Here is a 281,437-nt window from a genome sequence, read left to right as displayed (position 1 = left end):
GGCCCCCCTGAGATTGGCCCCCAAAAGTGCTAGGGGGCCTGCTTTGCTGAGGAGGCTGGCAGCATGTTGTGGGGGGCACTAAGCCACAGCATGTGGGGCTGGGCCCCTCTGGCCCCCAAGAGAGCTTTTGGCCCACCCCCGGGCCTGCCTACAAATTGTGCCCCTCCAGACTCAGGAGGCACCAGTCACCCATGCTTGCCACAAAGGAGTGTGACGGCAAACCCACTAAAGACTGCACACACTTAAGGTGTACGAGGATTGCAGGGCTACAGCCATATAATTATATGACTATGGCTGTACCAGGATAACAATATAATTATGCTGCTTTGGTTCTGCCTGTAAATTACCTGGTGTACGCATGTCCCCGGGCACTACAGTGACAGGACTACAGAAGTACAATAGAGGCGTTTGGTTGTTGCCTTGTTTTACACGCAGGCCTAGAACAGGTATCTGCTCCCTGCAGGCACAGATTGTACGGTTTTTTCATATGAGGAAGCTTTGCTGTTCAGGACCTTGTGTGGGCCTGCCCTACCCACACATTGTCACCAGTGTCTGAAATCCTAATGCATCTCACTGGTATCATTCTGACCCTTTGCAATTCATTAATTATAACCTCTCTGCCCTATTTTTGAAGTGGGTGGGTCATACACTGTTAAGACTAGATGGGACTGTTCTGATCTTTTCATCTGAGAGCCTGTGTTAAACAGGCCCCAGAACTTTAGGGCAGTGGTTTTCAACCTGGGGTCTGCAGACTGGCTTAGGGGTCCATGACTGTAGTCAATCAAAAGTATGCAAATACCCACACTTACAATTCAAAGGGGTCCACACCTTCACTCAAAATTTCCAAAGGGGTCTGCACCTCCGTTTAAAAATTTTGTAGGGGTCCACACATGAAAAAAGGTGAAAACCACTGAACTAGGGTATTACACCCTAGTTCAGACTTAAGTCTCTCCCACTGCAACCAACTTCATTGTGTGTAGAGGCATCATCTGGTAATTTACAGCAAAATGTGGGCTTCAGACTGAGTAGTATTAATGGAAAAATTAGAGCAAAAAGGTATCAGCCACTGCCCTGCAGTGTTTGCAGCCAAGCGCTGCAGCAAAGCACTAACATATGAGAACCAGAAAGTTGAAGCGACTTGGTTTCACTGTCCAGGCTGCATAAGTGCAGTTTGGCCATGCAGATTTCTTCTGGGTCGGGGGTTGGTAATAACAAAATTAGGTTTTAATACAGATCATGGCTGTGCGAGCAATCAAAATGCTTTACAGACACGTTGGAGAATGAAGCTGTCATTTTGGGGCAGCAGGACCAGAGGTAACCATCGCTTTGGTGGTTACAGACCAGCTTGTTTCTTGGGGGTCCCTATGATGGAGGAGTTTACCCAAAGGCAGTCAGGGAAGTTAGCAAAAAAATATGGTGGGACAAATGCTGAGACCTCCTTTCACAGTTAGGGCAGCAGTTAGCTGCCAGGACCCCAGGGCTTCTCCAGCATCTGATTATGGGGTAGCTCTTACTGCTGGCAGGGTGGGATCTTGGCAGGAGAGGAGGGACACGGTCAGGATAACCTCCCCCCAGCAACTAATGTTTTGAAGGATACCATGATTTTTAAGCCTCATGATTTGCAAGGGTGGGGGGATCTAGTTCAGTGGTTCTCAACCTTTTTTGTACCAGGACCTATTTGTGAATCTCAATGGCCAGTCCCGACCCAGTGTCCCTCACTCCTGACCCGCTGTCCCCAATCACCTCAGTATGAGGGGCAAGGGGTGGGTGTGTGGGGCGTGGGCAGCCCCAAGCAGACCTTGCAGGCTGGAGCTCTGCCAGCCTACAAGGGAAAAGCCAGATTCACACATTTTTCTCCTTTAAAGGAGAATCCATTTTTGAAGTTTGTTGATCCCTTTTTAAAGTTTGTTTGTGACCCTTTCATATGCTCTTGAGACCCACTTTTGGGTCCCAACTCACTGGCTGAGAAATGCTGCTCTAAAAGGCCTCTACTACACATTACCTATATTGCTCACTTCCCTGGTGAACAGCACAATACACTGAGAGTAGTCATATGTGCAAACTAAGATGAGCCACAGAAGCATTAACTGGTTAATCACCCAATACATTTAAACCATGCAAAGGAGTGATCACCTGATAAACCTGACTATCCAGCTACCAGAGCCAACCTGCTATGAAGTTAGTGTTTGACTCTAAACTAAAATACAAAGTAACAACTCTACCCCTGGTTTGTATCCAGCTGGGAGGCTATCAGGCTCCAGCCATACCTTACATACATGGTAAAATTCACTGCTGAATCCCACTATTTTAGGCCAGCCACACATGCCAAGAAAGATGGGCCACAAATGCAAAGCAGCGATCACAGGATGAACTGGTTCATCGTGCATTACATTTAGCCGGGCCACGCATGCAAAGGAAAGGTGCCCCGCTAGAAGCGACTCTCCAGCTACCAGAGCCAGCCTGCTATAAAGTTAGTGTTTGAAGACACTAAGTAACATCTCTGCCGCTGGTTTTACCAGCTGGAATCCGACCCGGAGCTGGGCCCTGGCAGGCCGCTGCACGGGGCACGACTCATGTCGGCAGCCGCGTGTGCTAGGAGACGACACCCAGCAAGAGCCGCGGGCTGCAAAGTTGGACAGCAGCAGCAGCAGCTCCGGGGCTGGCGTGTGCGCCTCCCGCCCGGCCGCGCAAGGCGGGCTACGGCTACCCGTGGGGCGGGCGGTGTCGCGCGGACCTGGGGAGCCACGTTGCTGAGGTAGAAGGTGTCCTCCATGGCAGCCTGGCTGCGGCGGTGGTTGGCGGCGGCGGCCAGGTGCCCGCGCTGGAAGCCGCTGCCGCGGTAGTCGGCGTTGGTGGCGCGGTGGTACTCGTGCACCGCCTCGTCCTCGCGGAAGGCGCAGGCGGCGCGGGCGGCCGGGCCCCGCAGCTCCTCGGAGTCCAGGCGCTCCAGCACCCAGAGCGCGCCGCGCCCGCGCGGGTCGTAGGCCAGCGCGTAGGACTCGCGGCTGCGCAGCTGCGCCAGCCCCGGCAGCCCGTACTTGGCCAGCTCGGCGCGGCCCGGGGCCGGCAGCGACGCCGCCTCCACCGCCGGCACCACCAACACCCCCGCCCGCGGCTCCACGCCCCGGCGCCGCGCGCCCAGCCACAGCCCCAGCCCCAATCCCAGCCCCAGCCCGGCGGCGGGCAGCGCCAGGAGGCGGCGGGCCATGGCGGCCCCGGCTCTGCTCACGCCGCGGCTCCGCCCTGCCCCACGGCCGGCGGGGCGGGGCGGGGCGGGACAGGACAGCCCGGCCCCTCTCCGCCCGCCCGCCGGCCAGCCGGCAGGCTCCTGTCCTCCTTCGCAACATCCTTCATCGCAAGAAGGGGGTTGTGCCCGGAAGTTTGCAATAGTTATTATTATTACTACTTCTTGCAAAAATCCAAATGATTTAATTACAAGCTTCCGGGCACAAACGCCCTTCTTGTAATTTTTGCAACAAAAAAAAAAAAAAAGTGTCTACAGTGGGTCTAATAAAAGATATCATCTCTACCAGGAGCTGATTCCTTTGCCTCTAAATCAGGGACAGGCAGTTATTTTGGGTGGAGGGCCACTGACTGAGTCTTGGCAAGCCATGCAGGGCTGCATGACAGGCAGCCCAGGGCAGATTAATAATTTTTTTTTTTTTTTTTATTTTAATAGGAAGCCCACGGCCTGAAGAGATGGGCTTGGCAGGCCCCGTCCGACCCACAGCCCACATTTTGCCCACCCCTGCTCTAAACTAATAACCTGGATGCCCCATCATTTTGGAGGCACCGAATAGGCCCAGCACACACACAAAACCCAAGTTGGTTTTTTGGGAGTTTTAAAATTTTTTTTCCCCTGTTCCAAGCCAAATCAATTCCAAATCCGTGAGTCAGTCCAGAACCAGATGTGGCCCAACAACTGGCAAATGTCTACCCCACCTGGGGCTTCAGTTGTTTCCAACATCTTTTAGCAGGCATCCTTATACCAGCCCACGCCTGGAGACTTGAGGTTTAGATACCCCCTGCATTTCACCTGCCCAGCTGTAAGGCCACAGGAGCAAGCAAGCTGTTTCTATAAAATGGGCTTGAAGCCTCAACACCTCACTGGGTACTAAATCATGCCAAAAGAACAGTTATCCCCTGGCCACTAAAGGAAAACTGCCTTCACGGACCCCGATACGTGGTGCTTCCCCTACATGTAAAACCCAAGTCATTCAGGGAGTCTTACCTTATGACTGCTCACCTCAAAAAAGAACTGCTTCAACACTCATTCTCGGAGGTTTACAGTGAAGAATACAAAGTAAATAAGGCTTATTTGCATACTTATTCACATATTTTTCAGTGTACAGTAGTTTTTCAGCAAATATGATCATTTTTGAGCTTTCAATACTATAATTTTGAGCTTCCAACACTGTAGTTCTGTATTTAAGACCTGGCAACACTGGCCAGGACAGTCCCATCTGCTCCCTCTGCAAGGGGCAGCACCAGGCCCTGGCAGGATTCAGCTCCTATTGCAGTCATCCCTCCCCCTGGGAAATGGTGCCAGTGCCTGCAGGCACAGCCAGGGGCCTAGACAGAGGGCTGTGTTATCCATGGGAGAAAAATCAAGGCTTTAAAAAGGCTGCAGACCCACATACGATCAAGGCCACGGCTAAACGGGAGCCATTCAGCTCCACGGCTTCATATATGTGCTTCCCTCTGCAGCCAGGAGGCAGAGGCAGCTTGCTCCTGAAACTAGAAAAGGGGCTAGAAGTTCAGGCTTTGGGGCTGCTCTTCCTCAGCAGCAGAAGCAGCACTGAACAAAGGTTGGAAATTTTCTTTACATGACAGTCTGGGTCAGGGCAAAGGACACCTGCAAGCCAGTTACCCCTTCCTGCAAGGGGAGGAGAAAATTCAAGTCAGCTTTGCAAAGAGAAAATGTTTATTAAGACAAATCAAAAAGAACAGCAGTCATGGAAACAAGAACTCCCCACAGCTCATGTGAGATGTACAGGAATAAAACAACATTATAAATCAGCACAGGCAGGAGGAGCAGCTTGGTCATGGAGGATTCTTCCGTTCCCACCTTTGGCCTGCCTTTGCACAGCCACGTGCTTTTGTTCCCTGCGCTTAGAGCCAGCGAGCATCTTCCATGGATCTGACAATCATTCATTTCTAGCAACGCAGCCCTTGCTGCTACCAGTCCAGTGATCCTTACCACCCTCAGGGGGTAACACAGTCCCAGTACACCTTGGCTCCTGGTGCATTTGCACAGCTCCAGCAATAGCTCATGCAACAGCCTACTCAACTGTACATGTAAAAATTTAACTTGATAGCGTGACCTAGCGAGAATATCTGTACTTGAAGGATATACCTAGATGTTGTTAGTTAAAGTTTAGAGCAACACAGCCCTGTAAGTGAGGGCTACACCATACAACCCCCATTCCCTAGCCCAGTAGGACCATGATTTTATGGAACTAGGTAGTAAAAAAGTTTAGTTTAGGAGTGACACAAACAGGAGGGGAGCCTAGGGTATGGTGGCAATGGGAATAACTTACACATGCAGAACAACTCTGCTATAACACAGACTCTTGAAATACAGAAGACCAGAGGTTAATGCTACTGACAACCAACTAACACACACTCACTTGGTTTTTCACAGTCCAAAGGAAAGAGGGCATTTAAAAAAAAAATACTGTAGTTTATCACATATAGCAGCTTAGGATCCTAGCACAACCTGTGGCAAGGGTGAATTGCATTGTATAGAGAACAGATCATTTTTGTACAAAGCCCTTAATTTAATGGAAAGGAGCTGCATGAAGAGGGAAAAAAAAATAGTGTTTAAACCTGAGAAAGAGGGCTGGGGGGGGAAAGCTTTGCACATAGATGACATGATCTCAATCTCACGTCTTGATTTCTTTTCCAGTCAAAAAGGAGAAAAGTATGATTTACTTCCCTTGAAAACTTGTAGAGGTTACTAGTGTGTGGTCCCTCCCCGCAATCTTCTGTGAAAGGGCATTTTAGAAAAAAGTTTTAAAGGTAGCTAAAACATACAAAAACGTCATTTAAAGTAGAAAGAGCCCTTGCATGCCAAAATACCCCTGTATTTCTTACAGCAGCTCCTGACCTTCACACTCTCCACTGCGGAGCTAAAAAATAAATTCCAGTTTAGACCACAAAAACAAAACAACTCAGCAACACATTGACCCATGTATGACACTCATTCCAAAAAAAAAGAAAATTCTTTATAAAAAACCATGGCCAGTCCCAGGTTTGTTCTCATCCCTAGATTTCTCCACTTCCTTTTCCTGACCATTGCCAAGGCTACAAGATTCCACAGCACAAAATTGTGGGAAGGGGAAGGGAAGGGAAGGGAAGGGCAGGGGTCCTGGCCTTCTTCCTTATGACCAGTGCACTGCATCTCCATTCATCCCCCCCCCCCAACTCCCAGTGGAGGACAGATGCCTCCACAGTGGCAGTGGTCCTGCTCTTGGGAAGAGCTCTAGGTGTGCTGCATGAAGCTAAGCAAGTATCCTCGCTAACAAGGTATTTGGATTCCACAATGTTGTGTCACCATATACAAGCAACTATGGGCTGCTACTGGCCTCAGCCAAGACAGCTGCTCCTGTAACGGAGCAGGCTCTGGAGAGAGAAGTCTGCTTCTAAGCTGGGGGCAGTTACTTCGTGATCATGTGAGAGGACTCAACTACAAGCTAGTTACTGTCCAGCTGCAAAAATTCAAGGAAAGTCAAGGTAACTAATTCAAAGAGCTTACAAGAGACATAGTGTTTGTGCGTCTCCTCCCCACTACTGAAACAAGCCACAGTACCAATAAGTGCTGGCAGTGTTAAACTTCAAAATATCATTAAAGAAAGGGAAGAATTCCTTGTTGACAGCCTCCCTATTCCTTCAGGATCCAAACAGCAGCCCTTGCTATCTCAAGAGGAGGGGAAAAAAGACAGACACCAGAACAAAGAGGATCTTGGACAACTAAAGTGGCCCTTGCAATGTGCAAAGAAGAACAATAGTCTCACTAACTGCATTGGAATGGAGAGATTCTCTGCTTTTAAACTGGGGGGGGGAGGGAGAACAGAAACACACACCAGCAACATCCCTCAGCATAGGTGCTCATTCTTCTCCCACCTTGTTTCACACTTGAGAAACTCAACCTTAATGTACACTTTTTCATCTCCCAGATGACTAAAGGCATAATAAAGTCTTTCAAGTTCTGCAGTGGAACCTGTAGATGGTGCTTAACATCAAATGAATCAGCTATAACCAGCATGCCCGGGCTAATAGCCAAGCCCTCCCCCTAGCTGGAAAAAGCTCTAAAGGAGCCTTTCTAGCATTGTTTCTTTCCTGGAGTGTCATCTGTGACCTGTCCTAAGAGGCAAGGGTCAATCCTTTCATTCTTACTTACTGTCACCAACTAACGTGCAAGAGGTCTTTGCTTAAAACCTTTATATCACGTAGGCTGACTAGGCAGGATTGGGGTGGAGGTTTTGTACCACCTAAACTGAACATACTAGCCAGGGAGAAAACCGCCAAAACATGCCCCCAGCACTGGAATGTAGGCCCAAGTATCCCAAGACTACAGAGGATTATACCACTGGTCAATCTCTTCCCTCATTAGAAAAGCTACACTCCCATGCAAACACCTGACCAAACTCAGCATTAAGAATCAGTTGAAGGACTCCCATTGACTTCAAATCAAAATTAAGTTTAGAGTCCGAGCAGGTTACTCCACATAGCATAAGCAACCCCAGATTACTTGGTTTCTGTTGTCAAACCATATGCCTACTTTCTGCATGTCTCCCAGAAAGTAGGAATGGAGAGGCAAACGCTGTTCTTTTTCAGGCCTTTATGCATCAGCAAGCAACCTTATCTGCCTGACAGCATCCCAGATGAACATAATGTTCATGAAGTCAAGTAATCTAGAGTGGTTCATGAGAGATTTTGGCCTCGCAGCCTGATAGTTATTTGTAAGTTATTAAAAGAAATACAGCTGATGCGCCAGAACTGTAGCGCTGCTTATGGAGTTGTGCAAGAGGACAGGCCACACGGCTCAGGTGCCTTGGAAGCATTTTGGAGTCCATGTATAAGCTTTAGGTTAAGCAAAGGTTACAAAAAAAAAAAAACAAAAACAAAACAAAAACAAAACAAAAAACCAAAAAAAAACACAAAGTGAACAAAACCAAACCCAACCCCCACCACACACACTATAGGCGTCCAGAGCAACTCTGAAGCCCTGCCATTGTGTAACGAGCTTTCAACTTTAAGCAACACACCTCGGGAAGTTTGATGGGAGTTTTGCCAGACAGCCCAATCCTCAAGTTCTATGCCTGCATGTAGCAGCCGGCTTTATGATTATAAAAGACTACTCACTCAGCACTGGTCTCCCTAACACAAAAGCAGTGTAGCAGAAGAATCTAATTCCTGGAATAACTGGTACAGGTATGTCTGCTTCTCATACTTCTTATGACTAAGTGGCTGAAAGTTGTAGTCCTCTCAGCCTTAAGAAAGAAGCTGCCTGATAAGTAGCATTCACACACACACACACACACACACACACACTTAAAAACTGCTATCCTCCCTCCAGTTCACACTCATTTAAAACGTCACCACTGCATCCTCTGTACTGTTCCAGTCAACAGAAGCTGAAGCAGCACAAAAGCTGAGCATCACGCTAAGGGAGTTGTTAACAACCCCAATGCCAAGGCAAAGGAAAGACATTCCCTCCTCATGTCCCCCCCCTTACATTCACTAGTTTACACAGGACCTGGATCATTCCTTAGTGCCGTTTTAAGTCCTCGCCCAACGTTCAGCAGGCTGACCACATCTCAGGGCACTGTGGTTCATCTGCTAGTGGGACTCAGCAGGGTAAGTGAGCTCTGAGAAAGCACAAAGTTGGCTTTTAATAAGAGCAATGCACACACACAAAAATCCATACACAGATTTTAAATACGAGACAGCTGCAGTGTTGGACAACTGGAATTCTGTACTGTCCTGACAGTGGGAAGCACAGCATCCTGGATTAGTGTTTGTTCACAGCATCTGGAGTACTCAGCTACTCCAGTTTCTCCCACCGCTATAAAAAAAGAAAATCACCTGACGCTCACTCTGGGTCCCCATTCTGATCACCAGGACACTGCTTGTAGGCTGCAAGTCCCTCCCGCCCCAATCCCAATCACTAATCTTGGATGATGCAGATATACTGTGATCCACTGTATTTGCCTGGAATATAGTGGTTTCCCGCTCTGGTGGGGCTGTACCAGCATGTGGCACTCTCTCCTTCAGGAGATGTTCTGAGAAAAAGGGTATCCCAAAGCATCAGCTATTACCAGCTTACTGCTTCCGTCTCCAAAAGGATCACATCCCAAGACAGCACGTGTGCACATGCACACAAAATCTAATTTATAATCTCAAATCACTTACCAGCAAGGATTATCACAGACTGAAAAAGTTACGCTGACCAGAGGTTACTGAAGTTGGTTTGAAAGGCTTGGAGTAGTCTAGGTAACATTACAAACATTCAAAGGCAAAAAGCCAATTTCATAGCAAAACCCACATTATGCCTTTTGAAGTCCCGACTGAAGACTCCAGTCTGGGCAGCACAGGACTGGAGACCTGCCCCTTCGTGCTTTAGAATCCTGCTTGCAATTAGAGACCCTGTCTTTAATTTGGAATAAATGTAGAATCCACACAAGTGGCATGGAAGACAGCTCAAGACCTGAAGCCTCTCTGCAGTAGCAAGGCCCCTACTCTAAGGCTGTGTAAAATAAGGCTTGTTTGACTTGGTTAAATTGTTTCACTCACCAATTAAAACCACACCCCTACTTTATGCTTCCAAGTAAGGTCATCATCAAGGAGAGCTCCTTGATAAGGCAGTTTTAGACCAGGCTCTACTAGAGAGCAGATAATCTCACTGCACAAAGCAGCCAGCTATAATAGCATTCTCCCACCCCAGCTTCTTAAAGCCTCCTTCCCATGGAAAGAGGTCAGAACTGCAGAGCTCCATCTAACACTCACCAGAAGGACAGTGAACTTGATCTTTTTCTTGTTGCATGCCCAAGAGAGGACAAGGTGCAGACACAGGCACAGAATCCTGCTGATTGAGTGAGACACATTCTATTTACAAGGGAGACTCTCTACTTACCCACCAAACTCCACTGGATCCATCCCATTCTTTCCCCTATCACAGAAATCCCCATGTGTGAGCACACGCTTTCATAATGCTATAGGACACAAAAGTGTTTTGTAAGACTTTGAGGAATACTCAGCTAAACAGTTTCTATCTCCCCAAACTTAAAGTCATTTAAAAAAAAAAGATACAAAGAGCTGCTTAGGCAGCATGGAGTTGTTAGAGATTCAGAAAACCTGGAGTGCAGGACCTGTCTAGCTGGGAATAGTCAGTCCATGACCTAATAAATAGTGGAAGGAAGTCTTCAACGAGGCCAATAGGCAGAACACAAAACCCAACGCCCTGCAGAGGTTTGCAGGAGCTCTGATAACGCACCAAACTGTAAGAGGGCGTCTCCTAGCATATGCTACTGCACAGTTCCTCGGACACCACCAGGCTCATGGACTATTTGGAATCCTGAAGCTCCTTTGCTTTCTTCAAAATCAGATGGACATCGGAGATGGGATAGTCCTGCATTAAGAGAATCAATTCAAGTGGTTTATTGCAAAAGGCATGAAGGTGCCACAAATGAGATAGACACTGGCCTGGCCAAGGCCACTAGTCTGCGAATTACTGTTTTAGGGACAGAAGTTGCCTTCAGAGTTACAATCCCCTGAAGCAAGTCAGTTCCATTCCATTTTGTAAGGATGAGGCTTGTACATCCTATTGCACATTAGATTTGTTAGTCCTGAGAGTGAGTTGACTTTATGCAATGACCGAGTCCCCAGGAATAAACTTGAACCAAGGCTACTGCCTTGTTGAGACCAAGCTGGTTGCTTGGATCGAAGGCATTTCACTCTGCATAAAACAGAAGAATTCCCTCAGTCGCTTGCCAGTACTTGGCTGCTCCTGCCGATTAAGAGATCTCATTAATGGTCATGCTTCTCTCTGGCAAGCTGGTCATCCCATCAGGATAATAGACTGATTTAGAAATTAGGACTGCTCTGCTCTGGAATGGGAACTGATTTTACTACTGTTTCAAGAGGCATGGCATTTATAGGTTTCTCTTAACACTAGCTACACAGCCTGAAATAAGCAATACTAAGGCCATGCCATTGTCAGCACACAAGGCATGGAAGAGGAAAGGCTGCTGTCAGAGAAACAAAGAGCCCCCATCAGACAGCAGGATCCAGGAGACCCATCATGTGAAGGCTCAGCCAGTAAGCAGAAATATCATTTTGTCATGAGTGGATTCCCCAATTAAGAAGTTTATAGCCAAAATCAATATTTCATTAGCTTAATGGGACTGACATGAAGCCAAAAGACCAAGGGCTTTCCAGGCCTGTCCCATTATCATGAGTAGGAGCCCATAACTGTTCTGGCTCAGATAAGAAGTCTGCCTGTATGCAAACATTGCACCCAAAGCAAGTCTCTCATTGAGAGTTTTTTCAGATTTCTCCTCATTCCTGCTGTATTTAATCTTTACCTGTAGCAGCCTCATGTTTAAAGTGAAGTCCCCTTCCAGCAGTTGATCCCGGATTAGTCTGAAAGAGAGGGCACATTAATCCAAATGCTTCTGACTCCTTAGAATTATGTCCAGTGTTATCCCTGAAGTTACCTATATAAGGTGCTGACAGTCCACCACACCACCACCCGAAGTCCATGTTGATGAGAAATACTGTGTTAAAAAATTATTACAATCCTTCTCAGCACCCTGCTCATACATCCATGCAAGCGAGACCCCTAGATCTTTGGATTCAGGCAGGGAGATGGGAAATCAAGGAGCACAAGCCATGTCAACATTGCCCAACATAGGAAAGAACGCGTTTCAGGGGAGAGGGCGTGAATTGTTGGGCACTAAAACCAGCCCCCCAGGGTTTTACAGCACTCACGTCAACATGGCGCAACAAACGAGCAGAAGAAAGTCAAAGCGGTTGTCATCAGCAAAGAGAGAGTCCCATATACGGATGACATCAGGCAACAGGAACTCCTGGGACAGCAGCAGTGTCAGCCAGCGGAAGGCAAAGAACTGAGGCTTGATGTTCTGTTCTTGCTGTTGGACAGACATGAGGCGGAATCAACATTTCTCATCCAGTTTACTACAAGCAAGGGGCACACTTGTTTCCTGCCTCCCTGGCCTCCACTTCATAGAACTAACTTTCTGCTGGAGTGATATGGACCAAAAAAAAAAAAAAAAAAAAAAAAGTAGCCTGTACTTCATAGTTACTCATCTCCGGTTCAAAGGCTCTTAGCCTTGTCCTGTGATATCATTCATGTGTTCTTTCAAAAGGCTTCTCAGCCCCACCACTCAAGTTCTTGGAGCACAATGACAAGTCCCCCGGCATGCCTCTATCCTCGGTGTCTATGGCCAAAGCAGAAGAATTACCTCCAGCTTTCCACACATGATATGAAGGAAATTTTATTTTCCTGAAATGCAATCCAAACACTTAAGTACATTCAGCTTTATTTCCCCTTTGAAAGGGGCTGTTCACAGGAAGTCATGGGTTTCCCTGTCAGTTGAATCAACAGTATTTCTTCTCCTTTCCACAAGTTCAAGAATCCCCTAGTCATCAGGATCTACTAAGGAAATAAAACAGGGCAGAGTTCCACGTTGATTAGTGCCAAGCAATAGCACCACCCAAAGCTCATGCCTGCAGCTGTGACACTTCCTACTGTGGTGCAGATTTCACAAGTTAAAAGGAGAATCAGGACACTTCCTTGGAAGGCTTATCTGAATGCTGAACAGCTGCTGACTGACCACATCACTTTCTAGGTAGGTCACCTTCCCACCAAGTCAGAATTCAATGTCTCTGGCTATGTCACTGGTCTGACAGATGCCATCTTTTAAAGAGTTATACAAGATAGATCCTGACCACTTGGAAGCCACATTAAGGTCACTCTTGGTTTAAGAGTTACAGAAAGACACACAAGACAGACCTTGTATTCTAGTCAAGTTTGCACTAGAAGCTGCAGGGATAATTTCAGAGGGAAGTTCTTCCTGCAGAATAATTCGCAAGTAATATTCTTCATTTTGCAACCTAAGTCTAATGTTACACAGCAGTATGAGGCAGATCCTGCATTCTAGAGGATCTGCAACCTTTTATCACCTCACAGAATATTGCAAAATGTTCATCAGGCACCGAGATCCTCAAAGGTTGTCTTCCTGTGGCACCATTATTACATGCTCAGGCTGGCACTATTTCCAAATCACCACGGCCAATGTATTGTATAAAAAGCCAGTGCTATTAGGACACCAGACAACAAAAACCAACACCCAGGGGATGTTTTTGATTCAATGAAGCAAGACCACATCATCATCTGTAGGTCTCCATATTGGACTCAAGGCAGGCTATCCCTGGGGACAGAAGCCCTTGGCTTTACATTTTATTGAAGATTTTTATTAAGCTTTTCTTTATTTAAAACAGTTACAATTTCAAAATCAGCCAGCAAGCTCTGTCTGGAAGCAGCCTGAAGACCCACCACCTCACTCCACATTCCAAGCAAAAGAGAGACAAATGTCCAAGTCCTCACCAGTTTAAGGTACAGTTCTACATCCTTCTCCTTCAGCGTGGAGTAGACCTTCTCCATTTTGTAGGTAATGCCACACTGAGAATCATCCAGGCTCTTAATGAAGTTGTCCCGGATCTCAGCCATCAGATTGGTGAAGCAGAAAAACGTGTCTGCTTCAGCATGCTCTGGAAAAAGGAAAAAGAAGAGAGAAACCTAAGAATGGAGGAAGGAGCAAAGGCATGCAAGGAAGTTAGTGCAACCCTGATGATCTCTCCTTCCTCTGTACTAGATACAAATAGTAGGTGGGTCCCACAGGCTCTCGGCTTATGAAGTTAGGCTGAATTTATACAGTTGCTCTGGCCCTCGGCTTTTAGACATACAGTAAACTGATCCTCACCTGGAAGGCAAGACATGAAGCACTGGCACAACTATTCTACTGTTGTACAGGAGCAGACAACTTGAAACGAGCACCATTCAGATTTTAAAAAAAAGTCATGGTGGCTTAGCTCCACTTTACACCAGGCCAGGGGCAGACAGAACAACTACAACAGGTTCAGTTGCTGACATTTGCTCCTGAGCAGTAAGTTTCCCCATGACCCTTAAGTCACATTTATTCACAGCTGCAGCATTCTTATAACAACTCGAGACAGGCTGCAGAATGTGAAATCATCAGCAAATTGGCCGTTTGCACTACTTTGAGGCATGATGGTACAGACTTCATGGAAGTCAAAACTTTTAAAGACTGATTTCCAAAACCAACACAGAACCATACTGAAGAGTGCCTATATCCTGAAGGATCCTTCCAAGTACTTCAAGCCATCCCCCCTTTTGAAAGAGGCCATTTGCTAGGAAAAAGCTGGGAGCCATTGGAGTCTACATCAGCTTCTTCTTAACCATTCCTTAATAAAGTGGCACAGGTCACTCAAGTACAGTCTTACCTTTCCACTCACAGTTAGGATCTGTAGCAAAGGTGTAGTAAAGAGGCCCCACTATTTCATTCATCCCCTGGACATATGCTATCCCTGGATTCAGCTTTGCATAGATGAATAGGATCCGTTCTACCACCTCCCAGTGAGCTTCACAACCATTAGGCAGAACTTCATACTCACTCAATGAATGAGGAGCAGATGGTTTGAGAGGGGAACTCACCTGAAGGGCAAGAAAAAAAAAAAAAAGACATTCTGGACGCTCAGTTTGAATGGACAAAATGCTTTATGTGGAGCCAGCATTGACTTCAGGTGCTCAGCTCCCAGATGCTCCTTAGCCAATTAAACAATGTGATCAGGAGGCAGCCATTAACGCTTAAATCCAGCCCACTTGCACGATGCACTGAAGATTTGTCCACAGAACAAAGGAAACCAGGCCAGAAAGCTATCACTAGGACTGATGCACTGGCTCATAAGACAGACAGCTATCCTGATTCAAATTGCAGACCACACCCCAGGTAGGAGGAAGGCACCAACCTGCTACCTTGAATCACTGAGGAAGCAGAATGAAGTGATCAAATCACATATGCTTTGAGCCTGACATCTGCCACTGGTTACAGAGGATCATCAATTGTTTGCTACTCTGCCCACAACATATGATGATCCTAACTTTTTATGCAGCTGGAGATTCAAGCCTGTTAGATTACATCCAAACTGCCCTTCAGAAAAGCCTGTCCCCCTGGAGAAAGGAAGAAAGCACCACACACCAAGTTCACAGGAGCCCCCACCACAGGTGGAAGTGAAGAAAGGAAAAAAAAACAAACAAACAAAAAAAAACTCAGTCTCTTAAATAAGCCAGCCTGGCAGGCAGCTTGGCAAGGGCACCTTGGAAGTGGTACTTCCCTAACCTGCCTGGTCCCCATCCTAGGGAGTGTAGGAGAAGCTCAGTGCCAAGTCATACATTTGTAACGCCACTCCGGTTTCGTGCTACTGTCTGCGACTTGAGCGTTGTCTGTTCCACCCGCTTGCGTAGCGTCTCAAAGTCATTCTGGGGGTCCAGGATTAGCAGGCAAGGATACTCAGTTGGGCGCTGGAAGAATGCCATATCTGGGTATAGCCTCCTACAGTGGGAATAAGTGAAAGCCATATTTCAAAGAGGGGCTTTAGGAGAGGAGTGTGTACATGATGTGAAACAGAAGGGCTCTGGTAACATGAAATACTGGTTACTCCGGAAGTGGCAGGCACTGGGTGTGGGGAAGAGGGAGAGCAATAATGCAACTGAATTGGGCATTTTACTAGAGACCCCATCTACATACCTGACATCCTTGTCTATCTGCAGCAGGACTTCATTGTCCTTGAAGTAAGTATTCCATCGGCTGTCTGGGTTTGGATTGAGTGGCTGAAGAAGGACAAAAGTACTGTAAATTCAAAGGTTCACTTACAAGCAGCCTTACACAGCCTGACAAGCTGAGTGGAGGCCTTTTGGCTGTGCCTACACTATTCAAAAGAACTGTGCTATCCATCACCTTTCTAGCCACAGTGTGTTTAAACCCAATTTGCTAGACAAACGCCAGCTCTGTTTCTCTGGTCAGCTTATGCAGGGTCTTTGTGGACACTGGTCTACCTCGGATCATAAACAACTTTTGGTCAGTCCCGAGCAGTACAAGCAGATATTGTCCAATTCATTCTCACTGGTCTCTCTGAATTTGCCTATGAATTCAGGCTTCACTAATCTACAGCAAATTGGCATCCAGGGTAAGCCTCCCACAATGCATGGAAAGTATTTTCTGTACTAACTACCATAAAATTTTGTCACTATTTGCCAATTGTTCCGTTAGCGCAGAGCTGATACACTTGCATAAGAGTGAGAGAAGCATTGCCAAATTATAAAGATCACTGCACACAAAAAAACCCAAACAAACCCAAACACAAACTCTGTGGTTTGCCCAAGGCTAGGGAAGTGTAGGAAAATTTCCCATGTATAGTTAGTCTCCTAACAGACATTTAAGGCAAGATAACATGCAGACTTTCCAAACGGTGCCCAAAAAAGACTAACAAAATCATGTGAAAATCATTAGAGTGCAGTAAAAGAACATTTCAAGAACCCCAAAAGGTCAAGGTAACAAATGACAGAGTAAAAGCATGGAGTGCATCACACCCCAGCCTGCTGCTGTCTGATCTTTTAGGAGACTTCAACCTGAGGTAGATGGACTGTGAAAGATCAGAGACAGGCCGTCAGGACACGTGAGCAAAGTGATCAGTCACAGCAAATCAGTGGCAGAGCTGGGACCAAGAATGAAGCTTCCTGCTTTTAAAACCCATGGAAGCAGCATAGTCTGGTGGCTAGAACAATATCCTAGTTTCAGGTGGATCTACAGAACTGCAATCCAGGATAGAAGCACAAAAAGGCTAACTGGAAAGTTTCACTGTGCTAGAAGATTTCCTTGTCCCCTTCCTCTGACTCTTTACTCCTATTTGAAGGACGCTGCATTGAGAAGCAGGCAAAACAGAGTAAGGGAGAAAGTAAAGGAGACTTGGGACAGTGGCTTTACAATTTTGAATCTGCAGCCTATGGAGTCACAGCTGCATCCAGACAAGCACAGCTGTACAGTATGTGACACCGCAGACATGTCTGTAGTACCACATTCAGCTGTTCTCTATACTGCAAGGTAGCAGCACAGGGGGGTGGTGGTGGTATTATTATTATTATGATGATGATGATGCAGCGCATGCCACCTAAAAACCAGAACCTGGCCAGCTGCAGCCATACTTCAGCTGCCAGCCAGGTTCTGCTGCATCCCCAGGAGGCCTCTAGAACCCAACGAAGGCTGCCGAGGCCAGCCTAGTGCTGGCCTCAGCCTCCCCTACCCCACCCATTGTAACCGGCCATGCACCAGACGGTGCATGACATAGGCTTTCCCTGGGGACAAGCACCAGCAGCACAAGGTGTGCCACTACTTCTTGTCTCTGGGGAAACAAAAATTTATACTCATGTGGACATGGCCATAGGTGACAGATACCTCCTTTGGGACATCACATCCTATGATATGGGGCTGAAACTATTGTTCTGTAAGCCAGCAGCAGTAACCCTATAGATCACGCTAGGATCACAGTACAAAACCTGCAAGAAGAATTTTTAAGACATGAACTTACATGGTCCTCTAAGGTTACATCCTCCCTGGAGACACCAAGGTTGGCTTTGGCTATCCCAGGCTGGATAATCATTTCCTTTAGGAACTGGGAATACAGTTCCCTTAACAAGAGAGAGGAGGAATGTATATTAGGAAGGACGAGACAATGAAAAAAACATCCAACTAAACTCGGACAGAGGTCTCAGAGCCATCCTGCTCGGCCAGGGAACAGCTGACCTTCTGCTTCCAGGAGGCATTCAGCCAGCTTCTCTCTCTCCAAAACACGGGCAAGAAAACACATTCTTCCAGGCAAAGGCATGCAAGTTTACACCACTATTTAGAAAAGTACTGTATACCTGCTCCCCCTTCCACCCCCAGGCATTAGGAACTCTTGTAACATAAGGACAAAAAGTACAGATGCCCTCACCTCTGCTTCTTTAGCAAAGAACTCCATACTTCTTTGTCCACTGGGAGGTAGTTCAAAAGGATCTGAATAGAAAAACCAAGCACACATTACTCCTTGGATCAGACACCGTTAACAAACCACCAAGACTGCTAACCTAATGGGGAAGATTGTTGGAATCTGAACTGGCTCCTTGAGGAAGACTGGAGTTTCTTGAACACCCACTGGTTATTTGCAGAGTTGGGGGAGTGGGGAGGAGCAAGGGTCATGTTTTACCATCACTCTGTGCAAAGGTGTGCAGAATTCCTTCCACACAAGAAATAAAACTCTAGTTGGGCTGAGCTCCTGGCTTAATACCAGGCTTGCACCAGACAGATATGTTTGTGTGGGGAGAAGTGTTATTGCTATTTCCAGTCCCTTTTTCTGACTACTCCGAAAATCAGAAAGGGCTGTAGATTCACAGCAACTCCCGAGGTGGTGATAAGCCAGTCAGAGCCATCAAAAGGTTCTGGTTTCCAGTGCACAATACATTGCCAGACTAAAACAATCCAGAGGGTTACTCACAGAAGAGAAAAGCCCCAAGCAAAAACCCACCTTCCAGCAGAGGCAGCGCAGCCCACCGTCAAAAGGAATCCCTGTGAAACATCGGGCAAAGAGTCACTTCAGTAAGCCCCAGCCCTTCCACTGCATTATGCTGATGCAACCAAGTGAACAGCAGAGCAGCGTGTTTCTAGCAGGCAAGAAGCTTTAGAGACATTCAGAAGCTCCAGGTTCCCCAAAAGAGTTAATCTAGGAAAGCAAGAGTCATCGGCACACTCCACTCCCGCAGGAACAGGAGCCTGAACGAAGCACAAGGAAAATGACAAGCTCTCCCGGAGGATGGAAGACTCCTCCAGGCGAGACACAAACGGGTGTCTCGCAAGCGAAGACATTAGTAGCCATTTTGTGGCAAACGGGAGAGAAAGATCTCGTCAGCACACGAAAGCTTCAGACAGCACCGAGAGATAATAAGTCTCCAAAGCCTCCAAAACAGCAAACGTCTCTTTCAACTACATCCATTAATAATCGCTCTGCTTCGTTAAACATCCACAGAGCTGGCAAGGGAGAGACCACCGTTAACTGTTGAACATTAGCGAGGCCTCTAGAGCGGAGCGCGACACCTCGAGCCGAACGCTTCAAATTCCTTTTGCCCCCTGGAAAGAGCACGGTCGCTCTGCAAGGAAAGCAAGCACCAAAGGGCAAGAACCGCCACCCAGGACCGCTCGCCACACGGCGACACCCCGGTTTCCACCGTGGAGGGGCCCGAAGCACAGGCCTTCATGCTCACCGCAGCTGCCAGGCTTGGGGGCTACTCTAGGCCCCGGCACTCAGCGACGCCCGGTCTCTTTTGGCAAGGGCGCCGCACCCCCGGGGTCCCCCCGAGTGGCAAGTCCCTTACCGCTGAAGCAGAGCGCGCGGAGCTTCGGCAGAGCCACCTCGGCCTCGCCCAGCACGTCCCGGAACTCCGCGATCCTGCAAGACACGAGCGCGCTCAAGCCCGGCCCGGCCCGGCCCGGCCCGCGGCGGGAAGGGACAGGACGGGGGCTTGGCCGGCACCGGGGGCAGCAGAGGCCGGGAGGACCTGCCCCCACCCTCCGCCCCGGGACCCCGCAGCCTCAGCCCGGGCGGCGGCGGCCCGAGCCGGCCCCACCTGCTCTTGTGCAGACTCGACATGGTGACTTCCTGCTGCCCCGCGCCGGCGCCCGAGATAAGCACTCCGGCGGGAAACCCGACCCCGCGCCGGCGCCCTCAGATAAAGGCTCCGGCGGGAAACTCGGCCCCGCCCCCGGGTTCCTTCTGCACTCCTTTCTACTGGCTGGGGACTCCTAGGCACGGGCTGCTGGCAGGGGCGCAGGGCAAGGTGGGGAGGGCAGGACTTGGCTATTTTTTAGGGCCTTGGGAGCAGGTTGATGCCCACTGCTCCTTGTTCCTGGCCTGTCCTGAGGAGACAGATTGGGATTGAGGCGGGGGGAGAGGGTCCCAGCGGCGCTCCCTTGGCTCGCTGGAAGAGGCACTAGAAAAGTTTTTCAGGTCTTTGGTGATGTCGGTTAGACCAGGGGTGGGCAAAATGCAGCCCGCGGGCCAGATGTGGCCCACCAGGCTTTTCTATCCGCCCCGCGGAGCCCCTAAAAAAGTTAGAAAATTAATATTTATCTGCCCCTCACTGCCTGTCATGCGGCCCTCGATGGCTTGCCAAAACTCAGTAAGCGGCCCTCCGCCCGCCTCTGGCTTAGACAGGATGAATCCTCCAACCCAAATGGCTCAAATCCCGGTTCTTTGGCCAGCTCCTACCAGCCCAGAGCACGCCACAGAGAAACACAGGTTTCCTACTTGATAGTGATAAGGAACTGGGGGATCCTAAGGAGGACACGACTCAGCTGATAGTCTTAAATAAGGTTGGTGGATGGAAAGGCTTAGCTGGAAATAGATATATTTTCATTTAAAAAAAAAAAAAAGCTGGAAATGACCCAGCCCTCCTTCACATTTTTCATCGGGATCCATTTGGTTAAGTAGGTTTTAGGACACAACATGGAGGTCTGCTGTTTCCTGGAGATAGTCATTCTTCAAATGACACCCACAGAGAGCAGTTGAAGGACATCTAATGGAGGCTACTGGGATTTGCACTATGGAGAAGGCAGTTTTTACACTGGAACGATTCAGTTCAGATGGGACCGTGTGGAACTGCACCCTCTGGGTCATAGTTTCACTGTGTTGCCCCCAGTTTTTCCTCCATTAATAGCACTAGGGAAGGCTTTGGTTCCTTTCTGAAATTCAGTTGCCATCCCCGGTGCCAGAACACACAGGAATCAGGGCTTGTAGCAGAGGTGATTTTTTTTTTTTATTAGACCAACAGGATTTTTGCAAAAAAAAAATTCTTTAATTGCAAGCTTTCAGGCACAAACTCCCTTCATCAAGGCATTGGAGATAACAGGATTCACTCGCTTTTTGGTTCAAAGAATCTTCCGCTGCTGGTTTTGGTGTATATGCAATTATCATGCATTATTTTCCCAGAACAGAGGAATAGTCTCTCTCACCTCCTATATACTCAGCAAGGATCAGATTGTACTTTGTTCTCAAGCCTGAGCAGGGTCTGGGGCAGGATCAGTTCAAGCGCTCAGTCACTGAGAAAACACAGTGCAGACAGCACAGGCAGTCCTTAAGATGTTTTGAGTTGCAACAAATGGCACTTATGACATGTATAAATCAGCACCGTAATGACTTTCTGACGTCAGTTTTGTCTACGACGCTTGATCTGACGCCACGCCACACCAGCGAACAAGTTTGCTGCATCACCCATCTTCCTGGAGAACATCTGTCCAAACTTCCTCGGATGCTTTCTTTAAGAAAGCAGACAAGAGCCCAGGAAAACCTGCAGCCAGGGCTCCTGAGAAGACTTCAGCCAAGAACCCTTCAACAAGTCCAGCAAAGTCACCTCAAAGCAGTCCTTCCAAATCAATATGATTGCTATTTACAATATAAATACATGAATGCAGCTATATTACTCATCTATAATTGATAGATGGTCTTAAGTGCCTGCACTGAACCAGGCAGACACGGTTCTTTGGGTGAATCTGAAATCTTTTATTAGACCAACTCCAATAGTTAGGAAAACATTATTTAGCAAGCTTTCGGGTTTAAAACCCTTTCTTACGTGAGGGCAAAGCCTGCCCCCCCCCCCACCCCCGACACAATAACAACATAAAGCGAGTTCTCCTGAAAGGGTGATGCCACCACGCGCTACTGCAATGACATCATGCCTTCACTTTGCCCTCACACGTTTGGGTACCAGGCTTGTGCTGTGTTAGGGTGATGTAATATGGCAAAACGTGACATCATAAGGCCACCACATGACGTGATTGCCGGTTGGGACCCCGCAGGCTCCCTAAGGGCCGGGGTGCAGTGGCATGGGCCGGGCCGGGGAGGAGCCGAGGCCTCGGGCCGAGCAGCGTTCTGTCCGGGACAATGCTTCCGGCGGAAGACACGGTAGCTTCCGGTCCCGGACTGTCCAGCTGCCGGAAGTGACGGCTGGATTTGTTGACAGCGGGGTCGGCGGCGGGGGGGGGGAGCGGCCCCAGGAGCGCGCGGGCCCCCCCGGGCACCGGAAGCGGAACGAACCTGCGTCCCCCCGACCCCGGCAGCCGGGCGGGGCCGCGGGCAGGTGAGTGTGGGCGCGGGGCTCGGGCCGGGGGCTCCCCGCGGGGGCCTTCCCTTCCCCGCCCCCCGGGATCGGGGCCGGGGGCGCGGGCCCGGGGCGGGAAGGGCAGAGGCGCCGCCTCCCGGAGCTGCCCCGGCCTGTCCCGGGCGGTGGGGCCCGCGGGAGCCGGCTGTCGGTTTCAGGAGGAGCATCTCGGGCAGCCGGGTGCAGCGTCCGCTGTCGCACTGAGGCCGGGGGGCGGCCTGGGCAGCGCCGAGGTGCGAGGGAAGGTCTCGCTTTGAATCTGAGCCCCAGTGCCCTGAGCGCTTCTGTCCGCACTGCCTCCGTTTCCCTCCCTGTGAAATAAGGGGGATCCTGTTTCCCAGATTGGCCACCAGGATCATCCCCTAGTATTCATGGGGTGCTTTACAGCCCTGATGTGCTGTGTAAATAAAGTAACAAGGCTTTTTCCGTTCAGCGTCCACCCCTGGCAGAGCTTGTGAAACGTGTGGACTCAGATCCTCCCCAGTGATCTGCTCACCGGCAGATGCACGGTGCTGAAGGGATCGGCCTTGCTGGTCCTCCTGGCAGCAGTCACTGTGAAGGACCTGCTGCTTGGCACTGAGTGGCAGTGAATCTGGCCTGTCCTCAAGCACTAGACTGGAGCGAGAGCTTGTGGGAGCGGGTCTTAGTCTGAAGTCCATGGTTCCCAGCTCTGGCACTGGACACCACGTCCCTCTGAGTGACAGCAGCTGAGCAGGTCCCTGGGGCTGCGCATGGCTCAGAAATACCCATAACCTGCCCCCATCCAGGAGGCTGTTTGGGCCTGGAAGGCTGGCAGGGGAGAGAAAGGCTGCGTCTCCTAGTCCTGCAGTTTTGGCCTTGCCTATGAATACCAGAATGGTGATCTTACACCTCTCTTCCATGTCAGGCAGGGCTGGTGGCTACCTCGTGAGATGCTGAGGTTTACAGGTTTGTTCGCTCCCTCTAGATGAGCAGTTCCCAAATTCTGACAGATTGCGCGCCCCCAGTTCAAAACGATACAACCTGAAGTACCACCAGCAAACTTTTCAGTTCAACCTGAAGTACCACCAGCAAACTTTTGTCATATAAAGTAATTATAATAAATCTGTTAACGCGTACCATTGGTGGCACCCTTATCACAGATGAGGAACAACTGCTCTAGATCATCCTTTGTTCCTCGGGGCACTAAGCTGGATGGGGATCTGCCAGGGTGGGCAGTCACGATGCAGCTCTGCTCAAAATAATTGCTGGATTCCTTTGTGCCTTGTTGCTTGGATTCCCCCATCTTCCACACGTCTCAACACCCCTTCCCCCCACGCATGCACATAGACTTGCCCACATCAGGCAGATCCCTTGCTTGTTATTGAAAAGCTGCTTTATGATACTGATTAGACAAATGGCCTTCTAATGATTCATCCGTAGCTCTGCTTCGCTTATTCTAATAACAAAAAGTAATGTGTCTGCCTATAGTGAGTGTAGGCAATGCTGTGGCAATCCTATTAATTACCTACTTTGCTTCCTTCTCTCCCTGCCTGTCTGTTGCCTCTTGTTCCTGTATTGGACCTCCAGGGTTGAAACAGTCTTTTCTTGGTTTTTGTGCAGGGTCCAGCACAACGCAGCTACAATCACAGCTGTGGCTTCTGGGCACTGTGTAATACACATCGTTAATGGTCATGAGGGGTGTTCTGCCCTGGTGATGTTTTACTGCAGCAGTTTAAGCCCATCACCCCGTACTAGACGGGTGCCTTTTGTATACTGTATTGTTGGTAGTTCTTAGAGATGAAGAGTCAAAGCACAGTCACTTTCTTGCATGCCAGAAGTATCTGATCACATTGTGGAAGCTCCTTACAAGCTCTAATCAACATTGGGACTTCATGCACTAGGCAATACACAGACACAAAGGAGGAACCAGCCTCTACCCTCTGGCATATGTTGAAGCTGACTGAAAATTCTCAGCACGTGTTAGATTTCCAGGTGCGTGTAGCAACAGGTAGTGCAAAAGCCCTAGCTCCAGGGGCTGTGCCCTGAGGGCTCAGATGAACCAGTGGGAATTATAGACACCTCTCCCCAGGGAGTCATGATCTTGCTTTTGAGGTTGCCTCTCTAGAAGGATTCCTAAATCAGTAGTTCTCCTGGTTCACTCAGCAAAAAGCGCTGGCTCTCGCGGTGAAGTCATCCCATCCCTAGAATAAGTGGTTTGGTTCCAGCTTCTCCCACCCTCCCACTTCAGTCCTAACCTGAAGAGATCTCTCCAGAGAGAGGCTTTTTCAATCTCAACAGCTCCTTTATTTCTTGGCTTCTCTCCTGAGCTCACTAAATTAAATGGCAGCCTGTTCATTTCAGTGATGTGGCTGACCTCTCCCCCAGTTTCGTTTACGTACTTCTAATTCCCTCTACAGTGCATCTTACTAGCGTATGCCACACATTGTGGGGTTGCCCTTGCTATTAACTTACCCTGAAATACACGTGATGACCAGGTAGTGGGAGGTTCTGGCCTCTTGTCTAGCTGATTTGCGTGAGTTCTTTTCTTGTGCTGGTTTCTATTTTATTTCTGTAAAGCCTGTTCACAGTCACTGTCATCTGAGACCTTTCTGTATCTTGGACCTCCAGTAGCAGAGGCCCTGCTCTGCTTCCCTGCTGGACAGGGGTTTAAAGCATTCTTTAGCACAGTACAGTAGGTGAAGTGAGGAGTTTGCATTTGAAGGATGGGCAGAGGATTCTGTCTTTCCCTGGAGGGTTATTCCCAAGGATGCTTGTGAAAAGGAGAAACCTGCAACTCAGTCCAAGTGGTTTCAAAATGTAGGAGCTGAAACCAGCCCCGCTGACTGCTCCTGTTGATGTTAGTGAAGTGGCACCCACTTACTCCAGGGTTGGATTCTGTCCAAGAAGCCTCCAGGGGTTGGACTAGGTGGATCTTAGGTCTGATTCAACCTGGCGGTTCCTGTGTTGCTGAATAAAGAGCATAGGTCTGCAGATCTCCTTCCTGCTTTCCGTGCCGGGCTGGTTCCTTGGCTGTCTCTTGTTCCTGGCACTGAGGAATGTTCTCAAAAGGAGAATTAATGAGACATGGGAGGAAGAAAAGGGCTTTGATTTGCAACTTGTGCTGCCTTCTTGTTTGCACAGAAATCCATTCCAAAGCAAAGGGAGGGAGCAGAAGGCTGGGAGGCTGCGCTGCCAGGCAGACTCAGCCACAGCTGTGCTCCTATCTCCTACTGAGACCATTTGATGCCTGGATTTGAAAGGTTACCTCATCCCTGGCTTAAACTGATCATGCCTAATGAAGTCGTGGCCAAGGCAGCAGCATAACTAAGCAGCACTGTCAAGTGGAGGGTGTTTGTCTGATGTGATGGACTTGCCTAATATGTCTGCCTGGTGCTTTCTTTCTCTGGGGCCAGTGGCTAAAGTGGAGAGTGTTGGGTTAAATGCTTAACCAGCTTGGCTTGTCATGATGTGGTGATGGAGAGGAAAGAGCCTATGATCTCTTCAAGAAGTCCTGCCCAGAAGAGGATAGGGGAGAGCAAATCAGGCAGTAGTCTCATTCCCTTGTCCCCAGGCACTGAGCACAGTGGAACCACAGGTCAAAGAGCATAGACTGGGGCATAGCTGAAGACTTCTGCAGACATGGGAATAGAGTGACATGGTTCTCAGACCTCTCAGCTCCTCACAACAGTTACTGGGTGGGTGGAATCAGCTGATCTTCCATCTTCTTCATCAGTAATTATTTTGGGGAATGTCGGTGGTAGGTGGAGAGGGGCAGAGGGGAAACTTGAGAATCAAGAGCAGTGGTTCTCTCTGCCATTGGTCAGCTGTGTCCCTTGGGGGAAGTTACCTTATTTCTCAGGGAAACTGAGTCACCTTCTGCCACCTGGGGAGCACAGCCCCCATTTCTCCAGAGGATGGTGACATTGCAGCTTAATGCATTAACTAGTAGTTCAGCAGGACCTGGACTCGCATCCAAACTGGCCTTCTCTCAAGTCCGAGGGGCTGCCCCATGCATGCCAACCTCTTCTTGGGGGAAGGAGGGCCCCAGGTGCCTACAAAGGATGGCTCTGCTTGCCAGGACCTGGCTGACCGCCCAGCAACCTAGGACCTGTTCCTTTGCAGGAGGAAGCACTCTTACTCACCACAGTAGCTGGCTGGTGCTGGGCTGATTTCCTTCAGGTCCTGTGACTCTTCCCCGGCTATTGGGCAGCCACTCTTGGAGCCATCCTGGAGCCCCAGTGATCCATGGGAGCCCAGCTCTGTAGAACAGTGGGACAGTACAGGCTACGCAGTAACACTAGGGCAGTGTGCTGGTTATTATTTCTGTGCTCGCTGGAGAGTTCATTTGAACCCAGCCTGGCAGACAGGCTGTAGGACTGGGACTGGAAACCAAGGACAGCTCCTTTAGAAGCAAGGGCTATTCCACCTGAGCTACAGCTACCCTCGGGTGCCTCTCTCCTCCTGGCCCCATCAGCCTGAGGCTGCCTTGCTGGGCTGGAAGGCCTCTCCTCAGTACATTAACGGTCTCTGTCAGCACGTTAGTTATTTCAGTTCTTTCAGTTATTAACGTAGCTCTTTTTGTTGCCATGCTGTGTCTAGTGCCACGTCTGTATTTGGCTAACTGAGCATTTCAGACAAATGATTTCAGATACCGGACTCTGTGCTGGAAACAGAATAATGGACCTCAGCAAGAGAGGGAAGGCGCTCAGCTCCGCCAGTCTGCATGGGGCAATTGTCTTTACAGTTTAGTTTCTCTGGATTTGTGAAGTGTAGTTTTAAGTGACCCAGGGAAGGTGGTATCCCCCATTCCCTTTCAGAGATGCCGTTCCCCAGCTAGATACATCTTATGGTGAGGAAAGTTTGTGGGGGGGAGGTTTCCTGCTACTTACCTAATTGGTGAACATAGTTATATTCACTAACTAACCCCTTGCAGCAAACTGGAAGCTTGAGAGGCATTCTCACCAGTTTGCTAGTGCAGAAACGGGCACGGAGATGTTGAGGGGCATTACTTCCAGGGCAGGCCAAGCAGCTGCAGATTCTTTGGACATGAATAGGCCCATGAACCTAGCCATATTTCCCCAGCACCAGCAGTTTGCATCATGTTCTTCAATCCATCATCCCTTTGTTTATTTGTTTATCTGTCTTTTGCCTGCAGCTTTCCTGATGTCCCTGTAAATCCAGCCTGGAATCTCCTTAGTCAGGGGGGAGGGAACCTCTTGAATTGAAAAGCTTCCTTCTGCCTCAGTTCCCTGCTCCCTTCCTCTGCCACAACAAGCACCATCCCCTGAAGATGGCATCTGACAGCCCAGAGTCCCTGATGACGTTATGCACAGATTACTGCCTGCGCAATCTGGAGGGAACCCTCTGCTATCTACTAGATAATGAGACCCTACGGCTTCACCCAGACATCTTCCTGCCAAGCGAGATTTGTGACAAGCTTGTCAATGAGTACGTGACCAGCTTGTGTGGTTGTTGGTTGGGGACAGTGGGTGGGGAAAACATTAGGACTTGAGAGGAAGGATATATATATTTTCTTGACAGAGTCACAGGGATGGTCTGACAAAAATGTATTGGGAAGAGCTTCAGGGGTAAGGTGTTTGGGGTTTTTTGCTTTTCTTCTTGATTCTTATATTAAAAAGTAACTGGCACCTGGTTTTTCCTGAGGACCTTGTGATTGACCACTATCGGGGGCCACATGCCAGCATATATGGCCTTCAAGCCAGGAGATTCCCCCTACTTAGGGAATGCTGCTGTGTAGAGGGGTTCCTCAGCTGACAGAATAGCTCCCTGGTGGCCCCCATCCTATGCGCTCTACGTAAAGAGGGTCCAGGGTTGGCCAGGACATGGTGCTACAAGGGAGAATTGACCACCAGTACTTTGCTTTGTTCAAAAGTGGACCAGGTAAATAAGACTGAGATCACTCCTACTCCAGGATAGAGTATCCCTCTGGAGAGGTAAATCAGCCTAGAAGTATAATTATTCTGGGATAGTTCTGCTGATTGATTTCTTCATATAGCTGAAACCTGAGTGAAACAAGAGCTGCTCTCACTTAGAGCACCTGGGAGCTTTAAAGGAACCAACCGTTTCTCTTAGCTGAGGCATCTCAACACTTCCCACAAGCCAGGAAAATTTGAGAGTGCAAAATGATAGCAGATGTTGCATTTCAAAGCTGCTACTCCTGTTTTTTTATGAGACAACCTACTTCTGGGGATTCTTGGCTGTCACAGCTCTCTCCTGGCTAAGTGGCTGCCTGTGAGGTCTCAGTCCAGCACAGAAACTTTGCCAAGTTATTTCCTTAAAATGAAAAAAAAAAAATCTCTCTAATTTTAGATGGGGAAATTTCCTGATCCAACTGTTGCTTTGCTCTTGGTTGAGTCCATATTGGTTTAATTAGCAAAATCTCCCTTAAAAGAAGATCAACGGAACTCTCAATCAGTAATATGCTTGGAATCCCCCTATAATGGCTGAAAGCCAGAAGCGAGGGGTGTAGATTTCAAAGGGATTCTTTTATGTTCTGTCAAGGGCTGGTAACAGCCAAGCTTCAAGGAGCCTGTGGGCTATTCTGAATGATTGGAAGAGGACCCGTCTTTCTCTGGAAGCATGTGCACGTGCAGTCATTTGTGTTTTCTCCTAGCAAATGAAACCACAAGAACTGTAATCAAAATCCTACAAGTTGTGGCCATCTAAACCCTTCTGACTTACTAACCTTATAACCTCTCCCATAGGTATGTGGAGCTGGTGAAGACGGACAGTGTCTTTGAACCCCACGAAAGCTTCTTCAGCCTGTTTTCAGATCCACGGAGCACGAGGCTAGCCCGGATCCATTTGCGGGAGCAGATAGTGCAGGACCAGGACCTGGAGGCCATCAGAAAGCAGGTGGCATTGCATTTATGTCCTGGCAGCAGCAGCCTCTGAGCTGTCAGGGAGATCCATAGATTACACATACTCATTACCAGCTTCATCAAGGTTCTGGCTTCAAGAGCCACTCTGGGGAATGGCATGGGAAATCTGACTGTGTGAGAGCCCAGGGTATTGCCTTCACCCTACCACAGAGAGGGGTACTGCAGGGACTGGTGGGGACAGTGGCTGTGTTTGATAGGAGCAGTCTAGTCCTAGCCTCTCCTATTGTGTGCAGGTGTGGTCCCCATATATCAGAAAGGATGTAGTAGAATTAGAAAAGGTACAGAGAAGGGCAACCAGAATCATTAGGTACATGGAGCAGTCTCCATACCAGGAGAGACTAAAAGGGCTAGGATTCTACAGTTGGGAAATAACAAAGCTGAGGGTAGGGGTATGATAGAGGTCCATAAAATCATGAATAGCATGGACCAAGTGAACAGGGAACTGTTGTTCACCAAGATCCAGAATACTAGAACTAAGGGGCACCCACCAAAATTAGTAGATGACAGATTTAAAAAAAACTCTCGTTATTTTTACATGGTGTGTGTTAAGCTTGTGGGATTCATTGCTACAGGAGGTGGTGGAGGTAGAGAGCACAGCCAGGTTCAAAAAGGGACCGGATCCTTTCATGGATAATAGATCTGTTAATGCCTGTTGAACAGAATGGTTGGAGATGTGTCCTCTGGCATCTATCTCTAAACCTATAACGGTGGATGCCAGGAGGGTACTGAATAGGGGATAGATCACTTTAGAGATATATGGTTTAGTGCTCTCCCTCTATAGCATCCATTTCTGCCACTGCCGGAAACAGTAGCTGGACCATTAGTCTGACCCTGTATGATCTGTTTTGTGTAAGTTCTTAGTTCAGGACTGCTGTGGGAGCATGACTGCAAAGCATTTCTAACCATCGGCTTCCCTTCTTCCAGGACCTGGTAGAGCTCTCGCTGACTAACTGTGAGAAGCTGACAGCCAAGAGCCTGCAGACCCTGTTGAGTTTCAGCCACACACTTGTCTCCCTGAGCCTCTTTGGCTGCTGTAATATCTTTTATGAGGAAGAGAACCCAGGTGGCTGCGAGGATGACTGCCTGGTGAACCCCACTCGCCAGGTCTTGGTCAAGGACTTTACCTTTGAGGGCTTCAGCCGCCTGCGCTTTCTGAACCTGGGCCGCCTGACCGAGGGGGTGAATGTGGAAACATTGCTTCGTCCCTTGGCTTCCCTCACAGCCCTAGATCTCTCGGGGATCCAGCTGCAAGATGTGGTGTTTCTGACCCAGTGGAAGGACAGTCTGGTTTCCTTAGTGCTTTACAACATGGACCTTTCAGAGGAGCACATCCAAGTGATTGCACAGCTCCGCAAGCTCAGGTCAGCAGCCACCTCCCTTCTTGCCTGCTCTCTCCTAGCTGGGTGTTCAGAACCTCTCAAGACTCCTAGAATCATGAGGCTGGAAGGAATCTCAAGGGACCTCTAGTCCAAAGCCCTGCGCAAAGTCAGAATGAGCTATTCCAAAACCATCCCAGGCAGATCCCCACCCAGCCTCTTGAAAACCTCCAGTGAAGGAGGTTCCACAGCTTCCTCGGGCAGCTTGTTCCCTTGTCCTACTTTTCTTACAGCTAGGAATTTTTCCCTTGGTTTTAATCTAAATCGGCTTTGCTGCAGTTTAAACCCACTGCCTTGTGCCCTGCTGTCTGTAGCTAGGGAGACCCATTGTTCTACTTCTTTTTTATGGCAGCCATTCAGATATCTGAAAACCTGTATCATATCTTCCCTTAAGCTCTTACTCTTCAGACTGACATGACCTAATTCTCCCAACCTGCCCTCCCACAGCAGCCTTCTAGTTCCCGGAAATGGTTCCTATAGCTGTTTACTAAGTGTCTTCCCTGCCCCGCCACTGATGGTTGATTTTCCTTCTCCCCACCACCATAAGTTTGTGAACTTTCCTGCAAAGAGGCTGGATCATTCACTAGCTTTGCAGCCAAATCCTCTGCTGAAGCCAGAAAGAGTTTTACCCGCAATAAGGAAAGCCAGATCCGGTACTTTGTGTGAACTCCCCTAATTTTGTACCCTGGCCTAAGTGAAAATGACTGTTGATCTGTGGGCATACACAGCTGTCAGGGTCCTAGCAATAATCACATTGTGAAATCAAAAACAGCTCCTTTGAGCCACTTAGCAAATCAAAAAGTCCAAAGTTTGAGCCTGGGTCACAGATAAGAGAAAAATGTAGCATTCAGCAGCAGGCGCACAGTCTGATTACTGAGCTCCACATAAGCTCATCACATGTAAAATAAGCAACCGATCTCAGTGCTCTGTGTGGAGGGGGGAGCAGCATAGTCCAAAGTCAGTAGGTACCAGTGACCTAACAGGAATGCTGTTGCTGCCACATGGCAGTGTGCTGACTCCATGACCACAGATGGAAGGTGGCACAGTTGCTATGTGGCTTCCACATTTGGATTAGGAATAATACTCAGAACATTCTGGTCCAAACAAAGACACCTTTACCACTCAAAGGATCCTGTCTACCGGTTATACTTTATAGCAGGGGTGGGCAAAGTACAGCCCGTAGGCTGGATCCCCCCTGCCAACTGATTGTATCTGGTCCATGCCTGCCCCTGTAGCACTCTGCACAGGGCCAAGCCCCACCCAGGGCAGCCTGCATGGCACTTGCCAGCACCTGCTCCAGCTTCCCCGCTTTACCCACAATAAGCAACCACCTGCAGGCAGCTGAGTGGGTGGAAGCTGGAGCCTCATGTGCTGGGGCAGGAGCCACCTGGCTGGGCATGTGATGCCAGGCACATGTCTCCATGGCTGCCACAGCTTCCCTACACTGCCTGCTGCCCAGAGTGGCAAAGCAGAAAGAAGAGGAGGAGCTGCTGGAGGCCAGGGGAGCTAAGCAGTACCCAGGTGGTCACTGGACCAGCCCTGTCGGGAAGCTGTGCATGCTGGCTGGGGCCGCAGTGGTGCTGTCAGTGGGTGTAGTTTGCCCGAGTTGGGGGTGGTCAGGACTCAACCCTATGTGGAGCACCACAGGGACAGCTGTGGGCTAGAGGGGGCAGGGACTTTTTCACATGAACGTCAAGCATTTAAAGCTAAGTAACTTGATATGACTGAAGTAACAGAGACCATTAAGATCCTGACACAGTATCATGGATATAACAAGGGAAGAGACCAGAGGAAAAATAAGAAAACTCTTTAATTTTGGGGCTCATAGGATCACAGGAAAGCAGGGCTGGAAGGGACCTCACAAGGTCATCTAGTCCAGCCCCCTGCTCAAGGCAGGATCATTCCTCAATAAACCATCCCAGCCAAGTGTCTGTCCAGCCTGCTGTTGAAAACTTGGAGATTCCACAACTCTGGGTAGCATCACAGACGGAAGTTCCTCCTAATCTCCAACCTAAATTTCCCCTGCTACAGCTTGAGGGCATTTCTGTCCCCTACAATCACAGAGAAAAGTCCATCTCCATCCTCTCTATAATCTCCCTTCAAGTCTTTGAAGACAGTTATCAAATCTCTCTTCAGTTTTCTCCAGACTAAACAACCCTAGCACACTTCCTGTAGGCAAGAAGATCCCTTAATGCAATGGTTCTGAACTGGTGGTACATGTACCCCCAGCGGGTACGTGAAGCCTCATCAGGGGGTACATGAGACATATTTCAGACATTGTCTAACGCAGGTCGAAGGGCCTAAAAAAAGTCTTGTCAATTTGAAAAGTGTTTGTATGAGTATCTTACCATTTTTATAACACACAATTACACGTAGTTTGACATAAAAATGAATTTCCCATTGAAAGGGGGTACATGAAGTCTCACTCTGAGACCAAGGGGTACATCGACTGAAAAAGGTTCAGAACTGCTGCCTTAATGTATCTTGACCCCCAGGTGAAAGATATGTAGCCAGTTCCATGATTAGAGAAATAAGGTGTGTGATAATGATGGAGCCTGGGAAAGGGAGGTTATGGAGGAGAAAGTATTGCTATTGCAGTCCTATAATGACTCACTTACTCCCTAACTTCCATTCAGGACAGATCCATGCCAGGGTTCCCAAAGGAGGTCATGTGCTGCATGCACCTGGCTTGATCTTACTGCCCATTCCATAGTGCCACATCCCTGTTGCTTCAGAAATCAGCACTTGTGCCTCTGACCTGTGCCCTGGAGGAGGGAGGGAAGCCCTGTGTGATGCTCTTCAGACTCTGAGATGCTTGCTGTTGTTTATAGGCACTTGGATATTTCCCGAGACCATCTGTCCAGCTATTACAAATTCAAGCTGACCCGGCGAGTGCTGAACCTATTTGTGGAAAACCTGGTAAACCTCACCTCGCTGGATATCTCAGGGCACACCATGTTGGAGAACTGCACTATCTCAAGCATGGAGGAGAAAATGGGCCAGACAAGGTAAGGCTAAAAAGCTGAGCAGGCACAGAGGTCACAGCAGCCTCACTGCATGGGAGATTTCATTTAGAGCCAAAGGAAGGGTGGAGCTCTTTGTTAGGACTTTGACATTCTTTGGAACAGTTATTACTGAAAAAGACATTTGTCCCCAGTCTCTAGTGATGCTAAAGCTTCCATCCCCTTGGGAATGATCCCCCTGTGTGACACTAATTTTGGCTTTACAGATAGTGAATGGTTCAGCTTTTGGACCTATCAGTGTGGATTTTGCAGCTGTCCTTTTCCTTATGCATTCATCATCTAGAGGCGGCCACACTTGATTCATCAGCTTTCCTCCCAAAGGACCACAAAGCCCTCTCCAAACTGCATCTCCACAGCACACAGGAGCTCAGCTACCTTTGGGATGGGACACAACAACATTTCCACTTTGCTTCACGGGGGTTAGCAAAGAAATGAACAGGGGTGTTTTAGAGGTTTGGAATGAAGACATGAATGTTAGGATTTCACCAGGACCACAAAGAACAGTGCCACTCATTTGAACATCCCCACCAGCTTCTGTAGGGGGTGCTTCTGGAGGTCTGTCATTCCAGGTCAACCAGAAATTCCCCCTCCCCATACTCTGAGCCAGTACAGCACAAAGCAAAAGGGCTGTTTAGCAGCCTTGGCTCCTTTACATAACTGGTGGGAAACAGTGGCTGCAGATCTCTGAGGCACACAGCGGAGATGTTGGGTGACTCAGCAGTGGTGTATGTCAGTACTGCTCTGGTGTGGTAGTGGAAGGAGGTCTTTCAGATGAGGCCTGAAGCTGTCTGCTCATTAATAATCCACAGCTGTTCATATAAAAATTGGTGTTAGCTCTTGTATTGGAGCCAGGATGTGTAACTTGGACAACTGCATTCTGCCCACCTGAATTCCCACTGCTGATGAACATACGCATTTCTTGTCCTAAACCGATGAGTTGGTCTAGGATGAAAGCTCCTGACTAAACATAAGATGTGAGCGTCTCTAAGAAGCATGAGTGGGATATGACTAAATTTAGCCTCAGCTCCTCTGGCCTTGTGGACAGTGCAGTCAGATCAGGGGTGGAGAGTTTTCAAGCATCCCTTTGGTGCAGGGAGCTCAAGCAGCAGAACTGAGACAAATGATCTCTTCTTTTCCCAGCACTGAGCCAGCAAAGAGCAGTATTGCCCCTTTCAGGGGGCTGAAACGACCACTCCAGTTCCTGGGCCTCTTTGAGACTTCTCTTTGTCGTCTGACACATATTCCAGCCTACAAGGTAAAGGGCGAGTGGGGAGCTGCCAGTAGGGGTCAGAGGCAAGTTAAAGGGACGGATGCTTCCGGATAGCAAGAATGCTGCCTGCTTGCTTGCCTGCCTGCCTGCATATTGGAGCACCCAGGCTCTGGGATTGGGAATGTTGTGCCTCTTGAACTTGGCATAGCTCTTCTTGCTGCAGGACTGTTGCAATGAGCCAGGTCTGTGCTCTGGGTGACATTTGTGAGGAGGGAAGTGTGCAGCCTTTTGAAAGATGTCTATGAAAGGCTCATGGCCTGTCCGTACCTCACTGTCCTTGTAGCGCTAGGGGCTTGCAGCAACCTAGGGGAGGGTTAGGGGAGAAGTAGCCATATATAACCCTGCTTGATGACCCTGCAAAATACTTTGCAGCCCTGGGAGCTTGCTTCCTAGAGCTTGGCTGAGAGGTGGCTCAGCCTTTGTCCTGCTGTCTTGGGCTTGATCGTGCTCACAGCTTAGAAACAGGTGGAGAAGTTTGAAGCCTTCTTCGGATTCCTGTTCCTCCAGATCTCCCCTGGCAATTCTGTCCTTGAACAACTTTGTGCTCTTTCTTTCTGACCATACCAGGTGAGTGGAGACAAGAACGAGGAGCAGGTGCTAAATGCCATCGAGGCATACACAGAGCACAGGCCTGAAATCACGTCCCGGGCCATCAACCTTCTTTTCGACATCGCCCGTATTGAGCACTGCCACCAGCTGCTGAGAGCCCTGCAGGTGAGCACCTAGGAACACTTACGTCTGACAGTCAGTCAGTTTGGTTCCTCTCCTGCTCCATCTCATCTTAGGGAAAGGGGAATCCTACAGCATAAAATTCAGTCCTTTTTCCCTTCGCCACCACTAGCCTGACTCCCATTCTCATTGACTTCATGGACTTTGGATGATACTTGAAAAGAGAGAGGTTCAGTGGTTTAATGGAAGTGAGGACCTATATTTTAGAAGGTGTCTTCAACGAGCAGCATGTTCTGAACGCTCTTCTTGATTTTTGCCTGTGTGGCAGTGGTGGTCATTGAGGTGCCACAATCCCTGCATGGCTTTAAAGCCTTGTGTTGTTTCTCTGCAGCTGGTGATCACAGCCCTCAAGTGCCATAAAGATGATAAGAACATCCAGGTGACAGGCAGTGCAGCCCTCTTCTACCTTACAAACTCAGAGTACCGGCCTGAGCAGAGTGTGAAGCTACGGCGGCAGGTGATCCAAGTGGTGCTGAATGGCATGGAGTCTTACCAGGAAGTTACAGTAAGAACAAAGCCAGCCCCCACCCCTTGCTTTCACTGTCCCCTTCTCCCCAATATCAGGCTTGTTTCCAGTACTTTGTGCATTTTCAAACATGCACTAAAGCATCACAAGACAACTTGATGACTAGGGCTGGCTTTCCATTCACTTTGTGGGAAAGGGGTGAGATGGTGTGTGGGACCCACCTTCTGCATGTGACAGAGATGTAACTCTATAGTTACAGTGGAAAGAAAGAGGTGATAGGGGTGTTGTGTTGGGAGGATGCCATCAGGTTGCCAAGTTGGAGGCTGGTGATGCTGTGTGTTTGGAAGGCGATGACATTGTTGGGGATAGAGCGAACCTGTGGGGATGATGTGGCAGTGAAGGGTGGTAACTTTGGTGTGGTGATACTGTCAAAGACTCTGTATGCAGCATTGGCTTGGGGCTGGGCAGTGAGCAGTATATAGGTAGTGACAGTGATGGGGTGGAAGATGGTGACTGTATTGCATGGCAAGTGCATGCACAGTGCGGTTGGGAGAGTGTTGTGTAGAGACTTGTCTGCCCATCCTCAGCTTGCCCTGCCTTCCCTCCTCAGGTGCAGCGGAACTGCTGCCTGACACTGTGTAACTTCAGCATCCCAGAGGAACTGGAATTTCAGTACCGCCGCGTCAACGAGCTGCTGCTGAACATCCTCAACCAGAGTCGGCAGGATGAGTCCATCCAGCGCATCGCTGTGCACCTCTGCAATGCCTTGGTCTGCCAGGTGGACAACGACCATAAGGAGGCTGTGGGCAAGATGGGGTTTGTCATGGTTGGTATGGTACCAGGGTGTCTGCTTATTGCTCACCCAGCCAGGGTGTGATTCCCATCTGAAAGAACTTACCATCATTTCCATTGCAGGTGTCCATTAAGTAGATCATACAGTGCCAGTCAAAATGCTTCTATCAGGGACAGCTGGTGTCCCAGCAGTGCTGTCCTGTCATGGAATCCCCCACCCTCAACTGCGCCCCTTGCAGACATACTAGTAGGGAACCTCACTATCCTTCATGCTTTTGAGGAAGTACTTTTCTGAGGGCAGGGAAGACAGCAGGATTTGACCCTAACACCCAGGAGTCAGAGGTCCTGAATGCTGATCTTGGCTCTGTTAGAGGCTTTGCTGTTTTTCCTCAAGCAGGTCACACACCCTCTCTCTGTCTCAGTTGCTCCACTAACTGGGAAAACTTGTTACCCAGCTTGCTGCCTCTTACCTACACCCCAGGGTCCTCCCCATGTTTCCTCTCCCTCCTTTACCCAGTCCTGTCTTTGTGGCTTCTTCCAGGCTCCACCTCAAGCTTGCAATAGCCTTCCAGCCAGTGTCCCCCAAGTACCCACTTCTCCATCAGACAGGCTCTGAGGACACCCCTTTGCCATGATGCTGTTTGACCACTCCCCTGGCTTTCAACTTGTGCTGTACTAAACTGAACTCTGCTTTCTTCTGAGCTGTGCAGGCCAGGGACATACTGCCTAGTTATCTGCTGTACAGTAGTGCATTATCAGCCGCACTCCCTCTGAACCAGAGAAAGCAGCCCCAATCTCAGGGGCAGAGGGTTTGCTCACTCTCTCAGCCAGGTTTTCTGCCTAGGACCCCATCCAGCCTGCCAGCTGGAGTCTGCGTAACTTCATTGACTTCACTTATGGGCTATTCGCAAGCCTGCTCTTACTCTCCTCCTTCCTTCTTGTCTCTGCCTGCAGACCATGCTGAAACTAATTCAGAAGAAGCTGACAGACAAAACTGTAAGTGTTTCCTTTTATGCAACATGGTCTTGTTATAACAAACCCACAGGGGACTGGGAGAAAAGTTCCTTAAAAGCAGTGTTGATAAGAATAGGGTTAGTCAATTTGCTGTATCATCCTGATGAAAAGATCAATTCCTGCTGTTGACATTGTTAGTAGCAGGGGTTGTTATAAAGAGGGCTGGTTTTAGTGAGGGTGTGTTATTGCAGCCTTCTGTAATACTCCGCTTAGCCTGGAGAGGGGAAGCTCAGCCCTGAGGTGCTACAGAGCCAGGTTTTTGAGCTGAGCAGCTACATGCAACTGCACGTTCCATGTGTCCCCACTTGGATTGTGAGGACTCAGCTCCTCTGGATAAAGAGATATAATGGTCATGCTTTCCATGCGTGAGTCTCAACTCAGTAAAAAGCTTCTTGGTGCTGTCTAGGTGACAACACTTCCCCTTCTTTGTGACTGGTTTACATTGGGCTTCTGTATTACCAGAGCTCCATATGCAGATGCCTGGCCCCCATAATCTAGCCCGGTGTGTTACTGTCTTCTTCACTTCATCTTGGCAGTGCGATCAGGTGATGGAGTTCTCCTGGAGCGCCTTGTGGAATATCACAGATGAAACTCCTGATAACTGTGAGATGTTCCTCAACTACAGTGGCATGAAGCTGTTCCTGGAATGTCTGAAAGTAAGTGCTGACTAGCTACCTCTATGTGACCAAGAAAGCCAGTGATCAGGACTGAATCTCAGATCCTCAAAGGTATGTAGGTGCCTAATTCCCATTGACTTCAGGAGAAGTTGGGCACCTAAATAGGTGTTGAGGACCTAACTATCTTTGGGGATCTGGGCCTGATCTGATCTCTGATCATAGCTTCACATCAAGAGACTTGCACATGCTTTGTCTGACGCCATGCACCCCAAGGGCATAAGACCCCTTGCACACTGACACTCTGATGTCTACTCTTTGTTTCCTTATTCTGCACCTGGAGACAGTTCCTCTTTCATTGAGCAGCTGTGTAGAGCAGTGGAGAACTGGCCCTGGCTTTACAATGGCTTGATTTTTCCCACTTTGTCATGTGGGTCTCTGGTATGTCACACACTGTACCAGGGGAGAGCCCCATCACTGACTGCTGGGAAGTGCTCAGCCTTCCTGGACTTGCTGCATCCTCAGTCATACCAGAGGGTTATTCTCAGTTATTCTCAGTGCCCTGGGATTCTACTTCAGTTTAATTAATATTCCTGGTTTTCACAGGAGTTCCCAGAGAAGCAGGAGCTACATCGCAACATGCTGGGTCTGTTGGGGAATGTGGCAGAGGTGAAGGAGCTCCGCCCCCAGCTTATGACCTCTCAGTTCATCAGTGTGTTCAGGTTTGTACATCACCATGCAGGAAGCAGCATGGTCTAATGGTTAGTTGGGGGAGGAGGAGCAGTGAGCCAGAACACCTGGGTATTCTCCCTGATTCCAGTGATGAGTTACAAGATGGCCCTTGACAAACCCAGCTACCCTTGATGGTTGGAGGGTCCCCCCCAGTTGAGAACAAACAATGAAGCCAGAGCAAAACTCACCTGTGTGGTAAAGGGCTTTGGAACTCACAGATGCTGGGTGGGATGTCAGTACACAGTGTAATAAAGTCTGGTGACTGTAACTATTTTGGGAAGCTGGGATGGGTCAGATACCTGGTACAGACACTTTGGTTAGAAGGTGTTTTCTGTGATTTCTGGTTAAAGTGGATGCTGCAGTGTTTACACAATGAGGTGCCTAGCCCTGAAGTGCTGGGCAAGGGTGTGCTGGCATCTTTAAAATCTTACCTTCTGTTTTGGCAGCAACCTGTTGGAGAGCAAAGCGGATGGGATTGAGGTATCATACAATGCATGCGGGGTCCTTTCCCATATCATGTTTGATGGCCCAGAGGCTTGGTGTATCTGTGAGCCACGCCGGGAGGAAGTGGTAGACAGGATGTGGGCAGCCATCCAGAGCTGGGACATTAACTCCAGGAGAAATATCAATTACAGGTGAGGGATGCTGGAGCTCAGCCCATGTAGTCCATCAGCTGGAGCTGTCCCAAGAAATATTCTCCAGCATTGCAGAAAAGGTGGAGATGTAACCAGGTGTGGAACTTCACCTTGCGGGAGGAAGAAGTTTCTCTTGGGCATCATCTTTCACTTGTGGTTTGCAGCTTCCTTTGAAATGTGGTACTAACAGAATTCCCTTTGGGTGATACTGTGCACTGTGGAATAGCCATAATACCTTGGTGGCAAGAGCGGTCAAACATTGGGGTCCCACAGTGGATTGATACAACAGCAGATGGAATGGGTTGTGAGATCTGCAATACCCAATTTGCAATGTAAACACATTTAATGGTTGCAAGAACAAATGGTGCAGCCACTGTCCATGTCAGCATCTCCTCAGCTGTGCCTTGGCTTACAGTAGATAGGATCCTTCTAGCTGTGAGCCTCTACAGAATGGTCAGCATTGCTGTATTTCAGCTGTTACAAAGAAGTTTGGCTGGAATGGCCCTGAAATTAGTTTGGGTGCTCAGTTTAATCCTTCTGAGTCAATTCTCAGAGCAGCAGACTCATGTTAAACAGTAGAGACTTACTTTAGTTTGTCAGCACTACACAGTTGTGACCGACTGATGCCAGGAGTTGCGATACCGTACTGAGGTTTATCGTTGCAGAATTCACAAGCCTATAGCACAAAGGGTTTGTTGCTTCCAGCACTGAAGCAAGAAATGGTGCTAGCAGCAGCAGCTTTTGGGTTTCCCACTTCTTTATTGTTTTGCACAGGTCATTTGAGCCAATCCTTCGACTCCTTCCACAAGGCATCTCCCCTGTCAGCCAGCACTGGGCTACCTGGGCACTGTATAACCTCGTCTCTGTCTACTGTAAGTCCCTCCTCGGAGAACATTTCCCTTGCTGTGAAAAGACCAGAGTTGGGAGTCTCCATGTGCTGTGTTTGTTAATAGGGATGGCAAGAAGTCTTGAGAAACCATTTTCCAAGGCTTGTAGGTCAGTGTGTCTGTGCAGAGTGGGTGGCTGACTCCCAAGGCAGCTCCTTGAAGTTACTCAGGGTGTTCAGGTGATGCTACCAAAATTAAATGCTGACAGGAGCTTAGTGCATGGGAGCAACCATCTGGAGCTTCCAGCAAGGATTTTGAATTCCCAACTGTTTTCTGTCTCTGATGCTTCTGCAAACAGCACATCCCTAAGAGTCTGCCTCAGTAGAAAGAGGAGCATTAACTATGCCTTATGACTTACCAGTCTCCTTGTTTCTGGCTGCCACGTAATCTCCCTCTTTCTTGATCTGAGCTTAGTGGTCTGGGAGGCAGGTCAGGCTCCATCCAGCATGTAGAAATTTCACACAGTAGGGATGAAAATTCACAGTCCTGTTTTTCCTCTTTTTTCCAGCTGACAAGTATTGCCCCCTGCTGATCAAAGAAGGAGGGATCCCTCTTCTGAAGGACATGATTAAAATGGCTTCAGCACGGCAGGAGACAAAGGAAATGGCCCGGTAAGAAACAATACAATTATTAAACATATAGCCTTAGCCTAGGCTTATTTTGTATTCATGCATGACAGTAAAGCTATTAAAGGCTGGACCAGTATGTACTGGGGTTAATGAAAACACAGTGCTGCGTGCCCAGGGCAAATAGACAAATGAGTGAATTACAGGTGAACAGAGAAGCATTTGTCAGTGAGCAAGACAAAAGGATGAAGGGGAGGAGGGCTCTGTGGATAACAGATACCAAGGTGCTGATGCAGTTGAGTTAGAGGAAGATAGACAGATGGACAGAAGAGCTGTACCTCTCAGCTGGATCTGATTATGAGGGCAGCCTTACTCTATCTCCACCCCTAAACTTGGTGTTAGCTTGCTGCCTGTATGTGTCCAGCACTGACACTCCAAGAGAGCTACATTGCACACTGCTGTTTATAAAGACCTACTTGCACTGTTTAAAAAAATCCCTGCCCCAAGCTACTGCTTCTGATTTGGTTTTAGGTCGCTCCTTGTGGGTCATTCAGCTTTAAAAATCAGTTGCACATGGTTCACCCCTGGCAAGTTGAAAGCTATGACTTGATAGATACTGGAGGAATGTAGCAGGTAGACTGATCTGAGCTAAGAAAACAGCTCATATGGGTGACTGACAGTTTCAGTAGCTAAAGGGATGATAAATGGTGGAGAAGCTACATGATTCATACAAAAGATGTAGTAGGAGACTGAATGACAGAATAACCTGTGTATGAGTCAGGAGATGGATGAGTGACAGTAACAATGAAAGAATGGTGAAAGGAAGTTATATGAGTAAGTAAATGGCAATAATTAGATGTCAAGAAGGAACTAAATTGTTGGCCAACAGGCACGATAGATGAAAGGAAAGTAAGTGAATGCGTGGACAGGAATGTGCTGGATGTGACAGAATGACAGTTGGATGGAAGATGAGTGTGATGAATAAATGGTCATGTATGGATCTGGATGCATATCAGTGATGGTTTGCAAGGTGGAAGGAGTGAGTTGTGAAACCTCTGTTGAGGTAGACTGGTTCTGACACAGGTCCTGGGCTGATTTATGTCTCAGGGAAAGGAATGGACAGCTTGATGTAGACATTACATATGTTAGTATAAAGATGCATTGGAACAGTTCCTTATACTTGTGGCCCACTTCAGTGTTTGCTGAGACTTTGGACTAAATCCTTTCTCCTTGTCCTTGTTTTCTCCCTAGGAAAGTTATAGAGCACTGCAGTAACTTTAAGGAGGAGAACATGGACACTTCCAGATAGAGGCAGTGCCTCTTGCCAGCACTGTATCCAGCTTCTCTCTAATTCACTGTATATAGGGAGGACTCTTTCTCACCAGCTTGGCTGTTGGAAGGAACCTTTATGTGTGTGCGTGTGTGCGCATGTGTGTATGTACGTGTGTGTGTGTGTGTGTGTGTGTGTGTGTGTGTGTGTGTGTGGGAGACCCTCAGTAGATGAAGGTGCACAGGGGGAGGGGGGAGGGATTTTTTGCACAACAGATGCTTTCCTTAAAGTAGTGGATTTTTCGTCTGGATTGAAGTTGTGTGTGTGATTTCTGTATAAAAACAAAAAACCTGAAACAGAGACAGCCACATCATGTATCTTTCAACCTTTTTTTAGACCACAGAGAAGCCTCAAGTGAACATGAGCTTGAAGAGCTAGTCATGGGATTGGTATCAGGAATTTTTTTTTTTTATTTCCACCTCCAGAAAATGCCCTTTCATTACATTGTACAAAGTTCTGCAGCGTCTGCCAGAACAATCATTCTAGAAGCAGTGTGGCCTCCTGTCTACCTGGGGATTGTAGGTACTGATCAGTGATTTATTTGTCTGAAAGGGAGAGAAATAACAGTAAGAAATTTAGACAAAAAAAATCAAAACTTTCTCTAATATTTATAAGTAGAATCATAATGTGAGAGAGCCATTTCATTCACTCAGTGGGTTTTTAATGAGAAGTCTGGTAATGCGAGTTCTCCTATCTGTATTTGGGTGCATTGGGAAATTCCATGCTGTAAAACGTTCCCATTGACCCTTTGAAGCCAAAAGTTGTGAACTTTTTTTCTCCAGTAGCACTGCAGTGGGAACTTCCAGCCACCTGGCCCCACAAGGTTAAGGGAAGGGCAAGAAAAACAGCTACTAGTCCTTCACAGTAGAGGGCTTTTTCCTCCAAGGTTACTGTGCAGTGAGAAACGGGATTTGCTCACAGAGGCTCAGGTCTCTCTGGCTCTTAGTGCCAGTTCTTTCACCGTCTTTGCTATATTGTGTTTTCAGTGTGTTACGACAGGCTACAAATGCCACAGACTTGGTTTCCCTTCACCATGTCCAGCTCTTTCTGGGACCCAGCCACAGAGGCTCTCAACGCTGCACGAATTCCAAGAGTCATCTGCTTAGGCAAAGTCCCACTGAAGGCCTGGAGGGTTTTCACTCATCTCTTAATCGCAGACTAGCACTTGCCCATGTTGTTGTACATGTAGTTGGGCTCCCCATCTGTTGGATGCATAAGGTCTGTTTCACAATGTTTAGGCAGCCTGACAGTCTCTTCTAGGATTCCAGTGCTACTAAGGGTGATAGCGAATCAAGCTATGTAAATCCCCCCTTTCAACCTCCCTTGTCCTCTCCAGCTCACACCAACCCTAGCCATTGTAACTCCATTTGCTTCAGTGGGGTTACTCCTTATTTACACCAGTGTAAGTAGGATGGGAATCTATCTCAGAGTCTTTACCTATAGGACTCTCCAAGCCCTTGCTAGCCTGAGAAGCTAAAGCCTCACGTCAACATCCGCATTGTGCAGCCTGCAGAGCCTGAGCGAGGGTGTGCTCTATGTATGAGAATTCTTTCACAGTTTAAGCTAGGTTCATTCCCTCCAGAATGATTTGGGAGCCAGAGGCATTTGGGCTGGTTTAACTGGAACATTTCAGGCCTTTGAGACATCACACTTAGCTTTGGTGGTCTTTACTCCCTGCTCTCTTTTCCGATGCATCATGCTGTGGGTTAAGTTGCTGCTATAGCTGAGGTTCTTCTCATGCTCAGGGCAAAAACTGAACAGGTACTTCAAATGCCAGAACACAGGTGCTCTGCAGAGGTTTGGTTATTCTGCCAAGATGATGTTACTCAATGCCAGTTTGTTGTTCTTCCCCCTTTGCAGCCCTGCATCTTTGGTTTGGATGTTATGACATCTGTATCTTTCTTCTTTTAAGTATTTTTCAAGCTTTGCTCTGTTTTTATGTCACTTTTCATGGTTTTTTAATGGGTTGGAAAACTGGATAAGTTGGACATCCATGGTCATTTCCTTCATGTGCAATTCCCCTCCCTCTCCCACAATGCTGTATCCATGTGAGCTTTGGGACAGGGAAGCCAGCATTGTATGTGCTCTTATTTAATTCTCCAGCTAGGTGGGGCTGCCACTGCTGCACACTAGCTCCCTGCAGGCAAGGAGTTGGGCTGAACTATCCACTCAATTAACTACTTCTGCCAAGCAGCGTTGAAGGATTGTGAGTTGGGAGAGTCTTTGCCATTGCACTGCTAACTGGAGAAGATTCTGTCCATGTCTCCTATCACAGAAGTGAGAGCTTGGTTGGGTCCTGGTGCAATTCAGAAGATGCCCATCATAGCTAAAGCAGAATTCAGCCTCACACTAGCCAGAACCAAACAGGATTTTAACCAGGTCCCAGCTTCCAGCAGATTTATGCCCTAGTGAAAAAGCAGAGTGAAAACATGGCTTGATTCCATCCACTGTAGGATTGAATTATGCTGGGAGCTGCAGGCTTCTGACCAGATCTCCCCATATGAAGACTTTCATTTTAGGTTGCTGCATCTCTGTTCAAAGGTGTGACTGCAGCTTAAACTAGCTACCTTGGGTACAAAAAGCAGTGAAGCCCTGAGTGGGCTTATGCAGCCTACACTGAAGCTGCCCCTGTTGCCATGGGTAGGCTACCACCAATGTCCAAACTAGCTAGCTTAAAGCTAGCCCAGGTAGATCTGCCTACAGTTCTGCTTCTGGTCTGCAGCGTACACATGCTTACAGTGTTAGATGGGTCTTGAAGATGACGCACAGGTGTACAAGCCTCTCAAGTAAACAGTTAATTTGTACAGACTTATTGCATCCCAAGAACCTGGTCACATCATAAAGAGAACTCACTCCCAAAGAGATTGAAAGGTCACTTGGAAAGTTGAGCATTCAGCCATCATAGCTCAGAGCTTCCCCAGTGTAGCTGATCCTTGTGTTGGGTTTGAGCACTTAGGACAGCTTTAAAAATTAGCAGATCCGAAGGGAACAAGGGGCAGAAATTTGGTAGGGGAAGTTAGAAGGGAAGGAAGGGGGCTGAGGAAAGATTGCCTGATGCTTCTGATCCTGATCTGCAAGGAATGACAAGATCACGCTGAAAAAAAAATGTCCCGAGACAAGCACCCTACAGAGCTAGAGCACTGAGCTATTGCTAAGACCCCCTGAAGATGGGTCCAAAACCTCACTGTAAGCTATAGACTTTCTGAACCAGTCTGTATTTATATGAGATCTCATTTGCTCAGATGGGCCTTCCTGATCTCTGCAATCTTTAGCTGCATCGGGAGAGGTAGGAAATCCCTGTCAGGAAAGATATTCACAAGGGCTTCAGGTATCCCAGAGTGAGACCAACAGCCACACAGAGGCTGGAAACAGTGTTAAGAAAGCATCACTCTTGGCTTCACATGAGCCCAGGACACGATTCTTCTCCAACCAGATAAGCTTCACAAACTGGAAGCCTCTCAAAACTGAGAGGAGAGAGACAGGCATTATCCAAGCAGAGGCCCATGACTCCAGGTTCTGAAACCTCAAGGCTAGTCAGGCGAGCCCTTCGTGGGGATAACCACACCTGCTTGCTCACTCCACTGTGGTGTTGGGAAGCTCCCTTCATGACTGTAATGCACTTCTGAAGGCAAAGAGGTGCTAGGTTGTTCTTGTGGGTGGCCAACCCCAGCTGCTTCCCATCGGTGCTCTGCATAGTGAATCTGGGATTTTTGTGAAGGTCTCAGGACCTGTAGCCCTGTGGTATAGAGGCAGTGTGGCTGTCTGAGAATGCTGGTCAGTCTTCACAGATGAGACCTGTTAGGCCTTCCACCTCTAGTAGGGCAAAGCTTTACTAGTGCAACCCTGAAGTACCCAGCCATTTGTTGCCTGCAAACATCATTCTGCAGAGAAGTACTAGCAGAACTAAAGTTGAACAACTTTCACGGATTCACAGAGGTTTAGAGCTGGAACAGACCTCATGAGATCATCGGGTCCAGCCCCCTGCTCTGGGCAGGAAAGACCGTTGGGGTCAAATAACCCCAGCAAGGTGTGCGTCCAGTCTCCTTTTGAAGATCTCCAGGGCACTTGGACAGGGGTGGCCAGTTCCCAACAAGATGGAGCTGGGGAGTGATGTCTTAGGTGGCTCAAATTAAATGATGAGGCAAAGGTCTTCTCTCACATTCTCCTTCTAGTAGTGGGACACAGAGACACCCTGTCCTTTAGGAGTATCCTTCCCGCTGCATTTTAAACAGTAGGGCTAATAGAGCACATAGCTCAGTGGTTCTCTGTACAGACATTGTCAAGGGAACCCTCCACCTAGGGTGTAAGTAGTTTGCTTCCTGGCATACCCAACACAATGACACTGCAGCCTTGAGTCTGCTGAGTATCCACCATCCTCAGGGACATCAACAAGAGGCAAGCAGCTCGCATCATTTTGGAGGCACTCAGCATCTGGTAAGTCTCATAGGAGCAGTAGCTTCTACCTGTCAGACCATCTACATGTATAGCCTGACTACATGCATAGCCTGAACTAGCAAAACCATCAGGAAAAAACAAATTAATTTGTACAAGGCTAAAGCAGTCTGTGCAGTGTTGATAATCTGAAGTCATGGCTGTTATTAACATTACAAATAAGTCATCTTCTTCTGTGCTGTAGCAGTAACTGCCCAAGGCCCTGGTACTGGCTTACCTATCTCCATCCTGGGTGCTGCGAGGACTAGTACCTGTGCTGAGGCACTCCCAGCCTGCAGGAATAGTGTATGTACACAGCCAGGTTGGCTTTTTGTGGTCCAGTGAACAGACAGGAACTTCATAACTTCTGCTCCGTAGGTTGTGAATCTGGGGTGGGGGGGTCACTTGTGTTGGTCTCTGCAGAGAGTGAAGGTGCTGACCACACCCCTGGAGAGAAGCCCAATTTCCATCCACTTTACATCCAACTCAAGGCAGTCTCTGCACTGGCTGCATTGTACTTTCCCTTCAGGAAAGTAACTCCTGTTGGGACAGAGGCAGCTGCCACCAGAGTGTAAGTACTGGATTTAAATCCTGTTTCACAGGTGGCCTCGAGAATGATCCTGGGCTGTTTGTCAAAGGTTAGAGGCTAAAGGCCGGGTCAGACTGGGAAAAAAACCTGAATTAAACCTACTAGGAACTGCAAGACAACTAGAGTGTGTAGAAGACGAGAGATTATGGTTGTGTCCAGGTTGGCTGGGAAGTGAGAGTGGGGGCTGGTTGATAAGGCTGCACTCACCAATACAAATGGAAGATTTCCTGCTGAATTTAAACTGTCTGAAAGGTTATATTTTGACTTCACTACTTGTCACTGAGAGACTGTCTGTAATTCTTTTCTTGTAAAAAAGAAAAAGAAATGTGTTTAAGGCTAACAGTTAACCAAATATGTAATTCCTTGTTTAAAAACAAAAAAGGCCTGTTGCAACAAGCAGCTTCAGCTTCACTCTGTCCTGGCAGGGAGAGATCTGGTTTGGACTCCTGTACGTGGTAAAACCAAGCAAAAAGAAATGCACAACTGTTGCTTCCTTACAATTCTGATTGAATTAACTTTTCTGTTGTATCCATTGGGATACTGCTGTGTATTAAACCTTGTGCTTAACAATCTCTTGCTCCTTTTTGTCTGCAAATGTGGTTTATTTGGATAGGTTTGTTCTTTTTGCTCTTGTGTCTTTAATTAAACATGGAAGGAGCTGCTGTGTATGGACAATAGAGTTCAGTTGCTTTTTATTTTCATGACTTGGAAGGGTATGATACAATTTGCCAATGCAGGCGGGATAAGGATGTTGTTGTGAACTGAGGTGGGGAAAAACCAGGATAATCATCAACTGTACAGGTTCTCTATTGCTCAGTCACCAGGCTTGTCTACAGTGGCTCTGTGCCCAGTGTAAAAAAGCAACACAACAGCACTATGCTAATTCCACTGTGACTTCCCCTATCAGTCCTGGTCCTATAAGCTGCTGATGACGTGCATCTTCTACTGAATTTAGTTGGAGTTAGCTGTGCTCAGTAGGAGGGGAATCTAGATGACCAGGGTGTCAGGGGGAATGGCATGAAATGGAACTGTCTCCAGGGAGCTGGAACTACAGTAATGCCATCACCAAGCATGTTTCAAGCAGGCGTTGTGCTCTGTGCTGCTACCTGTGGTGTAGCATGTGAATTGTCAAGCCACATAGGTGCCACCTGCCTCTAGACTTTATATTGTAAAGCCAATGCCCCATTCCTGACAATTTACTAAAGGACAGTTCTAGATTAAGCTCAGATCTTTGTTACATATTACAAAGCTGCAAGTTAAAGTACAGTTCAGATAGCAAATGATAATTTACTCACAGAGCATCTGGATCACTTCTGCTAAAATGATCAGGAGTGAAATACCTGGTTGCTATTTGTCTTAATTTATTACAAAAAAATGGAGGATTTTCCCATGTCTCATCTGTTTACAAGGCACAGCCTAACAGCATTGACTTGTGTCCCCGTGTGAAGTTGTATTTCAGCAACAATAAGGGATACAAACATTTTGATGATAGTTAAGATTATGCAGAAGCTAACGGAGCCCTCTGTAAAGCACGAGTTTGAGGTTCTGGCCAGTACCAGGTCAGCGATGCTCCCACCAGGGCTATTTTTAAAGAGAAATCTCCCTGGCTTCTCATTTACAACAAACACAGTATTTTGCTTTGTACTGATGGAGCGTAATGGGGAATGACTGAGATTTCCAATATGGCTTTTCTGAACATTTCCATTGTGCTGTCAGCTCGGTGGCTGAACAGGCAAGCCTACGCGCTGCTAATGGTTTGTGCTTTGCTCCGGTGGGATCAGCAGAGGGAGCAGTGGCTCAGCAGTCCCAGCGCTGGATTGAAATAAGAACGGCAAGTTAAGGAAGGAAAAGAAACAGCTATTCCGGCTTGCATTCAAACAATAACAGGAAGGAATCAACCCCTGGCTCAATGGTGGAAGATAAAATGTTCAGGGAAAGAACTGGTATTTTCAATTCCTAGGTGTGGTGGAGTGGGAGATTGAAATGTAAAATCCAAGGCTGGCAGCAAAGCTCTGTCTGCCCTCGAAGGCAGGGGGGAGTGAGGCAGGACAGGCAAGTGTCTGACGGCCGTTCAGTGTTGCATCTGCCTCCAGAAGCTGTACTGGGACAGCCCAACTGTATTGATCTGACTGGCTGATACGAATGAGGGCAGGTGCCTGCACCGATCCAGGGTGGATGGGAAGCAATGGGTATTTTTACACGTGCCCATCCCCGCTGGCTCTGAACACCCCCCACCATGCAGGCCTTCACTTATACTGCAGACTTTCCCTTTCAGGGTCCCCAGCAATCCTTTCCCTTTTGTCTTCTCCAGCATCCAGACGAGATGCTCAGCCTAGAGCAAGGGTCTTGCAAAGCGCAGTCCCTGCTGCAAGGAGTGTGGGAGCTCATCTCCTTGTCACTGCTAGGACTGCTGAATCCACGGCCTGGCTCTTTCCCACCTCACGAAAGCTTGTGCTATCTATCGATCGACATCGCTTTATCTAGCAAGCCATCAGTCCATCAATCTACCCATCTATCGCCCTATCCATCCATCTATCGATCCGTTGGCCTGTCTAGCTATCCATCTATCCATTGATCTATCCATCCGCCAACCCCTCTGTCCATCCATTTGTCTATGCATCAGTAGGAGCGTCGCCGGCAGGCCCAGGGAAGCAATCCTGCCCCTCTCGTCTGCGTTGGTGAGGCCACATCTGCAGGTTTGGTCCCGCATGACAGAAAGGATGTGGACAAATTGGAGACAGTCCAGCGGAGGGCAACGAAAACGGTTTGGTGGCTGGGGGACGTGACTTAGGAGAAGAGGCTGAGGGAACTGGGCGTACTTAGAGACGAGAAGATGAGGGAGGATTTCATAGCAGCCTTCACCTCCCCGCAGGGGGTTACAAAGAGGACGGCGCCCCGTGGGGCAGACGACAGAACAAGGAGCAACGGTCTCCAGCTGCAGCAAGGGACGTTCAGGTTAGACGTGAGGAAAAACTTTCTCACTAGGCAGGTAACAAAACACTGGACACCGTATCGCGAGAGGTGGCGGGCTCTCCATCCTCGGGGGGTTTTAAGACCCGGGTAGGGGCAAAGCCCTGCTGGGTTGATGTCGTTGGGGCTGGTCCTGCTTTGAGCAGTGGGGTGGACTGGCGTGACCTCCTGAGGGCCCGTCCGGCCCGCGTTTCCTTCCTCTGTCTGTCTGCCTGTGGGTCTGTTGAAGGACTAAAGCTTTAGATTTACTGAACATTTGTACAATGTGCACGAATGGAAACGTTTTGTCTTCAAACTTCACCAGAATTTAAAAAAATAATCATTCTTTCTGCGTCCTCCCCGTGAGCTCTCCCCTCCCCCAGCCTGGTTGGTGTCGCGGGCAGCCCCTCCCGGGACTGGGCGAGGCGCCGCCATGGCAACCATGCAGCCAATCGCAGTCGCCCCGGCCCGCGCGGCGCTTCCGGGTGCGGCGGTTGTGGGGGTGGGGTGGGGATGGGGTCGGGGCGGGGGGTGCGCGCGGCGCACGCGGCGGTGAGCGGGGCGCTGGCGCTGGCGCTGTTCGTGCACCGCACAGGTGAGGTGCGCGGAGACGGGAGAGGAGGGGACCCCCCCCGGGCCGCCCCCCGCCCCTGCTGACGGTCGCGCCGTGTCTTGCAGAGCTGCGGGAGCCGCTGCAGGCGCTGGGCTTCGCGGCGCTGGTGCTGGGCTCCGTGCTGCTGCACTGGGCCGTGTCCCTCATGGACCCCGGCTTCGTCCCGCAGGTCGGTGCGCGCCCTCCTGGGGGGGGGGCGGTGGATGGCCCCATGCTCCCCAACCCTGCCTGAGGGGACCCCCCCCCCCCGGCTGTGGTGGGGCCCGCACCTGGGGTGCGACACCGAGCCGCGACGTCAGTGGATGTTCTCAGCACTGCCGGAGTAGAAATGCCCCTGCCGCTGCCAGGCAGCTGGTTTAAACCCTTGAGCTCAGTGGGAAGCAAAGGGGAGGGGTGCACCCCCCGCCCATCGGCTCCCACTGCCTACCGTCCGGCTCGGGGCCGCTGTCCCTGCGGCTGCCCGGCTTGCAGAGGACCAGCGCGTTCACAGAGCGCTCCTGTGACATCCCGTCTCGTGGGATCCTCTGCCCTGCAGAAGCGTTTGTGCGCCATGTCTCGCAGCAAGTGGGGGGCAACCAAGGCAGCAGCCCCCCACAGGGTTTCAGTAGACCCAGAACCCGCTCGCTGCCCGTGCATGAGGTGTTACCTCCGTCTCCTCCAGCTCTAGCAGCTGCTGTCCTCCTCTAGGAATTGCTCTTAGGCATTTCTAAGCATGGCCGTTTATAAGTCTCCCAGGAAAACGATACAGGCAAGCGCCTGGTGTGATGTGGATCCACAGCTGCCACGGCAACCTAGATGTCACCGTCCGGATTCTGGAATTCCCCCTCACCCGCTACTAAGTCTCGTTATTAGCTCTCCTCTCTCATCACCTTTTTGTAGGCGGGGGTGAGCGAAGAGCAAGAAGCAATGATACCTCCGCTCCCAAAGACCGTTCAGCTACGGCGCTGTGGCTACTGCATGGTGAAGGTAGGCGTACGAAGTTCCAGGAGCATTGACTCCTCTGGCTCTTTGTTTTGACTCTTTTTGATCCAAGCACATTCGTGGTCAGCCAGTACACATGACGGGGAGGTGTCACCATCTTGGGGTGACCGTCTAAGGCAGGAGCAGACAGCTGCACATTTCTATGAAAAGTCCAATCTTGAGATAAAAGGCGAGTAACCAAAGGGAAAGGCAACCTGGTCGTTAGAATTGGACACTGAGACTTGTATGTATTTTTCCAAGGTTAAAGGTAAGTCCTTGGGCGTCTCAAAACCAAATGGCCTAGTGGGCAAAATCTCTTTCTGCCTGACTTATCAAAAAGTTTTATTTGAAAGGGTGTTGGTTAAGAGTCTGGAGACTGGAGCTGAGCTGAGCAGAATGTCTTGGACAGATTTATTAGTAGAGAGGAGCTGATTAGAGGCTTGGGAATAAGCCTAAATTCTAACTACCAGGCATAGTTTGGCCTAGAGGAGAAGTAAGAACAACGACCCATCCTGGCTCTGGTGGATCCTGTGTCCCTGGAGCATAGGAACATGGAGCTGTTCTTTAAAATGCAGTGTTATCCAAGCTCCTGTAAGTTACCTGGGACTGACCATCAGAAGGAGCCATGAGCTTAGGCTGGCAGACAGCATGGGAACCTCAAGGACCAGTCTTCCCTCCTTGCACTCCCTACCTGGGCACACCCTCCAGCCCCTTTTTAAAGTGGCAGAAGAGGAACTTGGTTTTCATTCTTCTCTTGTCCAGCACTGTGAGGACAGTTGCTCTTTGCCTGCACACACTCCAATCACTCCCTTCACTGGCAGGTACCTCAGGTTTTCAACTTAAAATCCTTCCCCCTTGTGTAAGGGAATCGCCCTACATTGTTGGGAGTCTTTTATTAAGAATGGAATCCAGTACAATGGGGTGAGAAATTTGGCTGGAGGACTGCAGGCGATTAAACATTTCCACTTTTCTGAAGAATAATATAGTGATCACTATCCAAATAACGCCTAAGCAGCATTCAGATTTCCCCTGGCACTGGGCACTCTAGGTGAGTGGTCTTCTGGCTGAGCTCTTCGTTTCTGTGGCTCAGCAGCTATTTCATTGCTCTGGGCAGAGGCACAGGGTAAAGAGGGCCAGTGCACAGCTGCTTGCCTCTGAGTACCTGGTAGCCTTTGTAAGGGTGCTGGTTTGGAGGATTGGCACTGTGGATTCAAATCCCATGGCTGTCTGTGATCTCAGCTGAGCAATTGAGCTATGAGGAGAGTGGATAAAACAGGGGGCACCACCAGCAGTGCTGTTCCTTGACACAGGCTGGCTGGGTTATCCCCACCCTTCACCTCAGCGTACATCTCAGGATGCCTACGCCTCCCGGCTTAAGGAGGGTCAGCACCATTGCTCCCGTGTACTAGGTTGAGGTGGGTAGAGATGTGAGTGCTGTCTTGCTCTATAGATGAGCGGGTGCAGTAAGCAGAGTTGAAGAAGTCATCACTGTTCTATGTAACACTATATAGAAAAGATACAATTCTGTAATAACTACATATTGTATTTAATCTTAAACTAAAGACATCGGTCTTTAGTTTAATTAGTATTATAAAAGACACCATTATTTATAATAACTAAATAATTACTGAACCAGTATTAAAGACACCATTCTTTAATTAGTATTATTTTTAAAAGACAACATTTTTTAAAGATTAAATACAGACCCATCTTTATCTCTACTCCAACACCTGTTTATTGCCGCCACACCGAGAGACTTCCCCTCACATCCTCTCACCTTGAGCAACATTTGAACTCCCAGCTCTAATTATATACAAGACCAACACCTTAAACACCATGCTAACTAACGTATATCTTCTGTTGAAGCTTGTCCTTTTTACCTTTGATAGTATTCAGTATGGTTGAAATATTTACCTGAGGTGTAGGAGTCAGCTGGATCTAGTCCCAAGGCAGATGACATTTTATTTTACTTGCATGATAGGGGAATGGTTCCACATAGCTGACACCACAATAACTTGCCCCATGAACCCCAACAGCATAGTAGGTAGCTCAGGTGCTGAAGCTTTAGTGCTCTGGGCCCCTAGCCCTTATGCAGCTCAAATTGACTGGTGTACTGGCTGCTCTCTGTCTTCTGCAAGATTGGGAAGCCCTGCTACAGCACACAACTGCACGGGAGGCAGGTAAGTCTAAGGTTGCTTCCTATGAACCAGTGCAGGCATCTCTTGTGAATTGCATCCTTCAGTCCCGACTCTTCCCCCCTGTTCTGTCCTGAAACCTCTCGGAGGTTGTGACTTCTACCGGGTGGCATGGTGTGACTTGGCCTGTAGCACTGTGGGATCTTTGGCTGAGGAGGGGAATTTTGTCACAGGATCTTCAGCATTAATGCTGCTGGGACAGCTTGTTCCAGCAGCCCAGGTGTGGCATATGGCTGTTGGAGGTGGGCTAGTCCCAGCTGTTCAGCAGCTGTCAGAGGTGGTAGCCAGTCCCATGGGCCTGGGCTGGTGATTTATGGCACCACTCAGTTACCTCAGCCTGTATCTGATGTGCATGGGGCAGTAGGGGCTAGTGGCTAGGAAGTTTGCATTGAACCTTTTGGTGGCCTAGTAGTTGTGCATCAGCTTTGCTGTGGGAAGACAGCAATACAAGAGCTAGGAAAATCTTTTACACCAATATATGTTAAGCCAGGGGTAGCCAACCTGTAGCTCTGGAGCCACATGTGGCTCTTCAGAAGTGATATGCATCTCCTTGAATCTTTGCACAAGCACATGGTGACCGGCTTCAATTTGGAAAGATTCAAGGAGATGCATATTCACTTCTGAAGAGCCGCATGTAGCTCCAGAGCCGCAGGTTGGCCACTCCTGTCTTAAGCCATAAAGAAGCAAAAAACTATGATTCCTTGTAGGAACTGTCTTTATTAGCTGCAATCTCCATCACAGAACCCCTTTTTGTTAGTGTGTGTGAAGCTGCTTTTTGATTTTCATCTGGCTGAGTCTGTTAGGAAAAGACAGTTATTTACTATACTGTTGCAGCACTTTCAACAGATCCTGTTGCATGCTCAAGGCTTTGATGTGCAAGATGGGCCTTCATTTGCGCACGGAGATGCACCAAACACAACCGGATTGCTGTGGGAGTAAGAATCTAACTCGGGCAAGGCTGAATGCTCAGTGCTGTATCTAGATAAGGATGTTTGAGAGCTTGCTGGTACTAAGGCTTATAGAGGATGTGAGCTGAAATTAAATTCAACTGTTACAAGCATAAAGCATGCCAACAAGAGGTGTGAAAGGAAGAGTGGGAAGAGGAGATAGCAGGCACATTATGGATCTCAGGAAGTGAAATCTAAACATTCTTGGAGAACATCAGCTGTAAAAGTAGAATGTCTAGAAACCGATGCTAGAAACCCTGCTCTAGCAAAGGCCTGGTTGCAAAAGCTTTGCCCACTGAGACATTAAAAAAAGAAGACCCCCAAAATTAATATGATATAGCTAATAAAACAGCATTGAATAAGAATTCTGCAGGTTCAGGGGCAGAAGATAAGCTATTGGACTCTGCCTGTCTGTTGAACATGAACTAGAGAGGAGGAAAAAGATGAGCACTAACCTGTGGAATGTCTTAAGAAATGAAGGAGGGCATTGAGCCAGTTACCCAATTGGTCATTAAAGCCTAATTGTAATGTGCAATTTAAACCTTAAATATTTAGATGTTTATCTTACTAACTGGATGTAACTAGTCCCTTGCCAGTGAGAAATACAAACCAAACATAAATAATGACAACATACTTTATAGCATCGCTAACACAGGAATTTATATTTCCAACAAACAGACTTACTGGAGCATAATGATTCATGCCACATAGTGCTTAATTTAAACAAATTTTACTGCCAGGTGTCCTTTAGCCGTGAGTTAAACCCCCAGCAAAGACAAACCATGGATTAAACCAGAACAGTACTTAGCAGATATTTTTCTTAGTATTTAACAGACTTGCTGTCCATACATATTAAATAAAATATATCAACATCTACAATGGGAGATGACCATAGTAATTTTCCCGTTACGCAGCCCATCAAAGCTAGTAATCCACCACAACAATTCAACTGCATATTTCACAATAATACTTCCATTGCTTAATTATTTACTACCATAAATATGCATAGCTCTTTACAGTACTGATGATAAGAACCCTCCTTTCCCAAGGAAGCGAATGAAAGATTTTCATAGACGTCGTGATATAACTAAAATTACAAATGGTAAAAGAAGCAAGACAGCTCCTCTAGCAGGAATGTACTGGTAGGTCAAGGATGCAACAGCCTATATATTCCCCTGGAGAAATCATGCAAGTGGCTTGTTCGGAAGGGTTCCAAGTATCCAGCACTTACTATATCAAATGGATCTGCTAATAACTAGCTGCAAGACAAAATTAAGAGAAATTTAAATTGAAGATGACAAAATGAGTCATTCATTTGTGCCTATTTCCTCATCTGCAAAAGGGAATGACTACTAGTGTTCAAGCTACTCTACAATTCTTATTAACATGATCAGTCTCAGAGGATCTGCCTTGCTTATGGGGCACTAGTTTCTTGCCAAACCCCTATTTCACAGGGGAAGCTAAGTCTGGTGGGCTGTCATTGCTGTTTGCTAATTCCACAGCAACCAATGCGAGCCAGGCACTGCCGAGTGTGTCAGCACTGCGTACGCCGCTTTGACCATCACTGCCCCTGGATTGAGAACTGCGTGGGAGAAAAGAATCACCCGCTCTTTGTAGCCTACTTGGCTGTGCAGCTTGTGGTCCTGTTGTGGGCTGTTCACATTGCTTGGTAAGCCTGAGGCCTCTGGCAGGCATCACTTATTTTTGAGGTTTTTCAGAGCTTTCACAGGAGCTGAATATTCCCAAAGTCCAGCTAAAGGGCTTGGGCAGAGCAAGGAGAGCAGTGGGTGGAGTTCACCTTGTACCTTGTTTACCCTTTGCTCTGCTCCCCTCAAAGGGGATTGCTATAGAGGAGTAACCTAGCCACTGGGAGCATGTCCTTATGAGCACACGTGTATTTTGCAGCACCACATACTGCATGCATGCATTTGCCACACTGTGAATTTGGAGCATGGCAGGGGTTATTTTTTGACACTGGGGGATTCTGGTGTCAAACACACGCTAGAAAAAAGTGGAGTGGTAGATATGGCGGCAGCCTGCTTTGCGCAAAACCAGAGCCTGGCTGGCCAGAGCCATGCTCCAGCTGCCAACCAGACAGCGCCCAGATTGCTGCTGTTTGGAGTCCCAAGGGGACCAGCCTCCCCTTCCCCACGTGGGACAACTTGCCGTGCGCCAGAGTGCACGTGCAGGGGCGTTCCACAAGGACTAGTAATAGCAGAAATACATGCTGCTGTTATTTGTGTCTGGGGAACACACATTCCCCACTCATGGGGATGCACCATAGATGGGTTAAAAACAAAACAAAACAGTGTTTTGTAATACATAAAAATCCTGACCCCTCACAGCAGTGGCAGCAGATGGATAAGGCAGTTCTAGGATGAGAATCACTCAAGAAATTGGACATGTGTCTTAACTACATTTTATGAAAACAGCAATAGCCTGAGCTCTGGAACTTAAGTTCATATACTCAGGATAGACACACTACTTACAAATGCTGAGCACTAAGCCTGTGCGAAGTGGCTAGTACTTGCTTCAGATTCGGACAATTTAGGGGACAGTGATTTATTTCAGCAATTCGAATCACTGTCCTGAATCTGATTCGGAGATTTGGCTGCTGCCAAATTGTCCGAATCACGCAGGCCCCATCCCCTGCCAACTCTCCCAGCCCCAAATCCTGTCTTTTTTTTTTCCAAAAAGCCCCCACTCACTGGCTGCTGCCAGGCAGGGAGCGATCCCCACTGCCCCCCACCACATGGGGAGCTCTGCCACGAGCCCCCGACCCGCTCTCCCAGGCCCTCCCATGGCTGCCCTGCTCGCCCCAGCTCTTTGAAAAAAATAAAAAAGCCCTGACTCACCAGCTCCTGCCTAGTTGGGGCGGGGGGTGATCCCCACTGCCCCTTGCTGTGTGAGGGACTCTGTCATGAGCTCCCAGATGCCCTGAGGTTGCTGCAGCAGCCAGTGAGCCCAGGTTTTTGGGGGGCTTTTTTGTTGTTTTTTTTTAAAGGGCTGGGAGCTCATGGCAGCAGGAGGATATGACTGCTGCCCATGGGAGGATTCAGGTAGTCCCAGCCAGCAGGGACTGCCTGAATCGCCAAAACTCTCTGAATCTTTTTCAAATTGATTCGGAGAGCTTCAAATAGATTCAGACTTTTTAATTGGTCCCGATTCAATTCGGATTCAGAGGTTTGGCCACTGAATTGGGCCGAATCTCCTCCGAATCGAATCAGCACCCAAAGCATCGCACAGCCCTCCTGAGCACGTAGTCTTACTCCCAATAGAGCCTCAGTGTTTCCCAAAGACTTCTGAAAAAGTGGGGAGGTAGGTTGGGAGTCTGGCTATAGGTCTATTCCATCAGAGCCAGCTTCCATTCTCCATATTCTGGACAGCACTGAAGACCTGAAACAGCCTCGGGAGAGGGAAGGCTGTTGACTTTGTTGGCAGCAATAATGTAGGTAGTTAACAGAGTTTGATCATTTGGATTGCAACTATTGTTATGTTTCTGCTTTAAACTTATCTTAAAGGAAGTCATTTGGGCCTTGTTGGTGGCTAGTTAGCTTTCCCCACCTTATTTCAAAGCAAGCTTTATTTACAGGTGGCAAGTAGTGAAACGCCACATAACCTGTATTACTGTGCCCAACTGGGAAAGCTGGTTGGCTTTCTGCTTGTCAGGAGAAGCTAGTTTTATAAGGATTTGGATGCTCAGTACATCTTTCACACGTGGGTCCTACTGAATTCAGAATTGACTTTTACCTTTGGACAAAGCTTTACCATGCTTCAGAGCTCCAACACCTGTATGAAGTGTTATCACTTATCAGTGTCACAATCAGAAGTGGAGTTGTGAGTTAGGCTTAAGCATGCCTTACTATTGCCCAGTCTAATATAATCCGAGGTCCATATCTAGCCCCCTGTGACCGGATTGTATTTGTTTCTTACCTGAAAGGTCAGGCCTTTATTTCGAAGGGTCGTGGAAGTGGCTGAAGCACAACATCTTCCTCCTCCTGTCCTTTGTCCTGATGGTCATATTCACTGTGGTAGCGGTGCTGCTGCTGGCTTCCCACTTGTACCTGGTCTCATGCAACACTACTACGTGGGAGTTCATGTCCCGCCACCGCATCTCCTACCTGCGACACTGTGAGACAGAGAACCCATTTGATCAAGGGCTCGTCCGCAACCTCTGGAGATTTTTCTGTACCTGCCACCTTGTTGCATGGGAAAAAATGTATTTCCAGGAAGACAGTGACCCTGTTTAATTGTAGGATGTAAATTCAAGCAGGCTTTAAGGGTTGACTCAAATGTAATTACAAGAAGAAAGAATTTAACTACAAAATGAGCCCAAGTGCCTGAAGACTTTAAGCAATTTACTGGTAGGACTGAAACTTCTGGGTTGCAGCACAAGTGCTGTCTTCATTAGTTACTGCTTCCTTGCAGAGGGATTGTACTCTGCAGTGGCCTATGTGATTGGTAGTATGACTTACCTCATCCACAGGAGCAAACCTCCTTAAAAACAGGAGCAAAAAAAGTGGCTCAGGTTTTACTCAGTACATCCAGGTAACAACGGGCTTTGTTCTGGGCATCCCCAAGAGATTTCTGATTTGAGTGGAAGCAAGACTCCTACTTCAGGTTGCTGATTGAGGCAGTGTTAGCAAGAATTGGTTACAATTACAGCTCTCCTTTTTTTTTTTTTTTTTTAAACCTACTCTCTCCCTTCTCAATTACTGCCCCCCCACCCCCAGGTAAAGCAGCAGGCAGAAAAGTTAATTTCTGACAAACAGGCTAGAATCAGTACAGTCCCTGTGACCTTTCTTCAGCAGGATTCTGCCTGCCTTGCAAGCAGAGGTAGGCAAATAATAGGACAGTTTTGAATAAATATTTGGACAATGAAAAGCAAACTACAGTTCACTGCATGCCACAGTGTTGTCCTTTCCACAAAGATCTGAGGTTTACTCCCAATAATATGCATGAGAAAGTACTGTAATACACTCAGTTCAAAATACTGAGTCAGAGTTCATGATGGGTTGGGTTACTTGTATCCAGCAAGTCACCAAAACAATATTATTGACCTACAGATAGGAAAATGCATTAACAAAAACTTCAGCTGTGAATGAACAGATCTGAACATTTTAGGATCCGTTTGTTCCGTGAACAGAAAAATAATAATATTTGTCTACTAGTTTGTTTATGCACAAAACTCTTTGTCTTCTCACATTTAGCTTGTTTGGGCAACAACTACCTCTAAATATTTTTCTTGTTATTCTGTAATGCTATATAGAGAAATGTAAATGGGATGAGCAGAGGTAGTTTTTAACTAGTAACAGTGTGCTGCAGCTGCTGTTTTTTCTTACTTGCCCTTCTGGTAGTAATAGTTTTAAAATTAATTTATAAAGGAAATCTCCAACACTAATAATACCTGTAATACGTTTTCAACTTAAAAGAAGAGACAGAAGGCCCCCTTTTGTATTTTAAGAGTTAAGAGGCAAATCAAATAAGTAGTGGCAAAATTACTAGTTACTAATCTTACCTTTAGATTAAAATGGAAAACTCAGTCCAGCATTTTAATCAGCACTGGGCACATCTTAATAACACTTTGCAGTAGCATGCTAGGCAAAAACCATGCTAATATGCTACCACAGGGGTTGTCAACCAGGGGTGGGGAGGGGTACACATACCCCTGGAGGTACTTGGGAAGCCCCCAGGGCTACACAGCAATGGCGCAGAAAAGTGGGGGGCAAGGCCACCAGCACATTGTACCTTCAGCGCTTTTGTTTTTGCTGGCACCACTGGCATTTCCAGCTTTGCCACCATGCACCGCTGGCACTTCCAGTTTTGCTGCTGCAGGTGCACGGGGAACCCCCTGGTCAGCGGCCGGCCGCTGGGGGACTGTCCACTTCTTGACCAGCCACCAGGGGTACACGGACCAAAAAAGGTTGAAGACCCCTGTGCTACTGTGCAGTGTTATTAGGCTACTGCACAGTAAGCATCACAAAAATACATGTGCCAGCACTACTGTGCAGTAACTATAGTTACTGTGCATTTAGTTAGTACTTCATTAGGCAAGTACCAAACTAAATGCGCAGTAACTATGGCGCATTAATGAATGTGTAGATGTGCCCACAGAGGGTGAAATTATGTGTTCAGTTTAAACGAACTGCACTCCCTTGTGGCAGTAAGCAAGAGGTGTACAAGTAATCCCCAGCCTCAGAAAACTAAATCTCTCTGCACTGAACCCGAGTCCTGAAAATATTTCTAAGCATCCGATTTTTTTAAAAACCTTGAATAAAGTTTTGTGCCTTACTGTCTTTCCTGGCTCGGGGGTTAGCGCTTGACACGAGCCAAGTTGGCAGAACCTACTCAGGGTCCAACATCAGTGGATGCGTCTATTTAAAATGGAACGTGCAACATCAGAGAATCATCGTATTGAAAAAAGACAGCGGGAAATTCTTGTTTCCAAGTCCAGATCAAATCTGTTCTTTTTACAAGTTAGATGGCAAGTTTTTGTGTCTGCTCTGCCTTACTTGGGGTAGGACACACCCTCCTTACCATGGTACCTGCTCACAGAAATGGATTCTTTCTGGATTGTACACCACCATAAGGAAGTATTCTGCAGGACAAGTTGGTCTGTTTTGCTGATGTAGTACCTACCAGAACAGACTCTACTTCATACAGCACTACTAATTGCAGCCATCACCAAAATAAAAATGGTCAGCAGGTATAACTGAACACAGACAACTTAGGTTCAGTGGGAACGTTTGTTTCTTAAATGTATCTGGTTGCATTTGAAAGATTTTTAATTTAATTAATTATTTTGTAATGTAAATCAATAAAAGATTAAGTCCAGCTTTTGCCATTCTTTACACCTCTCAGTGTGGACACTCCAAGTGCTCAGTTCTCCTGAGCAGTATAGCATGCTGGTTAACCCTTAATAGCAAAAAAAGAGTCAGGAAAAGATGTCACCCAACTTTTACAAAACATTGTTAGAGCCAGAGATGAGCTGATAAATAGGGCTGAGGTAAACACACACCCTGCCTCCAGGCACTCTTTAGCGTGAGGAGGCAGCAGGTGCTGCTGAAAAGGGAATTTGACCCAAAAGACATTCAGTTGTAATTACACATGGCTCTGCAAATGAGAGGGCTAAGATCAGTGTGGGCTGGGAGGGATCTTAGACAAGTATGTGCCTTACAAAAGCACTTACCTTGGCAACCCCTTGGGTACTTGAACCAAACCATTTAATGGACATTCTTCACTGATTAGGCCCAGATTTCTCTTCTAGAAACAGCCCAAAACCTTCTGTGGGTAAAAACTCCTGCCTTCCTCTGTAGAAGAAGGGTCAAAAGAGCAACATCTTCATGTCCCATTTAATCTTCAGTTTGTCCTAGAAATCCTTCCCTTTCTCTAGCCTATTTGCCAAAGCCACAAGACTGAAAACAAAGTGCTGCCCACCGTGTCAAGTGCCACTATATTCTAGTTCCCCCAGCAATTTAGGAATGTCCTACGCTATCGGCTTCTCACGTGGAAAGTCTGTAAAAAACAGTTGCTATTTTTGACGACTTGGTCACACTGACGAGCTGGGAAGCAGCACTGTCACCCGCAGAACAGTTTCACAAGCAGAAGTTTAAAAACAACCATCGGTCAAGGTGCCAGTTACATCACCCTTATTCCAAAACCACCTCCCCCCACCCCACGTGGCTTACACATATCCTTTTCTGTCTTCTAGGCACTATTTAGGCTGTTGCCTGCCCACAGCTGTTACACAATCAATGTTTATTAACTTTTTCAATATAAACACCTGCATTCTTTTATATTATCTGAAAAAGGTACAACATGTACATAAAAACTATGGGTCAATAACCTGGCTGCGATTATCAGCATAACATAAATGACTCCCCTAAAGACAACGCAAACACAGGAGACGCATCCAAGCAGCTGCAGCAATGAAAATGATACTGGATTTAAAAACAAACTTGCCACGTGGGTCCGTTGGCCCAGATCTTGGGAAGTTTAGCTAATTAGTCGGGGGGGGGGGGGAGACAAGAGACAGAAGTTTGTTCAGGAAAAGTACATCTACATCTCCAGCACAACACGTGCAAAAGCCATGGGGTTTTAGGTCAGTACTTGTTAAAAACAAGATTTAACCATAGCAAGTCAGTTGAAATAACCTCTTGCTCCTTCCATAAAGCAAGGCAAGACATTTGGGCAAGTTTCCAAACCTGACCTTCATTGTCCAGACTATACTAACTACATCACCTCCAAAACTCCCAACAGGAACAGAATAAATCAATTGTGAAGAGAGAAAAAAGAAGTGAGTGCCACATCCCTTCTAGAAGACAGGCTGAACATGCCAGTTCCCCTGCCTATGATCAGCCTGTTCTGAGAAGTTAAGCAGTTTGCTAGACCCTTCTGCAGCCATAGTTTGGACACTGGTGGAGGCTCTGTTCCACTTGGATACATTAAGGTATTAAGGCTAGAGTAAAATTCAGGTGCCCGTGTCCTTCCAAGGATGGCACTACAGTTTGCCAAGGACTGTTTCAAACACGCCCAACAAGCTTGACCCCTCTCAAAGGTAGTTCACACACAGTGCCCTCCCCCTACCAGAGGGAAACAGTAAAATGCAATAGAAAAAGACAGCTTGCAGACCAGCCTGCTTTCTGCAGTTAATTATATCAGCCCTGTGAACAGTCTTTGCCCGTCAGTGACTTGACTTTTCCATGGTCACTGGCAAGTCACTCTGTAGAAGCTCTCAGGGTGTTGGTAGAGATCACAACAGTCAGACTTCTAGAAGGTGTCTGGAGACAAAGTCAAAGTCCTTGAAGGCAGCCTGCTGCTTCTGGGATAGGACACGGAGCTTGTCTGGAGGAGTCAGGACTGGCTTCTGAGAGGTAAACTCTTCATCAAAGTTGCTAATGTCAGTAGGGTCTCTTAAAGACGGCACAAAAGGGGGCTTCAACGTCCTGGCAAGCAGGGCATCCCAGTCAATTATCTGTAACAGAACACATTACAAACCAAATAGGTGCCAAGGAACAGGCTCAGAGATGGGGAAATAAGCTAGGAAGCAACAGTGCTGCATAGCTGCACCCCCCTTCCGCATCATCTGCAGCACATGTGATTTCTACTAAATGTAAGTGCCAGGATAACCACTGCAGGCAGGTGCAAAGGGAGAGCAGCAGTTGTTCCAAAAGTAGAGTCCTCCATGTGACCTAAATCTGTGCTTCAGAGCACCAGCCAAGAAACTAGGCTGCCACACAGACTGTATTTAACAGGGACACATCCAAACAACCACAGTCACTCTCATCAGGAAACCCCCACGCAGTTCATGCTGACCAATCCTGCTTCCTTGCATTCCCTCCTCTGTCTGGACCTATCTAGGACCTCTTGCCTTACACCGAGATTAAACTTTTGGGGATAGGAACCATCTTTTTTCCTGTATTTCCACAGTGCCAAGTCCAATGGGGACTTGGTTCATAACACCATGCTATGGTGATAGAAACAATTAACAAACATACCCTGTACAAAGGAGGGTTTTCACTACTGTTTGTGCTGCCACAGGTTTTAATTTTAAATATACAGAATCATTCTGCAGTAAGTGCTGGTATTGATGTGACTCAGATATTTTATATACCAGCTAGTAGGCAGCTGAAGTCTTAATGTCCCAATGGTCTTCCTTTGCAAGGTAGCAATTACTATGCCCTCGCCACCAAAAACTGGCATTTGTGTTCCTCCAGATACACTCACAATTCCAGTTTTATATTTTCTGCTTCAAATTCAGAGACAAAGATTGGCAGTCTGTGCAATGATACCTGCACTTCCATACCCACAGAAAAGGATTAATGGATCCATGAGAGAAATGGAGAGAGAGGGGAACACAGATGGAAAAGAGATCTTGTACTTGGAAATAGAAGGGACCAGAAAACAGACTTAGGTGATGTGGTTCTGAAAGAGACTTGTTATGGAAATGGATATCTGGCTGGGCAACCACATGCCAGAAAACTTGCATCATTAACCAACAAAACAGGCAAGTTTGCCTCAAGAACGAACGGGAAGCAAACAGCCCTGGGACATGGGTAAGGATGGGGCCTGAAAAAGCTGAAAAAAACCCTCTTACCTTAAAGAAGGCCTGGGGTTTAATCTCCTCTGCATCCCTCTCTCCTGCCCCAAGACGACGCTCTGGACATTTCTGGAGAAGCTGCAGAAATAAATAATCCAAAAATTCAAAAGCTAAAACAAGGACAGATGGACATGAACAACGCTTGAGGGAAAACAGAAGCTTTCATGTCTCTTTCTTCTTTAGAGTGAGGTCTTAACTTGCCATCATTAGGTCACATTCTGTCCCTCATTAACCTCCCACTGATACCAGCAGGAGATTCACTGTGAACTGCAGATAGTACATGCCCTTAGCTGTCTACATGACCCACAGATCATAAGAATTCAGAATATGTCTCCAGAGAACAAACTCCTAGAAACATGAACATTTACCCCTTTGAGAATTGGCAGCGCTAGGCTCCAAATAGGAACTCAGCCTGTTCCTCAGTGGCTGCATGGACATCCGTGCATGTAGTGATAAGGTAATTAAAGGATAGAGAAGTGTATGCATAGGTTTCAAGGGCTCCCTATCAGTTGACTGGGCCTGAAAACAAAATATGCTCAAATTAAAATGGCACCTAGTCAGAAAGAGAGTCTCTGGATGTATTTGCGTTGAGGTCTACATGACACTTGCTCCATTGGACAATGACAGTACCTTGCGGATGATGGAAAGTGCCTCTGAAGAAAGGAATCGCGGGTAGCGGACCTCTTCGTTGACAATGCTGTCAAAGACCTCTTCCTCATCATCTCCAGGGAATGGTGACTGCAACAGAGACCCGTTGTTAGCCGACACGCAGAGTATCTGTATCCAACTGTTCGTTTATTTTCTGTGCTGCAAGATTGGGGTGATAATTCCTGCCTACTTTGGAGAGTTAGAGGCAAGCACTACAAATGAGAAACATTCTACAAATGCCCAGGCTTAAAGATAGGGAAGGCAGGTCTGGGAATATTACACAGTGAGAGATGGTTTCAAATACCCAGAAACAGAAGACTGGGTTTGATTATGAGGGAGGACTCTTCAATTAAATTATTTCTAAGACGCAGATGAAGAGTAGTTAGCTGCTCCCAACTGGTGACCCCTCATGTCACATAGTTAGGCCCAGCTCTGCCCCAAAGCTGGTCAGTGAAATCCTTGCAGAGGAACGTGGTCTTACCTCACCAACAAGCATCTCATAAATGAGCACTCCTAGCCCCCACCAGTCTACTGCCCGGGTGTACGAAACGTCTGTCAGGACTTCTGGAGCCAGAAACTCAGGAGTGCCACAAAAGGTGTTTGTACGGTCCCCAAAACCCATCCCTGTGAAGAAAAGGCCACTGCAGAACATATCACACAGGTTTCCAATTTGTTTCTTTTGGAACATAATGGGCAATGTATGTGATGGCAGCAGAGATGAGTGGTACATACAGAAGAGGATGGCAGTGCTTGAGGGTAGCAGAGACAAGTACACAGGATGGGAGAGCTGGCATTAAAAACAACATACTAGGAGGGACCTGCCTCTGATCAAGAGTTTTCATCCCCCTTTTTCCATGCACCCAGGAGGAAGCACAGACTCTGCACTGCCCTGAGATCCAAGGCCTCCAACAGTTTCTCCCTTAAACAAGCTGAGGCTCAAAGAAAGAAAGTTAAGGCTTTGCTTATTTGAATAGTGCAGCAATGAAGCTGCCTACACACACAGTGGTCAGAATGATGTTCTCGGGTAAACAGCTTGTGCTACCCAGTTTCCTGGTTCCCCAGAGCAATCAAACAATGTCAGTCCCTGTATGAATTATCCACAAAGTTCATCATGGTCAAATAGGCAGGATTTCCTTAAGTAAAACTGAACAGCTGCACCAAGTGCAGCTATTTCACTTGCTGTTTGCAAAAGTTACCAAATCTCAACTCTGCAGTTTGACCAGCTAGGCCAGGGTGATCATTCAGTCTTGGTTCCCCTGAAGGAGCTCACCTTCCTTGCACAGCCCAAAATCAGCAATCTTCACAAAGCCCTCAGCGTCTAACAACAGGTTATCCAACTTCAGGTCCCTGCAGACAGAGAAGAAGACTAGAATGAAAGGAGAGGCTGGCAGCAGCCATCCAACAGCTGTTTGACAGGAGGCAGGATCCCAACTATTAGGAAGAGAACAATAGAACATCCGTGGAAAATCTGCATTTGCTCAAATATTTTACTGCCTTGGAGGATGCTCTTCAAAGCCTAACATTTGCTTGATTTCCTAATTGAAAGCACCAGGAAATGGCTTTAAGCAAGCCTCTCCTTGCATAAGCAGAGGAGGTCATCCAATAATAACAGGGCTTGTCACCAGGGTGTCCCTGCAAAGAGGGGATGGTGATAAAGCAGATAACCCTGCTGCTGCGCAGTTAATGAATTACTAGCAGTACATCTGATGAACAGCTTCTTTAAATGCATTCCCTGGCATAATTAATGGTAAGTGGGCATGGGCAATACAGGCAGAGCTGGGAGTGTCCTCCTCTTCTCAAATCATCCCAGCCAAGCATAACAAACACGATGGCAGGAGCAGGAGGAGGGAAATGTCAAATGAGGCTGGCTCGGACACAGTGCTAGAGAGCCCAGCAGGGCAACGAACTGCAAACTGCATGTGTGCTGCAAAGGCAATTTAATCTTAGGACTGCTGATTCCTGACACTTTCCTGGCTGTGCTGCTGTTACCTGTAAATAATCTTCTTCTCATGTAAGAACTGGAGCCCCAAGACTACACAGGCTGTGTAGAACCTGAAAGAAGAGGAAGAGTCATCATTTCAGAGGAACAGGAGCTAAGTTAATGCTCTATGATACTTGAAAACTTAGGCCAATGGCAACTTACCGTGTCACATGCTCTGGAAAAACTTCCGAGTGAATGTGTGTCATGAGGTCACCCCCAGGAGTATATTCCATCACAAAACAGGCATGATCTGGCGTCTGGAAACACGCAAACATGTTCACCAGGAAGGGGTGGCCAGAAGAGTTGACCACTTCAAAAATGCGCTTCTCGCAGTGCAAACTGCAGGGATTCAAAGTAGTAAAATGGCAGCACCAAAGCTTTGCAAAGAAGTCTGTGTTTGGAGAAGGAAGCAAGTCGGAGATCCCTGCACTTAGACTTAACATAAGAGGATCATGCAGTATTCACCCCATACAATTCCTAAACTCCTCCTGTCAGGCAAGTGTTTTTTTTCTTAGAAATCAGGAAGTGACACCTTTTAAAACTTGTTCTGAACCTCGATTCTAACTATCTGAGGCTGAAGGGGGGACCAAAGTCACATTAGTATGGAGCCTGGCATGCCTACTAGCTACTAACTGCAGAGTTGATCTCATAGCTTCTGGTAGAGGTACGACCAAGACTCACCTATCGATTTCATCTCTGTTAATAATGTCTTTCTTCTTCAGGGCTTTGATAGCGTACAGCTTCCCTGTTGCCTTGTACTGGGCTAGCAGGACCTAAAACAGTAAAAAATGCATCATTTCCAAATTATTTTGATATGGTCTCACTTGGTTACCTTGACTCCCAGCCACACAACCAGTAGGCAGCCACACAAACTGTTCTCATCTGTTTCAGACAGTAGCTGTCAAAAGCAAGGTTAAGTAACTGCTAGAAAGAAGTGCTGTTTTCCTGGGTGACCTTGTTACACAGACCTGGATGAAACTCACTATAAATTGTGGTCTTTGAAAAAATCCACAGCGCAAAGCTGATGATTATTGAGCCTCAGCTCAGTGCTCCAGACCACGGATCTCTTGGAACAGAAAAGCACCTAATACTGTTCTTTACTGACCCCTAAAGGTGACTGGAGGAGTGGCCCTGATGGTTGCTATGTGCGGTGAGAGGAGATGGGCGATGCTTACAGTCTAGAGGTTTTATCCAGTTTTGGAACCCCTCAAAGCCCAGGACTGGTGATTAGCAGAAATACCAGCTGGAGTCATTGCTTGCATTTTCACTGAAAGTAGCATCTTCTCTTTTTGAACCATTTCCATTCAAACACTGAGCTGGGGAGGAAAGAGTGAAGCCCAGCTTGACACCCATACCCCATCCTCTCACTCCACAGGAACCCCTTGTGCCCCCTCTACCTTTCCAAAGTGCCCGCGTCCCAGCATGGCAATGCAGTGAAAGTCCTGAAGCTGGACAGTTCTCTTCCTGTGGGTACAAAAAGAAAGTACTGATGGGGCAAGAAACAGGAGACTTGAAGGTCAGATGTGGATACCAAAGGAGAAGAGAGTTTCCACAGGCAGCCTGAGGGAACTAAGTTAGAACGTAGGTGCAAGAGCGTTGGCTGAGAATAAATGCATACAGAAGAAGGTGCTGGCAGGAGGAGGAAGGAAGAACAAAAGGAGGATGGGATATGGGAGTACTGAAAAGAAAGGATTCAATACTCAACTAGGGCTAGGGAGGGAGGGTAGAGTACAGATAAGGGGTTGGTGGTTAAAGGGGGACTACAAAATGTGTAGCTGAATGCACAGATGCCCTGAAACAATACACTAGCCACATGGGGCTACCGACTGAGTTCTAGTCTAGAGCTGGAAAATACAAAGTAAATCAAAAGCCTTAACCCAGAACATCCTTTGCTGAAAGCATGTTCCACTCTCCTGGTGAGGGAACTGAAGCAAGCAGCTTAGGAGGACCTAAGTGTCTCCTCCTGAGAAAAAGGTAGGGCAAGAAATATGTCTGACTGTCCTTGTGGTCAAAGGTGGCATCCACAGACCTCTGAAGTGAGAGTGAAAGGACCAAGATGTTCAATGACCCCAAACAGGAGATCATTAAAAGCTAGCAGAGATCAGCTGATGTTTGTCATTCATGGGGTTTCCACCAGCGTGGGCTCAATATTACTGTGCGTTTCTAGCCTGCTTTTACAGTATTTTCTAATTGATATCCTCACTATATGCAGTCCAGTTACTGCATGACAGTATAAATAATCTCTGTGCCTCCCTATTCAAGAGACCAACACATTTGCCTAGAGTACTTTTAAAGTACGTTATTTAATATTCACAGAGATGCTTAAATAGGTCATATGCTTTGCCCTGGAAAACTGAATATGCTTAAGTATAAGGGGCCATTTGCAAGCACTTAATTCATTTACCTTCTATTAGAATGATCCATTACTTTTATTGCACAACATGATGAATAGGGTAAGGATCAAGGGCTAGTACACAGATAATGTTACATAAATGTCTGGGTAAATAGGTAAGATGCAGAGTTTTCATTATGCTGTTCACAGAGTATGAAAAGTCTTTTGCTGAGAAACAAAAGAACCCATTAACAGAATGCAAGGTTACGTGGTGAAGATTTTCAGCTCAATACCCACGTTCTCTGTTGATGGCATGGGGCTGTTCTGGGACACTTACCTTGGAGAAGCTCGATTTGGTGTTTCTGTTACAGCCAAGCTGCAAATCCCTTCGACATGCAGCCTCTTCAAACACTGTGAAGAGAGAGGAAGTTACCATGTGCAGCTCTGTAGAATGGATTTTGAAATGCCACTGGATCAAATCAGAATGTGACTTCAACCACCACATCTAAGCTTCTTCTATGTCATCTCCCGGTAGTAACCACAGGGTGTTCTTGATGTGGTTTAATCAGAAATCATTTCTGTTGTGGGCAGGGGATGGCCCACAGGCCCTGTGTGAACACAACTTCTCTTGTGGCTTAAGACTATTTCAATAAACTGAACAACGTAAGAAGCACTTTCTATCTCCTTCCTGAAGGCAGGCCCTGTGCAAGTTCTCATTTAAAAAAACAGTAAGACAAGACATGGTCCTTCTATCCATCTCAGTGCAATTTGAAAGGAGCACAGACACTACAGAAAATGCAACTGCATCTTGCTGCCATATAAAAGCAGATGTTACAAGACACGTGACAGGGAATAGATAGGGGGATCATGGCCACACTGACAGCTAGCCCCTCAGCAACTCAAGGAAGAAGAATTCTTGCTCCTTGTCCAACTTCCTCAGTAGCAGAGACCTTTACACTATATTCCAGTTTTATAGCCCCCGCAGTACCACCTCTTTCCCAGCGTGGTCTGAAATCCCAAGGTGACCCCCACCTCCCACTCTACTTCCCATAGGATGCCATTTCATAAGAACAGGGAAAGAGAACATCTCTCTTTAGTATCTTCTTGGGGGCCAAAAACCCAAAGCTAAGCCATCTCACTAGCTTCTACACCCCAGGAGATTAGCTAGCCCTAAAGTGACATCCACCAGAAGAGACAGAAATTTCTTCCCCAACATTTTTTACATTTTTTGATTTGGAAGGGAAGAGCAAAGCCCCATCTCTAATAAAACCAGCCCAGCCTCCAAAATCCCTCCATTCATTCAGATTCTTACTGGAGAGTCTGTGGGAGAAGGCACCATTTCTTTGGAGTCTGCCGGCAGAAACAGGCGTGGAGGCTTGCAGGGAGGTTCTTCATCAAATATCAGTTTACCCACTGGAAAGTTACTGCATGTAAAGAATATATATTTTAAGCAGATCTCGAAGGAACAGAGTATGATGGCCAAACATGCAGCACCAAAAAATACTTATACAAAGTTTAAAGTCATCCCAAATCACTGGAGGGTAGGACTCCCTGATTCACACTCCCCAGGTCTGAGAGGAATCAATGGAAAACACGCTCCTTCAAAATTCATTTGAAGGAAAGAAGCCTTTATTATGCTGGTGGTGTTTCTACTCATGTCAGGGTACCTAGCACACAGACACTATGTATGCTATAGAAATGTCTACCAACATCATAGCCATCCAATTAAAGACTATAAAGTAAACCTCAGTTAAATTAAGCTGAGATCAGTTGGCTATTCGTTCTCTTCCAGGGCAGGTAGACCAATTATTTTCTTCAGGTGTAAATGAAAAAGAGTTGAAGCACACAGCTTTGGAACAACCTATTCAGGTGCATGGCTGGATTATTTGTAACCACACAGGAGGATTGTATTCTATACCAGTACTGGATAAATTGTGGCCTTTTACAGAACCCACATACTGCACATTTTAAGGAACTTTCATAAAAGGACAGGTCACTCCTTGCAACTGCATAATCTACATGTCAAACTAAGCATGACAACCTGCTTTATTTTCCCTCATATTGTCATGTTCCTGCCACCACATTCTTGTCTGTGGCTTTTCCTGCTCTAACATGTGACATTTAAGGATAGAAAAAAAAGGAAAGCTGATTAAAACCTGGTTCTGAAACCAGGCCACTCTTTAGAATTGTGATTTTGAAAGTTGGTCTAACAAACAATAAATCAGAACTGCCTGCACTACATTGAATGGGCCACTAAATCCACGATCTCAGTCTGTATTAGCTTTCCTCACTATCCTGAGTCAAGTCCTATAAACAGAGCTTTCATACCAAGATTTTTCCCAACCCCGTGAAGTTTCACGAAGTGTTCAGATGCATTCTGTGCCCATTTGTGTCTGTTTACCAGCCTCAATTCCAACAGGTCTCATCTGTCCCACCTGGATATCAAATCAATTTGATTTGGCAGTGGAGCTGGAGAGGCGAAATCTGAATGAGCAGGATCCTGAAGTGGAGGGCTGAGAGTGGTCGGGGAACTACATGGTGGGAGGATGCTCATCATTAGGCGGCCCCAGGCAGCAATGTTTATGTTCATCTGAGAAGCTCGGAGAAACTCCTTTCCTGGAGGAGGTGAAATTAGCAGTGTTGCAATGTGCACATGGCACGTTAGAGCCATAGAATCACAGGGAAGTACGGCTGGGAGGGACTTTAGGAATCTACTTGCTCCAACCCCCTGCTTAAGGCAAGATCATCCCCTTCTAAGCCATCCTGTAGAAGTATTTGCCTAACCTGTTCTTAAAAGTGCACAAGAAACCCCCTTCACAACTACCAGGCACAGGGCCTAAAAGCATCAAGAACACCCACACATGCCACAGATAAAGCAGGGAAACAAGGGCACTGTCAATGGCCTGCCACTACAATGACAGGAAATAGTTTATTAAAATACTCTCAAGAGATCCAAGGAAGAAGATGGTGCCCCCCACTAGCGAGAAAGGCACCCCCCCTCCCCCCATCTATGCCAAGCTGATCTTGGGGTAAGATTCTTTCCTGATTTAAAATGGGGGAGGGGGGGGGGGGGGGGAGAAAAAAAAGCAGCCTGACTTCTACCACTTGCCTAATGAGTTGAGCTAATGCTGTTCCCTAACAGATCTTCCTACTCACACATGCTGACCTACAAGCATCTAAAACACAGCATCCAACTAGGTACTGCACCCCCCTTCCCCCACCAGTGGGCATATGTTTGCTATCAGGTTACCTTTCTGTTTGGGGAAAATGCGTTTCTGGCGCTGCAGCTTGGGCCTTCTCTCAATAACAGGGTTACAGAACATCACCTGACAGGAAAGCAGAGAAGACTCTGAAGAGACCTTTACTTGCCCTTTGAACACTAGCTTAAGCGCACTGGGCCTCTGATCAAATACTTCATTCATTCAGGAAATTAGGAGTCATTTGTTCAGGCATGGCCCAGACTGAGTTATGCTACCTACACCCCACAGATTTCATGTTAATTCTATTTTTGTTTAAAGTTAGTCCTTCCCGCTGTCCTGACAAAGGGACAGATCAGTTCATAACATCTCTGCTATCTTTCATTTAAAGGACATCAACCAGCTTCTCAGACACTATCACACATTACTGATGAAATGCAGCCATCTCAGGGGTGGGAAGCAGCAGTTGACCCATATCAAATGAGTGATAAATGGGGAAACTTTGCATAATCATGCTGTCACAGATCTCGACTTGGGTAAGATTCCCTGGAGGAATCTTTTCTAACATTTTGCTTGCTAAGGAAGCAGGGCTGAAAGACTCCCTAGTCTGTGTTTCCCTGAATTTTGTCATCATCCTTAGAAGGATGAGTGCGCCCCAAGGGGACCAGAACCTCCAATTCCAAGCAGTAGGAGTAATTCAGACCTGATCATTAAGCCATTCTCTTTAATTAAAAGTGTCCTCATTAACTCAGAAAAACAAGGTTTGGCTTGCTTTTGTTCTGTTGCTCTCAGGTAACGTTAACGGCACCCTCTAATCCTCCCTCTGGGCGATCATATACTCATGTCATTGTAGTATTACGCTCCCCGGTTTCAGCTGGTGATTTTGTCCCTCATTTGCAAAAGATATTCAAGAACCCAATTTACATTTAAATCAATAGCAGTTGGGCACCTACATGTCTGAGTATCTGGGATTAGCCAGCTGAGCCCAGATTGTTTCAGCTGAACAGGCCACTCCAGAATGCTGCCTGCCTTTACACCTTTCATTCTGAGGTCCTTAGCTCTTTTCAAGAGACACCACACCATTAACAGGGGGATGAAAAGAACTGCATTATGGATGCATCTTTAAACATTCAATTTGTTTTTGGATAAGTTGCCCTTGCAATAAATAAGGTTTATAAAAAAGAAAACAAGAAAAAAATTACATTGCAAAAACCCATCTTTCCTCTTCCTCTCCCAGGGAGGAAGCAGATTACCTTGGAGGTAATCCCACTATTGACCAAGGATGGAAGACAGTCTAGAGATTAGGGCAAGGAACTGAGACAGGACTCCAGGGCTCCTGTCCCAGCTCAGGCACTGACTCACTCACGTTTGGTATGTCACTTCACTAGTGCTTCAGCTGAACCCACCTGATGCAAGGAAGGTTAAACTCAGAATTACGTAACTGTTCAGTGCAGCATCCAAAAGAGACCCAGGATGGGGACCACCCTGGAAAAGGAAGTCTGGAGCATTCACCTCTGCAAAAAGCGTCCCCTGGGGCTCAAGAGAGAGGCACATCCCGTGGCGTTCATTATCGAGGAAGTCATCCAAACGCAAGAACTTCACTGCACACAACTCTCTCCAGTCACGCCAATAAACTGCAATCTCCAGCTCTCTGGACTGCAAGAAGAGAAGTTTGGTAATGTCCCAGGTCCAGGTTTGGATCTCATACACAACACACTCTCCAAACTCTACTTGGAGGTCTGGAGCAGAATCCTTTTCTTGCCTTGTAGAAAGTTTGGGCAGCTACATGATGCAGCATACAAGACAGACACGGAAGGGAAGAGATGACAGTCCCTTAAACCTTACTGCTTCTCACTTTCTCTGATCTTTGCTGAATTTTACAAGCTACAGTTCTTTGGAGGCAACTCATCTTCAACTGATTCCCTGCAGCCTTTGATTTGAGACTGACCCTCACGGTCAGATATCCTGAAGTAAGCTGTATTCCAGGTAAAACGGGAACGAAGCTGCTCACCTGGGGACCGAGGGACATCAGATGTGTTCAGGCTGAAGTTCTGCCAAAGCACTATTGCCTTCAGGGCAGACAGCGATAACAGTACGTAACAAGCGAAAGGGGGACAGTTCAAATAAAGGAGTTGGTTCAAACAGAGTAGCAAGTTAAATGAGTAAAGCAAATAAAGTGAAAGAACAAACAGCTACAACACAGGGGACCTGAGGGCAAGACCAGAGATCCCTGACCCCACTATTTCTATCACACTTACCCGATCCAGCTCAATAGCAAAGCTCTGGTCCCATGCCTGGTTATTAACTGGCCCCCAGTTTGTCTGACCAACCACTTTATTGTCCACTTTGAGCACCGCAAGCACCTCATCTAGGCAAGGAAGAAAGCATTTGTTACTATGTTTCACAAGATACTGCTTTCTAAGACATCCTTCCTAGAGGTGCCTCCGTCACCCAGTCAGATTTCTAGCACAGGAGAAATCCACTAAAGAGAAAGACGACCAGATGGCTCATCCTCTACTTCATTATTTCAGGAGCCAAGTGCCCCAGGTTACCCATCACTGTGCTCACAGCACACTGTTAGGAGACACCAGAACCACAGAAGTACCATCACTGATCCGACAGGGAACTTCATACTCACTACATAGCTCCTCGTTCCGCAAGTGCTTTCCTGAAGTGCTGAGGCCATAGATGCCCATACCAGCCCTTGCTCTGGTCAGGGACCACAGGTCACTTGGAGATGCATGGATAGGAGATGAAGCAGCCATTCGGGAACGTCCTGGAACCTTCTCCAACAAATCCTGACACCCCATCAGTCTCACTTCCAGTGTTCCTGAGGAATTGCAGCATACCAAAGAAGGTTATGTCTAGAAAAGTTAAACTGTTCCATTCAGTCTGTTCTCACATAGGCCCAGAACCCTTTTAGCTTTGCTTTTTAGAGCACAGGTTCAAACCCAGCCTAGCTCAGCAGTGACTGAAAGCCATCACCATCTGACATTTTGTAGAGATTAGCACAAAGCTAAGTCAATGTCCTCAATACACTTCCTAGCACACCAAGTGTCCACATCACAATGACACAGGAAACCCATTCAACTCAGCTTCTCCCCACAACAAACTGCACAGAGTTTAAGTACCTGTAAGAGCTGTAGGTTTGATCAGTGAAGTAGAAGGCTGGACCCTGCCATGCTGGGCTCCCAGAGAGGAAGTGTTTACTAGCTCCTGCTTGATGGCTGCCCGCTTTGGGTGATCAGGAGAAATCTCGCTAAGCTGCCGTTCCAGGGACAAACGCAGCAGATCAATCTTCTGAGATGATTCTTGCAAGCGGCCTTGAGCCTGGTAACATGACACAGAGAAAAAACGGGTCTAGGCTTTGAACTGCCAAACCAGGGCACTACTGGGCCTTTGCAAACTCAAAGGCCAGATGCCATCCTGTTTGCAGAGGATGGCAAGAGACAGCACCACTTATTCCGCCTAAGTCATTGCTTTGTGGGATTAGAGGGATATAACCCTCTTCACAAAGACTGGGGTAAACTCTCACCAACATATTTCCCACTTGAACAATAGAAGCTGAGGATATGCGCTCCAATGCTCTTCTTACCATTCCAGTACACTAATCTTCAGAGCAGCAGTTTGGTCTTCTAAAGGTTTTTACTAAATATTGCTGGCACAATGAATCCGAGTTGAACGATTGCTATAGCTAACACTATGCACGGAGATAGAGTTTTGACCAAAGCTTTTAAAGCATTTAATGATAACTAATTCTTGAAAGAGCCCTGCAGGGTACATGAGAGTTTTCCCCATTAGACAGAGGAGTCAACTGAGGCAAAGAAAAGTGAGTTGCCCCAAGTTACACAGCAAACCAGTGGCAGAGCTAAAAAGTTGTAACTCACTTTTACCTGTTCTAAAGGCTAAGCAACATTTTTTTTCCTGGTTTGCTGCAAGTGTTCTCCCTCACTAGCTTTGTTACCAAAGTGAGTTCTGAAATGCAAATCAAACCACCACAGCATATGTAGAGGACTGTCTATGCACTAGGTCAGTGGTTTTCAATCTTTTTTCATTTGTGATGCCTAAAAATTTTTGAATGGAGGTGCAGACCCCTTTGAATCGTAAGTGTGGGTATTCACATGCTTTTGATTGATCATAGTCATCTTTCGTGGACCCCTTAGACATAGTTGGCGGACCACCAAAGGTCCATGGATCACAGGTTGAAAGCCACTGCACTAGGTTAAAGGCACTGCCATTAAGCACTACAGGCAATGAGCAAGATGACAAGGACAATATGCCCTCACTCATACAGCCAGTAACAGTCAGAAGGCTGAGTAGAGGTGCACCTTATAAACTAAATGAATCAGACATGCATAAGCTTTTATGGGCAAGAGCTCACTTCATCATCTCTGATTCACTCTGTTAGGTACATCTTTACCTTGCCTTCTCCAGCCTAGGGCAAGTCATTATCGACCCTTCAGAGAGTTGCAGTGGTACCTACCTCAGCCAACAGCTTGCGATCCTGCACCCTGCTGCCGCCTATGATCTTCACCACATTTTTTGCCCCCTCTGCCACAGCAGCTTCAATGCGTAGGTGATGCTGCAGCTCCTCAATGCGCAGCTCCAGGAGACTGATGTTAGCCCCTGTCCTCACTGGTGGTGTTGGAGATAAACAGAGCAAACAGGCAAGCAAGAGGCTGAGCATACGAGACTGCAAGTGTTGCTTCAGCAACATCCCTTCAGTGCCATCATATGTATCCAACATCCTACCTGCTGGATCCGCTGCATCCTCCGTGCCTCCTGCCGACTGAGACACCTTCACAATCTGCATGCGGATTATCTCGATCTTCATCTTGCTGTCCTGAAGCATCTGCTGGGCAGTAGCAAACAGCTTCCAATCCTGACAAAAGAGAATGGGTGGTTAGAGATCTAGACAGATCAGCAATGAATCTGAATAGTGTGTTAAGCTGGGAGGAGGAGGGGGTGCTACCACATCCAAGAACAAGGGGTTGCAGAAGGTCCTGAAACCATCATAACTGATTGTACAGAGGAAATACAAAAGGATCGAGTTCCTTGATTTATAACCATTGTATACAGAGATAAGGACCCTGTGATGCGTTAGGATCCCACAGATGTGATTAATTACTATGGGACAGTCCTAACCTATGGACATACTCAACCAATAAAAGACAGGTCTGATGTTGTAGCAATTGAATCCTGTGATCTTTGGTCAATTGCATTGACAGAGTTGAGGGAGATGGAATAAACTGCAATATCCCAACCTAATTTAGCGTACGCGTCTTAAAAAAAAAATAATTACATTTGAATTACCCTGACTCTCAAATACAATTATTAAATAAAATTATTCCAGATCTGACAAATGGGACAGGTGAAAAAAATACAGTAAATCCCTAAAAATTTCTCTCTGATAATTCATCTCCAGGGATACTGTGCACTCTGACCTATTTCAAACTCTGTTGAGATTAGGAGTATCATACCAATTAGGTACACATCAGAAACTTGTTGACATGGAACAGAGTTGCACAAAGGACATATCACACCAGTTTTCTATTTAATATTGCTATCTGTCCTACCACTTCCCCAAGTATGTTCTCTGGAGGTAGCATGTTTTGTTTGTAATCAAACAAATTTAACACTTCTAACGTACTTGATAGGTAAGTTCAAGAGACCCCACTACAGGCAAATATGGGATAACCCGCTTCCCTGGGAAGTCTATCTGCAGTTAGGAGGTCAGAGATGAGAATAAACCCCAGAAGCACAAGCTTTTACGCCCAGTGAAACTTGGCTTTTTTATTCTGCTTAGTTCTTGCACTCAACTACAAACATCCTGAAGCTACAAGTCTGATGCAAGCAGCATGAACAGCATCACTCACCCATAGGCTAGAATGTCAGCCTGTTCCACAGCTGTACGTCATGCCAGAACTGCACAGCTGGGGCTCAGACAGACAGCCTGAAATGAACCCTACATTAAAGCGCACACACACCCAGATCTGCAGTACACAGTCTGTGTTTGCACTTTTATTAAATCTTGCTTCACGGTGCCCCTTGCTCCCACATGATCATGCTCATTCCTGCTAAACAACGCTCACCTTCGATGCTGTGTTTGAATACATCTGGATCATGTTCTCGGCTCCCTGTTTCACCTTCATCTCAATGTGCAGCTGTTTTTTAAGAGCCTCAATCCTCCTTGCCACCAGGCTTGAGTCCTGTTCCCAGAGACAAGGGTCTGGAGACCTAGACTCATCTGTGAAACAACAAAGTGACCTCTGTCATTCTCTCTCTTTTGGATCCCACGCAGGGTTACTGATGGGATGAGGGGGAGAGTGCAAATATGGGTTCACCTGAGGAACAAGCTCTCCTACCTGCTTGTGTCTCCTTTTCTAATAACAACCCTATGCTAAGGAATTATAGATTTCTTGGGAAGAAGCCCCAAGAATACCACCACCTCCACTCTCCCATTCAGGCCTGTCCAGAACCTGCCTGTTGGATTCTGTCTGAAGATGCTGCCCCAAGCTCTGCAAGTCAGTTTGCATCCTACTCCTGAAACTCATCCACATCCAGTGCTCTCATTTAGCCTTCTCCCCCCTCATATTCGGTGTCACCTCCTTCCATCTTGGTAAATGACATTCCCAACTTTCCACACTTTGGTTTCTCTCTACACTGCTCATCTTAACTAGATGTATGCAAAGACAAATTGAGGTTCCTTTCCTGAATGGAAGTAATTCTTACTTCCTGGCTTAGCACCCAAAACAAGTTGGCTCTAAGGAAAAGGCTGAAGCTATCTGACCAGCTTCCCCCACAAAGCCTGACCCAAGACCTACCTGTCTTTCTCTCTGGTTTCTCCGTTATTACAATGCGAGCATTAAGCTCCTGAAGCTCCCAGTGCAGCTGTTCCAGTTTCCGACTGGAAGATTTCAGCATGTGCTCTACATGTACAAGGTTCTTCCTGTCTGTTGTCACCTTGCGCAGGTTCTCTGTCCCCTCTTTGATTTTCAGTTCCTTCTGGATGGCCCGACGAATTAGTTCCTTTTCATCTTCAAGTTTCTGCTGGAAACCTGGATCCATGAAGTTTACCCCATTGCTCAGCTGCTGAAGACAGCTGCCCTGCAATCAACCGGTACCAGGAAGAAAGTTACAGAGATGACACGGCAACATAAGGGTGAATGAGCAATACATGTATGGCCTTCTGTAACTACATCTTAAGTAGAGAGCGGCTCAACCAAAATCCTTTGATCCAACCCATCACTAACATTTAAAAGAAGATCATCAAATTCAAATTTAGATCTGATGTGGAGCTCATGTTTGATCTTAATATATCCCAACTTAACACCCACAACTGAGGCAGCGCAATTCCTCACCAAGTTTTCTTCTTGCCATGTAATACCTTTATTTATATTAATGGCCCTTAACTATGAAAAAGCAAGCCGTAATTTGTCTTTATCTTGGTCAGAAGTAGCTTTCTTTCACATTAGGTAGAAGATGCAGATCTACATCTAAATGGTCTTGAATTACTAACTGCCCCAAAGTCAGACACTGACTGAGCACCTAGAACTTTCTGCCTCATCACAGCTGTGCCTTCATTGCATGGACGGCCACAAACTCCTCGCTGGGGAAGAAAGATACCTTAATCCCTCACCTGTTTTATAAATGAATGAGCAAAGTTGTCGCTCATCACCAGCAACTATTCCTGAAAAGGTAGCCAATGTCATCTGCAAGCAGCGAGATTGATTTAGAATACTTGCTTTATACGCTGACAACATTAACATCTGTTTTTGGCTTTGCCTTTTAAATCTAATTTAAACCTATTTATCTGGGTGAGAGGTGGCTCAATGACAGCTCTGGAGAGCCATACCTTATTGACAGCCTCTGACAACAAATATGTAGCACAGGCGGTAGCAGGGCAAGCTCTCTTACCCTGTAAGCATGTTTTCGACTCGGGCAGAAGTACTTAGGCACCTCGTCCAAAAAGAGATGCTGCTGACTCCATCATTGAGGGAACAGAAAGCCGCTCTGGGCAAGAGACTAGGTTCTATTTAGGCAGAGGGATTTTAAAGCAAGGACAGTGATTACATTAAAAATAAGTGTTGTTAATACTCCCACTTTTACACAAAACTCAGAGTTGAGAGATAAAGTTCCCTGTACATTAAGTGACTTGCCCAATAACACCCAACAAGTCAGTGGCAGGGTGAGGTACGGAACCAAGGAATCCTGGGTTACTGCCGTACTATTAGACCGCACACGTAACAATAGGATTTGTATTATAGGGTCACAAAGGCGTATTAGGAAGCCATCTTCAGCCACAAGGCACATACCAATGGCGTACAAACCACAACTGTTTAATTGTTTTATTGTTGGCTAAAATCTTGTACCACAGAGTCAGACTTCTGGAACACGCTTTCCAAATTTCATTCTTAAATCAGGTGCCGCCTAAATTTCAGCTTAATGGCAAACAAATAAAAGCGAGAGACCAACACAAACTATTTTTAGATGTGACTTAAACCCAAGTCAGTTCCGCTAGCAAGCCAGGATAGCCAAAATAGGAGCTGTTAGGAGCAGGAACAAAACAAAGTAGTTCAGATTAACATCCCAATTCCAGGAAGTTCTCGCCCATCTAGCAAATCCAGGAGTCAAGCCAAAGTCCTGAAAATACCAAAGGCTGCATCATCAGAAGGGATTTGAATCATGGAGCCCTTGAGTCACTCAGCCAAACTTTACCAGCTCTAGGTCAGGAAAAATCAAAAAGCCTTTTGTCCAATATCTAGTCAGTGACTAACAGGAATCTGTTCTTCCAATTCTATTTTAAACAAATATTCGGAAAAGATGTTTTCTTCCCAATCCGTGCTGACGGGGGTATGTACGCACACTAATCTGGCTCAGACCAGTAAACTAGGGTGGGTGCCCAATGCAAGCTGAGTGCTGGCAAAAGATACCGAGACAAACAGACATCCTTAATTTATACACAGAAAAGGTGTGGAGCGGGCAGCAGCAAGGCAATTTTCCTCCAAGCTACTCCCTGCCAAATGCATGGGCTGAAAGCCATCTTATGTGCCTTGTCCGTGTTCTAAATATAAATATATTTAGAACACATATAGCCAGGGTCATTGTGTGAGACTGGATCTTCTCCTCTCGTGTGGATCAGATGATACCACAATACTGGTACTGACTGTATGGGGGGGGGGGGGGGGGGGGGGGGGAAATCAAACGTGTTCCACTATCATAGACAGTGCGAGGGATGCATTTTTTGCGCTCGTGTCAATTAATTTTTCATGTTCATTTGCAAGTGGTTTAGGAAAGTTGGTGGGGCATCAGGAAACTGCCACTGCTCGTGCTACAGCTGTTCTGTGGTTCCCGGAGAAGGTCAGTCTCCTAGAGCATGTCTGCAATGCAATCACAAAATGCACTTGCAGCTCAGCAGCATACCCAAGCTGCCTTAAATTAGCTGGTTTTGCTACCGATCGCAGTGTGGCCGCAGCAGCATGGGATTGAGCTTCCCCCAGTACATACTTCCCCAGGGTGCCTAGACAGGCATGTGCAGCTCAAACTGAAGGGGCTAGACCAGTGATGCTCGACTAGCGTACCACAGCACCCAGGGTGCCAGGAGATCCTTTTAAGGGTGCCATGCAATATTAACACCTACACACGATTCACACAATAAACCTATAGAGATTTCCAAGAGGAATCCATAGCGAGTGTCAAAACTTCCTCACCAGTGCCGGTCCTTCCAAGTTCTTTACAACCGAAGAATCGCTCTGATATTTTTCTGTAGTTAAAAAATGAGTGAAACTAAAAGCTGGCATTTTCTAAAGGGTGCCTTACATCTGTTGAGAGACGCCTCGAATTTAAAACGGTTGAGAATCCCTGAGCTAAACCAACATCAGCACCTAAGTTACCTAGCTTGGGTTGTATCAGGTATACCTACAAAAACAGCAGTCGCACCTTTGGATTGCAATGCAGAGCTATCCCCGCTGACATAAATTGCACTGGTTTACCGAGAGGTTTTAAATCATGCCTTTACTTAACCCAGCACAACGCTGTGCCTAGACCCACGGTGACTCAGACCACTTTCCTCCGAACCTAAAGCATTTGTTAGGGGGGAACAAGGGAACTACCCGTGACATCAGCTCCTTCCCAGGCCCAGGGGACCGAGCGGGAACGCGCCTTGCACGGATCCTCTGGAGCTTTTCCCAGTTTTGTTTCTGAGCGCCTGAAAAGACCTGAAATCCTTCCCGTCCCGTGGGAGAGGACGGCAGAGCCAGACGCAGCAGCTGAAGAATTGCCACACAAAACACTAGAGCTCTTGGTTCCCAAACGGTACCTTTTACTGGACCAAGCAGGAAGTGACAAGAAAACTGTCCTTTTCCGCCAGCTTTCAGGATCTGAGCCCCTTGGCGCGCAGCGGCACGGACGACGGGTCCACCTTGCCCAGCGTGTGGGGTAGGGGCAGGACAGAGAGCGAACTTCCTCGGCGGGATGAAGGGGGTTTGCGCCCCAACACTCGCTACGGTTTGAGCGGGTCTCATAAAAGCGAGCGGATTTCCCCGCAGACCCTCGTCCTTGGGCCCGCGCCCCGGGGGCCGAGGCGGGTTTTGCCGGGGGAGGGCCCGCAGCAGGGCGGGCCGGGGAGGCTCGGTCCCGTCCCCTGGAGCGCGGCCGACCCTCGCGAGTCTCTCAGGTCCCGGGGCCCAGCGACGCGGCCGCGTCCCTCGCGACAGCCAGCCCCGCGCTCCTGTGGCGGCGACACGGCCGGTGCCAACCCGCAGCGCGGGGGCAGCCGGGTCTCCCCCTGCCCCAGCTCCTACTCCTGCTCCTCAGCCCCCGCCCCGGGGCCGGGCTCTTGCTCGCGCAGCCGGGGCTGCCCGCGGGCCCGCCCGGGTCTCACCTGCCAGGGGCCGGCGCCCGCCATGGCGCCCGCAGCCTCCTCTTCTCTCCTCGCCCCGCGGAGCTGCCGCCGCCGGCACTTTTCAAACTCCGGCTCCGGACGGCGGGAACCAGCGCCCCCTGCCGCCCGCCCGCCCGCCCGCCCGCGGTGCCGCCCCGCCGGCCGAGCACGCTGCGGGCGGGGCGGGCTCCGTGCCCCGAGGAAGATAAGAAACCGCCCGGGATGCGGGGGCGGGGCCGGGCCTCCGCCCCGCCCCCTGGGAAACTCGCTGTCGGGCGGTGACCTGCAGCACGTGCGGCGCGGGCGCCTCCCCCCGCCCACAGGGCCGACGTGCTCGCTCCGCCGCAGGTGAGCCGGGCCCTCCCGCGGGCTCTCGTGCCCTGCCCCGGCGGGATCCTTAACCCCGCGGAGTGGTCGGTCACTGCGGGGCCGTCCCGCACCAATCAAACGAGGTGGAGAGAGGAGAGACCTGGCCCGGCCCCGTGGGGCGGCAGCAGGAACCGACCCCCCCGTTGAGCTCGCCCGTACACGCTAGGGCGAAGGGGCCTCCCGGCAGAGCCGCACATGCACATTGAACAGAAACCTGGCTGTGGCAGTGCCCTTTCCATCCGCTTCCTACCGTCACCCCGAGCGCTCGCTCGGCCTTAGCACAGCTGGAAGGAAGAGCCTGGCACTACGGTCTCGCGAGCCGACAGAGAAGCACCGAGGTGGCGTTGAAGGGGAAGAGGAGCAGGTAAACTGGCTGGTGCGAGGCACTTGTTGAGCAGCGGCCCCAACCCGGACCGCTTGCCCTTCAAATAGACATGGAAAGGTAGTCCCAGGTGAAGGAGAGTGATCTTGGCTTCTAACTGCTCAGGGTTACTAGGCACTGGAAGGATTACACATTCAGGCACAGGTGCTTACAAAAATGCTGGATAGCAACAGGGAGAAGTCACTGCCTCCACCCATGCACACTTCAGTCATATTTGCTCATGATTTGGCACTACAATTTACTGGAGTGGTGGGCACCTTTTCTACTTCAGAGCATAGCAGCTCTTCCCCACTTTAATTGAAGTCGTGCCAGTTCAAAAAGCTTGCTCATTTTTTACTCTGGCAGAAATCTATGTTGGTTCTCTACACCGTTCCCCTTGTCAGGACAGGCTCCCCGAGAGCTCTTATGCTTGAGCCTAAATCCAGCTTCCATACCTCCCATGGGAGCAGGATTCCTAAATTGTGTGGAGCTCAATGCAACCTAAAGAATGTTAACTATTGATACATCCTCTTGTACACCAGCTACTGAGACACGTTCTGCACCACTTTACTGCATGCAATCTTTTAGCTTGCCTGTAGTACTAGATACAAGTTTCTGCCATTCTTGTAAATTGACAAGAAGAGAAATGTAGCTTGTCTCATTCTTGCTGCAGGAACATTGCTAACACTTGAAACATATTAAGTCACACATTAAACTTAGCGGATAATTGCAAAGATTTTCATAATAAATTGGTCAAAGAATGGGCATTTCTCAATAACCAACTTTGACCAAATACATTCCTTGCAGGCAATTTAAAGCACTGGATGGGTACCTTAAGTATTGCTTCAGTCAGTTAAACAACACACAAGAAAAAACATTTTTTTCCATAACAGACACTATTTACCAAAATAAAAAGATTCCCAAGATTACCAAAGATGTTTGCTTTTATCATTGCAATGTAAAGCTTTTCAAAGCTTGGGATGAGCAGCCGCACCAGGACATATAAACAGCGTTGTCTGCACAATATGGCAGGATTTTGTCACTGTTATAATCCTGAAGTTTCCCCACTGCCCCTTCCCCCACTCTGCCCCCACAAACAAAACAGGCTCCAAGTGGAATTGGATTACCCATCACTCCCAGTAATCAGCTGTGAACAACAGATTTGGCAGGGCCTTATTTTTGGTCCCTTAGCTCCATAGGCCTTACACGGCAATTTAGTAGTTCCTCCACTCTGACAGCATAAAGATTTCTTTTTTAGAAACATCATTTAGGATTAGGTCTATAAAATGTTTGCTTCCTGCAAAACTCTCAGTACTCTGACAGTTACTAGAAGCATGCCTGATAATGCTGAGAAGTTAGGGATTTATCAAAAACATATTTATTAGATAGCATTTTGATGTAGCATTATCTAGTGCAAGCCATTAGAGAAGAAAGAGCACCATGCTTCTCTCAGCCACATTTTAAAGTCTTTGTTTCACAAAAAAAATAAAAATTGTAATTAACTTGTAAACACCCAAGGCCCAACTCTACTATTCTGCACACTTGGTCACTTATCCCAGAGCAAAGTGGAGGTAAATCATTCCTACTCGAATTTCACTTTCAACAGGGTTAAGTGACAAGGTGCAAAGCAGTAGCTTGGCCAGTGTTTGCACCAAACAAACCGATTCAAAATGTTTGGTTTGATCAGTCCAAAACCAGCACAAGCATTTAGGATCCAATTCAACTGTTATGAAAAACAATAAGAACTGGTTAAGACCCTTTTGGAGTACTTCTCTACACAACCTGCGTGTGCAGTAACTAGAGACTGATCTGTAACTAATTCTCTACCATCCGATTACCTACAGGATACTACCATGACTGGCTATGACAGATTCTTCCCAGAGAGGACCTCAGTCCAGAGAACCTGTTTTTATTACATGAAGATTGACAATTATACAATTATTTACCAATAAAAGTGTTCTTTACAGGCTTTTAAATGTCTATTCATTTAAATTTGAAATTAGTGGTTTATATAGCATTGCACACTTTAAAAATCAATGTATAAATGCTTCTTATTGCTAAAATGGGTTTCAACATGCCTCTTGCCATTCTGTCTGGGTAGTTCTGGATGTACATTTTAGATACATTATTCTTTTCACTTGAACAAGCTGCATTTCATTAGCTCATATTTGAATATAAACACCACCAATTTTAGACTGGAGGCTGCATGGCATCAACATTCCACATGCAAAGCAACGACTTAGGTATTGTATAGGAATGTAATTCAGCAAAGAAACTCTTACAGAGTGATTTTATTCCATTTCAAATAGGATAAGTATAACTAAATCAAAGTCGGCTTACATCTCAACTGAGAAAGCTATTTACCCAAAAGATTATAAATAAAAAAATCCTACAATGAAGACTCTCAAATCTTGTGGTCATTTTAGTACTTGTTAATACTGGTTTGCACAGTTTTTTCATTGAACAGAGCTACTGGAGAGGACATGGTATCTTATTCATACCAGTGGAAATGCTTAAGTAAAACTGTTGATATATAGAGGATCAGATACTTTTCTTCTGGTGAAAGAAATTTAAATTAACAAATCCATTATTTTCACATAAGAGGAAAGTAACCACATTTCATTTTCACTTGGATATTCAGGTAATTCAACAGAAATTGAATGCATAGATCACAGTAATTACTGCCAATTAATATTGTATGTTGATAATATCAGATAACTTATAATAAAATGTACCTACATTAAATACTCTTTCCAGATATGGAAATGATGGAACATTATTTCAAATTATTGAAATTGAGGTTCAATTTACAGAGCTACAGGTTGCTTTGTAATACAGAAGAAATAAGCACATAATAAAGGCGGTCAAGTTTGAAAACTATAGACAAAAGTTTGCCAAGATACAAGAAAACAAGCTAGGGAATCAAAAGCATGTTCTGTTCAGTGAAGACCATCAGTCCCTTTGTGTACACATTTAGTTTTATTGTAACAAAGCAACTTGTACACTTTAACGTTTAAAACTGAGCATCTTTCTTTCCTTTCCAGTGAAACAAAAAAAAAAAAAAAAGAAGATTTTAAAAATAAACAAGAACAAAATTACAATAGAGAATGTCAATTCCAAATAGGATCCTACAGGTTCTGCTGATTCTCCATCAAGTGGCAGGGCTCAAAGTCATCATTAGGAGAAGATTTTATTTTAAAAGTGTCATCTTAAACTGCAAGGATGTTTGTTAAACATCACAATTAAACATGCCAAAGGAGAATAAGCCATGTTGTCAAAATGCCCACTTAACCCACCCAAACATCTGAAACCCACCCTTGCTGACCCTCTATACCCCATTTTTTTTATTTATTTTTTTTTCATTTTTTTAAACAAGAGAAAGTAGACAGATACATGTTGGTAAATGCTAACTGTCCATATTCACATAGAGACACAGTGTAATCTCTGAGCCCAATATACAGAGAAAGAAGGAAAAAAGCTAGATTCTATGCACTACTACACAGGGGCCTAGCACTCTTCAGCTTCCAGCAGAGTGAAGGGAGCAGAAGGTTTTCTTTTTTCCCACAGAACATGGTGTGTTGATTCCATAAACAGTTTTTGTTTTGAGACAGAAAGGGATAAAAATGAACTCGGAACAGAAACTGGTAGAGATTTTTTCCCACTGTATTCTGCTCAAAGTATTTCCCCCAAAATAAATTGTGAACCATGGTGTAGAGGAGAGAAAAAGAGACCTCAAGAGAACAAGGCGACTGAGCACAAGAAAAAAAAGACAGCAACTTGCTCCCAGGGACTGGAGAAAAAATTAAAAAGGTAAAAAGGGGGGAGGGTTGGAATCCATCAGTGTTCAGTTAGTCATCTTCTCCTTCATCCTCCTGTTAGGAGAAAAGCAACAGTTAAATCCTATTCACTACGTCAATCACCAGCACCTCTTGCTACTCTACAAATTATAGTCTTGTAATTCCTTCAGGACATGTTTAAGGCTTGCCTCTCCTCCCTTAATAAGGAAACTGGCAGGTTGGTGGGAAGGGGGCGGGGTTCCAGCATCTCTCTCACTACTACAATATCTAATTCAGATAAGTGATGGAACTAGTTTAGTTGTTACTAAACTTTGAAGAAGTGGCCAAAAGCATCTAGAGCCAATAGGCATCTTCGTTAAAAAATACAATAAAAATCCTATCATACTAATTTCAAAAACTGAATTATCAAGAGTAAAAGTCTCTCTCTTTCAGATACTGGCATGAACTTTGCTCAAAAAAGCCACGGTCAAACACATACTTGCATTAAATGCACAGAGTGCAGTGTCCAAAACTTTGCCCTGCATTAGTCTAACATAACTCATATAAAAGCCACTAAAAAAAGGCTAAACAAAAGCTATTATATTAGAGAAGTATGCCCAATTACTTGGAATGCAAGATGCCCTGGAGATAATCCAGAATAAAACTATTAATAGGTGGAAGGGTGACAACTGAATGTACCAAAAAAACCCAGTTTATAGAAATAAAGGTGAAAAACACCAGTAAAAAGCAGACATTCATCTCAAACACATGACTTTTCCTCATATTTCCTAGCTACTTTCCTAAAGCTACTCCCCTTCAACTGAAGCACTGCAGTCACCCCCTAACTCAGGGGTGGGCAAAATGCAGCCTACCAGGCCATTTTTTAGGGGCCCCACAGGCTGGATAGAAATGTAGAAAATTAATATTTAGCTGCCCCTGGCTGCCTGTCATGCGGCCCTTGATGGCTTGCCAAAACTTAGTAAGCAGCCCTCCACCCAAAATAATGGCCCACCCCTGCCCTAACTGCACTGAAACTCTTCAGAGCAATCGCTGCCTTCACATGCTTCCTCCAAGAAGTTTGATAATGTTCAACTGTACAAAGTGGCAAATTCTTTTTGACATTACGAACAAGATCCCCTTAAAAGTAAGACTTCCCAATTCAACCCATCAAGCGGCTTATAAACATGAAGGAAAAAACCTCTTTCTTACCTCCCCTTCTTCTCCCTCATCATCATCTTCATCTTCCTCCCCCTCATCTTCATCTCCTTCTTCATCAATATCTTCCAATCCTTCCTCCTCTTCATCATCGTCATCATCCTCCTCTCCTTCCCCTTCTTCATCATCCATATCAGGAACCTTTATTAAAAGGCATGCATACAGCAGTTACTAAACTGATCGAATTGTCCCAACACAAGAACATTGCTGCAAATAAGTATTAATATCTCATCTTTGCGCTTACCAAGTAGTACTGTAATGGATTTGGCCAGATGTCATCCTTGATGACCTCTCCTAATTCATCAGCACCAGCATCGGAGTGGTCAGTGAACCAAGTGAAGAAACTTTCTGGTTCTTCATGCTGCCTCTTCCTACTGGCCTTGTTCTGTGTCTGGCTTGAACGCTTTGTCAGATCCTGAGGTGGGGGCAAGAAGTTAAATGATCAGTTTTCCTGAAAGAATGTTTTATGTGACCATTCTCTAAAGAGCACCTGGATACCACAACAAACTCCTCATTCCCTCTGTCGAGAAGAGGTGTGTAGAAGACAGATTATACAGAACTGTGAGGGCATCTAGTAGTTGATAACACATGGCTTTTTATTTTTAACAACAAATTCCCATAAATAGGGCCAGTGGTAGCATAAAACCTGTGTTCTTTTTTTATCTGTCTCAAGACTTTTTCACCAAGAAGTTCACAATTCAAAAGAAGCTGTTGGCCTGTATTAAAATATTACTACCTACACAGCAAAGGTGTGACAAGCCACTTTGTGAAGTGCTTCAAAGCCTTGTTAGAACTATTTAAATGCTAAAGCTTTAACACACATGTAATTTAAGAAGCACTGAAGCAGCCTCTAGACCTTTACGACATTGTCTTTAAACTCTTAAACTTTGCTTACTTCAGAGAAAACATAGAAGTAAGTCTCTTTAGTCCTATCCTTAGAGCTTTCCCTTTTAAATTTCTAGTGTCTCCCTTGCAGTAAGTAAAACAGAGAATACACGACAATTTTCAAATGACTGTCACATTCACTGGTTAAAAATGTACCGGAGGTTACAAGGCCATCATCTTGCTTTTGAGACTCCTTTGTAACATCTTGCAATGTCCAAGCCTGGAAAGCAGATGGCTGTCCAGTGCTAAATCTGGATCTCTCTCTGCCACCTGATCTAGTTCTACACTTTAAGCTCTCACTTAGTTAAGCCAATATATTTGCCTAGAATACACCATTGCCTGCAACTTCAGAACAGCAAGATTGCAACGGGGCAAATTCAAATTTTCAAGTGCATAGATACATACTTTCCCAGATTTCCACTTGATCTCAGTTGATTTTGAAGACGGATCACCACTCTCGTTCAGGTGAAACTCTTTGGAGAGAACTTTATTTTCAAAATATGGATTCTCATCAAAATACTGTAGAATGGAAAGCATTAGATTATGATGAAATATTCTTAGATTAGACAATATCTGCCAGTTGAAAGATATCAAGTATTATGACTTTTAAAATATTGACTAAGCTGCCACCATACAGATTGCTTTCAAATAAGAACAATGTAACAGTAAATAAAATAACATACAAAATACTTACAAAATCTATTCTGTAACCTGATTTGATGTCTTCAAACTCTGTCACCTCCACTCTGGTCAAATAATGCAGTGCTTCCTCATCTTCTTCCCCCAACAGTGCAGAAACTACAACAGAAGTTACATTATGAAGATTTGCATACATGTTATTTGGCTGCAAAGCGTATAAAAATGGTCACTGAAAATAGAAAGTAATACCAAATATTCTACTTGTCCCACACTAACCTGAGAGGAAATAGACAAGCCTCACAGGAATCAGAGATGTCATTAGAGAGTACTATCTACCACAGCCTACCAGACAGAGGCCTGAAAAGCTTTAAAAAGGTGTAGTTGCTTCTTTGCAAAGAACAGTAAGAAATAATACAGAACCCTAAAAAACACAGTTCAAATTTGTGTTAGGGTGAAAGGGAGAAGAAATATTTGGGACAAAAAAAGTGGAAATAGCTAAACTATTTATATTTTATAGTACCACTAGAAGGGAGTCCTAGAAAAAACATGTACTGAAAAATGTATATTGGGCAAATAAAAATCTAAAAAGAAATTTTCCTCAATCAAAGCACCAGAGAAGACAGTGTCAGACTTCAAGGTTTGTTTGTGTTTTTTGGTTTTGTTTTTAAAAATGTTTTTCAAACAATACTAAAAACATACCTTGTGGGTGATTGACGAATGTTGTTACCCAGAAGTTTGGGATTTTGGCGATCAATTCTGACCTCTTCTGGAAGAATGGTTGGCGGAGTTTGTTGTATTTCTGTTCTACTTTCAAAATTTCCTCACTGGCTTGTTCATTCAGTCTAAAATAAAGAAAACAGTTGTGTCAACCCCTAAGCATAGGTTAGGAACCTTGACTTTAAAGGAGGTGCGCAAATCGCAGTAGCACAAAACTTTGTCAACTTGACTTTGATATCGCTCAAGCAGGGCTATATTACCAAACCAACAGCCCACTCCCACAAGTAGTATACCATAACTAATCCTACTGACTTCAATAAAACTATTCAGAAATTTAACGCTATGCTTTGCAGCATTATTTGCAGAATTAAATCCTAAACCAGTAGCTGCTAACATATTAAACGTTTAGTTTATAAGAAGTGGTAAAGGGCAACACGCAACCACGGATCAAATTCAAACTCAGTATCTTTCTTTCATGGGATTTTTTTTTTGTTAGCACAAGGAATGTACCACAAAAATAACCCCTTAAGGAATTACAGGTGTCTCAGATATAATTAATTACAAAGGTGGGCCCTGATCCTGCAAGTGCTCTGCTTGGGCAGAACTCTCCATCCACTTGGAGCTTCACTAATGGGACAGTGAGGTACCCAGCCCAGGGCAGCTCCCAGGATCGGGTGTTAAGTGATCCATGAGCCTGCTGCTGTCTCAGATGGGCACATGCTGCCCCAATGTCATTCTTTAAAAGAATGTATTCCTTTAAAAGAATATTCTTTTAAAGGAATATTTTTTCCTGATCAAACAAGTGCCTCTAGCTTGCAATAACAACTTTTCATAAAATTGTAACAAATTTATCCACTCAGTTTTCGGTTCTGCTCTTCACCACAATCCAACCACTTCCATAAAAAAGAGAAAAGTATTACTTTGCAATGGCAGAGGGGGCCAAATAAGCACATAAAAGTCATTAAAATGGGTTGAAAAGTTTTCAAACTCAAGTTTAGCATCAGGTCGTTCTAGTTTAACTGTACATGAGTTGAGCAGGACACCACAGTATCCTTGCAATTTTTCAGGTTATATACGCACAATTTTTTTATTTCTGCACAAAGTAAAACCACAGGTATACCATTGAATTAAGGCACTTTAGTAACTACAGTATTTTTTATTACAAGTTACAGGTTGATTTCTACTACAGCATCAGTTAGAAACAAACAATAAAACAGTCTCTCCCGGTTTACCTGTCTATTTCATTCTGTACTTCATCAATATGTTCAATTGCTTCCTGTTGCTCTTTTTCTACAGAGAGGAAGGGGAAAAAAACAAAAACCGGTCAAACTCCACAAGTTCTCGAGTCTGACAAACCAGCAGCGAAGTTTCCTTTTATGACATTTTCTACTACTCTGAACTGGTCCAGAAATTGCTCCTGCCTACAGATGCAAACCTTGCCAGACCTCAAACTTCAGCTAAGTTGGTTGAAAACTTTGCGCTTTTTACAGAAAGCCTCAACCCCAAGGACCCACGCGCCGCTGAGCGCTGGCGATGGCGCGCTCCAAAAACACCAGGCTGTTTCTTTGCTTTTTAAATGCTAAGCAGAAGCCCGGGGGTGGGGGTTACTTTAGCTGAATGGCATGGCGGCGCACGTGTGAGCAAAAAGAGTCGTTAAAACACCATGAACACCGAGCAGATAGAAAACACGGCACAAACAGGCTGGTTTCCTTTAAAAAAAAAAAAAAGCGAAAAAAAAATAAAATAAAGAAGAACAAAAAAACCCCAAAAAGCTTCGTGTAAAACCAAGGGCTGAAAGGAGCCGGGTTTGAACTCGGAGCCGGCTGTTTACCTCCCGCGCCGGGGGATGAGGAGCCCAGCCGGGCCGCACCGCACCGCACCGCGCGGCCCCACCCCCGCCCCCCGCCGGCAGCACGTGCGCGAGCATCGCCGCGGGCCCGGCCCCGGCCTCGTCCGCGGCACGTGGGGAGCAGCGCGCATCCGCCGCGCCAGCCCGCGCGGCACCACGCGGCCGCGGCGCTCGGAGCCCGGGCGGCGGCGAAGCATCATGGCGGCGGCGGCGCACAATGAGGCTCCGCGGCTGCGGCGCGGGGGGGAGCGCGGCGGCGGGTTCCCGGCGCCCCGCGCAGGCCGCAGCGCCCCCCGCCCGGCCCGGCCCCGCCTGCGCCTGCGGGAGGGAGCGAGGCCGGGCCAGGCCGGGCCGGGCCGGGCCGGGGCGGCGCGCAGACAAAAGGGCGCTAACATGGCCTCCTCCTCCCGCGGCCGCCGGGGCCTGCACATCCGCCCGCGCTGCCCCGCGGCCCGCCCGGCCCGAGCCTGCGAAAAATGGCGGTCGGCGAGCGCGGGAGGGGACGGGGAGAGGGGGGGCCGCGCGGCGAGGCCGCCATTCCCGCCTCACCTGAGGTCTCGTCGGCCCCATCGTGGTTGGAGTTCAGCTCCTTCTTGCTGACTTTGGCCGCCGGCGCCGACATGTTGGTGCTGCGGAGCGCGGGGGGGGGCAGGACGGGGCTGCGGCGGGGGGAGGGGGCGGCCACGGGCTCCTCCTGCTGTTGCTGCTGCTGCTGCTGCCGCCGCGGCCGGGACGCCGCCTCGTCCTCCTCGGCCCGCACCGGGGCTCCCGCTAGCAGGGGCGGCCGCGGCGCTCGGCTCCCTCACGCTCGCTGCACCGCCCGCGCCGCCGCCGCCGCCTCCTACCGCTGCTGCTGGCGAGGGGCGGGCAGCGATGTGCGCAGGCGCGGCAACCCCCCCCCTCCGGGGCACGGCGGGCACGAAGCGCGCACTGCGCAGGCGCGCACCGCCCCCCTCCCAGGCGCTGGGGGCGACGGAGGCGCTCGGCGCAGGCGCGGCCGGAGGGCGCAGGCGCGGATGCTCTGCGCGCAGGCGCGCTGCCCTCCGCCTGCCCCACGCTGAGAGCCCATTGGCCGGGGGGGGGGGATGGCTCCGCGCGGGGACACAGAGGACGGCGCGGGACGGTGGCGCGCGCGCAGGTGCGGGGCTGGCGCACGTGGCCGCCCGCCCGCTCGCCTGGGCCCCGCTACTTGCGCGGGGCAATGACCTTGTGGGGCTGCGTGGGAGGGGGACCCTCGCCTCGCCGCCCTCGGACGCTGCAGGACTCTGCTGAGCCCCCGCGTATTTGTCCGCCCGTGGGAGGCAGCCCGGGCCGCGGGGCTGGGGCTGGGGCTGTGCTGATGAGTGGGGCGGCGCTTGGCCCTGCAGTCGCTGCCCCACCCCCGGGCCAGGAAACGCCGAGCCCCTCGGAGCTGCTTTGTGGCTCCTCTGGTGTCTCCTCCCCGGCGCTGTCTGCTCTTGTCCCCGTCACTCTCGCTTGCTGTTAACTGACTCCTTGGTGTCACATCGTGGACAGTCCCTGTCTCTTCAGATGAGTCCTGCTGCTGTCCTCGAGGCTTCTCCTTGCTGTTCCCAGCTGTCGGAGCCCAACAGCCAGATCCCCACTGCTGTCCCTTCATAGCTGTGGTTCCCCGGCGGCTAAGCCCCGGTGTCCGCAGCATTGTGGCACATCCCTGCCCTGCTCTTGCCCATGCAGCAGCCAGAGGAAGGGAGAGTGCCTCTCTCTGTGGCCGTTAAGTCGGTACCACAGCAACTTGTGTTGCAACAGGCACAATTCTTGGCAGTCAGAAAAGAGAAGCCAGGCACTGGAGAGATGTAGGTAACATTACCATCTCTTTCCCGGGAGTCCCTTGCTGAAGCCCTGCTGGAGCTCATGGTTGCAATTAAATTGCTTCATGCTCTGTCTGAATTTTCTCAGATCCTTTATCATTGCTGTCTTCGGCATCCGAGAAGAGATGTGGGTCACGTTTGGTCCCTGGTGCCCCTCTATGCTGCAGCTGTATTTTCTTGGAATGTCTCTGATGCGCAGTGTTACTTACTATGGGTTGTAATCCCTCAGATCGGTGTGCGAAGGATCACCTCTGAAAATGTGGACATCCTAAAGGATGAAGAATGTCTTGGATTTGAAAGCTTGTCTTACTTTATCCTTTCTACATAGTTGGTCCAATAAAAGATCTCTTTAACAAATTCTTGACTTGCATAATTTCTGGATCAGCATGGCTACCACTTCTCTCTTATACTACCAAACCCTATAGGGAAGCCAGTTCCAAATGGGAGCATCGAGGATACAGAAGCATCTGCCTTCTCCTCACTAGAACATTTTATTTTAGTCTATAAATTATTCAGTATCCCCGAGGCATGTGATTAGTATGGTCCATTGATGCATCTAAACTCAAATAATCAGGCTTCTTCAGGCTTGGATGCCAACACCATATTTATAGAGATACCTCACTACTGGTAAGACTATCACCCATTAAACTTTCCTTTATACCAGAACTAACTCATTAACATGTAGGAGACCAGAAGGCACTCATTATAGCGGGGGAAAAATCAGTTTAGATTTAGGTTTAGGAAGCAAATGCAAACTGTTTAGACACTCCTTACATTTAAGAAGAACTAGAAACTCACTTCTTTTGGAAGAAGAGCTGGCTCACAGTCGGTTTTTTTTAGTGCTATTTCCTACCCTTTTTCTTTAGATGCTTTGATTTCCTTTCTTGTTCCCTTTCTTTCATACTGCTCTTCTGATTAACCCTCTCCCAGCTTCTTATTAATAGTTTGTCCCTAACTACTCCCCATCTCTCATTCTGACAAGTCTTACTGCTGTTGTTACCCTTTTCTCCAGTTACGTCCTCATCAAATTCCAGTTCTTCCTCTCAAATTTTGTGAAACCTCCTGCTTCCATCAGTTTGTCTCCTGTTTTTCAAAAAACATCACCCATAGGCATCTGGTAGAGCGGACATGTGGCCCCCCTGACAGGGCTCTCCCTGATGTTGACGCTGCCGTTGGCTTCTGCGCATGCTCGCCAGCCCCGTCCCTGCCACCGACACTGGCTTCTGCAGGTGCCTCCCCCCAGACTCGAGAGGCACCAGTCCATGACATCACCTGAACATTCTATTCATTGTGGTCCAAATCCTAATTCTATCAAGTTTGCAATGCATTAATTGCTTACATGGGACCAGGATTTGGCTCTATATAATTTACCACAGTAATTAATAGAATATTGCACCATATGTGTTTGTCCCATTTCAAATCAATTAATTTTGTTCCTCAGTACTGAGAGATAAGATGAGGAGTAAAAAGAAGGAAAAGGGATAAAGTCGTTCCCAAGACCAGGAAAGAATGAGCACAGACCATGTACCCCATTCATAACAACACTGGTTAGCCTCCATTCTTTCTTCATATCAGTATACAAATGCACACCCGTGCACAAATTGGATGCATGTGATTGTGGGAGACAGCAAGTAGCAGCACACCTCAAGGATCTGATCATGTTGTTTTTCAGGTTAAGTATCCTGATATGTCACTCAGTTAAATGCATCTGATTAAAGCTTGCTATCACACAAGTATCTGCTCTTTTACAAAACTTTGTGGAAGCTGCAAACATCATTTGCATATAAATCTGTCACACTAATGTGTTATATCCCTGATTCTATAAAAAACATGAGTACTTAAGGGTTTAATAGTTAAATATACAGTTGCTTTTTTCACTAATTCCCAGCATTAGTCATCATCCATAACAATCAGGTAAAGCAATTTCAGGTCTTGAATCTAGATGGGGGGAAAAGGTGCATTAAACTTCTCTGACACATTGTGGTAGAGTTTTGTTATTTTTAGAGAAGATGAAGTCTTGATTATATTACTGTGACCAGATCAGGCCTTTTGAGCTCTGGTTGCATCCAGGTTCCACTCAAAGTTAGATAGATACGCTTAAAAAAAAAATCGACTTATATTCTTTCAGTTAAGTAAGGTTGATTATGATTCATAACACAGTTTCACTCCTCTACATTATGCTGCCTAGGTAGGCATCTTCTAAGGGAGGTGAATGGAACCAATGCAGATGGATAGCTACTCCTTCACCAGTGTCAGAATTGATATTAAAAAGTCTGTTATAGAGTATCTACTTTCAGCTATATAGTGCCTGCTTACTCCTGGTTTACCACAGTGGGAGCTACAGCCTTTAGGATAGCAGGGGCTTGGTACATTTGTGGTGTGAATAAAGTCTCAACTTTATGACATTTGTTCTTCTGGATAGTGAGACCTGCTTAATAGCAATATGATTCAATAGTTTAGGGCAGGAAATTAAAAATATTGTATCCCACTGAAACTTCAGGGAGACCTATATAATAATGTAATTACTCAGTTTTGGAATTTAGCCAGGGCAACAGTTAATTCCTCTCACTCTAGATATGACCTGGTACAAACCAAACCATGTATGCTTGTAAGAATGGAAACACCTTTTCACAAAGTCATCTGACTTCCTGTGCTCGCTGATGAAAAATCCTGATTTCTTAGTGTTTCTTTGTTAGCTGGCTATTTTAGTATGAGCCAAACAAAAATACAATAAGTTGCCTCATCCACCATTTGAGATGCCAAGTTGCTTTACTATCATTGCACGGTCTACCTGAGGACTGTTGTCTACCCCACCATGATTTCTGACATCAGGTTTAGGTCTGTGTCAGTGATAGTTTATTTTTAGAGCTCTGATTTAGCAAATGAAAAAATAAGACTGGCTTAAACCCACTTGCAGATCACAATACAAAGATGCATGTGAGAGAGAGAGAGAGAGAGAGAGAGAAAGCAGATAATTTTCACAGGAATAAATCCTAGCAAAATGTTCATACATTCAAAACTATGCAACCTAATACCATTAGTAACAACTTATATTGATATAGATTATAGTCTTTCATGATGAAGAATCTCAGAGCTCTAAAATAATTATAAGCTTGTAGGACAAATTATACACAGGGATCACTTTACCAACTGCTGAAGTACAGGTACCCTGAGATGTGACCTGAATTCTGCTTAAGAGTATAGCATCCATGGATCCAGCCCTACCTTAGGAATAATGATCTCCTTAGAACATAAGATTTTTTTCCCCCCACAAAATAAGCCCTTTGGATTATTTAGTTCACCAATGAATGGAACTAAATATTGTTAGCAAGGGCTGTGCTTGAGGCCACTAGGAGAGGAAAATTTATGACTGGCAAGACAGTACATACTCTGAGCAGTGAGTGAGAACGCTCAGGCTCTTCTTGCAGCGTGTAATCTGACAGCCCCCAGGAACTGCCGAGTCTCCATGACCCTGGAAAGACGCTTGGCACATATATTAAACAGGCAAATGCCTCCCTCCCAACTGTTTATTCATCTCTACTAGTCACAGACCCTCCCAGTTAGGCACTCACATTACAGCTGAATGGCTAGATAATGACTGAAGAATCTCGCACGTGTCTTCACAGTTGTTGCAGTCCAAACCCATGGATGGAAGCATTTCTGGAATAGAAGCCTCTGAAATGAAACAGCGGCCCAGAAATGTAGACACTGGGATTGATTAACATAATTACAGCAGAATGATTCAAATAAGCCAGTGCAAATATTTATCCCCACCTCCTTTCCTTTTTGTAATTCAGTAGTGTCACCATTAGACATCACTAAGTAACCCTGCTCTAAGATATTCCTTATATCAGCAGTTCTAACACTGTGGTTTTGTGGATCACTTGCTTATAGTCCACGGAGAGCTGCCTGATCACATGGTACCGGTTCTCATTGTTTACAGAGGTGAAAAGGGAGAGAAAAAATATAGCAAGGGTAACATTTAAAAAAATGCCTAAGTGATTGAAAGCCAGTGGGATTTAGGTAGCTATATGCTGAGGTTTTTGTGAACTCGGGGACCTGGGCTCCTAGATGACAGACATTTATGACAATTCTGTTGCAAGCCATTCTCATTGCTAAGATCTTTTGTAAATTCAACTACAAAGGAAGGCGGTTTGTATTATAGATGATGATAGGGCAGTTGTCTTTGGGAAACTCCAACTTGGGCCTAGGATGATGCAACTTTGTGAATATAGTGGGGAACAGGAGACATTTGACTAGAAGGGTTCGTTTACTCTTCTCCTTGACTTGCATTAAGTCCATGCTATACCCTCACTACATTCAGGACAATGCTTTTGCCCTGTTTCTTGCCTCACTGTTTGTGACTGACGATCATTTGCCATTTGTGCTCATGCAGACACGGATGCTGCCATTAATCTAGTATTATACAGCTGCAGTCTCTTGATGCAGAAATATTTAAATACTGTCTGGCTGTCCTGATGCACTTCCAAATGAGGACGCTTATTTGTTCTTGCATGACCAGTTCACATCCCTATTCAGGACTTGAAATGAGAATGCTTTAATGTGGCAAAATGTACTGGCAAGCTAACTGGGGCTCCTTTAAATCCTCAGCACCTGCATTGACTTCATTCACAGGGGCAAATTTCTAGACTTCATTACTGACTTAATGGCTTCACACAGCTGGATGTTTCTGCAACCTCAGCAGAGTTGTATAATTGTTAATTTTGCAAGGAATCTAAAGCATGATCCTGCTCCTATTAATTCATAGATTTCAGAGATTTCATAGACATTCAGGCTGGAAAGGACCTCGGAAGACCATCGAGTCCAGCCCCCTGCCCGAGGGGCAGGAAGTCAGCTGGGGTCACAGGTTCCCAGCAAGATAAGCATCCAATTTTCTCTTGAATGTGTTCAATGTAGGTACTTGAACCACCTCCGATGGCAGGCTATTCCAGACCTTGGGGGGCTCAGACAGTAAAGAAATTCTTCCTTATGTCCAGCATGAAACGGTCTTGCAGCTTATTTGACCTTGTCATCCCTTGGGGCGCTCTGGTGAACAAACGTTCATTAAAGCCAGTGGGAGTCTTTTACTGACTCCAGTGGAACTGGATCAAACTCCTAATAAACATGTGTAAATGAGGACATTTACCTGGATTCATCTAGTGATGATGTGCTTTGTTATTCTTCTGTTTTGGTTCTGTGCTTTATCTGAATGGTTTTACTTCAGCAGCTGAGTGCTGACAACAAGTGTGCTTCTAGAGGGAATTTGTTGGAGGAACCATGTAAGAAGTCATCTTCCAAAGTGGAATCATTATTCCAGAACATAATATCCACATCAGGAATTAATCCAAAATAGCTATTCTGGTCAATCTCTCTGTAAAAAAAAATCTCAGATAATTCAGAAAAGGAATTACAGAGGATCCTCTCTTTTTTTTCTCCCTTGAATTGTACTGAGAGGGAGGGCTTTGAACTTCCATCTGTAAAACCTCTCATAACAGAAGCAAGACTTCTGGTGCTAGATACATTCATCATAGGCTAGACTCAGCAGATATTAGAAACTTATAAAAATGCTAAAAAGAAAACAAACTTTAAGTACTTATCAGTTGGGCATATAGCTCACACACAAACCTAGTTTTGTTAAAAAAAATGGTGGCTAATGAAACCCTCTCCAATGGCCCTTATGAAATACAAAGACCAACAGCACCGGATTAGACCATGGTACACTACATGCTACTCCTTATTTGGGTTTTCCCCATCAAAGGATTTTTAAATGATCCCCTCCCCCACAGGAAAATTAGGTGGAAGCTGAGCTCTCTACAGATAGATTTGGGGGACGTTTTCTTTCCAGGAATTTCGCTCTGGAGACATAGTGAAGTTCTAATTTATCTTTTGCTTAGTTCTAGGTCAGGAAACCTCCTACTGATTTTTTAATAAGGACTGAGTACAGCTTCAGGATTTGATCCATAGTGAATAGCTGAGAAGAAGAAAAGACTATCCTGCTATGTGTATTCCACTCCCCCCACTGTTGGAAAGGGACAGCTGTTTTCCTGGGAATCATGAAAGACTTCCCTTGTTATGGAGAGAGAGTAACTCTATTGATATTTGCACTCTGTGGGGGAGTAACCTCTTGCTTCTAACCAGGAAATATCAGATTAAAATAAACACATAGAACATCACTCAGGGAGGCGTAGTTTATTTGTAATTTTTAGTTTCAATTCGGCACTGTTTGTGTTGTCATGTGTGCTTAAAGCCTTGAACAGAAGCACTGGGGCAGCAAAGGTGATACAAGAATAAAGATAAATTAATTAAATATGTATAATATGATTTGGTTATACAATTATATACACTATACGTATATCACTATCTGAAGATGGCAGAGCACTTCACAAAACCAAGTTAAGTCTTAAGAAGCTCTGTGAGGAAAACAGTTATAGCTATTTTATTGATGGGTAAATTATAGAGTATTATAGAGTACCTGAGTATCTTCATTAGGGTTTGGAATGGAACTCAAGAAATCCCTGACACCTAGGCTCTCACTTTTACCAATCAATCTGCTGATATATAGCAATGAACCTGCAAATGGAATTTATTTAACATCAATAGCAAAGAACCTGCAACTGGAATATATTTAATAATTATCCTCATGTTGTGTAGATGCTAGTGCATGTACTACCCCACTGATGTACTGTGGTGGCACTTAGGAACACCAGTCACAGATCAAGACCCCACTGCAATGTACAGATACAAGATTAAAAAAACGGTTCTTACCTCAAAGTTTACAGTCTTCTAGCTTGCTCATCCATGGCTGTGACATCTGCAGTGCTAAGACAGCAAGTATGTATTGTTGTTGTTATTATTACTATTATAGCCATTATTATTATTACAATTATGATTAGTCATTAGAACTTGTCAGCGTATGCACAGGGGGCAGACCTATCACTTACTGTGATACTTTAACGCAGTCAGTTTTCAGAGAGGACCTTTACCTTAATGACAAGGTCATCCTTCCCCTCTTGCTAATAAAAATATCAGACACTCACTGAATCATAGGAAGGAAATCCCTTCAAAATGCACATCTTGGTTTTTGCACTGACAGTTCTGGATAATGTGCTCTCTCTGTTTAAGAAGAGGGGCAAAACAGATGGAAAAAAACTTTCCCTTGCTAAAGCTGTAGTCATCATTATCTGACTCATCATCACTTCTGTGATTCTAACTGACCGCGCTGATTTTACTGGGCTGGGAAGTCAAGCATGTCAGAACACTCTTTACTAACAGCCACCTCGCTACAGTTAATTTGTTCAGGTTTCTTTTGGACATATGGAATAAAATCCTTCAAAAACACTGTAATATTGCCAGCTTCTAGTAAGTTTCGTAGAAGGGATCAGAGCAGTGGAGGAGTGGGAAAGGGGGAAGGAGGAGAGGAAAGGAATGGAAGAGGGTCCATATCTGAAGGGAGACTAAACTAGACAAGGCTACCAGGGGCAGGTCTGAGGCCTCCACCCAGACCGAGCCCATGGGGGAGCCGGTGTCCCCCTACCTCCTGGCCTGTGGGGTATCCCCAGCAGGGCCGGGGGGAGCAGAGATTGAGGGCCCCCACACCTGTCCAGCAGGTGCCCGTCTTAGGGCCCTGGAGGCGCAGGTGAGGGAGCTCCAGGAGCAGGTTAGCAGGCTGAGGGGGATCAGGGAGGCGGAGGATGAAATTGATAGTTATTTCCTTTCCCTGCAGGCCCAGGCACCAAAGGAAGAAGCACCCCGGGGAATACCCTCCACAGCAGAGTGGCAGACGGTCACAGCCAGGACCGGAGCGGCACGCAGAGAACCGGTACCAGCTTCTCCAGTCCGACTGGTGAACAGGTACGAGGCCCTGGCGACCCTGCAGGAGATGGAAGGGAGGAGGACACCCTTGGGCAAGAAGAAACACCACGTTCTTCACACCCCAAACAGATCAAGAGATCCACGATGACCCAGAGGAAGAGGCGACGAGTGCTCGTCATAGGAGACTCCATCCTGAGAGGTACGGAAGGACCCATCTGTCGCCAGGACCCCTCGGCACGAGAGGTATGCTGCCTCCCTGGAGCAAAGATTCGGGATGTGACGGAGGTAATCCAGGCCAGGATCAAGCCCACCGATTATTACCCCATGGTCCTAGTCCATGTGGGTACTAATGATGCGGCCAGGAGAACCCCCGATCACTTGATGGCGGACTACTGTGCTCTGGGCGGCGTGCTGAAGGAGTTCGGTGCCCAGGTGGTTTTCTCTTCCATCCTACCAGTGACCGGACGAGGAAGACGGCAGGAGAACTGCATCAGAGAGACCAACTGGCGGCTTCGGCAGTGGTGTCTCGAGGCAGGCTTCGGCTTCCTGGACCATGACCCGCACATCACAACGAGGGACATGCTCAGCTGGGATGGGCTTCACCTGTCCCCCAAAGGTAAGCGTGTGTTTTCTTCTAGGTTGGCGGATCTCCTCCGGCGGGCTTTAAACTAGGCTCGTCGGGGGGAGGGGAGTACGAGGGCAGGGGAAGCTGTGGACCACCAAACCATGTGGCACCCACAAGGACAGCCCAGCCTGAAGAAGGAGAACATTGGGAACCTGAAAGCCATGGGGAGGCCAGCACAACAGAACAGGTAAGGAACAAGAAGGTAAGAAACAATGGGCCCCATGGGACTGGGAGCAGGGGGGCAGCAAAGGCGCCAGTCGCAGGGCTCAAGTGCCTATATACTAATGCTAGGAGCATGGGGAACAAGCAGGATGAACTAGCACTCCTGCTTGCACTAAACACCTATGACTTAGTGGGGCTAACAGAGACCTGGTGGGATTCATCCCATGACTGGGCGGTACATATTGAGGGCTATAGATTGTACAGAAAGGACAGGTCGGGGAAGAAAGGGGGGGGAGTTGCACTTTATGTCAGTGAGCAATATACATCAACCCTCATCAAGACAGAATCCGAGGCTGAGGAAGTAGAAGGATTGTGGGTTAGGCTACATGGGGGGCAAGGAGAAAGGGATTTGGTGGTAGGGGTCTGCTACAGACCCCCACACCAAGGGGAAGAAATAGATGCGGGGCTCCTGAGGCAACTCTCGGAGACCATAAAATCTAAAGAGGCGGTAATCATGGGGGACCTAAACTACCCGGACATCTGCTGGGAGACGCAGACAGCAAGGTCCCATCGCTCACGCAGGTTTCTAACTTGTGTACAGGACCTCCACCTGACACAGGAGGTGTATGGTCCCACTAGGGGGAATGCCATACTGGATCTGGTATTGGCAACGGGAGATGACATGATAGGGGACCTCCAAATCGGTAGCTATCTGGGAGACAGTGATCACCTTATGATAGAATTCAACATAAGACGGCGAGTGGGTAAGGTAACTAGTAGGGTGAAAGTGCTAGACTTTAGGAAAGCTGATCTCATTGCACTCAGGCGATTAGTCAAGGAAGCACTGCAGAGTAGGAGTTTTGATGGGATGGGTGCCCAAGAAGGGTGGCTGTGCCTAAAGGAAACGATCCTTTGGGCACAAAGCAAGACGATCCCCGAGCGAGGCAAAAGAGGGAAAGGGGCCAGGAGGCTTCCATGGCTGACCAGAGAAATCCAGGGCAGCCTAAGGGCCAAAAGGGGAGCACATAAAAAGTGGAAACAGGGTGAGATCACTAAAGATGAATATACCTCCTCTGCTCGTGCTTGTAGGGAGGCAGTTAGGCGGGCCAAAGCTACCATGGAGCTGAGGATGGCAACCCAAGTAAAGGACAACAAGAAATTGTTTTTTAGATACATAGGGAGTAAAAGGAAGGCCCAGGGAGGAATAGGACCCCTGCTAAATGGGCAGAAGCAATTGGTGACAGATAGAGGGGACAAGGCTGAACTCCTCAACGAGTTCTTTGCCTCAGTGTTCCTAAGCGAGGGGCACGACAAGTCTCTCACTGGGGTTGTAGAGAGGCAGCAGCAAGGCGCCAGACTTCCATGCATAGATCCTGAGGTGGTGCAGAGTCACTTGGAAGAACTGGATGCCTTTAAGTCGGCAGGCCCGGATGGGCTCCATCCCAGGGTGCTGAAGGCACTGGCCGACGTCATTGCAGAGCCACTGGCGGGAATATTCGAATGCTCGTGGCGCACAGGCCAAGTCCCGGAGGACTGGAAAAGGGCTAACGTGGTCCCCATTTTCAAAAAGGGGAGGAAGGAGGACCCGGGCAACTATAGGCCGGTCAGTCTCACCTCCATCCTTGGTAAAGTATTTGAAAAAATTATCAAGGCTCACATTTGTGAGAGCCTGGCAGGACAAATTATGCTGAGGGGAAACCAGCATGGGTTTGTGGCGGGCAGATCGTGCCTGACCAACCTAGTCTCTTTCTATGACCAGGTTACGAAACGCCTGGACACAGGAGGAGGGGTGGATGTCGTATACCTGGACTTCAGGAAGGCCTTCGATACGGTATCCCACCCCATACTGGTGAACAAATTAAGAGGCTGTGATGTGGATGACTGCACAGTCCGGTGGGTGGCGAATTGGCTAGAGGGTCGCACCCCAAGAGTCGTGGTAGATGGGTCGGTCTCGACCTGGAAGGGTGTGGGCAGTGGGGTCCCGCAGGGTTCGGTCCTTGGACCGATACTCTTTAATGTCTTCATCAGCGACTTGGACATGGGAGTGAAATGTACTCTGTCCAAGTTTGCAGATGACACAAAGCTGTGGGGAGAAGTGGACACGCCGGAGGGCAGGGAACAGCTGCAGACAGACCTGGATAGGCTGGACAAGTGGGCAGAAAACAACAGGATGCAGTTCAACAAGGAGAAACGCAAAGTGCTGCACCTAGGGAGGAAAAATGTCCAGCACACCTACAGCCTAGGGAATGACCTGCTGGGTGGCACGGAGTTGGAAAGGGATCTTGGAGTCCTAGTGGACTCCAAGATGAACATGAGCCGGCAGTGTGACGAAGCCATCAGAAAAGCCAATGGCACTTTATCGTGCATCAGCAGATGCATGACAAATAGGTCCAGGGAGGTGATACTTCCCCTCTATAGGGCGTTGGTCAGACCGCAGTTGGAGTACTGCGTGCAATTCTGGGCGCCACACTTCAAGAAGGATGCGGATAACCTGGAGAGGGTCCAGAGAAGGGCCACTCATATGGTTAAGGGCCTGCAGACCAAGCCCTACGAGGAGAGACTAGAGAAACTGGATCTTTTCAGCCTCCGCAAGAGAAGGTTGAGAGGCGACCTTGTGGCTGCCTATAAGTTCATCACGGGGGCACAGAAGGGAATTGGTGAGGATTTATTCACCAAGGCGCCCCCGGGGGTTACAAGAAACAATGGCCACAAGCTAGCAGAGAGCAGATTTAGACTGGACATTAGGAAGAACTTCTTCACAGTTCGAGTGGCCAAGGTCTGGAATGGGTTCCCAAGGGAGGTGGTGCTCTCCCCTACCCTGGGGGTCTTCAAGAGGACGTTAGACGAGTATCTAGCTGGGGTCATTTAGACCCAGCACTCTTTCCTGCTTATGCAGGGGGTCGGACTTGATGATCTATTGAGGTCCCTTCCGACCCTAACATCTATGAATCTATGAATCTAGGGGAACTTTACTGACATTAATTCAGCACCCAGCAGGGCCTCCTTCAAGGACGTTTGCTGAGATCCAAAGAATCCAGTGATTCACAAAAAGGTATTTACATGCAACACTGCCCTCTGGGAGTAAAGGTGTAACTACTCCTGGATAGCAACAAAGAATACTACCAGTAGCAGACTCCTATTGAAATGTCAACCAGGTACTAGTGCTCTAGAGCAGTATTTCTCAACCCATGGGTCATGACCCAAAAGTGGGTCGCAAGAATATATGAAAGGGTTGCAGACAAACTTTAAAAATGGATTCTCCTTTAAAGGAAAAAAACGCGGGAAATGGTGACTTTTCCCTTGCAGGCTGGGAGATTTCTGGCCTGCAAGGGGCTGGTTGGGACCCCTTCTTCCCCACACACTGGGGGGGCTGGGATCTGGGGGCAGTGGGTCGGGAGTGAGGGGCACTGGGTCAGGACTGGCCATTGATGCTTACAAATGGGTCCTGGTATAAAAAAGGTCGAGAACCACTATTCTAGAGAATCGAACATAATTAAATTATTAAATCACAGTGCCTTCATTAACACATCTTGTAGGGTTGTTGGTTGTAGTTGTGTTGGTCTAAGGATATAGGCAGACAAAGTTTTTTGGGTAAGTGTGATATATTTTATTAGACCGACTAAAATAGTTAGAAACATTGTTCTTTTGCAAGCTTTCAGGCACAAGCACCCTTTTGTGTTTGTGCCTAAAACACTCCCTATGCCTGAAGAAGGGTGTTTGTGCCAAAAAGATTGCAAAGAATAATTTTCCAACTATTTAGTTGGTCTAATAAAAGATATCATATTTACTCAAAGAACCTTGTCTTAACCCATCTTTAGCACCCAGATCTTTAAAAAAACTGAGCTGTATAAAACAGATATTCTGGATGTTTTTCTTTATAAATTATCTCTTTTCAGTTTGCAATATTGGAGTCTCTTCTTACAGACCTAGTCCAACTAAGAAACATGTGTTTTTCTATGGAGCTGTACTGATACTACTAGTTGTGTAGGCTCCTGTACAAGCAGGGCTCAAAACAGGGCAGACCACAAAGTAAAAAAATGCCCATACACCTCTGGTAGCAGAGATAAAAACCTGAATCATCATATCAGCCATAAGCAAAGGACAAACGTAAATCAGGGAGTTTTTACATTTTTTTGGCATGACATTTTTCCAGACCTCCTTTTCAATCTGAACTGCAGTACCAGTCTCTAGCCCCTGCTGGATTGTGCTTCCAGTCTCAGCTCAGTGTTCCTTCCAAATACATCCTCCCAACCTATGCCCGTTGCTTAAATAGAATTATTTCAATAAGCCTCAATTGTATGAAGATCTGAAACTACCATGTAATTGGGGCAAAGGGTGTATTTGATATTTCCTCACATGGAGTCCTACATCCATGTCTTCTTGAGCTATGTTTTGTCCTGATCTCATAAACTTAACAAGATTCAAATGGAGGTCAGTGCTTGTATGGGATTCCCACAACAACCCCCTCCCCCCACAAATGCATGGTGTGGGAGTGCTGGTGATTCATTAGCTGCTACTCTGCAAGGTTAGGTCAATGCCACAGCAGGTGGTAAAGAGCAGGAAGGTGCCATCCTTTAGATCAGACAAGAAAACAGGTTGTGACCATTTGTGGTCACTAGAAATCATTTGGCATTTTTTGCAGCAGTGGGAATGTTAACAGTGGGGTACTGGTCAAATTTCAGTTTGAACATACGTTACAATCTGCCTCCTGAAACTGCCTGTGCAGTTTTGACAAGACAGTATTCTTTTTGGATATTACTGGTAATTAATTCTCTAGAGTCATGCTGTGTGTGCCAAGTGCTCTGAGATCCTTTGGTGTGAAAGCTAAGTGCTTAGGAAAAAGAAAAGGCTATTTTCAAGTTCAGAAACTTAATTTATCCCTGCTACAACAACTTTGCTGGCATAGATATACCAATATGGCAATGCAGCTTATACCAGCAAGAGGAGTTTTTTGCTAGGGTCACTCTCTTTACTAGGGCTTTTGCTTATATAGCTGTCAACTGGAGTGTGATTATTTTTTTAATGCTCTTAAATGACATAGCCACAACAGTAAACCTTTTTAACTATAGGCCCAGTCTCAGTCTTTGTTCAGATATTTTGTTGATGAGTGTAAAAAACTGCATGTTTTACAAACAAAAATGCAGCCTAAGAGTGAGGAGAAACAGCCAGTCAATTTGTGCTGTTGTTTATATCACTGTAAATCCAGTGTCAAAATAAGTGGGTTAACCTCAGGATTGGTGCTGTTAAAACTGAGCAGCATTTAGGTGTGGGTTTTGCTTTTAAGAATGTCACTTCTGCAAAGGTGACTGCTGTTACAAAAATAAATTATAATACTGTGGTGTGACACCTTCTGATGCTTTCTGAGTGTTTTATGGATATTAGTTAAGCCTCTTAACACATCTTTGCAGTCTTATTGCATCCTTTTACAACCTGGGAAAATTTAATAAAAAATGGATGAGTCACTTTTCCAGGGTCACAAACTTAGTGACAGAGCTTGGGGTAGAATCTAGGAGTCTCAATACTCTGTGCCAACTTTTGCATCTCATCATGTCCTGTTTAGTAAAGGTGACTTTTCAAAGTAAGTGCTTAAAGGTAGGGTTGGCAGTGCCTGCAAAGATAAGGGGTCACTTATGTTCACAATATGTACAAGCCTTGAGGAAAATCAGCCCTTGATGATCTGTAACTTAATTGGTAGTCAATGCTTGTTATAGTATATTTCACAGAAATTAATTAAATAGAAGCTCAAATGGGGGGGGGGAGGGGAAAAGGACCTCACTCCCCCTAATAATTTTCAGAAGATAAAAGGCTAAAAAATGTACAGGAACGGGTATGAAAGAAAGAGCAGAAACTCCAAAAAAGCTTGCGTACCTTTTATGAATGACGCTAAAGAAGCAACAGGATGAGTTAGCACTGCACAAGGCAGCGAGCATTCCTCTAGCAACAACTCAAGGCACATTCAGACTAAAGAGCACTTGAATGTTGCAGTTGTGGTGACTTTTTCTTCCTTGGTTTAAATGGAGCATATGTATCCTGTGTGTATTCAATTACAAATTCCAGTTTAAAACATAGGCCCCAAACTGACAAAGGACATATACATTAGGGAACAGGGGCATGGAATAAATGATAAACAGAGATGTCTTTTGTTTGAGACCCTAGTCTGCAATTCAAGAGACTGGTTTACATTTCTGCATGACTTTTGACAAGTGACTTAATGTCAAAAACTTAATGTTTTTGTTCCTTAGCTTCCCCATATGTAAAATGGCAATAATACTTCCCTACCTTATTAGGCTTACGTGAAGATAGAGTTCATGAATGGCTTTGGGACATTCAGATAATAGTGTTGAGTATTAGAGAAAGACTCAGTAGACAGACAAACTTCAATCCAATATTCTTCAGTTCAGTCTTCTGAGCTCTCTATACTCTACAGCTCCCTTATTAATAGTAAGCTGTCAGTAACACTAGTCAAGCAGTGACCATAGCACACTATTAGCAAACAAAGGTGAAGGGATACTTTTGAACAACAGTGCAGATGCCAATATATTTTCTGATTTTATTTTACGTTCTTATAGTTTTACTGTTATCCCCTTCCACATTTGTGTTTTTTGTCTGTTCTCTAGAGGTACTCCCACTTCATGTTACCCCAAAGCCTCACTGGCACTAACCTCTATGCCCATAGAGCAAGCAACCTCATCCTAAAGTGAATGACACTCAAGACACCAGCTCAAAATGCAGGTGAACGAGTCACTGGGAAGAAAGAGCTCCAAAACAATAAGGTAGTTCGTACTCCCACGTCAAAAATAAAAGAGGAAAGAAGAAAGATATGTCCTCAGTTAGATATGTTATCAGAAACAATAAGAGGAAGAAACAACAAGACTTGAGGCCAAACTGGAAAGATTTAAAACGGGAGAGATTTAGAGTGAGAACAGAAATAAAAATCACACTGTGCAGCAACTTATCACTAAATCCGAGGTAGGCAATAATACAGACACAAGAGATAAAACTCCAAATTATCCTAGGACACTGCTGATCTATTTTATCTAATACCTATAACTATCTGGGTGGTGATAGAGATGTGGTGGTGATGAGCAACATGCGTACATATTATGAAAATAAAGACTTTGGAATTCAGCTATGCAGTCTCTATTCTTTTCTTCTTCCTGTGCTCTCTTCCATTCTACACTTGTGCTGTCTCTTTCAGGCTTTCTCTTCCCTTTCGTAATAGTTACTGAAACTCCTTTGGCAACCCCAGGTGGCTGGCCAAAACTTTGGGGTCTGATGGATTGTGCCATTTAAGAGTAGAAACTGATGATGGAATCAGGTGTTACTATGATGCAGTCCTCTATTGACAAAGAACATATAGAATTCCATTTCCCTGGACACAGGAGGAATCATACAAAATACAATATCTTTGCCCCACATCCAAGCCTCTTTCAGTAGTTGTCAGCCAAAAGAAACCAAGAGGGAGCTTACTCGTGCTGCTCTTTGTGTTTCCTCTTTCTTTCCATGCATGTGCTGCAGGTGAAGGCATATGCCAGTTTTGGGTGTAGAGCGCTACTATTTCAGCTATGTGGATTTATAATGAAATGCAACTGTTTCTGTCATTTATTCCAAATGAAAAGCATCTGCTATACCCATTGGTTTCAGTGAGGTTGAACTCATTACATGTTGCTATTTGTACTGCAGCAGTGCCTAGAACTTGAAGTCACGTTGTGCATTGTGCAAGCATTTAGCACGGCAGAGTAGAATTGTGCTGTACCCACCATCCATGTTTCCTTGTTCCCTTACCCTCTCCATTAATCTCCTTCCCTATGCCTCCTCATCCCATGCTTACTCTTTCTGCCAGTCTTTACCTCTCCACCTCTTTGTTTCCTGATGCCGATTTGCTCCATTAAGTGAAAAAGTGAAAACCTAATGGTGTCCTGTCTTGTGAAACGCAAAGCAGAGAAAGCATATATCAGGGTTCTAATTATAGCCACTTTTTGATGCAACCTATTAGCAGCCAGTTAATATGAATCCAAAGAAAACTTCCCAGCCTCCTAAAGTATCCTTGTTTTTACTCCCCTTCCAGGTCAGTAGTTACATGTTCAAATACAGACATTTCTGTACAGTTCTGACACTGCCATCTGTGGAACCACATAACAGACAACAGAAATGTTTCTATGTTCAAACTCTCAAGCAGGTCAGAGATACTGGATTTCCAGTGACAGAAAAATAAATAAAAAACACAACAAACAAGCAGATTCACAACCCTTTCAAAAAGGACAATCATCTGCTACTATCTGGCAATTTCTCATCCTTAGGAAAGTAGTAGTTCAGGCAGGAAGTAAATTACCAGGGAATGTATGTTACTGTTGCATTAACTGCAAATTACATTGCTGAAAATATGGCTGGTTTGATTTCCCCCCTGTTTTTCATATTCCAAGTTCCTGTTTTATCTCACTTTCTCAGTTCAGAGACAGATACTTTGTTTTACACTATCAATTCAATAATGTTTTTCAAAGTACTTTGCCTGTGTAGACTGAAGTAAATGCTAGGAATTCTTATTAAGGCAGGGAGTGCATGTTAGTTCACACTTGTAGAGCATTATATATATTTGCTCTAATTTATTCTTTATTTATTTAGCGAATGCAAATCTGCAAAGCCAAGCAATAGCCTCCTCGTTAGCTGAGTTGAAAACATGAACAGATATACAATACTCCTTAATATTAGAAATCATGCTGATTAAAAGGTAATCCAGTCATGGTTGCAGGCTTTTAATTTTTAATTATGAGCATTTTACTTAAATATTGTTAAGAACTTTTCTGAAACAGTCATTCGCAGTCAGGTTCGGATGTTCAATAGCATGTGTTCAACAGAGTACACTGCAAGGTTCAAAATGACCACTACTTTGTGCTAAACATTCACAACATTTTTGGTAAAAGGACCCTGGAAACATCATCTGCTTTGCATATTTGAATGGAGTGGCTGAATTTGAAAGGGATGCTTATTTATTTATTTTTATCTCAGTCATTAAAGGACAGATTCTCATCTCCCCTTAGCATCTACACATGCTGATGTTTAGAGAAATAAGCATTTCACAGCGAGTGCTATGCTAGGAGTTCAGCAATAATAGGAGCAGAGCGCTGTTTCATGAGACGGCAGTCTGGTTGCTGAATGAATACACTATGAGGCGGAACACACCAAGTATTTTCTCTAGACAAGGGACCGGAGTCCTGCTGTGAGAAAAACAGTGCATTGCTCCCATTATTCCTCTTGTGCTGCAAGTCCTTTAGAATTGCTTTATAAATGAATGTTTAAAACATCAAGTGTTAACAGGGAGCAGAAAAGGGAATTGGGATAGCAAAATGGCACAAAGGCTACGGCTACAAATTGCCTGTTGAAAATCTAAAGATTTCTACAGTCTGGATTTTATAAGGGTTTAGAATTCCTAAACTTGCATAAAAAGAGAGCAGGAAAGATACTTTCATAACAGTCCTTTGCAACCCACGTACAACCCTTTGCGCTGATGAAAACTGCACTTATGACTTAGATAAATCAGAGGTTACTGAGGTCAGCCACAGTTTCCTCAGCTGTAAAACAGGATTTTTATTCCTATTGGTAACAAAGCTCTATGCAGATTAAGATGAAAAACATAATTTAACTTAACATTATTATTGTTTCATGGAATACAGGCTCTCCTTTCATGAAAAAGTATCAGGGCATACTGTAAGTGAATGGGCCAAATCGGGGCCCCATGCTGCTTCCCTGGGGCCCTGCACCACCTTCCTTGGCTGATGCCACAGGATTAGAGCCCTGCACGGACTCTCTTTGCCCTGCGTTGACTCAAGCAGCCCCTGCATGCCCTGATTTAGCATGCTATCTAGCCTGTGGGTCTCCCAATGGGCCCAGACATTCGGCAGTAGGGGAGTGGCAATTGCTGCCACTGCTCCCCTGCTGCCAAATTTTAAGACCCGTGGGGCCTCCTGTGGGCCAGATGGCATGGCTCTGTAAGCTGGATCTGGCCTGCAGGCCAAGAGTTGAGCGCCCCTTATTTAGTTCATACAGGGGGTAAGATGTACTAACAGCAAATATAAGGATCTCTGAGGTTCGCACACATTCATCACTCAGTGATAGCAAAGGACTGTGTTTCTAATACTCCATTAGGTGGCGAGGACTCAGGCTTACAGGGGCAGAGGTTATGTTGCTTATGTACATGGAATATATTAAAGGACTGCACAGCAAAGTTTTATGAATGTCAGAATTGTTATTTTTTAAAATTTGTATCCAAGGCCAAATTAGCCAAAACTAATTCTATATCCAAGAGCACAGAACCATAAGCGGCCTACTACCAGCAACCATCCTCCACCTGCACCTGGGACTTCAGATGTTTCCAAAACCTTTGGTGGGTATCCTACTTGCAGGCCCAAGGCCGGAGCCTTGGGGTTCGGATGCCCCCGAGTTTTGCTTGCCCTCAGCCGTAAGGCCACAGGAGCAAGCAAGGGAGGAGACTCCCACTCCCATAAACTGGGTTTAAAGCCACTGCACCTCGGTAGGTCCTGAACCACGTCAGAAGAGCAATTCTCCTGCGAAGCGGTTCAGGAAAACTGCCTTCCTGGACACAGATATGTAGTATTTCCCCTGCCAGGTTAAGAAGCCACTACGCTTGATCTGATCAAGAGGTCAAGAATAAACCAGAGAGAAGAATGGAGGAGCCATTTTAAATAAGGCACAGGCCATCACAGGTTGGGGCGAGTTATTTATCTGCTCTCTCAGCTTCTGACTTTAAAATGGATGTGATACTTCCTTATACTTGATACAGTTACTAGAAAAATGTAATTCACTAATGTCCGTAAAATAATTTAGGCTTTTTAGATGAAAGATGCCAGGGAAGGTTAAAACTTCATTATGATTGATGGCTTTTCAGGTCAATCCTGTGACAGTAAAGCTACGGCAGAAACAGGTGCATGTCTGTGGGCTTTCCAGGCCCAGGAGAACCGATCGTGACCGCCGGCATCGTGAACCCATCGGTGGCACCCGTGGGAAGACCCCCACGGAGACGAGCGCATCACCTCTTGCCCATTTACACCAGGCCTGAACTCGGTCGCGGGCTCTTTAGCGATTCGCACGCTCTGCATTTTCAAGGGCTGCCGTGACACTGGCAGGAGCCTCACGGTGGAAAGCTGTAACCCGTGTTCAGCAGCTTATTCTGTTTATTCCCTCTCTCGGCGGCTCTCTGCCGCCAACCAGCACTACCTTCATCCCGCTACAACGAGTTGTGACAGGACGCCAGCGGGCGGACGGCGGCACAGTGCCGCGGGGGCGCATTTCTCTGGGACTGTTCACCCCATGTGTTAACTGGTGGGATTCACTGCCGCAGGAGGAGGGCGGGCTGGCTGGGTGGCGGGGTGCAAAAGGGGCCTAGGCAGAGGGCTGGAGATGCTCCCTCTGGCTTCTCTGCACCTCTAATGGCGGCTGAGGGGCAGGATGCGATGAAGGAAGCTCTCCATGGGCCAGGCCCGGCCGCACCTTTGTTGCTTTGCCCGCCCTTCTTCCTCCTCTTCCTCACCACCCTCTCCGGCGCCATCTTTTTTCCTGGCACCCGTCGCCCTTGGAGGAGCTGTTTTCTCCTCCTGCGGGCCCCCGCGCCCGTCCCCTCTCGCCCCCGCGCCCAGATCCGCGGCCCCTTCCTACGGAGAGGGGGAGGGAGCGCCGGCCGGCTCGCACCACCTACCCTCGCGGGCGCCGTGCCCGTAGCAAACATGGCGGCCTGGGGATCGAGCCGCCCGGCGATTTGGTGTCCTTCGAGCAGCGCGCCCTGCCCTTCTCCAACATGGAGCCCAGGCCCGCCGTGGAGAAGGGCTGTGCCCTTCCTCAAAATGGCGGCCGCCTCGCCTCGCCCCGCCCCCAACCCGCGGCGGGCCCGTCGCGCAGTGTGGCGTTACTCTGGCGCACCCGGCCAGTTGCTATGGGAGCGCGCGGGGCCGGCGTGGGAAGATGGCGGCGCCTTGAAACCGGCGGCGGCGGGGGCGGCTTTGGGGCGTGCGACCGCCCTGATGTTCGCGGACGGGGCGGCGGGCGGCGCCGACGTGGAGTCGCTGTGGAGGCGAGACCAGGGCGGCCGCGGCGAGGCGGTGAGAGCCGGGAGGGCCCTACCTCAGGCACCCGCTCCTTGTCGCTTCGTAGCAGGGGGCTCCGGCCAGCCCCCTGCGTTGGGCAGAAGCCTTCACCTGCCGCCTGCTTTTGCCTCCGTGGCTGGATTTAAAGTGTCCCGGGAGCGTTTCTTTCTCTGAAAGATGCGTCCCGGCCTCCCGGGTTGCTGCGGTGGGGCTGGTCTCTCCGACCGCAGCGCTGGGCTGGGCCCAGGAAAGCTTTGGGGACCGCAGCTTCTCCCTCGGGTCATCGGAGACCGGAGGAAGAACGTCTCGCCTTCGCAAGCTTGTCTAGTGTCATCCTCGCTGCAGGGTTGGTCCGAGAAAAGGGATCGGTTTAGAAAAGAGACGCCTGAGCCGGGGACGTGATCATCAGGGTTTCCAAAATACCAACCAGCAAAGAGAAAGCCATCAGGGATTTGTTATCGACTGTCTCCCGGATGATGAGAAGAGGGGTCACAGCGGCGGCACCTTTTCAGGCGGCGCGTCGTTGAACAGTGGCACCGCCGGAGGTGGCGGAGGCTGACTGTTTAGCTAGATTCAAAAAGGACTTGGATACATTATTGGAGGAAAGGGGCATCGGTAGCTACTGAGCACTGGAGGGAGGGGGGCCATGGCCTTTGAATGAAAACTTCCTAGACCTGAAATGTTGGAGGCTGCGAGGTATCCGGGTTGTAGCCGTATTGGCCCTGGGGACGAGGACCCGGATCTGGGCTGACCTCGACAGGTTGGGGAAGTGGGCAGGGAGCAATAGGAGGCAATTCAATGAGGACAAGTGCAAGGTGCTGCATCTAGGGAGAAAAAACTGCCATCATACTGATAGGCTGGGGTGCGACCTTCTCAGCACCGCTGAGGCAGAAAGAGATCTTGGAGTCACCGTTGACTCCAGGATGAACGTGAGTCGTCAGTGCAATGAAGTAGTTGTCAGAGTCAATCGCACCTTGTCGTGCATCCGTAGGTGCTTCACAAACAGGTCCAGGGAGGTGATTCTCCCTGTCTACGTGGCACTGGTCAGACCGCAGCTGGAGTACTGTGTCCAGTTCTGGACGCCGCAGTTCAAGCGGGATGCAGACAACCTGGAGGGGTCCAAAGAAGAGACACTCCTCTGATTGAAGGCCTGCAGGGAAGGCCCTACAAGGAAAGGCTTAGGGACCGTAACCTTTTCAGCCTCTCCAAGAGAAGGTTGAGAGGGGATCTTTTGGCGGCGTACAAATTCATAAAGGGGAGAGCAACACAAAGTAGGCGATGATCTGTTTACCAGGGCACCCCCTGGAACAACAAGGAACAGTGGCCAGAAGCTACTGGAGACTAGGTTTAGACTGGACATTAGAAAAATGTTCTTCACAGTCAGGGTTGCCAGGATCTGGAATGGGCTTCCAGGGGAGCTGGTGCTTGCCCCATCCTTGGGGGTCTTCAAGAGGAGACTGGACAGGCACCTGGCTGGGATCACATGGTCCCAGGTTTGGTGACCCTTTTCTTGCCTGCCAGAGGCAGGGGGTCGGACTAGATGGCCCACTGAGGTCCCTTCTGACCCTAGAATCTATGAATTTATGGTCCGGAGGCAAAAGGAATCCAAACTCGTGGCAGAGGTGATATCTTTTATTAGATCAACTAGATATTTACAACAACAAAATCTTTATTTGCAAGTTTTCAGGCACAGGCGCCTTTTTCCAACTTTTCTCTGAGCCTAATCTGCACACAATGAACTGTTCCAAACATACCTTCAGTTCGCCTGTGAAATATGAATTTTAATTTCTACCTAGGAGAACTTTTACAATCTTTGCAATCTCCTATGCAGGATGAAGGGAAGCTGCAAGGGAGAGAGGAACAGTGGAAACGATCCTGGTCAGACCCAGTTCTTCCCCCTTTGAGCACCCGTTCTCTGCCAGTGTGACACACAGGATACTGGGCAAGATGGACCTATGGACTGAGGGTAGTATTTTGGAAACCCTGTACAAATCCCTGAGGACTTTCTCTTTGCCAGTTGGTAGTTTGGAAACCCTGTAAATGGCAGTTCTTAAGCACCCGGAGAAATCCTGGCCTCACATCATTTCTGGACCATCATGGCTACCACATAACTCTTATGCTACTGTAACCTGGAAGATTGCTGAGTTGGGGCAAACAGTTTGAGGACTGCTCTGTTTGACCAGGAGGTGCTGAGTTAGAGCTACCACAGTTGTGTTTTTCAAGGTTTTTGCTGAATTTGAGCTTGTGGGAACTTGCGCATGCATTTGGATCAGATGGTCCATGTCTCTCATGCATTAGTGATGGTAGTAAACAATCTGTGCTATCAACCCTATTGGTCTGGGGAAAATCGTGAATTAAGCAATTTCTTATTGTCTGAGACTAAAACCATGTTGCTCCCATTACAGGTACAGGGACCCAGTAGAGGCTTGCATAGGGTATGTCTATATGAAGACTGTGGAGTAGTATAAAAATACTTGTGCTCACAGTCTAGCCATGGCAGTGCCAGGCTCCATGTGGATGCCCGAGGTGGGTTTAATAACCTGTACTGAGTTTGCTGCCTCAACTAGAGTACAGCCAATACCTGAGCCATCTCATTTAAAGTTAGCTCAGCTGCCTCTGCACTGCACTGCACTGCAAAGTTAATCTGTCCTAACACTAAATGAACAATTCACTATTTTCCCTGTTCTGAAACCTGATCCCCTTTTGGGTGAGAACCATTTTCAGATTCAGGACTCCACATTGCATATAACCCAGGCAATTTGCCAGGAAGCAGAGGCCAGGGCACATTTGAGTTTACAGATTAAGCAACAAGAGGGAAGGTGTCTTAAATGAATCCATCTCTGCACCCTTTGCATGTGTTTGGATTGTAGACTTTTGTTGTTCTTTTACCAGAAAAGCTGCCAGACTGGGGAGATCTCAACAGCGGAGGCTGCGGTACAGTCCCATTCGAGCAGAGATGCTGGCATACAGACTGATCAAAGCCAGGAGGCTGTCCAAGACTTGAATCTCTGTCACAGAGCCCCTGTGGATTATGCTGGTCTGCTCTCATTCCTGCAGAGAGTGGAAGAAGACGTTATCAAAGAACTAAATAAAAATTGGAGAAGCCATGCCTTTGATGGCTTTGAGGTGAACTGGACTGATCAGAATGAAACGGTAAGATGGCAGATTTCAGAGCAATGTGACCATCCCTGATAGTGCTGACTTCACCAGCTGTGGAATAGTTAGTTCCATTACCTGGTGCAGGGATTGTCCTTGTAAAGAAAAAGAACACTACTTTCGAACCATTTCCTTTTGCCCTCTTGCCAGCTTTGCCAGGGACCTTGTTCTTCCTACCTGTAACAACACATGAAACTAGCCTCACCAAAAGAAAGCCTGCAACTGGAGCCAGCTGGTCCCCTCCCTCGGTTATGAGCATAGTCCTAAAATCTCTGCTTACTTGGCTCTTCCTGCTGTAATGCTGATGGTTTGCCATATTAAGAGTTCTGTGGCAGCAACTTTGAGTCAGTGCAGTTTGGCAGTATTAACTGAAAGAAATGTATAATGGGCAAAATGAGGGCAACCTTTGGGCACGCAACTCCCTGCTTCCAAACAAGGATTTGAAGGCAAAATCTAGATGCTGGACCCTCAGAATTAGGGAAGGGAGGGGTTGCTATATATCTTCCAGTTTTGCTCTAAAAGCAGTCGCTCCATGGTGAGATGAAGTTATGGAGAGACAGTTGCTTTGGTGGGATGGCTGAAAGTGTTGCATGTAATGTTTTAATAGATATTAAGCTTCTCTTTTACATGTATTTACAAGCCACAGTTTGTGTTACTTAAGACTGCTGATGTGAAGACAGTGGGAACATGGGGCCTGCCCAGGGTATCATTCATATGCCAGTCTTTGAATACAGGTGCTAATTCTCTGTGTGTTTTTAGGTTGTTAGCTCAGCATTTGAATTTGATCTCTTCCAGGTTTCATGTTTGCACAGCCTGTCATACCCAGAGGCTCAGGATCAGAAACTGCAGGTCACCAGCATCTCCTGGAATGCCACGGGATCCGTTGTTGCCTGTTCATATGGACGGTGTGTACTTTAATTAAGAACACAACTGAATATCTTGGCATGACACAGGCTGGCCCCCTGTTCTGCAGTGTGAGAGAACGTTCACTTCTCTTTATAATAGCTAACTAAGTGTAAATGCACCTTATTCACCTCGTAGAATGTTTCATGGATATTCAGAGAAACGAGAATAACACAGCAGCATCTGTTTAGGTCAAATATCCTCTTCTTTCACCTCGCCCACAATCCCCAAACTGCAGTCTCAGGGACTTGTTCCTAAGCAGATGCTGCTAAAAAATGTGAAGAGTGGATGTGTGCCTGTGTGGGTGGGTGGGCTGGGGTTGGAATGGATGAGCCTACTGTCATTGCACATGGCAGTAACTGCTCTGCAAAAGAGAGTTGCATGTCAGCAAATACAATACTTTCAATACCTGAAAAGCAGAAGGGAAGCAAGTGTTGTTTCTTTTAAAAGTTTTATTTAATTTCACCTTGAAAATTTACAAGACGTCTCATCACAACAGCAGCTTAATAACAGCAAGAAGATATATGAATAATACTAGATGTATGTCTTGTGAATGGAGGTCTGTGGCATAACTCATGCCAAATGTTATCTGCTCCACTTGGAGCTGCAGCTGGGGTTGAAGCAGACTTCATGTGTAAAGGGCCAGAGTAAAGTGGGTAAAAAGCATCTATCACATGGCTGAAAAACAAGTGTTTCATTTTTGTCAGCAGGTGGGGGAGACTGTTCTGCTTTCCTGTCAGAACCCTGAGGATGCCATCCCCACTCTTGCCAGCCAGGCTCCGCTCCATGGCACTGTGCTCTGACACAGTAACACTTTCTTTAGTGCCTATTAATTCTTCTTAGTTGGCTGCAGTAGTTGCTGCTGGGCAACTTCCCTGCAGCGTCTCAAACCGCTGACCTCCTTCGGGTACTGGTTGGAATGAAATGTTGCTGCTGGCCCCTCAGTCTCTCTGAGGAACAGCTGATTCTGGTAATTGAAAGAAAAAAAGTGTTTGCTCCTTGATCTTGGCTCATGACGATGCCTGATGATTTTCCCCCAAAGTCAATTCCAGATTGTTTCCATTTGAGTCCAGGTAAAAGTCCCTGTAATAATGAGTCACATCAAACATCTGCTTTCGAAAGACTCCCCTTCTACCAAAGTGCCCCAGTATGTACTGGAAAATTGTACTGGCAAATTGTCCACACAGATATTCAAGCCTTTCACAGCCACAGAGAGCACATATTTAACTAGATAATGAGAATCTAGCTGGAACTCTCCTGAACTGATGGTCTTTGTGTAATACCTGGCATGACATAGCTTCCATTTTGCCTTTTTTCCTTTTTCAGATTAGATGATGGGGACTGGAGCACAGAAAAGTCCTATGTATGTACCTGGAACCTGGACCGAAGAGGGTTAAATCCACAGCATCCTGATCTAGTAGTGGATGTTCCCAGTTCTGTCATGTGCCTGGCTTTCCATCCCTCCGAGCCTTCGCTCATTGCTGGTAGGCTGCTTTTCATTTAGAGTTTAGTATAATTGTTCCCTTGTCTCCTTCAGCTAGTACTGTTGATTTTTCTCTTCAGTGCAAGCTGGGAATGGCAGGCAGGTTCTCAGCCAAGGGAATTGCTTCTGCCACGTATATGGTTGCTGTCTTTGCTCCTAGAGGCTGGGAATCGGGACCTCTCATTATCTTTATGGATATTGCTTGCTTCTACCACCTTTTAGAGCATGTAGACATTGCTGCCTAGAGAGGAGGGAGCCTGGGAGATAGAAAATAAGGTCAGCCTTGATATAAGTGGGAACAGTGGTGTTTGCTACAGCATCCTCTTTTAACAGTGCTGAATGTGCCTCCCATGTGGTTACCATTCCATTGAAGTCAGCAGCATTGTGCTTGCTTATGAGATTTAAATATACTTTTTGTGACACTTATGCAGAGCGGCTCACCCCAGAATCCCATGCCTAATAAACAGTGCTCTTAGACAGTGAGAGTGCCACAAAGAGACGACCTGTTTCAGCAACCTGCCTATGCCACTACTTTTACCATCCATTAGTGGATCTCACTTATGTTGATGCTTTGGTCTTTTACAGGGGGCCTTTTCAGTGGGGAGGTTGTGGTGTGGGACACGAGTAGGATAGAAGATCCTTTGATTTGGAGAACAGGGATGACAGATGACACTCACACAGACCCAGTCTATCAGGTAAAAAAAAATAAAAATCCACAGCTGGGTGCAAAGGGGCTGGGGTTTCACCAGCTGGGTTTCACCAGGGGCTGGGGAAAAGAGGAGCCATTATTTTAATACTTCATCCCTGTGTTTCCTGTACATTTTGATGGCACCTGGTAAAAAAGTGCATGTTTGAGCAGTTGAGCTTCCCAAAAACAAAGATCCTACAATGCTACTCTAAGTGGCCCCCAGACTTTGAAGCCACTACCTACCTATAGATTCATAGATTGTCAGGGGCTGGAAGGGACCTTGCAGATCATCAGATCCAACCACACCTGCTTTAGGCAGGAAGACAACTGGGATTAGGTGACTGTCTAGTCTCCTCTTGAAAACCACCAGGGTAGGTGGCTGCACCACCTCTGGAGGGAGTTTATTCTACAGTCTGGACACCTTGACTGAAGGAGTTCTTCCTGGTATTAAGCCTGAAGTGGCCTTCCAGGAGTTTTTATCCATTGGTCCTGGTCTTCCCCAGGGGTGCCCTAGTGAACAGTTGCTCACCGAGCTCCTGATGCACTCCTCTGATATAGCAGTAAGTTGCTATCAAGTCCCTTTTCAACCTTTTTTTCTTTAAGCTAAAGAGGCCTGGGTCCCTCAGCTTTTCCTTGTATGGCTTGCCTTGCAAGTCCCTGATAATACAGGTGGCTTTTTTTCTGGACCCTCAAGTTTTTCCACATCCTTATTGAAGCGCGGTGCCCAGAACTGGACACAGTACTTCAACTGCAGTCTCACCAGTGCTGAGTACAGCAGGAATATCACCTTCCTTAGTTTTACACGAGATGCATCGGTTGATGCATGCCAGCATGTTATTTGCCCTGCTGACCAGTGCCTCGCACTGATGGCTCATGTTCATATGATGGACAATCATTACCCCTAGGTCCCTTTTGGCTGTGGTGCAAGTCAAGCTGTCATCACTGAGCCTTTTGTCCCCAGATAGAGCACCTTACACTTGGAAGTGTTAAACCTCATCTGGTTTTGGTCTGCCCAACTTTCGAGGCTGTTCAGGTCCACCGGTATCTGCAACCTATCTTCTGATGTGACCACACTGCCCCATAACTTGGTATTGTCCGCAAACTTGGACAGCAAGCTTTTCACTCCCCCATCCAGATCATTGATAAAGATGTTGAAAAGCACTGGTCCAAGCACAGACCCCTGAGGGACACCACTGGCCACTTTGTGCCAGGATGACACAGATCCATTCATGAGAACTCTCTGGGCCCTACCCTGTAGCCAGTTTCCCACTCACTGAACTGTCGAGCAGCTGAGCCCACAATCTTTCAGTTTTCCCACAAGGATATTGTGGGATACTAGATCAAAAAGCCTTTTAGAAGTCTAGGTATATAGTGTCTACCTTGTCTCTGTCTAGTTGGTGAGACACCTGGTTGTAGAAGGAGATGAAATTGGTAAGACAAGACTTACCCGTGACAAAGCCATGTTGGCTGTCATTCAGAATCTTACCCTCTGCGAGCGTATCACATGTAGATTCTTCAATGAGCTTTTTCAGGATTCTCCCTGGGATGGTGATTGGCCCATAGTTGCCTGGGTCCTTCCTCTTCCCCTTCTTGAAGATGGGCACAATGTTGGCCCTCTTCCAATCCTCGGGGATCTCCCCTGTGTGCCACAAATTCTGAAGGAGCTTTGCCAGGGGTTCCCTGATGACCTCAGCCAGCACCTTCAGCACTCTCAGATGAAGTCCATCCAGTCCCACTGACTTATACGTGTCTAGCTTTTCTAGTTGGTATTGCACCTGCTCAGCATCCACAGTAGTGAGGCTGTCAGTCCCAGCATGTCCCCTATGAGCCTTTTCTCTCTTGACTTTCCCCTTGGGCATTCAGGAGTTAATTTTTTTCCTGACTGTCGGTTACCAGCTGTACTGAGGTGTTAAAGCAGGGGTCCCACACTTCCATTTGTTTTCTTTCTACTGTCTGCATACCTAAAGAAGGACTTATTGTTCTCGACTCCCATGGCTAACCTAAACTCAGTCACCACCTTGGCTTACCTGATCATTTCCCTTGGCCATTGTTGTATAGTCCTCCTTGAGAACCATCCCTAGCTTCGTAGTTAACTTTGCAATAAAAACAGGTTTACCTTGTGGGCTAACTGAGTAGCATCACTCTGCTGTCTCCATGATTGCCTAGGTCTGTATAGAACTAGCAGTGTTTTTTGTATTTGATTTTCATTAGAAGTGGGGGGCAGACATTGAACCTTAGCTGACAGCTGAAGGCTACAGGTGGGGCTTGTCTAAACAAGACATTTACTGTGGAGTTGCCTAATTAGCTCCACAGTAAACATCTCTGCATCTGCATGTGTGGCCCTATTAGGCAGCAGGAAACGAGTATTATTCTGATGCAGTTTTTTTGTGCATAGCACTGCATGTGTAGACACTGACCTGGCTGGCTGGGACACATGCGTGCTTCAGTGCCAGAGCTTCCTGCCAACCAGAACTGCTCCAACTCTGTGCTGCAGTCCCAGGTGCATGTTCAAATAGCATGCCCAGAAGCAATAAATTCTGGCACAATATGCACTGGAGTTTATTGCTTCAAATTAATTGCATGCGTAGATATGCCCAGGATGTCCTGTCACAGTCATGCAGTCTGGCTTCGCTGCTTGATAGATTGAGAAGCTTCCATACTGGCACTACAGGCTCCTATACACGTGCGCATCAGAACAGCCTCCTTGCTGCAATTCCAGTGTGTCAGAGCATGCCGATACCCATGACGCTCCAGGCGCTTGTAATTAGCACAGCTCTTAGAGCTGGCTCTTGCTGCCTCTGGCCCCATATTCTTTAAGCTAGTGTTCATCTGCAGGAGCACTAGCTGTTCACAGGTCTAAGTTACTTCTTGAAAACCAGAAAATTTTTGTGTTAGAATAGTTTCCTTACTAAAATTGTGATGACAGAGGAAGCAGTAACGAGCTAGAATTTGTTTTGAAGAAAATCAGTGCTGCTAGCTTGAGTAAAAGGAAATATGAATAGCTTTATCTGGACACAAGTTTTAGTGCTTTATCAATGTCACAAAAGCCAACCAATGACCTGTATGATGCTGGATGGAACTGCAAAGGCTGAGCTGTAACAGGCTGCCCCATGTACTTGAAATAATTTGCCTAATAGCAGCCCACCTCTGTGTACACTCTGAAAAGGGGCGGGCTTGATAGCAGGCTTGCCCAATGCCATCTGCTCTGTGGGAGGGGAATGCAGGGCTGCTGCCCCCATGCTTAGTGAGCTCTGATAAGACCTTTCCTTATGGATGTCTCCTGCTTGGAACAGGTTGAGTGGATGCAGGACTTGAAGCACAGCCACCACTTCCAGGTTCTGAGCATCTCCACAGATGGCAAGGTCCTTGTGTGGCAGACTGAGAGAGACGGTCGGCTGACCTTGGCTGAAGGATTTGCTTTAGTTGCTCAGCAGGTCCCTCGCAGTGCCAACCTGAAAAAGGTTCGTTCAGCAATTCTAGAAAAAATACATCTGTTACAAGGTCTTAATTAGAATAGCTTAGGCTTTTGAGAACAGTCAGGGAGCTGTACGTTTCCATTTGGTGCAAGAGAGAGCAGAGTGCAGCCCCCCATGAATGTTCTCAGTAGACTCTCTGACCCTTTCCCATTCCCCTTCCTAAGACTGGCCATGTAGAGACTCCAGATGCAGCTGACTTGCTCTTAGGGTTAAGTCCTCCATCCTACTGAACCTGAATAGCGTTGCTCTGAATGTAACAGTTAGTGCAGGTTGAGTAGCAAGCAGCTAGTTTAGTTTTTAGCAAACTCTGATCAAAGTCAGTTTTTGATGCAGGTAAGAATTCAGTGAGTCTGTATCTCAGGGCTGCTTTGTTTCCTTTCCCCCAGCCTATGCGAGGAGAGACAGCTGTAGGGGTGACTTCGCTTTCCTTCTCCCGCTTTGATCCCACTGTGTTTGTCATTGGTGTGGAAGGCGGATACTCCCTGAAGTGCAGCACTGCAGTAGAGACTGCAGCTCTCCCTAGGATGGGCAGCTCTGTTCCCCTCAAGGCACCAGCACAGTTTGCCTTCTCCCCTCATGGTGGACCAGTATACTGTGTAAGCTGCTCACCTTTCCACAGGCAAGTAGTGTGCTGTTCGCACCGATGTCAAGTTACAGGCAGACTACTGTGTGTCTAGTTGTGGTATTCTCAGAGTTGTGGGGATGGGGGATCCAGCCAGGTGCTCAGTTGTGTCTTTCACTTTTGCATTTACCAAATTGCATACGACCTGTGTGGACCCAACACCACTGAAGCCAATAGCACTGTTCGTACTTAGCTTTAAAACAATTCTGGGAAAAGCTCTGGGGTAAGTGCAATTCCAGGGCAAGAGAGATGCTAAAGGGGGGACAACCTGCTTTATCATTGAAAGCAAACTGTGCCCATGACTGTTTAGCAACCATCTGAGCTTACCTTTGGAAGTTCACACACATGCACTATCTAGTTTTATAATGGAAGTGCCCCCAAGCAGTCTCTTCTCAAAACATTCTGGCAGCTTGGTTGTGGTCTACTTTGCCTGGGATCAATTAGACTATTTTTAGCTCCTTAACACAGGGTCTGTGTCCAAGGATTCACTTGGCTGCAGTCCACAATGTGCGTTATAAACAGGCAAGATATTAGTAAATGTGGAAATATGCATAAAAGCAAATAATTCAGGCTGTTCAGTTAAGATTAAAGACTTTACATGGAATAGTTATAGTGCTAGTGTTACTTTGCTTCTCAGGCTGCTTACATAAACTTTAAGTAATGGTCTTACTTACAGGAATCTGTTTCTGAGCAGTGGGACTGATGGACATGTTCACTTGCATTCCATGCTGCAAGCACAACCACTTGTTTCTCTTCAGTTATCAAAGAAATACCTCTTCAGTGTGAGCTGGTCTCCAATTCGACCTCTGGTCTTTGCAGCTGCGTCTGGGGAAGGTAAGTAACTTGCTAGCTGCTTTGAGGAAGAATTCAAGTTCTCTCATGGGTACTGTACTGTCTGGCACTGGCAAGATGCAAAAAGCTCGCTGCCTAGCACTTCCCAGAAGTGCTGTAGTTGCTTGAATAATACCCATGTGTGGATGCAGCTCCATTGAAACCACTAGCATTGTTCTCACTTACCCAAGTTATTCCCAGAATTGTGTTAATATTAAATAGCAACTCTGAGGACAAGGGACATACTGAAGGGAAGGGAACCCATTTCATTATTACTAACTAACTAAAGTGTGCCCGTTTCCTCAACTGTTTGTTTGACTTCTACAACATCTAAAGCTGTCACTTAGTATGACACAGGTTTTCAGCTCTAGTGGGGCTTGAGGTAGCATTTGATTTTGTCAGCTTTGATACTCTCATGTCTTTTCTATTGCCAACATCCATCTGTCTGCTTGTGTGTGGATGCAGACACTTTGTTGGGGGAAGGGGGATGACTCAAACCACTTGCAGTTTTCACAATTGCCACACTTACTTAACTCTTAGAAATGTGGACAACACTGTACAAGAACGTAAGGGTAGCTCTTCGTAGATGGGATTGCAGAACAATTCCTGCCAGTAGTTTCAGTGTGCCCTGACATGCTAGTGAGATCCTACAGCTACTCACTGTAGCACTAACTAGTCTAGACCCAGTAGCGGGTAAAGGAGAGGATATTTATCCATAGCTCCCTAGAAGTGACAAACTAGAAGGAAAGCCTGAACCAAGTAAGTGGAGCTCCCAGTCAAATGTTTAACCCAAGCCATAGTCAGTAAACTGTTACACAGGTAATGCAAAGACCATGATGTAAAGCTTAATGTGGACTTTTTATTTTAAAGGGGAAGTGCAACTGTTTGATTTTGGCAAGAGCTCCCAGAAGCCTGCAGTTTCCATTAAGCAGACTTCAGATCAGAGTCCTGTCTACTGTATAGAGTTCAACATCAAGCAAACTCAGCTTCTGGCAGCAGGGGATGCCACTGGCACGGTGAAAATATGGCAGCTGAGTTCTGAATTCACTGAGCAGGGACCTCGAGAAATGAATCAACTTGAGCAGCTAGCAAATGAGGTCACTGACTGAGAGTAATGGGCCAGGTTTACCAGTCTGAACCTTGTTACTTAAGATGAATGAAGGATAAATTAGTTTTAATGAACAGAGGGAAAAAGATATTTAAAGCAAGTGTGATTTAAGTGTGTTCTAAAGACCCAAGTGACCAGTCCAACTATTTGAAGCCCCATAAATGAGTCCTGCATTTTGCCTGAATTATACTTAACCATTAAAGATGAGATAAAATATTTTCTCCAGTTTGGACCAGTAACTTTTATTGAAGCACACTGCAATACTTGTTTTTTCCTAAGGGGTTTAAGCTAAGCAGTTTAAAGGTTACATCATAAAGTAACATTGATTATTGGAGAGAGAGAGCACAAAGAGACGCATGCAGAGCTATAGTCAGCAAACGCGAGCATGTTCTTTGTATCTTTTAGTGCTAGTGCTTTGTATCAATTCACAAAGAGTGAACGTGTAAATTCTATGTAGTCATAAGCAGAAGGAAGTTCTCTGCCCTTGCTGTCCATGTAGGGCTTCATGTGAGAGATACAGTAATCTGCTTGTTCCCGAGTCAGGTTCTGAAAGACAAATACCAAGTTATGTTGGGACTGACATTCTCTGCACTGGATATTAAGCAGTTTGCACTGGAAAAGGTCTTACAAACTATCTTATTCTCTGGAAAGGGAAGGTCACTGGCATGAAAAGGTCAGAGTCAGAGCCAGGACTGGAATTCATGCGTTTCTGGCTCCCTGGCCTCTGCTCACACAGTTCAGTTTGGGACAGCAGGGCTGTAGTTTGTCTTTTGTCTCCCCATGGGAGACACAAATAGACAGCTGATCTGAGAAGGGGAGAGGGAAGCTGCCTTTTAGTAGTTAGGATTCAGACTGGAAAATCTGGGAGCTTTACACCTGACTTAAGGTAGTTCTTTTGGGTTTAAAGTTCACATTTAACAATGCACTGGAGTGGGAAACCTCTTCCTTGTTCTACAGAGTCGAGATGTTGAAAATCTCTCAGCTTGACTTGAGATAAATCAGATTTTGGGGTTGAAACAGAATGTTTAACATTTCAAAAAACCTCTCCAAAACATCTCTGACTTTCCAGGAAGAGATGCAGCCCCAGCATGCAGGACTGGGGGTGAGAAATCCTATTTCTGCCTCAAGAAACCAACTGTCTCTTTGTGTGCTCCACATAATGCCCAAAAGCACTTTTTGTGCAGTGTAGAATGTTTTGGCTCCTTTGTCCCTGCCCTCCCCACACCCCATACCATCCATTCTAACTTCCCCTCTCCCCTTCTGTACCTTCAGGAAAGCCCTACCAAATCCAAGGGGATGTTGTAGCATGGGCAGGCATGCTTCTGCTAGCTCTATTTGTCTAGCACAGATAGTAGCAGCAGTAGAAACATTATAGCAGCCTTCCAGATAGGTTAGTAAAGAACTCTGGTTGCTAGCCCATGCCAGCATATCCTTACTGGTATTGTTCTGTATGTAGACATACTTTATCATTTAAGAAGCCCATTTTAAATCCTTTAAAGTAATTATCCAGCTGCCCATGGAGGATCAGACACTTATAACAACCTTATAAACTCAGTCCGTGCATGGCAGGTAGAAACTGTGCTGCATTAATGAACTCTTACCTTTCCCCAGTGGCATGGGGACATACCTACAGCACAGAAACCAGTAGAGATTGCTTGAGCTGACAAGTTTTTCAGTGCTGACTGGATTATAGAGACATGGATCTTTAACTACAGCCAGTTCCCATTAAAGAAAGGTTGGGACTATTCTGTGCCATACAACTTACTTGGTAGAGCTCCTCCTTGGTCACATAGGGTTTGCCCTCCGAGCTAAGGGCACGGAAAGCGCTTTCTATTTCCTCGCTGGATTTAACATTTTCAGTTTCTCGGCTGATCATAAATGCCATGTACTCCTGCAGCGAGACATGCCCGTCCCTGCAAAGAAACAAGCAGTTTGTGAAGTACCCTGTACTGCCCAGAGAGCAGCGCCTCCAAGCATACAGGTCTGGCAGCAGATTTATCTCGTCTAGCTCCCAACTGTTTTAACTAAGATGGTAAAGGACACTATTTCCAGAAGTCCTCGAGGTGGTTAATGGCACTGGAGGGTTCTATGTACAGTTTCTTTACATGTCAACCCTGAGTTCAAGGAAAACCTTTTAAAAAGGGACAACTCTCTCAAGAATACAGAGAGGCTGCAGCAACAGGCAAAGACTTCAGTCCCAGCTTGAGGACAGAACTTTGAGTATTAAAAGTCTTGGCCTGCATACCTGTTTGGATCCACAGTGTCAAGAATAGATTCGAATTCTGGGTCTGGTTCCCCTTCCTCAACCATAGGCAGGTCATAGCCTAGAGAACGCAAGCAGGATTTGAACTCCTGGTGATTGAGTCGACCAGATTTATCCTTGTCGAAGTGTCTACAATGCAAAATAAGAGTTGAAACTTTGTCATTAGGGTAAACTGGTTAAAAGCCATATGATGAACTGAGAACCATAGCAAACTGATTTGGTCCTATATTGCAGACCGGCTATTGTTGTGTTGCAACACAGACAGAGCTAGATTCTCTGGACTGGTTCAGAGGCATCAAGCCTCTTGGTGGTGGTGAATTCCCCTGACATAGCTTGCTCCTGTATCACCACAATCACAGTCCAGTGTAGAGGGTTTAATCAGCGCAAGCTGTATTCTAGCTTTTCAGTTAGTGGATAGTCTTGGAGAAGACCATCTAGCAGAGTTTACAGAAACTCAAAACAGGACCTACGAGTGAGTTAAGAGGCTGCAAATGGTGGAGAACCTCAACCATGAGCCGTGCTGTGTGGGGTTAATTTCTATGCCAAGACTCTAAAGAACTTCCTCTTTGAGGATTTTTCCAGGTTACTGAGGATATGCACACTCACTTGAACATCATGCTGAACTCTTTCAGGGCCTCTTCAGTGACTCCAGTTGTGTTTCTGGAAAGGAAGAAGCAGACCTAGTAAACTCTTACTGTTGCATAGTTTCATGAGTCATTAAGTCACAAGACCGGTATCATCTCAAGCTGATGGCCTTGTCTTCATCCCTTATGACAGGCACTCAAAATACACCTGGTTTAGCATAATTCTTCAGAAAAAGTCCTTTAATTGAAAATACACTACAGTTAAGTCATGGAAGTGTGATTTCTCAAACTACACGCACACAAAACACTGGAGGGTTATTGTGCCTGACCTGTGGTTAATCCTTCTTTGCCTTTTAGATAGCCTCTATTTCAACCTTTATCCCTTGAAAAATATTTGGACTCCCTAAAAGCATGAAGGCTGTACCTAGCTTGTATCTGCTGTTCCAGGTTGTGTTGCATTCTCATCCCTAGCTGGTCAAGTTGGTCCCACTGCTGTGCCAGCCCTACAGTGCTGTGTTCTGTGTATTTATTATCCAAGATCAGTGCCTCTTCCATGGCTGCTCCAAGGTCCTCAATTTTCTTCAGCTGACTCCTCATTGCCCGGATCTCTTGGTGCTTCCGCTAGACGGAAAGAAGAGAGTTGATTTAGCATCCTGACATTCAAACTGACCGAATCATCACCCTGTCACTGAGGGGAAAGCTCTCATACACATGTTGTTTACTGTTATAAGTCCCAGTATGGGTGCCCAAGCAGGTTTCACTACGTGTCTGTAGTGGATTTGCAAGGCAATACAGAGTTTCAAGTAAGGCTTTCCTTGGTGTGTGTTACTATTAAATATGTTGGAACATTTGCAACCTGATTTTCTAAATGAAGGGCAGATTCCAGCAGGGAAAGGTACCGTTTCCTCTGCCTCACCACGCTTAGTTATTTTACAAATATTCAACCAAAAACAAAATCAGGATTCTTCATGGTCTGTATATACAGGGGGTCAGATTATCTTATCCCAACCATCTCTGTTGGGAGTCAAAGTCTTGTAACAACTTACTACTGATTGTTAACAGTGCTCCAGCCAGCCCCTGCTTTCCTAAATGGCAGCTTAGGAACAGATGAGGCATGCTTACCTTAGTAGCTTCCAGCTGTGATTCCAGGGTCCCAGACTCCTCCACCATACAAGACCTAAATAAAATATCACAGTGAGGGAGAGCATACACCACATAAGACAAAGGGCAGGTGGGGCTCGAAATTAACACCGTTATTTTAAATCAAAAGTATTTTTCCACAAACTTTATAATAAAGCCCTGTTCTTTTGTCAGTCTCCTGCCAAAATGCTTCTAAGTTCAGACTGACATTACGTAAAAGAGAGGCTTCTGCAACTTGCAGCATGTCATTTCTTAACATAGTTAATTTCAAGCCCCATTTTGAAGGCAACGTAATACAGAGCCAGAGTAAACACTTCATGCCAAACCCAAAGCACCCACCTTCTTATTGGACCTAGTGCAATTAGACACTTAGTGCAACCTCACCCCACAACTGTGCCCAACACACACAAACTACAAGTGATTCATTGGAGATTAGCTCTGTTTGTCAACGAAAGACAGGAGCTCTAGGGAGGCTTTCCACAGCAAGTGTGAAAAAGCCACACTTAAAAACTACTGGCTTGATTTAAAGCTAATCTTGAGATGGCACAATCACCCCAGTCAGGCTGAAAAACTCTACTATGCATCAATGGCTCGCTGAATGTTGCTTTCCATGTTCTCACAATATGACACCCCCCCATAGCTCTCTCCACAGATGAATACTTTTACTGTCTCAACAATGTGCACACACACTGAGGCACTGCTACTTAAAAACTTTGGTTTGAAATAGGTAATAGTTATCCCTGTAAATCAGTTTTTAAAGTTCTACACTGAGAGGCACTCTCAGCCTATGAACAAAGGACCCCCAACACTGTTTCGCGTGATTGTCTCCAAGACTTATTTCACACCTACGAGGTGCATAAAGTTTCTGAAGTTGCTTTTGTTTCTTTGATTCTAAGCAGTGTTTAGGCAGCAGTTTTTTAGAGCCTCTGTCCAGTAACACGTGGTGAAAGTTCACAACAGACAACCTGTGTACAAACAGCATTTTGGATCCTGTGCAGAAGGGTTCAATTGTGTTTGTGCCCCTGTGGGATTTATGTTCTGCTGCCAAGAGGTCTCCCCTCATTCCCACCAAGCCCTGCTAGTCCAAACACCAGGTGGTTGGCTCTAGAACTTCTTGAGAGGGGTTTCAAGTGCTGAATCACTCTGTAGCAACAACAATGCACCAAACATCTGGTTCTCTTTCACCAGAGGGTTAAGGCTCACAACCAATGCGTGTGTAAAGAGAATGAAGCGCATACCCACGCTCTTGGGCAAGAAGCTGTGAACCAACCGTGGAAAAGGAACACAAGTCAACAAACCCCCAAGCATCTCACAGCAGTGAAAGTTAGTTGGAAAGAAAGCGAGTCTTTGGAATTAAGGGTGCACTTTAAAACCATAGTGAAGTAAGAAAATAAGAGGAAAAAACCTTCCAGATAGATCATCCCCAACTTCATACTGATAGACACGAATGACACGACGATATGCTATGCTAGTCAAAGAAAAGAAACCAAATAAATTCCAAAAAGAAGCAAGGACAGAGAAAAGAACACACCAAAAAAACAAGGCCACTGCAATGCAGCAGAGCTTCAAGCCAGCAACTACTCGCAGAGAACAGAAAACAAAAGCCAGTGCCATATTCAGATGCTGGTCACAAGCAGGAGAAAAAAAAAGCTGGCACCATCTCAAAAGGGGAGCTGCTGAAAACAGAACCTTGGAATGAGTTAAACTACAAGCCTTGCTGAAAAACAGCACTGACTAGTTACACAAGTATGTTATCATATACTGAGAAGCAAGGGACAAGATGCCAATGGTGACTTGGAAAGGTCTATGCAAGTTTTACCAACCATCAAGTGGAGTATGGCTAGGCACAGCTATGCTGCTTCCAAGTCAGTCTTCATTTTAATTCTAGGACAGCTTTCAGGACAGTCTCTCTTTTCACTAGGTTTCTTGTAATTTTAAGGTAGATAGGAACTTGGCAATTCAGAAAGCTAACCTGAATTCCCTTGATATCAATGGCTCTTCTCTTTATTAGTATGTCCTGGGGCACCAGAACTAGTTTAATAACGATGGTCAATAAAGGGCAGTGTCCAGCATCCATGCTTCCAAAATCTACCGAGTTCCACCCAAATACAAATAAAAGTTAGAATGATCTCTCATCAGAGAAGAGATACTGTGACACTAGAGGTTCTTTCCATTAAAAAAAACACCACAGTCATCAGAGATGAACTTCATCCTAAAGTTACGGACCTTATAGTAAGAGAAGCAAGGCCCCAGCTGCAGCACATCAGACACAAAGTATGTACAAGAGGGAAGGATTTGTAGCAATATCTTAATATTGCTAAAAATCTTAATAATAAGACGAGTTGTTGAACAAGCTTTCAGTCATCAAGTGCCCTTTCTTCAGGTCTAAGAAGTATATAGCTAGGGCTACCCCTTACTGTTCTCTCCCTCTTGCTGGCCCTGCCCCAGGATAGCATTGCTGAATTAGTACACCACCATTTACACCATACTCATTTCTCCCAGTGCTGCAAATACTCACAGTGTTGCAAATGTTTTATATTCAAGGAGTGGAACAGCAGACAGAAGCTGTTTGGGGAGGGGAGGGAAGGGGTGGAGATGGAGGTTCTGGCATCTGATTTGGCAGCCAGAAGACAGTTGAGATTCACGGTCTTAGGGCAAAGATGCATCTCCTCCTCCTCTACTTTTTAGCCAAGTGCAAATATAACTATGGAGTACCTCTGCAAACAGCTATCCCACAAACTGCTACCGGGTACAACTAGGGATGAGCCTCATTTTCACAGGGGGCATGTGTGTGTACATCTTTTTGTGGCTGTAAGAGACAGTCAACACTGCATTTTAAGTGTTCCAAGAGCTGCAAGCTGGGAAAGTACTGGCTGGCAAGGACAGAAGATACAACTGTTGGATGTGCTTTCACATCTCATCAGACCAAGACTAATCTTCTCATGCAGCCTCTAGTGGTAGAGAGCCACAGAGAAAACTGACATTCTTTCAGGCAGAATGGCCACTAATTTTTCCCTTTCCAGTTTTACCCAGGAGTGATGACATTTCTACAAGATTATATTTATCTACCCTACGGCCCTTTGTCCTGTGTAAGTGCATGAGACTTTCCTGCTGGTGGGGGAACACTTCCCTCTCCACCAATCCAAGCATGAAATGCTTTACCCAAATAGAAGGACTTCTATTGCAGTTTTCACAGGCAAAGCAACAACAGGAAAATTCACACAAGACAGGAAAGAAAAACACATCACTGGTAGGAAATAAAATTCAATACTAACCCATCTAGCAGATAAGTCCTGTAGAGTACGAGGGTCCAAACATCAGGCAGCAGGACAGAGAGACAGACAGTGAGAAGGAGACACAGTAGGAGGAGTGGGGAGCAAACAACAAAAATTAGAACAATATATGTATTTCAGCATTTCTGTGAAACCACATAGGAGCAACTTTCTGCAACTGCCCAGACACTCATGACCCAAGGGTTCTATGGGAAGTACTGTCAGCTTAACTCGTTTCTTCCGTGCCCAAGCCACGTGATGGAGATGCAGCTGAGCAGGTGTAAACCAGGGACCACGTGCAATAAATGCATAAATGCTTAAATAAATAATAAATAAATGCATACTCTTGAATTCCTTACAATTCTGAAATACTGATTTCCTCCCTGCCCCACCCCTCCCCATTTCTTGAGAGACTTTTATTATTGCCGTCTCTCCTGAACTGGGGACACTGACAGACCATTAGGTTTGCAAGGTAGAATAGCTTCTCTAGGGAAGTACCACAGATTTTTAAACAGACTAAACAAACTTAAACATACATATTTGAGGAAATAGCTTTGTGCTGGGGGAACAGACCTATAAGCATTTTCCTCATTTGATCATTATTTGTTAGTCCTAGTCCATTTGGAGCAAGTATTAAGGTTAGGGGTACGCCAATAAAGATTTTTTTAGGTTAATATTGATGGTCAATATGGCTTGTTAATAATTGGCCAACACTGATCTGATATGCAGCCCAGCAGCTTGGAGAGCAGTGTCCGGCTGGTAAGTTTGCTGGGGGGGAGGGAAGGAGAGTGTGTGTGTGTTGGGGGGCAACAAATCAAGGCTCCTGTGGTGAGGGAGGGAGTGGGGCTGGGACAGGGACAGGTGCTGCCTAGCTGGGAAGGGCCTGGGGACTGAACCGTGGCTTGTCCCAGCGGGCGCAGCTCCTGCTGCTACGTGCACCCTTGGGGGAGCCATAGGGGGCATGTCCCCCCAGATCTGTGTGGAGCAAGGGTAGGCTACCACTGTGGCATGGGGCCTGGTGTGGTGCTGGGCTCTTCCCAGCGAGGAGTTGGCCTGGGGCTGTATTCTGAGTGGGTGGCAGTGATAGGAGGTGGCTATGGTGATTTTTGGGGTGGTTGCAGTCCACCCCATAGTCCCCCCTCCCAGTGCCACTGCCACCTGCTTGGAGCGCAACCCCCCCACCCCTGGAAGAGTCCAGCACCATTCCTGGCCCCAGTCTGCAGTGGCAGCTTGCCCTTGCCCCACACACGCACAGATCTGGGGAAGGGGAATTCAACAAATCTCTGAATTATCTAAAACCTCAATAGTTTAAAATGCAGTATGACCACAGTACACACTATGGAAGAACAACCAACAATTCCCACCCAGCAGTGGGGCATATGTACAGTGTCTTTGGGAAATTCCTTAACAGCAGCTACTTTAAGTCAGACCATACCTGGTCTCCTGAATCCACTGGTGGAAAGCATTAGCATGTTGAGCAAACTCTTGGCGCAATTTATCATTCTCCTCCTGCCTCCTCTGTTCCTTCTGCAGTTCTAACTCACGCTCCTGAGAAATAAAAGTCATGCTTTACACTTAGAAAGTGTATGCTGCCTTTACCTTCTACTGAAATGCTTTTTTTTTTTTTAAAAAAAGAACTTTGCAATGCAACTCTGGGCTCCAGCATAAGGCTGAGGGCTCTCACATTCTTTTGCATATCTGCAACTTTTGGGTGTTTATAACCAGGTATAAAAATATTCTTATGAAAGTTGTGACAATTGGAACTGCAGTGAGCTTTCCAGTTGCAATACAACAAGCCAAGTACAAACCAAGTAAATTGGCAACAGAGGACTTGAAATAATGCTAAGCGAGGACAAATCCTTCTAGCAATTTTTCTATAGTTCTAAAATGAGAGACTTCCATTTGCAATCTGTTACTGTTGTTTGTCTGGAGAAACAGGAAGAAAGAAGTCAGAGGCTGGGAGGTAACAAGAAGAAACTTGTTTCAATTACCTTGATGATTTTCTGCAAATTCCTCCAGGTTTCCTCAAGAGCCTCCATAGTGAACCAAGTGTATGGGTTGGAAGCTACACGGAAGCTTTTGATCTGGCGGTCCAGCTCAGCCAACTGGTTGAAGTCAGCCTGGGCAGAGCTAAGCGAAGAGCGGAAAGCATCATGAGCCTCTCGCAGGGCCTTGATTTCTTCCAGTGAGTTACAGCGCACAGGGTCAGTCAGGTCTTCCTCTGCATTCTCAAACCAGCTGTTGAAGGCAGATGCCTTCTTTGCAAAAGTCAGGAATAGATCCTCAACCTTGGAGAGAAAAGACCATCCACATGTTCAATTACATGGTAATTCAAATTAAAATGGAGTCATAAGCAAAAGGATTGGCTATTAAGTATGTATAAGGGACAATACATCAATCCCATCACTTGTTTCTTTCAAAACACTTCACAAAGATGGGTGCTATCTATAAACAATGTCTATAAAATGGGGACAGTAATGCTTCTTCTCCTGACACTTCTGCCCCCAGAGACGCATGCATCCCATTGCAGGCATGATCACATGGAGAAAGCAAAAGCACCCGCCGAACACACGTGCATCTTCTGAAGGCCAGTCCTCTTTTAGGAGGCAAAGGCTTTCTCTAGTAGCTGTTCTGGGCGGTTGCAGCACTAGGAGACAAGGGTACTCTTATCTTCCGAAGCCCAGGAGAACTTGTGTCACTGGTTTCCTGCTCATTTTTGTCTGGGGAAGGGGGTACTTTTGTTGCAGTAGGAGCAGGAAAAATAGAATGAGGATGGCTGGGGCTAGTAGTGAACAAAAATCAAAGCAAAACCTATCCAAAGCTGTGTATTCAACAGTGAGTGTGATCACACATACTGTCTCTCTCATCTATTTAGCCTGAAAGCTCTTCAGGCCAGGAACTACTTCATACTGAATCAGTATAGAAGTTAGGCTGATTTTGAACAGAGCCTTAAGAGACTAACTTCACACAAATTATTCAAAGCAAGAAGGGATCACAGGCACAGAGAGCTTGAGTAATCAGCTCAGGAACACAAGAAACCAGCCAGCAGCAGAGCTAGGAACAGACTCCAAAACTCTAGACTCCCAGGGTACTTTTACATGTGTTCCAATGCATTCTGATTAATCAAGTCTCCTGGAGTGTTTCAATCAAAATGCTCCAGTGTGCTGCAGTGTCTTGTGTATTCAGCATCCCAGCATTTCAAAATGGCAGCAGGATGCTTTAACTAACACTCAAACTCTGTTTGAGAGTCAGAAATGCCCCCACTGCCATTTTGAAACGTGAGACACTGAAAACATGAGATGCTGCAGGCATTTTAGAGTGCCTCCTGGGAGACACTCTAACTTAAAGAAACTCCCCCCCCCCTTAGTATCTCCAAAGCATCTGTACGAAGGGAAAATGCTAATCCTCCAACAGACTATCAGTTAAGCACGCACGTGACACTGAAGTTGCAAAGGTGCTCATGACCTAGAAAGCACTTGATTCAGACTAGTCTGCTGAGAACCTTTTCATGAAAGCGTCTCATAAGGAAATGTTTGGCCTCCGCCACATAGCTGTGCTTTTATAAAGCTTGCATATTAATTACTTTAAAATAAATAAATGAATCAGTGCCGTATGTGAGTGTCAAGCTTCACAGAGCTTTAAGTTATTACCACCCCTGTTTGTGATGGTCCCCAGGTCTATGCACTCACCTTTCTGAAGTGCTCCTGAGCCTCCAGGAGTTTCTTCTTCCGGGCAGCAGAGTTGGCCAGCAGCTGGTTCCAGCGTTTCATCAGAGAAGCATGTCGGACCTCAATGGCCTTTGACTGGATGTGTTTGGCTGCCAGTAGCTGGTCTTTCAGTGCAGTGATATTTGCAATTCCTTCCTGCTGGAAAGCCTGAAGACCAGCATCAAAAGTTTCCTGCAACATTAGAGAGGAACAAGCAAGTTTAACTGTATTACTGGATGTACGAACAAGAATATAAAGAACAAGGAAAAATAAAAGATAAGCACTCAGACATTCTTCTGTCTTATTAAGTAGTAAGCTCCCTCTCTGAACAGAGATGCTTGGCACACTGACCTGCTTGGTGAGGAGTGTTTGCACAGAGGAGAGATCTCGCCCATAGTCATCTGTTTTCAGACTGTTTTCCTTCTCACCTAGATAATGAAGCAGACTAAATGTAAATACACAGGCATGTTTCCCAAGCACACGGTGATAAAGAACATTGTCTTGTCCAGGTTAACTTGCAGTCTTCATGCTTTCCCACTATTTTCTCCTCTATGTAGGAAATCAGGGAAGGGGCCTTGGGCATATAGAAACTGTCACCCAAATAGCACAAAACCAAGGCAGATACTTGATTACTTTGAAGATCACAGGTATGGACTACCACCCACCCCATGTCTGCCTATTCAAACAGTAAGTTTGAATATTTTGCTCTGTTTGTATGAAAGGGTGTTTTCTAGTCTCCTGATCTGTCAGCAACCAAGTAAAGCACAATACCTATCCAGGACTCCACGACATCAGCCTTCCAGTTGAACTGAAGGAAGGCAGAATTCTCATCCAGCTTGGCCTTCCTTTGAGCTGCTGCCTTCTCTAGATCTGACACTTTGTCCCTCAGGCCTTTCATCTTGGCTGTGATGTTCTCTTCATGGTGATTGTTCTGTAGGACAGGAAAAAAACAGTTCAGTTCCTGTGTGACCTAAATGTCTTCCACATACCACTGGGGGAAACTTACTTCTTTTCACTATCTTAAGAAGAAATGTTCTTGGAGATACAGGCATATGAAGGACAGCTTAAGATGCTTGTGAGATGAAGCTAGGAGCTTCAAAGGCACAATCCTAGCCAGGAAAACCTCTTTTACAAATGAGAATAAATCCTGCACATTTACTCACAACACAGTTCACTGGCTCCAAGAGCAAGGGAACAGATCTGCTTGGTATGCAAATATGGTGGCCTCATTTTATTCCAAACATGCCCCCAAAAAGTGAGAGAAATCAAGAAAGTAAACAGTGTCTTGCTTGTTCTTCAGTTGTCAGGCTATGAGAAAACTCTGAGAAATGAATGTACAGCAAAAAAGAAAATATGGGGTTGCCAACAGTCATTTTAAGGTTTTCAAGGGAAATTCTACCTCAGTAAGATTTCTGTGAAATATAAACAAACAGGATGAGAGAACCATTAAAGGCAACAGCAAAAGGACTCAGTAGTACGTAAACAGACACTGCCAAAGGTCTCAGTCCAAGATAGGTGGATTACTGGTCTGCTCTTCAAAAACCCAAGCATAAGAATCCACCAGAAGGGAGAAACAGGAGTAAGTGACTTGCCCAAGACAGCCAGCAAGTTGGGGAGAGAGCTAGAATTAGAAACAAGGGGTTCCCCTTTTCTCAGTCCATCAAGCCCTCTTCAAAAATAATTCTTTTTAATGATCAACCAAATGTACCTTTTTAAGCAAGATACACCACCTCATACAGATGGTGTTAAACAACAACCCAAAATCTTTCTAATCAGTGTCAAGCTGACAGTGATTATTTCAACAAGCGGAAGCTTTGGAGAGCCTTTGAGCTACTTTCCTTTCCAAATTCAACTCACCTTCTTAATGAGGTCTTCTCCATTAGCACAAACATCATTTACTCTGTCCTTGTGCACAGTGAAGTCAGTTTCAAATGCTTCATGCTTTTTTAGCAACCCCTGCAGGGAAAGCATGTTTGTAAATCACTTTTCTAAATAACTATTTCTCAGATAATGCCTTACAAAAAGATGGATTATTATTAGTCTAATACACCAATGACTGGTACATTCTCTGCTACAAATTATATTAGTCTTTGCATTCAAGGACTCTTATCTAACCCCTGATCCACCTTGAAAAGTAAATAAGTATAAATTAGCAATTCTAATCTAGTTTCTTTCATTCATTCCCCCCCCCCACTCTGCCCTTCCAAACAAGCTCTTCTCTACAAAGTCCAGCAAAGATATCAGCTTGCAGATCTAATTTACCTGGAAAGTACTTAGCTCCCCATCCTATACAAACACTTCCAGAGAAATGTAACTGTAAAGTACATGGCAGACCCATTGACTTAAATAAGACTCCTTACACATTCAAGTTAACCAGGCATGTACCTGCTTGCAAGATCAGGGTCTTAAAACAGATGAATGCTATGAAGTGAAAGCCATTCTGTTTCCCTCAACTATTGATAGCCTCTTCACTGGAAAGTCTCTCATTAAAATGTAACTGATAAAGGGGGCTATCAGCCTGAAATCCTTACGTTGGCTCTTTCCCAGGCCAGTTTTCCAGCACCCCTAAAAGCAGTCTGATTGAATTAGGGCTCCGTACCAGTTACCCAAAACTTACAAGTTCCTTCCAAGGGCTGAAATCGAATTGTTTTAATTCTTTTCACAAAAGATTTGTGATCTCTGCAGAATATACTACTTGAAAATGAACTGACAATATCTCTGACTGGAAAAATAAAGTATGGAAGGATCCATTAAATTACAACCCATGTGTGTCCTGAATAACATATGCCAGCAAGAGAAGTGCAGCCTCTTGCTCACCTGGATAGCAGCAAGTGTGTCTCCATAGTCTTCGCTGGCTACCAGTGTCATTTTCTCATTAATCCAGGCTTCTTCTTCCTCAACGTTGGCCACAAATTGCTGGTACTCCAGAGACTCTTCTAGACGTTGGCCACTGTTATAAGGAAATAATAAAGAAAAAAAAAAATCAGAGACTATCTACTGCACTTTTAGTTATGAGAGAAAAGAACTGCTAGTTCAGACAAACTGGACATTAGTACGAAGACCAACAATACCTGCTCACTACCCTCAAGCTTTTCTGTGTGCTAATTCACACCACCCTCTTTCTAGAGAAGCTAAGAGCACTTGCACACGTGTGGGGAGCCTGCTCCGACGTGCTGGAAATCTAGCGTGTCAGAGCAGACTTGATGAATTGAGTCTGCTGGAGCACATAAATTGATGCGCCCTGGCAGCCTTGTGCGTCACATGCACCAGCAGTGCAGCACATCTCCGCTGCTGAGAAAATGGCAGCGCTCCGAAATAAAATACGTTCAATGTGTTTTAGTTCAAAGAAGGGCTGTGTGACGCTTCGGTCCCCAATTTGATTTGGCAGAGGTTCAGCCTGATTCAATGGTCAAATCTCCGAATCAAAATTGGAGAACCCTTGAATCTCTCCAAATAGAAATTGGAACCCTCCGAATCGATTCAGACAGACACAGCTTTAAATATTTTTTCTGCATACTTCTAGGTAGCAGGCAACTCATGAATGCTGCGATGCCAGGGCACACGGAGCATCCCAGAGGAGCATGGGGGGCTTCCCAGCGCGCTCGGCAGCACACCCAGAAGTGGGCCAGAAGCACTTCTGGTTCACTTTTGGGTCCACCAGGGAGCACACTGGGTCCCCCGCCTTGGCTTGGTGACTGGCACCTCCTGGGTCTGTGGGGCACCCAGGGTCCCCCCACGGCCAATCACCAAGCTGGGGAGGCACAGGGGGGCCCCCCCGCAAGATCCCCAGCAGACCCAGAAGTGCTTCTGGTCCACTTCTTTGTTCGCTGCCGAGCATGTGGAGGGCTCCCCTGCACTCCTGTGGGACACTCCATTGCTGCAATGCTGGAGCACTTCACAAGCTATGCTGGTACCTCAAAGTATGTAGAAAAAACATTTGAAGCTGTGTCCGTCCGAACTGCTGATTTTCTGAATCAGCATCAAATCTTCAGATTTGGATTTGGCAAAATCAAAATCAGGGACAGTGATCTGAATCAACGAATCGAATTACTGTTCCCGATTTGGGCCAAATCCCAATTGAATAGGGCCCACTTCACACAACCCTAGTTCAGAGCGCTCCACCACCATTTTCTCAACGCAGACATGCTGTGCAGCTGATACACGTGATGCACGGGCACTTTTAATTAGCATGGCTCACTAATTAAAAGTGCCCACTGCTGCATCAGAAACGCATGTAAAAATGCCGTAAGAATGGCTCTGTCACTGCCAGTTCTTTATTGACTGTAATTTAATTTGCCACATATTTAAAAATTATAGACTATTTCCTCCTGATAGGGTCTAGTCAGGAAAACAACACGCCAGGGATCATAGCCAATTAATTTTAAGCCTCTGACCACTGTAAATGGAGAAAGAATGAAGCCCCCCAGAATTTACTATATAGGACTTGTGTTTGTTACCAGGTAACACATACTAGAGTTTTTACTGAGGAATGTTAAGGCTGAACTTTTTCACAAGCTCCTGTCCCGGCCCCCATGGAATGCATTATTAACATTTATTGCGCACACATGGCTGCACACACTGCCCAGGATTTGGCAAAATCTGGATGCATGCCCCTATATTGTTGTATTTATACTACCTGTCCAGGAGGGCTGGTTCTCACTCACCGTGCAGATGCCAGCTGCTTTAACTCCTTCCAGTGCTCCACAAATTGAGCCAGTCTCTGCTGTATCTCCTCCTTTCCAATTGTGTTATCATCTGACAGTTTCTTCCCAGTGTCCAGTACACCCTGAAAAACAAACACACATATGCTGAAGTCTGTGTCCAACAGCAGATCTGCAGTTATTCTATGCTCAGATAATTTATGATACTTTTGAACCATTTTCTTTTGTTAACAAGGACTTTGTGGGCTTGGAACCCAGAACAGAAATGCTGCTCCTTGAAGAGCAAATAACTTCTGGTCACTTTTATAAAGTCTGACTCTGTTTTGCTGTGTAATCAACACCTGGTAGTGTTAAAAATCTGCAACCCAACTACATAGCATACCACACTCACGCTATAGTGTACCAACCGTGAGCACTAATCCCTCACAGGGCACTTCCCCCCCCCTTACGCTGTCTATAGTAGATATGATTCAAGGAAAACATCATCAGTATCATCTATGGAATGCTGCCCCCTCTGACTGGCTTTTTTACCTGGATGGCAGGCTCATGGGCAGCCAGTTCTGCTTCCAGACGTTTGTGTTTCTTCCTTAGGTTCTGCACTCCAGTAAGGTCTCTGCCATAGTCCTCTGAGCTAACCAGCAGTTTCTTTTCCCTGAGTTCCAGGGGGAGACAGAAAAAGACAATCGGTTTATATCTCCTCTAAAAATGAAAAACAACATCCACTCCTCAGATTTTAAAAGTCTTCCATCCAGTGTCCAATACATTTTTAAAGCTTAACCCCCACTCCTCTTCCCAATTTGGACCCTTCTCTCTGAGGCTGCCTCCTCAAACACCAAAGAGTGGGAATCAGCCCAACCATTTTTGCTATTTCCTTGATTATGCACCAACCAAATCAGCCTCTACAGAGACATCTCTGGAAAGAATATTTGATTAATTATAGCCAGAGGCCAAACTAGCAGAAATCCTTTCAGCTGTCTCACAAACACCATTTTGGATACAGAAGGACAGTTCATTCATAGGATTTGTAGGAACTTTTCCATAAGAATAAGTTAAACTTCAGTAATTAAATCCCAGTTAAATTAAACTGTTTTCCCAGAACTGGATGATTTCTGAGGCTTGACTGTAGGTATCTGTAGATATTACAGCCATGCCTACACTAGAGTTAAAGCCATTTTTGATACTTTCTCTGCCAACACCGATTGGAGAGAAGCATGTATAAGATGCATTATAAAGATTTACTGTATGCTGTCTAGGGAGGTAATCATGCAGGTGTGGAATATCCTGGAAGTTTATGGCCCAGTTTGGATAATAGAGTTATCCAGGAAGACTAATTTTGTACACTACAAGAGAAACTATGCTGACAGTGCTATTAAACAACCATGCTTAAATATATAATTTTTTAAGCATGGCAGTAATATGGGCCCGACCCCAGACAACACTACACCTAGCACGTCTGAAGAACATACTTGATCCAGGACTCCTCATCATCCATATCCCGGAAGAACTGATGCAAACGGTGGGACTCATTTAGTTTTGCACGCCGGGCTGCTGCCATACTTTTGATCCGCTGGAAGCGTTCATTAATGGTGTCACGCTTGTCCTTCACCTGGGAAGTGTCGAAAGCGCTGCTGGTCATTAAGCTGTCAGCTTGGCCATTCAGGTCCTTCAAGCGATCCTGGGAACACAAACAAGGAGTGAGCAAAGAATGAGCACTGCAAGCATGAAATCTTGGCACAGAATCAAATTTAATGTGGTTCCTTTGCAGATTTCATGATGTAGTCATAGAAACTGCATTTCAACAGGTTTAAACTTCACAGCACATCTTCATGCATGGCTGACTTCACCAGTTATTACAACTTCTCTTTGTAAATAAAGACAGGAGGTGCTTACTTCATGGGCAGATATATCAGCTTCCAGGAGTTGGTGTTTCTTCAGAAGGTTGTTCACGGATGCCAGGTCCTTCCCATAGTCTTCAGATGCAAGCAGGGCTTCCACCTGGGAAACAGACAGACAATTACAGACTGAAGCTCTGCAAGACCTTGAAAACGTAATGCTCTTACATGTGAACTGTTCTCTTCTTCTCCATCTTCCCAAGTATAGATTAAGGCCATCAACTTTGTCTCCCTACAGACATCAAACATTTCCTTTCCTCTATGCCTGGGATAGTGCCTGCACTGGCAAAACTTCCCAACCACTTGCTTTCTATCAAGAATTCAGTATTAAAGGACTGCTTTTGCTGATGATACCTTAACTCTGCCATATTCTAGGATGCCCCCCCATGTCACAAGAGGGAGCCCAAATTAGAGAAACTGCAGTCTCTTAGAATAATTCCCCATCCCAAGTTGTCAGCTACCTCTGAAAGCCAGAAATCAAAATCTTTGATTCCAGTATTGAAATTCTGCTGTTTGTTGGCTTCTTTCAGCTTTTGGCTCTTCTCTGCTGATTTCTGCACCAGGAATTGCCACTGGTCAGCCAGAGCAGCTAGGCGCACCTGTTACAAGGAGAAAAAGGTAAATAGGAGTAGAACAAAATCCCTAGGAAGTGCAGCACAGGAACAAGGTAAAAGTCTGATGGCCACTTCCCCACCTGTACAACACAGTCACTATTTCCTGCTGTTTAGTAAACAGACCACATTTTACTGTTATGTCTTCAGTATCAGAAAACATTACACTCCCCCAAGCAAAAAACAAAATAGTTCTTATGATTCCTACTGTATTATGAAAATAATAAAAAACATCTAGGAAAGGCAAATGCTTCCTTTTCTCTAACAGAATGCAAGTGCAGAAGCAATTCAGGGCTAGGAATAACTAACTGTCTTGTATTTGCTACACTTACCTTTACTGCATCTTCACTGCCAGCACACGCTCCCCGATCGATCAAAGAATTCCCCATGTCAATGACTCCACGGATCCGGTCTGCATTAGCATGAAGTTCAGCTTCGAAGGCCTGATGTTTCTGGTGTTTGCTCTGAACACAGCAGAAACAAAGTTATTAATGACTGCATTTTGGGCTCCTAAGTTATTCTCATGGGCTGAGAAGAGAATGGAAAGGTTCTCCGTGGGTCTGAGGGAAAGGAATTTATGGGTCATCTGATCTGGTGAAATACCAAATGCCCAAAGCAAAATTATAGAAACCCAATTCCATCCAGGCATTTGTAGCGCATTTATCATTGCTTATTCAAATGATTTATTCCCAATTACTGGGACTCAGATCCGTCCATTTAACTGGTGGGCGTCGGGCTGCCTCTAACCAAGCATATTTATTTGTGGGTGGATACGTATAATACTGTTTCTGCTTGAGAATATTTCTCCAACATTAACAGGAGGCTGTTAACCCATTTCCAATTTTGAAGTTCAGCTGTCCTCCAACTACAGATTTCTGATTTATGCGACACTTCTACAATACACTCACTGTATTTGTACATACCCTAATATAACGGCTCAGATCGTAATCAGTTTTGTGGGTTGTATGACTTCTCCCATCCTAATCTGCAAGTCAGAAAGAAAACTCACTACTCTACCTGACCCTTTTCTGGACAGATTGATATCAAGGCTCTAATATGATTTGCGTACTAAAATGCCAAGGTAAAATAGCTGAGCTACATCTGACTGTTTAACAGAGTGCCAGGTCACATGCTGAAATTTGTCTTCATTGAGAACTTAGGGCACCATGAGAACAATAGGAGCCATACAAAAGTAAGTGTGCATTTTTCCTTGATATACATGCACAGACCCATCAAAAGCATAAACAAAGGGACAAGATAGTATTTACACATAATCAACTTAAAGTGCTAGTAACACTGGAGACATGGGGATATGCACTACCCTGGGGGAGAATGAAATGCAAGGAGAATGTTAAGAGAAAATAAAACATGGAAAACTACAGCATGGTCATGAGAAATTCTGCATGAACTGCTTTATTCTGGAAACGGATAGTTCTGAGTAGTGCGATTAAAATCAGTTAAATCCCAGGAATTTAATAACATTTGAACTCAGTATGCTGGGAAAAAACACTGCTTCCCCCCATTCTTTCTAATGGGGGAATATCAGCCTAATTATCACAAAAATAAACCCATCCTCCAGGGAAGGGTCACCTTTGTTCTTTTTGAGAAATCATAGAAAAAAATTAAATTTAGTGGAGCCTCTAATGCCTAAGATACAAACAATGCTTCCTTCACTCCTGCTCCCCCCACACAATCAATCCTCCTCCTCTTTCCTTTGTGCCATTTTCTTCCTCCATTTGCAGTCTTCCCTTTATATCTTCCACTATGCTGGCCCTGTTGGTGTGCGGCCACACGGGATTCCCATTTTTAGTGACACTTCTCATTCTTAAGAATTTTGACTCAAAGCCCAAGCTTGTGGAGCAGGTAACCCCATTCTAATTCCACAGAGTATGAAGACAAATACAATAGCTAAGTTCCTGAAAAAGGAGGAGGATACCATCCACACTTTACTCTATCAGCTACTTAACAAAGAAACTAACAAACAATGCAGCATGAATCAAACAGACCATGCAGAATGCACCTGCAAAACTAAACACAGGTGCTTCAGAGGAATAAACAAAAAAAGCCACATCCAAGAACACAGTGCCCAGTAACTACACCTGAATGGAAGCCAATGACTATTAGAAAATGGGAAAGAGGCTGGATGAATGGATGGATGGAGCAACAGACTGCAGCCAGACCATGTCCTCACACAATCTATGCAGGGGGGAAAACAAAAACAAAACAACCCCCCAAAAACACATACTACAGCTAGTCCAAACTACAAAACTTACCAACAGTTTGGAAAGCTACAAAACAGATTGAGAAGAGAAGCAAAGTTCAGTGCATTTACATTTGTCCACAAACCAGTATTAAAAACAAAAAACAAAAAAACACAGAAAATTACTTCAAGAGCCTTCCTCTAATACAGAAACATGAAGAGCGGCATTTCATAACAGTAAACAAACCTGGGACCTAAGAGACATCTATCAAAGAAGAATAGTCATTTTAGTATCTGGATCTGGGGGGGAAGATGGAAAGAAAGGACAGGAAAGCTGTCTAGGGACTTATGCAATTTCAGATCATTTGTGAATATTTTATTAACTATATGCATAAAAACTTAATTACTGATTTCTGTTTTGGGCTGTTCCCATGTATAATTCATGCTTTAACTTCCACTTCTGAGGAGGGAGGTGCATGCCAAATATGTTCTGTTATCCTCTTATAACACAACTGGGATTTCTCTGGGTACATTATATCATCAACAAGATAAACTACAGTGGAGTGAAAGCCTTCACTCCACTTAAACTTTCCTGGGCTGAAAATATTATTCACCTGGATATTTGTGGGATCCTTGTATGATTCATCACTTGCAGTTTGGAGCTTTTCACTGATCCAGGCCTCTATTTCATCAACATCACGGCTGAACTGCTGGAGGGTCTGAGATTCTCCCAGCTTAGACCTCTTCTCAATCATCTGGGCCTTCAGGCGACGCCACCTGTACAGAAGCATATCAACAGTTGATGCACATCTATGCCCTGAAAACAGGTATGAGACAGGAGATTGCATGCAATCCTAAACGCCACCTCCAAAGAATTACCCAATTTCAGCTAGTATCTGAAAAACATTAATCAAGACTATGAGTGCACAAACCTGTCCAGAACCTCATCACGTCTGTTAGAAATGACACCTTTCGCGTAGTGGTCTGCAGAAATCAGTTGGTCAGCAAAAGCCTGAAGAGCAGCAATTTTTTCTTCCTGCATAAAACAAGAGCCACGGAAGTTAGAATGAGTCCAGTATCTCCAAAAATCAAAAAGCCAACGTGAACAGCTGTGTAAGAACAAAAGGGGATTTTTTCTAAAAAAGAGAAGGAAAGCGCTCTTACAACTATTAAGTCCTACAAGGAAGTCAGGTTTATGTCAGGACTAGCGCAGAACTCCACTTGGGAACAAGTGGGAAATCCTGCAGACCAACAGGAACAAGATGAAGAGACTTTTGTTCCCTGTGCCAGACCAGTATAAGATTTCTTTTAAAGAGCAGAAAGGGATCTTTTAGGGCTTAGGGAAATAGAAGGAACATTGCTTTTTTCCAGCATATGGGATTTTCATTGCAAACTTTTAAAATAAATGCTTGTGATTTCATTGCGTCATATTCATAACCAATGGGTAGCATACTCCCTTCTCAGCATTAACTTTAGCTGTTGCTAATCTGCTAAATATTTACAACAAATCTTTAGAGGCTTCTAAACTTCAGATTCACGTCCCCAAGATGTGAATCTGTGACTTGTCTCTGTGACCTTCAATTTTTGTTCTTGAAGGCTGTATGAAAATAAATTAAGTCTGCCTCTCCCTTTAGACTTGCCCCTCACCTGGACATTGATTGCTTTATCGAAGTCCTCATGTTTCTTGATGAGAGCCTCAACACTGTCTAAAGTGTCACCTTTATCTTCTGTGTTCAGGAAAGCCTCACGGGCAGCCATCCAGTTTTCAGCCTGTTCACAGTCCCGATGAAACAGCTAAGGAGAAAAAAAACAACCAGGTATGAAAGGAATCCAGTTATCACTGCTCACATGTCTGAAAAGAGAAATTTCCTTAAGAAAGGAAGCTCTCTTATGTAGCAGAGTACCTGTAATTCTAGACACTGGTCCAACATCATTCTGCGCTGGACCCAGGCTTTCTCCAGGTCTGCCCGTTCCTGATCCAGAATATCCAGTTTCTCCTTAATCTCTGGACTGGCATAGTGCCCGCGAGCCAAGAGTTGTTGACCAAATTGTTCAAATGCCTGAAAAGTGCCAGCCCTGGCATCTATTTCAGTGCGATGTTCCTGTACAGAAGGGAAAGAAGTTTATTGAATAAAGCAGAATGCTGAATCGTCATCAAATCTGTTCTTGCCAAATTAAATGGAAGTTAAAAAAAACAAACAAAAACAAGAACAACTTCTCCCGCTGAACTGAATTACTACAGTGCAGTTGAAACTGCCTTCAGGAGAAGAAGGCTTAAGATCTTCTACATACCTGGTGCCTTTCCAGCAGAGCCTCAGCTCCTGTCACATCCTTTGCCAGTTCATCTGAGGACACCAAGCCCCGGATTCCATTAATCCAAGACATGAGGTCCCTGCAAACACGCAAAGAGAAATACTTGAGGCTTTTTGCAGGAAAATGAGCTCTTCTTCACTGCCTCAGCAGATGGTCACCCTAAGTCCTGTGTACATCACTGATGTTTAACACAGTGAGGATTAGGGATTTTATCCTACCCAGTGTTTACCTGAAGTCACTGAGGAAACGCTGGAGGTCATGAGAGTCCCCAAGCTTCTCTTTGCGCTGATCAGCACGTTTTCCCAGGCTGCTCCAGGCCTGGTTCAACTCAGTACACTTTTCTTGAAGGTCTTCAGCAGACTCCGGGTGTGACTGGATTAGGCGCTGTGCAGTGTCTCCAAGAGAGTTCACCTGGAGAGCAAAGAAGAGGATTGAGGACAAAGATGGCAGGAGCCTCCTCTGGAGTTCACACATCACTATGAGATAAAGGAAATAACCCAACATGTTTTTCCCATTCTTGGGCTCACCTTGTCTCCAAGAGCTGCCAGGTCTCTCTCAAAACCTTCATGTTTGCGCTGTAGGGCCTGCACACTGGCCAGATCATGTCCATAGTTGTCTGTATTTAATGCCTGATTCTTCTCTTCAATCCATTCCTTAGTTTCATCGGCATCTCTGGTTGCAGGAAGGGGAGAAAAAAAAAAAAATACTATGAAGCTCATGCTAAATCTTTTTATCAAACTCCAAACAGCTTATTTCCTAAGAATGTGAGTGTCTATTAAATGGTTTCTTTGTCAGTTTTGAAGCAGACCTAAATCTCTCAGAAGTAAGAAAATGTTAGTGTAATTTAATGAGCAGAATTTGTGCTATTTTTGAGGACTGTAGAGCTTATATTACCCATCATATCAACTACTGTGGGGAGCAGAAAATTACTGCCCTCATTTAAAAAAAATGGGGAAACCTAAGCCAAACGGTTTAAATGGTTTCCTAAAATCATACAGCCAATCTCTGGCAAAAGTGGGAAAATAATCCGGATCTCTAACATCACAACTCTAGTACTCCTGTATTTCATTAGATTAACCTCTTCCTCCCAAGTGACAGCAAAATAATAGGCAAAATTCTTCTTTTAACATCCTTTGTTTAGATTGAGGTATGAGCTTGGGAAAGGAGTGACAATGGTGGAGAACGTTGCACAAGAAATTATTAATCATGTTTATTGCAGTAGGGGCTAAATGACAACCAAGAATAGACCTCCATTGTGCAGGCACCTTACACACACACACACACACACACACACACACAGACACAGTTGGTCTGGCAGTGTTGTAGTGACAGGGGTGGCGGGGGGGAAGAAAAAGAGCAGATGCTGTACACTGAATAGGCAAAAGATTCAGTACGCAAAAAATTTCAAATGTTTATAAGGTTGCTGTCATACTGTATTCAACTTCCAAAGAACTGAACGGAGGCGCTAGATCCGTGTGACAGCCAGTGACGAAAGGATAGGGGAGACAGAGGAAAAAAAAAAGAGGCAGTTCATGAGAATAGAAAAGGCACAACCTGGCAAGAACAGTGGCTGTTCTTGAAAGGGTTATATTCTCAAGATAAAGGTTTAAAGCAACATCTACACTATTTTACAACCCTACAACAAGCTTCCTTGCTGCTAACAATGTGCCAGTACCACAAGACGACTCAGTCAAAATGAAGCCAAAGAGAGTCATCTTAGTAATTTAAAATATTAATACAAACCACAGGTTAGAGAACCATTCTTTGCCATGGGTTTTGTCTAACTTCTTTCGAAGGAGATGGGAGTGGAACGGCATCCACATGAGCTGCCACATTTTAAAATTACAATAAATTTCACATGAAGCCTAGGACAAACATTACACGTGGCACCTATCCCTAACTTGTTACTTGCTGCATCCAGGTAGTGGGTCTTACCTGTGGAATCGCTGAACTTCATGAGCACTGCCCAGCAGCTGGCTTCGCTCTTCTGCTAGTTGCTGCAGAGATCTCCAGCGCTCATTCAGCTCCTACAGGGACAACAGAAACCTTAACATCACACTTGTTTGTTTTATTTATTACTTGTTTACAAAGAAAAATCTACCCCTTCCAGCTACCAAGCTAACTGGCATGGCTTTGTGACAGATATGGCAAGCACAATAAAGGTCTCTAAAGAAAACAGTCCCTCTATACAGCTATTCTTCAACAAGGCAAAACCCAGGTTGCAACAATGGTTTTCCAACTGTTCTGTTCTACAGACTTTTGTAGAAACAGTCGCTTGTGCCTCCAACCATGCTTTATAACACTCCCTCTCCCCTTAGAGCCCCTCGAGGTTTTATGTTACAGACATGATGGCAAGGCCTGTGGAACACTGGCAGTCCATGGACAAGAGTTATAATACCACTGCTTTGAAAAGAGTTTAGTAGACTTTTGGAAGTCTTGCTAAAATAGCTGCAATTCAGGATATAAGCGCCAACTGCTTGGAGAATGATGGGAGTTACAAAAAGAGCCAGGAGAAAGACTATGGGGATCTTCGAACATGGCTGAAGCCTGTTAAGTGCGAGCTGTCCATGCGCATAACAAGAATCCTATTTCGCTGCTTTGATTACAGAAGCAAGCATTGATTCAAGGATCCTACATAGGTAACAGCAAACTATTAGTATTTCTCCTGGGGTTAAAAAAAGAAAAAGAAAAAAAAAAAAATCACTCTGTAGTGCACATAGTTAAATAAGATACCAGTGTATAGGTGAGAAGATGTTATCAGCAAAGATCCACGTTTTCCGTTCGCCACAGAAAAACCTAGATTTTCTCCTTTTCAGGAGAAAAACCATAGGAAATGGTAAGTTTCCCTTCGCAGGCTAGCAGAGTTCCAGTCTGCAAGAGGCTGGGGGGAGCAAGAGGAGGGCAGTCAGGCAGGGGGTGCCATGTGCATGTGTACACATACATGTGCACATGGCAGCCAGGCAGTGTGGAGAGCAGCTCCCTGCAGGTAAGTGGGTCAGAATCGAGGCCCGCATAAGAAGGGAGGGAGGGAGTTGGGGAGGGCTAGGAATGGGGCTGGCTATAAGTCAACCCTTTTCTTAATGGGTAGTCAGAAGGTTAAAGGGCAATGGAATATGAAGATACAAAGAGGCACACAGATGTAAGCGATAAAAGAAAGCTATTACTTTTCATTGGATTTGAACAGCAGTTGGCTTACCTTGATGGAATTAAAGGTAGCCACTGTGTGTACCATCAGACGGGCAGACTGCATGAAGAAGAGGCAGAAATAAAAAGGTACCAGTTAAATTAATTTACTAACAAATCGGCACCATAACTGAACTCCTTACGCTAGCAGAACTCCTTACACACACCAACAATTTAGCTTTGGTCAAACATCTGGGTTTTGTAAAATAGGATTTTACAAACTGGAAAGTGATTGTAATATGCTGATTTTATAAACCTCAGTGAGAACTGTTATATTTAAAAAGTTTCTTCAGAAGTGTCCAACATGGACAGCTGCTTTCTGCATTTCAAAACAGAAATGAATGCTGGAAATTAAATCAGTTATAATAGCTTAAAAGGCTAAAGTGCATGTGTATTAATATTATGTGCAAGATATTTATTTAAAAAAAATAATTTATCGGGGATGATATTTTCAACAGATTTAAATGTTTAGCAAAATCATCCTAGCCTGTAATCAATATTGTTAAAAACCTAAAACAGTATTTGAGGCTACTGCAAAAGAAAAAAAACCAACCAAAAAACAAAACAACCCCCCCCCCCCAAATAAATTGGAAGCATGATGCTTAAACACTCTTTCAGGATGCAAATCTCTTTTCTTCCAATACCAAATAAATTCATTTAATTGTGGACATTTTCATAAGAAGGGGTCCTATACTTTACTAGGTAAAAGTGGGCATTTATACACATGCTCCAGGAGTGGGGGGGAGAAAAGGGTGGGTGGCGCTTTTTAATTAGAGTGGCTCTGAGAGTATCCTGTGTATCAGCTGATACACAATACAGGAGACACTGGATACACGATATCAGCTGATACACAATACATGAGACGCTCTGAGAGTGTCTTGTGATTTTCATGATAAAATTACCATACTCCAGCAGACTCGATTAATTGAGTCCACTCTGAAGCAGCATCAGAGTGATTATAGCACATCGGAGCAGCCTTGCTGCTCACGTGTAGGTGCCCACTTAGACACCAGTGGCTGCGTCCACATGAACATACAAGTATGTTTCCCTGGGGACAAGAAGTAGAAGCACATTTTGTGTCGCTGCTACTTGTCCCCAGGGAATGGCTGTGCCATGTGTTCTCTGGTACGTAGCAGGTTACCCCAGGTGGGGTAAAGGAGGCTGGGGCCAGCACCGAGCTAGCCCCAGAAGCCTTACCTGGGGTCCTCTTGGGGCTGCAGCTGCAGTGATCCTCTGCTTGGAGCCTGACAGGCAGCCAGAGCATGGCTCTGGCCTGCCAGACTCCAGTTTTGGGCGGCACATGCTGCCCTCACATGTACTGCTCTGCCTTTTCCCCCCCCCCTCCTTCTTTTTTTGTTTTTCTTTTTTGTGTGCAGGTTTTTTGACCCTGGGATCTCCTGGGGTCAACCCCACCCTGCTCAGAGAACAGATGAATGTGCAGTATGTGCCACATACCATACAGTTGTGCTCATCTGGATGTGGACAGTATTTCTTCAATTGAAGATTATATATAGGTCTTATGGGAAAAGCTTAATTTTCTGCATGCGGCATTGCCACAGTGGAGTATATTTAGAAGCGTAACCTATATCCATTCCTCCTCAAAGACTTAGCAACTTCTACACATGCAGTTAAAACAAATTAGAGGGAGGAAGACAAAACAAAAGGCATGAGGCCTTACAGAAGTCAGTACTAGGCTGTGGTAACATTACTTATAAATATTCAAAAGTATTTCATGACTCCCAGGGATAAGACCTATTTGACCAGGAGAGACAGAAAATTTGATCCTCTTGTGTAGAATGGGGTGGAGTGATGAGACAAGACGAGTATTCTGCATGTATTTCCTTTTGTAAAAGCACACTAGTTGAAGGAGCCACCAAATAAACAAGCCCTACCTTCCAAGGTGAAGCAGTCTTAGAATCAGTTTCATCCTATTAAAAAGAAAAAAAAAAAATAGAAAAAGGAAACTTTAAACATAAGAAAACGAAAATAAATGGGAGTTAGCCCAAACCTGACTAAATCAGAAACAGACAGGATACACAAATTAAACCCTCAAGATATTTGAATGCATAATTTTTATGATTCTTTCAAAAAAACAAAACAAAACAACAAACCCCAAAAAACTATCCTGCATTGAGAAGGCTACCAACCAGAGGTGAAAACAAGAAGATGAATGGATCAGAGACCCCCTCTTCAAATACACTCAGGAAGACCAAGGGATTTTTTAAAAATGTCCCTTAAACATCATTATCAAGAGTTATATGGGAAACAAACTGTATTCCCAAGGAGGTCTCAACCTTAACATCTTGAATATCCTCTGATCCTCTTTTTGTTAAGACAACATGTAAATGTCATGTCAGTGCTTACCCTGGGCATCATGCCATAGACTTCCTGCAAGGGAAAAAGGAAATAGCTGTTACTTTGCAAGACACTTAAGAGAAATTGTAGAAAGATTTGATTATTTTTGTGGAAAGGGAAGGGGATGGAATGGACAAAAAAGGCACAAAAATATTCTCCTATACATTGACCTTCAGTATGTTACCAGCCAAAGAATGTGCTCAAAGACAATGTGCAGCATTGAATAGCAGGATTTATTGCTGCACACACCTCCAACAACACATTACCTCCAGGGATTTATAAAGGAATGAGTTTGCTCAGCATTCCTTCCTATTATAGTTGATTGGGCAGAATTGTTTGCACAAACCAAGAGCTTTGAAAAGCTAATACCACCTGGCATTTATATAACAGTTTAAATTTTGAAAGCCTGCACACAAACAATGAAACAAATGAAACCAATAAACCAGTGTTAACCCTTGGACCTTTAAGGTATGCAAGAATTATCCCCACTTAACTGATAAAAAACTGGAAAGATTAAATAAGTAGAAAGCAACATTGCAAATCAGAAAGAATCCAAGTAGTTATTTAGGATTCCCACTATTAAAAACACCTAAGCAGTGGTCTAGAAATGTGCTACTGCACTACATAAAATTGAATGATTGCTAAGCTATCCCAGTCTCCAGAGAAGACGTTAAGAGGCTCTAGTTAGACTACTAACAATCTTGGAAAGAGTAAGCAGCTAACACCTAGCAATAAATCTGCGGCTGCAGAAGAGGAAGAGATAGAAAACCTGGAGAAGACAGGGCAATTCCACTTGTCCTTGCTACAACCTGACAGTAGCCCAAGTCAGACACGAGCACGAACCTGCTGCTGTACTGCCTGTACTTCTTCTGCTATCAGCCCTTCTGATTCCAGGTCATTCGCAACTTTGTTGATATCCTTTAGGCGCGATTCATTGGCTTTCAGATCCTGCACAAGACAGCAAAACACCATAGACTGAACTTGCAGATAAACAAAACAAAAGGAGACAGCTGCAACAGAGGTACCCAATTTCCCAACAGCAGGAATTCAGCTCTCCTGACCTTTCCCGTTTATGCAATGTAGACATAGGGATGCGTCTTTTTCTAAGAAATCCCAAGTATCAACACCAATGTATTAAAGAAATGGGTTCCAAGACTTTTCCATGTACAAATCAAGCTGATGAGTCGCCTAACAACGGTATATCCTTTAAATCTATTAAACTACGTGTCTACATCAGCAATCTCAGAGACACACAACCTCTGGCCTGTGAGACTGGGTTATCTGGCCCACACGTCTAATGACATGGGTCTGTGCTCTAGACTACATTAATGCACAGGGTCACTGCGGTCAGATCTGGTGCACGGGGCCAGACTTGGCTGGCACCGAGTTGTTCCGTGGCTGGATCCAGTGCATGGGGCTGGGTTGGTGCACTGGACTGCACCCACAGACCAACCCTGTTTGGCAACCCCATGCTGAATCAGGCATGCAGACCAACCCACTTGTGGGATCTGCCCTGTTGGGCTGAAAGATTGAGCACCACTGCCCAAAATGATTAAGATCAAAAGCTATTGGCTGTAGTGCTGGATAAATTCATCAAAAGAAAAACTGAAGTGGTAATTTTAGGAGTTTATTACTTCAGGCACTATAAAAGGATGGCACCAATCTATTAACAAAAGGAAAGGTGCTATGTATTTCAAAAGGCGACTTCTTCCAAGTACACCCATCAAGCTATTACAGAAACACATTGTGGTATTTGGCACTATTTCCATGGCTGCAATATCAGGTTGGACCAGGTTGTTTGTTAATTAACATACAAGTTGTAAATACAATATGCAGCCTAGAAAATGACCAAAATCACCAGCTGCTTCAATTTGCAAGCTCCCCAAGAAGCATTTTTATAACTCTCATGCAAGCAGAAACTCAAGACAATGCCACACTAGCATCCCAAAAATGGCTGAAGGAAAAAAAAGGGGAAGTTGCATGCTAATAATCTCTTTAGAGAACATTACTATTTCATGTCTCATATACCACCGTGCATCATCAGATCATTTAAAAAAATATTCTGCCCTTAAGCTACAAAGAATAGGACCTTTCACATACAGAATGTCCAGCACTAAGGAAGATGCCCACAAAGGTAGTGGCAAAGGGCAGCACCTACAAATAAGCATATGGGACACTACTCGAGACAGGATATAAAGAGGGTTTCTCTCTGGTGCTACTGAGGTGTGCAGTCATGTAAAGCAAAACACAGGAGGGAGGGAGAGAAAGAGGGGCCTGTGTGGATCTGTGCAGTGGCAGCACTAAAAGAAATTATACCAAGTGCTTCGTTTGCTTCACATGCTTGTGTTTTGTCTGAACTATGCCAAAGAAGGAGCAGTCATGTGGCTACCCAGTCAGGAAACTGAGTGTAAGGACAGAAGGGAAGTAGGCTTAGTATGCAATTTATGGACCACAACTACTTACCTTCTGGAAGTCATCAAATTTCTTCTGCAGTACCTCCACCTGCTCTAAATCAGCTCCCACCTCCTCATTGGTGAGTGCAGCTTCCTTCTCATTGATCCACTGCTGCAGCTCATTAGCCTCACGGAAAAGCATGAACTTTTTGCAGCTTTTTTCCAGCATGTCTTTGCGCTTCTCCCCCAGCTCAAGCAGAGAGTGGTATCTGGGACAAGCAGAAAAAGGCAGGGAGCTATGAAATATCTCACTTAAACCAGAGCCTATGACATGTACAGGTATCTGAATGGAAGGCAGTACTGCCAGAGATGGGATTATCCCCACACCAAGATACTGAATTGCCTATTATTGCACAGGATGATCTCTATGTGATCATGTAAATGTAAACCTTCAGAATATATACTATATACAGGGATGACCTTCTGTGTACAAAGCTTTTTCTGGTGAGCAGAAGCAAAACCAAATGACAGCTGATAATAACAAGTGCTGGTAAGCAGTAACAGCATGGCAATGCAGGGTTGGCTGCATACAGCATAGGACACATATGGGAAAGAAATTATTTTACGATATACTCTGCCTGCAACTATATCAAATGAGTGGACAAAATATGCTGTGTATGACACTGAAATATCATCCTCCAAAACTTTAATTTTCCGTGCCTCATCTGAAAACTACTGGGCTGTCTGACACACTGTCATTCGTGTTCATTACTTATAGGAGACTGTGAATGCCTTTTGGGAAAGAGAAACATGACAACCACTTCAAATCAGCTGTGTTAAAGGGCTTCCTGGAGGAGTTGCCCTTAATAGTCACTCTGTCATCCTGCTTCAAATCATCTGGTGATGGGGTAAATTCCATCACCACCTGGATTCCTCACATTTTCTCAGTTGATTTCAGGCCTGGACCTATAGTAGAGTCATCTATGACTGATACTTATCTTCAAACCATGTACAGTGGGAAGGGGTCCATTCTGATTTATTACATTAGCTGTTGTTAATACCATAAGTTATCACTGAGAGACTTGCAGGAACACACAAGAGAGAACTGAAAAGCCTCGTAGTGGTTTCATTTTGCTTTCTGGGGGACCCCTGGATGGCTAATGAAGGATTACTTTCCAATATGGTAGGACCTTGAGGATATCATTTGGTCATACCTCTCAATGCCGGGAAAGATTTCTGAAGGAAAGCTAGCTAGCTGCTTTGCGCTACAGCGTGTGTATATAACATGGCTACTCAGCTACATATTTGCTTCACAAAGCCTTAATTCTACGGACTCTTATCATCCTGGTATTGAATACAAGACTGGAAGTGGATGGAAGTGAGCTAGCTGAGGCTCAGCCCAAGTGAAACTCATAAAGAATGCTGTAGCTAGTCTTCTGAATGGGATGGGTTGTCAGAAGCAGGTAACACTTGAACTTCATACCCAGTACGCAGACTAAAGGTTACGTCAGTGTACAATTTCAGGTACTACATAAACATAAGAACGGAGACATTAAATTGTATGAGACTCAATTTGCTTAGAAGCTGGCTTTCCCTCAATTAAATTTTGGGGGAAGTGGTTTCAAGATTTTTGTTTTGGGATTCAACGCTAAGCTTCAGAAAGGCAACAGAGCACTCTCAAGCCAGGGTGCTTACCCATGGAATTTGCCTTTCTAGAAATTTAATCAGAGCTCAGTGCAATGCACATTTATTCCAGCAGGTTCTTAACAATCTTTTAAAATTAATGTTATGATAGCGAAGGACAATTGCATCCATGTAATGTAACTTTTATGCAACACTGGTGCTTGATCACCACATGGGTAGTAGGATTATTTCAACTGTATCTAATACCTCTAAAAGCATTCATATATGACCTATTGTATTCAAGTAGCGGTGCACCGATACATCGGTCCGATATCAGATTGGCACCAATACAGTATAAAGAAAGTTTTCTCGATATGCCTCCTTAAATATCAGCTATTGGTATTGGCCCCCAAAAATCTCTATCAGAGCACCCCTATATTAAAAGTATCCACATAAATACATTTTTATCTGTACTTTGAAAACCTGTATGATTTTTTTTTGGTAAAGAAAACTTAGTCCAGGCAGCCTAAAGGTGACCAGCTGATGCCTTGTTCAGTAAGCAAGTTCACTATGGTGGAAAATAACTGAGCCTTCAGTTTATCTCGTTGGCCTTTTGCCTTGCTAAACAGCTGGCTGGCTGAAAGAACACACGAGCCAAACACCCGACTGCCTTTCTAAATTAAGACTACTCTACATTGCACAAATTGCTTCCCAAGTCCTTCTGGAGTAACTCTCCCAAAGTAGAAAAGAAACAAAGGGAGAATGAACAGGTGACAGCATGGAGACAGCATGGTTTAGAGAGGGCTAGTCCTACTCACAGTTCTTCGACCTGTTTCATACGTAGAGATACACTGCCGACTTCCTTAGTTATGAGAGTCCTGCACAGACAAAGGGAGCACAGCAAAAGCATGCAAAAATTAGTTAGATTAACAAAAATTATGAAAGCAGAAGCTCCATCCATGGGTCATCTGTGGTGGGAGATGATGGTTAAGAGTGCACATTTAAATGAAGAAAAATTAGGTATCATTCAAAAGCAAATCAGATCAGGAATGCAAATTGTGTAAGGAAACCATCAGCAGTACAGTTGAACTCTCACTATTGGGCCACCTCACTTCCTGAACATGCCATTCAGTTTGGAAATAAAAGGCATCTCCCCTGCTCCAAAGGAACACATCTTCACTTTCAGCTCTCTGAAGCAGTGCACAAGCTTATTTCAGAGTTACCTAACAGACTATTCCTGGCACTTTAATGATATGGAAGGTTCTTAAATCCTTTCCTTCCTCTTATATAATGTACATCTTTTGGGAAACGCACAAACAGGTTTTTATCTTACAGTTTACAAAGCCAGTAATTAGCGTGTCATTTAATAATTTGGTGTCTTAAAACTTGAGTAGGTGGCAGCTCTTATAAGAGTGAAAGCGTAACTGTGAGAACAGCTGGGAGGGAACATAAAACTTCCAGCTTTAGCCTAAGTGCTTTGATAAGATGAGCCTATAGCCCACACCTACTGCCTGCAGCACTGCCTCAAGCTAATCTAACACTACCACATGCTGTAGGAGGGGCAATAACCAAGCATTAGGCAGTTTTGTTCATTTGCGCAGCAAATTAAAATGTCTTACAGGTAGGTTTAGCTCACACAGCAGTAAAGGGGACAGCCGCATCTCTCAAAAGGGGGAAAAAACTACAGCAAGCTAGAGCCAGATAGCCATGACCCCTAAGTAGTTCATTGCTTGAGGACAGCCCTGTATAGGGAGGGTACTGTACTTCAGGTAACCAGATTTAAGGATGCATCTCAAATGGAATCACGTTAAGTTACAGATTATAAATGAGCGATACTAAGGAGAGACAGTAGATGTAATAGCCACAAAACACAGAAAATATTCAGACAGTAAGTTTAGCTTAGATTTCATGATTTCTACAGTTAGAAAAATGGAAAATTAGAAAAAGACCCTAAAATTAGAATGAAAACGATAATAAATAGAATTCACTAAAGGAGCACCACTAGGAGCTTTAATTCACTACCCTACCCCTTGCTAGTAAGGGGCATCTACCTAAACTTTTTTTTTTTTAAACAAAAGGACAGAGGCACAGGCAAACCCAGGCAGGCCAGTGCCACAAATGCTTTAACATCTTGCCCGTTAGATCTTACTGGTTGTCAATTTGCTCCTGCCGCAATGCTATGCTGCCCTGCTCTTCCAGTAGATTCTCTCGGGAGGCAGACTGGGCAGGGTCTAGCTTTTTCACATAAGCAGCGGGTACAAAACCCTGACGGTCATTAACTTCCACCTTCCACCAGTCCTGAACAAAATGAAAAACAAAATCTTGATTACAAGTTTATCCTGAAAGGAAACAGATACAAAACCAACCAAAAACTTCTACAACTTCCTAAAACAGGGGCGGGCAATTATTTGGGTCTGCGGGCCACATGGGGAGTTTCGCTGAGCTGGCGCGGGCTGGGTCAGCAGTCCCCTGCTCATGCAACAACTCACGAAAGCTCCCTATGCGAGATGGTGCCGTGCACAGGTAGGAAGTGGTGTTTGGGAACAGGACAGGTAGGCAAGGCCAGGATCATGGGGCAGGGTCATAGGATGGTAAACAGTATGGAGTGGGGTCCAGGGCAGAGCCGTGATCCACTGCCTGAATGCCTGTGATGGGCATGGGTTCCAGACACGGGAGTGCAGGGAGTGGATTGTGGCTCTGCCCTGGCCCCATGCTATCACCTCAGATGCACCTCCCAGCTGGTCTCCATAGAGACCCCAGGATCGCAGAGTGGTAACAGCTTGGGACTGGGACACAGCCATGATGTGTCCTTGCCTACAGAATTGGGCCTCTGCCCCGGCCCTACGCTCATGGGCCCATGATCCTGGGGTCTCCATGGAGATCAGCCAGGAGCTATGCAGGCAGGCAGGGAGCTACGCTCAAGGCCTGGTTCAGGATCTTGGGGCAACAACAGTGCAGGGCTGGGGTCAGGGCTGAGCTGCACTGTTCCCTACATGCCCCTACCTGTAGAACCTGCACACATCGTAGGGGTGTGCAGGCAGTGGATGGTGGCTCTAGACCCCAGCCCTGCACTGTCACTGCTCCAAGATCTTGGCGTCTCCCTGGCCCCATCCACCCATCTCACTCCTGGATGCTGTGCCCTGCTGGCCCAAGGGTTCCTGTCCCTGGTGGTGGGTGCCCAGCAGCAGAGCTGTGTTTGGCAGTGGCAGCTGGAAGGAGCTGCCACCACTGGGGCTGCTGGGAAATGGGAGTCCAGCTGTCGCGCTGCCCTAGCCCTACTGTGCACCCAGGGGCTGCAGAACCAGCTGCACATGCCATGCCCCAGGTTGTCCCTCACACGTGAGCCAAGCAAAATCCCTCTGTAGGCTGGATCCAGCCCACAGACCATATTTTGTCCACCTCAGCCTAGAAGATACTATTAGCACACAACTAGTGTCAACAGCAGCACAGAGCTTTATTGCACAGACCCTTTGGATGTTCAACTGCATTTGATCTTAATGCCAATTATTTGCAGCAGCACAGAAACCTATTCTACATATTCTCTCCTTCACTGGAGAAGGAAGGACTGGGAGTACTGTGGACAGCAGGCCTCTTCTCTCAATCCTGAACTCTTATGTTCAATTACTGACTAAGGGTGATGGGGTATAAGGTGAGTGTTGTCTTTGACTCTCAGGAGGCTGCTAGTGACAGAGGGAAAGGGTTGTAAAACAGAAACAATAATGGAACTACTGGGAATTCAGAAGGAAAGGAGGAATGGAAGCAAAGCATAAGTATGTCAGCATCTAACTCTGCTACCACAACGCTGTTTAAGAAAAACAAAAAAAGCCTATTAGCCTATATAAGACTAGGACTGCTGGGATTCTGAGCTTGCTGGGAGACAAAGGGCTTACCTTGTTAGTACTATTGAGCAGTGTCAGGATGTCTCCCTTTTTCATTGTGACCTCACGGGGACTCTTTTCCTGGTAATCATAGAGTGCCAGGACCAGCTCTTTGCCAGTTTCATCATCAGTAGGGGCAACTTGTTGCTACAATAAATAGGAGAGAGGAAAAAAGAAATAAAAAATTATCACCTTAAAAGATGCTAAATATTCAGCGTAACCAATGCAGCTGTTCTACAAAAATTTCAAACTTTATTGTACCTATAATTCATAAAAGGACATTGGTTGGCGACGGATGAAAGTCTCCTGCTTGGCAACTGATGAAATTCGAGTGCTACAATAAGTTTATTTGGGTCCAATCTAGTCTCAAACTTCGAAATAGGGGCAGGGGCTACAACAGTTTCATGTTGCAAAAATAATGTTTTTTTTTAATCTGTGTAAAGTATCTCCCCTGTGACAGACCGTAACAGGTAATAGCAGAGCAATCTGTAGCTGCCTGTGCTAACTTAAACATGGGCCTGTAAAGCACAAACTGGTGCGAGTACCAGTTGACAGCAGAGTTACTAGGATCAGCATTCTCTTCTTACCCTGCAAGACTGAGCCTGCTCCCTCAGAGCCTGTATGCTACTGCCATATGCGGTGAGATCTGACATCAATGCCTCATGTTTTTTCAGAAGAGCCTGGAACCAAAACAGAAAAACACACACATTGGGGAACCATCTTACAGATGCCATACTGCTATCAAATATTATATGGATTCTCTCTACATTAAATCAAGTTCTTAGGATAATTGCACCTGTGGAGTGCTAAGTCCTTAATTTATACATAGGACAGATATGGAATAAGTAGTATATAGGCAAGTTGTTTGCCTTGCCCCACAAATGTTTTCTAATCCCAACTAGGGGAATTGCCCATTAGAAGTGATATTAGCTCAGACTGTACATCCTGCAGGTAGCTAGTTTCTACTGTTTCTATATAGCCAAGAAGGTGCCATCAGGCATTAGAGATTAATACCACTAAAATAACTGTTAAATAGCAATGTCTTTCAATTAATAACTTACTTGAAGGCCAGATTCATATTGACAATGTCTGAAATTCTGAATCCTACTACATACAACTGAGGTAATTAAACTTTCCACCTCCTCCACATTACATGAAATCCTGTAACTATGACAACCTTGTGTGTGGCTGGCCCAATATATTGACTACAACAAACACAATATAAAATATTAATGGAGGCAGAGAACAAAAAAGATTGCACTCTTTAAATTCTAAGCTCAGCTACTAGTTTGTGAGATAAGAAAGTCTCCTTCTCACTTGCCTAAGACCTGCAGAACAACTCACTGTTGTCATCAAGCGTACATCAGAATCCATCAGAGTTCCATGGGCAGAACTGATGTATGTGCCAGGAACACCGTACCTCAGCGGAGTCCTCGTCTTTTCCATAGTCTGTGCTGCCTACAATGGGCTCCTTCTCCCTCATCCATGACTCAGCTTCATTAGCATCAGCAAAGTACTGCTGTGCTTGCAAGGAGTCCTCCAAATCTTGTCGCCTCTGAGATGCCTTTGCTTTAAGTGATTCCCATTTCTGGTTCAGTTCATTCAATTTGATTTTTACATCCTCAGCAGCAAAGTGTCCTAAATAACAGGAGAGTAGGTTTTGAAACTAGCTAGAGAGATAAGAAACTAAAAAAGACTGAAATACTTTCATTTTTAATACCAGAGGAAGTTATATTTGCGTAGACCTTTTTAGTTTACACAGCGGTTAGTCCAAACTATGTTTGCTGAAGGTGATGTCCTTGGCACTAATTGGAGGATATTCTCAGAGTGAGCTAGGAACATTTCAGCCACTGAAAACAAGACAGGCTACTCCTAATCATTTCCCGTCTGTCTGTTTACAGCTATGATGGGAAAGAACAATTCTTTCTACAACTGGATTTCCTATACTATGTAAAGATCACGATTCAGAAAACCGGTTTGAATTCTGGAGCTAAGTACTTAAGTTTAGCTCTCAAGTCGAAACTGCTCAGTAAGAGAGACTAATGCGAACATAAATGCATTGGCAGCATAAGCTACAGATTTATTGTTTCTTTTGATTGTTATTTATCAAGGTGCCTAAGAGCAGAAGCCTTAAAAAACAAACAAATACTACAAGATCAAACATAGAGTCACACGTTAGGAAATAAAATATCACTTATCCATTTGATACAACAGTTACTTTACACCAATAGGTAGGTGACTAAAAAAGCAGCAGAAAGAAATCTGTTAACTAGGGAACACAAGTTCCTTCAGGACCTCACATATTATTTCTAAGTCAGCAAGAGCAGCCAGCCAAAAACTTTCCACTGTTTAATTCCACTGGCATCTACAATTCCACATGTGCAAGCTAATGTAAGATGGTAGTAACAGTTACACTGTACAGGGCTAGAGAAGAATGCAAAGAATTTTGAACTTTTAAACTAGAAGGGATTAAAGTATTTAGACGCACCTTCTTCCACCATTGCATTTCCTTTCTGGGTAACTGCTTTAATACGAGGTTCATGGCCTGCAATTTCTGCCTGCAAGGCTTGATGTTTTTTTAGCAGGTTCTGGACACCAATTAAATCTTTGCCTGAAAGAGGGAGAAGCATATATCAACGTATCTGTAAGAAAGCCACTAGGCAAAACAAAAGCTTCCAGCCAGAAACAGAGCAACTGATTTTCACAAGACTGAGTCAGGAAGTAGGTCTGATTACAAACTAGATCCATCACAACAAAGAGAGAGAGACACAGACACTTTGCAGGTTAAGTCAGCAATGACTGCAGCATATATAATTCAAACCAGTGTTAAGGATAAACCTTACAACAGACATTTTAATGAGTCTCACACAGTGTTGCAGGGAGACAGTTTGGTTGGATAATTCCATTATCTGGTGTTCACCTAACTGGATACAAAAGCTCAGGATATACCAACCTCGGTTTGTGGAAGCTGCAATAGGTTCCTTCTCTCTAATCCAGGTTTCTTCATCTTCAACATCACGGAAAAGTTGCTGCAGGCGGAGAGAATCAGCAAGCTTCTGCTTGCGAGCTACCATGGGATCCTTCAGTGCTTCATAGCGAGCCACTAAAGCTTCTTGTTTCTTCTTGATATTGTCAGCGTCAAAGTGTCCAGCCTCCTGGAACTGGCGAGCTTGGATGGTAATACCATCAATACGATCCTAAAATTTAATTCAGCAACAGCATTAGGTTAGGGTCTTCCAAGACATTTTAGGCTTTGAATATGCCTGGTATGTGTGGAGTCAGGCTGTCGTGCAACACTGAAGTTTGAAATCATCACTTGCATTGCGGTAGTGCTTGAACATGAAAGTAAAATTGAACCAGAAACTATTTTTTTTTTTCCCCCGAACTGTCCAAGTTGAGAGAACTAAAGAAAACAGAATAGTTAAGTGAATTTTTTTCATGAATACAGAGGAAGGACAGTTTTATGCTTTTTCCTAAGGCACTAGAATAAGAATTAGTATGTTTGTGTTCAACTCTTGGCTTTTGCCACACTTCCTGGGCAACCCTGGGAAGTCATTGACTGTGCCTCAGTTCCCCATCTGTAAAATAAGAATAACCTTCCTCTTTTTGTTTGCCTTGCATATTTAAATCTAGAAGCATTTTGGACAGTTATCTTTCCGTATATCTGTATGGGACTAATGTAGGTATATAGGAGACCCCAATTTCTGCAAGAATCTGCAAGAGGCAATGATTTTTTTTTTTTTTTTTTTTTTAATTAATGATAAACTAGTGTCAGCCAAGTGATATTCAGAGCACAGGTAAGTACATCTGTTTTTCAGACGCATGCTATTTTTTAAGTCTGGAAACACACCCTCAAAGCAAGACACAAGGAAAATTCCAAATTCCAATAACTTTTTCAATGTGCCAACTTTGTCCAAATCTAGTTGGGAGGGGAATTCAACAAGTTTAATAAAGTTAAAAGCAAGCCACTTCTAATATATTACTGGAATTTAGACTCCCTTGCTGTGGATTTTGGTGTTTTAAAGTGGACAGATTGTCTTCAACTTTTAAAAAGTCTTTTGTTTTTACAATTAATTTTTTGTATTAAGTTAATGAAAAAAAGTGGTGAGAGGTATAATCCCCTTATGATAAGAACGGCACATCAAATTTTAAAGGAGATATTCAGTAGCTAGAGTATAGCGCGTATTTATAGGCTGGTATATGGATCTTCAAAGTATCTCTTCCCAGAGTAATGCTGTGTTGGCAGCAAGTCAAGGGTATCAACTTTTACTTTTCACTCCTTTCAACTTAGTCATTTTAAAAAAGAAAACTAAACCTTTGTTCCCAGGGAAAGGTCTTGCTTATCAAACCTTAGTATAAACTCTGCCAGCTAAGAGGTATACTCCTGGCAACCACATATTTATAATAATTCTGGACCCCAAAAGGTATTAGTAAACAGTGTCATATTTAAGTACAATATCTAGCAGTGTCAAATCTAACTACCAAATGAATGAGCAGATACTTATGGGAAGGTGGAAAGGAAGGCCCCATTTTCCCCATACCTGGTGAGCAGTAACATCTGCCTCCAGCAAAGCATGTTTCTTCTGAAGGTTCTGAACATTGGTAAGATCTTTTCCATAATCATCAGAAGCCAAATGTCCCTCCACCTCATACAACCATAGCTCAATGTCTTCCACGTTGCGGTTAAATTGCTGCTGCTGGTTGGCTTCTCTCAGCTTTATTCCTACAGGTTAGAAAGAGAGGAGAAAGAAAGATAGCTTACCTTCCATTTCACTTAAACTTACTGCTTACTTATTGTTCTGAGCTGACATCTCTAGCAACTTATCAAAAAAAGAAACAGTCATTCTACATCCCCTTTATCCTTGTGTCTCAGGCTCACTACCATCATACCTTTGAGCTCGGTAGCCTCCAGGAGCTTTTTCCACAAGCTGATGACTTCATTCATGCGAGCTGCCACTTCATCTGATGCATAGTGTTTCACATCAATCAACTTCTGGCCAGCTTTCTCCAAAGCATCAATGCGACTTTGATTTGCAGAAAGCTCTGCCTCAAAAGCTTGATGTTTCTGAACTTTTCCTTGCAGGTTTGATGGGTCCTACAGGTAAGAAAGGGAAAGAACATGTAGTCTGAATTAGACTTCTACAAAAAACCCCAGTTCTAACAATTACTCAGAAAGAGTCTTAAAACTGGAATACAAGAGTGAAATTGCATAATCTACTATAACAATACCCAACCGATGGACTCTCCATCACTAGTATGTAGCAAAAATACACTGGTCAACTGAGAAACGTGTAAATTGGGTGCTGAAATAAATGATGTAATGTAAAATGACTTGTAGATACAAGTACAAAGTTAGACAGCAGCCTGTTTTATCCAGAAAGTGAGAATTTGTTTGCTCAGGGTTGAAATTTTCTTCTTGGGGAAAAAAGGAAGATCATTTTTTTTCTGGCTGCCATCGATAAAGCAAACAGCATCTGGAAATAAGTGCTGTAGAACACTAAAGCATACATGTTCCTATTTTACCTTGTAAGCCTCATCTGTTGCAGTTTTCATTTTTTCATTGACCCAACTCTTTAGTTCATCAGAGTCTCGGAAAAACTGCTGCAAATGGAACGAGTCTTCTAGTTGGGCACGGCGGCACATAGCTCTGTTATGCAGTGCATTCCGCCGACTCAGCAGCTAAAAAAGAAAGGCAAAGATTGGTAGCGAATTCTCAGCCCAAGAACTTCCACCAGATACTTGCTTCCTGCAATTCCAATTATCTATCCTGCCTTTGCAATATCACTTATTACTTTCTTTCCTACAACATACTAGCCAAGATGGGAGAAGTGTTATTTTAAACTTACAGCATCTCTGCGTGTAGCAACGTCATCCATGGCATAATGGTTATTCTGAATCAGTTTAGTAGCAAATTCATCCAATGCCTAAAACAAAAGTGATTTTCATTCATTTGGAATACTGGGAATGTTTATGCAAATTTATGTTGGAGACAGACCCTCAAAGACGTACCCCAGTAAAATTAACTAACAAGTTATTTTTTAATCCTCCTGTATCTGTACCATTTTCCTCAGGATATCATGTTATGTCCAGATACTGAAAAACTTACAGCACCCGTAAGAAATTGGATGCTTTAAACAACTGAAGCATCATTCAAAAGAAGGCAGGCAGGGGGATACGAGTACTGGATTACTTGGTGCCCCGAGCCAGAGGTCAAACCACATCCAGTCTCCTTCAACAATAAGGTTCTATTTGAGGGGGGGAAATTCTGTTCCACGCACTATTCAGGATTATGCTTCAAACAAAGTAATTTTTTCTGCTGTTCCCCAACACTCCTCTGTACTCAACCAGTAAAGTCACTTGTGGTTGGCTCCTTATTCACTTAGTGAATATATCCAGTGTAATCATCTTACTGTGATTTTCTCCTCCTGTGCACTGAGGGATTTCTCAAAGTCCTCATGCTTCTTTAGCAGAGCCTCAACACTGTCCAGAGAATCGCCTAGGTCTTCATTTAGGAGGAATGCCTAGAGAAGGGAAACAGCCACATTAGTTACCTTGTATTACTACTCCCAATCCTCCTAAAGTCAACTCAAGCATGCAGCACAGGGCCCAACATAATGTGATTTTGTGAGGAAGTATGAGGTGAAGTTCCTTCCTTCTATTTTTGGCAGCTGAGATTTACATCTCTCAACTGAAGTGAAAAGGAACAACATCTTGTGAGTTACTGCTTGTATTAGAGAAACACAAGGCCAATTCATCAGAACTGGCAGGCTTGCAGCACAGGACTAAAATACTAGAGATGTGGCAACCCAGAGACAAAGCCATTAACAGCTTTGATGAGGCTCATATACTCCCCCACGCATCCCAGGGTATGCCTAGCTTCAGCCAATACAATTTATCATACTGAAGCAAATTAATGAATGCAAGCAAAGGCATTAAGAAATTAAATCAGTCTTTTCCTCTTTCTGGAAGAACCAAATGTATGCTAAGTGAGTTATCTCACCAAGCACTGCCTGCTGTGCAACTGAGACTCACTTCTTGCTTGCTCATCCAGTTATCCACTTGTTCTGTGTCTCTGTAGAAGAGCTGTAGGTCCATACATTGTTCATACTGCTGTCTGCGAAGTTCCCACAGCTCTAGGAGGGCCGCTCTTTCATCTGAAAGGATGGTCAGCTAATAGGAGAGAAAGACATACATGCTCAGTACAGTCACTTCAGCCCACAAGAGTGGCTCATTTTCATCTCAATAATGGCAACTTCAAGCATAGCCTCTATAAAGCAGTGGTTGTACAAAAGGGCTGGAGTTCCTGGGTCATTGAGTCAGTGCCTAGTTACTGGCAGCAGTCAGACCATACAACCCTTTTTCATAAACTTACCTCGCTCCATCTTAAGAGCATTTTTTTTGCCCTGATACAGGCAGAAGGAAGGCTGGTTCAGAACCTCTGTCCTCGAATGTTCAGGAACCTTTTTAGAATTTGCAGCCAAAATTTATTCTTGCGTATGAACTAGACACTAGTTCTTATGCCAATACTGTCCTTTAACTTAATCAGCTTTTCAACTTTTCCCCCCTCCCTCCCTCTGCACTAGTTAGCTGTAGATGGTAAATCATGTCCTGTTCCCCATCCCCTACCAAGCCTTCGTTTTGCTAAGCTGAACAATCTACCCCCTTTCAGTTGTCTGGCTTTTGTTTTTGCCACTTTTTCAGTCTGCAGATCTTTGAAATCCTGCAAGCCCTAACCCCTACCATGGCACTTAAGAGGTCTGATTCTCTAACTTTTTTAGTCTGTAGATTGCAAAAAACACACCATCTGTGACAGCCAATGGTGGTGTGAAGCACTTTGTTCCTTGTACCTTTCATTACCTCCCACAGCACGTACGAAAATCTGGCTACTTGGACATGCTTTTGCCCCCAGATGATTCCTTTATTTTACCCAAGGAGGATAAAGTAATTTTCATTTCAAATGAAGGGTGTCAATCTAAGGGGAAGTGGGGTACATCCTAGTGAGATAAATACTTTCAAGAATAGAGTCTTAAATTAAGTGTTTCTCACTGAGAGGAATAAAAAAAAATGTACAGAATTCTTCCAATCTTTCTTTCATTAAGAGCTGCCTAACCTACCTTTTCTTTAACTTCATCAGAGGCATAGTGCCCAGCAGCCAGCAAGGATTGACCAGACTCATCAGCAGACTTAAAACTGTCTTCATGGGCATCAATTTCTCCCTATGGCAAACAATATACAAAATGAGCTTCCAAAATGTTAATGAAAAAAGACTTTACAATATCATTAAGTCTGAAGCCATATCCTCAAACCCAGTACTGAAAACAAAGCCAAAGACAGCCAAGTTCAAAGTATTAACTGACATTCAATTAACGTTAATTAGATATTATGCTATCTACGAAACTGGAATTGAATCCCTTGGCTTAATAATACAGATACAATTCAAATTCAAAAGTATCTAACAAATATAGGCTACAAGTCAGATTACAAGTTATCTTCCTGTCAGCTATTTGCAGAATCCTTATAGGTTCGAACATTAAGTGAACACTCAGAGGAAGTTCAACTGAGCTCAACTTTAGTCCACACAGAAAGAGAAAACTAAACGAATATGATGCGAACATACTTAAGTAAAAGGACAGACAAGAAACAGTAAACTTGCTACCTGAAACTATCAAGTGAAAAGCCTACAGCATAGTGCATGTGGAAAAAGCACAAAAATAATCAGCAATAATTCTGAAAAGCTCACGGATTTCAATACTACAGTAGGACCAAACAATTACAAAGGCTGGTGTTAAACCTATACAAATAAAGAAGCCTCCAAGGGATGACTATCAGATTCAATTATGTGACTATTATTACCTTATGCTCCTGGTGCCTGTCAAGCAGGGCTTCAGCTCCAGCCACATCATTTGCAAGTTCATCAGCATTAATTAGAGCCTTCATTTCAGTCACCCAGCTAGTGAGGTCACGGAAGTCAGCAAGGAAGCGCTGAAGTCTGTGGACAACAAGTAACAGAAGTCAGGAGTCATTAACATGTACAGGGCATTTATCAGCCAAATTATAGTCCACATCAGGCAAAAAAAAATAAGCCATTTTTGATGCAGTCAATTTTCTTTATATCAGTGCTGATCTGATATCAGACCAATATATCTGCGTACTTCTAATCGGAGCAGTTCAGTTCAACGTTTCATCTGTTTAAGGATCTTGCCTCAGGCAATAGCCAACATCTGAAGCTTCAGAGGAAGAAGCAAGGACCCCAAAATGGACAAATGTACATGTGTGTATGAAAAGCTCTTCTATAGTAAACAATATTTTTTTTTTGCCCAATATAAAATGAGGGATGAAAGAGTTTGACCTGTGTCCTGAAGCATGAAGGTTTATAGCTCTTATTTCTCTCTCTGCCTTTTGTGGATTATTTCCAAGTGTCTGAGAAGCTACCAACAGGCATTGTTTTGAAAGCATAAGTCTCTTTTTGGCTCGTAAGTCACTGACAACATTCCTCTGGAAGCAAGGTTACATTTGTATGCAATCACTGTTCTCTGAAATACTACATCATGCAAACTTTGGAAATGGCCTCTTCCTTCCTCCTCCTCTCCACAGCCCTGCATTATATTTACATTGGGATAGAGTCCTCCCTGTGCTACAGGATTCCTACCTGTAGGAGTCATTCAGGCGAGCATGCCTCTCTGCTGCCAGAGTGCGGATCTGTTCCCAATTTGTGATCAGCTCCTCCCGTTTCACTTGTATCTGAGAAGCGTTTATTGGGTGCGACTGCTGCAGCCGGTCAGCTTCTGCACACAGAGCCTTTACCTAGATACAGTCACAAACAACAATAACTATAAGCTCATTTTAGGCTGGCTACACTATACACATTATAATTAAAGAACCTCTTCTGGGCACCTTGTCTTCCAGGGCTGCAAGGTCTCGCTCCAGGCCCTCATGCTTGCGTAGCAGAGCCTGCACGCTGGCTAAGTCTCTACCAAAATCATCGGAGGCCATGAGTTGTTCTTTCTCTTTAATCCAGCCTATGGTTTCATCCACATCCCTTCAAAAAGAAGATATAAGAGATCAATCCCAATTAATCTCTTTTACAGGGAAAGTAAATGCCTTCTACCTGTTGCAAACATACTGATGATAAAGAAGCTTTAGTAAGTTAAGCCTAGGAAAACTGGCTGGAATCTAATTATGCTTTATACCTCAATGATATGCCATTTTTCTATGTTTGGGGATTATATGCCCTCAGTGGGTGTAAAGCCAGATCAGGATCCATGACTTCTGTCAGTAGCAGGCCACTGTCTACACTCTTCTGAGCATATAGGATCAATGTCCATGACTGCCAGGATCCTTTTCCTCCCTCATCTCAAGAATCCCTAAAGTGCTATCAACAGTAGAGATGAGGGTAATAAGAACAATCTATCAAGAACTGAATGACTTCATGCTGACAGATTTGCTGACAACAGGTTAAGACAGATATTTCTTCAGTGCTTATCCATCAAATAGAACAATGGGAAATAAAAAGGGGCATGACGGAAAAAACAGAGCATTTTCTACAAGTCATGCTAGCTGTTCTAAGTTCTGTAAGGGGGAACAAAGAATAGGATTGCAAATGAGAACAGGATGGCAAGCATTCAAACAACTTTAAATGCAGCAAAACGAATGAGTAGCTGTTTGCATACACTGCAACATCCAAACACGGAAATGTTTTGAACAGGTCTAGCTGAGCTCATACCGATTAAAGCGCTGAACTTCAGCTGCTCCAAAGAGTTTCCCCTGCCTTTGAAGGGCTAGTCCCTTAAGGCGTTGCCAACTTGCATTTACTTCATCCTGTTTAGCTTTGATCATTTCCTCCTCGGGGTGTTGTTCCTAGGAAGCAAGAGTAAAAAAAGAAGAATCACTTCCACTCTGTGGATTTCTGTCAATGGCAGCTCTTGTGTGTTCCTATGAAGTCAACCTATTGTTTCCTCTTAAATCTCTTAATTTCATCCTTTCACTGTAACATCAGCAGTCAAGTACTCAATGCTTTCACAAAATGCTGCATAAGAATAAGGTTCTTTGTATACTGCAGGGACCTGGAATGTCTTGGAATGCTACAGTTCCCAAATGAGAAACTCAGTGGAGAAAAATGACATGCCAGTCTTTCATGACAGCACAGACAGAGCCTTTAGGAGATGCTGGTGAATACTTCTGCAAACAAATCCTCTTTGGATGTTCCCTGGCAAACCACTGGTCAAGTTCCGTAGCACAAGATACTCTGAGTTTTGCCCCCAGATGAAAAAGTAATATGCCCACAGATCTACCCCACGTACAAGGTACAGATACAGTTATCTTCAAGCTCTGTCACCATGAACAAAAATAAAGGTGTAGCAAGGGGTGAATATTTCCTGTGCCAAGACATTTACCTGGATTAGTTTACCAGCAAATTGGTTCACTTCATTAACTCTTTCTTCATGGGCTGCCAGGTCTGTCTGAAACTCTTCAAATTTCTTTTGTAAAACCTCAACATGCTCCAGGTCCTGGCCCAGCTCCTCCGATGTCACTATTGCCTCCTAGCGTTCAAGGAAGCCAGAATATCAGTTTAAACCAAGCCAACACAGAGAAACTACAGGTAGACATGTAAAAGCTAGTCTTAAGAAAGTGTCATTACAAAGACAAAGAGGAAAACAACAACTTAAAATATCATGATGTTTTGAACCCAATTTTAAAGACATGGCCTTAAGTTGACAAAATATTTTTTTAATTTCACATCTACATCTGTTTATTTGCTCAACCCACCATATCTACAAGCACTATTTAGGGTTAGTATACTAAAACATTTAATAAGAGCTTTTCCCAATGTGCTTGCTTTGTTCATTTAACTATACTTTGTCTAGTCAGTTGCACTACAGTCAGTTTTTCTGGTTGTTTGTGTGGTTTCTTCCCACATTGACCTAAGGTTTTTTAAAAACAAATAGTTATGTAAAAACCTATGGCAAAACTCAAAACAGGAAGATAACTTGGAGTAGGTGCAGTTACTGAAGTTACATTTTTATTCATTTTTGGACAACAACTAGATTTCGAATTGACAGTGTCAGATTCTAACAAGAAAAACTTCATGAAATGTTTCATAGTATTTAGTGGCAGTTACTCAGGATTTATAGTTTCAACCCACAGCGACTCAAACAATGAGTCATCATTAAGTAAACCAAGCTGATCATCTTGTGGCTTTTAAGCTTAGCCTTGTGGTCTGTGGTTCTGCTTCCTCAAAGTTCAAGCTAGAAGTGAACAACTGTCCTGCAGAACAAGATCCTGCAATGGTTACCTAAAGAGATTTCACACAACAGAAAAAGATACACTTGTGCTTTTCAACAAGTAGACAATCCCTTGTCATCTTGGTTCAATTTTAGCTTATACACCTAAAACTTTGCTTTTATATGCTACTGTTTTCACTATAGTTCAGTTAAATCAATAGGAGAAATAACACAGGCCTCCTCTTAAGGAAAAAAGAAAGTCTGCCAAAAACCTGATAGTTTCCTAAACTTACAATGATTTCCTCTTATCTTTTTTTAATACATCATTTTCTATAATTCTATTGGCAAGCACCAGAAGAGAAAAGTATGCTTTGCAAGCCTGCTACATATCACACGTAAGTAACTTCAATAATTCTTATAATCCTATTTAAATACCTTCTGATGCTTAACTGTACCAGGACGATGGAGATTGTGATAAAACATCTCCATACAAACTAACTGAAGTTCCCTTTGTGAAACTGGGATATTGTAGAGGCTTTATGATGGTAATGGAACTTCTCTTGGGTATACTATATATACCTTGTCAATGATCCAGTCCAAAACATCTTCACATTCTCTTAAGTACTGCACCAGCTTCTGTGCTTGTAGTAGTTTGACTCCCTTCTCCCGCATTTTCTCAAGCAGAAGCTCCCAGAGTCGATGAAGTTCCTGTAGTCGAGTCTGAAATAGCAGAATAAGATGCAGGCATTAATAATACTATGTTGTAGGCGATGAAAGTTTGCAATGCAGTAATTTTCTGCACTCTTAAAATCATGGAAAATTTCCAGCTGAATCTCACTCCCTTCAAGTTTCTGTTAGATAGTGAATGAACTTTACAGCAGTTTTAACTTCAGTCTGCAAATGATATTTAGTAGGTCAGCATAACATTTAATGCAAGCAAACTGCACAAATAGGGACCTGGTAAGCCTTTGTCAGTTAGCAGGACCACCACATAGCTACGTATTTCAAGAGAGCTTTCAGAGGCTGGAAACGAGATAAATTGCTGGTGCCACCCTTAAATGCTGCTAATTTTTTCAAATGAAAATGAACTCCCTTTCAATTGGGGTTTCTTAGCACTTCAGGGTTAAGTTTTATGCCCTTTTATTTACATTTAAAGGACAGAAGTTTGCTTTGAGTTCACTTGCATCAATTCACACCCATTATTAACCATTTTTGGCACTAGTGAGTTAAAATGGGAAGTTAATCTTTACTATACTAGGCCAATATAGAAGTGTTGGAAGATCCTGGCAACTATAAAATAATGGGCCTCTGCCTGTATTCTGTTTCCAAAACACTGGGAGTGTCTGTAAAACAAAAGAAAAAAACCCACGCACACACCACTTGCAAAACAGGAAGATATCTATTCTACCCATCTTCCTATGCTTTGCTCATCAAAAATTGAAACTTGAAAGTCAGGCTAGAGGAGCATTGGGATATCTAACATAAGCATTTTGTAAAGGCATTTATATGTTCTACTCTGAAAGTTTAAAGAGCAGAAAGATGTCACGCAACTCAAGTTTCTAACGCAGTCCAATAGCAAGGTGCAAACCATCCACGAAGGAAAAAAAAACCAGAGGCATTCCAGCAGAAAATGAAAGCAACACTGCACAGACAAAAATTCACCTACTCGTATGTGGGACCCAACTTGAGTAGCAGTTACTATTGGGCGCTGTGCAGTCCTGTATGGCGTGAAAGACTAAACCATTAACAGACAGTTACCATTCCAAACAGAATACAAATTGGGTTGTACACTGATCAGGATGGCCTAAGATTTTAAATATTTTTTTTGTTTTTAAGTGGACCACATAACATATATATTTTTACCTCTGCTTAAGAAAAATTGCAAGACAAAAATGTCCTCATGCAAGAAGGTTTCTAAGGCTACAATTACTTTATAGCATTTTTCCATAACTCAAACAACCCAGAGTGTTTATTGCTGCTTCTGAAGGACACCACTTTTTCTTTGACTTAAGTAATAAACAAAAATATCAGTAAATTTAGTACCTGTAACAAGAGGGTCCCTTGTCACTGTATTTCTCTCTCTTTTTTAAAGGGGTTTACCTTCTTAAGTTTAAGATTCAACAAAGGAAGAGCTTTAAAATATTTGAAAGGTTTATTAAGAGGGTAGGCAGGCAGAAACAATAGTAGAGTACTTATTGGTTTGTCCAATTAGTGCTCAAGGAATACTTGGAAAAGGTGGACATTTACCCTGCAAGAGCACTAAAAAGACTGGGCGAATAAAAAGAGTAAAAGCAGGTAAAGCCTAGTCAGGAAGTAAATTAGAAGAGGAAAGAATATGTGGGAGTCAGAATAAACAGAAAATGTAGCTAAAGGCTGTTAAATGTAGCTAAAGGCAGTTAAAAAGCTGGACAAGTTAGCATTTTAATAATTCCATGATGTATCAAAACAAATCATAAGCATCAAAAGAAGTTTAAAAAAAAATACGTTTGGTTTTGGGATACATAGCTTTGGGGATCTGGAGAGAAGAATTTCCAAAAAAAACAAAATGAGTAGAGTCCATTGGAGGGACAGCTTGGTTACTGCTGATGGGGAAGTAGTCATCCTAAAAGCTGGCTTGCCACAGATTTGAAAAAGGGAAAGCGTAGCACCAGGAGTTCTTAACACAAGAAGTGGTGGGACATTGATTTATATCACCAAACTGCAATCCAGACCATGTGTATCAGTGACCATAAAGTATGGGTTTAATTCTGTTGGCCTGAGGTTTTATTCTTGTAGAATTTCAATCTCCAAAGTCTAACAGTAAAATTGCACACATCTCTAATGGATTACTATAGAAAGTTAATGACTTGGGCACAGTATTTAAAAAGTAGAAAAAAGTTAAGTATGCATCACCCACTCCTACATTAGGTGCACCTGCTTTATGGCGATATGCAGCCTTGAGAACTGCCAATATAATCCAATGACCCAGCTCACATGTGCCTGCATCACAGTACAAAACAGACTTACTGGGATTTTTCCTTTCAAGCTCCCCACTGAGCCCAGTGTGACAGGTGTTCAGAGAGGAACAAGCCCAAAAGTACAAGCTTTCTTCCTTATTTCACTAACTAAACAGCCTTCATAATTTCTTTTAAGAGAAGCTTTAAAAATTAGTTATCTCCATGCAATCTACAGGCATTTATGGAAGGGTTTATAGTGGAAAAAGATTTCTAAACACTCACTCTTATAGTTTCAGATGCAAAATGCCCTTCATTAATCATCTGATTTCCAGTTTCGTCCAGTTTAATGATTGCCCCTGAATTGGCCTGAACCTCAGCTTCAAAGGCCTGGTGCTTCTGCAGTTTTCCCTGTAAGAAAAACGTCAAACAACATGACACCTGCAAAATACAGCACGTGTCTTCTCTCTACCACCCAGAACTTTGAAAATATTTTACACATTTGTAGTACTGATCCACCCAAACTGTAAAACAGTGCAAATGAAATCCTAGCTGTACCATATGTTTCAGGGGTGGATTCAAACATCTCAATTTTAGTTATTCTTTGTTTGTGTGCTTCAGACTTTTCAAATGTTTGCAAGCCCATTCAGCAAGTCCCACTCACATAGCACCAGTCTACAAAATTAGTCTTTGGGGAAACAGTAAGAATTTACCCACATCTATTTATGTAATTCAAGTGTCTACTGGATGCCAGAAATACCTACATTTGTATTGACGCTACAGTGCCCCGAGTTCCCACAAGGTTTTAGCAATGAATCCATTATTACAATCATTTCATTCACACCAATTCAGAAACCAGCTTATGACAAAAGTTTTTAGGACCTTTGAGAGTTCCAACACCTTCTATCATAGTTTCAGCTACATGAAAGAATGTTCTACTCATCCCCCCAGGTGAACCTGGTATGTCCAGAAGCTAGTGGCACAGAAGCATAAAGGTAGGAGACAGAACAAGGACTTGCCTGTAGATTGGTTGGGTCTTTGTAATTCTCATCAGATGCAATTTGGAGTTTCTCCTGGATCCATTTTTCCAGCTCATCTGCATCACGTTGGAAAAACTGGAATCGATAGGAATCTTCAAGTTTTTGGCGCCTCAGAGAAGACAATTCCTTGAACCTGTGGTACCGGTCCAAGACTTGCTGGCGCCTTTCTTGGATGTCCTCTGCCGTTTCCAGAACTTTTACCCCACTTGGATCCATTTTCTGAAAGTCAAGAGGTTTCGATTAATACGTTGTTTATAACATTAAACAAAGACAGAGCAAAGAGAGATCTAAGTAAGGAAAGTCTGTTTTGTTTGTCACACACGGTGTACTTAAAATCCTAGTGATTCTTGTATAAGAATCCCTTCTAGCAGGAAAGCCTTGATAAGCAAATGCCTACAAAGACACCACTTGTTCCTTAAAGGTTGGGACATGAGTCAATCTCTCCACCAACATAAAAGTATCACCCATCTTGAAAAGTACTATGCAATTATCCAACAGAAATGTCAAACAAATACTAAGCATATAAAAAAGGGAAACTTGCTCCTTTCTTTCTTTGGTATAAATTTGTGAAAGTTAGAAGCTTTATGTAAAATCATACAAAACAACAGAACCAAAACAAATATATTCCTGCTCTTTACGATGGCCTAAGGACCCTATATATACACATCCTGCCCACTTCCTTACATAGTTAAGCTTGTAGAGTAAGACTCTGTGCCTACATAACTCTTTCAACAGCTAACAGGAAGGGAGGAGAATGGTAAATTCAAGGACACTGACATCTTGCATGGATCTTTTCCAGCTGTGCATCTTGACTAAGTTCTTTTGCTATGATTCATGTTCAGGTAGCAAAAGGACGGAATAGTGCATAGCTGCATCTACTTTCCATTAAAAGTTTAACTCTTTTCATCTTTATCAATATTTAAATGGAAAGAGGCAACTTGTTCTTTCAATGCCACAAGCACCGATTAAATATTACAGATATTTATAGTATTTATAAGTGGAATACAAAATAAAATTATTTATTATTCTCTATGGCTTTAAGATGCCACACAATCACCCACTTAATCAGTCAGAGCACGTACAAAGACGCTTTTGCAACTAATACTCTGTGCTTGAAAATAAAAAAAAAAGTATTTAATTCATACTTCAATGTGCATGTAAATGCCTCCACAATTCTACGTGTGCCAAGATGGAAATGTAGACTGCTTACAGACATGAACAAAAACTAACAAGCTGCTCTTTACTTCTGGGCATGTGCTGTGCTCAGTGTGGGGGTGCACTGAGCTGAAGAGGTAGTGCATGTTTGACCTGGCTCACCCAATATCTATAGAGGTGGGCAATTACTTTGGCTGCAGGGCCACTTAACGAGTTTTGGTCAACTATCAAGGGCCACAAAGGTAGCCCCACCCCTTGATAAGTGCCGCATCCCTTGGCCATTTCAAACATCTACTACTTATTTTAATTGTATTTTAAAACACATTTTTGTCCTGATTTATGTGCATTTGCTTAGTGTATCCAGAAGCAATTGCATAATAGCTCAAAATATAGTCTTTCTGTTGTACATTGTGTATGGTGGGGTTTGGGGGTGTGGGTATGGTGCATGGGTGTGGAGGGTATGGGGTGTGTGAGTGGGGTCAGTCCTTGGAGTCCCTGGAGTTGCATGCGGTGGCAGCAAGCAGGGCCAGCCCCACCCATCCCTGCAACACACAAATCCCACCCAAGTCCCTGGCTCTGTTGGCCACGTGTGGGGCCAGCCCCACAGCAGGCAGCTCCCGTGCTCCCACCCATCCGCAGCCACCTGTGGTAGCAGCATGCAGGGCCAGTCCAGCTCTGCCCCATAGTGCAGTTTCCCACATTCATGCCCTGCTTTGCCCGGCGGGAGTCCCTGGCCCCAGCCCAGTGAGGCCACACCTGGATTCCCAGGCTCACAGGCAGAGAGGCTGGGCACAGCCACAGGATGACCAGCAAAAGTTCTGTCAGGCCGGCAGAGGCTTCTTGTCTCTAGAGGCCCCTGGTTCAGGGCTGGGGCGGGTCAGGCCAAGCTGGGGTTGGGGCAAGCAGTTTGTTTAAACACAGCAGCACCTTCCATGGCGATGCAACCAAGGCCAGGGCTTAAGGAGGGGCCCCGAAGGCTGGATGGAAGTGTCTGGCAGGCTGTATTTTGCCCACCCCTGGTCTATATAGATCAGGTGCTTCCATGGGGCTTTCTGGCACTTATCTAGTAGCTGATTGAATCAGCTTTAGATAAAGACACCAAAAACCCCTGCTGAAGCACCTGGTCTATACAGACACTGGGGAGCCGGGTCAAGCTAACACACTGCCTTTTCTGGTAAAGCACTGTTTTTTTTTCTCCCCCCCATGTCTGTCAGTGTCCATGGCCCAAAGAATGTACCAACTGTGAAAGAAGAAAATTAATAGAAAAATCACATATGAAGAAAGACTGAGGATTCTCTCAAGAAATGTGTCAAATGAGGAATTGAGTCACCAGTCAGAAACACTTTCTGTACAATTAAATGGAAAATTCCACAGGTGGGCGAATCTGTTCTAGCCGTGCTTCCTCTTCAGATTCCAGACAATTGGAAAGGGACCATCCGATAGAAGGGAACACATGGCAGCGAGTTCACATTCCAGCTCTCTTCCCATAGTCACTCCCTCCTCCAGGAAGCCATTTCAGCAGCAGTTGTTACTCTGGTGAACTCTGAGCCCCAACTGCATTGCAGCAGTTTAAGGAGGGGAAGGAAAGTCTGTTATACTTCCCTTTTCTAAGCAATATAATTGGCATCCCCCATCAGGTATTTTTCAAAAGAGCACATGAAAACATCTGCATGTTCTGTATGATATATATCTAGGTCAAACCTCAATCTAACAAATTTGAGTACATAAATCATCACCCCCTCCCCCCCCAGTATGAAATTGGCTTGAAACAAAAACACCCACCCCAAACCCCTGGTTGCTCTTCCTACTGCTATATTCAATCTTGACCCGTTCCCTCTAGAAACGGGGGTAACATGGAGAATATGAACCACACTGCTAAAATGCATTTCTCTGGAGCTTTCCACAAGCCATCAGGACATGCACATTTTTTTTTAAATAGTATTCAGCAGCACTGGAGCTGGGTTTTATTCTGAAATTGATACGAACTTGCTTCTTCTTTCTCTGCTGCTTATTCTATTATTTGTAAGGCTGGGAAAAAATGAAGTCCCTTTCTTCTTTAGATTCCAATGTCATGCTTTTCTTTGGTTGTAAATCTATATGCGGAAATTAAAAATGCTTTCCACAGTTTATATGCACAACTTATTGTAAATTAAGAGTCAGTCCCCTATTTAAAATGGAAAAATCTATTTTGTAATTCAATTTATTAACTGCTTTGCCCCTTGCTATGCAAAGCAGCTTGTCTTTTTACTGGAATATGCAAAAAGAAAGACTTTCTTTGTGACTACAGTAAGTAGAGCCAGTCAATTGTAAAAGAAGTGCTTTGGTCTAGCAATAATGGACTGTTCTTTCCTGCAGCAAATCAGCTGACGTCAGCACGTCTGTGTTCTGCCAAAATGTGATCAGCAGTCACTGGGGAGCTCCAAACATGAAAGTCATCGATGCTGCAGCGTGATGCAGTCTGCATTCAATGTTTTCACTTGAGAACTGCAGTAACCCTGTCTGGAACTGGAGAGTGATGCATCAACCTGTTCCTAAGTATTCAGAGGTATAAATGCAGAGGTAAAATACATCTCCATTTCTCAAACAGCTTCAACAATATAAAAAAAAAGGAAGCTACAAAGCAAGGGGGCAGGGTTCCGTTTTGTTTTTTAAATATATCTGTATCACAAATATTGCTGCAGTTCAGATGTACGCAAGGTTGCTAGCTCAACACCAGATAACTGACTTCATTCCTGGGCTGTGTACTTACAGACATCACATTCCACTCATTACTGCCGGCTGCCTGAGACTGGTATGGCGCAGAGACCAGCCCCTCCCACTGCAATCTGCACTGGGCTGATAAGGTCAGACAGGCAGAAAGTTCCAGGCTGTTCAGGAAAGCTGAATTAAATAGGTTATTTCTTCCTAAAATCCTCAGTCTTCCAGGTAGCTAAAACAATTGTCAGAAAAATAGCTCCGAACTGATAAATCCTCTTTAAATGCTTTATAACCACTCAAAAATTTCCATTATTCCTTCATACTGCAGCACAATTTTCAAAGATCATACATCTGTTTAACACTATCTGGGAAAAGTTCACAAGTTTGCATTTTTCAAGTTATAATCACAGTTTCCATTTTAAAATTTGATAGTTAATGGTCAATGAGCAAATTGAATTTTAGAACAAAGCATATCTGTTACTGCCAGAACACTGCAAATTAATTGTATGCCGAGAATTAGTCTTCAAAAGACAAATTCTTAAAAAAAAGGAATGCTAAGCACTTGAATAGGAACATTCAACTGTGGATATTTATAGATACTGCAATGCAACAGTCGTGATGTCAGCAACATCATTCAACCATTCAAAACAACTGCATCTAGGTGGGTTAAACAGGAATTATAGCGGTGCTACCAGAACAGATACAACTAAGTGGCTGTCAGCATTTCCACTATTAAAATCAGTGTTCAGGGGTTTAAAGACTTGACTATAAAATGTGTTAAGTGCTGAAGCTCTACACACAAAACCTTAGCAGAAAGCATTTTTATTCCACAAAACTTGAAAAAGAACAACCCAGTATTTTGGTGCTCAGGACCTCAAAAAACCCTTGAAGAAACATCTTTTAAAATAAGCCCTTGTATATTTATTGTATATACAGAACACATTTGCAGCAAGCAATGGGCTGTTACATGTTAATGGACTCTTATCTCGAGGAACAAATGGCTAGCAATATCAGATGATTTTTTTTATGCATGGATAATCATCTTAAACCTCTGATCTATGTTAACTCTACAATACAGGTTATTTCCCTTCCTGGTGAAGGAAGAGAAAGAGTGAGGATTCTTATTAAGTGTCTAGAAAGTCAAATCCTGCACATGTAAAATGACCCTTTGAAGAAAAGAGTGCAGAATCCTGCTTTCACTATGGCCATTTAGAGCTTCCTCAAGATTTTAAAGTAGGACCAAGCTACCCTGTGAACACTTCACACATACAGAGGGTTTCAACTGTTAAACCCACTGTATAAGCTAATTTTGGTATGACTGTAGTAAATACGAGGTATCTGAAGTGAATCTCAGAACTTCTGAGAAGGATATGTAGAGGCACTGCTACTTTGTAGGGCTCTGAAAGCAGTTTTTGCACAGTATTATGTTATAAAGGCCGTAAAGAAGCCATTGCAGCATACTGTATCAACTCCCAAATTGTACTAAGGATTTAAAAAAGTAAAAAAAAAAAAAATCAAAACCTTCTTTAGACACTGCTATAGAAGGGGAAATTAACTCCCACTTCATTTACTTTACTGTGGTTTTAAAAGAATATAAATTAAATCTGCAAAATACACAACTGGTACTGTGGATGGAATTTTTGCTGCAATGCCATACTATGTCCAAATATCCCAGGTAAGAAAGGTCACCCAATTCTCCAAGACGACTGTAAATCCCACACAAAAATGGGAAGCTTAAGAAAACTGTTGCAATAGAACCAAGGAATTTGGGTTTTGTATGTGTTTAAAATCAGACTATTTAATATGATATATTTTTGTATAGACTAGCTGCAGAGTTCCTATTTTAAAAGAATCTGGCAGTGCATTTGTTACAAGTATAAGGAGACAGAATCCCACAAATGGAATTTCTATGTGGGATTGAAGCAAAAAATACAGCAATCTGCTTTGGACTGATGGTGCATGCACTGACTTAAACATATATTTAAAGTATGCAAGGCTGTCAGAGTGATTTCCTTTATTTTGTTTTAAAATAATACCATTCCAATTAGCCCATGTAAATTGAGGATGATGTACAACAGCTCATCTACTAATTTGGTTCACTGTGTACTCTTGGTACAGCCATTTAATGTAGCTATGCAGAGGTAGGCAGGGACTGCACTCTGCACTGAAGATCCCAAGAAAGCAAATTACCTTGACTGCATTGCAGGAACACTGGAGTTTAGAATTAACATGATCTTTCTGCAGTTAACCTCTGAACCTCTAATTCCTACCTTAACATCATCTTGTAATGACCACCTTTTCTCTGTATTTCAGATATATAAAACGCGTTTCATTCTGTATTAGGAGCAGTGTAAAGTCAACTTCATTACCTGCCTCAAAATTCTGTGCATTAATACTATACATGGTTTATTTTTGGTTTTTTTTGGTTTGTTTGTTTGTTTCTTAAAGTCACACCACACAATGCTAGCTATCCAGCCACAATGCAGAGATTATACATCTGTTCAAAGAATGGGGCAGGAACAAAAGTCAACTCTTTTTGATTTACAGTATTTTCAATATGTGGTATGTTACAGTAGATTTTCAGATGCTGTAATCAAAGATATTATCTTGGCCAATAGCTTTTTAAGGCAAATTATCTTTTAGAAAATTAAAATCCACATCACCAGAAGCAGAAGATCATACAAAACCATCATAAGGAATTCACAATGTGTAAGCATCATGCTTCACAGCAGAAGGAAGAAAGCAGTAATATTAGATTAAAAGCATTCCAGAATCAGCACTCCAAAGGGCAAAGAAAGTACCTGCTCTATTTTTATGCTCTATATACACACAAACTCTCAAGTGGCTTTTTGTACAAGGATGTCATCACTGCAATGAGGCAGGCAAATCAAAAAAATGGCAATTCTACTACATGCATATTGTAAAAATACCTGGACTATGACTTTACGAAATGATGACAACATGTTGGTGGAATGTAGAGAGTCTGAAACCAAGATAACATTCCACTAACTATAAATGTTTAGAACGCAAGTAAAGCATGTACATTGTCAAAAATTGTATCACAGAATCACACCTCTTCTCCCCCAGCCATAAAATAATTTGGAACAACTGTGAGGCAGGCTTCTGCATAAAAGTTAAAACCAGTAATACAATGAAATGAATGCTATTGACAGCTGGCTTAAGATGCATACACATTTTCAACTAAAAACCCCCTAAAAATAAAATTAAAAGGACAAAATAACAAGTAAAGAAAACAACTAGTTGTGGCAACCTGTTAAATAAAGATTCAAATGCTAGCACGGCTTAAATTTAAGATTTTAAAAACATGTAATGCACAAGCATTAAATGCCTTCTTAAACACTGAAGATTAATCTCTCTTGTAACATGCACACAAATAACATCTATAAACAGGAAAAATTGGGGGGACTCATTTAATAGCTGGCAGATTTGGCCAATACACTGTGCTATTACTTGTTCAGTTCCCTGCAGGCTCTAGCCTGCATTTCCCCTTGGGTACACTGCAATCTGCGTTGTAGTACATGGACAACTGCAGTTTTATGTGCCTTTGTGCTTGCTGGAGCTACTGCTTATTCATCATGGCATTTCCACAGCATCATGTGTATCAACTGCAGCAGTAAAAAGGCAGTTTGCCACTTTATTTGATCCACAGTCAGCCATGGAAGCACAGTGCTGACCTGCACTTTGCAGTCTCCTCCAGGAGCATCTGCAGCCTGCTCCACCCCATTATTCTGATGCCTGCTCCTGGGCAAATGGAAAAAACAAATGCCTATGTTCTACTATAGGTGGGGGAAGGCATAACACTTAAAAATTACTTGCCCCAAGCTGATGGGAAGTCAAATATTTTATCATCCCCAAAATGAGTCTGTTTTATTAGTCTATTACAGGCAATACTAGCTATAAAATTCTATACAGTTTTATTTTCATGAAGTGATGAGGGCTGGTTATAAAACACAAAACCTCGCCAATATGAATCATCATACCCAGAAGTGCCAACCTGTCTGAAAAGCATGAGACTCCTTTTACCTTCCTTGTACAAAGGGAAAGATGGCAAACAAGGTTTAAGACTCCTCTTTCAGCCTGTTTTTTATTGCTGCTTTGATCTTGTTTCTGAGCACCACACTAAGGAGCTCAAAAGCAATGCACCATCTACATTTTTTTTAAATCAATAGAGTCTTAAGCCTACCCTTCCAAATGTATGACTTCTGCTACTGCAGCAGAGACGTAAATTAAGCAAGCATCATCTACCTAATCTGGGTTCAATCGTTTTCTATACACCAGCACTGCTGTTGCCAAATTTATGAGACTTTTTCACGATGCTGCAGAAACCTTCCTATTTTTCAATCCTTTTGTTCCTTCTTTTCTGCACACATCTTACATACGCTTCACTCAATGCAATTTTTCATGGCAAGACCCATTTGTTAACTGCAGCTAAATGACAAGGCTACCCAGCAATTTTTCTGTTAAAGAAACATATTCTGAAGCCATCCAAAGCCTTGATCAAGGCCTCTCACAAGAGGAATCAGTAAAATCTTCTGGCAGAACCAGAAGGAATCAAAGCCATAAGGAACAGTCTTGATGTAAGAGATTTTTTTCCAGAAAAAGATATAGCATCATTCTCCAGGGTTCCCCCCTCCTCCCCCTTTGCGTCCATCCTCCACCTCAGCACAACTGTCTTCCAATGTAAATCTACCTGGCAAATTGCTCTGCATCAGGTCTATTTTGAATGAACTGGAAAACATTATTCTATGGAAAAAAATATTCCAATTAGAAAACAACAACAACAACAACAACAACAACATCCGATTAGCAGCAGCAAAACACGCGGGGACACCTGGAATATCAAAGAAAGGGTTTATTCTTTGAATCCTGGCAGGAGCGGCTGCAGGAAGGACAGGCCAAGGCTCATGTCCTCCCCCGCCCTGCGCGGGGCAGCCGCGGGCAGACGGACGCGCTTTAGCACCGCACCGCGGGGGCGATGCTCTGGGACTGCAGGATGAAGAGGAAAAAACAAACAAACCAGATGAGCCAGGGACAGTCCCCAGGAGCTCGCAGCCTCCCTACAACGCGGGGCTGGAAGACCAGAGCTGTTTTTCCCACAGCCTCTCCCCGTGGGGTGAGGGGGAAGGACCGAGCTGTGTGGGTGCGGTTACAGTCCAGGGCCGGGGGTCTGCAGCCCCGCCGCCTCCACACTCTCGGGCTTTGCTGACCATGGCCGGGCCTCGCCTAGGCTCGGGCGCCGAGCGGGATCCTGCCGCAGGGGCGGGCCCGCCGCGACCCCCTCCCCGCTCGAGGGCGGCGGGCGCAGGGCCGCTGCACCTGCCTCTAACGGCTGCGTCAGGAGGGGGAAGGGAGCTCGGCTCCGACCCGCATCCCCGCCCCAGCTCACCGGGTCTGTGCCGGGTTCACCGCCGCGCCTCACCTCTCCACTCCCCGCGGCCCTCACACACTGACTGCTCACGCCGGCCGCCGCGGTCCCTTTTATAGGGCGGTCTGGGGTGACGTCAGCGCCGCAGAGCGCGCCCTGGGCACGGCTGGAGCCGAGCGGCCTCGGAGGGGATCGGCGCGCGCGGGCCCCGCCCACCCGAGGCGGTGCACTGCCGAGGGAAGCCGGAGAAAGACGAGCGATTCCGGAAAGAGACGAGCGGCCCGGGAGGGGCGGCCTGGGCGCAGGCCGAGCCTGTGTAAGGCCTGGCTGCCAGAGCTGCCCCAGCAGGGGTTGTGGTTGTCTGGGCTAGGCTGGGCTGGTTTCGTTTGTGTCCCTGAAAGCTGCTGTAAAAACTCAAATTCGGTTGGTATTTTTTATTTTTTCCATTCATTGCATTTGTGCTAGTCATTTTGAAAGGTGCTGCAGCAGAGATATAAAGAACAAAATTAACATTGAAAGCACCCTCAGCCTTAGGAAAAGCTTGCATTTCTGCCGTGACCCAGAAGCAATTGCAGGAGTTAGAAGAGGAAGGATGCAGCAAGGACGTAACGATGCAAAACTGAAATGGCAGAAAGGACACGCTCGAGTCGAGACCAGAATTTCAATAGAGGCCAGGGCTTCCACCGGCAAAGACTTCCATTTCGTTTTCTTTTAAGAGTGTTGCTATGACAAACTAAAACCAAAGCAAGAAAGCCGAACCTGTTAAGGAGATGTACATTAAGTAGACCGTATTTAGTCTTACGTATTTTTAAGTCCCATTCAAATATGCATATATATATATATATATATTTTTTGTAGGGAGCGGACTCTTAGCTTTAAGGACTTTCTTGTTAAAAACATTAACAACCGCACAGGAGAACATTAAATTGTAGGACAAAAATCTGCCACTGACGTTATATATCAGAACCTGTCTGGCTGCAATGCAACCGTGAGTCAGTAATTGCGATTGGATCAGGTCCTGAAAGCACAGAGGTTCCCACATGAATATTTAAAATAACAATTTAAATACATTCATGTTTATAAAAATTCACTGTTTGGATTTCTTATACCTCAAGACATCCTGATACTACAAGATGGTCGATGCTCAAAACTGTTAAATAAACAGTGAAAGCAGATACAAGAAAAATAGAGAATTGATTTACATCAGGCAGTAGAGCCCAACATTTCTGAGCTACCTCTAAAAAGGCTACATACATAAATGCTTATCATTACAAAAATATTTATTTTGGTTAACTAAAAGCTTTTATTGAGTACATATGAAAAAAACACTCAAAAGAGGCAAGGAGTTTTGAAACTAAGGCAGAGAAGCTCAATATCTTTGGTTATTTATCAAAAGCAAGCACATACATTACCAAAATAATTTCTATCTGTAACTTGGAGGGAAGCCATCCCAACTTTAGTATTGTTATAAAACATGATCCACACATTTTAGAAATTAGCTAAATAAAATCTTTAATATTTACAACAGTATAAAGACAATTGATTCAAGATGGCTAAACAACATCATAACTGTCAGATATTCATAATGTCATTAAATACAATCTTATTTATTCTGTACAGAAAGAACTATGCAAAAATAAGCAATGAATAAGATTTATCAAGGCACTAATAGTACTTGAGCATATAACTGCTCTTTATGCCTTTGAAAGTCTCCCCAAAATATCCTTTAAAATATTCTACAACAATTGTCAGTCTTGCCAAACACATACAAAGTCAGGCCTCAAAAACCATGAAATGGGCTTACAAATCAATAATAAACATTAAGTAATTTTTATGTGTGTTCTGGTTTGAGCCTCTCAGACACATGGATCACATTTTCCAAGCATTTCTCAGTAACTTTGAGAAGTAGAAACTTGCTATTAAAAATAATGAAATCTGAGATTCTCACATGATCATTTGACTCCAAAAGCAACAGCTTTAAAAAGATAAATACCACAAGACTACAAATAAAACTGAGTTTATTGGTAAGTTTGGTAAAACTGAGCTATGCATTAAGTTATTAAATCTCCTCCTGAAAAGAAAAGGAAAGGAAAAGGAAAAGAAAGAAAAAAAGAAAAGAAAAAAATCAAACTAGATTGCATGCCAAGGACACTTTTTCCACTTCCTGGAAGAATTAATTCTAGAAAGTTTCAGCTATTAGATGCATATTATTTTAAACACTGTAGCTTAAGCACTGTCAGTAAATAACTTCACCAAAGAACAGCCTTTATATTTACCATTTCTGAATTAAAGATTGCATCAAGAGGACTGAATAAGCCGGGGGAGTCTGGAACAAGAGACACTTTCACTTCTCACTGCTTCAAATACAGCCCATGTCAACCATGAGTAAGTGCCAACCATCTGATAGCTGTTACACAGACCATATAAAATGAGTTCTGTGCAGTCCCGCTTCATTTTCAATTAGGACAAAACCTCAATACAGGTGTCAGCTCTCACTAGAAAGGGTTAAATCTCAGCAGAGAGGCTAAATAAAGAAGTTTGCAAACTAAGTTACTATCTCCCCATCTGAAATGGCCCATCCAGGATATGACTGAAGCATATTAGGAATGTGGTGGGAAAAGCTGCAGGAAGGATAGGGGCCTGGAGTAAAAGCTACTGGTCTATTTATTCAAACAGACACATAACATGCAATGCCAGTAGCTTTCCCAGACTACCCAACGCTATTTGTGGGTATGCCACCTCTCCGGAGATGTTATTTTAATTTCCCTATTCATTTATTTTTTCCCCTGTCAGCATCAATTTGCTATCCAGTTGTGAGGATGGTAAGGGCTTTTTGAAGTGCAGAGCCATGGAAGCTAGGAACTAGATAAACAGATTTCACATAGGCCATTGAAAGGTATGTCATGGAGTGCATACCATCAGCTAAATGTTAAAGATCACATCCAAATCTCACTTACCATAATCATATGCCCCATGGAGTGACCCAATAAAGATTCTCAGAGCCTCACTTGCTCACCTTCCGAAGCACCCACAGGAAGTAGTAACATTGCAACGTTTAAGCATGAATATTTTTTCCAAGTAAGTTTCTAAAATGAACTATTTTCATCATAATCCATTACATTAGCACAGTATAAAATTATCACCTTACTGTATACACAATCTGCAGTTAAATTGATATATTCTTTGTTAAGAAAGAAACTGGTTAAAATTATAAAGGCTGTTTTTAAATATATGTCTGTGTTACCTTTCAGTTCATACTGGAACAAGCCAAGGAAACTCCTTTTTCTGTTCACATGAAAGCAAAGTATCTGTACGGTCTCTTAAGTATTCTTCCATGCTTATTTTTTAGACTAACCCTAACTTTCAGTTCATGCAATGGATCATGAATGCAGAATTTTCTCTAGAAACTCTTGGTGAAAATATTACATTTAATTTATTTACTTACTCACAAAGCTGCAAAGCTTTTTTTGTTCAGTGAAGTGTTCTTTAGCAAACAACGTATCACCTACTGTAATTATAAAAATCAAGTCTGTCCAATATAAATAAAAACATTTTCGCAAGGGAAGAGCAAGGTTTTTAAAACTTTAAAAAGTTGTTCATTTTAAGAGGTCTTCCCCAGAGAAAAGCATTTCCCCCCCAGATAATACTGAGTTTCTCAAAGCAGAGTGACATTCAACAGAAATCAAAGCAGCCATGTAAGCCTAACCACCTCTACCTATTTTTGGGGACTTTTAGGCTAGCAATTTAAACATTTTTTTCCACAGGATGCAACCATATCAACATAATTAAACAACTGCACACATGAAATACAAAAATAGATTTTTAAAGCTTAATTTTTTAGATTTTGACCTCAGTATAACTAAGGTTCCATAAAACCTTGAAGTACTTCCATTTCCACGGCATCACGTGAAAGCCTGGACAGACTGTCAATTGTGTGCGAAATCCCCGAGTGTCACTGCTTACTATAAACTCTGGAGTCCAGTGTAACTTTCAGATACTTTCCACACATTTGACACTTATTAAAAAACACAGTAAAGACATGAAGAAGCATCTGATATTCCATAATTTACTGCACAATAACATCTACAAAGTTAATCAAATCTTAACAGAATGGTTTAAAATAATTTGCAAAATAAATTAGACAAAGAAGGGTTCCTGAAACACTGTTCAACATAAAACAACCACATATGTTAAAAACACAATAGAAATTATTATTTTTTTATTTATTTTGTCCCCAAATGAAACAGGAAGCCAGACCAGGAAATCCTCTGGACTCCTGTGAAGATGAAAATAGGAAGGATCTGCCTCATGACCTCCAGAAAGACGACTGCAGAGAACCTTTCGGTAAAGGTATTTCCTGCTTCTGCAAACATTTCTGGAGGATGAAGGAAATAAAACACAAACCAAACAGTTCTTTTAAAACCAGTGAAAGCAATTCCAAAACAATAGGAAAAGTACTGACTGCATTACAGAAATTTCCACAACCACCATCAGGGAAACAATATAGTCAAAATGCACAGAAAAAAACTCTACCCAGAAAGGCTGCTATAAATGCAGGAACACAAACAAATACCATTAACCAAATGTGACCATTTTAAGTTGGCCAACTGAATGAATTTGAATAAACAACTGGATTTATGGTCTACTCATTAAACACTGAAAAGACAGCTCAAGCAGCTCAGAATACTGCATGCCCAAATTGCTAAATATATAAATAATTTGTAATGATTCTGTATTCATCTAATGCAGCTTGCAACAAAAACCTTTATCACGCAGTTCATATTTGTATTTTTTCTTATTTGTAGAAGTTTCATTGTATTATGTTTGAAATGCAATTAGAGAAACAAACTCAAATTTATAACCTAGTAAGGAATCCATCTCTAATTTATTAAATATTTCTCTTCAAATTTGTTTTGAGAAACTCTTGCTATATCTATCACACACTCCCTCTTTAAAGGTTCAGTTAGTAAAAATACCTGTTTTAAAACAATAACCTCACAAACGGATGGTAGGTGAAAATGTATTAAGGTCAGTCAATATCTGCAAAGCTCTTTCAAAATGAGAACTATATAGATGTTAAGTACTTAACACCTTTGTAAAACCTTTCTTCAAAGAATGCATACATTGAGTATAAAGCTAGGCGGGGTTGTGCAGTATAGTCCAAAAGTCTACTCTAAAATTATTGGATAATTAACTTATTTGCTCACATGATATCTAATCTGTGCAGCAGTCCCCGTGAGAACATGGAGGCCCAGCTCCTATAAAATACAATGACTCAGCACAGCTGTAAATCCTGAGTTGAAGTTTCTCCTCTCACCGCAACCACCATCCCAGAGGACATCAGTGAGTAACTGAAAGAATTTTCTTGTAGAATCACACCCATTCAAAAAATTTGAGGGGGTGGAGAGGGTGAATGGAACATGTTTTGGAATCAACTATGATGACAGCTGAATAGACTAAGTAAGAAACCATATAAAATCAGAATGGACCCAAAAGTCCGTCATTTTTTGGGGGAGGGGGGAAAATCAGGAGGCATCAGAAGCCTTGCTGACTGAACAAGACATTTGTAAGAGGATGGGGGAAAGGGAAATAAACCCAAATACAAAGCATTTTACCTCCAAAAACTGCTTGAATCGCATTAAAGAACCCATTTGTCCAGAGCTGGTGATTGCTTCAATCCTGCAGAGAGATGAACAAGACTGAGCACCAAAAGTAAAACCTTAAAATAGGATAGAAGAATTTAAAAACAGACAGTGTCATGACAATTATAAGAGAAGATGAACATTTTTTAATCAGTCATCAGGGACACTAACATGGGTAGATCTAAATACAAATGCAAAAGCATCTAATCCTAATGCAAAAGTGAAAGTTCCATCATTAATTTTTCAGGTGTCTAATTACAAGTTTCTTACCTGGGAAAATAGTCTTCTCGAATAAGGAGCATCATTTTCCAGAACTGTACCTGGTATTGTTTCATGAGAGCATTGCCAGACACCTATGGCACAGAAAGCCACAGGGGCATGTGAACATCAGGTTTCAGACATGGGAATTATACTCGTGAAAAAGACTCATTTATACGCTGGAAGCAAAATGCTTGAGAATTCATTCAGTAATGGCTGCCTGTACATTGCATCAAACTCCAGGAAAAATATTTGGACCCAACATCAAACAAGGAAAACTAATAAGGCTGCTTAAAGACATTAAAAACAAACAAACAAACAAACAACCCCCACCTCCCCAAAAACAGCACTCCACTTTAAAATCAGGGTGCTCCTGCGTCAAGCCCAGCACATGCCTAAAACAGGCATCGCATTAGTTGGACCTGGCTTGCCTGATGCCTGTATAGATTGGGTGCTTTAGTGGGGCTTTTTGGCACTTTTATTTAATAGCTGATTCAATCAGCTATTAGATAAAAGCGCCATAAAGCCCCGCTGAAGCACCCAATCCATACAGATGCTGCGGAGCCGGGTCCAACTAACGCGCTGCTGCTTCTAATAAAGTGTGTTTTTTTGGGAGGAGGGGTTTAACGTCTGTAAGCAGCTTAATTCTATTAGAGCCCAGAAATAGTGATGCTCCTTTCTGGAACACCAAGATTGAAATGCCCATCTGCAGTAATAGGCATTTTGTTACATTTGGCAGAATTCAATTTTTCTTTTTTAATAATTCCAATGGCTAAAAATCAATGTTTATTTCTAAGCATTTTATTTTTTATTTTTATTGATTTAAATTTTCAGGATTGCACAAAATTAGGGGTGTGGGGGGTAGACAATTTAGTAATCATAGTATGCTGTTAAAAGTTTTATAAAATAATGTTAAAATATATATAAAAATAATAACCATAAATCAAGAAACTATACCTGATCACGCAGGAGCTGGGCCAGGCTTGGCGGGAGTTTGCCCCCTGTTCTGATCATACAGGGGTGAGGCTGGGCTCACAGAGTTTGGTGCCAAATCCCCACCTGGGACCTGGGTAGAGTGATCAGCTAGCAACACTGGGCTCCTGACTGCCAACAGCCCTGCCCCTCCAACTACACCCCTTCAGCACAGCCCTACTAGCATGACCATCAGCTCTTGCAGCAGCTACTCAAGCTGCTGCCAGAGGAGCAGTTCACAGGTGGCACAGCACGGCTCACCCCACCCCACCTGCAGCAGCTGCCATGTGAACATGTGGTGCCCCTTGCCCTGCATTTCCTTTCCCCATCCCAAATTTTTTTTATGTTGCCTTTCTATACATTTCAATGATTACTGACAGAAATATTTTTCTTTTGGTCTGCAATTATCATGTGCAATCAACCCTTGCCCATGTTTATCAATTAAAAAAAAAAATAAAAAAAAATCAAATCCTGCCAAGCCTACGTTTTATCCATTGGGGGGGGACAGGGGGTGCTGGGTTTTTTTGTTTTTAATATTCCTGTATTTTAAATGTCACATACTCTAAGGTGAGGAAACTCACCACACACATTCCCATCCCACCATGTCATCAGCACCTTGTTTCCTTATCACTGCCATGCACTTCCAGTACGTTGTCTTGGAGATTCTCTATAATCATACTCCCTGCCATCACCTTCTCAAATCTCATTTTTTAAATTTTTAGCTTGCTACCTAGGTTCATGCTAGAACACACCACTCACCTCTAAGAAATCAAAGAGAAGGGTAGCTGTCACATCAGCCAGAGGCTCCATGTTCAGCATCTGAGCGAGCCAGCGCCATCCGTGATTCAGCCCATGAGGGTGTGTCTGAAAGAATAAGAAAGCTACTCGCATCTGGCAAAAAAATGCCACCACATCAAAAACAGTCAGATTTTCCCCACATTCATCTTTCCCAACAAACAGTTATTCTAGGATAGCTTTTTGTGCCAATTTGGTTTTTCTGTTATAATAAGAGCCCTACAAGAATTAGAGAGAAGCAGGAAAATCATTGGGCTATAGCTACATTATAGACTTAAGTCAACACAATTATACTGATCAGAGCTGCAATGAAGGATGAAGCCAGGCTGACAGTTGTATCAGAAGCTTACATGTGACATAATGCAGCACCAGCAAAACTAGCCTTTTAACAATAGAGGTTGTTTTATTTAGGAGTGTGTAAATGTCAACTACATGATTATGAAGCAAAGCAGATTTAGGGCACCTATACACGTGATGGAGCTCTGCTCCGATGTGTGCCAATTAGTATACATAGAATCTGTGGCAAGTTTGCTGGAGCGTGCAAATTAATGCCTTCCAGCAGCCTCTGCATCTCATGTAAGCACCCTTGCAGCCATTTTGAAACGCGGGGATGCCGAGTACACAGTATGCTGCAGGCACTTTAGTGTGGCTCTCAGAGCTGCTCTAATAAAAGACCCCGCTCCAGAGCACATGTATAGATGCCCTTAGTGGTATAGTTGAATCTAGATTACGGGTCCTTTGCCAGGAGAACATGCTAGCATTCCTGTACCAGTAAAGTGCTTGTAGCATAGACATAGTATACTTACTTTTAATAAATTCCTTTAAATATGTCCAGAAAAAATGTTAAAGGATAATTATCAGACACTTTTCATTGGTCAATTTTAAAAAGACTTAATATGACAGTATCCCTTTAAACATAGTTTATCTTCATTCATAATGGGTGTCTATACACATGCTTCGGTGTCAAGGTGGGGGTCACTTTAATAAGAGTGGCTCTGAGAGTCACTCTAATTAAAGTGCCTGCAGTGTCATGTGTATTCAGTGTCCCGTGCTTCAAAATGGCAGCGGGGGTGCTTTAACTAAAGCTCGATCAATGAGCTTTAGTTAAAGCACCCCTGCCGCCATTTTGAAATGCGGGGACATTGAATACATGTGATGCGGAGGCTGCTGGAGTGCACTAATTATTGCAGCAGACTTGATTAATCAAGTCTACTCTGACGCATGCTAATTAGCACATGTGGAGCAGAGGTCTGTAATGTGTATAGGTGCCCAACAACTGGATTAAAATATGTTTTAAAATCAAGTTTAGTTCACATTATTCCTGTCTAAAGAACCCAAGTGCTGCTTTTTAAAACCCTGCATACATACCCCCTGTTTGTTTCCATAAGGCCACCGGAGTTGAATAATAGCAGCGTAAAGACGGATCATTCCAGACATCCGCTTAAGGAAATTATCTTGCTGTTCTACTTTAGAATCTGTAACTTGGTAACCAAGTGTCCTATGAATTAGAAAACAAAGTTAAGAATAAAGACAAATGATATGCCAGAATGGGCAAGAATTCTGGCAAAGGCTGCCTCTTCAGTAATGGGATAAAGAATTTAATGTCAAATTACAGACAGCATAGACATGGGACTTGATGGCCCAGGAGAACTTTTTCAGTCCTATGTTCCTATGACAGAGGAAAAAAAATCTCTAGACCCAAACCTCCATGCCCGTGTTACTAGCTTCATCCCAAGACAAATAACAGCAAGTTTTCAACATACAGTTTTCTCCATTTATGCTATTATGACTCTTTGCAATTCACCCAGTTTGGAAAGATCAGGAAGTTTTAGTTTTTCCTCTTGCTCAAAAGACTAAGGCAATATTGTAGAAGAATATTTACATCCACTCTAATTAGAGATTCCTTTTTTTTTTTTTTCCCAGTTAGATTAAGCTGGTACCACCTTCTATGATACAAAACCTCCTAGATTTGAGGGTTATGTGTAAAAGCCCACCTGTTAGCTTCAGTTTCTCAGCCAATACCTGTTACCCCCCTTGCAAAGCTCTGCTTAAGTCCTCTTAGATGGAGAAGTTACCGTTGATAATCTTCCATTGAAGTCCCCTCCTTGAATGCAGGGTAAAATGGCACAGAATAGGGACACTTTTTATGCAGGTGAGCTAAGATGAGGTCTCCCACCCTGGGGTGTATCTCCCAGATTCCTGAAGCTACCACAGCAATTGGGAAAGCTGCTTCATGGTGAGAAGCCACTTCTTCCTCTCCTTGTTTCTGTAAATATAAGAAGACATGCCACAGCCACTTCAAGTTAATTCTCAAAGATAAAACATTGTTATTGTTTTTTAACTGACCCCCTTCCTTTATTAAAAGCTTCTAATGCTTCCACGTGCTCCACAGATTAGGGAATGATGATAAAATCCATACCCCATCACAAGAGAGGGATGCCAAATTAGAAAGTGAACCAACACAGTTCAGCCATCTGAAAGTGAAGAGTAGAAAATACCTTCACTTTTAATAAATGCTGCAATGTCATATTAACAACTGCAGTATCTCAATTGGAGGTGTTGGCAGCTTATTCTGGAGACTCTGCAGTTAGGCTCTTACTGACACGCTAAAAGGCATGTTTCAGTTTTGCCAAGTTACATGTTATTGAACACCAAATCAGAGTGCAGACGTGGGTTTGTGTTGTTCCATAAGTTAAATATCAATCAACACTTTATTGGCACTGTACATCGTTCCTACACACTTCTTGGGAGTCCTAAGGAGCTCCACAAACCAAAGCATGAAGGAGGAAGCAGGGCTGCTCTTTTCAAAAGTTTAAAAAGCATATCCCCTGCCCGCCAAATCAGTGATAAGTTCCTATATGGTTAAGCTTTAAGTAGCCAAAGAAACAGGTCAGCTTACAAAAGAATCTCTTAACACACTACCTGCCTTTAACACCTCAAATTAACAAAAAGTTGACTCACCACAAATTTCTCTGCCAGTTTGTAATAAACAAAATCCAGGCCCTGTGGATGCTGAGTCACTGATACCATTCGCCCTCCAGATTGCACAGACTTCCCAGAGAGCAGGTTATTGATCTTGTCAAATATCTCTCTCAACTGAGAGCCTGTAAATACATCACGAGGAAGTGTTAGATTAGAAAGTGGCCAGCAAGCAAGACTTAAATCAAATGAGACCACATCAGCCACCACAAAGTTAGCACCATATTCTGAAGGGAAGAAGTAAGACCCCCAAACCCTAACCCTTGGAAGTGCTCTAAATCCAGTTAAAAGGTGTGCTGAAGTCAGTTACTTGCCACACAAATGGGGAACAGTCCATCCAAACTATGAATTCAGATGGCAAAGATCTGGACTCCATGCAGAGTAGTTCTCCAGCATGAGAGCAAAGCAGAGATACTATTCTACATAAGCTAACTGTCCTTCTTATATCTTTATAGGATATCAGTATCTCTGTTGAGCCGCCTCATTTTCCTTACCTGCTATGGTAGAAATTTGACTCACAGGGATAGTGGCTGCCTTCTGGAGATCCATCTTGATCTTCTTCACCTGTATTTGAAAAGCTGTCAGAACCATTTCAAATAAAACGTGTGATCAAAACCAAAGAGGCAGACCACAACAGAGGATACTACTCAAGGGACCCAATTCTGTAAGGAGGAACTTGTCACTGACTTCTATTGATTATAATAGGAGTTAAGAGCATTCAAATGCCAGAGGCATCCTGCCCCTTGAGGGACTTGGGCCGAAGCATTGAATAAAATCAACCCCAGAACCCCACAACAAGAGATCACCTGGATGTAGAAGAGCATCCCCACAACGAGAGCAGAATTCATTCTGAGACAGCAATATGCCAGTCTCCTTCACATAAAACAGAAGCTTGTCAAATGAAGCTTCCATGAAAGTGAAAGGAAAAGGCATTGATCACATCTTTCAGTCTGCAGTGGTCACCACTGTGCATCTGGAAAGTCTGAACATCTAGTGTCTGATTTCCCAAGATACATATATAATGTGTAGAGAGGACAGGATCAAGTCTACTGCATCTAAGAAAATTTGCTCTCCCACAGTCCTTTTTAATTAGAAGTCAGACATACGTCAAGCCTTTATGCAGCTCAAGTCTTTGCTGCAGTATTTAAAAAAAATAGTTTTCTGAGAAGCATTAGTAAAGAGTAAATTGCTATGAACACACAGTGGCCTCTGTTTTCATATTATACTGTCTCAAGGTTTCAATCCTATTAAAACCTGAAGGCTTCACTGAACCAATAGGGTTTGTCCATGCTTTATATCAGTATCTAAAAAAATGCAGACATGAGGCAAATAGGCAGGGAGCAGAGAAAGAAAGAAAGATTCCCTAGCGCAGCAGTGGGCAATCTTTTCTGGCTGCAAGCCAAAACAACCCCCCAGATAAGAGGTGGGTGGGTTGGCAGATGCTAGGGCTTGCCCACAGCTACCACATTGCTGCAGCAGCATGGGGAAAGCACCTGCAGCTGAAGTCCCCTGCCACTGAAGCTCCATGCCCATGGACTGGATCCAATGCCTCTGCAGGCCAGATCCAGCCCACAAGCTGTAAGTTGCCAACCCCTGCCCTACCAATGTTAACAGTTACGACTCATACCTGATTGTCTTTGCAGTCTGAAATCCCACTGAAGGAAGAAACACACTGGTCAGCAGTGTCCTGAAGCTCCTGATACCACTGCATTGTGCTCTCCTCAGCTTTAGTTTGAAGTCCTAAGGAAGCTGTATGAAAATAAGACATTGTCTGAACTAAAGGAACCTCCCAAATCCTACATGACCCAGAAATTGTGCAGCTTTGTTCCTCTCCAGAATCCAATTAAGAAAGGCATTGCAAACTGTAATAAATTCCTCCTTTTGCAGACTAGTACCCATCTCTGGAAACTGGACTTCAGTCCGAGCAGCGTTTTTGTATGACTGTAAAAGCAGGACTGAAGAATTTTGGGCTACTTTTTTTAGCAATCTAGGCACATAATCAAGCATAGTCATTTTGTCCCACCACGCTGCATATTTGTCCAGGGTTGACAACTTCTGCTTCACTTAACATAACAAGTTTATGCATCATCACTGTCATCAACAGGTAAGTGTGGGGTGGGGGGATTGAGGCCCCCATAGGGAGGGAGGGAGTTGGGTAGGACTGGGGTTTGGGCTGCTGCCCAGCCAGGTGGTGCATGGGGCTTGGGGCCCAGGGCTCCAATACGCAGCTGCAGGGCCCTGGTGGGGAGTGGGACAGGACCACGGGCAGCTTGTCCAGGGGGTGGCTCTTCACTGCTGTGTGCACTCCCAGAGGGCAGGGGGGACCCATTGTCCCCCAGATCTGTATGTGGGGCAGGGGTGGGCTGCCCACTAAGGACTTGGGCTCCCGCTCACCTGCCCTCTCCTGGGGTCTCTGCAGCCTGGCAGGTGTGACCCAGCACTGCAGGGCCACACAGGAAAGCTGCTTGCTACTGTAAGCTCCGCACTGCTCTGGCAATGCATCTCCCGCCCGTGCAGCAGCAGTGAGGGTCACAACTCCGTGCTGCCACCCCCATTGCTGCTGTGCATGCAGGGGACACCTCACCAGGGCAGTGTGGAACTCAGTGGCAAGCGGCTTTCCTGCGCAGCCTCGCTCTGCCCTGCAGTACTGGGTTGCACCCACTGGGCTGCAGAGGTCCTGGGGGAGGGCAGAAGGGCAGGAGCCCAAGCCTGACGGGGCATGTGTCCCCCCTGCACCCTGGGAGTGCGTGCATTGGTGGGGAACCAGCCCCTCCCCAGCCAAAGCCTGCAACAAGCAGGCAGGGAGCTGGGTTCTGGTCTGCTGCAGCAGCTGCCACCTCCTGATGGGGACAGGGGGCTGTGGACCTGGGTCCCTGGCCCTGTAGCCCTGGCAGCTGGGAGCCCCCTCTCACAGGGGATGTGGGTAGGGGCAAGGGGCCTTTCATTTTAATCACAGATTTATGGGGCAGGTGTCAGAGAATCTGCATTTTTTTTTAAATAAGAGAATCTGTTTTTTCAGGGAAAGCCAGAATCCCCATTGACGATGCTCCCTCAACCTACATGGTTCTGAATGAGTTTTTAGCCTAGCAGTACAATGGAATGCACTGAAGTAGAGAAGGTTTTACAGGAGGGGTGGGAATGAACAAACCTTCTTTCTGCTGTTTCCCCCCCGGATGTTGAGCAGGGACTGGAGCCTGAGCCTTCAGCTGCTCTTTTTTCTGTAGCTCTTTCTGCCTCTCTCTCTCCTCTTCTTCATCCCTCCTCTTTTTCTCCTCCACTGCTGCAGCAATTTCCTGCTGCATGCTAGAAATTAACCCTCGCATTTCCTGCAGTACTCGCTCAGTGTTGACCACATCTACAGGAGAAGGGAATCCTCTCTACCAGGAAAGAACAAACAGGCAAGTTAAAGTCAGTGCTAATCCCCATATGCAAAAACCAGTAGATGACAGGTAGCCCCTAGAACAACAGCACCCTGATACTTGAGGAAAAGCTGCCAACCCAATGCACGCTGTAAAGTCTTAAGCACTGTGACTGCTGTTTTGTGTTCATGTAGGGCCAAGCACAATGGGAGGCGGTCCATACTTAAGGCAACGCAAATATTAATAACAAATCACAATGTCCACTCCGCCCAAGGTGCAACATTCAGCACAATGCTATGGAAAGCCCAGAATGCATCTTCCAGAACAAGCAATTGTCTGCCTCACTCAAGAGAAGCAAGTTTATGACCATTAGTCATTTTCTGCAACTGCACAACAGGCAAAGCAGAATGTCTGTCTCCTAGACTTGAAATGTACCAATAACTACAGATTTTCACTTTCAAATCCATAGATTCATAGATGTAGGGTCAGAAGGGACCTTGTAAATCTTCTAGTCTGACCCCCCTGCTCTGGGCAGAAGAGAAAACTGGGCTCAAATGACCTCAGCTAGGTAAACGTCACATTCTACATACAGGGAGGGGTTTACTGAAATATAAACTATTCAAGTGCCATAGGTTTAATACCAGCTTCTTTAGCATGCTAAGAACGAACTAGCCTTGTATACTTGCCACCAACACAGGATCTAGTAACAGGACCAGGCAAGGCTCATTAGCAGGAATGGGAAATATCAAAGAAGACCACCACACTAGGATAGCAAGTCCACATTGTTCAAAGATCCAGATTATTCTCACCCCACTGGACAGAGGCTAATTCAAATGCCAGATAAAGTCTGAATTACAAGAGTTTCTAGACCTACTGAAACAGAGAACTGGCAGGCCTAACATGTCCACAACAAATTCCAGAGTGGAACCGGTGTTTTATATAAAAGCCAAGTTTTGTATATCAGTCTACATTTCACATGGAGAAAAGAAGCTTTTGTGGGAAAAAACCTAAAGGCTGTAGGAAAGCTTGCGAGTGCTGAACCCTACTGAACACTGCACATTTAGCTCATAATTCTTTAAGCACTCACTCCAACTCCAAAACTGTCTAAGGAAAGAGAGATATTGCAGAAATATTTTATCGTATTTTTAGCAGCAAGTCTCCTTTCTCCATTAAAAGCTGCGTAAGTTTTTATAAGCCTTTTTCAAGGGAACATCTCAAGAGTAGCAGGAAAGGATTCTCTCTCTTTTGAGATTGATCACTGCATATGACATGTATCAATAAGCTTTCCTGTACCTACACAGCATCTCTGGACCTCATGATTAGCTGACCTATCAAATTTCTAAAGGTTTCCTTTAAAGTAACAGGAAGTCAAAGTTAAGAGGAAATCTAGAGCCCCATTACCTCACTGGTGGTGCGAATGAGCCCTGACACGAGCCCACAGATCTGGTTACCACGGTTACTGTATGCCGAGAAGTCTATCCTTGGCAAGTCTTTGTGCCTGTAATTGGGATCAATCTGCTGGTTAAGCTGGAGCACCTCTTCCTGGATGGAATAGAGGCGGCGCAACCTTTCCTGGCCTTCCTCCTTCCGAAGGCGCTCCATTTCCTCCTGATGTTGCCTCTGCTGTTCAGCCTCACACAGCTTCAGGTTTAAAATCTGGAGTGAGCAGGGAATGACGATGAAAAGATAGACAAGGTCTAGAAATACAGTATTTCACAATTCTGTCTGCACAGTCCCTGCAGGCTCCATATAGAGGAAGGTTACTCAAGAAAAATTCTTAAAATCATTTTCTAATAACCCCTCCTGGAGCCACCAGATTTGATTTATATCTCCACTGCAGAAATTCTGCAGAGTCTAGAAAAACAACTGACATTACAGCTTTCTAGTGCAATCAACATAAGATTCAGTACTTTTAGCAACATCAACAGTCTCAGTGGGAGTTTCAAGAGTTCTATCCAAATACTTGGAGAGAGATTTTAATGATGTGTAAAGGAAGGATAAATTCTTTCTACTCACAAATGTACAACATCTGACTGCTTAGAAGTTAACCAGGTTGGGGCAAGATAAATCTGACTGGAATCTCTGACTGGCAACCAAACAGGCAGAAGGAAAATGAAAATAAAGACATTCCCCAATCCAAGCTTCAGGCAAAATTATCAAGGTAAGTGGGATGACCAAGAAGCTCAGGCTACATTGAAATACAAGGTCTATTACTACAGAAGAGATTGAAGACTAGAAGAAAACAAAGAGCTACACTAAAAAAGGGGAAGGCAAAATTAAATGTCTTTCAACCCCCAAATGCAACAATGATGGGCAAACAGGTGCTTTAGAAACATGTTTATTGTTTGCCTATAAGGACATTGCAGTAGTTTTGCTGGCCTATTTCTGCAAGGCAGTCATATGCCCTTTATGATAAACATTTAATGGGAATATCTCCATTGCCACAGGGGTTTAGCTGGTGAAAGGGGCAACATTAGAAAATGCATTTTCACTCCATCTACCCACTGTAAGAGGCATTACTGAAGCAGTTATTCTGTGAATTCCTAAATCTCAGTGAACAGGCCAACCATCTCCTCTCACAACAATAGCACCCTTCCCAGGCTCAAACCTTTGCTCTGTGTCGATGCTCCTCTTTCAACTTCTCCTGCTGTCCTTGAGCTTCCTTGGAGCTTAAATACAGGAGGGGTGAAGTGAGCAAGTATTCTGTTCTTTGAAACATCTCCTCCCAAGACATGATCAGGATGGAGTACAAACAACATATGGACATGCTACTTTAATGGAGACTTCAGTCAGATGGACAGTCTCCTTTATCCCACCCACTCAAAGCTGGAAAAGCATGAGAATAACCCTAACAGGCAAGCAGCTGCAGAACAGCCAATGTCTTAAACAACAAAAGAACCCCAAAAACTCATGCGGCATTTTCTTCATGAGATGATCAGCCTGGGGTCCTTGCTCAAGTCCCAAGAGATACATACTTCAAAAAGGGAAAGTGCATATTCAGTACAACAGCATTTACTATCCACACTGCACTACTGCTGCACACTATAGGTGCTGCTTCACATGGTAAAAAATAGCTGTACAAGTTCTTATCTAGTCTGCAATCCATCTTAGTTTATTTTTGCCCAAAAGACCATTTTATACAAAATTTTAAATGCACAAAGTCCAGTATTCCGATCTTACTGTTCCACAGAACACCCTACCTGCCCATTCTTATGTAGCTATTACATACAGTAATTCTCTTTTAACATATTTTAAAGTATCTGCAAAGTCAAGCACTCAAACGTTAAAAAGTGCTGGCATTCAGGTTGGCTGGGCAACATTATTTTGACATGCTAGACACAGTCTTTAAACAACATGATGACATTCTACTTTTGCCACAAAGACCCTGGTTATTCATATTATACAGGATGGATTTTGCTTACTGAATGAACAGATACCCAATAATTTTTCTGTCCTTTTTACCTATTTATATTTTCACTACCTTCTCTCATGCTTGTAGCTTCTCTCTTTCTTGTTTTCCTGATCTTCAACTATTTTCTTTTTCACTAAACAACCTCTTTTCTACCTTCTATCACCGTTATGTCTCCCTTTAGTCTTTTTCCCCCCCTGCTCTTCCCCTTCCCGCTTTTGTCTTTCTAATTTCTACCTATTTACATTCTCACTGACATCCTGCCACACTTTTAGCTTCTTTCTTGGAGTCTCAGAACAGCAGAGATTCCCTATGCCTGAAGAAGAGTGACTGCACCCAAAGGCTTGCTAAGAACTTTTTTCCAACTACTCAGTTGGTCTAATAAAAGATATCACATCTACTCAAAGAACCTTGCCTTTCTGCAGATCACACACTTGAATTAGTCAGTCCCAACTTAGCTGCTGTCTTGCTAGGAGATCACATACTAAAAGGCCAACCTCACCTTTTCTCCATCACTTCCTGCAGGTCCTGGTATTCCTGATGCTGTTTTAACTCCTTCAGCTCATCAAAGCGCTTCAGCTGTTCATTTGCCATGTCAGAGACTGCCTTTGCCAACTGCTCTTGCTGCTCCTGCCGCTGTCTGAGACCCTCCTGCAGATTTCAAGGAGAGAGGACAAGCAAATCATGTATTGTACATTTTGAACAAAACTCTGCTGACTTCTCAAGCAGGGAAATCTCTGGGGAGTCGGAAGGGGGGGGAATTCCACATAAAACAGCCATGTTAGAGCCTTTGACAGAGACAGCAGCTATGATACAGATAACTACTCTAATCCATGAACAAGGCAATGGAGGTGAAATAACATGAACAAGATCAAAAGTACTACAGTCATATTTTCAATTAGGATCATCCTAAATCCACAGAAAACTCTCTCAGTATTTTACTAGATCACCACACCTGGTAACATAGTACCTCAGTCCACCAAAATCATTTGTTACCTTTCCTTTTAATCTGTGAACCTCCTCATACATCCGTATGCAGCCTTCTATCTCTGTAACTTTAGATGGCAACACCACAGGACAGGCTTTGTAGCTAGTCTCCAGCAGATTAACATTCTCATCGGTCTATGTGAACGGTAGATGAACAAAATCAGTGACTGACAGAGAAGACAGTTATGCAGAAAATCAGGTAAATCAAGGACATTTCTCCAAACAACATAGCAAGCACTATAAAAGTCAAAAGGCATCAAGGCAGACCACAGTGTCTCTGTCTTGAGTACTTTAAACACTGAGAAACTATAGTTAGGAAAAGAAATACTTTTATGTCTTCATAACACCCCTCTGACATAAGAAACTGCAGTTATCTCCATTTTACAGATGAGGAACTGAAGTAAGTGATCTGACCACAGTCACATAGAAAGACCCTGGCAAAGCATGAAATGTAACCCAAGTATGAAGCTGTAAGCCAGTATTTTAATGATACAGCATAGTCCAGTAGCTGTAAAATGCCAGCGCTCAGTTTTCCCTTGTTTTTGGACTTCAGCGGCTCCTCCCCCTCCTCCTCCTGTGCTGCTACAGGCCGCAGGTAGTACAGGGAAGCGGTGGCGGCCATGGGTACATGTGCTGGGCACCACACACCTACCCAGGCCAGGGGGAACCTGCAGCTAGGCAGCTCCTGCCCCACATGTGAGGCTCCAACTTCAATGCCCACCCACTTTTCAGCCACTTGGCTACAGCAGGTGGCTGCTCATTGTGCATGCTAGCTAAGGCCAGGGCCACTGGCACATGGGGCTCAGCCCCTGGATGGTGGGGGGCAGATCACCCCTGCACCGCACTACCTGGGTGAGATCTCCCCTCTCCCGCCAGCTCCAGGGACCTAGCATGCAGACGACCCCCCACACATGAGCGCAACCTCTCCACATACCCACTCCTCCATGCCCACACACGTACAAGAGCAAGAATTTATTTAGAGTTATTTTGCAATCATCTCTACATATACTACTCAAAAACAAGTCAGGACAAAAATATGTTTGAAATAAAATTAAAGTGTGTCACAGTAAATGTTTGATTTTGAGTATGCAATTGTTTTTTGGTTTTTTTAAATCTATAATTTGTTAAAATCTCTTCCAAAAGATTTGTGCGCGAGCTTCTCAACAGCTCACCAGAACTCATTAAGTGGCTCTCCAGCCAAAATAATTGCCCACCCCTGCCCACAGCATCTGGTGCCATCCCAGGGCGTACTTCCAGCTCTGGTAGCATAGATGCTGTGGGAGGTCACACTGAAACACTGGATGCACTTATGCTCCAGTGACTTCGCAGTGGCAACTGCTATCAGACACCAGAACTTGTGATGACGGGGTAAGTATGGACAAGGCCCTGATCTCTGAGCATTCCCACAATAAACTAACAGAGTAGTGTTACAAGACCATCACCCCATCTTTGATCAGACACGCTAAGGCACAGGTTGTCATGCTCCTTTCATAAGCAGCTTACATACACAGGCTGTCTTTAACTACCTTTGTTTCACTCAGTGCCGGAGATGAAAGTGGAGAGGAGCCTAGCTGGCTGGCAGGAGAAGCAGTTTTTACAAGAGAGGACAGCTGGTCTTTCAGGGGAGTGGATTCATTAGGCGTAGAACTTCTGGAGACAGGAGTTTCCTGTATAGACTGGGCATTCACTCGAGCCAGAACCCAGCCAGAATAAGACGACAGCTTCAGAGGGGGCTTGCATCCTTCCAAAATATCCTGGGGGAGACAGAAAGAAGGAGTATTTTACATCCTAATGGAAGAATTTCTAAGTAACCTGAAAAACTCAACAGTTCAACACAAAAGGAAAACTACTCATGCAGGTCTCACTCATGATGTTTCTCTGTGCAAATACTGCTACCTTAGCTAATAAGCCAATTCCATGTTCCTTTTAACTAATTCTATAAATTTATCCATATTTTCTTCCTTGTTGCCATTCATGCATAGAACCACCTTCTAAGAAGGCCCACAAAGCCACTTATACTTCCAGTTATATCCCCAACCTGGGATCCACTTCTTCCATAACACCAACAAGCTAGCTGACTACATCATTTTGCTGTTTATTTCACTTATCCCAAGATTTACTCGGTGGTGTATACAGAGGCAAGTCTTGAATATTGTGGAAGATGGGCATAAAGTCAGCAGAACTGAATTCAAGTATTGTTATGACAGAATAGAAAAAGTAGCGAGTGGCAGAAATAAATGTAGCAGAGTTCATTAGAATAAGGGCACCAGTTAACTAATAAACTAGATACCTATCACTACCCTGATTGCCTTGAAGGATGGGGAAAGGAGTATAACATATGCTCATCTTTGTCTTTTTGATCAGTGAAGTTTTTTTCAGAACAGAGACTGAAAACTTCCTCCACTTCAAAAACATTTGGTATATTTGGGGCATCCAAATCTAGTCCGAAACCAAAGAGATTTCAGAATGTTTATGGAAAGAGCCAGAAGAAAGCTCTTACGGAAACATCAGGCCTGTGGGGTAGGAGTTGTTCTTAGAGCCAAACTGGACATGACGCAGGCAGACACAAAATCATCCCAAGTACCCCAAACAAGGGACTGACAGTAGGTTTTGGCTCATGTCCCACAAACAGATACGAAGCTCCACAACCAGTCACATTTGGCGGTTAAAAAAAAAAAAAAAAAAATGGCTCGCATCCTTAACCGCTTTCAAGTGAAGCTAGGTGCAAAGCCTTGACATTTTATGCAGATTTTCGGCAACACCAAGACTGGAGAGGCAGCCGGGAGCAACTGAAGCTCTGCTCGGTGAGGGGATCTTCACGTGAAACCCGGGGGGGTTTCAGAGAGCAGAGCCGAGAGGGGCTGCGCACTGATAACGCCGGTGTGGCCTTCGCCCGCAGGCTACCAACTACTTTGCTGAGGGAGAAAGGGGAGAGAGAGAGTCGGAGGTGATGAACACGCAGGCCGGGGGTGGCACCAGGGCACTCGCCTCTGCCAGGAGCCCCCGAGCCAGGCGGGGAGCGCAGGCTATGCCTCGGGAGGGCGACTCTCCCCCAGCCCGGCCCCATGCGAGTCGCAGCCACAGACCCGGCTCGTCCCTGCCCCGACCCGGGCGCCCCGCGCTCACCTCGCCCCGCGGCCAGTCATGGCAGTAGCTCAGCTGCCCTTTGCTGGAGCGCTTCAGCGCCTCCAGGGTCTCCCAGCGCTGCCGCTCCGACGGCATCTTGGCTCCGCCAGACCCGCTCCCACCTTCGGCACTCAGCAAGCGAAGCAGCACCGCGACCCCTCAAGCTCTTCCACTTCCGGGTCACGCAGCCCCACCCCCTTCCGGCCAACCGCTGTGGGGCGGGGCGTCACCTGCGCCTCAGGCTGGCAGGAGACGGGGCACTGTCTGCCCCAGCCTCGCTCGGGGCCCGCACGCCTATATAAAGCGCAGGCTCGCGAACTCTGCTCAGTTCAGCGCGGTTGAGCAGGGTGTTTAACGCTGGCCGAGCTTTTTAGAAAACAAATTTAGACCAGGCAGGGCTTGACACGCTTTAAAGGAGCGAAGCAAAGCAAGGAGCAGCTCAGCCCCCTGCTCTCCCCGTATCACAGCAAGAGCTGAATAAGGGGTGGGTAGGAGACAGGCCAATGCCCTCCTTCAGCTGGCACTCCGCGGAGGGCATCAGGCCCAGGGGTCCCTGGACTTAAGAGACCAGAAGCCTGGGTTCAGGAGCAGTGTTTTGTATGAACTATAAATATGCCAGGGAGGCACGTGGATATAAGTGGTGTTTTGTATGAATTGGTATGATCCGCATGCAGCTCTCTGAGCATGCCCACCCCCATGGCAGGTCTATGTAAGGACACGGGTCTGCCCTTGACCCCGGGTCTGTCAGCGTGACTTCAACTTGAGCTAGTCGGACCCTAGGGAAGTGCCTAAAAACCAGAGCGCTGAGATCTGCCATCGGTGATGTGCGTTACAGGACCACGGCCGTATAACAGCTGTTTTGAGATCTGAGCCACGGTTCCTGCCTTTGTGAAACGAAGGTAACAGCCAGGAGAGAAGCGTAACAGCTCTACTGCATTCACATTGCTTCAGAGCTGTGCTCCCATTCAAGACTTCCTTGCATCTCAAACAGTACAGGCTAATGCAGTAACTACGCCCTTGCTACAGTACAGGAGGTCATTCCTCTGGCCTGTCTAGTGTAATTCCATCCAGGACATCAGGGCTGGGCGAAATTTTGCCAGCAGTTTCATTGTGACACTATTTCGACTCATTTCGAGCTCAAAACCATGAAATCGAAATGAAACGGAGAGCTTCGAAACAGCCTCAAAATGAGGCAAGTTGAAACGTTTAAAAAATTTCAAAACATTTTGAGTTTCAAAGCTCAAGTTGGGCTTGCCTGCAGGGAAGCAGAAACTGAAGTAAGGTGAGGAGGGGTGGGGGGGGAAGGAGCGCTCTCCTTATTGACTGTGTAGCTGACCAGCGCCTGTCACCATTCCCTGAGGTCCCCTCCAATCCCTGTACTCGGGGGGGGGGGGGGGGGGGGGGGGGGATGGAAAAACTGCATAAAAGGCAGCATTGTTTAAACTGTTCTGCTTTCTGCTTTGGTGTCAACTGGGTGAGGGCACATGGTTAAACACACACACACAACCCCCCCTCCTCCCCCCCCAAGATTTGTTTGTCAGCAGCTAGGGGTGCAGGGCCTCAGGGCCCAGAAGCCCCTGCACCCATCTCCTTAGCAGCTGACAGGCTCGGTGACCTCAGCAGGGTGTAACATGCCTGCAGTTTTCACCCTGCTGCACCTTAACACGCAGTGTCATCCACATGGCACGAGTTTTGCTTGTCAGCAGCTTGAGGTGCAGTTTCTCCCAAACCCTTGCACCTCTCTCTCTGAAAGCTGGCAGGCTTTGTGGCCGCAGCAGGGTCTAGCATACCTGCACATACACATGACACGAGTTTTTTTGCTTTAAAGACTTTGAGGTGCAGTTTCCCTGAACCCCCTGCACACATCTCCTTGAAACTTGGCAGGCTTCATGCCCTCAGAGGGGGCTACCATTCCAGCATGTTTCATCCAAATCAGGCCAGAAATGACAAGGTTATAAGCTGTTTTGAGCTTCCCCATTATAGCCTTTAGGCAAAATGCCGAAACCGTTTTGATGAAATGAAACAAAGTGAAACGTTGTTCTGTCAAAACGTCGAAACAGAACAGTGCCCTTTTGCACAGCCCTAGTGAGCAACTCCTCTGTTCTGTCCTGTTGGCAACAAAAAAAGTTCATGACAATCCCACGCCCAGAGCAGATGAAGCAGTCGGCTCCTTAGGCAAGGAACACACAAGCTGGGAAGGAATGTCCTATGGTGAACTCAAGGTATGGTTGTGATTAGTTCATGAACTAAAAGGTTCAGCTGAGTAACAAATAGGATCTTGTAATAATATGCCCTCAGAGTAGCGTTCCTATGATTTTGTATACACTTCTACTGTATTTGATTCAAGGGTAGTCAAGGTAGATGCTAGATCAGGGGTGGGCAATTATTTTGGGTAGAGGGCCGCTTACTGAGCTTTGGCAAGCTATCAAGGGCCGTAGGACAGGCAGCCAGGGGCAGATAAATATTCATTTTCTAAATTTTTTAGGGGCCCTGGGGGCTGGATAGAATGGCGTGGTAGGCTGCATCAGGCTCGTGGGCCACATTTTGGCCACCCCATTCTAGGTGTTTTTGAAGAAAGCAGTAGAGTTTATTTAAAAAAAAAAAAGCCCCCCGGGGTAGGAATCGTCTCAACTGACTTCAGCAGAACATTCCAATATGCTCATGGAGGCAAGACTCACCCCAAAAGGGCTTCAGAAAGTAATGTAGTAAGCAACAAAGATGGCCAGTAGACAAATCCTGGGTCATATTTCTGATCATCTTTACAATGTGAATAACATTTAAAATCTATAATGTTCAGAACTTCAGCTGTGTAATGAAAGGGAAAAAGAATAAGAGACAATACACAAAATGAAGCACAGAAGTCACACACACAATTTTCTTAAGTTTAATAGTTTTATCATAGCACCTTTTTTATTTTTTTTTAAGTTATGCATTAAAAATGGAACTCTCAAATACTGATTTAAAAATGCTTACCGCAAATATTCCATTGATGACTGCACCTCATATAAATAATTACAAAAAATATAAAAACAGCAACACATTTTGGGATAAAATTATTATGGAACAAGAATTATTTACTTTTTTTTTTTTTTTTTTTTTTTTTAAGAACAGCTGCTTCTCCGCATATTCCGGAGCAAACCTTGTTTCAGCAATGTGCAAGTTGGCTTAGAGGATAAAATCAAACGTCTCAGACTCTCATCAACCAATTTAGGACCCAAGCCTGCATTTCATACGTGCTCAGAACTCCCAATGTGTTCAAACTGGGGCAATTCTTCAAGGCCCATTAAAGTTAATAAGACTCATCCCACTGACTTCAAATGGCTTTGGCGCAGTCTCTGGGATGGGAATGCAGGATCAGGCAATCAGGGTAGGTAGAGTGGAAGCATTAAATACACACAAACACACACATCAAGCTTAAGATACAGGATGAGATATCAAGTTCGTGACTCAAGGCAAGACATCTTAAAGTAGTTTAATTGTTTCCCCAGTATAAAATTGCTTATATAAAAAATACAAACACACAGCCATGTAGATAACCAGGAGAAAATCCACTTGAAGTATGGATCCCAGGCACTTAATGATCACTTTATTGGGTTCACATTTCTACTGGTGGCATTATCTCCTGATATCTCATTGTTCAATTTTATCAGCACAGGATGTGAGAATTAAAAACAAAAAACATGATCTCCACATAAGAAAACAATTTCAGATAGAAAGAGTGGAAAGGAAGGAATGGGGCCCTTGGAAAAACTTTAAAAAGTATCCAAACATGACAAGCGGAAAAGCTGGCCAGAATAGATACAAGACATGGAAACACTTGGATAGAAATTTAACAGACTAAAAAAATTAAATAATAAAAAGTGTTCCCCTCCTCATGCTTCATATTTTGGGGCATGGCTTCTGAGGTAATAATCTCCACTTCTGAAAACTATTATGGATGCCCCTACCTCACCTTCCTGGCATATGACACTTCAGCTCAATCTCACCCAAGCAACGAGATGATGATGACAACCGACAATGATGATGACACCTCCCTATAAAGACTCTGAAATCCCAGCAACTTTTCTAGAAGAGATATGGCTTTGAAATAGGGCTCCTTCTGCAGCTCTCAATTGCAAAGGGGCAAGGAGGAAACTCTTACGGAGGGGATCGAGAACGGATAGGAGAGCTCAGTAAGGCACTTTCCCCAAAGACGTTGGCATAAGAGGATTTGAGGAACTGGACGTAGTTCTGCATGCTGCGGTTAGTGCTTTCGGACTGCTCCAGGCGATCCTTTAAGTCTTGCAGACGGCTTTCATGCCGGCGCTCTGCCTGCATGAAGAGGCACAAGACAGAGATGAAGGACAGAGACTTTTTCCTATCGTGTTCATTTTAAGCTTAGTTCTTGCAATCATCTGGATTTTTGGGAAGTATTAACAGCTTGCAACAGACACCACAAGGCATTACAAACAAACAAACAAAACCCAAAAACCAACCCCCTATTGTTCATTTACTCAATTCTAATTTCAGTAACCAACTTGTGACCAATTCACCAGACTGCAGGCAATCGGAATTTGAAGTTCTAACATTCCAACAGATTAACAGTTTGGAAAAAGCCTCTAAACCCTTCTCCATGAAGAAACACAGGAAGCATCACCTGCCATAGGCCAGTTCCAGAACCGAAGTCAAACGTGACAAAAAATTGGGAGACTGCACGAGACATCCCTTTCAACAGAGAGATCCTCTTTCTTGAAAGAACATATTTCTAGGCTCCCTCACACATTTAACACCAGCTTGTTTGTAGTAATTCCCAAATCACCAGTAAATAAGCAAAAGAGAGAACCCAGCCCTGTATGTTTGATTTAGATCAGAGACGGGCAATTATTTCGGACTGAGGGCCGCATACTGAGTTTTGGCGAGCCATCGAGGGCCGCATGACAGGCAGCCAGGGGCAGATGATTATTAATTTTCTAAATTTTTTAGGGGCCCTGTGGGCCAGAGATGAATGGCCTGGTGGGCCACACCCAGCCTGCAGGCTGCATTTTGCCCACCCCTGATTTAAACAGTCTGCACCTTGAGGAAGAAACCACGTTCCTTCATGTTTCATACACCACCATGCATGCCAATTGTGTTTAATCTCCACCCCAGACACAGATTCACAGCAACGAAGTTACTGTGCACTTCTTTTCAGCAAAATTATGGGATTTCACACTCCTACCATAAAGAAGATGTTGCTAATGTATCATTCCCCTTTCAAAAACTCACATCATCTTTGCTCCGACGCAACTGATTCAAATCAGTTTTTGTCCTGCTCAGCTGGGTCTCCAAATCCAACATCTTGGACTGGGCTGTCCTCTCTCTTGATGCTGCTCGCTCCCTTGTTTGTTCTACCTACAAGTATTAGCAAGCCAATGACATTTATTTTGGCAAGCAGGATGTCTGTACAAGTTGGTTTTCCCCTCAGAGGCCCAAGAGAACCAAACAAATTCTTATCTGCCAGAGTCACTAACAGGAAGTAGTGACAGAAGTCTGGCATTTCCCCTTTTGTTTTTGTCTTCTAGAGACAAGGGCCCAGATTTCAAGTGCTCAGGCCAATGGTTCACAAGCTCCTCAGATTCAAGGCACCCCTTGAGAAATGCCAGCTCTTCGTTTTCACTCATTTTTTAACTAGAGATAAAAGAGTAGATGAATTCTTCTGTTACAAAGAACTCAGGAAGACCACAACAGGTCAGAATGTTTTTGACACTATGGATTCCTGTGTGAAAATTCTGGGCTCATCTTGTGAATCACATTTATACACCCAACAGTGCTAACAGTGTACTCTGCAGCACCCTTGAATGGGTCTCAAGGCACCACAGGGTGCCACCACAGCACCATGGCTGAAAAATCACTAGCTTAAGCATTTAATTCCCATTGTCATCGACAGCATTTTTGCTTTCTACTGGTAATAAAGCAACAGGAAGTAAAATTAGGAAATTGATGATGGACTGATGGGGAAACAGCTTTCAACAGCGGTAGCATGCAGAACTTGCCTGGTATAGGAGGAGAGCAGCCATGAAAAGTTTATTAAAACACAAGAAGTTACTAACTTGTCTCTTGGCGTCTTCAAGAGCCATCTCCAGCTGGCGTGCCAAGGAGCTGCACTCTCGTGTTTTCTCCTCCAGTCGCAGTTGAGACTGATGGATAGACTCCTCTCTTTTTGCTATGACTTGAAGGAATTCTATATTCTGTGCACTTGTTGTCTCTAGTTTCCTGGGTTCAGACAGGGAAGTAAAGAACTGTATTCATTTTTTAACACATTTTTTTTCAGCATGACTGTCTGTCAAGTAACCAGCTGCTAAGAAGCCAAATTATTCTACATCTTTCTCTATAGGTTTGAGATCCTGACCTTGAAAGAGAATTCTACATTTACTTCTCATCCCAAAGAATTTCAAGGCAGAACGGCATGTAGGGACATACTAAGAACATTCATGGATCTGTCCTTGCCACAACTTCATCAATAAAAAGATTATCAGAAACACCAAGATACAGCAAGCTAAGAATTGCTATGGCAGATCATAGTAGTGGCTGATTCGACTAATCTACCATCTAATTCAGGTTTCCTGTCTCCTAATTGTCAGTGACAGATGCTTTTGAGAGATGTGCAAAAGACTATAGTGAGTAATTACAAATTGCTGTCTCAGACTGACTTAAAAATGTCCTCCTCTATGAAACATGGGTGAACCAGACCCCTTTGTTTTTATGATTTTTCTGATGTCTCACGTCTGCAGATGGCTTCAGTGTGGCCTACAGAGGATTCCACTAAGATTACATAACACACTGCAGGACTGAAGGTTCACTAAAGATGCGGACTCATTAAGAGCCAACCTGAACCTTCTTGGACTAGATAAAAATAATTTATCCTATGTTCATGTGTGCATTTGGTATTTCCATTTTGCAAAAGGGAGCAAGAAATAGCAGAGCAAAGGATGCACTCAGAGTATTTTCAAACTTGCTACAGCAAGAAAATACTCAAAAAGAAACAATAATGAGAGGAGGGGAAGGGCAAGGAAGTAACCCAGCTTCCAAGTACACCTAGCCTTTGTAGCTTCTGGATACTTAAACAAGTTTAAGTTTAAGTTTTTGCTATTCTCCTATCCCTTACAAACGTTCTTATAGGAACAGAGTCCTGTGCAAATAAAATGACAACCAGGCAAGCCAACTGCTATCAATGCCTGAAAAAGGGATGGGAGGTCACCAGGGAAGGGGAAGAGGCAGGCAGAGCCAGCATATCAGCCACGTGTTTTCTAACCTCTCCAGCTCCTCCACCTTCAGGATCAGCTGTTTGTTCTCTTCCTGGGCCGACTGGTACTTCTCCCTTGTCATATCCATTTTGTCTCCTTGGAGTTCAATCTAAAATGACAAAAGAGACCTTGTGTAGGAGATCACACCCCCAAGAGCAGCCACAAAAATTAGGTGCTGCTCTCAGGCATGAGGTAATGCACAGGCATAAACATTCAATTTATGGTTCTGGAGCCCTGAAGGGAATTGAGAAAACAGTATGAGAAGCAAAGAAGTTCACTCCAATTTCTGGTTTCTCCAGCTATGTTTAGACATCATGAAATATTTCTTCCACATCACACGCAACTGGCCAGGTAACACAAAGTGCTTGCTAGCAGAGCAGCCACCTGTAAGCACAGCGACGCATGCAGATTAGAAACAGCCTTACGTGCAAGCCCAAGCCCATTAAGAACTCAGAACATTAAATATTGAGAAAGTTGCATAGGATTACTGAAGCAAAGCATGCCACTCTGCAGAGACAGTTCACAGCCCCCTTTGGCCTGACTGCAGAAGTTCTGGCTCTCTGTACCATTATACCATCTGCACATTCCCTATGGGAAAAAGGGAGCAGGGGACAAGAAAAGGTAAAGGCACTGAAGAGTTAGTGAGTGGACAACTAAGTGAGAAAGGCAGCTAGGACACTGGAAGAAACAGAAGCACTTGTAGGCACATATGAATGCTGCCCATGCTGCTCTTCAAGACCCAACAGAAGTTCTACACTAAATAGTTCAAAAGCTCTGATATAGCAAGGACTACTCCCAGTCAGATTATCTTCCTAGACAAAGGCATGTCACACATCTTTATTTTGCAGCGCACACGTTTTAATGATTTCAAAAAGAGACAAGAACAGAGACAAAGTCTGAACCTTCTTGTGACTAGAAACTCATCTTGGATCTCGACTCATCTTGAATCTCGACTTGAAGGTCGTCCTTTTTGCCAGTCCCTTACCCGCTGACGAAGATCCGTAATCATGGCAGACAGATCCATGTTCTTTTTCTCGTAACTTTGGAGTTGAATCTGACATTCTGCCAACTTCGTCTCTGTTATCTTCAGGATATCGGGTAGCTTCTCCAGTTCAACAAGCTGGGTGTGGAACTGCTTACGAGCCTATGGCAGGGAGAGGAATAGAAGTGCAGAGTTGTCTGACACAGGCACACACACGGGGCATTTTTTGGAGAAGCCCAGCTAACAAACTGAGACATCAGTGCCATTTCCCAGTAATAAGAGTACCTCAGATCCCTGGCCAATGATGAGAATCTAAGCCCTACAGAAGTGTCACCATAATGAAGATGCCTCCTTCTATTCACCAAGGCATTCTTTTAGTTTTGGGGATTCCTTACTCCGTGTGAATGACTCAGAAAACCTGAGAGGCCTGAGTAGTACTAGAAGTACCAAGTACTTTTGAAGAAATTATTTCTATGATAGACAACAACGCTCAGGATACATACTGCAGAGTCCATTACTCTGAACACCACCCTCTCCAGGTAAGACCATGCCCTCTGGCAATGTGCACTCCTCAGGCCAAAGCTATGTTAGATGACAAAGGCCCCTACAGTGACATTCAGAAAACTAAATTAATCTTTCATGATGAACAACTAATTTGTACATCCACTCACCCTTGATTTTGAAAGGGGGAGGAAAGGGAGGCACACCTATTTGGAGAACATGTATTTTTCACCACACCTAAAGAGGGATGGAGCCCTGAGGGGGGTGCTATGTATCAGTTTAACATCCCAAGTTATCTGTTAGAGGACTAATTACCATCTCAATCTCTCTATTCATTTCATCCTTTAGCGTCTTATTTTCTTTGTCACACAGTTCAAGTTTAGCAGTCACTTCATCAGCTTCCATTCGGGTCTTCAGCACCTGGACAGAGAGAGAATTAGCACGCATAACCACAGGGTTTTCAGGAATACAGTGCTATGAACCGGACCCAATTACAATTGCTAAAGATCCAATCACAGGATTCTCATGAACCAAAAAACAGGTTCTATCCCAAGCTCTTCAGCTTCTTCCACTCTACTTTTTCAGAACTTCTCCCTCTCTGCTTTGCTTCCCTACCACGATAATACCACCATAAAAGGAGGCAAAGAACTAGCCCTATCACTTGGAAGGACTACAGAAGGTACAGTAAGGATTACACATTTTGCTTTTACATCCATTTCCACTGAGAAACTTGGGGAGTAAAAATAATAGTTCAGATTAATCCTAGACAGCTCCATGCAATGATCAAGATCTTCCCACACAGTTTCTGCTCTGAGCATAGACAACAGGGCTATGCTGAGTAAGGCAACATTTTCAAATCCAGAGCATGACAATGGCAGTCTGCAACTTGCCATTTGAAAACAAAACAAAACGTACAACAAAAACTATGTAAGAAGCATTTACATAGATAGATATCAGGTCTTCATAACTGCAGTAGACTCAAAGCTGGAATGGGGCATCATTCAGCAGCAGGCAAAAAAAATTAAGGTATGAAAGAAAAAAAACAACAAAAACACATGACAGCAAGGAAAGAAAAAGGCGTGCATGAAGGGAGGGGGAAGATGGAGGAGTGAATAAAATACCTGAGACTTATAGGTTTCAATCAGCCCTTCATAGTTCCTGAGAGACGTCTTGAGGTGCTGCACCTCCAGATGTGCTTGGTTCAGTTTTTCCTCCATTGGGAACATACTAGCCTGGAGCGAGAAGACATCTTTTCAAGAAGCAGTGCTTGGAGCGGGACAAATTGCTCTAATCCTAATCTCTAAGGGCAGAGTCTACATGAACTAAAGGATAAAGTTTTCTGCTGGCATATACTGGAAGGACCCCTTAACATCAGTGGAAATTCATTGCCTTCCCAACCATTCTACTCTGTTCTAAATTAAAATACTTTAAAATTAACTGCAGTCACTAGACTAGGGTCATGCTCTGTTTGGACTGAAACTTTTGGGGGAAATACTCATGCCGATCACCTACTACACAAATGGATAGTTACCAGAGGAAACAGCAAGTGCCTGGAAAACAATGGGAGGAATCTTGCCATTCTGGAATGGCAAGTTCAAATCTCCAGCATTAGGAGATGTTGAAGGGGAAGAGTGGCAAATGCTTTGCTGGGATGGTTTACATAGGATGGATCTTGCTGTGGCCTAGAGGTGCAGACCAGATGACCTCAAGGTCCTTCCCAGCCCTACTGTTGCATGGTTCGAGGCTCATCTCTAATGTCACACAAAATAAGCGAAGGATGGAAAGGACTATTTGAACCCCTCTGCCCAACCTTTTCCTGATCCAATTTTACTCTACCACATCTGAGCCAAGGGATGAAAAAATGAATGGTAGATATAATCAATCCAGTTACATTCAGATGCAACTAGGTGTGACATCAATTGGGCCCAAAGGGGATAAATTCCTTTCTCTATCCAGAGAGGAAACAGCAATTCATGCTCATTTCTCCCGTCTAATTCCAGGATCATTAGTGTTTCAGCTTCACAACAGGCAGATTCTGACCTTCAGCCTTTCATTCTCCATTTTGAATGATGTTGCCTCCGTGGCTTGTCGGTGCAGTTTCTCTACCAGAGCATCCCTGTCTTCCCGCATTTTGTCCTCAATGGTGCTCTGCTGCTCCAACAATTCTGTAATACGGCTGCCATGCAAAGGGCAAACTAACCATTAAAGGACACAGGGTTCACTCACTCACTCTACCCATTGGCTGGCTACAGAAATGTCAGTCTGGTTGTTTCAAAGGCAAACAGGCTAATACAATCTGTCTCTGGTTCCCCCCAGTTCATCTGTTACCCAAGGGAAAACTATATGCAATAATACTAATAATATTTTATATGCCCTTCTGCCCCCCAGAAGTCAGCATTAAGTCATGCTACTTTGCCTTTTCATTCAAGCATCTCAAAGTGACTTACATAAACAAGTGTGACTACTTTGTATATTTTACAGAACAGCTAGCAGGCACAGGAATTAAACAATTCATGAATCAGTAAATTAAGGTGGCAGCCAAGAACAGGAATCTGGTCTTTTTTTTGGCCTTCAAATCCTTGCTTAAGCCACTACAGATGCTGCGCCTTCAGCTTTCACACAAACGGTTTTATACCCCATCTTAAAGGCTTAACAAGTACATTTGCGAACTGTTCCTCAAACTCTGTCCTTCCTGGCTCCCTACACAGAGGTTTTACCTGTTCAGCATGACTATCTCCACCTCCAGGTCCGTTTTGTCCTTTACCACTTTGTTATAGCGGCTCCTCCACGACTCCAAAGTGGACAGTGCCTCCGCAACATAAGTGTCCTATCAAACAAGAATGAGGTGGGATGAGAGGAACACAATGGTCAGAAGGTCAGGGGGCAACACTGATATGCAGAGGGTGCACACCAGGGAGGGAGATGAGTGTGAACACCTCAGACTGTAGTCTTTCGGGCTCATCTGCAATATTTGTATACCTTTTCCTTTCCTGATCCTTACCTAATGTAATTTCTTCGACACCATAAGTATCAAGGGAAACACAGGCATCCTTTTTGAAGACTGAATCCAACATTTAGAAAAGCAAAGCAAAACTAAAACCCTGCAAGTGACTGTGGAATCCCAAATCTTGAAAGAAAACCGTTTTGTGCTTTTCAAGTATTTTTCATGTTTTTTTGTTTTGTCTCTTTTCATATAGCCCTGCCAGCTCTAGTCTATTTTCCTTTACTCTGCAAAAGCAGAAGATGATCAGATTTGCTAATTTACTACATGATCTAAATTTAAACACATAAGAAGTGACAGTAAGTACTGACAGCAAAGAAATCTGGTTGTTCTAAAGCATAGTGCAAATGGACTGAGGCCATGGTACAAACATAAAACTCGTTAGATAAAAGAAGCCCCTCACCCTGGGGCTGGTATCAGAAGTCAACAATTTGCCTTTGCACATGCCCCCACACACTCTCAAGGAGGGATTCTTTCCTTCCTCCTCATAACCAACTACCTTTTCTGCTAGCTGGATGTTCAGTTGTTCAGCATATTCTTCACTGCGCTCTGCTCGCTCCTTCTGTGCACGTATGGCTTTCTTCAGGGCCTCTTTATCACGTTCTGCCTTCTGCTTCAGCTCTTTCAGTTGTTCCATGATATGTTCCACCTCCGCCTTATGCTGAGTTCCATTGCGCTCCAAGTTCTGGAAGTGGGGAGAAAAACACAAACCCCACAAAAAGGGCACATGATATGTGGAATACCCTGCAGATCAACTCATCTCCCACCTGCAAATAGAGGGACACAAGTCCTCAAGGAACATGGTCCAGCCTGGAGGTACTGTAATTCTACTTCAGTCAAACATTCCTACTCTAACACTGTGCACCTAATACTTCAAGTGATGAGATGTAAAAAAGCTTGAAAACAGCTCACACTCATGCATAAGCAGAGGGGTAGGGAAGAGGAGGGGGAAAGGCTGTGACGCTGTACTTTCAATCCTAATGTATTACATTGCATTGCTATATGCATAAACAGAGTATACTTCCTTCACGATTTTTATCTCTCGTGGTGTTAGTACATGCAAAGGGCAGAGATTTCATTTTCATTCTCAGTTAACAAGGGGAGCACCTCCTGGGAACGAATTCAGGCAGCACATGCCAAGAATAACCAAAGGTGCAAGTTCATTGTTTGGTTCTGAATTTTCCTACATTAAAAGGCAAAGGCCTGAATGCAAAACTGGTTTGGGTGAGTATCATTTCACTGCCCCTCTAGCCTGACTTTGGGGCCAATACTCTTTGCTATCGCCAGAAAGGTTTTGGAAGAACTCTTCTGCTTTGCAAGAGTACTCCCACTTCATGTAGTAACCTTCGTTCTTAACAGCTGCCCAAGACATACCCAGTCTTCCAAACTTTCAGTTTTCCTAGGAAGACTTCCTTTTCCTCGATGTCCATCTCCCTTGGCTTATATATCTACATATAACCTCATTGCTCAGCAAAATAAAAGCCTTTCCACCAGGTGTGTAAATTTATGGAAATGGTTACACAAGCAAGGTAATCCTTTGTGGCAAGAGTTCTTTTTCCAGACAGCTAATAAAGACTTTTCCTTCTTTTCTAATTCTGTTTAAGCAAGAGTCATCTTTTTAAACATCCTTCAACCAGCTACTTCATATTTCACTTAAAGAAACTTCTAATGAAAAGGTAGTCAACTTAAGCCTGTGATTTTACTTCACACTTGAGAAAACAGAAGTTTAGCTATTACCTAAAATTATGGAAGAAAATGTGTGTAGCAATGGTATAACTGTCACTAGTTGATGCGTGTCAGTTACTGGATAAGCATAGCATAGAACAGACTATGGCAATCATGCTTACTCACCGAATTCAGATGATCAGTATAAAGCACAACTGGGGAATGGTGAAAAAAAAACGAGTCATGCCACACCTACCCGGATCTGGACAGCCAGACGGTTATTCTCAGCTTCTTTATTTCGCAGCTGTGCCTGTAAATGGCCTCTCATAGCTTCCATAGATTTGGATAGTTCACACGCTGTTTTCGCTTGGTCCTATATAGAAAAGAGGACAGAGTTTCCTCACTCCCATAAGCTATGGGAAACAGACAGGGCATTTCCCACCATGCAACAGTTCAGGGCTCTGCTTTGCTAAACAGCTAAAACAGGAAATATTGGTAAGAATACTTAAGACATTCATTTTCTTGGCTGTGGGAACAGAGGCCAGCCACCTCAGTCAAGATAGGCCAGGTTAGCTAGTGGGTAACAGCTCTGAACAGAGAGCAGGGGGGGAGGCCTGGAAACACAACTTACACAGGTTTGGCTTTGAGGAACACGAACAAGAATAAAGCAGCCCTCAGGATCCCTAAGCCAAGTATTGTGCACTGAGATCCTGATGAAGGGTACCTTTTTCTGCTTCATTTCCACAAGCCCTGTTTTTTCTCCCTCTTATGCCCTTGCTTCCAGCTCTTTTTCCAGAACACATTCAGAATTCCTTCATCACCACATTTGACCACCATGCAAGAACTTTTTTTAGACCAAAATACCCCTTGCCGCCATTGCCCATTGTCTTCTCTACTTCCTAAAAATGGTGGAGGACTGGACTTGAAAGTGGGGGAGGCAGGGCATAATGGGACCACAGGAGAAGGAAAACTGTTGGGGCCCAAAGGACCTACTCAGGCCTTGCTACAGGCTTGTCTCTGCCTCTGTACAATTTAAGACCCCACCAAGCAAAGTGCCCTAAGAAATGCTTAGGGAGAAACCATAGGAAACAGCCTGCCCTGAAGTGGCATCTGTCATTCGTGTGCATTGCCTAAAACCTTTATGATGGGCACTTAATACAGTGAAAAACAAATCCAAAATTGTGGGTGGGAATAAGGAAGATGTCTGTAAGGTTTCTTAAACAAGCAGGACCCACAGTATCTTAAATTAATAGTTCCCTTAGATTCCAGACCCACCAAATTTTCTGTTCCAAGACTATCTGAGGAGTTAGAAGAGAAAAGGGAAAATACCTTTTCTGCCTGAATCTGAATGATAAGAGCATCCACCTCCTTCTCTTTCTCCTGTAGCTTCATCTTAAGTTGCTGGAAAACAAGGGAAGGAGGAGGGGAAAAAAAAGACACATTGATCACAAGAAACAAGAGGACTGTTGCCAACACAGTAAGGAAGGGAAATAATTGCATCCCTCTTCAAGTCTGAGCTACAGAACTCTATTTCCATCATCCCCGGTAGCAACACCAGCTTGCATTCTATAGACGGAAGGCTCTAGTGGAAAGACAAGTGCTCAGTACATGTTTTCTATAATAAGGGAGGTGTCTAACAATGACAATTAAGAAGTGAGGCTTTGTTTTGCTAGATGCTGACTAAGCCAGTGGTGTTCAACTTTTTGATGCTACAGGCTGAATGGTGTGGGACTGGTCCGCAGGCCAGATCAGGGCCCTGCCCCATCTCCACTCAGCCCCATACTGCAGAATTGGGTCTGGCAACACCTCCAGCTAACCCCAGTGTGCCCAGATTGGCCCCGAACCACCTCCACATGCCAATCTAGTATGCTACCTGACCCATGGCGCTTCCTAATGGTCCAGAAATCTGGCAGTAGGAGACTGGCAACTGCTGCAACCACTCCCCTGCCACCAAATTTTTAGACTTGTGGGGACCTCTGCAAGCTGGATGGCATAGCTCCATGGACCAGATCTGGCCCATGGGCTGAGGAAGTTCTGCCCCAGACAGCTCACTCTAAGCTTTGACTTCCCTGATGCAGATATTATTATCCCAATTCACCTAAAAGTCTGGCCACATTACCCTTGGTTGCCTCTAGAGGCAACCGGGTTACTTTGAGAATAAGAACTGAAGGACTAAATCCTAAATTGTTTCTTGAATTTTTAACATTTTGCACCAGCAGAAATCAACAAAGTAACTGGTGCTTTTCCTTGCCACATGAAGCAAAGATATTAAAAACTTAGAAACCCTAATTATTGTTCATCTGCTATAACTGTACTGTTGCTGTGTCAGAAATAAAGTTGTGTTTTACACATGGGTCTGAAGGATGCTGTTCAAAACTGAACGCTGTACAACTTATGAAAGACAATTCACTCTAAAACATGGAGGGTTGTTAGCCCTCAAGCATCTCTAAACCCAGTGAGGGGCCAATGCAGTCTTCATCAGTTGAAAAGGTATCTTTATAGCACTTCTCACCGCACCAAGCACCGTATTTTAAAAGAACAAACGTGCAGTCTTCAAAAGTGCTTGGATTCTGTAAAGCTCTACTTCTCCACTCTGTTCAAAGTTTTTTGGTCTGCATTACCGCTTTCTCTGCATCCGAGTCAGCCAGCCTCTTCAGCAGCACCCCTTGCTGTTCCAACAACTTCTGTGCATCTTTCTACAAATGAATCAACAAAGAAGCTTGTATGGAATCTGCCCCAAGAGAATCTGCCTTCTAAGACAAATCCAAGATCTACTTAGGGTCTTTAAGAAGGTTCTGGGAAAAATACCTACTTCCCAACACTAAAATCAACCCTGCTGAGAATCACTGCTACCTTTTTAGTGCTAGCCAACAATGTCATTTTCCTGCCCCCAGAACTTCCATCTTAGAAAGCCCTTATTCCTACCTCCTTTAACCTAGTCAAAGAGGTACTGAAGTGTACAATGATGATTAAAGTTCTTTAAAGGACACACATGGCATCAAACAGTTCCTTTAATGGAATCATGAGTGACTGAGAAAACTGCCCTAGGACTGTTCAATTTGTACTGCTTTGTGCAAAGCCAAACTTCTCTAAGTGGTACTGCTCCTGCAGCTTGTCTAGCATCTACAGAGCCCTTAACATCTTGACGCTACTGGTCAAACATTAGAGGCTGCACTGGAGATCTCTCACAGCACAGGTATAATTGCTTCACATGACAGACTGACTTGACTGTGTTGCCAGAAGCCCCAAGAGGAGACACTATTATAATAGTACGTAACTATGTAGTATAACAGTTCATTTCAGGCTGGGGAATGGTTCTATTATACCAATAAAAGCTGTGCTTTGCCAATACAGCTGAGTCTACATTAAAAGGATTTGGTCACCCTTAGCATAACCAATAAAGCATTCCTAGTGCAGACACTTGCCTAAGCATCACAACATCCCTATGGGGAAGAGGTTACCCCTATTTTTCAGAGCAGAAAACCAAGGCAGGATGAGGTAAAGAGGTCACAAAACACATCAGAAGCAAAGGGATGAGCAGAAGTCACTCCAACCTCTGGTCTCTGACCCCTAGACCCTTTCAGCACATACAGCCCCTGCTCACCTCCCGGTTGTGCTGCTCTCTAAGGAGCTCTCGAAGCGTCCGGTTGGTTTCTTCAAAAGTGCTCAGTTTCTGTAGCAGCAGTTCCTTTTGTCTCGTCAGTGTGTTAATATCTGAGCTAGTCATGTGCTTCTCCTAAGAAACAGGCACGGTTATGTTGTGCTGCAGCACAAATTCTAGTACATGGAAAGAAAGTACCAGAAGGACCATACAAAACACTTGAAGCACAGCAAAACAGCCTGATTGTGTGGCATTAGCAAAAAGGAAATCTGCAGGATGCTGGCTAGTGAACTCCCATATGTAAACTCAAGTGGCTTCAGCATTCACCAAGTCTGGGTTTTAGATCATGGGACATACGAGGTACTGTCAGACACATTGGCAAAGAAAAGCAAGGAGGCTTTTTTTGTTTAACCACCAAACCAGTGTTTCCGTAACAGCTACAGCATAGGAACAGTGAAGCAACAGTGTGGCAAAGTGAACTAATGCCACTACGTACATTTTTGAGTCTCCCAATTGTGTCTTTCAGTGCATGAATCTGTTTGGCTGCTGCAGCTCCATCCATTTCTGTCTCGACTAACTTGGATAGCAAACACTCCTTCTCGTGCTGCAAGTGTCTCTTCTGCAGTCTGCAAAAACAATACAGCCATCAGAGGAAGGAGAGCCCCGTGCAGCTAAGGATGGCAAAAAAAAAAGAACAAAATATCTGTACAGCTTAAAGAAAGCATTGTATTGGGATTTCCGCTCCAAGTGAAAATGAGTAAAACCCACTTAACAGAAGAGCAAAAGGTGGTTGCTACACAAATACTTAACATTCATTACTTTTAATTGCTGAAGGTAGGTTGGGATAGGAAACAATAGATCCTTTACAATCCTTTCACTCTTCAGAGAAATTAAAGTGGACAAATCTGTGGGTTATAGCAAAGCAACCCACATTCTAAGCCCTAAACCACAATACTATAATTTCTAGCCAGAAATGTGCCAGTCAGTGGTAACAGCCAAACAGAGAGGACATCAATACCCACAATGAAAAAAAAAAAAAAACTTCAAAGAGAAAAAGGAAGAGGAAAGTGGCTCATAAAAATCTACCCAAGCCTTAGACACTCTGAAAGTTTCAGGTTCGTTTTTTTTTTACTTCAGCGTCAGGGACAGGGCGAGAGGTCACACCACCTAACATACATGTCTTGCCATTTTCCACTCAGCAAAATGCAGGGAGAACACAGTTACTCGGAAGCAAGTACTATGTCAGCAATACAAGAGATTTTCTACTACCACAAGGAGATGCTAAGGTAAAAACTGGAGAAAAAGGACAGTGCTGCATTGTTAAACAGAAAGCAGGTAAGAAAACATAGGACTCAAAGAGACTCTTGAGCTGCTGAGCCCTGTCCTCAGCCACCACAGGAAACATCATGCGTTCCTACCCTTAAGCCCGTCTCCACCGTTTAGTCCACACAAGACAACCATATACCCTCTAGTTTCCACCCAAGTTTATTCATGTGTTCTTATGTCAACACGGCCCCTCAGCAAAAACAGCATCCTTTTGGATGTTCACTCCTCTGGTGTATTAACAGACACTAACCATATCTTCCCCCAGATAAGAGACTATGAAGTCAACTTATCTGAGGATGGGCAAGGAAGAATGGCAATTCTGCAGTGTCCCTGCAAAACTGCTAGCCAAAGTCCAACCAGGAAAGATTATATCTAAAAGGATACTCAGGACTGGAAAAGACCTCTGAGCCCCCTGCACTGCTCTGCAAATACTATTCTGTTGTGTGAGCACAAGGGATTTAAAGCTACTTTACACAGTAAGATCTTTCTCTTCCTTCATGCGCTCAATATTACGTCGGAGCAGTGTATTTTCATGTTCTGTCTCCACCAGCTCTTGCGTGACCTCATCTAGCTCTTCCTTCTGCTCCTCAAGGAGACGCTTTGTCACTAGCCTCTGTTCTTCCTGTTTCTGCACCTTTGCCTAAGGAAAGAATATTTATGCAGAGCTTCAAATAATATTTATGCAGGTGATTTTACAGAGGTATATTCAGTTCATATCTCTCCCCACCACACTAGCAATGCACAGCAGCTGTGAAACTGTCAGGTGGTGCCGCTACACACTGTTGAAGAACATGAAAGGCTAGCTGTTGAAGATAATTAAGAAGGCTGACCATGAACTTAAGCTGTAATTTAGCCAGTGCTTCAGGCCTAATAATTTCACTCAGAAGAACAGACAGTAGAGGCCATTTGACTAACTGGAAGTTTAAAACTGGTAACATGAATGAGGTTGTGTGTTAAAACTGAACTGCTTAAATATACCCCAAATTCAGTCTGGTTACATCCCATACACGTTCTACCTTACTGCATTTGGCTTAGAGGACTGCTATTTCTTTAAACCAGATGACTGACTCAGTAGGATTTTTATAGCATTGATAAGTGTTTGTACTTATCTATGCTATAAAAACTCCTACAAGTCGATAGCTAAGAATCGACTCAACTAAAAGCCCTATATTTGTTCATACACTTTTCTTGAAATGATGTTGCTCTGTAACTGCAAAGGAACAGCAGTCTGGATCCTCTCCACTTAACATCAAGGTAAGCGGAAAGAAAGGGAAAGGTCCATACTGATAGGGACTCCTGGCACTCCTACAGATCTGTATGTTTTAAATTCTGCATTTGAATCTTAAGGGAGAGTTATTAAAATGTACTGGAGGACCATTTAGATTATACAAGAGAATGCAGTGTCACTGAAATGTGAAGTCTGGTTAACAATTATGCTCTTCCTGGCTGACAAACAAGAAAAATCCCTGAGAATGGGACAGTATTTTAAGATGACACTTTCACCTTTGGGGATGACAATACCTTATAGATTTGAGGCTCTGGTGGGACTGAAACTGAGGCAAAACATTAATCTGTGGCAAAAAGCAGTATGCAATCCATAACAGACCTTATCATTACTAAAATTCCTCCTTCAATCTGTAGCTGAGAAGTAACAACTGAACTTAATGAAAGCCACCTCATTAGCAGATTTCTCTAGTGGAGTGGTTTTCAACCAGAGGACTTCCTTTTAACCTTAGGCTGTCTAAGAGGCCTGCAAAAAATAACTATGATCATCCAAAAACTATGTGAATACCCACACTTACAATTCAAAAGTGTCCACATCTCCATTCAAAATTTCTTAGGGGTCCACAAATGCAAAAAGTTGAAAACCCACTGTTTTACTGCAAGAAGCCCAATAAGTAGTTCAGTCCTTCTCCACTCTATTTAGATTGGTCCCTGAAACCTAGGTATTAGATGGGCTGCACTTTTGCCCTTTCATCAGTTGCATTTTTCATGGGTTGCACTTCTGCCCTGTATTCCAGTCTCTACCTTCTTCTTACCGAGTTCCCTTCTCCTTCAGTCTTATTCTGCCTCATCTGCAAGCCCCTGCTGCAAACATCTCAGGTTCCTTAGCATGGGTCTCTCACCTCATTCTTAAGTGTCCCCACTACATTCATCAGGCTATCAATCCTCTTCTCATATTTGTTCATTTTGCCGTGGATGGCATCCTCCTCATCTGTGGAGAGGTCACTCAGACGCAGCACCGAGAGCAATTTTTCTGAGTCTGGAGGTGTTATTTCCAGGCGATGTGTTGGTCCCTGGTGAGGAAATGATAATGGAGAGCATTTTTAAAGGAGCACACAGCATTTTAACATCAATGCTTCCAAAACCAATATAGAGACTATGAAGCCTCTCTCAAAAAACTACAGGAGTCCTACAAATGTCAAATCTCAAAGGCTAGTAATGCTGAAAAATAAGCCAGCCTTTATCCACCAAAACAGCATGCACAGGAATTAGTTTGATAGTCTAGTATGGATGGGGGAGTTAAAAAAAATTAGGAGATCAAGTTCCAAGTCAACAACAGATGGGAATACAAGCAACAGTTCATTCAGTCCCAATAGGAAAGGCAGCAAGACTCACTGCTTCCTAATAACCTCCCTGTACTCAATCCAAGGCAAGGCCTTTTAGATGACAGAAAATGAAAAAGAAAGGGGAATTTATTTGGCCTTGGAAGTTTAGGGGTTATCAGGAAATAAAGGGGCAGATGGCAATATACAAAATAGGCACAACATGAGCTCCGAGGTCAGACTCTGTTTGTACAAATAAAATTCCAATAGCCAAGAATGATTAAAATGACTGCCAGGTGGCAGCAGAAATCTCAAACAGCTCCCTCCATCCTAAGGCTACTCCTTCCCTCTCCTAATCTCTGTTTAATGCTACAATCCATGTGCCCGAAAAGAAAGTCCACTCAGCCATACCTCCCACTTGTAGGTGGACTCCCGGACAGATGTTTTGCCTGGGGGCATCCAGGGGACCTTAGTTTTCACCCGGACGCTTCGGCGCATGTTCACAGTATCCCCTTTCATTTTCTGTTTGTGTTTTTGCTGAAGAAGAAGAAAGAGAGAAAAAAAAAAGAAGGTAATCCATGTAAGACTTTTTGTAATCAATTACACTTTTAATACTGAAAAAGTTAACGGATACATTCATACAATAATACCACAGAATGCTCCACATGGTACATCAGATCAGAGAGCAGTTGTTGACAGCTCGAAGTGAGGCAGTGCCAAGCACAAAAAATGGTTATTGCTTAGATCAGAGATCACATAGCCAGAATGAAAGCATTCTTGCTATTTGTCAGCCAGGGCTTTTATGACATCACTTGTAGCTCTGCTTTTATGATGCAAGGAGAGCCTTGGCTACAATATGAAAAAATGATCTGGTTGCTCTTTCACACTTTGGGGAGTTAGCTTGCTTGAAAAATATTACAAACCCTTGAGTGAAAACCACCTCATTTCTCTCCTTTGGGCATGTTTTAAATTGTATTCAAGATGAGTGCTTTAAAATATAGCACCTTGGAGGCTGGACATAACTTGAAATGAATCAAACTGGGTCTGATGGCTGTAGCTCAGGGGTGGGCAAAATGTGGCCCGCGGGCCGGATGCGCCCTGCCAGGCCATTCTATCCAGACCGTGGGGACCCTAAAAAATTTACAAAATATTTATCTGCCCCTGGCTGCTTGTCATGCAGCCCTTGATGGCTTGTCAAAACTCAGTAAGCGGCCCTCCGCCCAAAATAATTGCCTGCCCCTGCTGTAGCTGAATCAAGACATCTGAGCTACAGAAAGTGTTCCAAGGATGAAGAGCACATGAAAGATGATCCAAGATCTGACACCAAATCTTAAATGACAACTACAGAGAAAACACGCAGCAAAAAGTCATCTTCAAGCATTAAGCCCTTTTCCAAATAAGCCTAAGGGAAAGCCTTGGAAGAGCCGAGGAGAAGATACTGCCAAAATACTATGTTAGGTACCAACACAAGCAAGTCAGTTGTATGCAAAAGTACTAACAGAGCCTCCTTGCCAATGCCTTGGAGACAAACTTTCACCAGATCAGAGAGAGCTGTCTATGTGCCCAAAGATGGATTTGAATCTAGATTTTTTTTGAGTACCTTTCAATTAATCTGATCCAGGTGAAATTTTAAATTCTCTCTCCACCAGCCTTTTCATCAAGCAAAGAGATGGGCAGAGATCTGGCAAGTTTGTCAAAAAATTCAGTGCAAAAAAAGCTCAATTTTGCCAGGATCTCCATCCAGAAGCAGCATACTACCCCAATGGCCAGGCCCATTTGATTCAGCATGGAAGTCTTCAGCAAAGAATGGTGATAGGCTACCTAACAGCTAAAGAGTGTGGGTGTTTTTCAAGCTCCTGGTTCTGCCACAATTGATTGGGGTGTTCAGTCATATACTTAACATCTCCTCACATCTGTAAAATAGATGGGCTCTCACCTGTCTCATGATGTGGGGAGAGAAGAGTTGAAGTTTAGATGTTTGTAAAACGTTTTAGAATAAGGGAAAAAGGCACCAAGGAGGAAAATGGGGTTATCACGCAACTATACCCTTACATATAACAATCACATAGAAATTGTATAAGGTCAGTCTATTTATAAGATTTCTTAAGCATTGCTTAAAATTCACAGTGAAATGAACGCAGCAAGTCTTATTTTTCTAATCTACTATCTATACATTCAGACACCAAGTGACAGAAACAGACCTTGAAAATTCAGTGGCGCTTCTTGGGCCTTTCAATTTCCTGGCCAATAGCCCTAACAAACACCAACTGCACACTCCTACCTGGCTTTTTGCCGGTGTTGTTTTCTGACCCTTTTTTATATGGACATGGACAGGGGTGTTTTCATCCACATGAACGTGCAAAGGGGGAGATGAGGAGCGGTTCTTCATTGTTCTTCTTCAAACGAGAAAGGGCAATACAATGAAAGGAAACCTGTGAATAAGGAAACTGGAAATAACAACAATTCCTTGCACCCCAGACAAGCTGGACAACTGTCTCTAGTCACTTGTCAGACAGCTACAACTGCTGCAGTGGGTCAAGGTATGCAAGTCACAGTTTGAGCTTCCTTTCAGTGGCACCTGCTGTTCTGGATTACATGCAGCCCTGGTGTAAGAATATGAAGAGTAACTCCACTGGTTTCTATTTAATGCATGGACAACCATGGCCATTCATTTGTACTGAGTGTGGGTAGTACAGATAGTGCAACAATAGAGTTGGAATGGTAGAGGATGTCTGCAAGAGTCAGTGGAGTTTGAAGTCTTAGAGCATGCTTACAAACTAGGGGTGCACCAATAGAGATTTTGGGGGCCGATACCAATAGCCAATTTTGAAGAGGCATATCAGCCAATACTGATCTGATTTCCAATACAGCTGCATGCAGCTGGTAAGTCTGCTGTGGTGAAGGGGGGAGGGAAGGGGCCTGGAAGGGTCAGATCAAGACTCCTGCAGTGAGGAAGGAGTAGGGCTGGAGCAAACGCTGTCCAGCCAGGGTGGGGCGGGGAGCAGGATGGAGCCACGGCTCATCTGGGGGTCACAGAGCAGGGGCTGCCACTGCTACATGCACCCCAGGAGGACATGAGGTGGGGGGCATGTGCCCCCAGGTCTGCACAGGGTGCGGGTGGGGTGGGTTGCACTGCAACTGCAGGCTGGGGCAGTGCCAAGCTCTTCCTGGTGAGGGGGCTGGGCTGGACCAGGCTGCGCTCAGGGCGGGCAGTAGCAGCACTGGGAGAGGGTTACAGGGGGAGCAGCAGCACCCCCAAAATTTGCTGTAGCCCCCCCACCATAGCCCCCTCTCCCAGTGCCACCACCCGGAGCACAGCCCCAACCCAACCCCCCCCCATGCACTAAGAAGAGCCTGGTGCCAATCCCAGCCCCAACCCATAGTTGCAGCCCACCCCACCCGTGCCCCGTTCAGACCCAGGGGCACATGCCCCCCCCTCACCCTCCTCGTGCCCTTCCAGGGTATGCACAGTGACAGAAGCCGCCACCACCCCCAGACAGGCCTCGCCTCTGTCCCATGCCCTGCCCCGCCTTGGCTGGGCAGCACTTGCCCCATCCCCTGTTCCCTCCCTCCTGCACCACAGGGGCCTTGATCTGCACCCCCATTCCCCTTCCGCCACACCAGATTTACCATCTGCACACAGCTCTCCAAGCTGCTGGGCTGCCCTCACCGCCTACATGCTGTGCTGCAGCTGCACACATGCAAGGGCATTTATCAGCCAAATTATCAGCTACATCAGGCTGATTTCTGATACACTCAATTTTCTTTATATCAGTGCTGATCTGATATTGGACGGATATATCTGTGCACCTCTACTACAAACCAACCACTCTGGTTAATACCACCACTTGATTTTTTGAGCAGAGAGTTCAGAACTAGCCTATTAATTTACCAACCTAAAGAATTTAGGGATATAAAGAAAAGCTCACTAAGTCCCTAATCCTGCAAACTTTAACATATGCACTTAACTTAAAGTCAATAGAAAAAATCACAATTCATGACGTTAAGCACATAGGAAGTTTGCAGAATTACAGCTTCAGTTTGTCTCTTCAGACTTCTACTATAAAGTAAAAACACATTTCTGGATTAAATATGGATCCAACACAAAAGAGCAAGACATGGAAACACAAATTTAAATTAATTAACCTTTGTGGTAATTTCTTACTTTATAAAAGCGTGCCTTCAAAACCAAAGCAGTAGCACAAATAGTTCAAGTATGGCATAGAAGAGGTTTATATCCTCCCAGCCCAAATTACTTACAGTTACTATCAAGTTTTCAGCTCCTGGTGACACTTTTCTTTGTGTTGAGACTGAAATTATCTCGTTTTTGCTGGATGAGGGATACCTGACAGTAGATTTAGGAAGTGGGTTACTAACAGAAAAGTGTCTGATTAGAAGACAACCCGTAAACCGAAGCATGTTAAAGCCATTATGTCTAAGCATCCTTCAAAAAATAAACAGCAAAATTTAAGAGATTAAAATAAGCAGCATGATCTTCAGGAACAAGCCTCTAATATTAAGCAATGCTGTATGTGATTTATCCCACAATACAGAATAAGATTCCCAACTCTGGAGAGTAGATTTTTCCATCCCATTCAGCAAGTTACAGCCATACTTCCACAAACTGTTGTATGAAGTAATTGGTACAGGTTATACTTTTTGGCTGTTACCCAAGATTTTGGTGATGATTTTGGTGATTAATACATTAATTTTGTATTACCATGTTCAGTAATTAGTTTGAAGCTCAAGACAAGGTCTGTCTTGACCATCTTATTACCCAAGTAGGTACATTTTGTTCATTTTCTTCATGTCATTAAGGAAAGCCTGGAATTCAATGACAAATTGAAGCAGACAGCTGTCAACTGAATAAAGTTTTGCAAAGCTAGAGACAAGGCAACTTAATTCTTCCTGTTTGGGCAGTAAGTGTAACTCGTTAAGTTTAAGTTACTTGCTATAAAAAAGTAGCAAATTTACCACTGAAGCATCCACAAGGTACAATGCATTTTTAGGGCACTGAATCAGATTTTTGTAGCACACTTATGCTAAGTGAGGTTGTTCTCTACATTTTTTCTAGCTAATTATTTGACTTAACAGTTGTTCTCAGAACTTGCATAACAACCTTCTGCCTCATGGGGCTGACAGGCAACTGCTCCCTGCCCCCAGGCCTGTGTGTACGCGCACACACCCACACCTCCCCCAAACCAGAATCTTTTCAAGTATTTTTCAGTTTGTATTTTATTCAGCACAATGGAAGCCTAAAAGAATTTCACAGAAATAAAGTAAAACTCAGGGATAGTTGTTAACACAGCAGGCAAAAAAACAGTGTTGGTCGTGCAACGTATCTGTCCCATGCTGCCACTTGAAGCAAATCACTGTTAGGAATATTTCAACTCTCCTTCTAACGAGGCTTCGGTTTTTCAGACTTAATCATGAGGTTGGTATTAAAAAAAGGGGAAGAAACATCTCGCCAAACAAGAGTCTCTCAGGGAGAGAGGGAAAAAAAAAAAAAGCAAACCCACAAAACAGGTTTGGCCAAATCAGAGGAAAACAGCAGCTTTGCCAGGGTGAGAGAATTTCACGGGCTGGAAAAGGGACCTGGCAGCTTCGCTTGGCGAGCAAGTGACCGCTGGGCTCCTCTGCTTTTCTTTTCTTTTCTTTTTGGGTGGGGGGGGAGGGAACCCCGTTAGGAGGCAAGAAGCCTTCGTGGGCTGGGGAGACCTTGAGGAGACTTTAGGAGGGGCAGAAAGGGAGCAGGGCGATGCAGCCCCGACTCGCACTCCCGCCGCAAGCCGCCTGCCCGGACATGCGAGCGCTCCCCGCCCCGCCCTGCGGGGTCCCCTCAGCACACCTGGCCCCGCCCCACAGCTCGGGAGGCGCCTCCTCCCGGCCCGTGGGCCAGGGCTGCGCTTGGGCACGGGAGCTCGCGAGGGGCTGGCAGGGCCCGACCCCCACAGGCGCGTCCCCCCTCACCACGCTGCGCCGAGCCGGTCCCGTAGCCGCCGCCTCAAGATCTCGTCGAAGGTGGCGCCATGGAGGCCGCCCGGCCGGGCCCGGGGCGGGGGGCAGCGGCAGGCGCCGGACCCGCCGCAGCAGCAGGGCGAGGAGCCGCTGCCGCCGCTGAACTTCCGGGTCCGCTTCCGGGACGCAGCCCGGCGCTCCCCCATTGGGTGGTTCAAACCCCGCGTGACCCCCCGCTCGTCGCCGCGATTAGCCCCGCGGGCCGCATGGGGGGCGGGAGGGGGCTAGGCCGTGTCACAAGAGCCCGCCCCTTTGGGAGCGGCCCGTCGCTATGGGAACGCGAGGCGGCTTGGGCGGGGATTGGACAGCGGTGGGGGGGCGGGGCTCAGGGAGCACTGGGGGACCCTCCCTTCTCTTCCCTCCCCGTCTTCCCACGAGGCTGAAGCGGGTTATCTTATTCCCAGTTCCTGGTTCAAAGCTGACCTACACCCCGTACCAGCTCGTTATCCAGGACGTGGCTTCCTCTGGGACACAAGCACCTTAGGGCAGGAGCTGTCCTTGGGACTACAGGAGGTTGCCTAGGGGGCCAGTCCGAGACAGATATTTAATCCCCCCCCCAATTTCCCAAATCAGCACTTGCCTTGAAGAGCTCCTGCCCAGATCCCTTCCAAGCTGACAACCAGGGAAAGGAAAGGAAAGGAACCGAACCCCTGGGGCTGTTTGGAGGCTCTCGCCCCTCCGCACCGTCTCACACCCAGGCAGTGACCTGAGCAGGTCTCCACCAAGCAGCAGCAGCGGACTGAGACAGGCAGAAAAATCCTAGTTCCACTGAGTTCATAGTACAAAGCGTAACCCAGCGCCGCGGCTCCCTCTGCTTATCACCCGCAGCAAAACCTTTGTTGTTTTTGCATGAGATGCAGCCACAGAGCCACCCGGGAGGGTAAAACGCACTTGCTCTCATACTTTCCATCCCACCACTACCCATGCTCCCAGGAACACATGTAACCAATGAGAAGAAGAGGGTTTATTGTTTTCTCTTTTTAAATAACCGTTTCAAAATAATGATTTGCAGCCTGGGTTGTACTCTCTGATTCCCCATCTCTCAATAGCCAAGAGGCTGGAGGTACTGACAACCGCAGAGAAAGAAGCAAGCCTGTATCATCCCTGCCAGTGCAGAATCAGCTCAAGAGACAACCGTTATCATGAAAGCAGTGGAAGCATAGGGCCTGCAGACAGCAGCACCGTTTCCATTGCATATAGGGATCCCTCTCAGTGTTGAACTATATTTTACTGCAGGATAAACATGAATGTCATTTGAGAGTTACTTGGTATCTCAAACAGCCTGGAAGATCCTTAGGTTAACTTGGAAGAGTGGAGATACAGCCTGATGCCATAACTGGATAGACCTGAAACATCTGCTTTTGGCTGTAATGTCAACAAGCCACTACAGGAATTTGTTATAATAAATAGCCTGCCCTGAGCCCTTGCAAAAAGTCAGTCTGCTGCACTCAGCTGCTTAATCAGAACGTGCCCTCATTTCCAATGAGATACAAGCTCAGGGTCATTTACATGTTCCTATTATTCAACATTTCACACCTATATATAGCAGAACCAGGCACACCTGTCCTGCTCCATTAGTCTCATGGAGGCCCTTCTCAGCTATAAATGGGACAGTCTGTGGGCATGCACTTCAGTTAAGGAGAAGCCAACCTAGTTCATTTTCAATAAAATTAAAAACATTGTAAGCTTTTCCTGAGTGAAGACTTTAGACAGGCAGGTGCAGCTGATGCTGATTTGTGATGACAGCCTCCTTAATGGCGGTCTCCATGCGATGGTACCAAGGCTGAATCTTGGTGTGAGTCATCATGTCGTCAAAGGCTTCCAGCCCTTCCATGACCCGGAGGACTCCATACACCGCCTGTGCCAACAGAGGACAGAGTTTGGAAACTGAGATGAACAACCAACTCAAATCTGAAGTTCTCCATTCCAGACTAAGTGTTCCACAAGTGCTGGACAGCTCTCTCTCTGCCCTACAACCTATTCCAGCACTCTGATTAGCCAGGCTGACTGAGACCATTGCACAGGTTAGACAGGCACATAAGCAGCACACTCACAAAGCAGGTCCAGGGTTTGATATCACTGAAGAATGACTAAAAGGCAGTGACATGGATACAGAGCTGACAGAAAAGCACCCAGTAGAATTTCTACCTGCTTATGCAGACTTTGTTTCAAAGTAAAACAGGAGGCACTTTAATTTTAAATGAGAGCTGATGGTGCTGGACAAGATAGTTCACGATCCCAACCCTACAGTGTAATTTTTGTAAGGCAATCCTGATGCCCCTGTGGAGTCCTATTTAAGTCAACAGAGCTCCTTACAGGTCAAAGTTTCTGCTCGTTCGTATCCAGCTGCAGCACTGGAAACTTGCAGCAATCTGCTCCAGATAACTAACACCACCCTCCTCTGAGCAGTCTGCAAGGTGCACACTTGGAGTACATGTCCTGGTGGGCAGGCAACTACCAGGAAGCCAATCTACATACACAGCCCCATGCTGACTGCATATTCTTGACCTCTCTTCATATGTGCAGTGGAATAAGTTCTCCCCCAACATGCAAGACACATAGCTGGCAGGCAGACACCGCAATTCCTATTACCCTTGTAATACTTCTCTGACATCTAGACCAAAAACAGAATGATTATACATAAAATGTCACCCCAATAACCATGGGTAGAGATGGCTGGATGAGAGAGTTATATGTAAATGAACATACAGAGATCCATGGGCCCGATTAGCCTCTTACCAAGTCAGCAAGATTTGGTTGACTGCCTCCCATGAAGAGTCGGTGTTTGCCAATAGCTTTTACCCAGTCATCGGCTGCTTCGTATAAGTCTTCCCGAACATTATCCTGAAGGTGATGTCTGTATGAAGAGAAGTTATACTGTTCTTTAACACAGTTATTTCTCTCTGTTTCTTCCATCATTACTCTTCCCATGGATTAGGCTATACCAATTGCAACATATTTAAGAAACTAAATGGAAAGGCCAAGTATCTTGCATTTCAAAGGCAGAGTGATTTAGTAGCCTACAAAGCAATAGTCCCTACTTGAATGACTGCAAATAATATGCAGAGTGGAGTAAATGGTTAAGAAGTTATTTGGTCTAGTGGTTAAAGAGCCAATATTCCCAAAATCCAGAAGAGTCATTCTGGATGTCAAAAGACCTCACTGTATCTTGGTAATGTTAGTTATAGCACTGAAAAACTGGATTAAAAAGGGCATTTGTATTAAGAAGATAGATGAGATCCAAAAAAGGAAAAATCCCAACATCCTTTTCATATGAGGGTAGAAAAGGCTTTTAGTCACTACAGCCATGGGAAAATGTAATGGATCTACAGTAGAATGCCAATTCTAAAATGATCACCACTTCAAATTATCATTCAGCTTAAAGGATCAAAAACTACTTCCGATTCCTATCCCATTTGTTGCACCATTCAGCATAGGTGGAGGGAGAAAAATTATTGGGGGGGGGGGGGGGAATGAGCATGTGTGCATGCACATGCATGCCCCCCAACAGGCAAGTCTGTGGGGGAAGGGGTGGTGCACATCAAGGCCCCAGGGGTGAGGGAGGTGGGGAGGGAGCGGGGCACAGGTAGGAGCAGGGGCTGGGGTGAATGGGGCCCTAGCTGGGCCAGGTGGTGGGACAAGCAGAGGCCTGGGGAGCGTATGCCCCCCCAATCTGTGCAGGGTGGAGGTAGCTGTCACTGCATGCTGGGGTTTGAGCCTTGCTGCATCTGCCCTACGCCCCCTGCCTGTCCAGTGGTGGGACGCATATGGCATTGTGCGGCTCTCAGGGCACGCGGCCCCTGGGCTCCTGCTTGTCCCACCACCCAGCCCAGCCGGGGCCCCCACTCAACCCAGCCCCTGCCTGTGCCCAACTCCCTCCCTCACTGCTGGGGCCTCAATCTGCACCCCCCACAACGGTGAGGGAGGGAGTGGGGTTGCGGCAGGGAAGGCCCTACACAGCTGGGGCGAGGCACCTGGCGCAGGGAGGGGGTCATAGCTCCCGCCACTGCAGGCACCCTGGGAGGGCATGGGGGGCATGTACCCCCAGATCTGCACGGAGTGGGACAGGCTGCAACTACAGGCTGGGGCTCAACCTGTGCTGGGCATTTCCCAGCAGGGGAGGGGGGCGGGGGGGAAAAGAGGCTAGGCTGTGCTTGAGGTGGGCGGTGGCAGCAGAGAGGTGGGGTTGGGGAGGCTACAGCAAATTTTTGGGTGGCTGCTGCCCTCCCCCCATAGCCCCACTCCCAGCACTACTGCCACCCACCTCAAGTGCAGCCTGGCCCAGCCCCCCCTGGGAAGAGCTCAGTGCAGTACCTGCAGCCCTCTCTCGCCCCATGCAGATCCAGGAGTGCACACGCCCTGTGCCTCCTGGGGTGCACGTAGCATCAGGAGCCGCACTCCACCGACGAGCCACTCAAGCCCCCTAAACGAGCCTCAGATACAAAACTCAGCACTTACTCAAAGTGATCTTTGAAACAGATTTTGAGATCAGTTATTAACTGATATTTTGGCAGGAAATGGATACAAGGTAGAATGATTTCACATTTGAAATTCAGGCCTAATACTGTCAAACTCCAATAGGATGAAGAGGGATTCCCCTCCTATGTAGTTGCCTCAGTGGTACCAACCTGCTCTTTAGCCTCTTGCCAATGAAGAACATGGCCAGCGCCCCTACGTATTTGGCAAAAAAACCTTCCATGGTGCCAAACTTGCCTTCACGAACAATGTAATCAAAGGATGCCAGGGCCTCTCTGGGTGTGCGGTAAACATTGGGGGAGATGAGGTGAACAAGCCAGTCATCCACCCACTTTCGCCATTTAATTTCCTCCCTGTAAACATGCCAAGAAATTATTCTTAGTGAACAAGGTTAGACACATTGTGCTGTGGGAGCTGACACAGTTGGAATCCCAATGACCATAGCTGGAGCTTCTTCAAAAGAGGAGTGCAGCTGAGGTCCTAGCCAGCTTGCTCCATTCCTCCCTAAACTGAAGTTAGCAGGGATCCTCCACATACCACACTGCTCTATTTCTAAAATTAAATCAGAGGTGACAAACTACAGCTTCAAACTGCCTTTTGATTACTTGCGTCAGACCAGAGAGTCCAGGAGAAACTGACGTTCCACCCTCATGAAGCCTCCTGCGAATCCGCAGTGAAGTGCTTCCTCTGGCTAACTCAGAAGCAACACAGACAGACTAAGTCAGCCATGCCTATTCTCCTCAGAGGATAGCATGCAGGAAAAGAAACTGGAGCAGTCTTTGAGGCTCTCTGCACCCCCGCATGTTAACATGCATACACTGATTATATTTTGCAAGTTATTTCAAACAAAGCCATTCCAATGCTGCCGTGGTGCCTGTTTCATCAACAGCAGCATTAGGAGGATTCTATTCATTCTCTCCCAGATGATGTGGGAGGGTCACCGTGAAACAGCTTAAAAGCTCAGAGCCCAACGGGGATGCTTACACTAGCATTTCTTTGATGGGATACACCTGCTGAGTCTCCATTTCATCCAGCATGAGCCAGTACTTATTCCCATACTCAGTCACCTCCTTGCCTTGATCATTCACAGCTTTCATAGCAGGATAAAATGTCACAATCTCGTCTAAGCTCTTCCTCCTGTGGGCAGAAATACAGTCAGATTCTGCTGTACCAGCTGAAAAACATCTACTATTGAACCCTCTCTTTGGTGCAACAAAGTAACAGCTGTTTTGACAATACAGATTCTGATGTGAACATCTATCCCTATGAGGCTCAGAAACTCCAAGTCTAAGGGGCTTCTGTGTCCTGTTTGTATTTTCTCTTTTAGTATTTCCAATCCACCATGAAGTGCAGTTACAATCAATGTGGTTCCAGACCCCAATATAGCCTGCTGGTGTCAATGGCACTGTGAAAAGGCTACAAGTGGGGAAGGGCAATCTGGAGTGAAATCTACCTCGCCCAATGTTTTGACAGCAGGCTACTAGATTTCAAGTTTAAAATCTTCTTTGTGCAAAGGAAGAATTCTACAGGGAAAAAAGGTTGTGCTAAAATATAAGAGCTATGCTAACCTATATTGATTCCATCCAGGAAGAGCACACACCAACTGCTGAAGCTTCCTTAGCCTGATGAAGGGTTTTTGAACCTGAAAGCTTGTTTAATAACTATTCTCCAACCATTTGGGTTGGTCTAATAAAAAATATCAAATTCACCCAAGGAACCTTGTCTGCCTATGTCCTTAGACCAACACGGCTACAACCCAAACCCCTGTATTTGTATTATACACTCAGATATATCCAGGGTTTACCTAGCTCACCAAAGGCTGGCTTTATCAGACATGTCTGTCTACAGCCACAGAGTTTTTGGGGTAACAAGATATTGAACAACCAAATGGCTGATGGGGCAATTCTTTTTCTAGTTTGTATAGGACAGTTCACGTAACTCCACTCTCATGGCTCAGCTTTCTTACCTGGAAATGAGATAAGTCTTCACTGCACTGATGATCACTGAAGAGTCATTCAGTTGCTGCAAAACAGAATTAAAACCATCACTGTGGAGAAGTTGATGGAGTTAAGGAGGAAGAACACGTAAGAGGCTTTACCAACTCAACCCCCTTGGGGCCCTACTAATCTCCAAGTTCCCTCTCCCCGGAACTGTTTATTCCCAAAGACACATTTGTGTTCCCAACATTATCACTGCCCCTGGTATCTACCATGTTAATTGCTCTAGAGAGGTCTACGATGGAAACCAAAGGTGACTTCACATTCGAAAGCTGAGACTAATGACTATGAAGTACAAACGCAACTCGAGTTAAGTTTCAATTTGAGTTGTCGTCATCGCCAGAATAAAAACAACCTTGTGAAAAAACGCAGCAGGGCCTGAAATCCTGCATATCCTTAAGCCTAATTCTTCCCCTACATAATAAAAGCCGTTCCCACTGACTTCAGTACAACATACCCATTTTCTGCATGGGGTGGGAGCAAGAAGTCTATTGGACTTTACAGTTTTACCTTCCTTCACACTTACTTTGTGATCCTTAAGAAACAGCAGGGATTGTCATTGCTGGGAAAAACTGGGCTGTGAGGGGGTGGGGGAAGGGAACAGGGCAGGAGGGATCTCAGCATAATATGCAAGACTAAGGAAGTGGTAGCTGAGGCTACAGTTATAAAAAGAGCAGTAAAATATTCTAAGCTGCTTTGGAACTAGAGAATCACCGTGTGAGCCCTGCCTGCGCTCAGCTAGTGATCCAATGCTGGAGGGGAACCTCAGAATCAGTTACTGGAAGAGCCAAGCACTGGGCACACAAGAGACTCACCAGAGAGTTTCCAGTGTTGGTGAGAAGAATGGGCACCTTCCTGTAGGAAGAGAATTTGATCTCCTTCCGCATTACTGGGTTCACCTCCACAATCTCGTAGGGCAGCCCATGATAATCAAGGAAAGCTCGGACCTTACTGCAGAACGGGCAAGTTTTGTACTGGTAAAGAGTCAGCTGCAGACTACCTTCAGGAAGCTGTGGGGAGAAGAAGATGATAGAAGCTTATTTGTTCAACTTGAACATCATTTTCACGTACCGTATTCGTGTTGTGCTGAGATTTGGCATTCGGATTCCTAACCTGATCATCAACATCAAGGCTCACAGCTTCTGGTTAACTCATGTTTTTGTCCAATGGCATGACAAAGATTCACCTTTCATGTTTAAAGGAGATCTATTTTTCTAAATTTCCCTTTGTCTTGACCCTATATTTCCAAACTCCTAAGAATATAAGGCTTTGTCTAGGGAGCTTTCTCCCCAAGAATGACACAACATCGACATGCACTTCTACCACAGTAAAGCAGGCAAATTAACAAATGAAAAACACTCAACTCTGAAACAAATTAAACTAACAGAGCAAAGCCCAACAGTAAAAATAACATTATCTAAGAAAAATCCAAAATTGATTAAATCTATTGAGGACTTTGCTGCTGATTTTAGAAGGGTGTTCACATACTATAGTAATGAGCAATAGTATTCAAATTAGAAGGATGATAGGAAAAAAAAAAAAAAATCTAGTGGGCTATTCCAGGAAGCAATGACTTCTTATACAAGTTGAAAGTTCATAGGCACAAGACCTGGCGTTGCAGGCACGCCTGACATTCAATGAGAGCTCTAGGTGCAGACACGAAGCATGAGCACAGTGTCATGAAGCATCAGGCCCACAATATTAGACAAAATGCACTTCTACCACAGCAACATGAATGTGCCTTGCTGATTATGCATACACCGTCAAACAACTGCCTTATTTCAACTTGTATCTGTTCACCTGTTTATATAATCCCTCAGGGAGGGTCTGCAAGAACTAATTAGCTGACAGAAGACACTGTGTCCCAGCACAGCAGCGCTGCTCTTCCTGCCCCCACACAATCACGTTCTTTTTATTCATACAAATAGAAGGAATGTGCTCATTCACTCAAAGAAGACAATGTTTAGGGCTTGTTTCCAACACTGAAGTTATTTCCTTCCAAAATCCAGTAACAAACTGGGGACTGTTATTTGCATAATGGCTAGAAATGCTTTTCTAACATGATTTGAGCCTTTTTTAAAACAGGTCTGCGAGCCCAAATACTGCAGCATCACGCTAGTAGTGCATCAGAAGCGGAAAGCAAAAAGAAACAAAAGCAAAATGGAGATGCCCAATTTCTTCCCACCAAGTTGAGCAAATCTGCAAGTCTTCGTTTGAATAAAATAAAAGAATTACTAGTCATGCCATTGAGCTGCTTTTTTTTTTTTTTTAAATTAACCTTTTTAGCCCGATGCCATCCCTTTTATTCTTTCCTATTGCGGGAACCATTAACAAGCAAATTTGTTTTCAAACAGAAGCCGGTCTGTCCAGGGACAACTAATGCAAATATAAGACGTGGAAAACGAGCATCTGAGGGGTTCGGCTACAGGACACAACAGAGGGGCAACACTATATTCAACATTTTCTGCAAAAAATAGAAAAGGACGGATGGAAAAAAAATAAAATAAGTCAAATCTGGGCTGGGAAAAGGGTTCCCGGCCCCCAAATGTTGCTATGGGCATGATCCAGAGCCCTGGGGGGAAACGTAGAAATGCAGGTGAGGCTGCAGACACATTTCTACCGGGGCCCGGGCTGGAGCCGCTCCCGCGGGCCGCGCCGGGAGGAGGAGGGGAGGTACCTGGGCGGGCTCCTGCTTTGCAAGGTGCTCCCGGGTCTTCAAGCGATGCTGGAGGGTTTGGTAGAGACCGAAGCCGCCCCCCAAGGCAAAAGCAGCCCCCGCCAGCAGGCGGCCCCGCGCTGCCGGGCCCGCGCCGGAGGGGACGCAGTAGGCCCTGCCCGGGGCCCGCAGGAGCCCGGGGGCCGCAACCCGCGCCCGCCACGTGAGCGGCCGCACGCACCGCCAGCCGCGGCCGGCAGCTGCCATCTTCACCTGCAAAAAGCGGCGCGGGCGGGCCCCGAAACCCAGGAGGCTTTAAAGATACAGCGGCTCCGCCGGCTGCCGGGCCAGCGCCCCCTGCCGGGCGCTGTTGAAATAGCGCCGCCAGGCCCGGCGGGTCGGTGCGTCCGGCTCGGCTCACGAGGGTGTTTGGGTGGAGGCGTCCGCCCGTCTTAGACTCGCGAAAGAGCTGGGGGAGAAACTGCTCTTTGCAAGCTTGCGGGCACCGACGCCCTTCTTCAGGCATAGGGAGAGGCACCTGCAATGCCTGATGAAGGGTGTTTGTGCCCGAAAGCTTGCAATGAAAGACTTTTTTGGATTTTTTTTGCAAAAATCTTGTACTAGTCGAGACGATTTATTTTATTAGACCAAGTCCGGATCGCCTTTTCCTCTAGACCCATACGGCTACAACCTGGATGCCCGACACCTGGAAGAGATCGAATTTTAGCTGGTTTTTAAAAATGAAATCTTCATATTTTCCCGAGTGGGAAGCAAGGGTGAGCACCTGAAACCTGAGATCCTGCCTTTGTTTCAAGGCAATCTGCATCAAGGCAGGACCTCACGGGAGGTGAGAGGCTCCACACCCGCTAATAAGTTGGTCTAATAAAAGATCAGATTCAACCAAAAAGCCTTGTCTGTCCAGACCAGCGATGAACTGCCTGCCCAGAGGAGTTGTCCATCTATTGGCTCCTCCGTGAACGCCTATGAAATATGAACTTTCATTTCTACTCGAGGACTTTTACAATCTTTTCTCCCATGCCCGGTGAAGGGTGTTTGTGTCCGAAAGCTTGCAATTAAAGAAACTTTTTTGCAAAAATCCTGTTCGCCTAATAAAAGATATCACCTCTACTATGAGTCCTGATTGCCTGAAGAAGGGCATTTGTGCCTAAAACCTTGCAAAGAACAACTATTTAGCTGGTTGAATATAAGATGACACATTTACACAAAGAACCTGGTCTGCCTCTGAGTGGACGAACATGAATAAAACATTCTCTGCAAGCAGCAGAGCAATTTTTCACAGGGAAAACTAAAGTCAAGATGGTGCTTGTGAATATTTAGTGAGGTTTTTTTTCCCCGCTTTTGAAGAAAGTCTACTCATCTCCACCCTCTGCTGTCACTGCACTGATTGTCTAATCCTCCCCTCTGCTTTATGAATCCACATGGAGGTGGAAAGGAGAAGGCTGCACTTCTGAAAAGGAGGGCAGCCCCCTCCTTTCCATCTCCATGTGGTTTCATGCCCCTCCATTCCCCACCTTGAGTGCTAGGCTGGTGCAAAGTACTGGCCCAGGCTTCTCCAGTCTAACGCATAAAAACAAGGAGCGGATAGTAACCGTTTGCACTTCTACAGCAGCCCTTATCTGAGATCTCAGAGGTTTACCCAGCTGATCAGCACAGATATTCCAGTCCCCTATGAAGCCACAGGTGCTGCAGAAGGGCTGCCCAGGGAAGCTGTGGGGGCGCAGGGTGCAGCTGAGTTGGTCTAAGGATGCGGGCAGAGGAGGGTCTTTGGGTGAATCCGATCTCTTTGATTAGAGCCACTCGAATCCTTGGAAGTCTCACTAGCAAGCTATTGGGTTTAAACCCAACAGCTTGCTAAGAAGAATTTTTCCAAGGATTGGAGCGGGTCTAATCAAAGAGATCGGATTCAAGCAAAGTCCCTCGTCTGCCAGGGAAGCGGGAGACTCCCCATGACTGGAGGTGTTCAAGGGGGGGGGGCAGCCACTGGCCAGGGGTGATGGACGGGCACCGGACCCCAGTTCTCTTTCCTGCCTGGTGCAGGCGCCTGGACCCGCTGATCTTCCCACATCCCTTCCAGCCCCGCAATCTGTGGCTCTCCGATTGCACTAGGGGTACTTCCCGGGCTTCTTTGCTGATTGCACCTGCGCCCCCTCCCCGCACAGGAGACCCAAAGAACCTCCCGAGACTCGCCAGCTTCACTCACTACCCAGAACCAAGCACTTTACTTCCGGGGCGGGGCCGCGCTGTCCACAAGCCCCGCCCACGTGACACACCCGCCATCGCTCCGCCCCCTTCCGGGTCAAGGTGGCTCCGCCCCTCGTCGGGCAGGGGGCGGGGCTTGGCGGCGTTAGTTCCGGGCGCAGCATGTCGGGGCCGAACGGGGAGCCGCACGTGGCGGGCGGCGCGGGGCCGGGCGAGGACGGCGGCGAGGACAGCTTCGGGGAGGAAGGTGAGCGGCGCCCGGGCAGGAGCCGGCTCTGCTTGGCCCGAGGCAAAACGGCCACATAGTGCGCCCGCCTCCCTGAAGCTCGGCCCCCGCGGGGAGACTGGGGGTTGGAGCCAGGCCTCGGTCGTGGGAAGGGCTGTGCCTCCCCGTCCCTCTGCTGCGGAGAGAGGCGAGGGCGAGCGCTGCTTGCGCCAGCGGTGCAAGGTCTGGGATGCCGAGCGCTCTTCCTCGGGGCTCTCTTTGTAGTGCCTTGCACTGGGGAGCGTGTCTAACCTTACCCACCTACATCCTTGGCCCAATCAAATCCTCGCCTCTGGACCGTCAGGGCTGCATCACTGTTGCGCTACCATATAAGTGGAAATTTCTTCCTCCTCCTTGGTCACGCTGGAATAGCTTGTTCAGAAGGAATTGCAATTAAAGGTATTTTTTTTTTGCAAAAATCTTGTTGGTTTAATAAATCCTCTCTACTATGAATCCTGATTGCCCTGTTCAGAACACACCCCAGTCTGTACTGGGTTTGTCTCTGCATGCCTCCCCACTGCTCCGGGACATGTCCTCTTTGCTGCTCCGGCTGAGAAAACTAGACCCCTGCCAGTGGGATGCAGGCTGTGGCACCCCTCAATGCTCCTTTCAGTTTTTTCAGCTGTGCAGCAGCCAGGGAATCGACAGTTGTTCACCTTCAGCGCCTGCTCTTGCTTGCTTGGTAGACCTGTAGGATCTCAGAGAGTTTGGACTTTTCTATAGCTCCTTCCTAAGATCTCTTGAAGCTTTCTGTATCTGTATAGTTCTAGGTCTTGTCAAGGCATTTGTTCCAAAGTATATCATTGCCAGTGGAGACTCAGTAGATGACTTCATAGTCCTGTTAAATCTTAGTTTTTTGTGTGTTGGCTCTCCAGAAACAACACACGGTCCTGTTGTCACTTGCTGACAGCTTGGTATGCTCTTCTGTAGTGGAGTTGCCAGTGGCTACTGTCTGCATTAATTGGTTGGGTGGCTGAACCTCCCCTGGTACAGCTTGTGTCATACCAGAAGGATGCTCCTCTGGTATATTCCCCTTGTGGCTTCATGTTGCATTTCTGCAGACATTCAGCAGTTGATTTGCTGAGTATCTGATAACACCTGTGATGTTCCTTGCTGGGTTGAACATCTGGCTCTCCTTCCTTGCTTATTTGCAAAGAGTTTTTCTGCTATTTCAGGGGTCTCCACTCTCTCTGGTTTTCTTTGTCACAAGGGGAAGAGCAATGCAGCAACAGCTATCAGTTGTCCAAAAAGCTTTTGCTTTCTCAGAGGCTGTGCTGAAACTTAAACTTCTAAACTGCACCTCTTCCAGTGTGGCCTCCTGTGCCCATAGCTGAGAGGAGAATGCAGCACACAGGGATTAACGGTGGTTCTGTTCAGGGGACCCAGCCATAAGGCCAGTACTGATTTAAAAATAGACTTGTAGCTTGGACACACAAAATAAACTGACAAGATGAACTCAATGCACCAGTTGCCAGTTCCTTTTACTTCCAAGCACAGGATCCTCTGTAACTCTGCTGTGTGCTGCTCCTGTTTCCCTACTGAATGGTGGCTGCATGAGGTCTGGTGGGAGAGGAGGGCTGCTGACACAGGCCCTGGCATCTCATGAGGTCAGAGGATGAAATATCCTGAAAGCTTCAAAACAGTACTGTCCCAGGCCAGGGATGGGTCACTTGGCATGATCTAAGCCACTTCATTGTGTTCCCATTCAAGTCAGAGTTGCTTACTTCAGTGTCACACCTAAAACGGAAACAGGGTCAGGAATCTTGGCATGGCAGCGTATGGTGCAGGCCTGAAGTTTTAGTGAGGGTAGGGCTGTGCCCCAAGCATTTCATAATGGTAATGACTGTGCAGGTGTGTTGCTTCAGGTAACATGAAAGACATGTCTCCAAATGAAAGCCAATTTAATTCTTTGTTATACAATTCAATCATACTTGAATGGAATGAACATTTCATCTTGTCCTTTGAACAAACTAGGCTGGGGAACCAGCTTGAGCCTTGCCCTCAGGTCAGTTTGTGCCAGCTGTGTGGCATGCAACTTTGATCCCGCACAGCTGGTTTAGACTAGATCTTCTCCTCCCATGTGAGGTCTTAAATGGTCAAACTTGACTAGCATGGTCTCAGTAAATGGGTTAACAGCTTGGGGTGGATGGATCAGTGTGCCTCCAGTTTTATTGCTCCTGGGATGTTGAGATGTTTCCGTTTGGCCCTTGCAATGGGATTCACCCCGCCTCAACCATGAGAGATGCTGTGATGTTGTAGCAGTTTAACCCAGGCCAGACCCTTAAGTGACAGGTCCCAGATTAAGTACCCTGAAGATGCAAGTCCTCCAGGCAGTGTAAGCTCTTCTGTAGTACCCTGCCACACTGTCCATGCCCTGAGCAGACAAACCTACCACAGGAGTTGAATAGGTTAATTTAACCCTGATATCAGTTCAGATTTCTTGCATTTTTAGATAGCCATTTCCTTGGGAACAGGCCTGAACCCAACAACTTGCCTGCAAGTCTGAATAGTTCAGGTTAGATGGCCACTCCCAGGCTGTGCTGTTGCACAGAGGTAAAAAACCCTGTCACATCACCAAGTACCCAAACCACCGTGTCCTATTGACTATCCAAACCACATCTATGTGACAAGATGCAGTTGCATTTTACCTATACATGCTGCCTTGTATATTCTGGGCATATTTGTAAGAGTTCTAGCAATGTGGTCCCTGCTGGCCTGAACAGGGGGAGTAGAAGTTGAAATTGTTCTACTTCCTCCTAGAATATGCAGCAATAAATTCCATGCTGGACCAGATCAACTCCTGCCTGGATCACCTGGAAGAGAAGAATGACTACCTCCATGCCCGCCTGAAGGAGCTGCTGGAGTCCAACCGGCAGACACGTCTAGAGTTTCAGCAGCAGCTGAGTGAGGAGCAGAACATGCAAACTGACACGCAGGGACCAGAGCCAACCAGCTAGTTCCATCAGTTTGTGCACAAACCGCGTCTCCTGGTTGATGCTTCCCCAGGGACTTCCACTGTCTCTTGGTTTAAATGTAAACTTGAATAGAAAAGGCACATCCTGCTTGCTGTGTCCCCTCCAGTGGTTCAATTTTCTGCCCTTTCTGTGTATCTGTGTTTTCTTTTTAAATGTGTGAATTATACTACAGAGGTAAAAGAGTAGGTGTGGGGGAAGTTGATCCTTCAACATGCCACTTAACTCCAGCACTGAGCCACCAGTGTCTCCACTGGAACTAGTCCATGGGAAGTCTTGTTCATGTCACAGGCCATGTGAAATGGAGTCAGCTGTCCTTCACAGCTGAAACTACTTGGGGAGGGTGCCCATGCCTGTATCTTCTAGCCTATCTTTCCTCTAATATGGGAATTGTAAGGTGTACAGTGCTGGCACTCTTCTAGCAAACAGTGGTGCTGTCCCAGCCGCAGCTTTGTTCCTAGCTTTAATCCTGGGCAAGGTGACATGCTTCTGCCAGAGGCTAGTGGCCTAGTCAGTCTCCTGCCCTGTTGCTACAGTTCCATTCTAATTCATGTTGTCAGTTCTATACGAGCTCTGATTGAGAGAGTCTGGTTAACTTCCAAGAGCACAAGACTGACCAACTGGACTCCCTCTTCTGAGAAGATGTAGCATGAACTACCATTGTGCTCATTTAAGCACCATTTACCATTTAAGCTGTAAATGGGACCTTACTGTGACTTGTTTCTAGCTCTTGTGGGTACAACCTGGTGCCAGCATTGTGAAGCAGTTGTTCATATTTCACTACTGGATTTTTTTTGTACAGCTTAAAGTTTTTGAACATTCAGAGGAACTATTTATAAGATAAACTGTTTTATTAAAATTGCCTTGAACCTAACCACACTGGGAAGTCTCTTCTGAAGTTTGCTTTCTAGATCCTGTACTAGTAACTGAGCCCATGTTCTAACCCGTGTCCTGACCCTAGAAAGTGTTGGCTTGAGGCAGTAGAGGACACTGCAGAAGAGCGCACACACTTTATCTAAGGGTGATCTCATCTCTCAGCAGTGAAAATTCCATTAGTCTCATAACCTGTGATTATTAAAGCACATGATCTGAAGATGAGGAATACCCTCAAGAGACAGACTTCTCTCCACGTCAGTGGTCTAGATGTCCAGCTGGCTTTTCTAGTCCAAGCCATGAGCTTTTCCCCTCAAGGCCTAGGCATGCAGAACTGTCTGGTCCACTGAACCCCATCATCCCAGCCACATAAATAACAAGCCAGGGTCATCCTGTATTAGACACGCTAAAGCCAGGCTTATTTATTTTCAAAATAAAAACAGCAGTAAAGTTGAAGGGTTTTGCTCTATTAAAAGACTCCGAAAATAAACATTTCCAGCAAATATTGTATGCAAAAGGGGCTTCCCCTTTAAGGCCATTCTATCTGAGTTTGCGTCGAGTGGAACGTCTACGCCCAGCTGGGGTTAGACTGGCTGCCTCTTCCTCCTGGCCTTTGTTTGCTACCTCACTCTGCTCAGAGCTCCCTGAAGCCAGGGCTTCGTCTATGCCTTCCCATTGCCTGGTTTTGGTGCTGCTCTCTTCTTTGCATGCAGGGTGTTCCAGCAACTCCCCTGTAGTGCCGTCCTCATCCAGGAGCAGGCAGTCTTCACTAGAACTAGGGGTCTGGTTTCCCTCCTCCCGACTCCCTTCCTCCTCTATGACCAAGGCTCCACATATATCATCAGTCTCACTGGCCAGGCTTTCACCCCTTCTCACAGAGGTGCCCAGCTCACTCTTGGTCTCCAGAGACCAAGAGCTTTGTTCTTTCAGTGCCAGTAATCCTGGAACTGTGTCTCCTGCTCCTGGATGGGCATTCACAGGCTCAGCTTCTTCTGTCTCAGTGGTCAGAGGCTGCTTCTGATCATCCAAAAGCTGGGAATGCAAAGAGGCCTCTGAGTGTGCTGCTGTGGCACGGAGCCTGGCTGCCTTGTATCTCTGCAAAGGAAAACAAATTGGCTTCAGCAATAAATCAGGCTAGGACTGTCTACACCGCAGCAAGCGTCAGCTGGTCCAGGAGATACCTGTATGAAGACAACAATGAAAGAGCTCCAATCTTCAGGCAGAGACCTGCCACTGCAACACAGCCCAACTTTGGAGGCTCTTGATTTGACTGTTCAGGAAAAGTGTTATTTAAGCAGGGAAGTACTTGCTCCTGTGAGAAAGTGGCTGTAGTAAGGGCTGACTCCTCCCTCCCTCCCTCTCCCCCTGCGAGCACACTTATCTTTCAGCTTTAAGAAACACAGAAGTAGAAACAGACTTTGGCAGCTGTTAGCTCAAAGTAGGGATTTTAGACCTATCCAGTACAAGCGAGAGATGGAAGCTTTTCTTGGGCACTAAGAATCTCTAGCTTTGGGGCTGGGTATGAAGAGAGAGGCTGGCAATCCAAATACTTGGGTCTCTGCTGTCTTGTGTGCACTCCTTGAAGGCATCTTGAATGGAAACAGATTGACAGTTACAGCATGGCCTATGTTTAATCACCATACGACACTCACCTAACTCAGTAAAGTCCCAGTGCTGTATCTGCTCTCGCACAAGTGTTGCCAGACACTTCACTTAAGTCACATGTAAGGTTTTTGTTTTGAGAGGCAGATGCACCCAGTTGCAAGAGGCCCCAAAGGTTTTCTAGATAGTGAATTTAGGCCTCGCAGCATTGTCAGCAAGACTGATTACACAACTGGTTTTCAGGCAGGCAGGCAGCCTGTCAGCAGATCAGTAGAGAGGTTAAAATTGCCTCATACTTCAAAGGAAATTTCAGAAAAACAGTACCCAATATACTGGCTGTATGAAGCCAAACTACTGAAATGCAGTGGTGAGATCCTTAGCTTAAAGGGATTTCTCCTATTCTTTGGTGATCCAGGAAACCCTAGCGAGCCCTAGAAACTCATTGAGCAGCAGGTGGTTCTTCCACAAAGACAGATGGGCTTCTAACGCTAAACGTCTCTCTGAAACTGGGGCTTGCACTAAGCCAACAACTAACTCCAATATTCTAGTCAGGTTCTCATATCGTGGGTATCTGAGAACACTGCCCTGAAGAACATGGTAGAGCTGAAGCAGAATTGTAGTAATTGAAGGGGTTGAGTTAGTAGTTGGTACTGAGGTAGGAAGTAAAACTCCTTCCCTGATATTTCCCAGCTCCTAGGGATCAAATTAAAAAACAAACAAACCAAAAATCTCTTATCCCTCAATACAAATCAGTCAGTGAAGCTCCATCCTGGGTAGTGCAGAAGCCTGACAAGTCCTGATGAACCGGGTGAATCACTCCACAGGTTTGTTCCTTATCTCATTCCTAGAGCCTAAGAACAAAGCAGGGACAAACCGGGTGCGCAGCACAAGGGATTGCCACTGGATGGAGATTGCATCTTTCTTACTTGGGACCAGCCAGAAAAACCCTGCAATCTAACAGCAAGTCAGTGCATGCCTAGCAGGAAACTGCCCTGAGCAGGTCCTTCAACAACGCACAGTACTCTCATCTGCCTTGCAACGTTCAGCCCATGATATTTTTAAACGTGATTTTGTTGAACTGGTGCAAACTCCAGTGCAGATTCATTTCATCCCAGCAGCTTATGGCACCGAGCTAAGCCTTCCCAACAATCTTATGAACAGCAACATGTTCTTTTGTAGTCAAAGCAGTTTAAAAGTCCTATCCGAACTGGAAAGAATTTTAACTGAGCAGGTCCAAATCAACTGCCCTGCAGTGAGCTGCCTCAAGGGCAAGACATTCTCTGTCCTCAAACCCTGCAGTGGGGTATGCTGATCACAGCGCTGTTTGCCCTGCCACAGAGAAACCAGTCCTCTTTAATTCAAAGACTCTGGCAACAGCATGTTCAATGCAGGGGCCAGCTGCCTCCAGCAGTGATCACAAGCCTCAGGAGATTAGGTATAAACCAAGTCCAGACCAAAATACTTGCAAGGGCCAGTTTATCCAGGTCACACTGGCATAAATGTGAATTTGTGAGCTTGGTAAACATGACTGAACTGAGACCCTTGGTAGCCCTGGAGACTACCCCCATTATTTTACAACTAGGAAACCAGGCACAGAGAAGTTAAGGCACTTACCTAAGCTCAGGTCACTACTCACTGGTAAAAGCTGGGAAGAGAATAGGAAGCCTAACTATCAGAAAGCACCCACTTCCTGCTACTCCAATGCACAGAAGCAGCCATGTAGGCTGTTTCCCTTGGTCCTACCAGCCCAAAGGTCACAAATTCAAGGCCACAGCAGAAGTGTTCATGGCACAGCCTGTCAGATTCAATGAATCTGAGAATTCTGCTAAATACCTTGTCACGAGGACACAAAAAAAGGAAAAGAACCGATGAAGGGCAGGGAACATGAACTGCTGCTTCTCTGACTCTTTAAACAGGCCAACAGTGGGGACTGCAAAACAAATGGAACCAAGTAACTTGTCACTGCAAGTAGGCTTTTGCCTTCATTCCAGGGATGCTCTGCTTGGGAAGGGTGACCCAGAGGGGCAGTTAATGGTCCCAACTTCCTGTTTTAAGAAGTGCTTAGGCTTAACCAGCTCAGCTATGGAGTCAGTCTGTTGGAAGGCTCCACAGGACATACCACAAAGGCCAGTTGGCTGGTGCAGGTCCTAGGCTCCGGCCCCAGAGGAAAGACAAACTGGAACTGCCCTCCCTATCAGAGGTCAACAAAATGCTGTTTCATGCGCAGACAGGACCCAGGTAATGGTTACTGAGAGGGAAAGGGGAAAACATACAGTGCTGATCTCCAAGACAGGCCCAGGTAGACACACAAAGCCAAACAGGACACAGGTAGACTGCCCAGCCCAGGGGACACTTGGACAGAGGATGGATTCATAGCTGGATGCAAGGGAAGTTCTAGTTCCATTGGAGATTAGGAACTGGGGAGAAACAACACAAAACTTCCTGAGCTCTGGAAAATTACCAGAAAAGTTCAAGTTACACCCTGTGGCTGCCTTGTCCCTTGGGACCAAATCTGCACTCAGCAGCTCAGGGTTGTTCCCATCTTGTAAGTTATCTGGCACTTACATATCTATCAATTTAAAATAAGAAGCCACCTGGCCTCTCTTCAGTTGTTACTTCTACAGATTTCAGTTACAAAGGATCCATTTCCAGCATCACTGATGCTGTGGCTTCATGAGGGTCAGTAAGGACCTTTTCCTACTCTTTTAAAAAGGAGCAGCCTCTTCATGACTAGTTTCCCCAGCTCTGCCCACTGCAATCCATTTAACAGATCCCGGGCTGAATCAGGAATTGCATTTTACAGGTTCAGGGAACAAATCAGACATTCTCCAAAGAGATACCCAGCTTAGAATGGGCAGACAATGACATTAGCAAGAGTTGGGGAAAGCAGGAGTGGGACTGTCTGCTCTACAAGAGGAGATGGAGACAAGCAGAGGGCACACCAGATGAAAGCTGTGGCATGAGAGACATCAAAGATGATGGACACATGTTGAAGACGAGACAGCTGAAGGGAGGAGTCACTGAGGAGAAAGGTAATGGGGAGGAAAGGGGGGGGGGGGGGGGGAGATGAATGCCAGGCCATGCAATTGCCAAAGGGTCTAACCTGAAAGTTCTCAAAATGCATCAGGGACTTGCAGTGCGCGAGCCGGGCAGCAGAGTCGCTATGGTAGAATTTGTGACACAGTCTGCAGAGGTAACCTGCGACGGGGACCAGAAAATCCAGGCCTGCGAAACGGGAGGGGAAGGGAGATCACAGATCACATTGAATGGAACTCCAGATAATGAGCATGTGTTAAAAAGGAACTTAAAAAAAAAAAAAAAAAAGGAAAGCTCTGCTTCTGTTAATTGGGGGGCTTGCAAGACAGCCTACTGAATATCTCATCTTGCCACAGGACAGCTCTGTGGCTGATATTCAGAGAGAAATCTGGCTGCCGGAGCACAAAAACTACACAAAGCATAAAAAAAGAAATACAGTGGAAAACTACGGAGAACATGTGATCAAGTGTAATGGGATCAAACCAAGCAGAAGACAGCAGGCACTCGCAAGGGACAGGCAGAGAACATTCATAGCATGAATCATTATTCCATCTGCCACATGATAGTGGGAGGTTACAGCAACGTGGAAGATTGGGCTAAAACACAGCTCTCCCCATGCGTGGCGGAACCTCTGCTGGTGTGTGCACTCCCTGCCCTTTTTGCCCTGCATGACTGGTCATAGCCATTTTGGAAATGGAAGTTTGAGCTCCTTCATCGACTAAGGTGATGGCTAGAGACAGGGAAAGAGATGACGTTCTGGAGGCAGCGTTCCCCACAAGGGCAGCCAAGTGTCTGTTCCAAGCAGAAGCTAGTCTAGACAACAGTGGTCTTGAGGCAGAGGAAGTGTGTGCAGGCTCCTCAGGGGACCCTGGTGGTGCCTGCCCAGTGTCTCCACTCAGTTGTATTTTTGCTGAGAGCGCTTCCAGGCAGCGCACACTCAAGCACCATCTGGGAGCTGGTACCTGTTTCCTGTATGTGTCCTGTTCTGGCTCCTCCCTCACCCCAGTCAACCCACCCTTCCCCTGCCTGGACAGGTTTTATAGTTCTCACCCCATCTACTCAAAGGAGAACACTGAAGCCATTAACAGCTCTGAGGAACAGCATCTGCATTCTTTTCACTCGCAGTTGAGCTGCACATCAACCTCTGGCCCTTTCTTCAAGAACTGCTCCTCTGCCAGTCTGATGAGGATGCTGGAGGCAATCTCTGCCCAGGAGCTTCTTGCCCACTGTAAGTGAAAGCTCCCCCATCCCCATTACAATAACAGCCTATGACCACAGTGTTTGTCTGTCTTACTTACCATAGGCGGTGTCTGGACAGTACTTCTCACTTCCTTCATAATCCTCTGCAGACATTTCCTTCAAACCAACCTGAACAGAAGGAGAACAGGGTGGTGCTGAGTGTCCCTGGCCTACAGCCTGGCCCAGCTGGCACCGTGTCCTAGCCTTGAACATTTTCTGAGGTGCTGGAGTAAAGCGGAGATACAATAGTCCTAAAAGATGTTTGCATTTCCTGTTACCATAGGAAGGAGGTAAAATAAGCCCCTTCCTTGTAGGGAGGTTCAGCCTTTATGCCCAATTACCTGAACAGACTAGTCACTATAGCACAAGAGAGAAACCAAACAGCAGGAAACCATTTTATTAGCAAGGTTAAAACCATCACCTACATTCCAGGCCCAAGGTGCACTCAGCTGCATCCCTCCCACAGTTAAGTTTCTGAAACTACTGCACTGAAGAACATTATATACCAAGATGTACCTATACTAGTATACAGGTAGTATACAGGCATGTATACTATGAGATCTAGGGCGATTCCAGACTGCTGAATAGTCAAGTCTAAAATGTACCATTCGCCTTTGTTAGGATACCCCAGAAATTCCTCTTCCTCCCTCCTGCCCCATAGAAATGAAAGGGTCTCCAAAAACAACATGTTCTCCACATTACAGCTAATGTCTTTGAAGACGAGGTGATCCTAGATCTAGTTAAAGTTGTTCTTTGATCAGTAACAGGAGTTACTGTTACAGAACACCAAAAACACAACTAGCCCCGTGTATGAGTAGACCAGATTCTCCTTCACAGTCTGAAGGGCTCTAGAGGAGTCCCTAATGCTTCACCCCACACTGCTCCCTGGGAACAGGTCACACTGGTCTACCAAGGGCCTCAAGCTCCACCAGACTGGACTGAGGCAACCAGGAGGATACAAACCAGCGCCCCCAGAGCCTCTGGTTTCCATTGGCACTGCATACCTGCTTGGCAATAGGATCTTCATTATCTGTCAGCACCACCTCCGAGTCTTCCTCTTCACCCCCTCCCTCCTCCTCTTCCTCATCTTCATCATCGTCTTCAAAACAGCCAACAGCATCCACTGTGATTAGCTCCTCCGAGTCCTCTGGCCCACCCAGCTCCTTTTCTCCCAGCCTCACCTACCAGGCAGAGAGAAGAGACAGCAGACCTAGTGAGATTGTCAACTTCACACACTTACTCAGTGCTGATCCTGGGGAGCCCTCCTGCTGATCCTGGGGGACTGACTAGGCCCCTTCCAGAGCCTGGGCTGCTCAGTGAGATGACTGGACACAACTGCTAGCAAGTGCCACCAGGCTTGTATCCTGGTTTCATGCACACAAGACTCAGTTTCTAGTCTGCTCCTCTGAGCCCCATTCGTGGGAATACAGTCAGTGAGGAGAGAAGCCACTGGATAGGAAGAACTGCTACCTGCCTGTACAGTGTCCCGTCATCCTGGTGATGGTTTGAGGCCTACAGGACACATGCACACACCCAGCTTTACCAGGGCAGCCACTCCTAGAACCGCTGTACTTCCCTTCCCCTTCTACCCGCCATAGTCCAACTGGTTTTTACCTCCTTGGCTTTCTGCTTATGCTCAGGAGACTTCATGTGCTCCACAAACTTGCGCGGGGTCTTGAAGTGGCGGCTGCAGACAGTGCAAAAGGGACGGAGAGAGCGTTTGGCCAGCTGAGGAGAGAGGAAGGAAAAGAGCTGGTTGGTCAAGAGGGGCACCACAGTCCGCTTTCAACAAAGCTTCATGCACAACTTCTCACAGAAACGCAGGCCTAGTTCTTCTGGAACAGTCAAGCCACACAAAGCATGACCTCCTCCCTGCACAAGACGGGAAGCCCCAGGTCACATGCTCCCAAGCTAATCTGTGACAGAGGTAGACATCTGCAGCAACCTCATAGTCTTTAAAGATCTTCCCACCACTTGTTGTACGAGTGGGGTTTGCTGAAGCTGGTGTCCCACCCAGACAGCTCAGGCTGCCTACTTTAACATTTCCTTCCAGTAGCAGCTAATCAAAGAGTGCAGTATCAAACCTCTGCATACAGGAGATAGGAGTCATGTTTATTATATTTAATTAGAAGACAAGAACCAAGTCCTGCCAGTCAGTACCAGCATCACTCAGCATGAAAACCAGGAGATCCCCAGTACCAGTGTATGGGCACCCCAGAGAACCAGAGGTGCTAGGGATTGCACTATGGTGCTCAGGGTACTTCCAGAGAGATCTTCTTGGACATGGCTTCCACCTCGCTCTTCTCTCCTGCCACTGGGAGAGAAGCTAAATGTTTTTGGTTTTTTTTTCTTCCATTTGGCTCCCTCTAGGTCAGGAAACATGAAAGCTGATTTGTTACCTTGTGTTCTTGGGTCCTTCGATGTTTGATGAGATCCCCTGTGAAGTGTATCTGGCAGGTGTTACACCAGCGCTGCCGGGGTCCTCTGCAACAACAAAGAACGTCTCAGTAAGATTTGGTACGCTCTAAAGATAGTGTGTTCCACTTGCATGTGTCCTGGAGAAGCACATAATTCACTCAATTGCATAATGCGGTGCCAGTTCCAGTTTGTTGGCTATTACTTATGTTGTAACAAACTCTGGTTATCTGCATATCAGTTAAATGTGTTAGACCTGTCAGATCCATTGTTTCTCTTACTTAACTGTACTCTGATTAACAGCATAGTAAGAGGGCTTGTCTACTTTGTAACTTCAATATTCTCCATTTAACCCATCAGGAAGGATGAAGGAGAAAGCAGCTCTGAAACTGACTAATAGAAACCTTAAAAATGAAGGGAGCAAAGCAGGTTCAGGGCTGCTGATTCCACTGCACTGGGTACTGATTACATTAAATTCAGGTAAGCATATAATCCTGAGGCTATGCACATAAACAGAATACATTACCCACTCCCGGTTGTAGTTCTGCTCTCTTAGCATAATTCTTTCCCCTAGTGGGCTACGGTTTAGCTCATCTCTTCCACCCTTACCCAGTTTAGCTCACACTGATAAAAATGGACCTGGTGCAGGACAGTATGAGCTAATGCACTATAATAAGAACTGCACAGTGACACAAAGTCAATATAGCCACACCACAGAAAAAGGCTGAATAGGTTGCCTGACAGGAGTTAAAGCCCAAGAAAGCAGGTGGACGCTGCATCATGGCCTAAGCAGTGATACAATCTGGTGGGGTGGGACTGAAGATCTACTGCTTCTGGTCTCTGTAGAATCATCTGTGTCTACCTCCAGAATACACACGTACCCACTTTTCTCCACCAGAGACTTCTGCTCTTTCACCATAGGCAGCAGTGAGACAAAGCAGATATTGCTCATGTGCTGAATCTCTCCAAGTCGCTGCTGGTGCTGAATTCCAGCCATGTGGGACTGGAAATTCTAAGAAGAGAGGAGAGAAGTTAGAAAAAAATTGCATTTAGATAGAGACTCAAGCTACAGAAATGGATGATCAGGTCCCTGCATTCTACCCTCTCTACAGATCTATCACATCTGGATTGTTTAAAAGCTTAGGTGAGTGGCTGCCTGGGGATCAGCCCATGGTGGCACTTTAGGATGTCTGCTTACCAGCTCCTTCAAAGAGAAGCATGGCTCATTTTGTTCAGTTATTTATAGGCTTTTGTATGTCTCTCATTAGTGAAGCCTCAAAACATGTCTCTGAGCACAATGTTGGCTGCAGGCACCTGGCCACACAGTCCTTTCCCCTTGCCTGCCAGGTCCGGTGCAGCTCTTGTGCTTATACCTGCTGGTTGCAGCAGTTGGTCTTGCAGATGTAACAGTAGAACTTAAGGACAGGCTCGGGGCCAGTATCAGTTGTGCCCAACTCACAGGTCCGGTGCCCTGGTTTCAGGGCTGTGGTGCTGATGGCTCTGCTCTCACTGCTCTGTTGGATAGTCACTTTCAGTGAACCCCCAGAAGTCAGTACCTGCTAGAATAAGAAAAGACAGGGTCCAGTGTAAAGGTCTCTCTTAAGAAATTACTGATGGCCAAGGAGACATGTCTAGCACCTGAGAATGTACCCAACCTCTCTAGCACCTGAGAAAATGCACATAAACTTTAGTTAACCTCATGTCATTCAAGGCCTCTTGTATTTACACTCAATGTTATCACCCCTTTTGGGGTCAGCAATCACTTACTGAACTACAGGAATTATTCATGGATCTGCCAGCACAGAGTCACTCCCAGACCAGTTTGTATTTTTACGTTCCAATTCCTAATAGCCTCTGAAGACATTTTACACAGATGCAGTCCTCAGTAGCTGCAGGTCCAGCTGCAGGCCTTTAATGGCTTGTTTTTACTCATTGCAGAACAGAGGATAGTTTAGCATTACATGCAATAGGCAAAGGTGGAACAATAAGCATACTGCCCCACCCATTTAATAAGGAAAACCCCATTAGAACAGAGATGTCACAAGACAGCCATATCTGAATCTGCCAGGGCATGCAGGGTCAAATGTTCAGCTGTTTTCAATGGAACCACATGGATTTATATCAAGCAAAGCTCCAACATGGAGCAGATCAGCCTTAGGCATCATTGCTTGATTTTAAGAAACCTATTGGCACAGATTTCCAGCCTGCTACCTCCTGCTGGTTACAACGGTCTTATCTGAGGGCCTGATTCTTTCTAATCTCTGCTTGAGGGCCAAGTCCCAACTAGCTTCTTTCCCCTGCTGTTAAACAACAAGCTGCTTGCCAGCATTTGGCTGATTTACCAGCCATGGTAAAGGAAGAAATGTGCATCTCCATTTTCTATCACAGCAACCCTCGCAAGCTATCTGCTGCTTTCTAAACTTTCACGTTCATCTCCAGCAATTCTCAAGCTACCAGACATCTGTTGACAATGCCTGTTCCCTTAATCAGGTGGACAACCTCTAAGACCAGGGCAGGCAAAATACAGTCCATGGGCTGGATTCAGCTCACCAGGCAATTTCATCTGGCCCATAGGTGTCCACCAATTAATTTTATCCCACCCAGCCTGCACACTTCACTCCCACCCTTGTGCGTGGGAGGACGCTGCCCCAGTCAGCACGCACAGCTTCCAAGTGGGGCCGCTGCTGCCATTGCTGCAACTGCTGGGGGACCTGCTTAGCTTCCTCAGCCTCCAGCAGCTCCTCCTCACATCCCTGCTGCAAGTAGGGAAGCTGCAGCTGGGCAGAAGCGCAGCGCATGAGGCTCAGGCTAACAAGAGTGCAGAGTGTGGGGCCACACCCAGAGGGGTGGCAGAAACATGGAGCTTGGGTGGGCAGAGGGTAGGTATGTGGGGTGAGGGAGAGTGGGGGTTGTGGGGACCCCCCCCCCCCGTATATCCCCACATTGCCCACAGCCTCTACCACTGATGGCAGCAGCAAACGCTAGGCCAGGGTGCTCATGGCCCATGCAGGTACAGCTCCCCAGTGGTGCACAACTCCAGCAGTTCCAGGAGCTGCACATGACAGCAAGGAGCAGATCCAGGCAGGGGCTTTACACAGGACTTCCCCTCTGGTGGCACATGAATCCTGAGAGCTGCATGTGAGCCCTGCACAATAGAGGCAGGCTGGCCTGGCTTCACTCCTTGCTGCCATGTGTGGTTCCTGGAACTGGCTGGAGCTGCATGCTGCTGGGTGGTTGTGTCTATGTGGGCCATGAGTGCCCCGAGGGCCTGCTGCTGCTGCTACCAGTGATGAAGGCTGTGAACCGGGGGGGGGGGGGGGGGGGGGGGGGGGGCGGCGCACAGCGGGCACCTGCGGCACAGTGGCATGTGGGGGGTCCCCACACCCCCCACCCTCCCTCTTACCCCACAAATCCCACATATATACAAACAGCCACAACCCCCAACATACCCTCCCCCCCCACAGCCACACCCCCTCACAAACCCCACATATACCCCCACCCCCACACACAAAATACAGGAGTAAAACTTTACTTTTGAGCTATTATTCAATCACCTCTATAGACATTACACAAACACACAAATCGAGACAAAAATATTTTTTTAAATACATTTGATTTTTTTCCAGTCCCAAGATGGGCACACCCCCCCCCCCCCAAGTACTTCCAGGGGGCAAGGGGAGCAACTTCTGCTGGCAAAGGTCCAGGGGTCAGGACTTCCAGTCCCAAGATGGTGACAGGGGGGCAGGGCACCTGTCAAGGAGCAGGGCTAATGTTCCAGCCCCTGACAGCTGACCACAACTCGTTAAATAGCCCTTCAGCCGAAATAATTGCCCAGACCTGTTCAGGATGGAGCTGAGTGCAGCTCCCACTTGGAGACTCAGAAATAAGTCCCACTAATAAAAGATGTTAAGATCAACTTAAAACAAATGCAAACATATGAATGCCTTCTAGGACAGCAGTGAAGTCTTAAATCCCATGCTAGCTCCAGTAGACAGAGTACAGATAGTGAGAACTATCTAGGTTCCAAAGTCTTAGCAAAAGTGCAGCTGACCATGCCATTACACTCTACTGTAACTTTAACAGAGACAGACTACACATTACAGCTTTCTACTGTGGTACAATGCCTCACCTCAGGCCTTGGTACCAATCCCAGAGCTGGGTGCATCTTAGTCTGCATCACAAAAAAAAGATCTGGGTAGTCAGTTCTTTGGGATGGGAGAATATGCTGTACAGTGACTACCCACCTCAGGAGATTTCGGTTCCTCCGAGAAGTTCCTCTCTTTAGAAACATCTTCAGCCACGTACTCCTTCACAGTGTCAGGCCCTATAGCAGAGAGGCCCTTCAGCTGCATTAAAACTTAGCAATGTTTACAAAAAAAAACACAAAACCCAAAGAAGCAAATGTACAAAGCCAAAAAGCTTTGATTACTCCTCTGTAATGCTGGCCCCATGCCCATAACCTTTCCTGATCACTCCATGTTGCTATCAGTCACCCTGCAGTCCCAAGGCATTGATCTTACTTTCATAAAGAGAATCCTTGTAAAATGAGAATTCATCCAGTCATCTATGTGCCTTTGGCTGTTCAAAACAATCTGGATACTCCCATACTTAGAGAAGAGGGACAGCCACTACTGCATATTCTTGGGGCTTTGATCCCAGTATTTCTCTTTCCTTGCCTGCCATCTTGCATGGTTTAAATAGAAGAATATTTCTGCAAAGATTCTGCATATTTGTACTGCAATTCCAGCAAGAGGCAACCTATGAGTCCAAACAACTGTAAACACAGCATCCCACTCTACCATTGATTTGAGAATCCAATCCCTCACCAGCATCACAATAACCCCAGTAACCCCTTACCATCTTCTTGGCCTTCCATGCTCGGCTCCTCTGCTTCCCGGCTGCTTGCAGCATCCTCTAGCACTGATGCTTCTTCCACACTTCAGTGAAATGAAACAAAGAAAGGGTGAGGGAGGGGAAAGAGAGAACAAGGTTATCTCCCACACCCATATCTAGGAGGAGGGGCAGGCTGGCATCTGAACCACAGGCCAAAGAGCAACCTCCAGAGCTTTCAATGGTCAAATGAGAACCAGGGTCTCAAAAAGAAACTAGTAATATGTTGCTGTTGCAGGTGGTCTTTCTAGTGAAAGCTCAACAGGACAAAGACCAGGCACTCTGCAACCGTGGCCAAGTAGGCATGAAGTGATTGCTCCAGGATAAAAATGCTGTGAGGGTATAAGGTAGAAGGGAAGGGGAAAGGTTCCTTGCAGTACGAGAGACCTGAGATTCATCCCCTCCCTTGGCTAGAAACTTTCAGGACAATGGGAGCACTCGGCTTTTGTCAGACAGGGGCAAGGGGAGCTCATGACGGAGACTACCTGGCACCAGGCAAGGGTTTTTTGTAGCTGTCTCTCACTAAGTTTTACATTTTACTGAAGAATTTGCATTCTACCGAAGCAGATAATCAATGGGTCATTGTAAATTGGAAACATCACACAGTACTCATTTAAAGGAGCTGGCTTGGCTCTCTTTGTTGCCATTGGTTTGATTTAGAGTGAAAGCATGCTAGGAACATGGGAGTGAGTAAGCTGCAGAAGATTATTTTTGTGCAGATTTCACTCTTTTTCTCTTCCTGACTGCATATCAGCACTAATACTCGTCAGCAGGGCTGGAAAAGCTCTCCTCTCCCAGGCCAGACTTGCACACCACCTGCACTGCTCTTCAAGCAATGAGATCTGGTGCACTCTTAACTCTAACTGCATGCAGTCATCTTCTTGCCTGTCGCAGGATTCAAACATGCACACTGCATATTTTATCAGATTGTTAAGTGATAAAGTAACTGGGTTACATAGCTATAAATGCACTACAGGGTTCTGGCAGCACAGAGCAGAACAAAACAAGAGTGGCTTGCATTCGAGGTATCTGTTTGGGGCTGACAGTGTTCAATACCAGACAACACAGATGGAGGCAGCTCCTTAGGGCAGGAAGACCCAGAGAAGCAGGAGTGTCACTGTTTTAGCTGAGGAGATGGCATTGTGCTGATGCTTATCAGCCTTGATCTGCAGTGTGGGAGGAAGTGGTATGTCAAGAGGGATGCAAATCAAGAAGCTTGGAAGCCTACTGCAACAGGGTGAGGAGGTTGTTCCAGGCATATGGACAATGCATAAGTAGGAGAAGGAAAGAAATGGGGAGAGGAGGCTGGTATACCTGGCAGAGTGAAGAGGAAAAGGTGGGGGAGGCAGAAATGAAAACAAATGCATGCAGGCTGAAGTAGTTCAGAACTTTGAAGAGAACAAGATGTTTCTAATAGCGTTAACTCTTTCTACAGGCAAAAGTTCAGTTCACAAGAAATTTCCTAACCTTCATCCCCAACAATACATACACCAAACATGTTAAGTCTCTACCCAAAGCCCAGTAAAGGTGCAATAGCCATGTAGTTATAGCAAGGTCTCCCCACTCGGACTTCATTTTTTTCCCCAACAGATGCTATGGGCCATTGAATAACGTACTGCAAAGTATTATGATAATTAAAATTAACCAACTAAATAGATAAGCCAAGTATATGCTGTGAAACACCAGCCTTTGTTTTAAATGTACTTCTTCACCTTCTTGCTGATTTACAAAATTGCATAATTCACAGAGTGACCAATAATACTGGACATTTCTATAAGGCTTTATTACCCAGTCAAACTGAGGTACAAATATCCAATCCATCCTTGAACATCCTTCACCTATTAATCAGCCAATTGGTCAAGTCTCTGTCTCTGCCTAAGATCAAGCAGTGAGCTGGCAGCAAAGAAGAGATTAGAATCCAGGGGTCCTGACATGCACTAATGCAAGTCGAGGATCTTATTACTCCACTTAAATATTATATCATAGACGTATTCAGTTTGGAGGGAAATTCTCAAGTCAGAGTCTCTGATACAGGATGGAGGAATACAAATGATCTTTAAATGTGTGAGTGTAAGGTCTGGGAGAGGTAGCCTGGAATAGGCAGCTTCTACCCAGTAGATGGTGCTATGACACTGCATGTTTCTGGAAAGAACAATTAATAGCAAAGCAGAGAATTTCCTAGATGAATCTCTTGTTGCGGCCCCTGCATTGGCATTATATAACTCCGTGTTTGTCTACGCACATGAGATGGGGGTCCTGAGCACCTGACAAGAACACCAACGGATGCTGGCTCCCCATGCTCCGTGTGTTGCTGCCCCTCCCCCCACAGGCCTCAAGACAAACCACTCGGCCATTTCACGTTATCTTCAGCATTCGGGATCTCCATTTACTTCCCCCATTTCTCATGGGTGTGAACATCCCCCAAGGCTCTTGTATTTGCTTAGCTTTTGCAGGCTCTCCCTGCGGCAAAACACAATCTCAATGCCTGCACCTCTTTCATTCCCTGCTTTTGCCCCCAAGCGCAGCTCAGTAACAGGTACTCCTTCCCCAGAAGGAAAGCAGTACCGACACCTGCCCACACAGCAAAGTGGAACAGTCTAGGACTTCTCTTTCTATTGGCACCCACCTACATGTTTCTCTCTGGCATTTAAGCAAGAGAACTGACATCAAGTAGGCTAGAACAGCAAAGGAACGTCTCCGCTTCTTTTTACAGATCTAGGCAATAGCACAGCTCAGCAGCGTCATCTTTGTGGCCTGCCTATACAGGACTGCTCTTGCTGCTCATCACTATCATGGTTATGCTACAGAAAACCAACAGTGCCCTGGGCTGCAGCAAGTGCCAGGAGTTTGTTTTGTGTCATACACCAGCGCTAGGGCATCCCTCAGATGCCTGTGATCAGGCTGCCATAGTATTGCTCATAGTGGGAACAAAGCCACAAACATCAGACAAACAACCCACATCCAACAGGTCTATGACCTCTTCATTAGAAATCACCTCTTTAGTTTCTTGGCTGCAGGCTCAGTGTTCAGGCTTGATTCTGGTGGAGTTTCTGGTTCTGCAAGAAAAAAAAATAGATATTTTGGCAGAAGAGACCACAGCCCCTCTTGTCTGATTAATCAAATGGCCTAGTCCAGATACAGTGCTTCAGGGCAGAAAACAAACGCCTGGCCAAATCTGGGCTTGAGAAGAATGGTGGTGCTGGGACTAGACAGCTCAAGAGATACCTCATGACCAAGGATATGGGATTGTGTCCAATACAACATGGAAACATGAAATTTATTAAATAAGCCTGTGCCTTTAGCATGTTGGGTGCAAGGAGGAACCATTCTACAAATGTTTTACTCCGGCCATGCTGCCTTTACGCTGCCAAGGCAGCACAATAGCCATCATTTCAAAATGGTGTCCTTTTCCCAGCCTACTGGGGGGGGGGGGGGGGCAGGGAGAAGGGGGACAGAAATCCTTTATCAAAGTGATTTTTTTAGAGGCAAAGGAGCAAATAACCTAGTCTGGAGTAAACATCAGAAGGGATTAGCTGAAAAGGTATTATTGCAAGAGTGATGCATGCAATGTAACAAGAGGCCTTTCTCCTGTTCTGGAGATGGGGAAGTGTCAAATACACCACCTTAATATTGCACAGAGCTTCCACCTGATTAAGCAAGAGCCATGATGCTCATTTACAACATCTGAGTAAGCAGCTGTGAGCATAAAGTAGCCCTGAGCAGGGGGCTCCCCCAAGCTAGACAAGTTAGGACTTTTGAGGAGAAGAGCTGGAAACTGCTGCAACAGTATCCTGCAGAGGTTTCTTGGCCTGCTCAGAATTTAATTTCCCTCTTACCTGTAGGACAGTTGTTCTGTTCGGACCCTGCCTGGGCATCCTCTTGGATTTCTAGTTTCTCATCACCTCCTTGGGTCTGAGATGATGATCCCTGATCCAGCTCCTGCTTTCTGTCAGGGGTCCTCTGGAAGTCCTGTAATCAGCAAAGAGAGTCTCAAACCCAGCTCTTCATGCCTTAAACCCCATTCCCTAGCTCTCCAAAAGTTCTACCATGGGACCAGAATGGACGTTCAAATACAAAGAGACCAAGGCTGGTGAACAAACAAAGCACCAAGAATGGATCACAGACTGCCTGAACCCACTGACACCTCTCCAAAGGACCCTGTAGCAGGTCCAGTGCACTTCGGAGACCCTTCTTAAACATACATGGGCTAGAAGAAAGAACGAGCACCAAAGGACTCTTTCTTTCTTTCTCCTCCAAAGAAAAAAAGCACAACCAGGATCTGAAACATCAGTTTACACAGTGTATCTTTTATTGGAATAATGGGAGTGCTAGCTTAAGTCAAAGGCTTTGGAAAAATGTCACTGAGCACCAGACTGTATTAATACAGAAAACATTAAGCTAGCATGGGGGAGGGGGAGCCCTGGCCAGTTAAAGAACAGTCCCCAACAGAGTCCCAAATAAGTCTGAGCTCAGACATCTGGGGATGAGTGGAAAAGGGGAGGAAGAGGGTGGGATCCTGCAACACCTTGCACCTAAGAGCACCACAGGACTTGATACATTTTTATCAATTAAACTTGACAATATTCCTATAAGCAAGTATTATCCTGATTTCACAGACAGGAAAATGGAGGCACCGGTGGCACCATGAGTCAGTGACAGAGGCTGTAATAGAAGGGCAGACATCCACACCCTTGCTTTCGTCTTTGGATCAAACCATTTTTGAGTTATGCCAGTTCCCAGGAGGAATATGGCCTTGTGGGGACTGCTAGGGAAGGGTTAATAGGCTTTTTTATTTTAGTGACTACATGGAACTATTAAAATTAATCCAGAAATCCTGGGTGAGTCCTTAACACCACAACTGCAATTGGGATCACTAAAGCCTGAAGAGCAGGATGATTTGACCATAAAGATTCTGTATCAGCAACACAGGACTAAAGTGATTCTCATCTTTTCCCAGTTCTCCTTAGCACCCTGTATAAAAATCATGGAAATTAAGGGCTGGCAGGGACCTCAAAAGATCACTGAGTCCAACCCCCCTGCTCTAGGCAGGAATACTGCCGAGATGAAATGATCCCAGCAAGGTGCCTGTCCAGTCTCCTCTTGAAGACTTCCCAGGTTGGAGACTATACCACCTCCTTGGGAAGTCTATTCCAAATTCTGGTCACCCTTACCGTAAAAAAGTTCTTCCTTACATCTAACCTGAAACCATCCTCTAAGAGGATATGGCCATTGCTCCTTGTCCTTCCCTGGGGCGCCCTAGTGAACGGTTTCTCTCCCAGCTCCCAATATTCATCCCTTACATACTTATAGATGGCCACCAAGTCCCCCTTTAGTCTTCTCTTCTCCAGGCTGAATAGTCCCACATCCCTTAGTCTTTCCTCATAAGATTTGTCCTACATTACAGGCAACCACTACTACTGCCTGAGGGACACCAGCCTGCCAAAGAAAACTAATTTCAGAAAAGCTCCAAGTCACAGGCTCACCTTGCGAAACATCCGATTCTGCCGCTGGAAAGGGAGGCCTGGGAAGCCAAGCCGTGCAGGCTTTAATGAGACCCCAACAGGTGGTGGCCCCAGCAGGGAATGTCTTGTAGCCTGAGGGAAAAACTGTTGCAGTGCTGGGGCTGTCATATTAAATCCTCGCAAGTTTCCTACAAATGCAAACACATGGGACATCACAACCCAGCAGGGAATCCTAGGAGACAGCAAGTCCCCTGCTTATGGCAGCAGCAGCTGTGGGGGAAGATCTCCTTTATGTATGGACTATATGCAAGATATTGCATTTGGATTGCCACCCTGTGTAGGCTACACAGCAAATAAGTAGAAGAGCCCAAGAGCAGAACCCCAGCTCTCCTGCTCAGAGATCTCAGGCCCGGATTACTGCCATCTTGGAGTATGTTACACTATCGCACCATTTAGGACTGTCACTGCGTTCTAAGATTGTTAGGATATGTACTTAATTAAAACTTGCTGGAACCCATTTTACAGTGAGATGAAGTCTTGCTCTCAGAGATCCCTTGTGAAGGAAAATTCATCCCACACCTTGTTCAGCTGACAGTTCAAACCACAATCTGGAATTGGATTGCCACTTTTTTTTTTTAAATACATTGAAAAGCAGCAGCAATTGGAGCAGTTCATTTACAACTGCACCTTACCTTTTAGGTGAGATTTCACAGTCCTCTCTTCCATCAGTTTATCATGTTCAACATGTCAAACTGAACCTAGACATTTCAGATATTGCTGTTTCCATTGTGCTTTGCCTTAGGAATGGTTTATTTCAGCAGAGCATCCAAAAAAATGTTTACAATCATTAGCCACAGCTCCATACTCTGACAAAGGCAAGCCTGGCCACTCCTCCATTTTAAGGATGATGGCACTGAGATTTTAAGGCCAAATTTTCAAAAGGTTGTCTCTGGTGAGACACCTACTTACTGCCCAGTTTTCAGAGTGCCAGGTGGAAACAAAAAGAAGAAAAAGTAGCTCTGAGTATCTAAAGCTAGGGAGACAAAAATCAGAAGCCACTTTGGAAAGCTTGCAAATAATCACTGGGCCAAGGCTACACAGCAAATAAGTAGAAGAGACCAAGAGTAGAACCCAGGACTTCTAACACTCATACAGGTGCCAGATAACACACACATAAAGGCTGCAATAAAGCATAAGGAACTTCCACATAGTTTTCCACTGGACTGGACAAGAAAAATCTCTTAATTTAAACAGAAATCTAGCTGGGAAGAAATCACATCCTGCTCTTGGCTAGCACTTTTCTTGTGTGTGACCATTTCAACTCAGGAGGTCATTTATTCATTCCTCATTTCCACTTCTGAAACCACAGGCTTCCACTGAATTATTTATTCTGATGTTTCTCAGGTACTGAAATACCAACCCATGAGGTATTCTCACATGTAACCCAAACCTCCAAGCGACAAGAAAAAATACAGATCACAAATAGTCACATTGTTCAGCATCAACTTTATGACATGTTTCCTATCTCTAGCCAACCTAGACTGACAAAGTCAGTGATGCTCCTTATTAACACATGGGGTGGGGTCTAAAACACTAAAGCTGAATGCATTAAGCTGGTTAGCAATATACTCAATACTCAATGGACCCATCCGAATTGTCTCAGATCCTTGGATATCCCATTTGAAAATAAAATGTCAGTAATTGTTTCAGCTTTAGAAAAAGTCATCAAGTTTGTTGTTCATCTTCCTCTCAGATACTAGCTGGTCAAACTGCTTCTGGGATACAGACATACAGGAGACTCTGCAAAATTAGCAGTCATTTTGGGTCTCTGTTTGTCCCTTACTGTCTCAGTTTTCCAGCAACCAAACCGAGCTCCAGAGAGAACCACTAGAGTCACTAGAGAGCGCTCTCTCCGAACGGGCAAGGGAGAACAAAAGGCATAACAGCATGCAACATACATCTATTGTGTCCACATCTGGATGTTAATCATAGACAAGGAAAATCCCTGGTCCAGTTTATTTAAAATTAAATGACAGTTCAAAATTAACCCAGTTACTGATTTTCTTTGTTAACAAGATGCTGGCAGGTTAAAACAAACAAAAACACCTCCTTACACACCACATTTCCTTACCTGCATTTTAAGATCTTATATAGTAATACCATCATTGTTAAAATGGCAAAAATGCTGTCTTGAAGTCTCCTTGAAAAAATTTCCAGCTAAGCAGAAAATCTACTTGCCTGAGAACAAGATGATGGGGAAAAAGGTAACCAGCCAATGAGTAACTGATAAGTTGCACCAGAAGTTCACAAGGATATTAAAAAAACCCACAACAAAAAGCACTTAACTCTCCTAGTTTGTGCACAGGATTTTTTGCACTTCACTCAGCTTGGACAGACACCAACTAGCCAGTTTCCTTTTCTTGCACTCAAGATGCCAACATATTTGTTTGGATTTGCAGATAATGAAAGGGACTGTTTAAATCCAAAACAGAAATCAATTGTTTAACACATTCTTGGAAAATTTTCTATTCACCTTAGGTTAACAAGAGAGAAAGAAAGTTTTCCCAGCATCTGCATTTAAAAGGCCTAAACCACCTGACAAATTCCTGTTTGAAGCCTCCTCTTTGAATCTTGACCAGGAGCATCTGGGCATGTGGATTTCTAGCTACTAAAGAACTCCTGTGACTTGCAGTGAGGGCAAATTTGAAAAGGAAAAAGCACACAGAAAGGGCTGCCAAGCCCAGGGACTTGGAGGCCTTGACAAGAAATGCCCATCCTATGCCTTCTGTCCCTGGGCAGGTGGGGAGGAAAGGGTGTCTGAAAAAGTTCAAGGAGCATCTCACAATGACAGTACCTTGCATCTGCTGCAGGAGCAGGGCCCGCTGAAGCATAGGATTGGCACTGAGGAGCGATGCTTGATTCGTTGCCCGTAAACTCAGCATCTGCTGCTGCTGCGGTGGTGGCAAACCCCTGGAACAGAGCAATCAAGCACAAGAAAACCTTCCTGTAAGAAAATCCCACAGCCTTCAATTTCCGGCATCTCATGAGCGCAACTGGAAGGAGCAAAGTGCAGTCACACTATTGATGCACCTGTATTAAAACAACCTTGTATACAAGGCCAGTATACACATTGTTTCCTCTTTCTTCCAGCCTCCTTGAGTCCCAAGTGCTAAAGAAGCGTGATCAAGGAATAAAAAGATGCAGAACAAAACCCCTCAAGCACTAAACTCACATCTAGTGTAACGAAATAGTTTACAAAAGTCCAGTAGAAGACTGCATGTCTTCAGACCCATGGATCCAGGGACTCACTATCTAGACTTTAAACTTCCTCTTTACATCTATGGCAAGCAAGGTTCTTTAGGTAGATGTGATATCTTTTATTTCCAGCATCATCCAAATTTCCACTGCTCCCACACAGAGCCAGCCCTACAGACAGACTGTACCCAGTGCCCCTATAAGCCTAGTGGGACTGTTGGCAATAAAAAAGAAAAAAGGAAGGTTTTCATATATTTAAACCAGGAACAAGACAAAAGGGTGGGGATGAGGATAAAGGTGGGGGTGGGCAGGGCACTAATGAAAGTGGCATGCATTCCTTCAGGCCAGGGTTCAACGCAGCTTGAAAGCAACTTTGTCCAACTTCAAAGCAGCAGGGAGCCACAATGGTTCAAGCTGCGCACCTTGTGGGCTGCAGGACACAGGCACATGGGCTCCCTGGCATCCATGCTACACAGCCCCCACGCCCCTGCTGCCTCCACTGCAAGGGCGATTCCTCTGCCCTGACTGCTACCACACAAGCCCCCTGCAGTTACCACCACACAGATGATCCACCTTTCCTTGCCACTGCCACAAAAGCATTACGAACCACATAAGCAGCGAGTTCACCAGTTCTCCCACCATGCTGCCCTGTCCCAAAGACCCCAGCCACCAGAGCAGTGAGAGAAGTGGCAGTCAGGTGGGAGCCCGTGGGCCACACTTAACCCCTTGTAGGCCCAGTTGGATAGCTCTGCTGTAGGCAATTCTCAAGTGTACTCTGCAAACCCTGACGAAGGGTTTTTGAACCCGAAAGCTTGCTTAATAACTATTCTCCAACTATTTGGGTTGGTCTAATAAAAGATATCAAATTCACCCAAGGAACCTTGTCTGCCTATGTCCTTAGACCAACACGGCTACAACCTACGCCTCTGCAAACTATTGCTCACATAGCTATGATGTGAGGTGTGTGAAAGCAATCGCTCCTGATCAATACAGCCATGCTGGCAGAAGCCACTCATGGAGATACAGTTATTCCAGCAAAATCTGCTGGCAGAGCTAGTTGAGGTCTTGGGGCCATGAGCCATATCAGCATGAGCACAGTTTCTGAAGGTATAATATGCACCCACATGAAAAGCCCTTTGTTGGTAAACAACCCTTGCATAGTTAGACCAGCATCATGGCCCAAGCACAAGATGGACTCACTCTCTCTCTAAAAAATGGCTCTGACTGTACAGCTCTCACCCAAACCCTGCTCACTTTCAGGCTAGTATAGAGCTATTTGCCCCTTTCCTACAGAAATACTGGAACTAAAATAAGGCTGAAAGCAGTTTCTTCACAGTAGGAGGTTGCCTATTCAACACTGTCTTCTGAAATAAGAAAACGCACCACTGTATCAGAAACTTACCTCTTTCTCCAACCTCATTCTGATGGACACAAGCGCAGACATCATGCCTCATTGCGTCTTTGGGCTGCTAAGCCATGGAAGTGGAGGCAAAGATCCCTCAGAGACCAAATTTGCCCCCTGCCCCTCTCCCAAACCATCTTCCTCAGTCACAGAATCATACAAAATTAGGGCTGGAAGGGACCTCAGGAGGTCACATCTAGTCCAATGCCCTGCTCAAAGCAGGACCAGCCCCAACTACATCGTCTCAGCAGTCTATCCAGGTCTTAAAAGACTTCTAAGGATGGAGAGGCCACCACCTCTCTAGGTAACCTGTTCTAGTGCTTTACTCCCGTCCTAGTGAGAAAGACTGTCCTAATATCTAATCTAAGCTTCCCTTGCTGCAACTTGAGACCACTGCTCCTTGTCCGGTCTTCTGCCACCGCTGAGAACAGTCCAACTCCATCCTCTTTGGACCCCACTGCAGGTAGTTGGAGGCTGCCACTAAATCCCCTCCCAGTTTCCTCTTCTCTAAACTAAATAAGTCCCGTTCCCTCAGCCTCTCCTCATCAGTCATGTCCCCCAGCCCCTGAACCATTTTCGCTGCCCTTGGCTGGACTCTCTCCAGTTTGCCCACATCCTTTCTGTAGCAGGGGGTCCAGAACTGGACTCAGTACTCCAGATGCGACCTCACCAGCGCCGAATAGAGGGGAAGAATCACTTCCTTCGATCCGCTGGCAACACTCCTACTAACACAGCCCGGTCTGTCTGCCGTTAGCCTTCGCAACAATGGCACACTGTTGGCTCATATTCAGCTTATTGTCCTCTCTAACCCCCAGGTCCTTTTTTGCAGACCTGCTGCCTTAGCCATCCTGTTTAAAGTCCAAGCCATCCCCCTTAAAGCCGTTTTCATTGGGAGACCTAACCCCTCAGTCAGATTCAAATGACAAGAAACACAAATCTTCTCAATGTTAGGAGTCATTTGAAGAGAGAGTTAAATACCTTTAAACTATTTCCCCTGTAGTATTATCAGTGTCACGCAGACAGAGTTTCACACACGCACTCAAAAACATGCTCATCAGACTGACACAACGATGGCTGAGATTTAACAGCCAGACAACCTGAAATTTCTTCCTGAAATTTACCATCAAAGCTGGATTTTTTTTTCCAGCGTAAAAACTCTACCAGGAAACAGGGCACCATTTGACACACGGGAAAACCGTCTGGGACTCGCGCTACTGCTGCCCCTCACAGCGCGAGGGGATCGGCCTCTCGGCGTGGTCCGGCAGACCGGTACCTCGATTTGCCTTTTTAGCCCAATAAAACCCAAAGCCCCATCCTGAGCGGCGCGAGGTGTGACCACGCAAGCCAGGCTGCTCTGTCGTGTCACCGCACACCGACACACGCCACGAAAACAAAACCGGGGCCGTGCCCTGCGAGGCAGCGATGGGTCCGCGGATCGGGGGCCTGTCAGAGCCGCCGCACGTCTGCAGGAAGAGGGTCCTGGGACGACGCGGCGCTCAGGGCAGGCAGGTCTGCGCGCTTCTCTCCGAACAGTGTCCGTGACACCTGCCCCTGGCGCGCGGCTCTGGCGGGTTTCTGGGGCACCCGCCTCCCCTCACAGGCTTCCCCGGGCGCCAGGAGAAAAGGGCGGCCCGAGCCCTGCCCCGCTCCCAGGGCCGCCCGGGCCGACTCGGCGGGGGAAGGCCCCGCGCACTCGCCGGGCCCGGCGCCCCCCGCCCCGCTTTGTCCCGCCGACCAGGCCCGCGATCCCCGGCCTCGCTTAGCGGCGCTTACCGGGCTCCCTGCTGCGGCGGCGGCGGTGGCGGCGGGTGGGCCGGGTGCTGCTGCTGATGTTGCTGCTGCTGCTGCAGGAGGTGCTGGAGCTGCAGCAGCTGCTGCTGGAGCTGCTGCTGAGGGAACATGTCGCGGCCTGGGACGGGACGCGGGTCACCGAGGCTCACGCGGGCGGGCGAGCGGCCCCGGCGGCTGCGGCAGCCATGGAGCCCAGCCCCGCCGCCGCCGCCGCCCATTCATTCGCGGCCCCGCCCCCGGCCCCGCCCGCGCCGCCTCCATCTTACGGCGGGGACAACACCAGCCACCTGCTGCGGCCTCCCCGCGCGCCCGCCCCTGGGCTCGGCCTGCCCCTCCGCGGGCTCCAGCGGCCCCTGCCCCGGGGAGCCACGAGCCGCAGGGGTCCTGGCGCCCCACGTCTGCGCGCAGCCCAGCCCAGCGCGGCTCTGCCTGGACACTGGAGCCACTTGCTGCCCGCTGAGGATGTCTGTGGGTCCGGGCTGTTTGAGTGCCGGCCCTGTGGCCGCTGTCTTCGGAGAGCCTCGCGCCCTCTGTAAAAAAGGGTGTCTGTATTGTCAACTTTCCCTAACCCCGGGCCTCCGCTCTTGAGAGCTAGATCTCAGGACAAGCCTTGCGGCTTCTTCACCTGGCACTGGAAATGCCACGTATCTGGGTCCAAGAAGGCAGTTTTCCTGAAGCGTGTCACAAGAGAACTGCTCTTCTGGCGTGGATCAGGACCTGGCGAGGTGCAGTGGTGTTAAGCCCAGTTTGTGGAAATGGCAGTCTCCCCCCTTGCTTGCTCCGAGGGCCGCAGGGCTGAGGACAAGCAAAACTCAGGGGCATCTGAACCCCAAGCCCCCGGGCTTGGGCCTGCAAGTAGGATGCCTCCCAAAGGTTTTGGAAACAGCTGAAGCCCCAGATGCGGGTGGAGGATGGTTGCCGGTAGTAGGCCGCTTATGGTTCTGGACACTTGGATTTAGCATTAGTTTTTGCTAATGTGGCTGTGGATACAAATTAAATGTATCTAGATATATCCATCTATCTACCCATCTAGATCTATTTCTCTATCTATATAGATATTTGCTGGGTTCTGCTGTTTTCCTGTCTGATCCACCCAGGCCATAACCAGCCAGCTGGGAACCAACAGGGCATTGACTACTTAGCTATACGCAGTACTTGGTTATCCAAACTGTTTGTACAGGAAGCGTTGGGATGCTACCATCTATTCTTCAGCCAGCTAACATACAAACTTGTTTGCAATATTTCTTGCTGAATACCATCTATAGATAGATAATGTCCACAGGATATAAATTTAGATACTATTTTGATGATGCCTTCCCTACAATAGCCCCAAGTAACTTCTATTTACTGTTTTCAGTCCCACATGGATGTAACATAGACTTAGTTACTATTTTGTGTTGCCTCTCCGCATTTGAAATGCACAGGGAACTCATCTACAGGTCTTAAAATAGTCATTCATTCTTCCAGACGCACGCTTGTCAAAAATCCCTTTCCCACTGGGCTACAAAAATTACATGTATTCATTACCTTGCTTAAGTCCTGACATCAGTGGAGCTATACCAGGGATAAATTTAATTTAATCTGCTTTCAACGATATTTGCCATTGTTGAAGGTTTTTGTAAAAGGGAGGAGCGTGAGGTGGGTTCTACCGTGTCCTGTTTCAGAACTGAAGGGGAATGGAGCAGTTATTTCACTATTTTTTCCTGACTGCCAAAGCAACACAGGCAGAAACAAGAATTTGGGGGATGTGCGTGTTCCAGATAACTGTTCTTATGTCAAAAACATTCCTCTTGCATGTCTATGTTATTCACTAGTGATATAAAGATACTCTCCTACACTGAACCATTTGGCAATCCCCATCCCTGATCTTTTAAAAGTTTAGATTCTTACCTTGGATTGTAGAAGTGTCCTGGGAACAAATCTGTGAAGAGCATGTGA

At 45.4% G+C, this 281,437-nt stretch overlaps 13 protein-coding genes and 2 long non-coding RNA genes across 24 annotated transcripts in view; 6 read left to right on the top strand and 9 right to left on the bottom strand.

Annotated features, from left to right (window-relative positions):
• Positions 1-3,223, bottom strand: part of ENDOG (endonuclease G) — a 6,966-nt gene extending 3,743 nt beyond the window's left edge. Inside the window, exon 1 of the mRNA XM_019500952.2 lies at positions 2,735-3,223. Within this exon, the coding sequence (XP_019356497.2) occupies positions 2,735-3,208 (474 nt within the window). The 5' untranslated portion in view covers positions 3,209-3,223. The remainder of the gene's footprint in view (positions 1-2,734) is intronic.
• Positions 3,224-4,906: 1,683 nt separating this feature from the next.
• TBC1D13 (TBC1 domain family member 13) lies at positions 4,907-19,867 on the bottom strand. The gene is made up of 12 exons (XM_006262609.4): positions 19,763-19,867; positions 19,511-19,584; positions 18,667-18,707; positions 18,097-18,158; positions 17,692-17,791; positions 15,855-15,937; positions 15,500-15,659; positions 14,551-14,761; positions 13,634-13,797; positions 11,995-12,155; positions 11,589-11,646; positions 4,907-10,633 (listed from the first exon to the last, which is right to left on the bottom strand). The coding sequence occupies exons 1-12, from the start codon at positions 19,783-19,785 to the stop codon at positions 10,568-10,570; spliced, it is 1,203 nt and encodes a 400-aa protein (XP_006262671.1). The 5' UTR covers positions 19,786-19,867; the 3' UTR covers positions 4,907-10,567.
• Positions 19,868-21,983: 2,116 nt separating this feature from the next.
• Positions 21,984-48,283, top strand: ZER1 (zyg-11 related cell cycle regulator). 2 transcript variants are annotated; one of them, XM_006262608.4, is made up of 16 exons: positions 22,181-22,270; positions 27,408-27,700; positions 28,978-29,128; positions 30,079-30,515; positions 33,362-33,538; positions 34,694-34,808; positions 35,391-35,537; positions 35,884-36,057; positions 36,629-36,844; positions 37,765-37,806; positions 38,361-38,480; positions 39,045-39,160; positions 39,617-39,805; positions 40,580-40,677; positions 41,201-41,303; positions 42,510-48,283. In XM_006262608.4, the coding sequence occupies exons 2-16, from the start codon at positions 27,543-27,545 to the stop codon at positions 42,565-42,567; spliced, it is 2,301 nt and encodes a 766-aa protein (XP_006262670.1). In that variant the 5' UTR covers positions 22,181-22,270; positions 27,408-27,542; the 3' UTR covers positions 42,568-48,283. The 2 variants fall into 2 exon arrangements, with proteins under 2 accessions (XP_059571581.1, XP_006262670.1); XM_059715598.1 differs by lacking the exon at positions 27,408-27,700 and having other exon boundaries at positions 21,984-22,270.
• A 2,787-nt stretch (positions 48,284-51,070) lies between these two features.
• Positions 51,071-62,106, top strand: ZDHHC12 (zinc finger DHHC-type palmitoyltransferase 12). Its single transcript, XM_006262612.4, has 5 exons — positions 51,071-51,152; positions 51,236-51,339; positions 52,050-52,136; positions 56,775-56,941; positions 59,213-62,106. Exons 1-5 carry the CDS (start codon positions 51,071-51,073, stop codon positions 59,520-59,522), a joined length of 750 nt encoding a protein of 249 aa, XP_006262674.3. The 3' UTR covers positions 59,523-62,106.
• Positions 62,107-63,013: 907 nt separating this feature from the next.
• On the bottom strand, positions 63,014-84,519 carry PKN3 (protein kinase N3). Of its 2 annotated transcripts, none has more exons than XM_006262611.4 (22): positions 84,412-84,519; positions 80,354-80,636; positions 79,622-79,776; positions 78,282-78,411; positions 78,013-78,164; positions 76,661-76,859; positions 76,168-76,359; positions 75,788-75,897; positions 75,042-75,185; positions 73,583-73,658; positions 72,768-72,948; positions 71,645-71,756; positions 70,670-70,743; positions 69,398-69,464; positions 68,682-68,773; positions 68,163-68,339; positions 68,009-68,071; positions 67,290-67,366; positions 66,501-66,643; positions 66,002-66,109; positions 65,369-65,449; positions 63,014-64,246 (listed from the first exon to the last, which is right to left on the bottom strand). In XM_006262611.4, exons 1-22 carry the CDS (start codon positions 84,433-84,435, stop codon positions 64,034-64,036), a joined length of 2,853 nt encoding a protein of 950 aa, XP_006262673.3. In that variant the 5' UTR covers positions 84,436-84,519; the 3' UTR covers positions 63,014-64,033. The 2 variants fall into 2 exon arrangements, with proteins under 2 accessions (XP_006262673.3, XP_019356550.2); XM_019501005.2 differs by lacking the exon at positions 84,412-84,519 and adding an exon at positions 83,848-83,932.
• Positions 84,520-84,575: 56 nt separating this feature from the next.
• LOC106737834 (uncharacterized) lies at positions 84,576-87,540 on the top strand. Its single transcript, XR_001373894.3, has 2 exons — positions 84,576-85,144; positions 86,986-87,540. It is a non-coding gene; the product is annotated as an uncharacterized LOC106737834 (long non-coding RNA).
• Positions 87,541-88,101: 561 nt separating this feature from the next.
• Positions 88,102-95,010, bottom strand: SET (SET nuclear proto-oncogene). The gene is made up of 8 exons (XM_014610567.3): positions 94,772-95,010; positions 93,606-93,663; positions 92,356-92,498; positions 91,712-91,815; positions 91,423-91,536; positions 90,377-90,547; positions 90,127-90,273; positions 88,102-89,013 (listed from the first exon to the last, which is right to left on the bottom strand). The coding sequence occupies exons 1-8, from the start codon at positions 94,842-94,844 to the stop codon at positions 88,990-88,992; spliced, it is 834 nt and encodes a 277-aa protein (XP_014466053.1). The 5' UTR covers positions 94,845-95,010; the 3' UTR covers positions 88,102-88,989.
• Positions 95,011-95,168: 158 nt separating this feature from the next.
• On the top strand, positions 95,169-96,408 carry LOC132244476 (uncharacterized). Its single transcript, XR_009455920.1, has 2 exons — positions 95,169-95,360; positions 96,140-96,408. It is a non-coding gene; the product is annotated as an uncharacterized LOC132244476 (long non-coding RNA).
• A 20,082-nt stretch (positions 96,409-116,490) lies between these two features.
• On the top strand, positions 116,491-129,230 carry DYNC2I2 (dynein 2 intermediate chain 2). Its single transcript, XM_006269451.3, has 9 exons — positions 116,491-116,760; positions 119,638-119,898; positions 120,697-120,806; positions 122,131-122,288; positions 122,873-122,982; positions 126,269-126,436; positions 126,838-127,070; positions 127,750-127,907; positions 128,775-129,230. The coding sequence occupies exons 1-9, from the start codon at positions 116,506-116,508 to the stop codon at positions 129,011-129,013; spliced, it is 1,692 nt and encodes a 563-aa protein (XP_006269513.2). The 5' UTR covers positions 116,491-116,505; the 3' UTR covers positions 129,014-129,230.
• Positions 129,229-190,636, bottom strand: SPTAN1 (spectrin alpha, non-erythrocytic 1). Its single transcript, XM_059715600.1, has 57 exons — positions 190,541-190,636; positions 181,261-181,500; positions 180,527-180,652; positions 177,888-178,028; positions 176,481-176,627; positions 175,811-175,944; positions 174,982-175,126; positions 174,737-174,891; positions 173,941-174,076; positions 173,202-173,303; positions 172,120-172,257; positions 171,498-171,608; positions 170,934-171,011; positions 170,611-170,766; positions 169,978-170,182; positions 169,629-169,810; positions 168,041-168,284; positions 167,576-167,698; positions 166,508-166,725; positions 165,675-165,767; positions 165,100-165,234; positions 163,359-163,507; positions 162,028-162,087; positions 159,657-159,855; positions 158,037-158,141; positions 157,203-157,226; positions 156,731-156,766; positions 154,852-154,899; positions 153,591-153,682; positions 152,183-152,327; positions 151,885-152,066; positions 151,635-151,734; positions 151,247-151,444; positions 150,990-151,136; positions 150,275-150,378; positions 149,957-150,119; positions 147,475-147,606; positions 146,993-147,130; positions 146,530-146,634; positions 146,106-146,314; positions 145,171-145,291; positions 144,643-144,764; positions 142,796-142,928; positions 141,836-141,934; positions 140,750-140,909; positions 140,330-140,406; positions 139,961-140,170; positions 138,263-138,559; positions 137,707-137,819; positions 136,275-136,292; positions 134,405-134,467; positions 132,982-133,036; positions 132,284-132,480; positions 131,882-131,935; positions 131,258-131,404; positions 130,778-130,925; positions 129,229-129,558 (listed from the first exon to the last, which is right to left on the bottom strand). The coding sequence occupies exons 2-57, from the start codon at positions 181,495-181,497 to the stop codon at positions 129,433-129,435; spliced, it is 7,482 nt and encodes a 2,493-aa protein (XP_059571583.1). The 5' UTR covers positions 181,498-181,500; positions 190,541-190,636; the 3' UTR covers positions 129,229-129,432.
• Positions 190,637-192,014: 1,378 nt separating this feature from the next.
• On the bottom strand, positions 192,015-212,229 carry GLE1 (GLE1 RNA export mediator). 2 transcript variants are annotated; one of them, XM_014610605.3, is made up of 16 exons: positions 212,047-212,227; positions 210,447-210,674; positions 208,930-209,055; positions 208,436-208,584; positions 207,133-207,193; positions 205,926-206,180; positions 204,314-204,542; positions 202,793-202,914; positions 201,660-201,729; positions 201,148-201,290; positions 200,262-200,452; positions 199,555-199,684; positions 198,151-198,255; positions 196,432-196,514; positions 196,135-196,198; positions 192,015-194,894 (listed from the first exon to the last, which is right to left on the bottom strand). In XM_014610605.3, the coding sequence occupies exons 1-16, from the start codon at positions 212,140-212,142 to the stop codon at positions 194,826-194,828; spliced, it is 2,121 nt and encodes a 706-aa protein (XP_014466091.2). In that variant the 5' UTR covers positions 212,143-212,227; the 3' UTR covers positions 192,015-194,825. The 2 variants fall into 2 exon arrangements, with proteins under 2 accessions (XP_014466091.2, XP_014466092.1); XM_014610606.3 differs by lacking the exons at positions 192,015-194,894; positions 196,135-196,198 and adding an exon at positions 197,377-197,485 and having other exon boundaries at positions 196,431-196,514; positions 212,047-212,229.
• Positions 212,230-214,914: 2,685 nt separating this feature from the next.
• ODF2 (outer dense fiber of sperm tails 2) lies at positions 214,915-239,109 on the bottom strand. Of its 4 annotated transcripts, none has more exons than XM_019475813.2 (20): positions 238,901-239,109; positions 237,191-237,275; positions 233,342-233,467; positions 232,511-232,681; positions 230,858-231,024; positions 229,555-229,684; positions 229,062-229,193; positions 228,079-228,153; positions 226,787-226,858; positions 225,714-225,830; positions 224,292-224,477; positions 223,509-223,618; positions 222,832-222,967; positions 221,913-222,023; positions 221,107-221,211; positions 220,294-220,452; positions 219,317-219,417; positions 218,115-218,277; positions 217,291-217,416; positions 214,915-216,357 (listed from the first exon to the last, which is right to left on the bottom strand). In XM_019475813.2, exons 1-20 carry the CDS (start codon positions 239,092-239,094, stop codon positions 216,184-216,186), a joined length of 2,640 nt encoding a protein of 879 aa, XP_019331358.1. In that variant the 5' UTR covers positions 239,095-239,109; the 3' UTR covers positions 214,915-216,183. The 4 variants fall into 4 exon arrangements, with proteins under 4 accessions (XP_019331358.1, XP_019331361.1, XP_019331360.1 ...); XM_019475816.2 differs by lacking the exon at positions 238,901-239,109 and adding an exon at positions 235,212-235,326 and having other exon boundaries at positions 237,191-237,280; XM_019475815.2 differs by lacking the exon at positions 238,901-239,109 and adding an exon at positions 235,212-235,377 and having other exon boundaries at positions 237,191-237,276.
• A 788-nt stretch (positions 239,110-239,897) lies between these two features.
• PTGES2 (prostaglandin E synthase 2) lies at positions 239,898-248,359 on the bottom strand. Of its 2 annotated transcripts, XM_019475817.2 has the most exons (7): positions 248,099-248,359; positions 246,237-246,431; positions 245,391-245,446; positions 244,409-244,561; positions 243,577-243,777; positions 241,688-241,805; positions 239,898-240,806 (listed from the first exon to the last, which is right to left on the bottom strand). In XM_019475817.2, exons 1-7 carry the CDS (start codon positions 248,342-248,344, stop codon positions 240,654-240,656), a joined length of 1,122 nt encoding a protein of 373 aa, XP_019331362.2. In that variant the 5' UTR covers positions 248,345-248,359; the 3' UTR covers positions 239,898-240,653. The 2 variants fall into 2 exon arrangements, with proteins under 2 accessions (XP_019331362.2, XP_059571580.1); XM_059715597.1 differs by lacking the exon at positions 243,577-243,777.
• A 2,069-nt stretch (positions 248,360-250,428) lies between these two features.
• Positions 250,429-254,408, top strand: BBLN (bublin coiled coil protein). Its single transcript, XM_006269431.4, has 2 exons — positions 250,429-250,544; positions 253,323-254,408. The coding sequence occupies exons 1-2, from the start codon at positions 250,460-250,462 to the stop codon at positions 253,517-253,519; spliced, it is 282 nt and encodes a 93-aa protein (XP_006269493.1). The 5' UTR covers positions 250,429-250,459; the 3' UTR covers positions 253,520-254,408.
• A 394-nt stretch (positions 254,409-254,802) lies between these two features.
• On the bottom strand, positions 254,803-279,731 carry CIZ1 (CDKN1A interacting zinc finger protein 1). 3 transcript variants are annotated; one of them, XM_059715594.1, is made up of 15 exons: positions 279,482-279,731; positions 275,906-276,021; positions 273,073-273,239; positions 271,426-271,558; positions 270,585-270,645; positions 267,557-267,636; positions 266,944-267,023; positions 264,073-264,258; positions 263,581-263,711; positions 262,684-262,768; positions 261,899-262,012; positions 261,289-261,465; positions 260,344-260,413; positions 259,113-259,234; positions 254,803-255,502 (listed from the first exon to the last, which is right to left on the bottom strand). In XM_059715594.1, exons 1-15 carry the CDS (start codon positions 279,715-279,717, stop codon positions 254,948-254,950), a joined length of 2,313 nt encoding a protein of 770 aa, XP_059571577.1. In that variant the 5' UTR covers positions 279,718-279,731; the 3' UTR covers positions 254,803-254,947. The 3 variants fall into 3 exon arrangements, with proteins under 3 accessions (XP_059571577.1, XP_059571578.1, XP_059571579.1); XM_059715595.1 differs by having other exon boundaries at positions 264,073-264,255; XM_059715596.1 differs by lacking the exon at positions 259,113-259,234 and having other exon boundaries at positions 255,342-255,502.
• Positions 279,732-281,437: the final 1,706 nt, after the last annotated feature.

This window comes from Alligator mississippiensis, chromosome 12, assembly GCF_030867095.1.
Source record: "Alligator mississippiensis isolate rAllMis1 chromosome 12, rAllMis1, whole genome shotgun sequence".
NCBI lineage: Eukaryota > Metazoa > Chordata > Crocodylia > Alligatoridae > Alligator > Alligator mississippiensis.
This window is presented reverse-complemented; position numbering and strand designations above follow the sequence as displayed.

Coding starts and splice junctions, on each gene's coding strand:
- TBC1D13 (XM_006262609.4), bottom strand. CDS start 19,785: ATGTCGAGTCTGCACAAGAGCAG. Junction 17,792..18,096: donor TCTTTGCTAAAGAAGCAGAG/GTGAGGGCATCT, acceptor TCTCTTGTTAAG/GGAACTGTATTCCCAGTTCC. Junction 11,647..11,994: donor GTTTGTTGCGCCATGTTGAC/GTGAGTGCTGTA, acceptor CCTCTCTTTCAG/ACTAATCCGGGATCAACTGC.
- ZER1 (XM_059715598.1), top strand. CDS start 22,017: ATGGGCCGGGCCGGGGAGGAGCCGAGGCCTCGGGCCGAGCAGCGTTCT. Junction 39,806..40,579: donor AGGAGAAATATCAATTACAG/GTGAGGGATGCT, acceptor TGTTTTGCACAG/GTCATTTGAGCCAATCCTTC. Junction 40,678..41,200: donor TAACCTCGTCTCTGTCTACT/GTAAGTCCCTCC, acceptor TCTTTTTTCCAG/CTGACAAGTATTGCCCCCTG.
- ZDHHC12 (XM_006262612.4), top strand. CDS start 51,071: ATGGGGTCGGGGCGGGGGGTGCGCGCGGCGCACGCGGCGGTGAGCGGG. Junction 51,153..51,235: donor GCTGTTCGTGCACCGCACAG/GTGAGGTGCGCG, acceptor CGTGTCTTGCAG/AGCTGCGGGAGCCGCTGCAG. Junction 51,340..52,049: donor ACCCCGGCTTCGTCCCGCAG/GTCGGTGCGCGC, acceptor ACCTTTTTGTAG/GCGGGGGTGAGCGAAGAGCA.
- PKN3 (XM_006262611.4), bottom strand. CDS start 84,435: ATGGCGGGCGCCGGCCCCTGGCAG. Junction 76,360..76,660: donor CAAACCTACAGCTCTTACAG/GTACTTAAACTC, acceptor GCAATTCCTCAG/GAACACTGGAAGTGAGACTG. Junction 67,367..68,008: donor GAGAAGAAGATTATTTACAG/GTAACAGCAGCA, acceptor CTCTGTCTGCAG/GGACCTGAAGTTGGATAACC.
- SET (XM_014610567.3), bottom strand. CDS start 94,844: ATGTCGGCGCCGGCGGCCAAAGTCAGCAAGAAGGAGCTGAACTCCAAC. Junction 93,664..94,771: donor TGGGGCCGACGAGACCTCAG/GTGAGGCGGGAA, acceptor TCCTCTCTGTAG/AAAAAGAGCAACAGGAAGCA. Junction 91,537..91,711: donor CAGGTTACAGAATAGATTTT/GTAAGTATTTTG, acceptor TCCATTCTACAG/TATTTTGATGAGAATCCATA.
- DYNC2I2 (XM_006269451.3), top strand. CDS start 116,506: ATGGCGGCCGCCTCGCCTCGCCCCGCCCCCAACCCGCGGCGGGCCCGT. Junction 122,289..122,872: donor CGAGCCTTCGCTCATTGCTG/GTAGGCTGCTTT, acceptor GGTCTTTTACAG/GGGGCCTTTTCAGTGGGGAG. Junction 127,071..127,749: donor AGCTGCTCACCTTTCCACAG/GCAAGTAGTGTG, acceptor TCTTACTTACAG/GAATCTGTTTCTGAGCAGTG.
- SPTAN1 (XM_059715600.1), bottom strand. CDS start 181,497: ATGGATCCAAGTGGGGTAAAAGTTCTGGAAACGGCAGAGGACATCCAA. Junction 175,945..176,480: donor TTGCTGGTAAACTAATCCAG/GTAAATGTCTTG, acceptor CTTGCTTCCTAG/GAACAACACCCCGAGGAGGA. Junction 165,768..166,507: donor AAGACGAGGACTCCGCTGAG/GTACGGTGTTCC, acceptor TTTTGGTTCCAG/GCTCTTCTGAAAAAACATGA.
- GLE1 (XM_014610605.3), bottom strand. CDS start 212,142: ATGCCGTCGGAGCGGCAGCGCTGGGAGACCCTGGAGGCGCTGAAGCGC. Junction 210,675..212,046: donor ATGACTGGCCGCGGGGCGAG/GTGAGCGCGGGG, acceptor TGTCTCCCCCAG/GATATTTTGGAAGGATGCAA. Junction 201,730..202,792: donor CAGACTGCAAAGACAATCAG/GTATGAGTCGTA, acceptor TTTCAAATACAG/GTGAAGAAGATCAAGATGGA.
- ODF2 (XM_019475813.2), bottom strand. CDS start 239,094: ATGGGGGAGCGCCGGGCTGCGTCCCGGAAGCGGACCCGGAAGTTCAGC. Junction 237,276..238,900: donor GACCGGCTCGGCGCAGCGTG/GTGAGGGGGGAC, acceptor ATCTACTGTCAG/GTATCCCTCATCCAGCAAAA. Junction 228,154..229,061: donor GAGAGCAGCACAACCGGGAG/GTGAGCAGGGGC, acceptor ATTCATTTGTAG/AAAGATGCACAGAAGTTGTT.
- PTGES2 (XM_019475817.2), bottom strand. CDS start 248,344: ATGGCAGCTGCCGGCCGCGGCTGGCGGTGCGTGCGGCCGCTCACGTGG. Junction 244,562..245,390: donor AAGACTTATCTCATTTCCAG/GTAAGAAAGCTG, acceptor TTCTGCCCACAG/GAGGAAGAGCTTAGACGAGA. Junction 243,778..244,408: donor CCCATCAAAGAAATGCTAGT/GTAAGCATCCCC, acceptor GCATGTTTACAG/GGAGGAAATTAAATGGCGAA.
- BBLN (XM_006269431.4), top strand. CDS start 250,460: ATGTCGGGGCCGAACGGGGAGCCGCACGTGGCGGGCGGCGCGGGGCCG. Junction 250,545..253,322: donor GGACAGCTTCGGGGAGGAAG/GTGAGCGGCGCC, acceptor ACTTCCTCCTAG/AATATGCAGCAATAAATTCC.
- CIZ1 (XM_059715594.1), bottom strand. CDS start 279,717: ATGGGCGGCGGCGGCGGCGGGGCTGGGCTCCATGGCTGCCGCAGCCGC. Junction 267,024..267,556: donor CATGGAAGGCCAAGAAGATG/GTAAGGGGTTAC, acceptor TCTCTGCTATAG/GGCCTGACACTGTGAAGGAG. Junction 259,235..260,343: donor CTGTCCAGACACCGCCTATG/GTAAGTAAGACA, acceptor CCCGTTTCGCAG/GCCTGGATTTTCTGGTCCCC.